Source organism: Grampus griseus (genome assembly GCF_964374135.1).
Source record: "Grampus griseus genome assembly, chromosome: X".
In the NCBI taxonomy this organism is placed as follows: Eukaryota; Metazoa; Chordata; class Mammalia; order Artiodactyla; family Delphinidae; genus Grampus; species Grampus griseus.
The window spans coordinates 70857979-71146336 of record NC_138999.1 but is presented as its reverse complement, the minus strand read 5'-3'; the positions used below and the strand labels follow the sequence as shown (position 1 = coordinate 71146336).

The window sequence follows — 288358 nt, the reverse complement described above, 5'->3', positions numbered from 1 at the left end:
GGGCTCGGGGGCATCCCGGACGAGCCCCCAAATGAAATTCCCATGGTCCCGAGACCCCTCCACAAGACCACCAGAGTCGAGAGTCAAAGCCAAACGGCAAGGGTCATTTATTGCAGGTTCGAACCTGGACCTCCGCTCACTCGTTGCCGGTGACGCTAAGAGGTCCCGATGGAGTTTAGTTCAGCTCTTTTATAGACAGGTACAAACAAGTTCGGGACTTTCCAAGGGTGGGGAGTACTGATTGGTTAACCTTTAAACAAAGACACTAGTCGCCGTCTGATTGGTTGGATAATTACAAAGGGGGGTCAGCAAGCGTAGTTACAGAAGCAAGAGCGGCTGGTTAAGTTTCGGTTTCCTGAGGTTTCGTTTCTCAATTGGAGATACTTAAGACGGGGCCATGGTTACAAAAAGAAATAGTGCAAACAGGAAAACTGATGCAACCCTAGCAGCGCTGCGGCCTCCACCAGCCCAACGGCAGGGCGGCGGGAGGCTGTGCGCCCAACTCCGGGCGGCGCTCCCAAATGTGGCAACCCAGCGCCGCGCCCTGGAAGGGCCCTTTTTCGGCCCTTCTCCTCCGAACAAAAAAGAAACTCCAGGAAAAGCACAGACTGAATGCAGGGCGTCAATTCAGTCTTATTCCCACCAAAGTAGAACGCAGTCCCCTCAGCTGGAAACCAGAACTCCCCCTTACTTTAACTGCTACCCCTAGCTACATTTTCCAGAGAATTCCATTTTCATGTATCCTGATTTATCTTGAGATGGTATTTGCTTGTAAAAAAAAAAAACACCTTTAAGCAGAGGATTTGTTAAATTAGGCACAGTTGTACTCCTGGGAACAGCAACACATTAAGCCACCCACACCTTAGGGGTATTTGTTTGCTAAATGACCAGAGGAAAGGTGGTATTAAAAGAAGTAAGAATTAGCTGGGGGAAAGGGTACAAGTGGCACTGACAAATCCACAGTTTTGGCTAGGGCTGGATTTGCTCTCTACTCTTCTTAGTTCCCTCCCTTTGTTTTATAACCACCCCCAGCCCCATGGAGGTGTCTAACACATCCTCCTATGAATTTCTACCTTAGTTTCCATCTCTAGTTTTCAAACTTTGTAGGATTCCCCAACCCCCCCTAAACTCCACAGATCCTGTCAATGAAGTCCTTGATAATAGCTAATCTTATTATTCTAACTAAAGTGCTAATGGCTTAAGTGTTCTCTCTCCCAGATAGAGTGTTTGTATGCTAATGGATGCCTTTAATGACTTTACTGAAACCTGGTATGCTACGAATATTGCGTCCAGGCCACACTGTGTGCCAGTGGGAAAAGTAGATATTATCGAGACCCTACCCTTGGTAGTCTACTTTAACAACCATAAAAGAAGCAGTAAATGGGGTGGAGGAGGTGGTGAGCAAGTGGATTTGATGATGGCAATAATAAGAGCTACCATCTATACTGAATTGCTATATGTCAGATACTTGTACATGCAAACCTATAAGGTAAATACTAATTTTTTTAACATCTTTATTGGGGTATAATTGCTTTACAATGGTGTGTTAGTTTCTGCTTTATAACAAAGTGAATCAGTCATACATAAACATATGTTCCCATATGTCTTCCCTCTTGCGTCTCCCTCCCTCCCACCCTCCCTATCCCACCCCTCCAGGCTGTCACAAAGCACCGAGCCAATATCCCTGTGCCATGCGGCTGCTTCCCACTAGCTATCTACCTTACTACGTTTGTTAGTGTGTATATGCCCATGACTCTCTCTCGCCCTGTCACAGCTCACCCTTCCCCCTCCCCATAACCTCTAGTCCGTTCTCTAGGAGGTCTGCGTCTTTATTCCTGCTTTACCCCTAGGTTCTTCATGACATATTTTTTCTTAAATTCCATATATATGTGTTAGCATACGGTATTTGTCTTTTTCTTTCTGACTTACTAATTTAATTGACATTTTAATAATGAGGAAACTGAGGCACGGAGATTAAGTGGTCGTGTCATAATTCAAACCAAGGCAATCTAGCTCCAGAGTACTTGAATACTTGCCCTTAAGCATTATGTTATACTGTTTCTTCCTCTTTCTGTTTTTTTTTTTTTTTTGGCTGCACCTCACAGCTTGTGGGATCTTAGTTCCCTGACCAGGGATCCAACCTGGGCCCTCGGCAGTGAAAGCACAGAGTCCTAACCACTGGACCTCCAGGGAATTCCTGACTATCACATTACACTGTTTCTTGACATGTGAATTAGAGTTAATATATTTATTATCCTCACAAGAGCTCCACAAGGGAGCTATTTTAATGCCCATTTTACAGATGAGAAAAACAAGGCTTAGAAAGGTTTACTAACTAATTTGAGGTCAGATAGCTAGGAAGTAGTATTTTTGGTGTTTGAACCCATGTCTGCAGTTCTAAAGTTCATGCTTTCTACCATGATGGCACACTGCCTCTGTAGGCACTCAGGAGACTTGCTTTGCATCTAGATTTTGCCTCTAAATCACTGTAGTACCCTGGCCAAGTCATCTTGTCAATTTTAAAATGAGAGGGTTGGGCTGAATGATCTCTAGTAACCTTCCAACTCATCTCTGTAGGCAATAGGTCCTTGCCCTCTGTGTTGTAACAGAAGATTGAAGATTACTAAACTTTTGTTTACTTTTCATGAATTCAGTGGAGGACATTCTGTTGAAAACACATCCTTTCTCTGCTAAGTTACTATAAGGGCTGGGAGGGTTTTACTGCACATCTGTAAATATGTATATATATAGTTTAGTGAGAATGAGGTTTTCTATCCTATGATACCACTTTCATATGATGGTCAAGGCATTTCTTCTATGTTCAATAGATCGTGGTGAATCATCAACAGATTGAAAATTTGTTAACCTTTTCTCTTCTTGACTGCCTGCGCAGGGAGAGACATTACTTCTCATCAATCCCATTCTCTGAAAGAAAGTTGAAACTTCAAAAACTCATACTTTATTTCTAGTTATTAAACACTATGTATAGGCATTTGACACTATGAGAATGCAGTTCCTTCATTAATACAAAACCAATGTGTGATTCATTGGGTTTTTACCAACAGACAGATCAGCCAGCAAGTTATTATTTAAGTCTTTCACTTGTTTCACATTCCCAATCAGAGTGCTTGTTAACAGTAAGTACACTAGGAACTGAACTTTATCAGAAACTAAAGGCCCTATATCACATTGTGAAGCAAAAATCCCAGAATGTTAGCCTCCGAAGGAGTTTTGATATTACCTATTCCATCCCCCTTATCTTAAGAAATGAGAAAACTGAGCTCCAGAGAGCTCTTACCAAGTGTTTGGTCTTCAGAGCTTTTTCTCCCTCCACCCCATATTCCCATCCCAAAATATCTTCTTGTGTCTATACCTTTATCCAACACTTTCCTCCACCCTATATATCCATTCCATGAATACTAGATTCTGAGGAGCCCATCTCATACCTCCTCCTTCAGTTTCTCCTGGACTTTACCATCCCTTCCCAGGTCAACCTTAGATGGAATATTAGAAAAAAAAAAAAAAAACCTGTTCTCAGGGGTTTCCCCAATACAATCCTGCCCTTCTAACTACCTTCCCACCAAAAAAGAAAAAAAAACCTCAAAAATCTAAACTTCTGTGGATTTATCCCATTCCCTTCAGGCCTTGCTCCAAGCAAACCTGATAGAGCTAATCTGAGAAAACTAATAAATGTCAATGGTGTGAACTGGTTAATATGTTACCTCTTCCAGGAATGATATTTGCATTTTAAAAGAGACTATTGAGACAAAGCTAATGAACTGGAGTGATTCTTTCCTGGTAATTTCAGACCAGGCTAGTTAAGAATAAGGTTCTGAGTGGGAACCCTTTAACCTCGAATCACAAAATAGAGCCTATCACTGTACCTCAGGCTAACAGTGTTACCCATCTCTAAGGATTTTTCTGTTTGGCAAATTAATATATGACCAACCATGTGCAAAGGCATCTGAATGTTTCCCTTAAAAAAAAAAAAAAGACCAGTTCTTAAAGATGTTTTAAGGCAGGAACAACCTTGAAACCAGCTTTCAACTTCAAGGAGAAAGTCATTTGTATGGATAAAATGGTCTTCAGTGGGCCCTATTCCAGATTAGGTACAGAATCAAACTATTTTTCCTTTCATATGACAAATTAGAGTTCTCCTCAGAAAACCATTTACCTAGTTTTCTTCTTTCTCCTTTCCAGCTTTGTTCAATCCCAGTCTCTATTCGATATTTTACATGGCTTAGCCTTCTCTTTCTCTTCCCATAAACTCTCTCTCTTTGATTAGGTCCTTTCCCTGACTCATCTGTCATTTTCCATATTCTTTCTCACATTTTCCTTTTCCTCTAGTTCTCTTTCCATTATTTATCCTGCCAAACTTGGCACCTCACAGTACAGAGAAGCCCCTGATGATTTGGCTTTTAAAGCATCCAGGGAAATCCCACTTTCCAAAGGGAAAATTCCACAACTCCAGTGCCACATTCCTGGTCTCTGGGGAAAAGTAGTGTGTAGTCCCCTTAATAAAATCAGGACACCTTAAAGATGTTACTACCAGTACTCTCTACAAGTGTAATATCTTTAACTTGAGTGATTTTTTTAAATGTTAAATGTTCACATTTCATTTTTCCCCTCTGAATATTCATTCTCATGTAATATTGTGCTTAGTTTCAAGCTTACTATGTTCTTCAATTGTTTTTAATGTTCTTTTTTATAAGCAGGTATTTGTTTTTCTCATACTGAGTGTGCTATCTCCTCACCCACACTCTTCCCACCTCAGCAAGCATTGTTTTCAAGGCATGATTATTCTGCTTCTCCCTGTATCTGACATATTCTTGAATGACTCTAACTTTGTACCCCATGATTTTCAAACTTTAGTGGACATTAGAATCAGCTGAGGACCTTGATAAGGTGCAGATTCCTAGTCCTCACTGACCCAGGATATTATTATTTATAGCAGGTTGGAATGGAACCATAGAACATGCATTCCATGTGATTCTAATGAAGATAACCCCAGGTTACACTTTTTGAGATGTTGCTGTGTGGGTGATTACATAACATCAATCCAAGTACTCTGAAAGGCCTTGTGCAGTATCTAAAGTTGACAACCAGGAGAGTACTTAGACAAGTACTTTTTGCTAAAAGCGCCATGTAACATAATGAAATAATTAGCATGTGCATGTCCTTTGACATCACTCACCTAGGCCAATGGGCAGAATTGTATCCTATATTCTCAGGCATGGAAATTCAATTGATGGAGGTGGAAGAGACCTTAGATATCTTCTAGCTCAGTAAATCATTTTAGTTATAGAGGAACTATGGTCCTGAAAGGGAAAGTGACTTGCCAAATATAGTAAACATCTGGAGCAGGACTAGAACTCAGGTCTGCTAACTCAAACTTTATTATTTGCTCTTCTGAAAACTGAGATTTCCATAGGTAAATCTTATTTTTCCCTTACACTTATGTCCTTTCACTGACCTATATCAATTTAAAGAGTTCATTGGTGTTTGGGTTGTCCAGCCAGATTGCGATGTAGTTAAGGAAGCAGAGGACCAGGAGAAAGATTAAGAGCTAGAAGCATTTCAAACCCATTGCAGAGTACTTTGAAATACCAGGACCTAGGCCCTATAAGATTGACCGTGACTTCAAGATCAGGAGAATACGTTTTTACATTTAAAGACTTTTAACACTTTCCCTTTGAATTTATACAAAGTCTTGGAATGGTCAAAGAGCTTCAGCAAAAATATATCCAGATAAGGTGAAATCAATAACTACTGATATAAAGCATTTAGAGCAAAATAATTATCTACTTTCTCATATTAAAATTAAATACAAAAATAGCTTCAATAAACAAATTGTACTAGATCACTTTTTAAAAGTTAAATAGCGGGCTTCCCTCATGGCGCAGTGGTTGAGAATCTGCCTGCCAATGCGGGGGACACGGGTTCGAGCCACGGTCTGGGAAGATCCCACATGCCGTGGAGCAACTAGGCCCATAAGCCACAACTACTGAGCCTGTGCGTCTGGAGCCTGTGCTCCGCAGCAAGAGAGGCCGTGATAGTGAGAGGCCCATGCACCATGATGAAGAGTGGCCCTCGCTTGCTGCAACTAGAGAAAGCCCTTGCACAGAAACGAAGACCCAACACAGCCAAAAATAAATAAATTAATTAATTAATAGTAATAAAATAACAAACCCTACATTAAAAAAAAAGTTAAATAGCATAGAGCTATCTAAACCTGCATTTAATTAGGAAGTGGTGATAGTCTAAAGCAAATTTGGACTTCAGCAGCCTACTCATAAATCTTGCAGAGGCTACAGAAAAAGTAAAGGTAAATAATTGCTCTCTCTCAAGCAATATATCTTCCAGAATCTAAGATTGATCATGGACTATTTTTCCTAAAATAGGGCTTTTTTGTTTTTGTTGTTAAAGATCTTTAGCTTCATATAATCCTTGTGAAAATATATTAAATTACAGCAATTCACTTCAATTCAATCTTAATAAGTACATATGTGAAAATGTCCAGCTCTCTGCCTAGAACTGTGGGGAAAAAGGAAAACTATAAAAAAAATACTCAACCTTTCTTATACTGGTCTAGCATTTTATCATTTACAACATTCTATATCATCTATCATCTCATCTGATCCTCTCATTCTCTCACCTCAAATATATGAGCAAGGCAAAACAGCACTATCCCCATTTTACAGATGTGAAAAGAGAGATTGTGAGACGTGATGAAACTAGGGCCCAAAAATGTGCACTAGGTGTTGTTACCTGGTGGTATTTGAGTTTGCTTAGGGCTCTCAAAGTATCTTTAAATAAATGCCTTTCCAGATCCTATAGAATGAATCTCTCATGGTATGATTTCCAGCTAGCAGAAAAGATAGTTGTTTCTGGGCCAGAACCTGTCTTCAGATCATTATACTTGGACCCAGGACCTAGCCTGGCACCCCAACTCTTGGTGCCCTTATGTCTTTTCACCCCAGGCCTAGTGCTGTTTTCCTGCTGCCTTCCATCTCCCCAGGGTCCCCTTACAATGTACATTCAGGTACTACCTGTTCTCTGAAACTTGTTTACTCCTTTTTTCTTCCTAATCAATATTGCTCTATTTTGTGCTTGTGACCCAGTCCCTCAGGGCACTTTGCTCCTCGATAAGAAATCTCTCTCTGAGGTGTTAATAAGTGTTAATGAACCAATGCATTACCCTCCCAGGGAACATAATTTGCATTTTAACTGAGGCTTTTTAGAGAATTGTGCTTCATCCTGTTCAAGTCACCCCCTGAACAAAACCTTCAAAGTCTCCCTACTATCAATCAAATTAATTTCAAATGCCACAACCATGAGGTATAAAGCCCCACACAATCTGATCTCATTTTAACCTTTCTCTCCCAGAAATCTACTCTGTGTGTCCAGCAAAATGGACTACTCTCTTTGCCCCAAATAGTCACACTTCAGAAGTTAACCACTCCTCTCCGTAAACGCTTCCCTAATCCCTTCCCACTTCCCCACCTTCAGCATTTAAACTATTATCAGCTAACCTTTGAAGAACTTTAGGTTAGCTGTTGGAAGAAGTGGGGGAGGAATTGAAACAAGCAGCAAAATTAGAAGTGCCCACAGAATTAGGAAGATGGAAGGATTCCAGAGATAAGCTTTGCCAACTTCATACTTTTGCCAAGTATTATGCCTGGAAATGGATGTCTAGTAGTTACCAATTAGGAAACTTTGTCCTAGATTCGGCCTTGGTGAAAAAGTGGGCCTGTGGGTATCAGAGATTCACAAATATCAAGAATATCCCCAGAGATAGGAAAATTGAGGTCTGCTTCCAGAGAGGAAGTGACATACACAAGATCATACAGCCAGTAAAGTGGCAAAACAGGACTTGTCTCATGATTCACTGCTCTTGAAGCTCCCAATGGGAAGAAATTTGCCCTGTAAAGGTATGCCTTTACACAGAGAAAGAAACCATCAACAAAACAAAAAGGCAACCAACTGACTGGGAGAAGATATTTGCAAACAATATAACAGATAATGGGTTAATATCTAAAATATATAAATATCTCATACAACTCAATATCAAAAACACCAAAAAATACAATTAAAAAACAGGCAGAGGACCTAATAGACCTTTTTCCAAAGAAGATATGCAGATGGCCAACAGACACATGAAGAAATGCTCAACATCCCTAATCAACAGGGAATACAAATCAAAACAACATGAGATATCACCTCACACCAGTCAGAATGTCCATCACTAAAATGTCTACAAATAACGAATGCTGGAGAGGGTGTGGAGAAAAGAGAACCCTCCTACACAGTTGGTGGGAATGTAAATTGGTACAGCCACTATGGAAAACAGTATGGAGCTACATCAAAAAATTAAAAATGTAACTACTAAGATGATTCAGCAATTCCACTTCTGAGTATTTATCCAAAGGAAAAAAAAACACTAATTCAAAAAGTTATATGCACCCCTATGCTCATTGCAGCATTACCAACAATAACCAGGATTTGGAAGTAAACTGCCTATTAATAGATGAATGGAGATATATATATATATATATATATATATATATATATATATATATATATATATATATATATATATATGATTAAATGGAATAAATGTTTACTACTAGTCCTTTTCCTACAGATTCTCCACTCTTCTTTCAGTTGACCAGCCATTCATCATTTGGTAGGGTTTTTTACTTTAATGAAATACTTCATTTGGTAGTTCTCCCCCTCTAAAAAATGTTCTCATGCTAGTTATATAGTCTGAGTTCTTTCATGCTTTAGAATGTGTGCCTGTTAGATTTACATTTAAACTTTGCTGGTATTCTTGTATCACAATGTCTTTTAGAACACTTTAATTCTTTTCCATTTTCTTCTGGCATTAGCTGTATCTCTGGAGAAGTACCATGTCAACAAGTTTGTTTTTATTTTCCCCTTGTGTATATTATTTGCCTTCTGTGCCTGGTTGCCATCTTTATCCTTGTTTAATAATGTAATCAGGATATGACTTGATTCCAGTCAATATCTGTCAGATTCACCTCAAACACAGAGTATATTCTTTAGATTTGCAAATGCAGTTCTTCGATTATTTCAGGAAATATTTCTGCTGTTTTATCTTCTAATAAGTTCTCTGTTTTATTGTAGAATAGAAGTTATTCTGCTTCAGCATTATTATTATTAGATTATCTTTGATCCCAACTCTATTATTTTGTAACTAATTAGTTTAATTTGTCTTTATCCTTTTCATTCACCGTGACTACCCCAGAATTTTTCTTCATTTTATTAATTTGATTTTTAACAATTCTACTGAGTTCCTTGCTCTTTACATTAGTTCTTAAATGATCTTTTGGGGTCTCAATTTGTTTTCTCAACTATTTACAGATACTTTCTCAAGTCCCTGCTTTCAATTCTTTTGGTTATAATCCTAGGAATGGAATTGCTTGGTCATATGTCAACCAAGATTTTATGCCCAGGAAAATTGTCATTCAAAATGAAGCGGAAATTAAAACATTTTCAGATAAAGAAAAGCTAATGGAGTTTGTTGCTAGTAGTCCTCCCCTACAATAAATGCTAAAGGGAGTCCTTCATGCTGAAAGGAAAGGAAACTATATGGTAACTCAAAGTCATATGAAGAAATAAAGATCTCCAGTAAAGGTAGCTACATAGGTAAAAATAAAAGCTAGCATCATTGTATTATTGGTTTGTAACTTCTCTTTTTGTTTTTTATATGATTTATAAAAACAAATGCATAAAGTGATAATTATAAATCTATGATAATGAGCACACAAAGTAAAAAGATTTAATTTTTGACAATAACAACATAAAGGGAGGGATGGAACTGGATAGGAGCAGAGTTAAGGTATGGTTCTTGAAGCTAATTTCGTGTCATTTCAAATTAGATTGTTATAAATTTGGATGTTAACTGTAATCCCCATGGCAACTACTAAGAACATAACTAAAACATGTAGAAAAGAAAATAAAGATGAAATCAAAATGTTACACTAAAAGAAATTAACAAAGACAAAGAAAAAAGCAATATTGGAAGAACAGAGAAACAAAAAAAACATATAAGATATATGTTAAAACAGCAAAATGACAGAAGAAAGTCCTTCATTATCAGTAATCACTTTAAGTGTAAATGCATTAAACTCACTAATAAAAAGACAGAGACTGGCAGAATGGACAAAAAACACAGTCCCACTATATGCTGCTTACAAATTACTCATTTTACACCCAAATACACAACTAGATTGAAAATAAAAGAATGGAAAAAAATATTCCATGCAGAGTAACCAAAAGGTAACTGGGATAGCTATAATAATATCAGAAAAAATTGACTTTTTAAAAAAATTTTATTTTATATTGGAGTATAGTTGGTTAACAATGTTGCATTAATTTCAGGTGTACAGCAGAGTGATTCAGTTATACATATATGTGTATCTATCCTTTTTCAAATTCATTTCCCATTTAGATTGTTACAGAGTATTGAATAGAGTTCCCTGTGCTATACAGTAGGACCTTGTTGGTTATCTATTTTAAATATAGCAATGTGTACTTGTCAATTCCAAACTCCCAATCTATCCCTCCCCCCAACCTTTTCCCCTTGGTAACCATAAGTTCATTCTCTAAGTCTTTGAGTCCGTTTCTGTTTTGTAAATAAGTTATTTTGTATTAATTTCTTTTTAGATTCTGCATATAAGCGATATCATATGATATTTATATTTCTCTGTCTGACTTACTTCACTTAGTATGATCATCTCCAGGTCCATCCATGTTGCTGTAAATGACATTATTTCATTTTTTTAATGGCTGAGTATTATTCTATTGTATATATGTACCACTTCTTTTTTTAATGTTGCCATGAAGTTATTAATTTATTCTGGGGAATATTTTTAGCTTTTAACGTATCTGTTTATAATTAATAACCTAAGTAACAGGAGAAATATTCTTTTAAGATTTTAAAAAAATTCATATTGGAGCATAGTTGATTTACAATGTTGTGTTAGTTTCAGGTGTACAGCAAAGTGAATCAGTTATACATATACATATATCCACTATTTGTTTTTTAGATTCTTTTTCCATATAGGCCTTGCAGAGTATTGAGTAGAGTTCCCTGTGCTATACAGCAGGTTCTTATTACTTATCTATTTTATATATAGTAGTGTGTATATATCAATCCCAATCTCCCAATTTATCTCTCCTCTGACTTACCCCCCTGGTAATCATAAGTTTGTTTTCTATATCCATGACTCTACTTCTGTTGTATAAATAAGTTCATTTGTACCCATTTTTTTAGATTCCACATATAAGCGATATCATATGATATTTGTCTTTCTGTGTCTGACTTACGTTTGAGGTATGTCACACTGAGGTATGACAATCTCTAGGTCAATCCACATTGCTGCAAATGGCATTATTTTGTTCTTGTTTATGGCTAAGTAACATTCCATTGTATATATGTACCACACCTTCTTTATCCATTCATCTGTTGATGGGCATTTAGGTTGCTTCTATGTTTTGGCTATTGTAAATAGTGCTGCAATGAACATTGGGGTACATGTATCCTTTTGAACCATGTAGTAAAAATTGATTTTTTTTACAAGAGACAAAGAAGGGTATTATATATTAATAAAAGGTTTAGTTCAGTACAGCTAGAAGATATAACAATTATAAACATTTATGCATCTAATAACAGATCCAAATATACGAAGTAAAAATTGACAGACTGGAGGGGAGAAATAGACAGTTCTACAAGAATAGCTGGAGACTTCAATATCACACTTTCAGTAATGGATAGAATATTTAGACAGAAAATCAATAAGGAAATAGAAGACTTGAACAACTCTATAATCCAACTAAACACAATAGACATATACAAAACAGTCTGCCTAACAACAGACTGTGCATTCTTCTCAAGTGCAGATTGAACATTTTCCCTAGGCCATAGGTTAGGCCACAAAAGAAGTCTTAATAAATTTAAAAAGATTGGAATTATACAAAGTATCTTCTCCCTCAACAGTGAGCTGAAGCTAGAAACCAATAACAAAAGGAAAACGAAAATTCACAAATATGTGAAATTAACAATATATTCTTTCTTTCTTTTTTTTTTCATTAACAATATATTCTTAACCACTGGGTTAAAGAAGAAATCCTAGAGAAAGTAGAAAATACTTTGAGGTTAATGAAAAGGAAATACAAATAACAAAATTTATTGGATGCAGCAAAAGCAGTGCTCAGATGGATGTTTGTAACTATAAATGCCTACATTAAGATCTCAAATCAGCTGCCCAACTGTACACTTTAAACAACTTGAAGAAGAGGAAGATTGTGAGAGGGGAAAGGGAATATATTTTTGAGAGGTAACTCTATTATCAAAACTATACATATAATAATCTCATTTAATCCAGAAAACAACTCCATGTTTACAGGGGAAGAAACTGAGATTCAAGGAAGTTAAATAATTTGTCCAAGATCTCACAGTAAGTTGTTGAGCTAAATCCAAATCTAAAAAGACCTTTGTTTAGGCCAGTGCCTATGAGGACATAAAAAAGGGTACATATTGAAAGAAATACCAGAGACTACTGATAAGACGTTATGAGAAATTACATGTAGGTATCAAGAGAGGGAAAAAATTCAAAGAAAACTCACCCCCAGTTTTCTGACTTGAGTGAGTAGATTATGATGTCAATAACTGATACTGGGAAATCAGTAGAAGCTGGTTTAGGGAAGGAAATTCATTCAGTTAGGAGCATGTTGAGTTTGAGGTGCCAGATGGACATCTAAGTTGAGTATGTCTAGTACCTAAAAGTACGTCTAACACTGTTTGATCACCACTGTATGCCAAGTACTTTACATATTTACATTCATTTATGTAAGGTGAGAGATAAAGATTTAGAATTCATCAGTCTGGAGGTAATGCTGTTGAGAATGGAAAGGAAGGAACAGATACAAGAGATCTCACAAGGGAAGAATCTCCTAGATTTAGTAAGTGCCTGGATTTGGAGAAGTACTCCAAGTCCCAGGCCTAGGTGCCTGGGTAAACAATGTCCTTGACCCTGAATGAGAAAAACAATACTTTATATTTGTACTTGTCCTTATAGATGTCAAAACATCTTTCCCACTTTAGTGGGAACTGGCTTGGAACAGAAGGTGATAAATCTGACATTTGATGGGTTTGAAGTGGTGTCTAAATGTCGCTGTGGAAATGTCCAGGAGGCAGCTGTGATACAGATTTGGAGTTAGTGTGATAGGATAGGGCTGCAGATATAGATTTGGGAGTTGTCCACATAGATATGATAGTTGAAGCCATGTTAGTGGGCAAGATCTTAAAGGAAGAGAATGTAGAGGGAGAATAACTCCCAGAATAACTCTTGGTCTCCAGTGCTCCACGCCTTTTTGGTATGTCAACCAAAGGCATAAATTTCTCTTCTGGAATATTATTCCCTGTTAGTAAGTTGTTATTTATGACACTGAAATTCATATATCAAGGCTTCCCCTCCTTCAAAGCCAGGCTTTTGGCTGAATTCTCAGTAGATTCAGAGGCTGTTTGCTACATTGTTACTGGTTACCAATTTGTGCAGGGTTGGTCTCCTTCACTCTTGGAGGAGAATATTTATTTATCCCCTGGCAAATGTTTCATATCTGAACTGAAAAGCCACACATTTCTCCCAGTTTTTCGGTTTCCTGATGAAAAGGCTAAGCTCTTCCCTCCCTTGACCTATGACTCAAAACATTCCTCCTTCTTCTCAACATCACTAAGAAAAGCATTGGCATGCCATGGCCCTTTCATGCAATGTAAGGGAAAGAACTGATGTGGGTTTTTTGGCTTTTAGCTGCTATTTTAGCTGCCACTGGAGATTTCAATATTCCTTTGATGGGAGACTCTTAACATGTTAGAGCTACAGGGGACTCTAGAAATCAACCCAATCCCCTTATTTTTATGAATGTGGAAGCTAAGGCTCAAAAAAATGTTGTAAAGCAGCAGCATTTCCTACTGGTTAAAAGTGTGAACTAAGGAGTCAGATGTACCTGAGTTTGAATCCTGGTTCTGATACTTACTAGCTGCTTGAACTTTGGTTCTGAAAACGTCCATAGCCTTAGGCTATGTGAAACTTTGGGCAATTTTCTCAACTTCTCTGAGTTTCCGTTACCTAAACTACAAATATTAATTATAATAGTTTATATCTTGTAGAGGTGTTGTAAAGATTAAATAGAATAGGGCATCTAAAGTGCTTCTTTAATTGCTTGGCAGATAGTAAATAGGCAATACACATAAACTATTATCATTGTTGCTGTTGTTATGCTGGGAAAGGAAAGTAACTTGCCTAAAGTTACACAGGAATTAAGTGATGCATATGGGACTAGAATGGAGACCTCAACTCCTAGTTCAGTGCTGTTTTCTCTACCCTAGTTTGCTTCTTTATCAAGAGTTTCTTTGAGGCATCCTCATGTCCTCCCCAATACAACTGAATTATAGTATTCAATGCTGTTATTATTACTTAGAACATTGTTAGTGTTAGACATTTTTAAATATATAGTATATAAAATACAGAAGAAGAAATGTCTTTCTAATAAATCTGCATAATTCACAATTAGAATAAAGAAAAATACTACTGAGAAACTAGAAAAATACTGAATGAGAAGATGGAAAATTTTTCTCAACATTTGGATTTGAGTTTGATTCTGTCCAGTCTTTCCTGTCAACTTGATATTTATTGGTTTATAAATGAAATATGGGTCAAGGGCATCCTGAAAAATCTTGGTTTAAAATGACTTTAGAGAAAGTGATTGGCGATAGCTCTGTGAGGCCAACATATCCCAGGGAGCCAAGGAAAAGGCAAGAAATGAGGGGCAGAGGGCTAGGCAGAAAGGGGAGAAACAGTAAAACAGTCAGTGGAAGAGGAACTGGAGGATGGAAAAGGCAGCAAACTTGGGGAAATACAAAGAGTGAGCTCAGCCAAGAGATAGGCCCCAAGAGGTGTCACTAAGTTGCAGGATAAGATGTTTAATGACTACTGTTTTCCCTCTCAGAGAAGGGACCAGGTAAAAAGAGACAATAGTGTCCTACTATCTCCCACACTGGTTTTCTAGTAAGGGCAGAATTCACCAATAATCTTCGTAATTTCTTCTGGCTGTGATCTACACCTGTACAACCACACCCAGCAAATAGGTTAAAATCAACCAGAAACAAATAGATGTTGCTCTCAGATGAAAGCTAATTGACCTTACACATCTTTCATCCTCTTAACAACTTTCAGACCTCTAAGCCTCTGGAATCTGCTTTCCTTCATAACCAGCCTATGCCTAAATTTAGACCTGTACATCTGTCCAATATCTTATTTTATTTTATGAGGCAGAGCATATTAAACAATTAGAATATTGTTAGCCAAGACATGGAAACAACCTAAATGTCCATCAATAGATGAATGGGTAAAGAAGATGTGGTGTATATATATATATATATATATATATATATATATATATATATATATATTTATTTATTCACAATGGAATATTACTCAGCCATAAAAAAGAGTGAAATAATGCCATTTGCAGCAACATGGATGGACCTAGAGATTATCATACTAAGTGAAATAAGTCAGAGGGAGAAAGACAAATACCATATAATATCATTTATATGTGGTATCTAAAATATGACACAAATGAACATATCTATGAAACAGAAACAGACTCACAGAACATAGGGAACAGACTTGTGGCTGCCAAGGGGGAGGGCAGGTGGGCGAAGGAAGGATTGGGGGTTTGGGATTAGGAGACACAAACTATTATATATAAGAAGTATAAACAACAAGGTCCTACTATATAGCACAGGGAACTATATTCAATATCCTGTGATAAACCATAATGGAAAAGAATATGGAAAAGGATATATATGTATAACTGAATCACCTTGCTGTACAGTTGATTATAAATCAACTACACTTAAGTAAAATTTTAAAAAAAGAATTATAATAGTCTTGATTGGGAAAGGAGCTTATATTGAATATAATCAAGGGAGTTTAGAAAAGTAATTGTTGACTTTAAAAATCCAGGAAGGGAATTCCCTGCAGGTCCAGTAGTTAAGACTCAGCACTTTCACTGCAGTGGCCGGGGTTTAAACCCTGGTCAGGGAACTAAGATCCCGCAAGCTGCACAGCAATGGCCAAAAAAAAAAAAAAAATCCATTAATATATTCTCCCCCCCACTTTTTTTCCCTTAGCCATTTCTTTTTGCAAGAATAAGCTTTTATAATTACATTAGCAAGGTGAGGAATAGTTCTCTTCCACTCTAAGAAGCTTGGATTCCTTCCTATCTTTGATTGGTTGTCTTCCTCTTTCTTCCATTGCCCACTAATCTCAGTGGGTCTTAGATAGTTTTTCCCATTACACCTAAGGAAATAGTTGTACATAACTGAGGAATTTAAATCATGAGAGGATAAAAATAAAACTTCAGTTATGTAAAATAACATCTCAAAGTAGTTGATTCAATATATGAGGAGTTTTACCACAACTTTACGTCCTTTTAACAGCTGTGATTAAAGAGCTTGGAAAGTTTTGCCTGGCTGTTTTAGTGAGTAATTTATAATTCTATTCAATCAAAACCATTTATTGGGTGCCTACAATACAATGTGCCAGGCTCTGTGCTAAGTAGGCACTATGTCAGCTTCTACAAGGAAAGCTTCGTGTGGGTGTTATTTTAAATGGAGCCACTTGAGAACAAATTCAGTTTTTCTCCTGTATTTCTATTTACACAATCTATTTCAACATCTGGTCACCATTTCACACCTTCAGCCCTTGGCATGTTATTTTGCTACCACTTGGCCCCTACTTTGCCAAATGCTTTTCATCAGTTCTCATTTCCGTGGAGAACAGGGATGTGTATAGTTGTTTTTATAAATGAGAAGCCTGGTCTACATCAGATATAGCCCTGAGACACCTCTGGCAGGGACCAGTTTTACCATGACAAGTCCTGCCAAGAGTTAATACTATTTCCTCTCCCGTTCTTGTCCCCTATGGCCATTGACGTGGTGAGGAGTAGACTTACCATAGCAGACCTCTTTCCTGGCATACTATCTCAAGTCCTGAGTTATATTCTGTGACAAACTAGTCTGAACTTGGAATAAGTATGAAGGTAAATGAGCAAGAAGCAATAGAGAGCACCAAGAGATAGAAAGAGAAGTATTTTGCCTACAAGTCATCCAGGACTGAATATAAGTTGGGATACCCTAATCTTCAAACCAGAAAGACAATCTTTATATTCTATCTAGGTAGAGCATTTGTCCCAAGATTTAGTTAGACCCAGTATAATACCCCAGAACACTGTACCCTGCTTGGGCTTCAATTCTGAATCCTTATATAGCTCTACTTCTTTCTCTAGAGTTCTTGCTTTTCTATACCAGGTGAGGTACTGAAAATTGGTACTCCCAGCCTAAGAATTTCAGACATATTATGGCTTCTGTACTATGGGGACCTATTTGAGTGTATCAGAGGTTAGGCACTATTATTAGACTCAGTTTGTACCCTGTTTTCCCCCTGTGTTTTATCTTTAGACTCACTTCTGTTCATGCCGGTTAGGATGTCAAGTTACCAAATTCTGTTTGAATGTTAGGACCCTTCTTTGGTATGTGCTTTTGTGCCAAGCCTGGATCTGTAAGCATTAAACCCACTGCCAATTTTAACTTTGTCCGTATCCTATTCCCTCTGTTTTAACATGGTACACGGGTCTCTGACCTTAGTTTTTCCCTTTGGATCCATTATACACTTGAGCCCCTTGTTCTGTAGGACTTGACTTCTCTCTTATTCTCCTCATGTTGACTGTGAGTGAGACTTGTCCTCCAGAGGAATTGTCTGTGAGAACTGGGGGACCCAGGTACAGGGTCTGGACAGCAGGCATGAGACAGCAGCTTCTTGATTTTGAGGCCAAGTCCTGCCTTCAGTTAGGAAGCTGACAACACTGATGGAATGTCTACATAAACAGGTTTAAATCAGACATGGTCAAAAATTTGGGAATTCTGACTTACGATTGGTGAGGACAGAGATTCCTGGAGTCCTGCCACTCCCAGGAGTGTATAAATGGGCAACATTGAATTAGAATCTTCACAGGTGGTAGAGAGAAGGCAGACAGAGTGACCAGCACAGGCTCAGGAGCACAGAGCAGCAATCAGGTAAGATTTCTGATTGCTATGGTATATGAACAGCCTGAGCCTTTCATTAAGATTGTGTGTGTGTGTGTGTGTGTGTGTGTGTGTGTGTGTGTTCTGGGCACTGAGAGCTTCTCAAGCAAGTTTCACTCAAATCACAGATTTCTCCCCTGGAAAGTGTTCCAGCTTTCTTTCTACCCTGCTTCACACCTACCACATAGGTAGTTTGCGCCTGAAGAGTTGTTGGTGTTATAGAAGATGGAGTCTTTTCCTGAGGAGGACTGGACCTCTCTAGGAGAGACTAAAACTGATGAAGAATAATTAAATTCAGCTGGCCTCATTAAGGAGGAAGCTGGCAAGAGAAGGCTGGGTGGGAGGGGTGGTGAAAGCTTCTGTTCCCAAGCCAGGTAGGACTTGGAGGGAGCAACCAGGGATTTGGGGATCCTGTGCCAAAGCTGAGGAGGCCTTGAGGGTGATACCAGAAAGGCTGGCATGAAATCTACTTGGATAATAATCCCTCACACTTGTACAGTGCTCTTTGCTTTGCAAAGTGCTTCCACCTCCGTGATTTCATTGTGTTCTAGTACCTCTGTGAGGTGGTTAGATCCGGTATTAGAGGTGAAGGAACTTGCTCAAGGTGACAAAACGAGTCAGTGACAGAGTTGGAACTAAAAAACCTAGGCTCTCGCTTCCCTGTCCTGTGCCCTGCCACCGAAGCAGACTGCTGCCTCTGCATGCCTATCAAAGGCCAACTTCTCTGTGGTGAGTAGTTTTTCAAGAGTGTTATTAGAACAAGCGTGGAAGCCCCAGAGTGAAGGATTAACTTGTCACTTGTTATTCCTGGGGACTGGAGCTCCTTTTTCTCAGTACACTCAAAGAGCTTTCCAGAATTCAACTTTGCTTTCTTTAGCATCCATTTTCTAACAGACAGTTGTTGGTTATTGCTTTCTTTTATTCTTCCATTTTTAAGAAAATGTTTATTTCTGCTATTCAAGCTGATAACCTTGCCAAACATTGATTTTTCTTCCTGCAGAGCACTGGAAATAAACAGGCAGGTCTTACACACCCCTTGTGAGGACCACTAGGCTGTCTTTTGATCACAGCCAGCCATTTGAAGTGTGGTTGCTGTTCTAGAGAAGTACACCAGTATTGGCATTCAGAAACAGAGAGACACAGAGATTAAGCAGATAATCTCTCTTTGAATCATTATCTTCAAGCATTGTTCTGGTTGTTAAGGTGAGCTGAAAAATGGGCATTTTCTCTCCCCTAGTCAGTAGGCAGAACTGTTCCTAGAATATGACAAGTGGTACTGAGCTTCATGGGGTTGTAACTTTTAGGTACCCCTGTGGGCAGATAGAAAGTAAGGGAAGCACTTCATCAACTGGTACTAAAAGACCTGAAGCATATGTATGCAAACACATAAACATCACATTCCCCCTCTGCAGCCACCCCCACCTTCTGCTCCAAGTTACAACAGGGAGGGGTGGCTTCCTTTCCTCTCCTTCATACATGCACCCTGAGGCTGACCTCTAAGTGACTACTCTTTCACTCTCAGACTCCTTGTTATTTCTTGTAACACAAATGTTGAAAGAGGGAGAACAACACGTGATTCCCCTAGGGCTCTCAATATCCTAGGGATGAACCTACCTTTAAGCAAGTTATTGAGCATAGACATACCTAGGAAGACTGCCTACCTACTTTTCTTCTCATTCATAATTGCAATATGAATTATGATAGATATGATAGATATGATAGATAGGCCTTTCTATCTATCCGTAACTACAGGTATAGCTCAGCTTCTCTCCAGAATCAAGCAACTCCCTAACTATAGAAGTAAATTTGGTAGTTGCCCTAAATTTGAATCCCTCTAGCTCCTGAGCTATGTCGCTATTGTTTAAAACTAAATGAGAGCATATAATAATAATATCTGAAAGAATAAGAGAAAATCTCAAAAGTACATCATGTATATAAACAAGTAGTGACTTAACACTCTGGAAGAATCTGATTTACATTACCCCACATGGGTCTCATGTTTCAGTTATTAAAACACTGACAGTGCTATTAATTGATGATTTAGATATTAGCCTTATCAAAATGAGAATAAATCAGTCTTTATTTCTCAGACCTTAAAACTTTTGAAAGTTGCTACTGGGCGCACAGTCCCCTTCCCCACCTCCCAACCCTCCAGTTTCTTCCTTAAGGATGGTTTCCTGCCTTTGTTTACATACAGTTTGTCAATGTCCTGATTCTTCAAATGTGCCCTCCCTCATATATATACACAGTGGATATGGTATGCTCCATTCAGAGAACTGTGTTAAGAGCTTGATCTGGACTGTACTGTTTTAAATGACATTAACTTTGCTTTAAATTGCATTAGCTTTGTCTATTGGTGGTGGGTTTTCTATTCCTGGATTTATTTTTTTCCAGCAGGTACTGGCTTATTGCAATTACAATCAACAAAAAAAACACTTCCAGTGACCATTATATTGATACTGCTGTTAAGGCAGGTCTCCTTGTATAGATAATTTCATAAACTAAGATATTTTGCATTAATTACTTTTTCCATTTCATGTGGCTAGATTTTATCCATCCTTTCAGATTGGCATCACACTCATGTGCTCTCCCTTCCAGTTTTGTCATCTGCCAATTTAAAAAGCATTCCTTTTCTATTTTAATTTTCGGGCCCCTATAACAATGTGAATAAAATAGGAGAGCCTATAACTTTCCACTCTTGTCAACAACTAATTAATTAATACATTTGGTGGAATGGTTGGTTACCTAACTACAAATCCTCCTATTACCTCAGGCCACACTTTGTCTGTCCTAACAACAGGAAGATGATGTTTTGTTCAATTCAGATATGCTAGCTATAAGGCATTCATCTAATCTTTCAGACTATTCACACTATCAAAAAAGGAAATAAGGTTAGTTTGGCCCAACTCGTTCTTTGTGAACCCTTGCTAACTTATTGAAGGTGAAATGATCTCTGTCTTGCCAGTTCAAGTTATCTGGATTTAACAAGCATAAATTATGTGCCCTCAGACTTCAGAGCACTTGTACTGTCCTAACCAACCCCAGAAGTGGAACTAAAATTCCAGTCGACAGAGCTCATGTTTCAGAAGCAGCCATTTTTGATACAAAACTGACCCAGAAGTCAGGGTGATAGACAGAAATAAAAGCTGGAAAATTATGAGAATATGACCTTTGTCTAATAGGAAAGAAAAGGAGAGAAATACTAGTCTGTCACATTTTTTGTCCATTTTAAGCTTGGGTTAGAGACCAGGTGGAAATTTAAAGTATGTGTGTTAATAGGAGGATTGAAGCAGCCTTAAACATCAAAAGGAAGCAAAAGAACTTAAGGCAGCTGTGGTCTAGTAAAAAGAGAGTAACTTGAGGTAAAAACTTGATCTCAAATATGAGACTCTAGTACATATTAGCTAAGTGACCTTGGGTAAGTCATTTAATACTTTTGAGCCCTGGATTCAGGGTTTTTGCTTTTTTTCAGATGGATGGTACCTCATAAGGTTTTTGTGAAGATTAAAATCCTTCTTCACAAAATATAAAAGCAAAGAGAAACTGTACTCAACAGGGACTTATTTTCCTGCTCTTCTAATTTTGGGTACTGTCTTTTTGGAGAGTCTTAGTTTGCCATTTTGTAAAGTTTCACTAGTGCAGGATACACATGTGAAACTGATAAAGTGTTATAGGAATCTCCATGCCTTTTGAATTGATGGCAAAGCTTGAAATTCAGAGAGCATTATTAATGATGAGTATTTTACTATTTTTTTACCTTAGAAATTCAAAGTATGTTTTTTCTATAACCTGAATTTCTTATCAATAACCTCGGTTAGACAAATCAATATTTTTTTTTCAGTTTTTCAAATTGGAAAGACAAGGTATAGCTAAATTATTTAGATAAGCGGTCTGCAACATGGGCTGTGCAAAACAAGCTATTGGAATATGGTAAGAACAATAGTATAATTATTTACAGTTACTTTTAACTCACTCTTTTACATTTTCTACTTTTTGTATAAGTTTTATATATAATTAGATTGATACATTAATATAATTGCCCTACAAATTTAGGGGACACATATCCAAAAGTTACTGATAGGGTGTACAAAGTTTAAAGATCAGTGGTTTGGAGGATGAAGAAATAAGATTGGAGAACTTTTGCCAGAAATTCATCATGCCTGAAATCAAATGCCTCTGTTCCCCTTATGAATCTACTTTTCCTCTTGAACTACCTGGTTCTATAAATGATATGATCATTCTCCTAGTTATCAAAACTAGAAACTTAGGAGTCATTCTTTGCCCCCTCTCATGCATCACATAAAATTAGTTGCCACGTTCATCATTTCTGAAACATCTTTCACATCAGCCTCTCCTTTTTTAATTCTACTGCCACTGCACTAATTCATGCTTTAGGTTTTTTTTTTTTCTTATTGCTTGTTTGTTTGTTTTTAACGTGGGTTACTGCAGTATTGTAACAGCTTCCTAACTGCCTCCTTTTCTCTTGACCCAATTTAACCTACCCACTTTTTTGTATGTATGCATGTCTTATCCCTACTATTTAGAGTATGAGCAGGCATGGGCATGTCTTTTATCTCTTCTTATTTGGTGTTTTGCATGTGGTAGGCACTCAAATATTTCTAAGTGAATAAAATTAGATTGGGATTTGTTTTTCTGTCTGAAACTGAGTTAGGGTTCAGGCCTTGGGGTTTAGAGCTCACATAATTCTCTCCAATTTATACAATCAAGTAAGTTTAGAGTTAATATGGCACTCTGAAGAAAGCAGTGCTTCCTAAGATCATATTCAGCTATTTATTTATTCTTGTTAGCTACTCTGAAGAATCTCACTTTGTCTGAGAAAAGTATTTCATGAAGAAAATAAGCATTATCATGGATGAAATGACACTTCTCTTTCCCAAAACATGCTCACAGGGAGCATTCTTTCATTCTTTCTCTTTGTCTTGGAAATCAGTGTTGAATTCTGGGCTGTACTTTTTATTCAACTTCCTACGATTACCTGGATGAATTGTTACAAATCATAGGTTTGCTGTTTATAGAAATAATCAGATCTGCCCTTCCACCTCCCTTTACCTACCTTCCTCCAGCTACCTTATAGAGATGGAAGAAATGTGATCCTACATCTGACATGGCTTAATATTCTTAGAAGAAAAACTCTTTATAAATTCAGAACAATGTGATAAAGTTGCCTCTTGGGAAGAATGCGGAATGAAAATAAGATTGAACTGGATCATTCCTGTATAATTATGAACTTGCATTTTTATCTTGTTTAAAGATCTTCAGAAATAGTGTATATCAAATAGTCTCCATGAAAAGGACTTATTGAATGAATAGATAGTAACGCCTATAGTCTTTCATATTCATGTTACAAATACACTTAGTGAATTCTGCCCTCCCACCCTCTACCTACCCAGCCACCAGCTCTAGCATTTCCCTTTGAGTTCCCCATGACAATTCCAATCCACTTCTGTATGATATTTAGAATATAAACCATGTTCTTTCTATAAATCTCTCCTGTTTTCATTTTAAGCACTAATTCACATATTTAATATACACATCTTTCATTTCATGTTTCAAGCCCAAGTCTTCTTCCTTTTGTTTTTATCAGATCGTTTTAGCACCAGTGAAACTGAGCACTCAATGCTGATGATGACAGCAGTGGCTTCTCCTTGCTTAAGACTGATTATAGCCAACTTCTTTAGGTCTGCATGACAAAGAGGCTGCTGACATCACCATTGATTGCTGTGTTTCTCCCACACCAAAGCAATCTGTTAAATCAGTGCAAAATTGATTTTTGCAACTGAAGCTACAAGGATACAATTGGTTTCTAAGCTGCCACATCAATCAGATGTTTTAAAAAATCGTTAGTGAGCCTGGGTGTGATTCATGGATGTGCCTATCCATGTGATTAGATGATGTGTTCTATCTACATACATTTTTTCCTTGAGGATCATGTAATATGTGCAGAATAAAAAATGCAGGGAAGTATACCATACTGTGTAGGCTACTTCACGTAGGTTACTTGTCGTGAATCACAGCAATTGTTATAGCAAATTTCTAAGCAACACTTGACTGTTGAAGAGAGTATGTTCTTTAGGCCATTTTAAGCTGATAAAATCCCAGAGGCATTTTCTTGACCAGCTTCTAATTTGGTGAATTAAATTTTGCCATAGATCTACTGCTTTTAGTAGTTCCAACTGAGTAAGGTATAATTCTCTGGAGTCATTAGGGCTTCTACAGTTATCTCCATTTCACACATCCTATCGAAGTTTATTGTAACAGTTTGCCTGAGCTTTAACTCTGTCAAATGTACTCTACCACAGAATTAGCTTTGTTATAAAGATGTATGGACAAATTTCTACAACTGTTATGTTTGTGAAGAGTTTTTAGGCTGTGGAGAGTACAAATAACTTCATAGTATTGAGAAAGATGGGATTTTGGTTTCTTTCCAGGACTGAGATTTTATGAAACTGTCACACATGTTAGAAATAGGAATTTATTGTTTTGTAGGCATTTTCCATGTGTATACAGAGGGAACTGAAAAGATTTATATGATGGTAAACAAACTAACTAAAACTTCAGACAACTAGAGAAGTTAATTTATTCTAAAATTTGGATCCCCAAATCTATGAGAGCAAACCTAGCTTATGTGACTGGTTTTGGAAAACAAGAACTAATGAAAGACAAGTACATAAATTGTTTCCTGATTGATATTCCTTCCTACTGGCTTCCTGGTGATTTATTCATGAGTTCTTAATAGCTGAGACCCTTGTATAAGGGTCCAATGCTTCATGTTATTTTAAGATCAGCTATACTTACTGCCACTATGTTCACAAGGAGAGGGAGTGCCTTAGTTCTGCCCCTCTTACTCCTGTTTATGCACAAGGGAGTGTCTTTTCTCTGATCCACAGACTAAGAATTAATTTTATAAAATTAATGAATTAATTAATAAACTAAGAATTAATTTTATAAAAATGACATATTACATGCAAGGTATTTTCATATAAGCTATAACTATTCATCTCCATTACAATTCCCATTTCACAGTTGAAAGAAGTAAAGCTTACATATGTTAAGTCACTCATCCAAGGTCACAAATTAATAAAAGGCAGAATTGTTATTGGAGTCCCTCATCCTCTTGGATTGTTAATGATGAGACTGGAAGAATTTAGCTCTACCTGGACCCAAATACAAGCACCCAGGAAGAAACCATCTCCTAAGAGATGCTCTTTGTTTGTTGCTAATCTGGCGTAAATTCTTCATAACATGAAATCAGTTGCCCAATATTCTTACAGTAATTTGCTTTGGGGATATAAATATCCTGATAACTTGAAATAGTCTCTATAAATGTCACTTTGTAGATTGCACATGGACATGATCTATAACCAGGATTTATCAACCCTCTCTAGTTACCAAACTGATGCCTGGAAATTTATCTCCCCATTTACCAAAGCTACATTCTTAATTATTTTTTTATGTAAGTTTTTAAATATATACGTATTGAGAGACAACTGTGGAAAAGCAGCATGAGAGAGACTTAGAATCCGAAGGTCAGATTTTATGTTCTGGCTCTGTTGCTGTGACCTTGCACAAGCTAGTTAGTCTATGGGAAACCAAGCTTAAACTATTGGTTGTAATGACTAACAGAGATGATGTTTGTGAAAGGCTTTGTGAACTGTGAAAGTACTATAAAAAGTTTAGATAGTAAGCATAATAGCTACATCTGAATATTGCACAAGTGAACAAGTGAACTATGTCAGAGGGTTTGCTTAATGGCCAAATTCTTTGTCTCTTGGCCAGACTTTATTGGTTTGTTGTTATAGCTCCTCCCCAATCCATTTCATGATGATGATGAGAAATAGCCATAGAGTTCTTTTATCAGCTTTATTTGAGAGATAATTATTGGTGAACCAAATGTGGTGAGGTCTTGTCTCTTGTTTTAAAATCAACCCTATATTTTTCACGTGTCAGTCTCTCTTAATTTGCTGGTGAATCCTGGGACCATTACTTTTATTTTGGTCAATATAATTTAAGAATTGCCACATATATTTGTAAGTTAAATGTGTGCCTCAATCACTCTTCCTTTTTTTTTTTTTGCGGTACACGGGCCTCTCACTGTTGCGCCCTCTCCCGTTGCGGAGCACAGGCTCCGGACGCGCAGGCTCAGCGGCCATGGCTCACGGGCCCAGCCGCTCCGCGGCATGTGGGATCCTCCCGGACCGGGTCACGAACCCATGTCCTCTGCATCAGCAGGCAGACTCTCAACCACTGCGCCACCAGGGAAGCCCCACTCTTCCTTTTTAAAACAAAATGGAAACTTTTAGTTTATCTAAAGGATGTGTAGTATTTTTATAAATCTCTGAAGAATTTGATCTGAATGTTATTTTCAATGACCATCATCCTAAATCACCAAACCCTTCAGTGTCACTAACCAAGCTATCTGTTTTTAGCCTTAAGATTAATTAGATGTATGGGCTTCCCTGGTGGTGCAGTGGCTAAGAATCCACCTGCCAATGCAGGGGACACGGGTTCGAGACCTGTCTGGGAAGATCCCACATGCCGTGGAGCAACTAAGCCTGTGTGCCACAACTACTGAGCCTGAGCTCTAGAGCCCGCGAGCCACAACTACTGAGTCTGTGTGCCACAACTACTGAAGCCCACGTGCCTAGAGTCTGCGCTCTGCAACAAGAGAAGCTGCTGCAGTGAGAAGCCCATGCACTGCAACAAAGAGTAGCCCCTGCTCACCACAACTAGAGAAAGCCCACGTGCAGCAATGAAGACCCAACACAGCCAAAAATAAATTAAATAATAATTTTTTAAAAAAGATAATTAGATGTAGCTTTACATTTAAAATATTGCCTAAGCCAATATAAATCAGAATAATGAAACTCAGTTTTCAAGGTGGATTTTCCTCTTAGGTTGTTGTAGTATAATTAAGGAACAAATACACCATCACCCACTCTTATTTTAGTGGTGTAGAGCTAGTCATTTCCTCAATACTATTATATAGATTATAACCATACTTGCCCTAAAAGGTTTATTTCAAGTGTGACAGTTTGGGGGCAATTTAAATTTTCAATATTTATTATTCCTCTCCTTTGCCTCCATGTGAAAAGCCTATGGTTCATTTGCAGCTTTCAGGTGAGACATGATATTTTGTCATTAGTAGTCTGAGACTTCTGTCTGTTTTGTCCATTCTTATAAGCCGGCAGTCAAGTGTCACCAAAAAAAGTTGAGATTCTTTATAAACCTCTATCCCATTTCCAAATGATTACTAGTAAGTATCCTTAAGTCCTAAACTCCAAACTCACTTTCTCTTTCAGTAGTCCTTACATTGACCTTGCCAGGATGTTCGTATAAATGAGTCCTTTTTCTTCTCTTCACCTCAAATCTCTATCTTTTCACTCTCTAGCATTTCCACATTCCTTTCTCGCTATGGAATGTGTCATTCCTTTATTTACATTGCTAACCCCTATATCCATGTCCATAATTTTACTCTTATTCTGCCTTTACAGGAATTTTGCATCACCTATTATCAAGATCTGTACACAGTACCAACTTTTGGCCCAATAACAAATCAAGTAAGCAAATTTTTCTTCCTCCTTCCTTTATTTTAATATCTTCTGCTGCAATCTTGCCCTAAGGGTCCTTTCCACCATAAAGTGTAGTACTCTCAACTAGTAGTCACATTTGTGAATTTAACTGTTAAAGTACTATGGTGTTAACAATTGATAATTATAAAAAGATCAGTGTTTGGCCTTCTTGTGGAATAATTACATTTCAATTTGGGGATAAAGGACGTGCTGAAATCTACCAGATTTGGAAAACTTTTATTAGTGAATCCTTAAGGATGGAATTTCAACCATTAGTTAAAGCGGTAATTTGGGGCATATGCCTTTCCCAATGTCTCGTAAATCACGCCAGATAGGCAAGTGAGCCTATTTTGGCTACTTTAAAATCAGCCTTGTTCACCATTCATATTATTCTTGTCACAGTTTGAGTGGGTATTTTCTAGAATTATTTGGTAGATGGTAAATGTCCACATGGTGGAATTTAAAGCAGTGCTGTCTAGTGCTGTTTCTTACAATATTACCTAGAAATATTTTGCAATAGCTCTGGGTATTGGCATGAGCATCTTGTATTAACAATTCTGCAACAGTTCAGAGCCCAGTACTTTCAGATGGCTAATGGGTGTGGATAGAAAATTTTGTCCAGATAGTCTAGTGGGTAACATTTGAATAATTATCCATTAAATAAGTTCCCATTTTGTTTAAAGCATGTTGCTTCAGTGCTATATTTTGTTGTTTCCTAAATGCTTGCCTAAAATTCCAAAATCTTATAATTGAGTGCCCAACCTCCTAATATTCAACTTGGAGCAGTTGTAATCAGTATAGCTTTTATTTTGGTTCTTCTAGAAATTCTTATTGAACTTAGCATGTGAATACTTTTCTAAATAGGTGACTTGTCTTCCCCTTCTGTCCAGCTCAGCTCCTGCTCCTTGAGGCTGGAGCTTATGTAAAATTCCAATTTTCATTAAAAAATTAATCGAGGGGGCTTCCCTGGTGGCGCAGTGGTTGGGGGTCCGCCTGCCGATGCAGGGGACACGGGTTCGTGCCCTGGTCTGGGAGGACCCCGCATGCCGCGGAGCGGCTGGACCCGTGGGCCGTGGCCGCTGGGCCTGCGCGTCCAGAGCCTGTGCTCCGCGGCGAAAGGTGGGGGGTGGGCGGCCGCAGCGGTGAGAGGCCCGCGTACCGCAAAAAAAAAAAAAGTTAATCGAGGTTATTCATTAACACTTCTTGTAGATAGTGCTGTGACGTCCATAATCTCTACTATTATGAGACACAGCTTTCTTTTTTTTAAATTTATTACTATTATTTTTTTAGCATCTTTATTGGAGTATAATTGCTTTACAATGGTGTGTTAGTTTCTGCTTTATAACAAAGTGAATCAGCTATACATATACATATATCCCCATATCTCCTCCCTCTTGCATCTCCCTCCCACCCTCCCTATCCCACCCCTCTAGGTGGTCACAAAGCACCGAGCTGATCTCCCTGTGCTCTGCAGCTGCTTCCCACTAGCTATCTATTTTACATTTGGTAGTGTATATATGTCAATGCTACTCTCTTACTTCATCCCAGATTTCCCTTCCCCCTCCCCGTGAGACACTGCTTTCTATTTGTGGCCTTTAAACTAGCCTATTCTTTCCTCTTTATTTGCAAACCTTTAAGTAAATACTTAACAGGGAATGACTAGAGTTTAAAATAAATTCACAATACTTGCTTTGGAATATTTTTAATATTTGACAGATTTGATGATATGTAACTTTTGGAGGAGAACATCCCTGGAATTCTGTCCAATGGAGCTTTAATATTTTTAAATAAGCTCATGATAACATTAAGATAGTTTTCTATTACATCAAACAGTTATAGACTCTTCATCCACAGGCACCACTTGATCTTTCTTTGTCTTCTTTCATCATTCCAAGCAATAGCTTCATCTTCTGATTCATCAGCTGCAGGGGCGCCTTCATTTACTATTTGGTTAAGTTTCCATTCTTCTGCGACCTCCTGTTTAAAGGCATTGATTTTATCTGTAGATAGCATGTTTCTTCCACTATGGCTTGCTGCCAATCTGAAATATTTTGTTCATTTTACCTACTTTCCTGTTCTGAATGAGGATGCAAGGGAAGGGGTGGAGGGGAGCTGTAGAGATCCATTGCTGGCCTATCCTTTGTTTTATCAGTTTCCAGTTGAATGGCTTAATAAGAATAGCATAATTCCATCCCACTTGTCTATTTAATGTCCTGGGAAATGTGACTGGGTGATTAGTTGACTTGTATTTCAAACAATCACCCAGTATTTCCCAACCCCCTCTGAGACTATTGTACTGGATCTCTTGAAATCTTTTGTAGTGCCTAATCACTGGGTAGTAACAGTCATTCCACTGTCCACAATTTGAGAGTGACTTTTGGTGAAAGCAATCTTTCACTTTTGCTCTGCCTCTTCTTATTTTGGTCATAGTAATCAAGACCTCCAGGAATGAGCCTTCACCATACTAATTTTATTTTCTCTCTTTTGGGATTGTAAAATCATCTTAAAAGGAATAAAATGGCAACCATTTCTTGATGAGGAGCCACTTGTATTTAACTGAAGGTTGTGATGGTTGCAGATATGCAGGGAAATACGAGTTGCTAATTTAAATGATTAGTTACCCCTGAACCAGATTGTTGCATGCAACCTCCCTCCACTAGGCTTCTCTGTAAATCTTAGAGAGGAACATGTGATTGGAGAAGCGGACCTACATATCAACCTTTCAACCCTTGATCTACATGGCTTGGAGACCACCCAGGTAAGGCTTTGAGATCTACTAGTAGATCATTATCTAATTGTTGGGGACAGTTGACCTAGGCTGATAGGACTATAAGATGTTATATTTTGAGAGGATTGTTATTATTATTAATGACTAAGAATCCCACTAATAAAGAAAAAGCAGATGGAAAAAGCCATAGGGGAATAAGAAAGGGCATACTGACTCATTCTGTTCTACCCAAGCTGCTGTTCTTCTCCATAAGGGATTGTGGCTGATGATGCAAAGTGGATGGTATAACATCCCTCTGTAAATGATGACTAAGATAATATCTCCAGAAACCCTTATCATTCTCTTCATAATGAGGGATTCATTCAAAACTTATCCTGAAAAAAAATATTTTAAAGTATTTTAAAAGATCATCTCTATTTTCTTTTTTAAAATTAGTTATCATTTCAACCAAATGATTTTGCCTAGATTAAGTATCAGCAAACGAGTCATGAAACTCCTGAGTGGTAAACCATCAAAGCTTGAAATTACAGATAATAAAATGGATTAAAATGACAAGAGGGGAGACCACAACAGCGAGAGGTCCACGTACAGCAAAAAAAAAAAAAAAAATTTAAAAAAAATGATAAGAGGATTTCAAGAGTTGAATAAAAAACTTAAAAAGAGATAGAAGAGATTATTGCAGAAAAAGTAAAGATGAATAATGAGAATTCCAAAAACAAAGAAGAGAATGATGGTCAGTAGGGAAATAGAGATAGACAGTTATTGCCAGGAGAGTTAGAGATTTCTAAAAAATATATATATATATATATATATATGTATATATATAGTTTACCAAGAATAGAGGGAAGGAAATAAAATATTGATGCTTCCTCCCTATTTACCCCTCCTCCCCCAAATAATTTTTTTTCTGGAAGAAAGGAGGAGGAAAATGATTATTCAAGAAGAGAATAAAAAGGAAATGAAGCATCTCAAAGCTGTCAGAATTCAAGGACTACAGAACAGATTGCAAAGAAACTTTTCAATCATTGCTTTGAATGAGGAGATGTTAAATTTGAAAATCGAGCAGGGAGAGGGAGATATGAAAACTAAAAGAAGGAGAATGGGGTGAGCAGAAAGCAATGGTAGCTGGCATATCATGTGGTAACACCATTAGAGAGGAGAGTGAGCAGGGGAAGAAGAATTAACAGCTTCAAAGTTATTGTTAGAAAGTTATTGGATTTTTAAGACATCTGAAATCTTTGAGCTCAACTCAAAACTTTATACTGCTAAAAACTTGATCAAACTTAAGTACCTCTGAAGTTTTGAGCTCCTAGTTTGGGCTCACAAGAAAAATAAACTCTTAATTGGAATCTTATTTAACAGCAATCTACCCACCCCTACAGTATTCACTTAGCAGAGCAGAGCAGGCACTGAATATGGATTGAGTAGCTCAGGTTTTCTAATGATTCAACCCACTGTTAATGAAAATGCATCCCTTTATATGACTGCCTTAAGTGATGAATAATGAACTGCTTTGTTTACCTCTCTATATACCTTCATATCTGGTTACCGTAAACTGTGCTTTTAGGTACATTCAGAAGTAAGGGATTCTGGTTTGTGGACTGCTTTATCCTTAGGTCCTTTTGTTATTGCTGTTCCACAAGTATGAGCTATTTGATTTTCTTTTTTTCCTGCAGCTCTAGAAGGTAGACTTCATTTGTAATTTGAGAAGACAAAGCTAGAGGGGCAAAAATGGCAGTGTAAGGATTCAGTTTGGAGCCTGCAATTTCCTTTGAGAATTGACACTCTTGTCAACAAGTACTTATTGAACACATAATGCAGATTGGACTTTTTAAAACGTGTGTAATTAAGACATGGAACACTTTCTTTTTTTGCCAGCTTGTAGAGTTTGAAGTAGCAGGAACAGTGCAGTTAAGTGATTTTCTTCTATTACTCTGTAAGTAGAGGAAAAGAGGTAGGAGTTGGGGGTTGTCAATGAACCAGGCATCCCTATTTTCAATCTAGTATTTCCTCTGGTGGCTCTCTGCTTCTCACTTCAGTCTACTCTAATTCAGCCAAGGACTATACTCATAGAAATAATAAGTAAAATCTAGAAATCAATTAAACATTATATCTAACCCCCCAAATGACTATTCCTTTTAAGACCACAGCAGTCTGCCAGATTGGATATCCAGAGCCTCCAACTAAAAAGAAAGCTTGAATCTCATCCATTACCCAAATAGAGAAACTCTTGGAATGCTGTTTGTGTATGCACTGAACTTATTGGGATAAAAGTTTGAGACAGGCAATTTGTATGATTTGTAAAGTATTTGTCATATCAGAGCTTACACCAGATTTCTAATTTTGATTGCAAATCTAAGAGAGTTTACCTATTGTGGAAATATTTCTTCAAGGGAGACAATAATATTTGCCTTCATGGCCATAATCTTCCCCAGGAATGTTGAACAGGTTATTAATTTTAAAGAATATTTGGATTTCAATCAGTGCGTGCATCAGTAAATGATTCCACATAGCCTGAGTTAGTATATACCGTTCAGAGGAGAAAAACATTACTCATGTGTGCATTAGCATTTTCACTTTTACTGCAGCAATACATCATGCCTTTTTCAGGATGCTGAGAAGTGTTGCTGCAAAATGCACTCCAGATCTCAGGTAAAAGTCCATGATTAGCTTTTAAAAAGCTGCTCATTTAAATACAAATATCAGCTGAAAGGCAAGGGAAATATGCTTCATCATCTTTGCCTATTTGTTCACCCTCTCCCAAGAGAATTAATACCTTCTGCTTCTTCTGTGTGATTATTAATTGCAATTTCTGATGCAGTGCTTGGTCAGTAATTAGGCAGATGGGCAGGAAGGGTTCTAGCACCACTAGTTGACTCCAACGACTCAGAAAAAGCAAGTGGCATTGGTTACAGCAGCTGCAAAGAATGATCATTTAGTCTCTGACAATGTGGACTGTAAATGAATATGTAGGTATGAGTATGAGGGAGAAAAGAGACCTAGAGATAGAAAGGGAGATGGAGAGCTAATAGTGATTCATGGCAAGTATAAAAACAGAAGTAATTTTAAACACAATGGATGACAGACTATAAAATAAGCCCACTTAACTCAATACTAAGGAGAAATTGTTGTGCTTAATGCTACCAAGTATTTTTCCTTAAAAAACCCTGTTTGGATGATTTGTATGACTTTTCATTTTAGAATTTCTATGATAGGTGTTATATAAAACAGAGCTTAAGCTAGAAAAATCTGAGGTGAGGTAATAAAAAATAAAAATTAAAAACTTTCCCATCCACCATTTGAGTTAATAACCAACAGGGAGAAAATGGATTTTCTTGACTTGAAATAAACAAAAAGAGCTTTCAGAATTGTGTTTATGGGAAATAACTAAGCAAACTTTGAACTTTAGTGCTTTCAATTGAGCATATGCGCAGTTCTCAAATGGGTTTGGATTTATCCATGGTATTAACGTTTTAAAATGCCATCCCTAACATATATGTAAGTAAGTCACAGAGTGTAGCCGAATGATTTGATTAGTGTAGTGGTGAATGGGTCTCTGCAAGGGATGTACAGAGACCTGACTAGGCACGTCCCCATTTGGCCTCTCCTTGCAATGCACAGGCACTAATTGGGTATTGCCAGGAATGTGGGATTGAAAGGAGCACTGAACCCAGAGTATCCATTTGCCCCTAAGTGCTAACCAACATGATCCTTTTACTGGTTTACTTATTCTTTCAGTTTATTAAGAAAAAGAAAAAGCCAAATGCAGAGGACTCTTGAGCATATCCATAATTAATAACATAGGTGTCTTTGTCCAGGCACTTAACCACTTGCCAAACAGGGAGAATCACAATGTTAAGGAGGGAAAGAAAGGAGGAGATGCCCCAGGCAATATTTGATAAACTATAGAGGTTCTTTACTTTCACTGATTGTAAGTGATAGGTAATAAGGTTTTTTTTTTTTCTTTTCTTTTCTTTTTTAACATCTTTTTTGTTGTTGTTGTGGAGCACAGGCTCCGGACGCGCAGGCTCAGCGGCCATGGCTCATGCGCCTAGCCGCTCCACGGCATGTGGGATCTTCCCGGACTGGGGCACGAACCCATGTCCCCTGCATCGGCAGGCGGACTCTCAACCACTGCGCCACCAGGGAAGCCCTAACATCTTTATTGGAGTATAATTGCTTTACAATGGTGTGTTAGTTTCTGCTTTATAACAAAGTGAATCAGTTATACATATACATATGTTCCATATCTCTTCCCTCTTGCGTCTCCCTCCCTCCCACCCTCCCTATCCCACCCTGCTAGGTGGTAATAAGGTTTGATAGGTAAGAATAAAAGGAGAGAAAAAGGAAACTATGTGCCTGCTATCAATCTGCAAAGAAGCTCAAGAGATTCTGGTTGGCCTCTGCAGGATGATTTAAGGAGTACTAGAGAAGGCCGAAATCTCTCAAGTCTTCCATAGTGCCTGAAACTATTGCACTTTGGGGTTAAGAAGATGTGGAAGGCTCTTATCACAGTCCTAACTTGCTACCTCAAAGCAGAAACTCATTAGGCTTTTATCATCTATTATCTTAATATGGGTTATTTTCTCAGATCAGTTTCAATTACCTAGCAAATGCTTGAGAGAAAAGAACACAATAATAGGTGAGGGTTGCTAGTGAGAAACAGGAGGAGAAATAGCCAGAGCATAAGTGGCTACTCCAGCCAAACAGGTTTGGGTGGGGAACCTAGACAGTCTAGGTGATAATATAAAGACAATGGAGGCCTAGGCATCGTATAGGCAGGGGCTAGAAGAGGTAGAAAAAGAAGACATAAGCACAAGGCCAAAAAAGCTTCTCTCTCTCTTTTATAGCTTAGCTGAGCATACTAGCCAGTCTAATATACTGTCTTCTCTCTATGGCATCTATTTTTTTTCACCCTTTGTTGAACAGATGATGGTCATGGTAATGAAAGAAGACGCTTAGTAACCACAGGCCATCTCTTCACCTTTCTGGTCCTTTACTTTTAAGGTTGACAGAGAGTGAGGAAAAATATAAAACCAGCCTGACTCACAAGAGGCTAGGACATTGTTATTCCTTGTGGGCATAGAGTATAAAGCTGAGGAGAAAAGTCTTGAGAAAGCGTAGAGTATAATATCAATTAATTGGAAACAATTTTGTCAAAATTTGTGGGTTGGTTAACAGACTTCTTTGTGAAAAGCCACCTGTAAGGGAATAATCAGCTTGCAGAAATTCCATAGTATTAATATTGCCTTCACGTGGAATCTGGCTGTAAAGAAGAGTGACATTGATAAAGAGCTAGAAGTTGTATACCATGAGTAATTCATTAGTGTTTTTTTAACCCCTACACACTCTCATTTGCAGACTGGGATTAATAAGAAAAAAAATAAAGACATTGCCTTTGTGTAGTTCTGAAGAGAGGATTGGAAAAGACAAAGGCATTCCTGTTGTTTTGTTAAAATGCAGGTTCTCATCCTCTAAGCTGGATATCTTTTATTACTATAAAATGAGTCTTTAGTTAATTTGCTTTTTGGAAATAACATTCTATTTGGTTTAAGACTTGGAAAAACTGGAGGGACTCTCCTGAAAATAATCAGCAAGACTGAGACTCAGCCCTAACACAATTAAGGCTACTCTGTCCAAAGAAGACAATAATAAGGGATAATGTAGTTGCTGTATACAAGAAAATGTAGGGGGGTTATGTAGAGGAAAGAGAGATGCTGACCACTTGTCTTCTATAACTATGAAATAGTTTGCAGAGGGAAAAAACAACTTAATTTTAAAGCAGAACAGATCTGGGTTGACCCAAAAATGTTTTTGAGCATTAAGTCAAAAAAATTCATGGGAATGAAAACTATGTGACAAAGGTTGGGGAGTCTCTGAGTTCTTGAGGGATAATAATCATGAAGACACAGGAATTTGCTATAATATTCTTTACAGCTTTTTGTTATAATATATATATATATATATATTTGCCACACCATGCGGCATGCGGGATCTTAATTCCCCGACCAGGGATGAAACCTGTGCCCCCTGCAATGGAAGAGTGGAATCTTAACCACTGGACCACCAGGGAAGTCCCTGTTATAAAAATATTTTAAAATAATAAAAACAGAATAATGATACCATTGTAGGAGATTATTTTCTTTTTAAAAATGTTCTGTATTTTCTGATAATCCTACAATGAACACTATCTTTTTTATAATTAGATAAAAAGTGATTAAAGAGTGTTTATGTTGAGAAAAAAATACCTCTATTTTCTATAGATTGGAAATTTTTATATTTCCTTACCAAAACATCTTTGACATTTTTCTCTAGTTTTCATTTGTCTGCCCTATTCATTTTGTTAAGATTTAAAAAAAAATATTCAATAAATTTTTATGTGCCAATGTACTGTATGAAATGCATGGATACAAATATGACCAAAGCACAGCCTCTACCTACACATTACTTGCAGTCTTATGGGGGATACAGAGAAGTCAATGAAATAAATGGGATAATTATCACAGCAGAGTTGTGAATAGTCGGTAATGGAAACCTAGAGGAGTGAAGTCTTGGAGGGATACTTAATATAAAATCTGCAAGAGTCAAACTGAGTGAGATAAGTAGGAAATGTCCTAAGAAAAAAGAAAGAAAGGGGAGCATTTTAGGCACAGGAGCACTATTTGCAAAAGCAGAGTGTAGGGAATGTCTAGAGAAAGGGCTGACCATGTCTAGAGAATGGTGAGAAGTTCAGTGAAGAAGGAGGAGTCAAGGTTGACATCTAGCTTTCTGGGTTAGGAAAACATTTGGTTGGCGAGTCCATTTACTGAGACTAGAAACAAAGGGGGAGGAGCTGTTCCAATATTTTTGGGCTGGAGATGGGTGTTGATAAATTCAGTTTTGGTTATGTTGAATTGGAGTAGCCTGAAAGACGTTCAAGTGGAGAAATCTAATAGTTTAGAAGGGAAGTCTGGATTGAGGATGAAGTTTGTGATATATTAACATACAGTAATAAGATCACATGGAGAAGAGAGTGTAAAATGAGAAAAGTTAAGGGCTAAGGGTAGGACATTTAAAAAGACCAATGTTTAAGGGACTTTTGAAGGAAGTAGAGTTCCCACCAAAAAAGACTATGAAGCAGTAGCTAGGAGGAAAAGCAAGATAGTGTCTTTTTTTTTTTAAACACCTTTACTGGAGTATAGTTGCTTTATAATGGTGTGTTAATTTCTGGTTTATATCAAAGTGAATCAGTTATACATGTACATATGTCCCCATATCTCTTCTCTCTTGCATCTCCCTCCCACCCACCCTCCCTAACCCACCCCTCTAGGTGATCACAAAGCACCGAGCTGATTTCACTGTGCTATGTGGTTGCTCCCCACTAGCTATCTATTTTATGTCTGGTAGTGTATATATGTCCATTTCACTCTCTCACTTTGTCACAGCTTATACTTCACCCTCCCCACATCCTCAAGTCCATTCTCTAGTAAGTCTGTGTCTTTATTCCCATCTTACCCCGAGGTTCTTCATGACCTTTTTTCTTAGATTCCATATATATGTGTTAGCATACGGTATGTGTTTTTCTCTTTCTGACTTACTTCACTCTGTATGACATACTCTAGGTCCCTCCACCTCACTACAAATAACTCAATTTCATTTCTTTTTATGGCTGAGTAATATTCCAGTGTATATATGTGCCACATCTTTATCCATTCATCTGTCAATGGACACTTAGGTTTCTTCCATATCCTGGCTATTGTAAATAGAGCTGCAATGAACATTGTGGTACATGATTCCTTTTGAATTATGTTTTCCTCAGGGTATATGCTCAGTGGTGGGATTGCTGTGTCATATGGTAGTTCTAGTTTTAGTTTTTTAAGGAACCTCCATACTGTTCTCCAGAGTGGCTGTATCAATTTACATTCCCACCAGCAGTGCAAGAGTGTTCCCTTTTCTCCACACCCTCTCCAACATTTATTGTTTGTAGATTTTTTGATGATGGCCATTCTGTACCGGTGTGAGATGGTATCTCATTGTAGTTTTGATTTGCATTTCTCTAATGATTAATGATGTTGAGCATTCTTTCATGTGTTTGTTGGCAGTCTGTGTGTCTTGTTTGAAGAAATGTCTATTTAGGTCTTCTGCCCATTTTTGGATTGGGTTGTCTGTTTTTCTGATTTTGAGTTGCATGAGCTTCTTGTAAATTTTGGAGATTACTCCTTTGTCAGTTGCTTCATTTGCAAATATTTTCTCCCATTCTGAGGGTTGTCTTTTGGTCTTATTTATGGTATCCTTTGCTGTGCAAAAGCTTTTAAGTTTCATTAGGTTCCATTTGTTTATTTTTGTTTTTATTTCCATTTCTCTAGGAGGTGGGTCAAAAAGGATCTTGCTGTGGTTTATGTCAGAGAGTGTTCTTCCTATGTTTTCCTCTAAGAGTTTGATAGTGTCTTGCCTTACATTTATTTAGATCTTTAATCCATTTTGAGTTCATTTTTGTGTATGGTGTTAGGGAGTGTTCTAATTTCATTCTTTTACATGTAGCTGTCCAGTTTTCCCAGCACCACTTATTGAAGAGGCTGTCTTTTCTCCACTGTATATTCTTGCCTCCTATATCAAAAATAGGTTGACCATATGTGTGTGGGTTTATCTCCCTGCTTTCTATCCTGTTCCATTGATCTATATTTCTGTTTTTGTGCCAGTACCATACTGTCTTGATGACTGTAGCTTTGTAGTGTAGTCTGAAGTCAGGGAGCCTGATTCCTCCAGCTCCATTTTTCTTTCTCAAGATTGCTTTGGCTATTTGGGGTCTTTTGTGTTTCCATACAAAACTACAGGCCAATGTCACTGATGAGCATAGATGCTAAAATCCTCAACAAAATACTAGCAAACAGAATCCAACAGCACACTAAAAGGATCATACATCATGATCAAGTGGGGTTTATCCCAGGAATGCAAGGATTCTTCAGTATACGCAAATCAATCAATGTGATACACCATATTAACAAATTGAAGAAGAAAAACCATATGATCATCTCAATAGATGCACAGAAAGCTTTCGACAAAATTCAACACCCATTTGTGATAAAAACCCTCCAGGAAGTAGGCATAGAGGAAACTTTCCTCAACATAATAAAGGCCATATATGACAAACCCACAGCCAACATCATCCTCAATGGTGAAAAACTGAAGCCATTTCCACTAAGATCAGGAACAAGACAAGGTTGCCCACTCTCACCACTCTTATTCAACATAGTTTTGGAAGCTTTAGCCACAGCAATCAGAGAAGAAAAATAAATAAAGGAATCCAAATCGGAAAAGAAGAAGTAAAGCTGTCACTGTTTGCAGATGACAGGATACTATATATAGAGAATCCTAAAGATGCTACCAGAAAACTACTTGAGCTAATCAATGAATTTTGCAAAGTAGCAGGATACAAAATTAATGCACAGAAACCTCTTGCATTCCTATACACTAATGATGAAAAATCTGAAAGTAAAATTAAGAAAACACTCCCATTTACCACTGAAACAAAAAGAATAAAATATCTAGGAATAAACCTACCTAAGGAGACAAAAGACCTGTATGCAGATAATTATAAGACACTGATGAAAGAAATTAAAGATGGTACAAATAGATGGAGAGATATACCATGTTCTTGGATTGGAAGAATCAATGTTGTTAAAATGACTGTACTACCCAAACATTCTACAGGTTCCATACAATCCCTGTCAAACTACCACTGGCATTTTTCACAGAACTAGAACAAGATAGTGTCGTAGAAACCAAAAGGCAAATAAGCGTTTTGGTAAGAGAGAGAGGTCAATATAACCTTTGGATTTAGCAATAAATTGGTCATTGTAGACTGTGGAAATTCCAATGGATCAGAGGAGTGGAAACAATATTATAGTAAGTGGCAGAGTAAATAAGAGGTGTGGACATTGAACTAGTGAGTGTAGACAACTCTTTAAAGAAACTTGGCTCTTATGCAGGAGTAATATTTCAGTAACTAGAAGGGGACATCAGATTAAAAGGAGTCATGTTTGTTTGCTTGTTTGTTTTTTTGAAATAGAGACTTAAGCATGTTTCAGTGCTGTTGGGAACTAGCAGGGAGGTAAAGATTAAAGATACAGGAGAGAAAAAGAGTGAGTTTTGGATGGGGTCTTGATAGAGTGGCAACCCTGAGATATCAGGAAGCAGTAAGATTAAGAATATATGTTATGTGGCAGAAGTGGATCATCTGGAGAGACTGAGAGCTGAGCAGGTATGTCTATAGGTGGCATGGCAGAAAATTTGAGGGTTTCTCATATGATGGTTTTTAATTTCTCTACAAGCAGGAGGTGAGATTGTCTAAAGAGACTACAGGGCAGGGGGGTGGGGGTGGTAGGAGAGATGAGAAGATTTGAAATAGCTCTTAAAAGAGAGGGAGATAGGAGGATAACTGGGTGGCATTGAAAGCAAGTCAAGATTAGAGACAAAGAATTTGCATTAGACCAATTTGTAATTTTATCCAACAACATTCATGAGTTCAATACAGTAGGGCTAGAGACGTGGACATTTGGGTTGATACATATTTTGGAATTTACTGTGTGGATGCTACATAAAGACAGTGAGTATGAAAGGTGAGGGCATTGGCATACTGAAGTGATAGATAATGGGATCTAGGCTGGATAGGGCAGGTAACATAAGGATGGTCTCTTGATTAGTCTGCTTTTCCACTGATTGTGTTTCCAAGGGATATGTAGTCCAAGAAAGCAGGTAGACAGTGGAATTACAGTTTCTGGGTTCTTAACTATGTCAAAACATTAGTAATCTTTATTGCCTAGCAGGGCTACTCGATATGTTGTATAGCCTTATCAGAAGAGCAAAGATAAAAATTGAGTCTTGGAAGGCAATAAATGTTAAATATAAAACACCAATCCTTGTAACTAAGATTTTAGTGGAGAGTCTTGGCAGAGGGAAGTGCTCAATGTATAGTGATTTGGGATAACAGGGTAAGTAGTACAGTGAAAGCATGGGATTTGGATTTAGTGAGATTCTGGAGGCACAATGCAAAATGCTGGTGGTAGTTTTGTATGTCACTCTAGCTGTGGCTTGGGCAGGTGTGTCCAATTGACCTAAAGGCATAAGAACAGTGGGAAAGGAAGAATTTGATAGGAGTTGGTGATTGACGTGATAAAATGGGTAAGATGATGAATTGTAGATGGAAGAATGTTATGAGAGAGAGAGAGAGAGAGAGAGAGGGTGGGAGACAGGAAAGGGACATTTATGAGGAAAATATGATGAGTTCTGTTTTGGACTTGAAGAATCTATAGTAATGATTATTAGCCATGTAAACATTTTTAGTAAGATGTGTGAGACTGGATATTGCCCAAAGATCTAGATTTAGCTGTCATCAACACAGATGTGATAATGAAAATGAACGAAATTTCTAAGGTAAAGAGTGAAAAAATGGCAGGGACATTAAAAACTAAGTCCACAGAAACATGTAGAAGTAAGAATAACCAGTGAAGTAAATAAAGAATAAATATGTGGGAAGAAAGGAAAAGAATCAGGATAGATACTGTTATGGAGGTCAGAGGAAGAAAGAGCTTCAAGATAGAGGTGATGGGTAACAATGTCCTGTGAAGAGAGAATGTGGATTTTCTTTTTATTAATTAATTAATTTATTTATTTTTGGCTGTGTTGGGTCTTCGTTGCTGTGCATGGGCTTTCTCTAGTTGCAGCCAACAGGGGTTACTTTTCGTTGCGGTGCACAGGCTTCTCATTGCGGTGGCTTCTCTTGTTGTGGAGCACGGGCTCTAGGCACATAGGCTTCAGTAGTTGTGGCACGTGAGCTCAGTAGTTGTGGCTCACGGGCTTAGCTGCTCCGTGGCAAGTGGGATCTTCCTGGACCAGGGCTTGAACCCATGTCCTCTGCAATGGCAGGCAGATTCTTAAGCACTGTGCCACAAGGGAAGTCCCAGAATGTGGATCTTTTAAGAAAGAGGTTAGTGGTGAACTCTGAGAAAGCAGTTGTCCTAGTGGGGTGGGGCAAAGTAAAAATTGAAGTACTATGTATAGGGAGGTTACATAGAAAAAGGAGAACGTTTATGTACACCATTTGAAAAGTTTGACCATGAAAGAAAAAAAAAAAAAACGGTAGTAGCTAGAGAGAGCAATAGGATATCATAATAGTTGTTTTCAAGGTTGGGTATACCTATGCTTCCAAAAAGTTGTTAAATATTAAAATATTTAATTATTACATGCATGTTCTGGTTATAAAATCTTCTAGTTATTGTTCAGATCCATCAAGCTGTCATCCAATGTACAGAGCCAATAAAGACCTTTAGTTGATTGCACATTGGTGCTAAAATATTAATGCTACAGTCATGTCAGCTCATGTTTAATCATGTATAATATACCCTGACAATGTTTTCCTTTAATTTGATCTTTGGAATAGAGTCTCAAGAGTTTATGTGTCGGTATAAATGATTAGATTATAAACACAGGCTAAATTTAGAGGCTTGGAATATTAATGGCATTTAATGCTTAGAAATAACAGTTCTAAGGTTTAATCCTTAGGATTCATTTTTCTGTTCTTTATTTCTAAATCCAGGAAAGAAAACTCTGAATCCATTTTTATAAACATAATTTATTTAGAAATCGTTCAACTCTGCAAAAATATTTTGGAACTGAATAGAGAAACTATATTATTTTGTTTTATTGTTCAGTCAAAATAGAAGAATAGTGGGGAAAGGAATGAGTAGCCACTCTATTGGAAATTAGTTTCTGTTTTTGTGCCTCATTCTTCATTATGTTCTCCCTTTACCAGAGTGGTGAGAGATGGAAAAGACACAGCCTTTGGGCTCAGATTTCAATTCCAGTGTGAACTATGCCACTAATTAGCCGTGGGTACTTAACCTCTCTGAACTTTAGTTTTCTTACCTGCAAAATGGGGATATTATCTACTTTATGATTTTGAGGATTTAAATTGTGTAAAGCATCTAGCTGATTGTCTAGCCTAGATTTTTTTTCGTTTCTTCTTGCATTTTCTTCTTCATATCAGCTACAAGGCTTATAGCCAACTATTAATTCAATCCAGGGTCATTAACAGTCATGAATTTGGTGGCCTTGGTAATGGATTCTAACAAATGTGAAGAAATGTTTTCAAAAAGTAATGCTGGGCTTCCCTGGTGGCGCAGTTGGTGGGAGTCCGCCTGCCGATGCGGGGGACGTGGGTTCGTGCCCCGGTCTGGGAGGATCCCGCATGCCGCGGAGCGGCTGGGCCCGTGGGCCATGGCCGCTGAGCCTGCGCGTCCGGAGCCTGTGCTCTGCAGTGGGAGAGGCCACAACGGTGAGAGGCCCACGTACCGCAAAAAAAAAAAAAAAAAAAAAAAAAAGTAATGCTGATGAATGAGGAAAAAGACAATGTCATATAGAAGTCATATCTACCTCTAATAGGGTGAACTCTTTTTTTTTTTTTTTTGAATCACATTGTGTTATTGGAGAGAGTTGAAAAGGAGGGAGATAGGGACACATTAGTTTGATGGAGAAAAATGTTCTATCACCCATCCATTCCTTAAAGATCTGCTCTTGCAGCAATACACTTTGTAATCCTCATCATCACTAAATACTCCTATAAAAAGGATACAACCATTTTTCAACCTAGTTATTTGGGGATATTTAAGTAAAAATAGAAATGGTGCAAATATACAGAATCTTTTAAAAAATATTTGAATGAAATACTTCAAGAGTAATTGATGAAAGCACATCTCCAATTCAATGTCAGCTGCTGCCTCTAATCATTTTTAGAAGTACGTATAGTATGTTATAAATAAATAAAATAAAATTTCAATGTCAGACTCCAGCTGTCCTCTGTCCCACATAAATCTAAGTGCTTAAAACTGCAAATTAACTTTACCTACATCAATACTAGGGAAACTGAAATGCCAAGTATCTTTTCAATTAGTACATACTTCAATCTCCCCAAACGCTTAATACTTGGTATTATCTATTTTAAGTTTCAGCACAAACTTACACTGACATAATAATACCCTGGTTTATTGTAACTTAGTATATATTGAATGTGAATGGCATAGTAGATGCTGTCGATCAGGTTCACAGTCCAAATTAATTACTCATGATGATATTTGTAACATCTAAATGCTGTATAATTAGGGATAATCTAATTATTGATAGAAGAGACATGCCAGTTGGCTGGAGGCCCAGAAGGTCTGAGCTGAGGTGGAAGGGTATATTTATGCCAGGAACTGCCCAGGGATAGAGAAAGTTCTGAGATGGGAATGCCAGGAATTTAAGTGAGAAAGAGTAAGTGAAGATCCCAGGAGAAAATAGATGAAAAGGGAATAATTCAGCCTATTTTCTCCTTCCGTGCCTGAGAAATACGTAAAACCCAGGCTTTATAGAGGGTGAAGTCTCATTCAATTTTTTTCCTGCCTTCTCTTCCCCTTGTCCAAGAGAGAGAGTTAACCTAAAGAGTTGCATTATTATTATTATTATTGTTACAGCAAGCATAAAACTTTCTGCATCCCCAGAGAGTAAGGGTTAAGGTAAGATCACCTATTCTGGAAACTTCTTCCCCCACTCCATCTCCTCTCCCTTCCCATTCATTGAACTGGTGTGTTTTCCAGCTCCACCACTGTTCTCCATCCCAGTCACATGTTTTTTTTCAGGCTGTACTCCAGGGGGAACACACTTATAGATAGTATCCACTTTGAGGCACAATGAGTTCTAGAAGGACACATAGTAGAGCGTCTGGCAATAGGTCCAACTCCAATTTAAGCCTGTGCTGTTGCCTTCCACACTTCAAATATCATTGGGGACCTGAGAATCAGGTAAGAACATCTAGAAACAGGGCTTTGGGTTGTTTTTTGTTTTGTTTTGTTTTTAAATAATGCTTTAGCCATCTCGGCTTTTATTTTTATTTTTTATTTATTTGGCTGCTTTGGGTCTTTGTGGCATGTGGGATCTTTCGTTGTGGCAAGTGGGCTCTTCGTTGCGGTGCACAGGCTTCTTTCTAGTTTGTGGTGTGCAGGCTCTAGAGCACGCAGGCTCACTAGTTGCAGCATACGGGCTTAGTTCCCCTGCAGCATATGGGATCTTAGTTCCCCGGCCAGGGATCGAACCCACATCCCCTGCATTGGAAGGCAGATTCTTAACCACTGGACCACCAGGGAACTCCCAAGGCTTTGGGTTTTATTAAGCTGTGACTAAGGGGCAAAAATTTGGGAAATGTTGAGTGTCTTAGTATCATGACTGTGCAGATCTGCTAAATAGGTTTATCATGCTTGAGAGTTTTTCTAAGGAACTCATACAAGTCCAAAGAATTCTGCCTTTGTGGGTGGGTGTGGGGGATTGAGGAGGTGGGATAAGATTGGGATTCCAAACAATTTTGACAAGCTGAAGTGGGTAAAAATAAACAAAACAAAGTCTATTAAAGGCAAACTCACTTAGGGAGGAATACCAGATTACAGAAATGAGTACAAGATGATTCTGGATTGGTATGTATAAGTATAGGAAATAATTGCCTTGGGACTGTGGGAGTCATGAGTCAAAACGTCAGTAATAAAGTGCCATATGGCTGAAAATGGTGAACATTATCTCCTATATAGATATAGAGATAAATTAATAGCATGAAAGGGCTGAGATGTAATGTTCTTTTTGTATTCTGTATTAGTTAGGTTTTTATCATGTCTTCTATATGATAATATATTCTATATATAATATATATTCTATAATATATTGCTTAAGTATCTATGGCTTAAATGAGATGTGGGGTATTTAGAGAAGGACCAGGGTAAGCTAGCCAAAGTGATTCCTTTGAAAGATTTAGAAAATTTTCTCTGTAAAATAAGCCTAAGAGAACTGAAGGGTTAGCTTAACCACGTCTTCAAATAGTTGGAAAGATATCATATGAGGAGTGGAAGGGGTGGGTCAGGCAACTGTTCAACATATCCACTCAAGTCAGACCAGAGGAGATAAGCTTTAATTATAGTGGGGCAATCAGAAGTTTGTTTTTATGTAATAACACTTCTCACTCTACAGTAAGGAAAAAGTAGACTTCTTTAATAGTAAAGATAGATTTAAAATTTTTCCCTTTTGAGATTTCTTTGAATAGAGCAAACAGCTAACTTTATGAAATGACTTTATTGCAGATTGGCCATATGGCAAAGTGAATCTATTAGTAGATTTTTGGAAAGCCTTTTAAATAATAGAAGTCTGTGAAATAAGATTCATTTGCGTTGGCATCAACAGTTCAAAGGAGAAAATTGGATTCCTAAACATCTATTTTGTTTCTCATTATAATTTTGATAGCATTTGCCCTCAGGGGTGTTGTTAAACAGTTTCATAGACTTTGAGATTTCCCAAGCTCTTTTACATTTGTAAATATTTAACAATGACCTTTTTTTTTTTCAGTTCTTAATGTGTCTACGCACTTGTAATTTGTTTATCCTAGGCTGTGTTCTAACAACATAAACATGATATATGTGAAAATATTTCTATTTAATCATCACATTTCTGGTTTATCAGATTATTCTAGTTTTACTTAGTTTTCTTTCTCTAGAATTTTTCTCCAAGTCCAAAGTAGATATTTGTGGTAATTGCTAAAATAAAGTGAGCTACTAAGCTGCCCCTCAACTCATTTTTTATTCTGTACTGACATAAATTCTCATAACATAAACTTATTTCAAGAGATAAAATGAGCAATTGAAGAAAAGTAAGAATTTTTAATGTTCTAACTCACTGAATATATATGATTGAGCACTGTGGTAGGCATGCTGAAGGGATGCTTATTTTTCTTTATTCCAATTTCACCACGGCTATATCTAAATGCACTAAGGCTGGATAACCAAACAACTGGTAATTTCAGGCAATTAGCAACTTGTTTGGGCTTAAAGATACTCAACACTGGTTTGTGACTATTTTTTTTTCACTGAAATTTTCAGTGGAAGTTTCACTCAATTAGTTGTTTCACTCAAAGTGAAGCGAAGAATTGGAGCAATTATCCACATGATTTAAACAAAAAGATGACCTGTTTGACCTCAATTATAGTACCTGAATATTTTAAGCAAAATGTGAGTTTTGCTTGAAAACTGGAAAGAATGTTGGTGTTAAACATTTACAAATGTAAAATTTGTTGAGAAACTGCCTAAATTCTCAAATTATTTGTTGGTGTATGTGTGTGTGAACATTAACTGCAATAATGCTAATTAATGCAATGTATAGTATACTGATTCCTGATAAGAAAGGCATTGTTTGAAGACAAATAGCAATTCTAAACTATCCTTGTGAAAACAAGCTTATTAAAAAAGGAGAAAAGATAACAGAGATTCTAAGCTGTCTATAGTTACTGGTGTGGTATTGTACCAAAAATGTGTAATAAGGAAAAATAGCCTCTAAAATTAGCATTTGAAATGGCAGCAAGTCAAATAATACACAGCATACTAACAAGTGGCAACAAACAGTGGTGGCTGAGTAATTGGAGGGTTTTTTTCTCCGCTACAAACATGTATCGTTATTTCAGTGAGCTGAAATAGGGCAACAATAGTCATTTATTGCTGAACGGAGCTTTAAAACAATAGAAAATGCAACATAATTAATTTATAATCATTACTTAGCAAATCAAGAAAACAGGAAAGCAAATCAGCCCAGATAACATGACTATGGAATAAGTTGTAGAGTCAGTGAATTTAGAATTTTGAAATTGAGGGTGTTTGTATAACTACAGAAAAACAAACAACACAATTATATAAATTTTGGCCTAGTGTGATCAATATAAATTAGTAACAGAATGGGCATACATTTGCAAAAATTAACCATTACTATGGCACCTTCCATCCCCACCTCCCCCTCCTTCCAATTGCTAGTGGGCATTTCCATATATTATCTTTTATAATTCTCACAACTACTCTACAAGATAGCTTCAGTTACATAAACATAAAAATTGAGGAATTGGAAGTTAAGAGAACTTAAGTAAATTTCCCAATATCACATAGCCAACATGTGGTACAAGCCATAATTTAAATCCAAGTCTGTCAGAAGATACATCACACTGCTACTTGTTGATGACAGAAAGTCTATATAGAGAAGTAGCTATTAAAAAAATTGTTAGTGAATAGATGCCACTGTTTCTGAATACATTTATTATGTTACAAGGTTTACTTGGAAGCCAATTTGTAATATTTACTAGCTGTGTGACTTTGGGAAAATCTTTTAATCTGGGCCCAATTTTCCTCACTTATAGAAAAAAACATGCAAATGTATAAAGCCTTTTCTTGGCACTTCCATCTATATCATGTATGTAATTTCATCAAAACCGCTCTGCTTTCAAGATAGTAGAATAGTCATGTACACAGGTAAGTGCAATAAGAGAGATATGTACAAAGTAAAGAAGTGACACAAAGGATCAATATTTATTCATCCAAAAATTGTTTATTGAGCATTTACTATGTGCTAGGTGCTGTGCTGGATGATGGAAATATGCAGTGGTGAGAAAAAGCAGATATGGCCTTATCATCTTATAGTTTACATTTTAGTGGAAGACTCAGATAATAATAAAATGATATCACAATACTTGTATGTATACAGACTATAAGTGCTCTGAGGGAAAGGTATGTGATGTTATCAGAACAAAAAGGAGAGGAATTTGGCATGATATGTTGAGTTAAGAAGGCTTCAGAGAGGAAGGGTTCCTTGAAGTAGGCTACAACAGAAATTTAGGAGTCATTTGAGTAGGTAAGGAGGAGAAGGGAGAAGTACAGAAATGGCTTATACCAAGACACATAAACTTAAGCAACATGACATAGTTAAGGAAATACAAGAAGTAAATGGAGAATTGTCAGAAGATGAGGCTGGAGAGGTATACAGGTACCAGTTCATAGAGGGTCTTATATGCTACTGAGTTTAGATTTAATTCTGAATGTGATGGGAAGTCGGTGAAGGCTTTTTAAGCCAGGAGATGATGTGATCAGATATATATGTTAGGAAGATCATCTTACCCTTCCTTCAAAGTCCAACTTAAATCTTAAATTCTAAAAAGCCTTCTTTTATTTTCTCATCTTGTAAGAATAAATCTTTTCCTTTTCCATAATGACAACATACAATCTGCTTTCTATCAATATTTCTGACATATGAGTCTGTCTCCCACATTAGACTGTAAACTTCTGAAGGTTGGGACATATCTTGATCTCCTACCATATCTTCAGGGGAAAGGCGCATGTGAGAAGCCAGAGAGATAAAAAGAGGAGTCTCAGAGGCTTCACAAGTTAGACTCCCAGTTTAGGTCCAGAAAGCAAGTTAAGGAGACTATTTGGAGGCTCTTGAAATAGTCCAGATGAAAAATTATTGTGGGGACCAGTAAAAGGAGGAATGGAGAGGAGAGGACAGATCTAAGAAATTCATTTATACATGCATTTAATTTTTTCACAAAGATTTATTGAGCCCCTTATATGTGTCAGAAACTAACTTCGCTGTTGAAGATACAGCATCGAACAAGACAAATATAGTTCTTGTCCCAGTGAAGTTGATGCAGTACAATATGGTAGTTCAGAGCACTGGCTCTGAAACAGCTGGGAATTGAATCTAGGTTCTCTCAGTTAGTTGTGTGACCTAGGACAAGTTATTTAACCTTTCAAATCCTCCTCATCTATTAAATAGAGATATAAAAATCACCTGTCCCATAGTAAGTTTTCAATAGATATTAGTAAAATTATTATTAATAAGTGATACAAAAGTAAAATAGAGTGGCTTGAAAGTGTTTGGCAGGAGATTCTAATCTAGTGGAAGGGGTGGAGCCAGAAAAAGCTTTCCTAAGGAAAGGAAGGGAGCAGTTACATTGGGCACCCATGGATGAGTAGGAATTAGCTAAGCAAAATCTGAGGCATGGGGAAGAAGGTGGGAAAAGGGTCAGTGTGACTGGAATTTAGTAGTAAAATTAGGCTGGAGAGATACACAGAGCCTAATAGGCCATTGAAAGGAGTTTGGATTTTATTTTAGGCATATTGAAGATCTGGTGAATGTTTTCAGAAAAGGAGATAGGATGGTTTCATTTGTGGAGAACTGACTGAACTTGTCAACTGCATGTGGGAAATGAGGAAGGCAGAGAAGTGAAAGATAATTACAATGTTTCTAACATAAATGGCTGTGAGGAAGATGATGGGGAGAAATAATGAATTTGGTTGGTTACACATTGAATTTGAAATGACTGAGGGATTTCATGTAAAGGTGTTTAGCAGGTGTTCAAAGATTACACTCAGAGTCAGGGAGAGGGTCTGACTGAAGACATTGATTTAGGAGTTATCAGTGTATAATGGTATAATGGGCTGGTTGAAGCTATAGGAGTAGATGATGGATTGGATATGAGAGAGAGAGTATGAGAGAGAGAGAGTGAGAGAGAGAGAGAGAGAGAGAAATAAAAGGGAAAAAAATGTCTATATTTTAGAGGTGCTCAGAGAAAGAGGAGTCATCATAGAAGACTGAGGAAAGGTCATAAAGTTATGAGAGAACTTGAAAGATACATCGAGAGAGAAGCTAAAATGAAATATAGTGAGGCCCAAACATATTTTATAATCTTTCAGACACAATCTGAAATGGATCATCCTGTTGAGTGTTTGGTGTGAGCACTCTGGCATAAATATTTATAGTATATTGTTCCCTGATGAAATCTGCAATCCCCAGTTGTCTGGAATCTTTCAAAAGTCGGTCAAACCCACCTTGCATTAGTTCTATTCTGGGAAATGACCATTCATCGTTGAGGAAATAATATATCTCAGTTGAGTGCTAAATATTGCTAATTTCCATCATTTAACTACTTGGATAATCATATGTAGATGAAATAACAGGAAAAGGTAGAACAAGTGATCTACCAAGAGAAAATGGTCAAATTGCCAGAGTGAATACAATGGACACGAACAGAAGTGACTGCATTGTAAATCCATACTTTTCAGAAACATTATGTATCATGCATGCCAAAACACACATACACATAAACACAAACTCACCTTCTGTTCCAACACAAAGAAATTATATTCAGTCCCCCCAAAGCAACAGGCTTTCTCATGCTTTAAGACTTTTGTATATGCTGTTTCCTTTTGCCTAGAATATCTCCACTAATCTTCCCCTTTCCCTGCTCTCCCTCCTTCCATCTTCAGGACAGATGCAAGCAAATCTCCATTTTCCCTTAAAGACTAATCTCTTGGAAACTCTCCAAAGATCTCTGTCACTGAGGCTGTCCCCAATTGCCACAACACTGAGTACTGTCGCCTTTCCCGTACTCCTAAATCACATTATACCTATAATTATAAAATTTATCACACAGATATACTTTTATTTATCCATTCTCCAGTATTCTTCTCCCACTAGACCATTTCATTTGTAATAAACTTTTTACTCTAAAACTGTTTTAGATTTACAGAAAAGTTGTGAAGATAGTACAGAGAGTTTCCATATATCCCACACCAATTTCCTCTATTGTTAACATTTTACATTAATAGGTACATTTGTCACAACTGATATTGATACATAATTACTAACTAAAGCCCATAATTTATTCAGATTTCCTAAGTTTTTATTTAATGTTTTTTTTTGTTGTTGTTCTGGGTTTCCATTCAGGATATCACATTACATTTTCTAGACTGTTTATCAACATAAGCTACCATGTTTTGTTCATTTCTCTATCACCACTACCTAGTAGAGTGCCTGTAGATGCTTAGAAAATATTTGTTGGATTAATAGAAGAATGAATTAATACAGAAATTGGTGAATAATATTTTGAAGAGGTAATATGCTCTCTACCAAGGGCAACTTTTATCTCTCCTGATAGTGTTAGATTAGAGAATAGATTTGTGACTTTAACTACACCAAGATAAAAAATACATATTGCAGATTTCATATTACACTACATATTATTAAATCTGTAACTACAAAATAAGATACTGCAAATGACTATGAAAGTCAGCTGGAAAAATGATCCATTGAAACAGAAAATTAAATAATTAAATGGCATAATTTATTGTATTTCTCTAATATTTTATTTGCAGAGCTCTTACACATGTATTATTTTACTTGAGCTTCATAACAACGCTATGAAGATACCTTAATACTAAACATAAAGCAGAATCAAGATGGAACTGTTGAGGATTCCTCTACTTATGCACACTTAGGACATTGTGAAAGGAATATCTCGTAAATTATGTGTCCAAAACAAGGCTTCTGGCAGCTAATTTTCTATTTCTGCACAGAATAACTGTGGGTGAGACCATCTTGTACCCAGGATGAGGGCTAGGATCTTCCCTGTAGAGTTGGTCCTAGGCTGGATCAAGAAAGAGGAGAATGTAAATGAATAACCAAAAGTAGTAGGTTAAACAGAGATTAGGTCTGATAGAGATAGGTCTGGAAGGAACAAATAGTAAAGGAATCTTCTGTAGCAATAAGGTATTATCTGAAGAAATGGGCAGGAAGTGAAAGTAAAGGAATGGAGGGTGGGGTTTGGCAGAGATATCTTCTACTGAAGGTTTTGCAGAAAGAGTAGCTCATCCTGGACCAGATGCTACAATGCGGGGATTTCCAAATGGATTCGTTGTGCTGACAAAAGTTTGTAGCCAAATACTTCTGGCAACACAGTGGTTACGGCCTTTTCTTGACATACTATACACAGAGTGAGCTTTTCTGGCTTTAAAGACTCCCAGCCCTTGGGGACAAAAGTCTATGCCTTCTTTAGACTAGGAGTTCCTACCTCCCCCTTGCCCCCTGAAAAAATCTGTTTTAGAAAAATGGCATTCTACACTAGAAGGGAGTTGAAGAAATTGTCACTTTCTGATTTTTCCTTTGGGGTCAAGCCAGCCTCCTTGCAGCCTTGTATTTGACCATAATACTGACAACTCAGGCTCGATGGGGAGAAGTACTGGCAATGTAAAACAAGTTTTATATTGTGATATTTTACTTGTATTTTGTTTTCTATAAATTATCCTTACTTATTTTATTCACTTAGTTCTAGGACAGACTAAAGCAGGGAACAACCATAAATATTTTAGCTATAAACAAGTTCTTCCAATGATTGAAAAAGAAGACCTGCCAGAACATATGTCAGGGATGATACACAGTTCATTTCTATAATGGTTATAAGGTCAGGTTCATTAAATATTTTCGGGCAGCTTGATTTTTATCTCTGAAAACAAGATAGGATTATTTATCATAATGAATGAATATTTCTAAATCAGGATCTTTATTCAGGTAAATGGGACTTACCATGTATAATTGATCTAATTCTAATTTATCCTTTAGGCATGTAAATCAAAATGCAGATTATTGTTAGAAGTATAAGTAGAAAAGTGAAAGTAATTTGCTTTAAAATTGCAAGTATATTAGCTTCTATGCTAGGTGGAGGTGATCTAATCTAAGCACAGCCCTGTGCTTCTGATAAAGGTTTTAGTGCTGGTTCTAATCAAGTTGAGATCAATAGTGCATTGTTCTCTTTCTATAATTCAGATGAAACAAATGGGTTACATTAATTCAGGCCTGAGTAGATGGATAGCCATATCAGAGTAACACAATTAAGACTGAAAAGTATCCTTAATTGAAGAGCTAACATAGATGCAAGTACTGAATAAATTCTAAAGACTCCACTCTTCTGTCTAGTCATTCATATAGAGTTTACCAAAGTAGCAACTGCCTGAAATCTCTGTAGTAGGAGAGAGATTCAGTATGCTAGGAAGAAAAGCATACTATGGGTGGGTAAATGGATTAAGAATGCCCTCTGCCAGTAGCTGATGGTAGCCATGGGTGGGCCATTATGAAGGCCTAATAGTCTGATGACCCCTCTTTCCTTGCTGATGTCGGGATGAAAATTTTTCTGACTACATGTACTATACTGACTCTTTCAGGTAACTGGAGCTCAGTATTGCAAGACAAGTGATTTAATAGAGATTTTATGATAGTCACTACGTTTTCAGGAATTTGAAGAGAGTATAGCCCTAAGTTGTAGTTTCTTTTATTAAGAAAAAATTTTAAGAACACTTTTAAGTTTATAGCAATATTGAGAGGGAGATACGGATTCCCATATATCCCCTGCTGCCGCACATGCATAGCCTTCTCCATTATCAACATCACTCACCAGAACGGTACTTTTTTTTTTTTTTTAACCATGGATAAACCTACACTGATACATCATAATCACCCACAGCCCATAGTTTACTGTAGAGTTCAATCTTAGTGCTTTATATTCTATAGGTTTGGAAAAATGTATAATAACATGTATCCATCATTATAATACCATACAGAGTACTTTTCTCTGCCTGAAAAATCTTCTGTGCCCAAAGTTCTTTCTCCTTTTGCATAAATTATTGATCATCTCTTTTTCAAAGCTTACTTACTACCAGTTCTCCACCCCAATGACTAAAGGAGAAATGTATTTAGACTTCACAATGCTATCTTTTAAAAAAATTTTATTTATTTATTTAATTTTGGCTGCATTGGGTCTGTTGCTACGTGCGGGCTTTCTCTAGTTGCGGTGAGCGGTGGCTACTCTTCGTTGTGGTGCGTGGGCTTCTCATTGTGGTGGCTTCTCTTGTTCCGGAGCACGGGCTCTAGGCACGCAGGCTCAGTAGTTGTGGCGCACGGGTCTAGTCGCTCCGTGGCATGTGGGATCTTACCGGACCAGGGCTCAAACCCGTGTCCCCTGCATTGGCAGGCAGATTCTTAACCACTGTGCCACCAGGGAAGTCCCACAATGCTACCTTATCCAGGCAATATAAATCACTATCATAGAACATGAGTAGAATTGGAAGGTTTCCATATGCAACTTGATATTACATGTATCACTTCTGTATTGAAATCAAGTCTTTTCAGGAGATGTGATACATTTTTTTCAAATTCCTTGTATTAAAAACCTGCTTGTTGGTCAGCAAGGGAATATTATTTCTACCACCTTAATAAAATTGGAAATTGGATTATGTAACATATAATATGTTCTAAATAATTCTTTACCCATTTTATTAAAGATACTCAGATGTTCTAGCATCCATGTTTACATTATATTCTGTTGTAAGAAGAATAGCAATCAGAATATATGATCACCACTGTTTATGTCAGAATGGGAACTCAGAGGAAAGCATGATAGACCATATGCCATGAGAGGCGAGTAACTGGAGTCTAACACGCCCAGTGGGATGGCCACTTTGGAATAAGTTTAGTTGCAGATAATAAAAAGACACACTGAAAGGCAGGTGGGAGTGTTTAGAAGGCATAGTGGCAGCTAAGAGTTGGTAATCAAAGTAGTAATAGGGAGGTAGTAAATGAGTGTTCCCCAAATCAGATGAGGGCCTAAGAGGAGAAGGGAGGGAGGGCAGGAGATCAGGGCAGACATAAGGAATGAGTGAGAAGGTGGCAAAAGGTTAGGGGACTGGGCCTGATGAGAAGGGAATGAGGGAGTAAGGAGAGAATGCAAAGGAGAGAGAAAGGGTGAGTTCTTGAGGGAAGAAGCACAGTAGAAGGGCATGGAGAGAGTGCAAAGGGGCTCAGGAAGCCTGAACATGGAATAGGGAGAGAAGGAAGTGGGAAGGCAGAAGCAGGAGGGGGTTGGGAAGGGAGGCTGAAGGAGATGAGGTATTGTGGAGGCAATCAGCTTGTTATTACAGATTTTATGTTTTGCAAGCAAAGAGGATGGATGACATCTATGGATAATTTAATTTCTATTAATTTGAGTCACTTATTTAATTCCTATTTCTTTGCTCCAGTGAGTTTAAACAATGTGGCTCCTCAAATTGTTTTGGGGCATAGGCAGAGTAAATAAATTATATATGTAAACAAAGTATTAATAAATAATACAATTCTTTCACTACTAATCTACCTTCTAAAAAGAGGTACAATTAAGATTAAGCAATGGGATAATTAGCAATGGCATGTAGCCACCTGTTTGAAAGAGATGTTAGTTACTGAGAAGACTGGTATTATAGCTATCTTTTCTTTTCAAAGAAGATTAAAGTGTTGCTTCTTTCTCTGAAATACTTCCATCTTGAATTTGTGATAATGTGAGAATGTGCACAGGCTTAAATGGTCATAAGAAACTACAAAAGGCAGTGTGCAAGAAGTAGCGTTAGCTTTTACTTTAAGAAAATATTTGCAATATCGGTGTTTATTAAATCTGTATGTACAGCATATTTATTTCTCTGATATTGAATATGAATGTTACATTTTAACGATATTGTCTTTCCCAAACATACATTCTTAACTATACATATTTCAAACACTTTCTAAAGGAAATTAAGATCATTCAAATAATGATTTTTATTCCTTTTGTAAAATATGTTAAAAGGTAAGCAATTTCTTTGCCATTTAATAAAGCAATTTATGCTCTACTGTGGCCTCATTTAAAGAAACATATATAAAATGTAAAATATCTAAATTTGAATGTGCTCCTTTCTGGGTATATCCAACAAAAATTTTTTAGGTGGAACAGTTGATGCTAGGGTGTAGCATATCAGAGCTATCCCTCTGGGCCTCCCATTTTAGGATGCTGTGCACTATTGTAGGGAATGTGTTGCTTGCACTGCACAAATACTCTGGAAGGACAGTGACTCAGTATGTTAGTGGGAGGGAAAAATCAGGTGACAGAACAGGCTATTGCTAAAAGGATTTGAGGTATTCTTGTATAATTAGCACATAAACACCCACACCCATAACCAAGGTAACAAGACTAGTTTGGTCACAAGGTTTCCTGCCCTTTAAATACTTTCCTTGGGCCTCAAAATGCCCTTTTGCAAAATCCACTCTTTGTACTTCCTTACACACTCCTCAACTCTCTTTACATTACCCTTTACTATTGTTCACATTTTGTGTGTGTGTGTGTATTTCCTTTATTTTGGTCTGTTTGATGCCCTTTTTAAAAGTCAGGTTTATTGAAGGATACTTTTTATACAATAAAACACTATTTTAGGGTATAGTTCTATGTTTTGATAAACACATAAAGACATATAATCAAAAATACATAACTTTTCCATCACCCACCAAAACATCTGCCTCTTTGAACAAAGCCCTTCCTTTCACCTCCAGCCCCTGGCAACCACTAATCTGTTTTCTGCCCCTACAGTTTGCCTTTACCAAGTTGTCACACAAAAGGTATAAGAGAGTATGAAGCTTTTTGAGGGTATGATTTTTCACTTAAAATAATGTATTTACACTTCATTCATGTGTTGCAGGTACCAGTGGTTCCTTCATTTTTATTTCTGACTAATATTCCTTTCAATATACCACTGTTTATTTATCCATTTTCCAGTTGAAAGGCATTTTGGTGGTTTCCAGTTTTTGGAGATTAGGATTAAAGCTGCTATAATCATTCACATGCAAGTTATTATGTGAAAATATATTTTAATTTCCTTGGATAAATCTAGGAGTAAGGTGCTAGGTTATTTGATAATTACATGTTTAACTTTACAGGAAACTGTTTTCCTAAGTGGCTGTAAAATTTTGCATTCCACTTAGCAATCAAAGACTGTTCCAGTTGCTGTGTGTTCTCTTTAGCTTTTGGTATTGTCAGGTTTTTCTTGTTTGTTTTTTTAGTCATACTATTAGGTATTGTCTTAGTCCATTTGGGCTGCTACAACAAAATACCATAGATTGAGAGGCTTAAACAAAGAGCATTTATTTTTCACATTTCTTGAGGCTGGGAAGTCCAAAACTAAGGTGCTGGCAGATCTGGTGTCTGGCGAGGGCCCACCTCCTGGTTCTTAGATGGCTGTCTTCTCATTACATCCTCACACGGCAGAAAAAGGACAAGAGAGCTCTTTTGAGTCCCTTTTATAAGGGCACTAATCCCATTTATGAGGGCTCCACCCTCATGACCCAATTATTTCCCAAAGGCCCCATTTCCTAATACCATCACATTGGTGTTATGGTTTCAAAATATGAATTTTGGGAGAAAAGAAACATTCAATCCCTAATAGGTGCTCAGTGGCATCATATTGTGGTTTTCATGTGGATTTCCCTAATGACTAATTGTGTTTAGCATTTTCTCATATGCTTTTTCTTCATCAGTATATCTTTTTGGTGAGTTGTCTGTTCAAACAATTTGCACTTTTAAAAAGTTATTTTTCTTTTTATTATTGGGTTTTGAGAGTTCCTTATGTATTCTGGATACAAATCCTTTGTCAGATATATGATTTGCAAACATTTTCTCCTACCCTGTGGCTTGTCTCTTCATTCTCTTAATCATATCTTACAAGAGCAGACATTTTAAATTTTGATGAAGTCCAATTTTTTCTTTTATGGATAATGCTTTTAGTGTTAAATCTAAGAAACATTTGCCTTAAAAATGTCACAAAATTTTTCTTCCTTTTTACATTCTTTCTTCTAGGAATTTTATAGTTTTAGGTATTACATTCATGTTTATGATCCATATTGAGTTACTCTTTGTATATGCTATAAGGAGTGGATCAAAGGTCATTTTCTTCCACATGGATACCCAATTTTTACACCACCTGTTGTTGAAAAGTCTACTCTTTCTCCACTGAATTGCTTTTCCAACTTTGTAAACAGTTGACTATGCATGTATGGTTCTATTTCTGAGTCTATATGTGTTCCATTGATCTATATCTAATAATACACTCTCTAGATTACTGTATTTTTATAAGTCTTGAAGTCTGACACTGCACATTTTTTAACTCTTGTTTTTGAGTTGTTTTGGTTATTCTAGGTCTTTTGCCTTTCTATATCAATTGTAGTATCAGCTTACAAATTTCTATAAAAATCGTGCTGGGATTCTCATTTGAATTGCATTGAATCAATAGAGTATATTGGAGAAAATTATGTTAATAATATTGAGACTTTGAATCCAAATGCAGTCCATCTCTCCATTTACAGAGGTTTTCTTTGATTTCTTTCATCAGTGCTTTGTAGTTTCATCACATAAAGTCTGAAAATATTTTGTTAGGTTTATATCTAAGTGTTCCACATTCTTTTATGCTATTATAAATGGTAGTTTATTTAATATTAATTTCCAATTCTTTGTTGCTAGTATTTAGACATAAAAATGATTTTTTCATATTGGTCTTGTAACCTGTTACCTTGATAAACTCACTTACTAGTTCTAGTAGATTTTTAATATATATTTTTGGTTTTTCTGAGGAGATACTCGTTTTCTATGAATAAAGAGTTTTAATTTTTCCTTTCCAATCTATATGCCTTTTAGTTATTTTTCATCTCATATTTCATTGGCTGGAAGTGCCAGTGTAATGTCAAACAGCAGTGGTGAGAATGGACATTCTTACCTTTCTTCTCCCTGACTTTTTTTTTTTTTTAATTTAAGGTAACATTGGTTTATAACATTATATAAGTTTCAAGCGTACAACATTATATTTCTACTTCTGTATACACTGCAGTGTGCTCACACACACAACATTTTAGTTTCCATCCATAACCATCTGGTTGACCACCTTTACGCATTTCACCCTCCTCCCCACCCCTTTCGCTCTGGTAACCACTACTCTGTTCTCAGTATCAACATGTTTGTTTTTGTTTGGCTTCATTTGTTCATTTATTTTGTTTTTGTTTTCTGTTGATTTGTTTTTTTATATTCCACATACAAGTGAAATCATATGGTATTTGTCTTTCCCCATGTGACTTATTTCACTTAGCATAATACCCTCAAGTTTCATCCATGTTGTCACAAATGGCAAGATTTCATCTTTATGGCTGAGTAGCATTCCGTTGTGTGTGTGTGTGTGTGTGTGTGTGTGTGTGTGTTTGTGTGTGTGTATCTTACATCTTTATCCATTTGTCCATTGATGGGCACTTAGGTTGGCTCCATGTATTGGCTATTATAAATAATGCTGATGATCTTGGTCATGATCTTAGGGGGAAAGCATTTGGTATTTTATCATTGAGTATGAAGTTAGCTGTATGTTTTTCATAGATGTCCTTATTCAGGTTGAGGAAGTTTCTTTCTGTTCTTAATTTTCTGAGAGTTTTTATCATGAATGGATGTCAGATTTTGTCAAATGCTTTTTCTGCGTCATTGAAACAATGTGATTTTTTCTTCTTCAGTCTCTTAATTTGTTGAAGTACACTGATTGTGTTTCCAATATTGGACTAATCTTTCATTCTCATGAGAAATATCTTTTGGCCATAATGCCTTTTATTTTTTTTAATTTACTTGTGGACTCTGCTCATATTTTGGAGAAGATATTTGCTTCTATGTTCTTGAAGTATACTGTATTTTTATTTTCTTGTTATTTCTCTCTGTTTTGGTATCAGGTTAATATTGGAATTAAAAATAACTTGGAAAGTGTTTCCTCCTTTTATTTTCTGGAAGAGCTTGTGTAGAACTGGTATTAGTTATTAACTAAATATGTGTTAGAACTCACCTATTGAGCTATCTGGACCTAAATTTTCTTTGTTGGAATGTTTTTAACTATGAATTCATTACTCTAATAGATACAGGATTATATTCATGATATCTATTTATTTTTATTGATATATAATTCACATACTATAAAATTCACCCTTTTGAAGTGTAGAATTTAGTATATATACGAGATTTTATCACTGACACCACTATATAATTCCAGCACATTTTCATCTCCCCCAAAAGAAACCCACTACCCATTAGTAGTCACTCCTCATTTTCCCATCCCCCCAGCCCCTGGAAACTACTAATCTACTTTCTATCTTTATGAACTTGCCTATTTTGGACATTTATATAAATGTAATCATAGGGGACTTCCCTGGTGGTGCAGTGGTTGAGAATCTGCCTGCCAATGCAAGGGACACTGGTTCGATCCCTGGTCTGGGAAGATCCCACATGCTGCGGAGCAGCTAAGCCCATGCACCACAACTACTGAGCCCGTGCTCTAGAGCCCATGAGCCACAACTACTGAGCCTGCATGCCACAACTACTGAAGCCTGCGTGCTCTAGGGCCTGCATGCTGCAACTTCTGAAGCCTGCACTCCTAGAGCCCGTGCTTCACAACAAGAGAAGCCACCACAATGAGAAGCCCACGCAGTGCAATGAAGAGTAGCCCCCTCTCACCACAACTAGAGAAAAGTCCACACACAGCCAAAAATTAAAAATAAATAAATAAATGGAATCATGCAATATGTGGTCCTTTGTGTCTGGCTTCTTTCATTTAGCATAATGTTTTCAACGTTCATCCATGTTGTAGCATGTTTCAATATTTCATTCCTTTTATAGCTGAATAATATTCCACTGAATCTTGAGTGAGCTTTTGTTTGCTTCTTTCAAGTAACTGGTCATAACTAACACAACATTATAAATCAACTATACTCCAATATAATTTTTTTAAGTAAAAAATTTAAAAAATATAAAATGAAAGAAACTGGTCACTCTTATCTATTGGATTTATTGGCATAAAGTTGATTTAGTATCCTTTATTATACTTTTCATATATATAGAATTTTTAGTGATATTTCTTACTTCATTCTTGATATCTGTAGCTTGTGCCTTCTACCTTTTTTTCTTGATTGGTGAAGACAGTGGCTGATAAATTTGATTCACCTTTTCAAAAAGTATCAGATTTTGGTTCTATTGATTTTCTATATTGTTTTCTGTCTTCAATTTCATTGATTTTCAGTCTTATTTTTATTATTTCCTTCTTTCTGCTTGCTTTGAGCTCAATTTGTTCTCCTTTTACTACTTTATTAAGGTAGAACTTTAGGTTATTTATTTGAGAAGTTTCTTCTTTTCTAATATAAGCATTTAATGCTATCGATTTTAAGTATTTATCTAATATTGGGGAGACAAAAACATTCATACCATAGCAGTTGAATATCTTATTTTTTAAAAAATAGACACTTTAAAGAGCAATTTTAGGCTCACAGCAAAGTTGGGAGAAAAATACAGAGATTTCTCATATACTCCCTGCCTGTATATATGAACAGCCTCTCCCACTATCAACATCTCACACCAGATGCATTTGTTACAACTGATGGACCTACACTGAAACATCATTATCACTAAAGTCCATAGTTTGCTTTAGTGTTCACTCTTGGTGGTGTACATTCTATGGGTTTTGACCAATATGTAATGGCCCGTATCCACTATTATAGTATCACACAGAATAGTTTCACTGCCCTAAAAATCCTCTTTGCTCCACCTATTTATCCCTTCCTCCTCACTGACTCCTGATAACCATTGTTCTTTTTATGGTCTCCATAGATTTGCCTTTTCCAGAATGTCATATAATTGAAATCATAATCTTTTCAGATTGACTTCTTTAACTTAGTAATATACATTTAAGGTTCTTCCATATATTTTAATGGCTTGATAGCTTATTTCTTCTTAGCACTGAATAATATATTATCTGGATATACCACAGTTTATGTATCCACTCACCTACTGAAGGGCATCTTGATTGATTCCAAGTTTTGGCAATTATTAATAAAGCTGCTATAAACATCCATGTGCAGGGTTTTGTGTAGACATAAGTTCTCAGTTCCTTTGGGTAAATAGCAAGGAGCACAATATCTGGATCATATGTTAAGAGCATGTTAAGTTTTTTAAGAAACTGGCAAACTGTCTTCCAGAGTAGCTTGTACCATTCTGCATTTCCATTAGCAATGAATGAGAGTTCCTGTTGTTCTACATCATTGCCAGCATTTGATGTTGTCAGTGTTGAATATATTTTCATGTGCTTATTGGCACATATGTTCTGTCTGGTGGAGTGTTTGTTCTAGTATTTTTCCTATTTTTAAATTCAATTTTTTTGGTATTTTTTTTCCTTTTGAGTTTACAGAATTCTTTATATATTCTGGATCAAGGCTTTTGTCAGACACGTAATTTGCAAACATTTCCCCCAGTTTGTGGCTTATGTTTTCATACTTTTAATAGGATCTTTTGCAGAAAAAAATTTAATTAGATGAAGTCTAATTTATCAATTTGTTCTTCTATGGATCATAGCTTTGATGTCATATTTAAGAACTCTTCATCTATGACTTGTGACCCTAAGTCACAAATATTTTTCGTATGCTTTCTTCTAAAAGTTTTATAATTTTAAATTTTACAATATGATCCATATTAAATTAATTTGCTGTTGCTTTTTATTTGGTACATGCTAGCATAGTGGTAGGACAAGGGGATTTCTCTGTTGTCGTGGTGTAGCCTCAGTCTTAGACAGACCTTGTGTACCTTGGTTTACCAGAGTGGAGTTTTCTCAGCCATACTGCCTCTCCTCTGCATGGCAGCTAAATATTGCCTAAATATTGCCTTTGGTGGGCCTTTGAAGGAGAGTTTTCTGCCCCTTCTCATTGCTAGGAAGCCTCTAATTGTCTGGGTCTGGGACAGCTTTCTGCCACTCTCCTAAGGAACAGGGGGATTTTTTTTTCCTTTTACCCTTCTTTGGAAACAGTGGGTGTTCACACATTTCCTGAGGGGCAACAGTGTGCACTGCCGCACCTCCCCCTACCAGCTAGTAGCATTTGTGCAGAATTTTTGCCTTTTCTGTAGCAATGGCTTCCCCTCTCTTCCAGGCCTGCAATATTCAGAGAGGCTTTACCTGGTGTTCTGCCCTGCCACCCATCTTTCTCATGATCACCAGGTGTAAGTCTGTGGAGAACAGCCTGAGAGTGGATGCAAACTTCCCTGGTCTTTGCAGTTCCAAGTTTTATAATATCATGGCACTCCACATTTGGACTTTAGAAAAATCATTTAAAAATTTAACTCAATTCTCCTTACTGCTTTATGGCATCATATATCTTTTACTCCTGTGTTGTGCTACGGGTGAACCAGTGCTAGCATTCCATCTCTCCTTGGAAGGCTTGTCTTTGGATTTTAGGCTACTCTGTTGCCCTGTAACCTCAGCTTTCTGACGGGTTCAAGAAAAGTTATTACTTTGTTCTTTATTTGCCTTTTTTGTTGTTGTTAGGACAGAAATGATGCAGTTACCATCTTTTCTACATCCTAGGCTGAAGTGGAATTCTGGGTGATATCTTTTAAAAAATCAATTTGTTTAAAGAATATTTAAGGAGAGGTCATATAGGAGTTTCCTTTGGCACTGTATGTCCTTGTGTATAAGCCTAGTCATCTATTTTAGTTCTAAGATGTATTGCAATGTTAATATTTTATTATTTTTAAAAGGAGGTCAAATCTTCCTTGAGTTAAGGTATAATATTTATGTTTTTAATGAGATTTTTTCTCATTTAAATGCCATTTGATAAACAACAAAGTGTTTCTAAGGTATGAAATTAGATTCATTTTGAATAGCTATTAATTTAAGTAAGGCTTTAACTTAAATTCTTTTCTTGAAAGGGATTAAAATCCAAAAGATAAGAAATGCCATTGCAGGACCTCTGATTAAGGGTCAATTTTACTGAAAATTGAATTACCATATGAACCAGTAATCCCTCTTCAGGGTATATACACAAAGGAAATGAAATTAGTACTTCAAAGAGATATCTGGACTCCCATATTCATTTCGGCATTAGTCACAGTAGTCAAGATATGGAAATGACCTAAGCATCTATTGATGGATGAGTGGATTAAGAAAATGTGATATTTGAAATATTATTCAATCATAAAAAATAAGGAACTCCTGCCATTTGTAACAATATGGATGAATCTGAAGGACATTATGCCAAGTGAAATAAGTCAGCCACAAAAACAAAGTACTGCATGGTCTCACTTATACGTAAAATCTAAAAAAGTTGAATAGGGCTTCCGTGGTGGAACAGTGGTTGGGAGCCCGCCTGCCGATGCAGGGGACATGGGCTCATGCCCCGGTCCGGGAGGATCCCACGTGCCGCAGAGTGGCTGGGAACATGGGCCATGGCCGCTGGGCCTGCGCGTCTGGAGCCTGTGCTCCGCGGCGGGAGAGGCCACAGCGGTGAGAGGCCTGCGTACCACACACACACACACACAAAAGTTGAATACATGGAAACTGAGAGGAGAATGGTAGTTACCAACGGCAAAGAGGTGAAGGAAATGGGGAAATATTGTTCAAAGGGTACAAAGTTGCAGTTATGTAGGATGAATAGGTCTAGAGATTATCTTCAACATGATGACTCTAGTTAATAATACTGTATTGAATCCTGGAAATTTGCTAAGAGAATAGGTTTCAGGTGCTCTCATCAGACATCAAAAATGGTAAATGTGAGAATATATGTTAATTAGCTTGACTGTAGTAAACCTTTCACTATGTATATCGAATTATCGTATTGAACACCTTAAGCATATACAATTTTTATTTTAAAAATACATTTTATCTTGCTTGTATTAAATGTCCAATTACATATACTAGATCATACTCAAAGATGTAGAAAGCACAGAAGTTAGGTAGAAACTGTGTTGCCTTTAAGAACTTTTCCTGATTATATAGGCTGTATTTTCTAAGAGTGTGCTAAAGAGTTACAAGATTATTCTCTATAACATTCACTTTGAAAATCTCTTGAAACTAGACTTCAGGTCAATTCAATAAATAATTTAGGAGCTAAATGAACTCTGAACCAATAAATGCAGGAACAAAATAATAAAAATAATCTTCAGTTTTAGGATGGAAAGCCAATTATTGTTTTTTTATTTTAACACCTTTATTGGAGTATAATTGCTTTACAATGGTGTGTTAGTTTCTGCTTTATAACAAAGTGAATCAGTTATACATATACATATGTTCCCATATTTCTTCCCTCTTGTGTCTCCCTCCCTCCTACCCTCAATATCCCACCCCTCTAGGTGGTCACAAACCACCTAGCTGATATCCCTGCGCAATGCAGCTGCTTCCTACTAGCTATCTATTTTACGTTTCGTAGTGTATATATGTCCATGCCACTCTCTCACTTTGTCACAGCTTACCCTTCCCCCTCCCCATATCCTCAAGTCCATTCTCTAGTAGGTCTGTGTCTTTATTCCTGTCTTACACCTAGGTTCTTCATGACCTTTTTTTTCCTTTTCTTAGATTCCATACATATGTGTTAGCATAAGGTATTTGTTTTTCTCTTTCTGACTTACTTCACTCTGTATGACAGACTCAAGGTCCATCCACCTCACTACAAATAACTCAATTTCGTTTTGTTTTATGACTGAGTAATATTCCATTATATATATGTGCCACATCTTCTTTATCCATTTATCTGTTGATGGACACTTAGGTTGTTTCCAGGTCCTGGCTATTGTAAATAGAGCTGCAATGAATATTTTGGTACATGACTCTTTTTGAATTATGGTTTTCTCAGGGTATATTCCCAGTAGTGGGATTGCTGGGTCGTATGGTAGTTCTATTCGTAGTTATTTAAGGAACCTGCATACTGTTCTCCATAGTGGCTGTATCAATTTACATTCCCACCAACAGTGCAAGAGTGTTCCCTTTTCTCCACACCCTCTCCAGCATTTAATGTTTCAAGATTTTTTTGATGATGGCCATTCTAACAGCTATGAGATGATACCTCATTGTAGTTTTGATTTGCATTTCTCTAATGATTAATGGTTTTGAGCATTCTTTCATGTGTTTGCTGGCAATCTGTATATCTTTTTTGGAGAAATGTCTATTTAGGTTTTCTGCCCATTTTTGGATTGGGTTGTTTGTTTTTTTGTTATTGAGCTGCATGAGCTGCTTGTAAATTTTGGAGATTAATCCTTTGTCAGTTGCTTCATTTGCAAATATTTTCTCCCATTCTGAGTGTTGTCTTTTGGTATTGTTTATGGTTTCCTTTGCTGTGCAAAAGCTTTTAAGTTTCATTAGGTCCCATTTGTTTATTTTTGTTTTTATTTCCCTTTCTCTAGAAGGGGGGCCAAAAAGGATCTTGCGGGGCTTCCCTGGTGACGCAGTGGTTGAGAGTCTGCCTGCTGATGTGAGGGACATGGATTCGTGCCCCGGTGTGGGAGGATCCCACATGCCACAGAGCGTCTGGGCCTGTAAGCCATGGCCGATGAGCCTGCACTTCAAAAATAAGGATCTTGCTGTGATTTATGTCATAGAGTGTTCTGCCTATGTTTTCCTCTAAGAGTTTGATAGTGTCTGGCCTTACATTTAGGTCTTTAATACATTTTGAGTTTATTTTTGTGTATGGTGTTAGCGAGTGCTCTAATTTCATACTTTTACATGTAACTGTCCAGTTTTCCCAGCACCACTTACTGAAGAGGCTGTCTTTTCTCCACTGTATATTCTTGCCTGCTTTATCAAAGATAAGGTTACCATATGTGCTTGGGTTTATCTCTAGGCTTTCTCTCCTGTTCCATTGATCTATATTTCTGTTTTTGTGCCAGTACCATACTGTCTTGATTACTGTAGCTTTGTAGTATAGTCTGAAGTCAGGGCGCCTGATTCCACAGCTCTGTTTTTCATTCTCAATATTGTTTGGCTATTCGGTGTCTTTTGTGTTTCCATGAAAATTGTGAAATTTTTTGTTCTAGTTCTGTGAAAAATGCCAGTGGTAGTTTGATACGGATTGCACTGATTCTGTAGATTGCTTTGGGTAGTAGAGTCATTTTCACAGTGTTGATTCTTCCAATCCAAGAACATGGTATATCTCTCCCTCTATTTGTATCATCTTTAATTTCTTTCATCAGTGTTTTATAAATTTCTGCATACAGGTCTTTTGTCTACTTAGGTAGGTTTATTCCTCGATATTTTATTCTTTTTGTTGCAGTGGAAAATGGGAGTGTTTTCTTGATTTCACTTTCAGATTTTTCATCATTAGTGTATAGGAATGCCAGAGATTTCTGTGCATTAATTTTGTATCCTGCTACTTTACCAAATTCATTGATTAGCTCTAGTAGTTTTCCTGCAGCATCTGTAGGATTCTCTATGTATAGTATCATGTCATCTGCAAACAGTGACAGCTTTACTTCTTCTTTTCCGATTTGGATTCCTTTTATTTCTTTTTCTTCTCTGATTGATGCAGCTAAAACTTCCAAAGCTATGTTGAATAAGAGTCGTGAGAGTGGGTAACCATGTCTTGTTCCTGATATTAGTGGGAAGGGTTTCAGCTTTTCACCATTGACGACGATGTTGGCTATGGGTTTGTCATATATGGCCTTTATTATGTTGAGGAAAATTCCCACTATGCCTACTTTCTGCAAGGTTTTTATCATAAATGGGTATTGAATTTTGGCAAAAGCTTTCTCTGCATCTATTGAGATGATCATACGGCTTTCTTCCTTCAATTTGTTAATATGGTGTATCACATTGATTGATTTGCATATATTGAAGAATCCTTGCATTCCTGGAATAAACCCCACTTGATCATGGTGTATGATCCTTTTAATGTGCTGTTGGATTCTGTTTGCTAGTGTTTTGTTGAGGATTTTTGCATCTATGTTCATCAGTGATATGGGCCTCTAGTTTTCTTTCTTTGTAACCTCTTTGTCTGGATTTGGTATCAGTGTGATGGTGGCTTTGTAGAATGACTTTGGGAGTGTTCCTCGCTCTGTTATATTTTGGAAGAATTTGAGAAGGATAGGTGTTAGCTCTTCTCTAAATGTTTGATAGATTTCACCTGTGAAGCCATCTGGTCCTGGGCTTTTGTATGTTGGAAGATTTTTAAACACAGTTTCAACCTCAGTGCCTGTGATTGATCTGTTCATATTTTCTATTTCTTCCTGGTTCAGTCTCGGCATGTTGTGCATTTCTAAGAATTTGTCCATTTCTTCCAGGTTGTCCATTTTATTTACATAGAGTTGCATTTAGTAATCTCTCATGATTCTTTGTATTTCTGCAGTGTCAGTTGTTACTTTTCCTTTTTTATTTCTAATTCTATTGATTTGAGTCTTCTCCCTTTTTTTCTTGATGAATCTGGCTAATGATTTATCAATTTTGTTTATCTTCTCAAAGACCCGCTTTTAGTTTTATTGGTCTTCACTATAGTTTCCTTCATTTCTTTTTCCTTTACTTCTGATCTGATCTTTATGATTTCTTTCCTTCTGCTAACTTTGGGGTGTTTTTTTCTTCTTTCTCTAATTGCTTTAGGTGTAAGGTTCGGTTGTTTATTCAAGATGTTTCCTGTTTCTTAAGGTAGGATTGTATTGCTGTAAACTTCCCTCTTAGAACTGCTTTTGCTGCATCCCATAGGTTTTGGGTTGTCGTGTCTCCATTTTCATTTGTTTCTAGGTATTTTTTGATTTCCTCTTTGATTTTTTCAGTGATCACTTCGCTATTAAGTAGTGTATTGTTTAGCCTCCATGTGTTTGTATTTTTTACAGATCTTTTCCTGTAATTGATATCTAGTCTCATAGCGTTCTTGTCAGAAAAGATATTTGATATGATTTCAATTTTCCTAAATTTACCAAGGCTAGATTTGTGACCCAAGATATGATCTATCCTGGAGAATGTTCCATGAGCACTTGATAAAAATGTGTATTCTGTTGTTTTTGGATAGAATATCCTATAAATATCAATTAAGTCCATCTTGTTTAATGTATCATTTAAAGCTTTTGTTTCCTTATATATTTGCATCTTGGATGATCTGTCCATTGGTGAAAGTGGGTTGTTAAATTCCCCTACTATGATTGTGTTACTGTCGATTTCCCCCTTTATGGTTGTTAGAATTTGCCTTATGTATTGAGGAGCTCCTATGTTGGGAGCAAAAATATTTCCAATTGTTATTTCTTCTTCTTGGATTGATCCCTTGATCATTATGTAGTGTCCTTCTTTGTCTCTTGTAATTTTATTTTAAAGCCTATTTTGTCTGATATGAGAATTGCTACTCCAGCTTTCTTCTGATTTCCATTTACATGGAATATCATTTTCCATCCCCTCCCTTTCAGTCTGTATGTGTCCCTAGGTCTGAAGTGGGTCTCTTGTAGAGAGCATATATATGGGTCTTGTTTTTGTATCCATTCAGCCAGTCTGTGTCTTTCGGTGGGAGCATTTTATCCATTTACATTTAAGGTAATTATCGATATGTATGTTCCTATTACCATTTTCTTAATTGTTTTGGGTTTGTTATTGTAGTCTTTTCCTTCTCTTGTGTTTGTTGCCTAGAGATATTCCTTTAGCATTTGTTGTAAAGCTCGTTTGGTAGTGCTGTACTCTCTCAGCTTTTGCTTGTCCTTAAAATTTTTAATTTCTCCATCAAATCTGAATGAGATCTCTGCTGGGTAGAGTAATCTTGGTTGTAGGTTTCTCTTCCTCATCACTTTAAATATGTCCTGCCACTCCCTTCTGTCTTGCAGAGTTTCTGCTGAAAGATCAGCTGTTAACCATACCCTTCTGTGTTATTTTTTGTTTTTCCCTTGCTGCTTTTAATATGTTTTCTTTGTATTTAATTTTTGACAGTTGGATTAATATATGTCTTTGTGTGTTTCTCCTTGGATTTATCCTGTATGGGACTCTCTGTGCTTCCTGGACTTGATTAACTATTTCATTTCCCATATTAGGGAAGTTGTCACCTATAATTACTTTCAGTATTTTCTAAGTCCCTTTCTTATTCTCTTCTCCTTTGGGACCCCTATAATTCAAATGTTGGTGCATTTAATGTTTTCCCAGGGGTCTCTGAGACTGTCCTCAGTTCTTTTCATTTTTTTTTCTTTTTTCTGCTCTGCAGTAGTTATTTCCACTATTTTATCTTCCAGGTCACTTATCCGTTCTTCTGCCTCAGTTATTCTGCTATTGATACCTTCTAGAGTATTTTATACTTCCTTTATTGTGTTGTTCATCGTTGTTTGTTTCCTCTTTAGTTCTTCTATGTCCTTGTTAAATATTTCTTGCATTTTCTCTATTCTATTTCCACGATTTTGGATCATCTTTATTATCATTCTTCTGAATTCTTTTTCAGGTAGACTACCTATTTCCTCTTCATTTGTTAGGTCTGGTGGGTTTTTACCTTGCTGCTTCATCTGCTGTGAGTTTTTCTGTGTTTTCATTTTGCTTATCCTACTGTGTTTGGGGTTTACTTTGCGCAGGTGCAGGTTCGTAGTTCCCATTGTTTTCGGTGTCTGTCCCCAGTGGCTAAGGTTGTTGCAGTGTAGGGTTCCTGGTGGAGGGGACTAGTGCCTGTGTTCTGGTGGAAGAGGGTGGATCTTGTCTTTCTGGTGGGCAGGTCCACGTCTCGTGGTGTGTTTTGGGGTGTCTGTGGCCTTATTATGATTTTAGGCAGCCTCTCTGCTAATGGATGTGTCTGTGTTACTGTGTTGCTAGTTGTTTGGCATAGGGTGTCCAGCACTGTAGCTTGCTGGTCATTGAGTGAAGCTGGGTGTTGGTGTTGAGATGGAGATCTCTGGAAGATTTTTGTCATTTGATTTTACATGCAGCTGGGAGTATTCTTGTGGACCAGTGTCCTGAAGTTGGCTCTCCCACCTCAGTGGCACAGCCCTCACGCCTGGCTGGAGCACCAAGAGACTCTTCTCAACACGGCTCAAAATAGAAGGTAGAGAAAATGAAAGAAAAAAGAAAGAAAGATGATAAAATAAATAAAGTTATTAAATTAAAAAATAATTATTAAGGAAAAAAATTTGTTTTATTTTTTAGCATCTTTATTGGAGTATAATTGCTTTACAATGGTGTGTTAGTTTCTGCTTTATAACAAAGTGAATCAGTTATACATATACATATGCTCCCATATCTCTTCCCTCTTGCCTCCCCCTCCCTCCCTCCTTCCCTATTCCACCCTTCTAGGTGGTCACAAAGCACCGAGCTGATCTCCCTGTGCCGTGTGGCTGCTTCCCACTAGCTATCCATTTTACATTTCGTAGTGTATATATGTCCATGTCACTCTTTCACTTTGTCACAGCTTACCCTTCCCATATCCTCAAGTCCATTCTCTAGTAGGTCTGTGTCTTTATTCCCATCTTACCCCTAGGTTCTTCATGAGCTGTTTTTTTTTTTTCTTAGATTCCATATATATCTGTTAGCATACAGTATTTTTTTTTCCCTTTCTGACTTACTTCACTCTGTATGACAGACTCAAGGTCCATCCACCTCACTACAAATAACTCAATTTCGTTTCTTTTTATAGCTGAGTAATATTCCATTGTATATATGTGCCACACCTTCTTTATCCATTCATCTGATGATGGACACTTAGGTTGCTTCCATCTCCTGAGTATTGTAAATAGAGCTGCAATGAACATTTTGGTACATGACTCTTTTTGAATTATGGTTTTCTCAGGGTATATGACCGGTTGTGGGATTGCTGGGTCATATGGTAGTTCTATTTGTAGTTTTTTAAGGAACCTCCATACTGTTTTCCATAGTGGCTGTATCAATGTACATTCCCACCAGCAGTGCAAGAGTGTTCCCTTTTCTCCACACCCTCTCCAGCATTTATTGTTTCTAGATTTTTTGATGATGGCCATTCTGACTGGTGTGAGATGATATCTCATTTTAGTTTTGATTTGCATTTCTCTAATGATTAATGATGTTGAGCATTCTTTCATGTGTTTGTTAGCAATCTGTATATCTTTTTTGGAGAAATGTCTATTTAGGTCTTCTGCCCATTTTTGGATTGGGTTGTTTGTTTTTTGGTTATTGAGCTGAATGAGCTGCTTGTAAATTTTGGAGATTAATCCTTTGTCAGTTGCTTCATTTGCAAATATTTTCTCCCATTCTGAGGATTGTCTTTTGGTCTTGTTTATGGTTTCCTTTGCTGTGCAAAAGCTTTTAAGTTTCATTAGGTCCCATTTGTTTATTTTTGTTTTTATTTCCATTTCTCTAGGAGGTGGGTCAAAAAGAAAAAAAAATTAAAAAGTAAAAAACAAAGAAAAATACGGACGTACGGATCCCTAGGACAAATGGTGAAAGCAATGCTATATAGACAAAATCTCACACAGTAGCATACACATACACACTCACAAGAAGAGGAAAAGGGGAAAAAATAATCTATCTTGCTCTCAAAGTCCACCTCCTCAATTTGGGATGATTCCTTGTCTATTCAGGTATTCCACAGATGCAGGCTACATCAAGTTGATTGTGAAGATTTAATCCGGTGCTTCTGAGGCTGCTGGGAGAGATTTCCCTTTCTCTTGTTTGTTCGCACAGCTCTTGCGGTTCACCTTTGGATTTGGCCCCGCCTCTGCGTTTAGGTCGCCTGAGGGCATCTGTTCTTTGCTCAGACAGGACGGGGTTAAAGGAGCCGCGATTCAGGGGCTCCGTCTCACTCAGGCCTGGGGGAGCGAGGGGTACGGATGCAGGACGATCCTGCGGCAGCAGAGGCCAGCGTGACGTTGCACCAGCCTGTGGCGTCCCATGCGTTCTCCCGGGGAAGTTGTCCCTGGATCTCGGGACCCTGGCAGTGGCAGGCTGCATGGGCTCCCGGGAGGGGCGGTGGGGATAGTGACCTGTGCTCACACACAGCCTTCTTGGTGGCGGCAGCAGCAGCCTTAGCGTCTCATGCCCGTCTCTGGGGTCCGCGCTGGTAGCTGCGGCTCGCGCCCGTCTCTGGAGTTCCTTTAAGCAGCGTTCTTAATCACCTCTCCTCACGCACCAGGAAACAAAGAGGCAAGAAAAAGTCTCTTGTCTCTTCGGCAGCTCCAGATTTTTCCTGGGCTCCTTCCCAGCTAGCCATGGTGCACTAACCCCTTCAGGCTGTGTTCACACCGCCAACCCCAGTCCTCTCCCTGGGATCTAAGCTCGGAAGCCCGAGCCTCAGCTCCCAGACCCCGCCCGTCCCAGCGGGTGAGCAGACAAGCCTCTCGGGCTGGTGAGTGCCGGTCGGCACCGATTCTCTGTGCTGGAATCTCTCTGCTTTGCCCTCCGCACCCCTGTTGCTGTGCTCTCCTCCATGGTTCCGAAACTTCCCCCCTCTGCCACCCGCAGTCTCCATCCGTGAAGGGGCTTCTGGTGTCTGGAAACCTTTTCTCCTTCACAGCTCCCTCCCACTGGTGCAGGTCCCTTCCCTAGTCTTTTGTCTCTGTTTTTTCTTTTGCCCTACCCAGGTACGTTGGGGAGTTTCTTGCCTTTTGGGAGGTCTGAGGTCTTATGCCAGCATTCAGTGTGTGTTCTATAGGAGCAGTTCCACGTGTAGATGTATTTCTGATGTATCTGTGGGGAGGAAGGTGATCTCCGCATCCTACTCTTCCGCCATCTTCTCCTGTCTCCAATTATTGGTTTTAAATGTCTTGTTTTGTCTAAATATGTCAGGACCCTGACATAGGCCTACTTGGGATTCTAGATGTCTCTGATACGGGTTCTGAATGTTATTTGGGAAATTAAAATAATCCTCTGCCCCCTAGTATCCACGGGGTCCCCTTTCATAAATGTGTGAGCTCCTTGAACATTCATAATTCTAACAAAGTGTGAGGTTCTAAATAGAAAATAAAAAGTCTTTGGTGAGGCTAGACTTAAACTCAAAGCAAATTCTCCTCCAGGGAGCTATCCAGGGTACTACACTACGTTTACCTGAAGTTGTCCTGATCCCCTGGACAAGAACCCTCTGCCCATATCAATGTCTATGTATCTTCCTAATTTCAACTTGCTTATCTCTGACTTGTTGACCATAAGTAACCTAGAAGCTTTGTCACCTGTCCCGGTCTGTGCCCAATCTGAATCTGAATATATATACATATATATCTTTTTCTTCTGTAGCCACCCCCAAATTTGCCTGTTTTCCCAGTTGAACTCCTAATATAGGGCATCACAAAAAAGGCACTTTTATTACCTTCAACTGTATATACTAATAATAATTTGTTAGCTTGCCAACTGTTTTTATATAATGAGGTCTTAAAGGGCTTCAGTGGAGTTTGTACCCTTTATAAGATTTCCTTTGTAGATTTTTTTTTGCAGTTTAAATTCGCATTTACTGTCCAATACCTATAATTTTTTATATGAGTTTAAAAATCTGAAATTTGAATGAATCATATAGGCTTTTTGAACAAAATTACTCTCTAAAATATCTGTCTCTTACTTTGGCTTATTCTAACTTAAAACAGTGGTTCTCAAAGTTTGACTCTAAGACCAGCAGCATCAGTATTACCTGGGAACTTGGTAGGAATGCAAACAGTCAGTCTCCAATCCAGATTTAATGAATCAGAAATACTGGGGCTCAGCAACCTGTGTTTTGACAGAGCCCTGCAGGTAATTCTGATGTGCACGAATCTTACCAACGACTTAGAGTACAATGTTAATAAGACCATGACCATAAGTCTGAAATTATCTGGTTCAGTTTAATATAATTCCTATTTAGAAACTTTAAATACCAGGGGAACCTAGTGAACATGTATGGATGGGCCCAGGGAAATCTTTTATCATTACCTCAGTCATGGGAACTCTAATCACATGTTTTATTGTAGGTGACAAGAGTCTTGAAAATTATATGCAAAAGACAGTCTGACACTAGGTAAATTGGTGGATGCACAAATTTACATTTTTTATTGCTTTACAGATTTATGAGTTATGTTTGAAGTCTTAGCAGGGTAACATGATTACTCTCATATCCTTAATCAAAGAATGGTCCACTTTCATCTCAGAAAGAACTCTCCTCAAAAAAATTCTAAGATTTGCAAGGGACCAAATTGAAAAATTGTGAGCTAGGGCAGAAACATTATATAACCAGTCAAATTAATTGGCTTTACCTTGTTAATAATGCTGTGAAGGATGTGGGCAGCCAGATTACCTTCAAATCTGGTGCTATTGCTTGGGCTTATAAAAATGTATCTGTTTTGTCAACTATGGCTGGTTACTACATTTATGTATGTCATCCTCGGAATTCATTTCCTGTTTAGTAGATCCATCATTCTAACATTTTGGCAAACCCACTATTAAGATCGGCTGTTTTTTTTTTTCCAGAAAATGTCATTATAACCAAATATGTTGGCTGGATTTAAAGGTATTTAGAAATAAAAAGAAAATAAAATTTTACTTTTTGATATTTTGCTTGTACATAATACAGAAGAACTCCTTTGTAACCTGTGCCATTGTTAAAATGAAATGAGTTGGAGTTCTAGCTAAATGGTAAAATGTAAGTATCTTTCATAAAAATCTTAGGAGTTAGACTACAAACAATGGTTAATACTCTTCCCCCTCTCTAGTATTATTAAGTGATTTTACTCTCTGTGTACTATAAACTTTACTGTCCAAAGAGGAATAACTACTAAACTATGGTCATATCTATCATCTATTTACTGTTTAATCTCATTCATCTCAACAAAAATGCAATAATGAAACATATTTCACAAGTATGTGTGACTTGCTCCCCCTTTTGAAGTTGATTTGTAGAGGGACCGAAGTTACTTAGTATTTTTAGAGAACAAAAGTTATCTGACAATCCTAAGGAATGATTTAAATATAAGTATTTGCTAAAACAAACGTTTCCTGTTTCTCTACGTAGATCCCGTTTTTATATTTTTCAATCAGAGTATCTCCAAAATAAAATATTTGAATATCTTTCTAATAGTGCTTTTATGCTCTGTGTTGGCTCATCACTTTCCAGCTATGGATTATAAACTTCGGGGAACTAAGCAGAGATTACTGAGAGATTGTGTGGCTCTTTCTATAATTATACGCTAAATATGCATTACTTTGTATATGTCACAGTTTTGGAATCAGAACCACAATGTAGGATCTGTGGGTGTTATGTGATCTTCTGATCAACGGTCCTTGGTTCATATTTCACACCCCCTTAGTGGAGCCAAGATGGGTTGTGTTTTATCTCCATATGGGTCAGTTAACTTTTTTCAGCTAAATTGCATGATCACCCACTTTCACACCTGACCCTGATCATCCAGTGTGTGCCATTTGTCACAGGCCAAAGAAGTCAGTGTGGAGGTTTGTGTACCCTTTCCCTAGTCCTGGAAATACTCAGAAAACATGCTCTAATGATGGTAGAGTCCATCTTATCTTTTTTTTTTTTTTAGTTTTTGTAGCTGAGCATTATTTTCTTAATTTTTAAATGTATTTTATATTGGAGTATAGTTATTTTGAACAATATATTATTTAGAAACTAGTTATAGTACATCCCAGTTACAGAACCACCAAAATATTGCCAAATATTTTGTAAACTTTTAATGCTATGCTACAATAATTGGAAATCCAGAGATACATAGGCATATAGAAATTTTGAGGCAAAAATGTCCTGAAGACTGAAGGGAAAGCAACAAACTCTGCTGTGTGTACTTTGTAAAAGATTTAGAATTTCCACTCTTCATGTACTTTGTAGAAGATTTAGAAGTTCCAGTCTTCCTTAGTATATGCCTTTGTGCTTAAGTAAAGTCATCATATTTTTCACCAACAATTCAAGGGTCTTCTCGGCTAGTAGAAATTAGATCTAATAGTCCCTGGTTACTAATAACTTAAAATCAGACAATACATCTTTTATACAGGGAGTCAACACAGAACAAATAGGCATTAAACTTTGCAGAGTTAAGTACTGTCATACATTTTTATATCAGATCACAGCTTTAATACAGTGTCTGGCTAAAGTAGAGACGTGTTGTTTGTCCATCCAACATATTTATTGAGCACCAGCCATATGCTGTGAATGCAGAGCTCAATATGTTAATACAGTAACATAAAACAGCTCAAAGTTCTCTGGTAAAGAAAGATAAAGAAGTGCTAAAATTAGTATATGGAAAAGATATTATGGAAGTACAGAGGAATGGGTGACTAATTTATCCCTGGGATGAGTGGAAGGATGGAATGAAGAGGGGAAGTTAAGCTCAGAGAGGTTTCACAGAGCACCAGAGTGGGGTAGAAGGTTTGACACCAGGTAGACCTGGTTTTAATTCTAGATTTTTCATTTAATATCTGTGAGGTCTTGGGGAAATCACTGAACCTTAGGCTCAGGTTCCTCGTCTGTAAAATATAGATAATATAAATTTTCACAAGTTGTTATGCGGGCTAAATGAATTCATGAAGAGCATATGTCTGGAGCATAGTCAGCTCTCAGTAAGTAGTAGTTAATGTTGACTGCTATTAAGAGAAAGTTGTCTAGGAATACTAAGATAGGGAGGAGACAATAACATATGCATAAATTTGACTGGAATATGAACTGGTAGATGAAGCTAGGAAGATAGTCAGAGACCAGATGGGGAAAACATTTAAACATTTGCATTTAGAGCTAAGGAGTTTGGATATTTTACTGGAGATGATAGAAGAAACATTGGAGAATTTTGATCAATGGGCTGCCAAGTGAGGAGGATGGATTGGGGACAGTATAAATTTAGAGTCAGAGAGATCAGTTAAGAGGAATCATTGTTATCATTGGTTCAAGTAAATATTTTACAAGGTGGACTGAGTCAATGGCAGTGGGATAGAGCAGACATTGAAAAAATATTTGAGATAGAAGAAAAAAGACTTGTTAACTGATGGAAGATTTGAAAAATGGGAGTCTATTAAAATCATTGAGTTGAGGAAGGGATTTTCATTAATTTTTTAATAAGAGAGACATATATATGTTTATATGCTAAGGGGAATGTTGAATGAATGAACATATATGAAGGTTAAATTGTATATAGAAGCAGAGTAATACATTCATAGTGAGGAAGCTCCTTAATATAGTTGATGTGGTGTATTTATCAAATGCATAAAACAAGAGCAAAGGACAAATTCATTCATTCAGAAAATATTTACTAAGCCTCATTATGTTCCAATTATTGTGCTAGGTGCTGGAGGGAATAAATACATAAATAAATAATATACCACATGTTGATTGGTGTTATGAAGTAAAAGCAGGGTGAGGTTAGATAGTTATGGGATGGTGTTTTAAAATGGATGGTCATAGAAAGACTCTGAGGTGACATTTGAGCAAAAAACTAGTGGATGGTGGAGGTCATTAATTATTCTGAAGAAGACGAGGTGAGGAGCTGGTTGGTTAGGGTCGAATCAAGAATTCAGTTTGAATGGGTTGTTTGAGATCCCTACCAGGTATCCAAACAGAATAGGCAGTTGCATGTACAAGTCTTGATTTCAAGAAAGAGTTTATGGTTGGAGGTAAAATTTGAGAGTCCTCAGCATACAGATGGGATTTAAAGCCATGGAACAGGATGGGATATGGAAATGCCTAGAATGTTGGGGAAGGTAGAGGTCAAGGACTAAGCCCTGAAGTTCCAACTTTTAGAGATTAGGAAGGCGAAGGATGATCTGGCAAAGGACACTGAGAAGAAATGGCCAATGATGGAGGAGGAAAATGAACAATGTTTTGTTCTGGGGGCCAAGTGAAGAAAATGTTTAAAGAGTCATGAACTGCATCAAATGCTAATGAGTGGTCCAGCAAGTTGAAGTCAGTAACAGCATGTTTTTTGTTGTTGGGAAATGTCCAGTAAAGGGAGGAAAATAGATGTTGTGAAAGGGGCGGGTGGGGGATTGCAGAACAAAGCCTTTGAGTAGGCAAGAAAAGATGATATCCAAATCTCAGAAGCATTGGCCTAAGACCGTTGTCAGTTCAGCCAAAGGGGAGTTTATGTGCGTGTGTGCACACACTCACATATTTTCACTGTTTATAGCCCCATGCCCCCACTACTTTCAAAACTTTCATTTTCACAGAATCATATTCATAAAGCTCACTTTCTCCCTGGAATTTTAAGCAGAGTAGGTGGGAGTGACCTACTAGTGATCTTTGTTTGCGATTCAGGGACAATCTCTGTGGTCCGCTCTACTTTGCTAACGCTGGACACTAGATGGTGAAATAAATAGAGGGCACAGTTCAACGTTTTCCGCGAGCACAGCACCACAGCCCTAGGTGTAGTAGGTGGGAGGGGGTGCTTTATGTCTACCATTAGAAACCTCTCCAAGATACTGAGCTGGCTTAGTCGCTGTTACAGTTGCTTTTTAAGTTCTTTTAAGTGTCAAATATGGAATAACTTTTTAACTTTAAGTTCTGAAGTATTTCCATGAGCAGGATCTTGATCATCTCCCGTGTATGAGGCTGTCCTTTATCTCAGTTAAATTGCTAGCGCCTAGTACAGCGTGTGGCTTAGAGTAGCAAAGCAGTAAATGTTTGATTTGGAGAAGAGAGAAAAATGATAATTACTGTCACTATAGGTCCAATATACTCAGAGCGGGGTGGAGGTGAGGTTAGCTTCATACATTCTGCCTTTACTGCCACAAGTAGAGTCCAATAAGTGGTGGTGTATGTGAATACTGGAAACATTGTGTGTCATCAATAATATGAAGACAACCAGCGTAAACACCAACACCGTGAGCGGAACAAGCGGGGGGCCGGGAGTTAGGGAGCGCAGGTGTATTGATTTATTTTAAAAGGATTTTATTCCTGTCACCAGCTTCTAGGAGGATAATGTAAAATGGATTAAAACCCCCGCCCTAGTATTTGTCACTAAGTACCAAAACGGGCGTGGTTGGGTGTATAGGGCGCCTGCTTTTGCGAGCCCGGCAAGCAGATATTCCTGGAGTCCTCCCCTGACACTGACCCCTCCAACGCTCAGGAGGGTCCCCGGTTCCCCCAACCTTTTTGGGAATCCTCCCGCCGGCAAGACTGCTCGGTAGACTTGAGAGGGCCTGCTGAGCATGTGTGAACAGCGCCGCGCATGCTCCGTGGAGAGGGCAGGTTTACCGAGGAGCTAGCAGAGGATTTTACTACTCCTCTCCCGCCTCCCCCGCCCAGCACGCCCCCCTCCCCTCTTTCCCACCCCCCACCACGCCGTCTCCCACACCCACCCACCCCCTCTTTCCCACCACCCCCCTTCACCCCAGGCTGGGGAATCTCCATTGACGTTCGGGTGACGCTGCTGTGCCGCCGCGGTGGGGGGTTCCAGGCGCCGCACAGGTAAAGCCGCCGCTGCCGCCATATTGATAGAACTGGGAGCTGGGAGGGGGCCCGAGGAAGCGGGGTGGCCGCGGGGGGAGTCACCGCTGAGCGACTGTCGCGGAGGCTGCAGCGGCGGCAGTGGTGAGCACGAGCCAAGCGGCAGCTCTTGGAGAGGCAGCACAGAGTTGTCTTCTCTATGGGGAGCAGCAGCCTGCGGCGGCGGCGACCCCTCGCTCCGAGTCTCTGAGGGACCCCACGGCGAGGGCAGCTGTCGCAGAAGGCAAGGCTGGGGATCCCGGCGGCGGCAGCGGCGGCGGCAGTGGCAGGCAAGCTCCAAAGACGGGATGCGCGGCCGCGCGGGCGGTTGGCAGCTCCTGTTCGAGTGCTCCTGAAGGGGCGATGCTACCGTTCGCTCCTCAAGACGAGCTCTGGGACCGAGAAATGGAGCTGTTCGGCGGCAGCGCAAGCAGCTGCGAGGTTAGTGCGGTGGCCAAGAGGGGCTGGAGCTGCCACCCTCCTTCTCTCAGGACCATTGCCGGGGGCCCGAGAGAGAAGGGGCGTGGGGCTGGGGAGCGAAGTGCCCAGGCCAGCCTCCTTGAGGCTGCGGGGCGGCGGAGCACGCTCTGCCCAAACCGAGCTTTCGCCTGGGAGCCGGCGGGGACTGGGCGGCGGGCTCTCGAGTTGGGAGTGAGTGCAGCCCGGGCCCGGGCTCGGCCTCGGGCGAAGTGACTGCCTCGCGGGCCACGCCAGAGTTGTGACTAAGTTTCTTCACTTTGCGACCTGAAGTGGAACTGGGGGAGGCGCCAGGTGCCGCGCCTGGCTCCGCGTGTCCCTCTTTCTACGCTGCGCCAAGTTTGCTAGTTGGGAACATTTTGGGGGACAGCTGCTGACTGCAGCTCTCTATTGAACCCCGGGCGCCTTAGGAACCCAGCGCAACAGAAACACAGCAGAGTGACAAACTCTGGGGAGATATGCACATAGGGATGAGTGCTCCTTACTTTTCTCATTTCTTTGTGGCTTATTGTGGTTCTTTGTAACAACCTAAGTGGAGATTAACTGGAGGCGAGGTTTCTTTATCTACATTCAGGTGATGTTCTGCAGCCTCCTTTGCGGTCCCCTGAATTCTACTGCCCTCTTCCTCCCGCCCCTTCTCCCTTGCCCAACTGTTGTCCCCGCCCCGTTGGTCAGTAAAAGAACACGCAAAGTAAACCCCAGCCCTTATGAGACCAATCTTTGGTAAGACAGCGAGGTTCAACCGAAGTATTTTGGTTCGCCTCTTTTCCGTTCTTCTTACTTTGAAACTGTTCTGGTTGGGCTTTGGTCAGCTGTACAGTGAGAACTTAGATGTGCACAGGTACTTTGTTTTTATTACTGCTGCTTTGTTGTTTGTTGTTCTTGTTATTAAAGCAAGAGACATTTAAACACAAAAACGAGACTTTGTGGATAGAAAGTCAGATATTTTTCTGATAACCTAATCATTGACAGCCTAGTAGTACAGTAGAGACCATCACAATCACAGACCTAAAAATACTGAATGCCAAATTGATTCACAGTAGGATATTTTGAGGTAGGACTTGCAAGCCTCCACATCTCTAGGTGCAAATTTGTCTTGAAGTACTTGCTTCATCCTTAAAAATACACGTTGGACTGTTGTCTAACTTGTTCTTTTTTCTTTTCAAATTTCCAAGTGAACTGGGGTTAAAGTTACATGCCAGAATAACATTTAACAAGAAATGTAGTGGAAACATGGAAGGAGTCTAAAGTTGAACCCTCTCTACTTATAGGAAATATTTTACTAGTACAATAAGGAATTCCTAAGTACATTTTAATATTCTACATCTCTTAAGAATGGGATAAATGAAGAGGGGTTTATTTCTTCTTGGAATGTTTCATAGTTGCAAGAATTTTCTAGAAGACTATTCAAGGGGAGAGGAATTTTGTTTTATTTGTGTATGTAATCTATTGACTTGTAGTTCCAGGCATCTGGTTTATAAAAACAGTTAAATGCTTGGATATAAGGTTGGGATGGGGGGGGGAGCTTTCGCATGCCTACTCATTATTTTTGTTAACTTTGAATGTAGAAATGTTTTAAATTGTAATTACTGCATATGGTTTTTTTTATTGTTTGCAGTATGTTTTAGGTATTATAGAGATTTAACAATGGGTCTCTCTACCTCAGCAATTTGGAAAAATACTGGAGTGGAAATTGTTAATCCCTATGAAGTAAAACGAAAGGTGAAGGTAATGTGGTAAAGATAGTATTTCTGCCTTCTTTGTCTAAAACAGTTATGATTGGTTAGATTTAACCCTGCAAGTGACTTAATTAAAAATATTCTTGGTGAAAACTAAATGCTACATCTGAATCTGCTTAGACCTGCTTAGTATTTAGAAGAGGGTTTTGTTGTTGTTGTTGTTGTTGTTGTTGTTATTGATGTTTGTTTATAATGGTATTCTTTTGATAAGAAGGAAACAATTTTACTTCCCAGAATTTATATTTATTTTAATTACATGTTTGTTGATGTTGGCTTTAGAAATGTTAACCTTGAGCATGAGCTTTGCAGCCCTCAATCGTGATAGTTTTTAGGACTAAGGGTGCTTTCATTGTAGAATATATTTTTTGAAAATGTGTTGGAGTCCTTAAAGAAAATGTAAGTAAGAATCTGTTAACTTTAATGTCAAAGGAAACTTTAATGTCTATTTCTGTGTGTGTTAAATCTTGGTAAAATTAAAGATTATATACACTATTATATACTGTGGAGTGTTTTTCAACATCTTTTACCTGTCTTGTTTCATGGGCAGCTGTTAACCTTTGAATTATCATTCAGAAGTGTGAGAGTTGGTTGTTTAGACTCAACATATTTTTTCACAGGAAAAAATTATTAAGGATAGTTACATTTTTAGACCAGTGCACAATAGTGAGGTATAGTGATGAAGGGTCTAATCATTGTTTGTAAAATTGTCCTATGGGAAAATGTGTCAGAGGTTTCAAACAAGAATTAGGTCGGCTCCAGTGAGAGGTGGAGAATGGGCCTGAAAAATGGAAATATGGGCTCTATTGACTCCTGAGAAGAGGGTTCTTGGGAGAGGGGAAATAGGATAAGCAAGAAGCTTTGGTTGTGAGAACTCTTACAGGGACTGTCTCAATTAGGTCTACTGGGAATAAGGACTTCAAAGGGTATCAACCCTCAGGCAGCCATATTTTACCTGTTGCCTGGATTCTGTCAGGATCAGGGAAGAGGTATAATGATGAAGAGTCTAATCACTGTTTGTAAAATTGTCCTGTGGGAAAATGTTTCAGAGGTTTCAAGCAAGAATTAGGAGGTGTGATAGGTATTGGTCATTCCTGGACAAGGGTCATTAAGAATAGCCTGTTTTAGTAAAGTGGACTTTTCATGAGGTAGTGCCATGTACATGGTTTGTGCGTTTTGTGTTTTGGTGAGGGAGTGCTTGGTTCCTGATGGAGTTTACTATAGAGTTTTCAAATTGTATATTATATCATATCATCATATTATATTAAATTTTAATTGGTACTTATTTCTTTAGCAATACTGCTTTTGTTTAAGAAGTTAGCTTTGAAAATAATACAGTTCACTGCTAAAAACAGTTTGGAGCTAAAGCCACAGACTCTAAAAATTTAACTAGGATGTCAAATATATGTCAGATTGGGAAAAACTGCTAGTTTTAATTAACTTCATGAGACCCTGTAGTAATAGGGGAAAGAATATGGGCTTTGGAGGCCAGTTTAATCTGGGTTCCAATCTCACCTCCAACGTATACTAGCTATGTGGCCCAATGCAAGTTACCTAACCTCTCTGAGCCTCAATTTCTTCATCTGTAAATGGGAGAAGAACCATCTTCAAGAGTTGTTATGTAAAAACTGAATACTGTACTGTGTTTAATTCACTTGGCAAGGTGCTTTGCACATAGTAGGCCTCCAGTTCCTTCTCTTTCCCCACAGTCATCATCATGCCCCTTGCTCTGCCCCTAAACTCTGAATTATTGTCAACTATGTTAAAATCTTAGGATTTAGATAGCCATGGTCATAGCTCCAGCTTTCCCTTTTATGAGCAGTTTTTCTTAAGACCTCCTTCGTAGATCTGATTATTTCATTTAAGTATGGTGATCACATTTGTAATCACAGGATGATTAAGGATGAAATATGAAGTCATATTTAGGACTACTTTGGGGGATAAAGAGAGAAAAATAATTTAATTTGTTATAACTGGCCAGTGAGGTGTTTCACTGACATTTATTTTTTCCTATTCTAAACTTTTGTCATGGTAGGAATTGGTTCAATTCATGAAGTGTTTATTTGGTACAAGGCAGTGCAGTACATAGCATTGTAATGTGAAGTGTCTAAAGATATAACATCCTGAATCCCATCCCAGCCCCATGGGTTTACATTCACGTGGGCTAGATAGACATACACAGAAACTGCTATTATACGGATCACAAGACCATCAACAATGGGGTGGTTGTGGTGGTGGTTTAGGGATGGATCTAGTAAGGCCTTGTGAAACAGGTGGAATTCGAGCAGGGCGTTGGAGAGTGGATTATATTTTCACAGACAGATTAAAGGAACATATTTCTGGTGGATGGGGACAATATAAACAAAGGCATGGAGGTGTTCTTGGAGGAAGGAGGAATCTGATATTGCTAGGATATGTCTGTGATGTGAGAATGGGGATATAGTGCGAGATGAGGTATTCATCTAAAGGTAGGCAAGGCCCAGATTGTATGGGGCTTTTAAAGCTAGTTTAAGGGTTTTCAGTGTTGTTCTGTAAATGGGAGCTACTGAAGATTTTTGAGTTCATGAATGACATGACCAGACCTATGCTGGCGATAATGGATGGCAGTGTATAGGATAGATTGGAGATGGGGAGAGACTGAGGGTAGGGAATATTAATCAGTGGAAGTAGTAATGAGATTTTTAAACTAGGACAGAAGGGGTAAAAGGTGAAGACTGATGGGAGATACCTTGCAGACTTAAAATAGTTTGGCAACTGATTAGATGTTGGGGAGTAAGAGAAATTAGGAGTGTTGTGGTAGGACTTAATTCAATATAACAGATATTTAATGCTTGTCTGCCAATAAAAGGGTCTATGCTAGCCACTGGACAAATATAAATAGATATTTGCAGCATAGGGAGATAGAAAGCTAAAATGACCCCCCCACCACCATAGTGTCTTGAACAAGAGCAAGCCACTCTAAAGATTTCTGGTTATGCTTGGCATGTTTAAAATCTTTACTACTAATGGTGAATGCACTTACTACTAGCTAAAAAGTTTTTCAGTGCTTTTAAAATGGTGCTCAGGCCTGTAATTTTTGCTTTATCAATATTCATCTTAAATAGCAGCCCCCAGTGCAGAGGGCTGTGCTGAAAATAGTGACTGGTGCTTCTTTCTAGAATGTGGAAAAGAGAACAGGGACATCTGTATTTCTTATATACTTTCACCAGGTTTATTTGGACTGGAAAGTGGGGAGTGGCCAACAGGGCCCTGACCCTTCACCACCACTGGTGCCTTCCCAGTTTCTCCAAGACTATCTTCCTTTGAACCAGCCTGGTCTGGAAATATTCAGGTCAGTTCCTTCAGGGCAGGACCTCTATATTTCCCTACCTTGATTATTTCATCAAGAGGTAATCATTACCTCACCATTCCAAAATAAGGCCTGACTTGGTGCCGTTGCTTTCTCAGGCCATATTGTTGTTTCAGTACCACCCCTCTCAGTCTCTCTCATGTATAATTTTGAGAGGGAAGTATAAGATTTTTTCCCTTCTTGTTATTTCTCTCTTGGTGGATGCTGTCATTATCTTTAGCAGCAGTTCTCAGGATCTGGTAAGTACTTCGAATCTTGAAGTCTTACATTTTAGTACTTTGTCAGAATTTGCAGTATAATATTTACACATTTATGGTATTTCTAAAGATTATTTACTGTTCTTGATGATAGTAGTTTTTTTTCTTTGTCTATATTGTTTTATTTTGTTTGTTTTTAGGTGGGAAGGGAGTTGAATGGGAGAGAGATTTAGAGCTAAGCTTAAACTGGCTTTTGTAGATAATAGAGATGTTTTCTGAATTGCCCTGGAGGCATTCTATGTAACTGATTTTGCTGCTGGATTTTAACTTATATCTGTACATTTGAAGTAGGTCCTGCTGTGTGTGTGTGTGTGTGTGTGTGTGTGTGTATGTGTGTGTGAGAGAGAGAGAGAGAGAGAGAGAGAGAGAGAGAGATTGAGAGGGAGAGTGTGTTTTGCTTACTCCTTGCTTCATTTCATCAAGTATTTGAGATGGTTTATAGGAAATAAAATCCAATAAAAATCATTTTGATATTCAGGATACAGGAAAACATAAAGTAGAAGGTATATGGAAAGGATGGAGGATGGAGTTGGAGGGCGAACTAGAACACAGGTAAGCAGGTTCTAGAGGTTTGCTACACATTTAAAATATAGTTGAATTGCAAATTTGGCCTTGAATTTCCTTGGGCTGGTAGTTCTCAGTTCTGACTATAGATCAGATATACCTGGGAATTAAAAAAAATTTTTTTCCATGCTAGTGCCTAACACAGAGATTCATATTTAACTATCTGGTGGGTGCCTGGGCATCATTTCCCAGATGATTATGATGTACAGCCAAGGATAAAGAACCATAGCTCTAGGCCAAAGTAAAAAGAGGAATAGTCATATAGTTCTCATTATTCAACAGGAAAAAAGCATATCAGTTCCTAAGCTAGCAATTAGCTCTAAAATAAATTTTCTGTGAATTGTAATGATTTTCTGTATGTTTTATTCTGTTGTTGTTCTAAGATATGACTGGGGCAAAGGAAGTATTTGAACTGTCTTGTATGCTCTTGCTGTGTAGTTTTGAGGAATTTGCTTTTCCATAAGAGAAAAAAAATATAGTGTCCCAGCTGATTTTTTGATACAGTTTAGCCTTATAATTTGGAAGCTAAATAATCTGCATACCTTATTTCTAGCTAAGTAAGGGGATAGTGACTCCGTTGTGAATAAAATATCCTATCACATCTCTAACAAAAATTTCAAAGGCGGCAAATAATTATTCTTACTATAGGACCTGTCTCTCTCTCCTATAAAGTGGTTGGGGACAGACTTTAAGAGGAAATAGTAATTTTAACACCCAGTGTAAATTTTTTTACCCAAAAAGACATTGGACTCCATTCCATCTTAAATGTATCGCTTAACTTAAGGGAGAAATAAATGACATTTATTGAGCATGTATTATCTTTTCAGTTTTATTCACTCTTCAAAACAGTTTGGTGAGAAAAGGTGTATCTTTTTGATACATCTCATCTTTTAGACAGATGAGAAAGACATATAAATCAGTGGAAGGCACAGCTGGAATTTGAACGTAGATCGTTTTAAATTCATGCTTTTTCCTCTATACATTGTTGTCTCCCTTATAAGGACGATATTGAAGATAAGGAGAAGATACAGACAAGTTGTTGACAACCATATCAGATCAGTAAATCAGAGCTGCTGATTCAATAGCTATTTTTACTCAAAATGAAGGTCAATAAAATCCAACAAGGTTTTATGTAGACATAGACAAGTTTATTCTAAATTTCATATGTAAAAGTACAGGACCTAGAATATCTATAACAATATTGAAAAAGAAGACTAAAGTGCAAGAAATCACTCTATATGGGATGGTAATGCAGTAACAAGTAATTAAGGCAGTGTGGTATTGGAAGAATAGACACATAGATCGGTGGAACAGAATAGGGAACCCAGAAACAGATATACACAAATAGGCTCAACTGATTTCTGAGAAAAGTGCAGAAGCAGAGTAAAGGTCTTCAGTTTCCTCATATATAAAATGGAAATTAATGTGTTTATCTCTGATTATTTTAGGAATTAAATAAAATGTTCTTTATGTGTAATATTTGACAAGAATAATAAATTTATTGTTTTCAACTCTTGTCTTAACTCTAAGATTTAGGTGTCCTAGACAAAGTACTTCTTTTAGCCAGATAAATAACTCAACGGACAATTTAGACTTATCTCACATTCCCCAAGGTTATATTTTAATGAAATTTCATGGACCTCATATCTCTAAGAAGTTACTACGGTGAGAAGAATTACTGCTAAAGAATGCTATGTGTGTACACATGTCATATATATATGTGCATTCATCTGTACTACACACAATACGTGTATCCTTTGAAAGTAAAATTTCCAAAGCATATGTTGTAGTTCCTATGAGACTGGCCAGATGGCCAGTGCCTTGGCATGGGGAACATTTTGGAGCTATTTAGAACCATTAAAGTCATTAGCTCTGATTTCAACCACACAGAGTAAACATATTCCTGCCTGAACAGTAACCAGGGAAGCTGCTTTACTGTCACTGGACCAAAGTTTTAAAATGTTCCACAGATACCTTCTAATGTATATATAATATTGATATGCTTAGCTCAACTCATAGTAACCTATCATTTGCACAACTACCAGTCCTTTTAAAAGCATGATGATACTTAGATTGGTTTTAATTGGTTCTAAATATTATTTTGCATGCATTAATTAAGCAAATGATCATTAAATGCCTACCTGTGTAAGTTATTGTGTTAGTTACTAGATAGGATTCATTTGGTTATTGCTCTGGGTTTCTACTGTGATAACTGAAAACCAATTAACTGTATATCCATCCATTCTTCATAGTCACAAGGAAATGTCTGAAAGGACAGTATATTATGTCACAAAGACCAACACATTTAGGCTGACAGAAAGCTTTTTAAAATTTTAATTTTTCTGGGGTATTAATGTCTTAATTCCATACTCCTGTGAAATTACTCACAGGTTCACTGATAACTCCTTCCAACTCCTTTGCTTTTTAAAAATATTGATAGTTTTAAAAAATATTAATAGATTTCCTCCTATTCAAATCAGCTATCAAGAGTGGAGCCTCAGTATGTATGGCAATTCTATTTGTCTTATTTTTGCTTTATGTACCTCCACTCCTGGCAGTGGATTATGGCAGTTGAGGAAGATTATTATTTGGGGGCATGTGTCCCTTTTGCTTTTATTTAGTACTCTTCTACAGCCATTTTTGCTACATGGGAAAGGAAATATATTTTCTTAATGAATTGTCTTTGAATTTGGGTCTCTTAGTTATTGATATAGAAATAATGAAGAGTCTACATGTTGGTTTTCTGGGTTAGCAAGTTACCCTTCAAGTTGCTAGTGATGGTTGTGTTTGATCTTGTATATTTCACCTCCAAGTTTCTGAGGTGTATGCTAAAATATGGCAGAGAACATAAATGGCTATTGTAGTAGTAGTAGTAAAATTTTGAAATTAGGTTTATCCTCATTGTTTTCATAATGAGATTATTCAGAAGCTGGGTAGCAAGATAAATAATAGCTTATGTGACCAATTTTAACAGATAATGTAAGCAGTGGCTGGGAAACATGGGCTTGGCTAGATAACATAGGACTGACTTAGGTCCTTTTATTTAAACTTTTGGGCTCTGTGTTGCAGAGAGATTATTAAGAGGGCCATGGCATGACTCTTTTTCTAGAAATAACAACGTCTCTGAAGATACAGAGTGATCCTGAATTAGGGTATTATTTTGAAGACTCATCCCAATTGAATAAATTTAGTAACTTTAGAGTCATTGTTTCTTTTTAATTTGAGAGAAACAGAAATGTCATCATCATTATTTCAGTTTTTACATTTTTAGATTCTTTGTTTTTAAAAAGCAGTGTACTTGACTCTATTTGTTTTAAATCCTTGTAACACTTAGTATGACCCAGTGAAATACTGAAAATGATTTGACTGAATTATGCCAGTTCCAAAAAGTGAACTAAATATTCATTAGTCTCTTATTAGGGCTAACAACTTCTAAAAATCTAACATACTCTTCTTCCTGCCTTAAGGGAGGTGATTATCACAAGTTTCTGTCAATAAAGTTATTGGTTTCAAAAAGCATGGAAAATAAGAATCCATTCTGATGGCCTTTTTTTTTTTTTAATTTACAGGGTACAAGGGACATTGGAGTAAAAGTAAATTGAAAATACAGGTGGAGTGGTATGAAATTATGAATATAATCTGGATGAAGCAATATTTGTGTGTACTGCAGCAATTATAATCCCATAGAGTAGATAATTTTAGTTTGTTATTTCTTTGCTAGGCTAATTTGGTACTCTTTTGTGCATTTTTAAAAGTAAATGCTTCTAATTACTAAAAAATTATATAGTTTAGACCAAGGAGTGGTAAACTTTTTCTGTTAAGAGTCAGATAAATATTTTAGAGTTTGTTTGCCTTTTATAATCTCTATTGAATATGTTTTAAACAATCCTTTAAAAATATTAAAAAAAATTAGCCTATGGGGCCCAGTTTAGACAACTGGCTTTAAAATGTGGTTTGCAAAGTTAAGTTTGTACTTATCTGCTGACAAAATTTAGGGTTATGAACCTTACTGAAAAAAAAAATGAACCTTTGAAATAACTCCCATGCAGTATATGAATTATCAAGAATTTATCATTTTTTTCTGAAAAATATCTTACGAATGACCAAAGCTATGTGTTTTCAAAATGATTTTGAAGAAGTTCAATTTCTGTTGGCTGTTAGAATTTAAAATTCAGTCAGAAATGATAAGCAAAATGACTACTGGAAATACTTCATGAAATTAAGTTTCAAAGTTGCTTTTAAATGTTTCAAGTAAGAAAATTAATAAAAACTAAGGAAAACCTATAGCAGCTACTTATTACTGAAGTTATTTTTACATTTAATTCTTTCAGATTACAAATTCAGTCATTCCATTCCACAAATATTTTTCCAGGATCAATTATATTATAGATAATATGCTAGATATTGGGGTTACAAGAGTAATAAGACATGATCCTTTCCTCAGGGAACTTACAGTGTGATAGAGGAATGCGACAGACACCTAAGTAAGACAGTATTTATGGATAGAAGTCTGTGTGTGGTAAGGTGGAAGGAAAAAAGGGAAGATGTGACATTGAGTCTTGATAAAGGTGAGTTAACATTCAAAAGCACAGGTATTTTAGAGATTAATCCTTTGTCAGTTGCTTTGTTTGCAAATATTTTCTCCCATCTTTAGGGTTGCTTTTTGTATTATTTATGGTTTCCTTTGCTGTGCAAAAACTTTTAAATTTAATAGGTCCCATGTGTTTATTTTCGTTTTTGTTTTCATTACTCTAGGAGGAGGGTCAAAAAAGATCTCGCTACAATTTATGTCAAAGAGTGTTATGCCTATATTTTCCTCTAAGAGTTCTACAGTGTCTGGCCTTACATTTAGGTCTTTAATCCATTTTGACTTTATTTTATTTTATTTTTTTATGATGTTATCTATAGGTTTTTTTGACATCTTTTTTGGAGTATAATTGCTTTCCAATGGTGTGTTAGTTTCTGCTTTATAACAAAGTGAATCAGTTATACATATACATATGTTCCCATATCTCTTCCCTCTTGCGTTGCCCTCCCTCCTACCCTCCCTATCCCACCCCTCTAGCTGGTCACAAAGCACCGAGCTGATCTCCCTGTGCTATGTGGCTGCTTCCCACTAGCTATCTATTTTACGTTTGGTAGTGTATATATGTCCATGCCACTCTCTCACTTTGTCAGAGCTTACCTTCCCCCTCCCCATATCCTCAAGTCCATTCTCTAGTAGGTCTGTGTCTTTATTCCCATCTTACCCCTAGGTTCTTCATGACATTTTTTTTCTCTTAGATTCCATATATATATGTGTTAGCATACGGTATTTGTCTTTCTCTTTCTGACTTCACTCTGTATGACAGACTCTAGGTCCATCCACCTCACTACAAATAACTCAATTTCATCTCTTTTTATGGCTGAGGAATATTCCATTTTATATATGTGCCACATCTTCTTTATCCAGTCATCCAATGATGGACACTTAGGTTGCTTCCATCTCCTGGCTATTGTAAATAGAGCTGCAATGAACATTTTGGTACATGACCCTTTTTGAATTATGTGCCCCTCCCTCACCCCGGCCTGAGTGAGCCAGAGCCCTTGAATCAGCTGCTCCTTTAACCCTGTCCTGTCTGAGCAAAGAACAGATGCCCTCTGGCGACCTACACGCAGAGGCGGGGCCAAATCCAAAGGTGAGCCCCGGGAGCTGAGCGAACAAAGGAAAGAAAGGGAAATATCTCCCAGCAACCTCAGGAGCAGTGGATTAAATCTCCACAATCAACATGATGTAGCCTGCATCTGTGGAATACCTGAATAGACAACGAAGCATCCCAAACTGAGGAGGTGGACTTTGAGAGCAAGATTTATTATTTTTTCCACTTTTCCTCTTTCTGTGAGTGTGTATGTGTATGCTTCTGTTTGAGATTTTGTCTGTATAGCTTTGCTTTCATCATTTGTCCTAGGGTTCTGTCTGTCTGTTTTTTTTTCCTTACTTTAAAAAAATTTTTTTTCTTAATAATTATTTTTTTATTTTTTATTTCAATAACTTTATTTTCTTTTATCTTTATTTTATTTTATTTTATCCTCTTTCTTTCTTTCTTTCTTTCTACTTTTTCTCCCTTTTATTCTGAGCCGTGTGGATGAAAGGCTCTTGGTGCTCCAGCCAGGAGTCAGTGCTGTGCCTCTGAGGTGGGAGAGCCAACTTCAGGACACTGGTCCACAAGAGACCTCCCAGCTCCACGTAATATCAAATGGCGAAAATCTCCCAGATATCTCCATATCAACACCAGCACCCAGCTTCACTCAACGACCAGAAAGCTACAGTGCTGGACACCCTAGCAAACAACTAGCAAGACAGGAACACAACCCCACCCATTAGCAGAGAGGCTGCCTAAAATCATAATAAGGCCACAGATACCCCAAAACACACCAGTAGATGTGGACCTGCCCACCAGAAAGACGAGATCCAGCCTCATCCACCAGAACACAGGCACTAGTCCCCTCCACCAGGAAGCCTACACAACCCACTGAACCAACTTTAGCCACTGGGGACAGACACCAAAAACAACAGGAACTATGAACCTGCAGCCTGCAAAACGGAGACCCCAAACACGGTAGGATAAGCAAAATGAGAAGACAGAAAAACACACAGCAGATGAAAACGCAAGATAAAAACCCACCAGACCTAACAAATGAAGAGGAAATAGGCAGTCTACCTGAAAAATAATTCAGAATAATGATAGTAAAGATGGTCCAAAATCTTGGAAATAGAATAGACAAAATGCAAGAAACATTTAACAAGGACCTAGAAGAACTAAAGAGGAAACAAGCAACGGTGAACAACACAATAAATGAAATTAAAAATACTCTAGAAGGGATCATTAGCAGAATTACTGAGGCAGAAGAATGGATAAAAGTGACCTGGAAAATAAAATAGTGGAAATAACTACTGCAGAGCAGAAGAAAGAAAAAAGAATGAAAAGAACTGAGGACAGTCTCAGAGACCTCTGGGACAATGTTAAATGTACCAACATTCGAATTATAGGGGTTCCAGAAGAAGAAGAGAAAAAGAAAGGGACTGAGAAAATATTTCAAGAGATTATAGTTGAAAACTTCCCTAATATGGGAAAGGAAATAGTTAATCAAGTCCAGGAAGCACAGAGAGTCCCATACAGGATAAATCCAAGGAGAAACATGCCAAGACACATATTAATCAAACTGTCAAAAATTAAATACAAAGAAAACATATTAAAAGCAGCAAGGGAAAAACAACAAATAACACACAAGGGAATCCCCATAAGGTTAACAGCTGATCTTTCAGCAGAAACTCTGCAAGCCAGAAGGGAGTGGCAGGACATATTTAAAGTGATGAAGGAGAAAAACCTACAGCCAGGATTACTCTACACAGCAAGGATCTCATTCAGATTTGATGGAGAAATGAAAACCTTTACAGAAAAGCAAAAGCTGAGAGAGTTCAGCACCACCAAACCAGCTTTACAACAAATGCTAAAGGAACCTCTCTAGGAAAGAAACACAAGAGAAGAAAAAGACCTACAATAACAAACCCAAAACAATTTAAAAAATGGAATAGGAACGTTTTGAGTTTATTTTTGTGTATGGTGTTAGGGGGTGTTGTAATTTCATTCTTCTACATTTAGCTGTCCAGTTTTCTCAGCACCACCTAATGAAGAGGCTGTCTTTTCTCCATTATATTGGGTTGGCCAAAAGTTCCGTTCAGTTTTTTCTGTAAGATGGCTCTAGTAGTGCTTAGTTGTCATTAACTTCATTCAAAACATTTTTGTTAGATTGCATTGTGACAGCTGTCATAGCATGCATGTAAAAAAAATCTTATCAAAATAGGTGAATTTTTGTGTAGCCATTTTAATATTGAAGATGAAAGGAAAAAAGCAACGTTTTCAGTGTATTATGCTTTATTATTTCAAGAAAGGTAAAAGCGCAACTGAAGTGCAAAAACAGATTTGTGCTGTGATTGATCAAACATGTCAAAACTGGTTTGTGAAGTTTTGTGCTGGAGATTTCTTGCTGGACGATGCTCCACAGTCTGGTAGATCAGTTGAAGTTGATAGCGATCAACTCGAGACATTAATTGAGAACAATCAACATTATGCCATGTGGGAGATATCCAACATACTCAAAATATCCAAATCAAGCACTGAAAATCATTCGCACCAGCTTGGTTATGTGAATCACTTTAATGTTTGGGTTCCACATATGTGAAGCGAAAAAAACCTCTTGACCGTATTTCTGCATGCAATTCTCTACTGAAATGTAACAAGAACATTCTGTTTTTAAAACAAATTGTGATGGGCCATGAAAAGTGGATACAGTACAATAATGTGGAATGGAAGAGATTGTGGGGCAAGTGAAATGCACCACCACCAACCACACTAAAGGCCAGTCTTCATCCAAAGAAGGTGATGTTGTGTATATGTTGGGATTGGAAGGGAGTCTTCTAATATGAGCTCCTTCCAGAAAACCAAATCATTAATTCCAACAAATGCTGCTCCCAAGTAGACCAACTGAAAGCAGCACCCGACAAAAAGCGTCCAGAATTAGTCAACAGAAAATGCATAATCTTCCATCAGAATAATGCAAGACTGCATGTTTCTTTGATGACCAGGCAAAATCTGTTACAGCTTGGCTGGGAAGTTCTGATTCATCTGTCATATTCATCAGATATTGCACCTTCAGATTTATTTCAGTCTTTACAAAATCCTCTTAATGGAAAAAATTTCAATTCCCTGGAAGACTGTAAAAGGCACCTGGAAGAGTTCTTTTGCTCAAAAAAATAAAAAGTTTTGGGAAGATGGAATTATGAAATTGCCTGAAAAATGGAAGAAGGTAGTGGAAGAAAATGGTGAATATGTTGTCCAATAAAGTTCTTGGTGAAAATAAAAAATGTGTCTTTTATTTTTACTTTAAAACTGAAGGAACTTTTTGGCCAACCCAATATATTTTTGCCTCCTTTGTCATAGATAAGGGGACCATAGGTGTGTGGATTTATCTCTGTGCTTTCTATCCTGTTCCATTGATCTATATTTCTGTTTTTGTGCCGGTACCATGCTGTCTTGATTACTGTAGGTTTGTAGTATAGTCTGAAGTCAGGGAGCCTGATTCCTCCAGCTCCATTTTTCTTTCTCAAGATTGCTTTGGCTATTCAGGGTCTTTTGTGTTTCCATACAAATGGTAAATTTTTTTTCTAGTTCTGTGAAAAATGCCATTGGTAATTTGATAGGGATTGCTTTGAATCTCCAAAATATACAAGCAGCTCATGCAGCTCAATAACAAAAAAACAAACAACTCAATCAAAAAATGGTAGAATACCCAAATAGACACTTCTCCAAAGAAGACATATAGATGGCCAACAAACATATGAAAAGATGCTCAACATCACTAATGATTAGAGAAATGCAAATCAAAACTACAGTGAGGTATCACCTCACACTGGTCAGAATGGCCATCATCAAAATCTACAAACAGTAAATGCTGGAGAGGGTGTGGAGAAAAGGGAATCCTCTTAAACTGTTTGTGGGAATGTAAATTGATACAGCCACTATGGAAAACAGTATGGAGGTTCCTTAAAATACTAAAAATAAAACTACTGTATGACCCAGTAGTCCCACTACTGGGCATATACCCTGAGAAAATCATAATTCAAAAAGAGTCATGTACCACAATGTTCCTTGCAGCTCTATTTACAATAGCCAGGACATGGAAGCAACCTAAGTGTCCATTGATAGATGAATGGATAAAGAAGTTGTGGCACATATATACAATGGAATATTACTCAGCCATAAAAAGAAACGAAATTGAGTTATTTGTAGTGAGGTGGATGAACCTAGGGACTGTCATACAGAGTGAAGTAAGTCAGAAAGAGAAGAAACAAATACTGTATGCTAACACATATATATGGAATCTAAAAAAAAAAGTGATTCTGAAGAACCTAGGGACAGGACAGGAATAAAGACAGATATAGAGAATGGACTTGAGGACACGGGGAGGGGGAAGGTAAGCTAGAATGAAGTGAGAGAATGGCATGGACATATATACACTACCAAATGTAAAATAGATAGATAGTGAGAAGCAGCCACATAGCACAGGGAGATCAGCTCGGTTATTTGTGTCTACCTAGAGGGGTGGGATAAGGAGTGTGGGAGGGAGATGCAAGAGGGAGGAGATATGGGGATATATGTATATGTATAGCTGATTCACTTTGTTATACAGCAGAAACTAACACGCCATTGTAAAGCAATTATACTCTAATAAAGATGTTAAAAAAAGACACATGCACCCCAGTGTTCATAGCAGCACTATTTACAATAGTCAGGATGTGGAAGCAACCTAAATGTCCATCAACAGAGGAATGGATAAATAATATGTGGTACATATACACAATGGAATATTACTCAGCCATTAAAAGGAACGAAATTGGGTCATTTGTAGAGATGTGGATGGACCTAGAGAGTGTCATACAGAGTGAAGTAAGTCAGAAAGAGAAAACAAAAAACAAATATTGTATATTAACGCATATATGTGGAATCTAGAAAAATGGTAAAGATGACCTTATTTGCCAGGCAGAAATAGGGACACAGAGGATAAATGTATGGATAGCAAGGGGGAAAGGGATGGAGTGGGAAGAATTGGGATATTGGGATTGACACATATACACTATTGATACTATAAATAAAATAGACAACTGAAGGGAACATTCTGTATAGCACAGGGAACTGTACTTAATTCACTGTGGTGTCCTAAATGGGAGGGAAATCCAGAAAGATGGGGATATATGCGTATGTATGGCTGATTCATTTTGCTCTGCAGTAGAAATTAACACAACATTGTAAAGCAACTATACTCCAATAAAAATTAATTTAAAAAATAACGTTATTGTCAACAATACGAAAGAAAAAAGCACAGGTAACCTGAAATGGTAAATACTTCAATGATCATTCATATTTAAATTTGGACTCTGTTATTATGCTTTGATTTGAACATGGATGTGTTTTATCAGCTATTTTACTTTATAGCAGAGTCTCATATTTGTTTTTAAATACCTGACTAACCGAATAGCTCAGAGGTGGTTCTCTTTTTCCCAACCCGAGACTCTCTTTTAAAAAGATAACTCTTTCAGAGGAATTCCTGTGCTGTCCAGTGTGTGACCTACTAGCACGTGGACTTGAGGATATGGGGAAGGGGAAGGGTAAGCTGTGACAAAGTGAGAGAGTGGCATGGGCATATATATACTACCAAACGTAAAATAGATAGCTAGTGGGAAGCAGCCGCATAGCGCAGGGAGATCAGCTAGGTGGTTTGTGACCACCTAGAGGGGTGGGATAGGGAGGGTGGGAGGGAGACGCAAGAGGGAGGGGATATGGGGATATATGTATACTTATAGCTGATTCATTTTCTTGTACAGCAGAAACTAACCCACCATTGTAAAGCAATTATACGTCAATAAAGATGTTAAAAAAAAAAAAAAAAGACTCCACTCTTCCTATCCCTGGTCAGGGAACTAAGATCTCACAAGCCGTGTGGTGCAGGCAAAAAAAAAACCCAAATAATAACTCTTTCAGATCGATTTGAAACACAATTGCCCTTTCTTAAATCTTCCCTGAAACAGTGACAGTGGTTAGGTGGGTATGTTTGAAAGGACTAACCTATTGGGATAAAAACAACAGGAATATTGTATAATTAGAAAACCATAAAGATCAAAGCAAATCATTTTAATGAATATTGCAGGTGCTATCAAATCATCTATAAGTAGTCTGTTGATTGTAGAATTCAATCTAAAATATTAAAAATATAAAAAGTCTACTGGGGAAATGGCCATAACTATTAATAAACCTTTGAAAATATTTAGTAGTTTAAAACTCAGGATACAAATTAAACCTTCTATGTGGAAAGCAAAACAAAAAGACTTATTTTTGGAAATGCCCAACTAAAAGACTGTTAGTGAAATTGATAAAGTGTGTTATAGTAAAAATATGCAAAGATAACTTCTCACTTCACTCCAATTTGTGATTCTTAAAGTAAGGCATCTATGCATGAATGTATGTACCTTTATGGGTTGATTTGGAAGATTGTTTTCAAGTTGACCAAAAATGATTCTATAATTATTTAAGAGTAATGTTCCCACGATAGAATGTCAAAACTAAATCTATTAAATCAGTAGCATATGATGATGTAGCAGTAAGTTTTGACTCACAGATATATTATTTTGCACACAGGTAGCATTATGCACCTTTGGTGAATTATTAACTAAAATGTTTCATATACTTTTTTCCTGTATTTTCTTTTTGGCAAGAAAACATTCACACATCAGGTATTTATTGAGCACATGTCAGACACTGTGCCAGCTGCTTTAAGAACATTATATTAATCCTGAAAACAAAATGGGGGTTATCATGATAATATGTTTTGTTGTTGCACAGTGAGGTAAATGTGGGTGTTTGGAAGCTGGATCTGATGTTTCCAGGTAACCTCAGGATTCTCTTGGAACAAATGTTCCTAAGGAACTGTTGGGCAGTTGGTCTAGTTCTGTTGACCAAACAGGGAAAGGGAACTGTGGATTTGAGTAGATGGACACAATATGCTAGGAGAATAGATGAATTCTAAACAAGACATGGTAGGGGGATACCAGTAAGATTGGAGGTAACTAAGGTAAGGGGATCTCAGTACTCAGTGAGTAGTCTGGAGCACTGATGATATATCCAACAGTCTGTTTGATTTCCTGCAGTGGCTAGACTTTGGGAAATGTGGACTAAGGGATTATTTTCCCAGGCGTAAGGGGTCTGTATGGATATTAAGAGAGACATTATAACAACATAACTCTAGTGAAAGAACTATGCCAAGAAAAGTCAGCCATTTTAATATAAAGGGGAGTAAGGGTGCCTCATTGGCCTTGGTTATTGAAAGAATCCCAAGCTGAACAGATTAATCAGATGGCCAAGAATTGGGGCCAGAGGCTTATTCCCAGCAGAGTTAAAGCAAGATCTATGGTTTTCATAGAATTACCACCAACAGAGGATGCCCACTGTATGTAGTAGGGCACAGAGCATTAAGAAACCTGTAGCCACAAGGAAGAGTCCCAAAAGTTCAGTTCTCCAGTCCTTCAAAATTAGGGGACCAAAGGGCCAGGGTCACTTTTTCTGAACTGTCATTCTAGGTGTAAACCCATTCATGAAAATTTTCACTCTTTGAAAATGTGTCTAATATAAGAAGGAGTATAAGGAGAGTGGTAGGTTGATGCATCACCAGATATTACATGATGAAGGAGATATCACAACTCTATGGTGACCACAATTAGAACAAGGGTAATGAGAGAAATTTCATTTCTGGGGATCATGGAGAGTACTGGCCTGGTCCAGAGTCTTGGAAGAGCCATCTATATCAGGTGTCATCTGTTTCACTTCTGGGTCAATTTCAGCTTTAGGTCTCCAACTGTTTCAGAGGCCCACTCAGGTGGAAACACCTTTTTAAAATGTGAAAAATGAATCCAAGAATCAGTGCTTTTAAGTTTAGCAGCATAGGGGTTGGTTAAAAGTATTATGATAGGGTCCCTTCCATCTGGGCCGTAAGGAGTCCTTTAAAAGATGTCTTTTCCAATAAACATAGTCCCCTGGTTGTAAATTGTGGTGGTCTATACCTTTGTCCCCTGGGAGCACAGTGTGAAAAGATTTTTCAACCAGGTGCTCATTTTTCTTTAGAGCTGTAATGAGACTTTAACAATAATGTAAAAGGTCTCCCTCGACTAGAAGTGGCTCATACAGTCCTGAGTCGTGAATCATGGGCCTTCCAGTGATTATTTCAAATGGTGACAGTTTCTGTTTTCCAAAGGGTATAGATCTTCAGTTTAATAGAACTATGGGTAGCAATTTAAGCCAACGAAGGCTGAAGGCCTTAGAGAGTTTTGCCAATTGAGTTTTGATTATGCCATTGGTCTTTCTACTAGACCAGAAGATTGAAGATGATAGGCACAGTGGAAATGTAATACAGGCCAGATCACAAACAGCATTTAGAATTTGTCCAGTGAAGTGGGTACCTTTATCTTTATGTAATTCCAAGGGCATTCCCCAAGTAGGAATAGTCCTTTCCAACAGTATTTTGTCTACTGCAAGGGCATTTGCTCGTTTGTAAGGAAATGCTTCTAACCAATGGGAATACATGCAGACCATCACCAGAACATATCTGTATCCTTGAGAGTGAGGCAGCTGGATAGAATCCAGTTGCCAGACAGCAAAGGAACAAGGAGGCAAAGGAAAGTGGCCTTGAGAAGTATGAGTAGGTTTTACTTAGGACAGATCTGACACCTCTGACATATTTTGGTTGCTACTGTGGGAAAAGGTTTCAAAAAGTATTGTTTTCCCCAGGCTTTCATTTTATCAGTTCCCCAATGAGTCATTTCATATGTTAATCTTAACATGGTTTCTTGAGTGACTTCAGAAAGAGCAGGGCAACCATTTGGCCCATACCAAAGCCCAGTATGTTGATCAAATGTGCATCCTTCAGAAACTCACCTCTGTTCCTTAGCTGTAGCATGCAATTGCCCATCTCTGATAATACCCTTTCAATCTTGGTGTCCTTCCAAGTAGTAGGTAACATGGTGTAAATAGAATGACCAACAGGAGGAGGTTCCTTTATGGAGCCTGAATCTTGTAATGCTGCCACCTTAGTGGCTCTATCTCCTCATTAGTCCCCTTTCCTTCCTCAGTGTTGTCTTTGGGACATGCTAGGACCATTATTATTGTCAGTTGTTGTGAGCAAGATTGCATCCTGTAAGGCCTTAATAAAGGGGCCACTTTAAATTTAATTCCCCCCTGAGGTCAGGAGACCTCTGTTTCCAAAGCATTCCAAAGTCATGAGCTACTCTAAAAGCATACCTGCTTTCTGTGTAAATGTTAGTGTGTTTGCCAGAGCCCAGAGTACAGGCATGAGTGAGTGCTTATAGTTCAGCTTGTTGGGCTGAAGAAGTAAAGGGCCAAGCATTGGATTCTATTAAAGTGAAGGGAATAGTGATAGCATACCCAGTTTTCAGATGCCCATCATCATTTCGTAAGTAGAGGTCATCGGAAAACTAAGAAGCATCGGAGTTGTCTAAAGGTGTTTCTTGTAAATCTGGATGTGGACTAGTCAAAAGATCAGTTGTGGTTATGCAGTCATGTGGGGTCTCATCTCTTGGTGATGGTAAGAGAATAGCAGTATTTAGGGAGTTACAGTGAGACAAAGTGACATTTGGAGAGGAAAGCAATAAGATTTCATAAGATGTAAGTCAGCTAGCAGATTGTGTTGTGTATAGTGTGAGTTACTGAGTATCTCAACAGAGTGAGAGACAAACACTTGTAAAGAAGACCCTATAACTGTCTGTTCTGTAGTCTGCAGAAGGGCAGCAGTGGCTGCTGTTGCTCAAAGGCAAGGTGGAAGTCCTTGAGTTAAGGGTTCCAACTGTTGGCTATGATAGCCGATAGGCATGCTTTTGTCTCCGTGCAGCTGAACGAGCACTCCAAGGGTATTTCCATTAACTTCATAGTATAAAGGGAAGAGAATAATTAGGATTTCCTAAAGCAGGGGCTGTGGCCAACTGAGTTTTTAAAGTTTTAAAAGCTGACTCAGCCTCATGATTCTAAACAAGAGGATTGTGTCTCTTGTCCTTTAAAAGGGAATAAAAGGGTTTTGCATAAAAGGAGAAATTGGGGACCCAACTCCTATAATAGCCTGCTAGCCCGGAAAAGCCTCTCAACTGGCATTTGGTGACAGGAAGGGGAAACTGTGATATGCCTTGGATGTGTGTAGTATCCAGCATTAGCCTTTGAGGGGTAAACAAATGACTCAAGCATCCTACCTTGGTTTTGCTGACTTAAAGAAAAACACACAACATAAGAGTTGTGAGTCGAAGTTTTTATTCAAGGACCTTAATGAACACCTTTTTATATGCCCAGGAGACAGCCTCTCCATAGGTCTGAGGGAACTGCTCCACGGAGGTAGGGGAGAAGCCAGTATATATATGATTTTTTAGCTGGAGAATATGTGCAGGCAAGCATAATGCATCTTCCTTAAAGATTACTGCTAGTCACGAAGAACAGATATCTCAAGTTATGATTTCAGTGCTTTTCTATGTATGGGAAGATGCAAGAATCTGGGTTCATTAAAATTCTTCCTGAGATATATATCTAACTATTTAAGGGGCCTGCTTGTCCAAAGCACAGAGCATCCTGTTATTGTCTTAATTTCCTCTCAGACCGTGCTGTTGGTCAGTGACTGCAGTGGGTTGTGACTTAATCCTTGTAGAACTGGGTGGTGAGCAGAAACACTCTTTGCTCTTCTTTGTTTATATCTCGAACAAATTGGAACTTAGCCCTTGAGACCTTATGTTCTTTATGTGCTAGCTGAGTGAGGAGCTGTAGGCTATCCTTGAGGCTTGCTTTCTCAATGGGGGGAGCATAACAAAAGGTCATCACCATATTGGAGTAAAGTAGAGCCTTGGGAAAAATATAAATTGGCCAAGTCTTGTCTCAGGATCTGTGAAAAATAAGTAGGGCTGTCTGTGTAGCTCTGAGGCATAACGGTCCAAGTAAATTGATGTCCTTCCCACATAAAGGCAAACAGGTACTGACTATCTGGGTGGAAAGGAATGCTGAAGAAAGCACTACATAAATCTCTGACTGTAAAGAACTGTGTGTTTAGAGGGATTAACTTGAGAATGGTATGAGGGTTGGGGACCACAGGGTGACACGGTATGACTGTATTGTTTATAGCTTGAAGATCTTGAACAAAATGCCAACCTTGACCATGAGGCTTGCATACGGGAAGAATTGGTGTGTTGCAGGTACTGGGGCATGGGCTCATTAGGCCCTTCTGGAGGTGTGCCTCTACATTGAGATAAATTCCTTCCAGGACCTCAAGCCTGAGAGGGTATCATCCGAGGTGAGGCAAAGTTTTATTAGGGTCTACCTGGATCTTAATTGGTGGTGCTGAATGAATGCATCCTATGTTATTTAAAGAGGTGGGCCATAGATAGGAAGAACAGAATTTAGCAAATCCTTGTGATTGGGAGTTGACAAGACAGGAGCAAGGAGGGGATCTCAATATTAGGACTAGAGTTAGAAGTAGATCTTGAGGAGTCAAGGATATGTAAGTGTATTTCCCCTTTTGGGAAAGAGGAAATATTAGGTTTTAATTTTTCCAGGAGGTCTCAGCCCAAAAGGTGTACATGAGCAGAAGGAGCAAGAAGGAACTGGTGAGTTCCCTAAAGAGAGCTTATCTTGAAAGACAAGGGGGCCACCATTTGTACTTTTTCTGTACTCTGAAGAAGGGGGGCCTTGAGGCTGGTGAGATTCAAGACAGACAAAGTTGCTCCTGTGTCCATAAGAACAGTAATAGCAGTGGCTCCTATAAAAAGGTCCAGTTCTCCCAATGGGAGTACTGGGAAGACCCCGACACTTTCCTCAGAGCATCCCTATTCATGAGTCTACAAAAAGGAGGCACTTCTCAAATTTCTCAGAAAGTTCATGAAAAAAGTCAGAGCAAGGGGTCTCGGGCTGCTAATAGGACCTTCTTTTTAACTTTAGGCAATTCTTCCAGTGGCCAGTCTACTTACAATAGTGGTGGGCACTTGGCTCCTGGAAGTGGCCCTTATGGGAACTCTGGTCTTTCCATTGAGGTGGTCACTGAGCAGCAGCAGCCAGTTGATGCAGTTGCAAATTCATGATTTTAGTGGTCTTACATTTTTTTGTACATTTGATTGTTAGATAGCTGATTAGCCAAATTGACTAGATCAGGAGAGACCACTGTTTCCCAATTTGATCGTACCCATTTCATCAGCAGTCCAAGTTCCTCATCTAGTCCCCAACAAAGATTGAATTAAAGAGGGTTGAATATTGTTTACCCCAGCATGTAGTCTGGAGTTTTCCCAGAATACTAATTTTAGGTATGAATGATAATCATGGACAGTTTTATCAGGTCTTTGTGTAGTAGACTGAATTTTCCCGTCAGTGGGGTGCGGAAAAGCCTAAGGAATTGCTTCATGAAGGGCTTGAGCCACCTGAGAAGCTGGTGCCATCACACTGATATCCTTTCTGTGGATATCATCTAAAGGGTGAAGCCAGCTGGCAGTAGTTTGCAGTGTCTGGCTTGATTTTCTCCAACTAAGATTCCTTTTAGTTGATACAAGTCAGAGAAGCCTGGATCATAGGTTTATATCACAAGGTTAAATTCTTCTGCAAAGCGGAGGGGATCCTCAGTGACCTTGGGAAATTCCTTGGCTATGACCCGTAATTCTGCAGGGGATGAAGGCCTGTAGTCTACCAGATGGCAAATGCCATCAGTGTTCAAAGTAGTGACAAAGGGAAAGGTTTTTATTGGAGGGCTAGGAGGTGGGGGTAAAGATTTTGGAGGAGGAATAGGAGAAACAGAAAGATAGAATGGCAGCTCAGCAAGTTTAGGATACGTAGGAGCCAAAGGAGAAAGAGGGGAGGAAGAGGGCCCTAGAGCCTTTTCTGGAGTATTTAGATGAGAACATAGATCTTTATTTGCAGCAGTGAGTTTGAAGTGAAGCAGTTTTAGATTTGCAAACCTTTTGGGTTTCATGAGCTCACTGGGAGGCTTCAATGTACTAATTGAAATAGGCTTCCCATTCTATTTGTTTAGTTTTAAACCCTTTAGCTTCTAATTGTGCACATAAAAAGACCAATTTTGAAATTTCAGAAGTTCCCCATTGTAGCCAGATGTTATCTCTGGTATACCATTGCCATTCATCTAGCTAAGCACAAGAGGCAGCACCATACTTTTTGTACAGGTACCCAGCTGGAGGCCCAGATGGGCGAGAATCCTCCCCCAAAACAGTCTTAGACTATGAACATCCCATTATAGTGCACTCACCAAAAGGGAGCAAGCCCTTAAGCAATTGACCAAACAAAAGACACCCACAATATGGGCCTGACTCTCAACCTAGGAGGGGGGTTTGGGACTGAGAGGACTTATTACCCAGACCCAACGCCACTGGGGAGGCGACAGAGCACAAGGGGTTCATGCAAGTATCTTGCTCGAATCCACGGCGGCTTTGGAGATGGGAGGAAGACTGCTTTGGATCCCAATTCTGACACCAAAAATGTCAACCAAAAGGACCATAAACTGTAAAGAGGTAGAAAGACAGTTTATTTGGGGTCTTAGAATTGCAATTCGGGGATCACAGATTCTGGAGGAACCCAGAATAGTGTCCCACTGGAAGAAAATAACAGGTTTTTTAATAGGAAAAAGAGGGCAGTTAGCATAGGCTTTCATAGGTTGTTTACCAAGAATTTGGATTGGAGGGTAAAATTGTTCTTTACATGCAATTGGGTTTTGAAATGTATCTCATTCATTACTAGGGAAAGGTTTGTTTTCTTTAGTCCAGAAAAAATCCAGTTCTCAGCATTATTCTTTGCTTTTAGCAACACAGGAACTATTCAGCAGTTTTAACTTAGAGCGTTCAGCAAAAGTCCAGCATGAACAGCAAACATGGAGGTCCTCAGGTCACATGTCATTCATTCCTGACATAGTTCTTTTCACAACTCATACCAACTTTCCCAAAGTAACCTGGATGATATTTGTAAAAGTTGATCCTGTGTTGATGCATGCCACCAGCATTACCCTGGCCTCCTGGATACTTCTCGTGTTTGCCAGTGCAGTCATGGCTATGGCTCACATGGCCCTTAAGTGTTTGGGTCTTCCTTAGTCTGGATGGCATGTCGGCAGCTAAGATCTGTGATCAGTGATCTTTGATGTTACTGCTACAATTCACTGAAGGCTCAGATGATGGTTAGAAGTTTTTAGCAATAAACTATTTTTAAATTAAGGTATGTACATTGTTTTTTAAGACAATGCTATTGCACACTTAATAGACTACAATATAGTGTAAACATAACTTTTATATGCATTGGGAAACCAAAACATTTGTGTGACTTGCTTTATTGCAATAATCTCTTTATTGTGGTGGTCTAGAACTGAACCTGCAATATTTCTGAAGTATGCCTATATACAGACAAAGACCTTTGTTTTAGGCAGATGTGGACCCACCTCCAAATTTAGATCTGATTTGCTGTAGCTATTTAAATGAAGTGAAAATAATTGAAGAACTCTTGTTTCTGAATCTTTTAGCAACTAACCTGTAAACATGAAGCTTATTTGAGAGAGAACATTTTCTTTATATGTGAACTTCTTAAACATTTTTAACATTAGGTACTATATAAATATAGGACTTTTGTCTACTGGGTGGAATTTGGGGATCCTGGAGACTACTTGAAAGTTTATAATACTATCAAATTTGTTGTGAATACTGGTGTCCTAGGTATGTTTTGTTAATGATTTACATCACCCATACTTCTCACTTACCTTGTACCTTGTTCTTCCTTGCTTGTTTATCTCTCTACTTCTTTCTTCAGTATATCTGTCAACACCAAGTCATGAGCTTCTTGAGTTTGACACTGAGAAACAGATGTATGCTTAATAGTGTTAGCATGGCCAGATTGCAGTCTTTTTACAAAACTCTGTGCACTTATGTGTTCATTTCCCACACCACCTCCAATTCTAAGGATCTGAAGGGAAAATATTTTTTCTCAGTTTAATTTTCCATGATGAGCTGCTTTTGTCATTAGCAGTAAGAAAATGATAGTTTTGGGGTGACCTATATGATTTTCTGAGATCAGGTGAGTACTTTGACTCAGTTTAGTATTTCTATTTGTCCAGAATCTTTTAAAGTGGTCTATTTAATTATTTTCTGAGAGGATGAAAATAATTTAAAAGAATTCTCCACTAGGCTCTGATATGAGAGGGTGTTCACTTGGGTTTGAGTATTTGAGTAAATTATTACTATCTTTATAATTGTTGATAAGCTTTTCAGAATCTTATGTAGGAATTTTTTTCTTCCCTATTTGGCACTTAATTGGGGAAAACAGCCTATCTGCCTGCTTTTTCAAATTATAAATTTTATTTTTGAAATAAAGGTTTATCATCCCAGAGAATTCTGAAAATGTTTTTGTTTTCATGCAGGTAAAAATGACTTAATTTATAGTAAATATCACTGAATACTGAGGTCCTTTATAGGAATGAATATTCTTATGCTTCATGCTAAATTAATCATAAGATGGTATGAATTGGAAGTAACCAGTAACTGAGGTAACAGAGGAAAGCAGTATTACCTTTTTCTACAGATAGTCCTGAGAGCCATTTTGTAGTAAAATTTCAGTATTCTGAAATTTCAGTATTTCTGTCTTAATATTGGTTTGTGGACTCTCTTGCTGAATGTGCCTTTTCCTATATGCTAGTGATGATTTCATTACCGTGTTTTTTTTCATTCCCCATAGTCTATATGTGCTTTTGAGTTAAGATGATAAATAGTGGTGCTGTTTATTGAAATCGGGAACCCTGGGGGAAAGCAGATTTATGTGTGTGTGTGGGGGAGATCACTAATTTGTTTTTGTATTGGTTATTTTTGAGACATGTGAGATGAGCAAGTGGAAATGTCAAATAGGCAGTTCGTTATATGGATCAGGAGCTCAGAAGAGTAGTGTCTGAGTAAATGTTAGTCATGTCAGTAAATTAGCTATCTGGGGAAAGAATGAGGAGCGAGATGAGAAGGTGAGCCAAGTCCATTTCCTGAGGATCTACAATGTTTCAAGGATACTGAAAAGAGCAAAGAAATTGGAGTAAAAGAAAATTAAAGTATGGTATCACAAAAACGCAAATAGAAGACAGTGGTTGGTCAACTGTGACATGCTACAGCAAGGTCAAGTAAGATAAGGACATAATTGGTGATGAACCATCATTTATTTGGTTCTTGTTGAGATTTTAGAAGAAAGATGCTAGCCAAGTAAATAATGCAGGGTAAATTACTATTTAATAAGTTAATTTTAAAATTTACCTACAGTAAAATTCACTCTTTTTCATGTAAGGTTCTGAGCTTGGACAAATACGTAGAGTTGTGTAACCACCACCACAATCAAGGTATAGATTAGTCCCATCATTCCCCTCCCGCCACCCCCCGTGATTCCCATTGGTGCCTACCCCTGGGCCTAACCTCTGACAACTGCTAATCCATTCTCCGTGCCTTATAGTTTTACCTTTTCAAGAATGTCCTATAAATGGAATCATACAGTATGTAGCCTTTTAAGGCTGTTTTTTCCCATTTACTATATAATGTATTTGAGATTCACCCATGTTGTTGAATATATCAATAGATAATTCCTTTTCATTGCTGCATAGTATTCCGCCTTCCTCTCTCCCCTTCCCCTGGAAACCAGTGATATGAATTCTTTCCCTATAGCATTTTTCAGTCTCATATACATGTAATCATACAATATTTAGCCTTTTGGGTTTGGATTCTTTGTCATCACAATGCATTTAAAATTTATCCATGTTGTTACAAGTATCAATAGTCTTTTCCTTTTTATTGAGTAGTATTCTATTCTTTCTCCACATTGAAGGACATCTGGAATGTTTCCAAAAAAGTTATGAACAAAGCTGCTATACACATTCATGTATAGAGATTTTTATGTTAACATAAGTTTCCATTTATCTCAGGTAAATATTCTCTTACTGGTTTCTGACCTCCATGATTTCTCATAAGAAGTCTGCAGTTATTTAAGTTGATGTCTATGTAATGTGTTTTTCTCTCATTACTTTCAAAACTTCTTCCTTTTTTCTTTTGATTTAGAGTAGTTTAATTCAGGTATGTCTTGAGGTGGCTTTCTTTAATTTTATACCTTTTGGGTTTCACTGAGCTTCTTAAAACTGTAAATTTATAGTTTTCACCAAATTTGGGAAATTCTCAGCCTTTTTTTTCAAAAAATAGCTTTATTGAAGCATAATTCACATATCACATAATTCACCCTTTTAAAATGGACAACCTTGTGTATACTTAGTATACAGTTCACAAATATGTACAACTATCACCACAGTCAATTTTAGAACTTCTTTGTCACATCAAATAGAAAGCTTTTACTATAGTTTTAGCTATCACCCCCATCTCCCCATCCCCCAGCCCTAAGGAACCACTGATTTACCTTCTGTCTCTACAGACTTTCGTCTTAACATTTTATGTGAATTAAATTGCCATTATTTATTTAATTTTTTCTGTGATGTTAATGATATAGATTTTAGATCTTCTGATATTGTTCCACGTGTCTCTAAGACTCTGTTCATTTGCTTTTAATAATTTTCACTCTCTTCTTCATATTGGTTAATTTCTATTGACCTGTCTTCATTTATGATTTCCTCTGCCATCTCCATTCTTTTATTGAGCCCATCCAGCATTTTAAAAATATTTCATACATTGTAATTTTTAGTTTTAAAGTTATTTACATTTGATTTTTTATAATTTCTTTTTCTCTGTCTATAACTTTTAATCTTCCCATTCAAGTGTATTTATTTTCACCCAAAAGAGCATAGTTATAATAACTGCTTAAAGTCCTTGTTAGCTATTTCAACATTGGAGTTGTCCTGGAATTGATACCTGCTGATTTTGATTGTTTCAGCAGACAGTCTGTGTGGTTAGGTTCAGACTCCCAAGTTTTATCTCTCCCTTTTGGATGTTGGTTCCAATGTTAAATATGTTTTCAGAGTGTTTGGGTCAGCACCCTGCATTTGCCACTTAGTGCCTGTGCTAAGTCAGTGGTTTAGTCTGAGACTTGAGCAGTGATTGATATTGCAGTTCCATTTTCAAAGCCTGTTTTAGACTTCTTTGGTTCTATTCCACACATGTGCAGTTTGCTGTTGAGGCCAGGACTGTGTCTGTTCATACACAGAATTAGGGAATATCCTTTTCCCATTTGATCTCCTCCATGATTTCCTCTACGGATTCTCCAGTTGACATGGACCTTTTATTCTTCTTCCTCTGACCAGAAATTTGAATTTCTTGCATAGTCTTAGCCTTTCATGCTGTTACATAGCTTTGCACTGTTGGGGCTGCCTGTTGGGGTGAAATGAAGGAGAGAGTGAAAAAAACAACAGGGATTACTCCCCATACTATTCTTATACGAGCCTCTTTTTCTGGTTCCTCTGACCAGAGAGAGAGGTTTTCTCATGAATGAGGCTTGCCTTGGAGCAGGAATGGCAGTCAAAAAAGGGGAAAAAAGTGGGCAAGAAAGAAAACGTAGGGTTCTCATTATGCTCACCAGCTTAAAAGTGTGTCTTTTTCTGGTCCTCTGTTTAGGAAGTGGGATTTCTCTTGGAAATTTTGTTCATACAGGTGTTCCATGACTCAGTCTCTCCTTGGTTCAAAATCAAGAGATAAAGGTGAAAAATAAACCCAAGAAGCTCACCAGAGTACTAGTTACTACTCAAATTTTGATTTCCCTTCCTAATCTGCTTGCTATTATTTAGTTTTCAGAGTCCTCAGGTAGTTGCTTTTTGTGTTTTGTCCAAAGTTTTTAGTTAATAATCAGAGGAGAGATGGTCTTATTCCATCTTGGCTGTCGTCAGAAGCTCTATTTAATTTACTTTTTTCTTCTCTCTTTCTTTTTTAATATTTAAAAAATTTTCTGTGGACTCATAAATAGACAGTGGTAAAATTTATTTTTTAGACCATCTTGCTGTTGCTTAATTTTCAAACATTTTAAATCAGTGGTTGGCAGACTTTTTCTGTAAAGGGCCAAACAGTAAATATTTTAGGCTTTGCAGACATAGGTTCTCTGTCAACTGTTCAACTCTGCTGTTGAAGTGAGAAAGCAGCCATAGATAACATGGAAACAAATGGATGTGTCTGTGTTCCAGTTAAATATTATTTATAAAAACAGTGGGCCAGATTTGGCCCATGGGCTACAGCTTGCAGACCCTTGATCTAAGTTCTCTATGCTTACTCATTCCTGAAGTATTGCTTGAAGAGTAGTATTATACACTAAGCTTTGTATTTTGAAATAATTTTGTTTCCATGGCCATTTATATTTTTCTCCTATAGTTTATTATTTCTTCTGTAGAGTAACTCAAATTTTAATTGAACTGATCGAAAAGAAAGGAATTCACAACAGTGCAATTATATGAAACTCTTCCCATCCTAATTTGCTTTGAATATATCCTCACAATAAATTTCCTCTGTGGTATTTTTCCTGTCTCATATATATTTGGTTTGGGACAGTCCTAGTGAATGTATACAGGTCATATGTTCAGTATATGTTCATTCACCATAGCAAAGCTCTAAACAATATGAAATGAAATACACAGCTCTGAAATTCAAGGATTTTCAAAGACAATCTGGAAATCATATTAATAATGTTCCTTTTTTAAGTACCTTCTATGTGTCCTTTGTCCTTTTGTGTTTCAGTAAGTGTGAATCTTGTTAAATTGTGAAGGGCAGTGCCTAGGGTTATATTTTTCTTAGTTACTACTCTTGTTCTATTACTCTTGAACTTCAGTTTTTGAACAATATTTTTCAGGTGAATGGTCTTAAAATGGTTGATGAGCCAATGGAAGAGGGAGAAGCAGATTCTTGCCAAGTAAGTACCCATGTTAACTTATTAAGCTACATTTTTAGACTATAAGGAAAGAGAATAATATGAAAGGAGAAAATCTATCAAAGAAATGTATTTAGGTAAGTTAATAAGCAAATTCAATTATTAATAAAACGGCAACAGTTCAAAATATAGGCCAGATTTTCTTGCCAGAAATTCTTATCCATAAAGTTTTTTTTTAACAACTTTATTGGGGCATAATTTGCATGCCATGAAATTTATGCATTTTAAATGTAATGGATGAAATTTTTATTACCAGTATATGAGTAACTGGATTATTTAAATATAGAATCCACTGAATTAAATAAGACTGTCTTCAACTTTAGGGTAGAAAGGAGATCTAACGAGAAAACATTTAACTAAAAGGATAAACTGAGGTCATTTAAAATCTATTTCCTGGCTTTCAAAAAGGATTGCATGTAAATTATTTCAGAAATTTCTAACTAGTTTAAAAGACTGCTTAGCTATTAGGTCATTCTATGCAAGGCCTGCAATCCTAGTCTCTCATTTTACAAGATCTAGTTATACAGAAGAGAGTTCTTAAGATTTTAGGGAGGGTCTGACTAAAGTAGACATCCCCATCGATGTTGTTATTTTGATTATCATTTCTGTAGATATTTTCATAGAATTGTAGATTTTGTTTAAACTTGGAAGGAGCCTCAGAGATAGTATTCTATAATACCTTCATTGTATAGATAAGTCTACTGAGACCTGTAGAGGTTATTATGATTTATACTAGGCCATAAAACTAACAAGTAGCAGAATCAAGGCTTAATGACCCAGTGTGCCTCATGTTAGGCCAGTTGTGTATTGTGTAGATGCAAAGAAGTGGAAAATAAGGCAAGCACTGTTCTTTTCTTATTTAGTTGTGGATAAAATCATCCTTCATGTCTTTATTTTCCCCCTGAAACCGGTTAAAGTGAATTTTTCTCAGATAGGAACCAGCAGAGAGATTAAAATTGGGTTTGTCCAAGACTCTCCTTTGAATTGTCCTATGTAAAAATCAACTTTCTCTGCAGATACTGACGTTATAACAATAATCTCAGTTCTGATTAACAAGATGGGAGGTAAAATGTTGTCATTTTAGCTTTTGTAATTTACATAATAACTTTTATGTTAATTTTGAATGTAATTAAATGTAAACTTCTATCAAAATCATCTAGAGCTTTATCTGCAGATCATATGCGCTAAGACATAGTAATATTTATGTTGTTAGTTTATAAACAATAGAGTGTAAGGAAATACAAAGGCAATGGGGAAGTGTGCATTTCAGTATTAATAAATTAACAGAGAAATACCATGCCCCACAACACAGGAGGGAAAAAAATGTGTGTGTGTATGTATGTATGTGTACATGTGTAGCCAATGTAAACACATAGACATATACATAGGGTTATTGCTAAATATTTACCTTTTTAAATTTAATTAAAAAAATGATGGTACAAAAGAACTTATTTACAAAACAGAGTCACAGATGTAGAAAACAAACTTATGGTTACCAAAGGGGAAGGGGGGAGGGATAAATTGGGAGATTGTGATTGACATATACACACTACTATATATAAAATAGATAACTAATAAGAACCTACTGTATAGCACAGGGAACTCTACTCGATACTCTGTAATGACCTATATGGGAAAAGAATCTAAAAAGTAGTCGATGTATGTATATGTATAACTGATTCACTTTGCTGTACAGCAGAAACTAACACAGCATTGTAAATCAACTATATTCCAATAAAAATTAATCTTAAAAAATGAGCCAAGAAGTACAGTTTTAATGGAAAGACAGTAAAAATATAGTGCTCGATGTTAATGTGATTTACATTAGGCAGTCAACTTCAATGGCTAGAAAGGGGAATCTAAAGTTTTGCAGAATAAGGAACCTAGAATCACTTTCAAGGATTTGATTTAATTTGTGGCCTGAGTTATTGGTCCTTAAAACATTATGTATTTCTGCTGTGTGAGAGTTCAAATATTCATTTTGTGTCAGTTAAATGATCTGGGTGATAAGAAACACTAACCATATAAATTTTATTTTATTTTAAAATTATTTTGCCTTGCCTCACCTGGCTCCTGAGTCTAGCCCATAACTGATCACAGGGCCATGGGAATACTTGGTGCTGCGTGGATTGGATTTGACCAAAATCCTGGGTAGAGAACAGGGGAAAAGTGGGTTCCCAAAGGAAATTCTGGGAGCTGTTTTACCAGATGAGTGATGCTCCCTACTCTCTCTGAGGGAGGCAGGACAGAGAGAGCACTGGATTGAGAGGAGGCCTGGGTTCCCATTCTGTTTCTGCTGTGGACTCACTGTGTGACCTTGAGCAAGTTACTTATTAACTTCTCTGGGCCTGGCTGTAAAATGAGGGAATGAGGTGGGATGCTCTCTAAGGGACCTTCCAGCATCAACAAGCTTACCACTCGGGGGCCTTTCCCATCTGTTTAGTCCATCTGTTTTCTTGTGCCTCTAGATTCTAGTAGTAAGAATCTTTAGAAAACCCAGTGGGTTTTTTGTAGGGAAAGTTTTGGAGAGTAGGGCTAAGTTTGGGAACTGTAGCAGGGCTAGAGAGGTTTAATTTTCCACATGAAAGACTGGGTTCATGGGAGAATTTGGGGCCTGAGCATATGTCCAGGGGCTACTAAGATTTAGGGCTTGTCTGCCACTGGGGTTAAACCTCACCCTGTGCCAGGTGTCAGGGCTTAGTATGTGGCCAGAGTTGGGGTCATTGTGAGTGTTGGGTTTTTTTTTTTAATTTTCGAATTTTACTTTATTCTTTTATACAGCAGGTCCTTATTACTCATCAATTTTATACACATCAGTGTATACGTGTCAATCCCAATCGCCCAATTCATCACACACCCACACCCAAACCCTGCCGCTTTCCCCCCCTTTGGTGTCCATATGTTTGTTCTCTACATCTGTGTCTCAATTTCTGCCCTGCAAACCGGTTCATCTGTACCATTTTTCTAGGTTCCACATATATGTGTTAATATACGATATTTGTTTTTCTCTTTCTGACTTACTTCACTCTGTATAACAGTCTTTAGATCCATCCAATTCTCAACAAATCACCCGATTTCGTTCCTTTTTATGGCTGTGTAATATTCCATTGTATATATGTACCACATCTTCTTTATCCATTCATCTGTCGATGTGCATTTAGGTTGCTTCCATGACCTGGCTATTGTAAATAGTGCTGCAATGAACATTGGGGTGCATGTGTATTTTGAATTATGGTTCTATCTGGGTATATGCCCAGTAGTGGGATTGCTGGGTAATATGGTAATTCTATTTTTAGTTTTTTAAGGAACCTCCATACTGTTCTCCACAGTGGCTGTATCAATTTACATTCCCACCAACAGTGCAAGAGGGTTCCCTTTTCTCCACACCCTCTCCAGCATTTACTGTTTGTAGATTTTGATGATGGCCATTCTGACCAGTGTGAGGTGATACCTTATTGTAGTTTTGATTTGCATTTCTCTAATAATTAGTGATGTTGAGCAGCTTTTCATGTGCTTCTTGGCCATCTGTATGTCTTCTTTGGAAAAATATCTATTTAGGTCTTCTGCCCAGTTTTGGATTAGGTTTTTGTTTTTTTAATATTGAGCTGCATGAGCTGTTTATATATTTTGGATATTAATCTTTTGTCCGTTCATTTGTTTGCAAATATTTTCTCCCATTCTGAGGGTTCTCTTTTCATCTTATTGTTTCCTTTTCTGTGCAAAAGCTTTGAAGTTCTATTAGGTCCCATTTGTTTATTTTTGTTTTTACTTTCATTACTGTAGGAGGTGGGTCAAAAAAGATCTTGCTGTGATTTATGTCAGAGAGAGTTCTTCCTATGTTTTCCTCTAAGAGTTTTATAGTGTCTGTTCTTACATTTAGGTCTCTAATCCATTTTGAGTTTATTTTTGTGTATGGTGTTAGGGATTGTTCTAATTTCATTCTTTTACATGTAGCTGTCCAGTTTTCCCAGCACCACTTATTGAAGAGACTGTCCTTTCTCCATTGTATATCCTTGGCACCTTTGTCATAGATTAGTTGACCATAGGTGCATGGGTTTATCTCTGGGCTCTCTATCTTTTTCCATTGATCTATGTTTCTGTTTTTGTGCCAGTACCATATTGTCTTGATTACTGTAGCTTTGTAGTATAGTCTGAAGTCAGGGAGTCTGACTCCTCCAGCTCCGTTTTTTTCCCTCAAGACTGTTTTGGCTATTCGGGGTCTTCTGTGTCTCCATACAAATTTTAAGATTTTTTTGTCCTAGTTCCATAAAAAATGCCATTGGTAATTTGATAGGGATTGCATTGAATCTGTAGATTGCTTTGGGTAGTATAGTCATTTTCAAAATATTGATTCTTCCAATCCAAGAACATGGTATATCTCTCCATCTGTTGCTATCATCTTTCATTTCTTTCATCAGTGTCTTATAGTTTTCTGCATACAGGTCTTTTGTCTCCCTAGGTAGGTTTATTCCAAGGTAGTTTATTATTTTTGTTGCTATGGTAAATAGGAGTGTTTCCTTAATTTCTCTTTCAGATTTTTCATCATTAATGTATAGGAATGCAAGAAATTTCTGTGCATTAATTTTGTATCCTGCAACTTTACCAAATTCATTGATTAGCTCTAGTAGTTTTCTGGTGGCATCTTTAGGATTCTCTATACATAGTATCATGTCATGTGCAAACAGTGACAGTTTTACTTCTTCTTTTCCAATTTGTGTTCCTTTCATTTCTTTTTCTTCTCTCATTGCCATGGCTAGGAATTCCAAAACTATGTTGAATAATAGTGGTGAGAGTGGACATCCTTGTCTTTTTCCTAATCTAAGAGGAAATGATTTCAGTTTTTCACCATTGAGAATGATGTTTGCTGTGGGTTTGTTGTATATTGCATTTATTATGTTGAATTAGGTTCCCTCTATGCCACTTTCTGGAGAGTTTTTATCATAAATGCGTGTTGAATTTTGTCAAAAGCTTTTTCTGCATCTATTGAGATGATCATATGGTTTTTGTTCTTCAATTTGTTAATATGGTTTATCACACTGATTGATTTACATATATTGAAGAATCCTTGCATCCCTGGGATGAATCCCACTTGATCATGGTGTATGATCCTTTAATGTGTTGTTGGAATCTGTCTGCTAGTATTTTGTTGAGGATTTTTGCATCTATATTCATCAGTGATATTGGTCTGTAATTTTCTTTTTTTGTAGTATCTTTGTCTGGTTTTGGTATCAGTGTGATGGTGACCTCATAGAATGAGTATGGGAGTGTTCCTTACTCTGCAATGTTTTGGAAGAGTTTGAGAAGGATGGGTGTTAGCTCTTGTCTAAATGTTTGATAGAATTCACCTGTGAAGCCATCTGGTCCTGGACTTTTGTTTGTTGGAAGATTTTTAATCACAGTTTCAGTTTCATTACTTGTGATTGGTATGTTCCTACTTCCTATTTCTTCCTGGTTCAGTCTTGGAAGGCTACACCTTTCTAAGAATTTGTCTATTTCTTCCAGGTTGTCCATTTTATTGGCATAGAGTTGCTTATAGTAGTCTCTTAGGATGCTTTGTATTTCTGCGGTGTCTGTTGTAACTTCTTTCTCATTTCAAATTTTATTGATTTGAGTCCTCTCCCTCTTTTTCTTGACGAGTCTGGCTAATGGTTTATCAATTTGGTTTATCTTCTCAAAGAACAAGCTTTTAGGTTTATTGATCTTTGCTATTGTTTTCTTTGTTTCCATTTCATTTATCTCTGCTCTGATCTCTATGATTTCTTTCTTTCTGCTAACTTTGGGTTTTGTTTGTTCTTCTTTCTCTAGTTCTCTTAGGTGTAAGGTTAGACTGAGATTTTTCTTGTTTCTTGAGGTAGGCTTGTATAGTGATAAACTTCCCTCTTAGAACTGCTTTTGCTGCATCCCATAGGTTTGGGATCGTCGTGTTTTCATCGTCATTTGTCTCTAGGTATCTTTTGATTTCCTCTTTGATTTCTTCGGTGATCTCTTGGTTATTTAGTAACGTATTGTTTAACCTCCATATGTTTGTGTTTGTTATGTCTTTTTTCTCTGTAATTGATTTCTAATCTCATGGTGTTGTGGTCAGAAAAGATGCTTGATATGATTTCAATTTTCTTAACTTTACTGAGGCTTGATTTGTGACCCAAGATGTGATCTATCCTGGAGAATGTTCTGTGCGCACTTGAGAAGAAAATGTAACCTGCTGTTTTTGGATGGTATGTCCTATAGATATCAATTAAATCTATCTCGTCTATTGTGTCATTTAAAGCTTCTGTTTCCATATTTATTTTCATTTTGGATGATCTGTCCATTGGTGTAAGGGAGGTGTTAAAGTCCCCCGCCATTATTATGTTACTGTCGATATCCCCTTTTATAGCTGTTTGCAGTTGCCTTATGTATTGTGGTGCTCCTGTGTTGGGTGCATATATATTTATAATTGTTACATCCTCTTCTTGAATTGATCCCTTGATCATTATGTAGTGTCCTTCCTTGTCTCTTGTAACATTCTTTATTTTAATGTCTATTTTATCTTATATGAGTATTGCTACTCAGCTTTCCTTTGATTTCCATTTGCATGGAATATCTTTTTCCATCCCCTCCCTTTTATTCTGTATGTGTCCCTATGTCTGAAGTGGGTCTCTTGTAGACAGCATATAGATGGTTATTGTTTTTCTATCCATTAAGCCAGCCTGTGTCTTTTGGTTGGAGCATTTAATCCATTCATGTTTAATGTAATTATTGATATGTATGTTCCTATGACAATTTTCTTGTTTGTTGTGGGTTTGTTTTTGTAGGTCCTTTTCTTTTCTTGTGTTTCCCACTTAGAGAAGTTCCTTTAGCATTTGTTGTAGAGCTGGTTTGGTGGTGCTGAATTCTCTTAGCTTTTGCTTGTGTGTAAAGCTTTTGATTTCTCCATCGAATCTGAATGAGATCCTTGCCAGGTAGAGTAATGTTGGTTGTAGGTTCTTCCCTTTCATCACTTTAAGTATATCATGTCACTCTCCTCTGGCTTGTACAGTTTGTGCTGAGAAATCAGCTGCTAACATTATGGGACTTACCTTGTGTGAGTTTTGTTGTTTTTCCCTTGCTGCTTTCCATAAGTTTTCTTTGTCTTTAATATTTGCCAATTTAATTACTATGTGTCTCAGTGTGTTTCTCCTTGGGCTCCTCCTGTATGGGACTCTCTGCATTTCTTGGACTTTGGTGGCTATTTGCTTTCCCATGTTAGGGAAGTTTTTGACTATAATCTCTTCAAATATTTTCTCGGGTCCTTTCTCTCTCTCTTCTCCTTCTGGGACCACTATAATGCGAATGTTGTTGTGGTTAATTTTGTCGCAGAGGTCTCTTAGGCTGTCTTCATTTCTTTTCATTCTTTTCTCTTTATTCTGTTCCACAGCAGTGAATTCCACCATTCTGTCTTCCAGGTCACTTATCTGTTCTTCTGTCTCAGTAATTGTTCTATTGCTTCCTTCTAGTGTAGTTTTCATTTCAGTTATTGTATTGTTCATCTCTGTTTGTTTGTTCTTTAATTCTTCTAGGTCTTTGTTAAACATTTCTTGCATCTTCTCAATCTTTGCCTCCATTGTTTTTCCGAGGTCCTGGATCATCTTCACTATCATTATTCTGAATTCATTTTCTGGAAGGTAGCCTATCTCCACTTCATTTAGTTGTTTTTCTGGAGTTTTATCTTGTTCCTTCATCTGGTACCTAGCCCTCTGCCTTTTCATCTTGTCTACCTTTATGTGAATGTGTTTTTTCTTCCACAGGCTGCAGGATTGTAGTTCTTCTTGTTTCTGCTGTCTGCCCTCTGGTGGATGAGGCTATCTAAGAGGCTTGTGCAAGTTTCCTGATGGGAGGGACCGGTGGTGGGTAGAGCTGACTGTTGCTCTCCTGGGCAGAGCTCAGTAAACCTTGAATCTACTTGACTGCTGATGAGTGGGTCTGGGTTCCCTCCCTGTTGGTTGTTTGGCCTGAGGCAACCCAACACTGGAGCCTACCTGGGCTCTTTGGTGGGGCTAATGGCTGACTCTGGGAGGACTCACACCAAGGAATATTTCCCAGAGCTTCTGCTGCCAGTGTCCTTGTCCCCACGGTGAGCCACAGCCATCCCCCACCTCTGCAGGAGACCCTCCAACACTAGCAGTTTGGTGTGTTTCAGTGTCCCCTGGGGTCACTGCTCCTTCCCCTGGGTCCCGATGCGCACACTACTTTCTGTGTGCCTTCCAAGAGTGGAGTCTCTGTTTCCCCGAGTCCTGTTGAAGTCCTGCAATCAAATCCCAGTAGCCTTCAAAGTCTGATTCTCTAGGAATTCCTCCTCCTGTTGCTGGACCTCCAGGTTGGGAAGCCTGACATGGGGCTCAGATCCTTCAGTCCAGTGGGTGGACTTTTGTGGTATAAGTGTTCTCCAGTCTGTGAGTCACCAACCCACCAGTTATGGGATTTGATTTTACTGTGATTGCACCCCTCCTACCATCTCATTCTGGCTTCTCCTTTGTTTTTGGATGTGGGGTATCTTTTTTGGTGAGTTCCAGTGTCTTCGTTTTGATGATTGTCCAGCAGCTAGTTGTGATTCTGGTGTTCTCAGAAGACGGAGTGAGAGCACGTTCTTTTACTCCCCCATCTTGGTTTCTAATCCTAAGTGTTTCTCAACCATATAAATTTATCTTCCCCCTTTTTAATATTTTCATATATAGGATTTGTTTTTATTTATTTATTTATTTTTTGTTGTGGTTGTCTATTCCAGTGTGATGCTGGCAGCTGTGTGTTTTTTTGTGGGTGGCTTTGTTTTTTTTTATTTTTTTACATAATGGTCGATTGTAGAGACTGCTGTATGATGCATAGATTCTTTGAAACAGTATTCTTTAAATTTGAAGTTTACCTATTGCCTATCCTGGCCTGATGCTGCTTTGTGATTGAGTGTTTTAGATAACCAGTCTGCTCCATTGAAATTATTGTCACTTTAGACTTTCATGGCCATTTGATTTCCTCAATTAAAACAAGCAAAATTAAATAAAATGCTTCCCACACTCCATATATATAGCATATGATTGGCAAAGCTGAATTATAGTTAATACAATTTTAATATGTCTAGATTTGTTATGAGGAATTTGTCCATCTCCCTGAGGGCTGAAGACAGCCTTCACATTTGGTAAGCATTCAGTAATAGGTCACTGGTAAAACATACCTGATATCATATTTCACCATTTGGTCCCATAATTCTCCAAACACTCTCCAGGTTAGAAAAAATACATTATGATTTTTCATTAGTAGATGACTGAAATGAGTTAATTTTTTACATTGTCAAAATAAGCATAGGTATCATATTTGGTAGATTATGACCCATTTATATTTAATTTTGTGTGTGTGTGTGTGTGTGTTGCAAAGAGTGGCTATATCTTTTTTTTAACAACTTTATTGAAGTATAATTGCTTTACAATGTTGTATTAGTTTCTGCTTTATAACAAACTGAATCAGCTGTACATATATCCCCATGTCTCCTCCCTCTTGCGTCTTCCTCCCACCCTCCCTATCCCAGCCTTCTAGGTGGTCACAAAGCACTGAGCTGATCTCCCTGTGCTATGTAGCTGCTTCCCACTAGCTATCTTGTTTACATTTGATAGTATATATATATATATATATATATATATATATATATATACACACACACATGTCCATGACACTCTCTCACTTCGTTTCAGCTTACCCTTCCACCTCCCCATGTCCTCAATTACATTCACTACATCTGTGTCTTTATTCCTGTCTGGACTCTAAGTTTTTCAGAACCATTTATTTTCTTTTTTAGATTCCATATATATGTGTAAACATAAGGTATTTGTTTTTCTCTTTCTGACTTCACTCTTCATGACAGACTCTAGGTCCATCCACCTCACTACAAATAACTCAATTTCATTTCTCTTTTCGGCTGAGTAATATTCTATTGTATATATGTTCCACATCTTCTTAATTCAGTCATCTGTTGATGGACACTTAGGTTGCTAACATGTCCTGGCTATTGTAAATAGAGCTGCAATGAACACTGTGATACATGACATTTTTTGAATTATGATTTTCTCAGGGTATATGCTCAGTAGTGGGATTGCTGGGTCGTATGGTAGTTCTATTTTTAGTTTTTTAAGGAACTTCCATACTGTTCTCCATAGTGGCTGTATCAATTTACATTCCCATCAACAGTGCAAGATGGTTCCCTTTTCTCCACATCCTCTCCAGCATTTATTATTTGTAGAGCTTTTGATGATGGACATCTGACTGGTGTGAGGTGATACCTCATTGTAGTTTTGATTTGCATTTCTCTACTGATTAGTGATGTTGAGCATCCGTTCATGTGTTTGTTGACAATCTGTATATGTTCTTTGGAGAAATGTCTATTTAGGTCTTCAATCAATTTTTGGATTGGGTTGTTTGTTTTCTTGATATTGAGCTACATGTGCTACTTGTAAATTTTTGAGATTACTAATTTGTCTGTTGCTTCATTTGCCAATATTTTCTCCCATTCTGAGGGTTGACTTTTTGTCTTGTTTATGTTTTCCTTTACTGTGCAAAAGCTTTTAAGTTTCATTAAGTACCATTTGTTTACTTTTGTTTTTATTTCCATTTCTCTAGGAGTTGGGTCAAAAAGGATCTTGCTGTGATTTATGTCAGAGAGTGTTCTGCCTATGTTTTCCTCTAAGAGTTTTATAGTGTCTGGTCTTACATTTAGGTCTTTAATACATTTTGAGTTTATTTTTGTGTATGGTGGTAGGGAGTGTTCTAATTTCATTCTTTTATATGTAACTGTCCAGTTTTCCCAGCACCACTTATTGAAGAGGCTGTCTATTCTTCATTGGATATTCTTGCCCCCTTTTTCAAAAATAAGGTTACCATATGTGACGGGGTTTATCTCTGGGCTTTCTATCCTGTTCCATTGATCTATATTTCTGTTTTTGTGCCAGTACCATACTGTCTTGATTACTGTAGCTTTGTAATGTAGTCTAAAGTCTGGGAGCCTGATTCCTCCAGCTCCGTTTTTCTTTCTCAAGATTGCTTTCACTATTTCAGGTTTTTTGTGTTTGCATACAAATTGTGGATTTTTTTGTTCTACTTCTGTGAAAAATGCCATTGGTAGTTTGATAGGGAGTACATTGAATCTGTAGATTGCTTTGGGTAGTACAGTCATTTCCACAATATTGATTCTCCTAATCCAAGAACGTGGTATATCTCTCCATCTGTTTGTGTCATCTTTAAGTTGTTTCATCATTGTCCTATAGTTTTCTAAATAGAGGTCTCTTGTCTCCTTACGTAGGTTTATTCCTAGCTATTTTATTCTTTTTGTTGCAATGGTAAATGGGAGTGTTTCCTTAATTTCCTTTCAGGTTTTTCATCATGAATGTATAGGAATGCAAGAGATTTCTGTGCATTAATTTTGTATCCTGCTACTTTACCAAATTCATTGATTAGGCCTAGTAGATTTCTGGAGCACCTTTAGGATTCTCTATGTATAGTATCATGTCATCTTCAAACAGTGACAGTTTTTCTTCTGCTTTTCCGATTTGGATTCCTTTTATTTCTTTTCCTTGTCTGATCACTGTGGCTAAAACTTCCAAAACTATGTTAATTAATAGTGGTGAGAGTGGACAACCTTGTCTTTTTCCTGATCTTAGAAGAAACAGTTTCAGTTTTTGACCATTGAGAATGATGTTGGCTGTGGGTTTGTCATATATGGCCTTTATTATGTTGAGGTAAGTTCCCTCTATGCCTACTTTCTGTGGGGTTCTTATCATAAATGGGTGTTGAATTTTGTCCAAAGCTTTTTTTCCATCTATTGAGATGGTCATATGGTTTTTCTCCTTGAATTAGTTAATATGTTGTATCACATTGATTGATTTGAATATGTTGTAGAATCCTTGCATTCCTGGGATACACCCCACTTGATCATGGTGTATGATCCTCTTAATGTGCTGGGGATTCTGTTTGCTAGTATTTTGCTGAGGATTTTTGCATCTATGTTCATCAGTGTTATTGGCCTTTAGTTTTCTTTCTTTGTGACATCTTTTTCTGGTTTTGTTATCACGGTGATGGTGGCCTCCCAGAATGAGTTTGGGAGTGTTTCTCCCTCTGGTATGTTTTGGAAGATTTTGAGAAGGATAGGTTTTAGCTGTTCTCTAAATGTTTGATAGAATTTTCTTGTGAAGCCATCTGGTCCTGGGATTTTGTTTCTTGGAAGGTTTTTAATCACAGTCCCAATTTCAGTGCTTGTGATTGGTCTGTTCATATTTTCTATTTCTTCCTGGTTCAGTCTCAGAAGGTTGTGGTTTTTAAAAATTTGTCCATTTCTTCCAGGTTGTCCATTTTATTTGCATAGAGTTGCTTGTAGTAATCTCTCATGATCCTTTGTATTTGTGCCATGGCAGTTGTTACTTCTCGTTTTTTATTTCTAATTGTATTGATTTGAGTCTTCTCCCTTTTTTTCTTGATGAGTCTGGATAATGGTTTATCAATTTTGTTTATCTTCTCAAAGAACCAGCATTTAGTTTTATTAATCTTTGCTATTGTTTCCTTCATTTCTTTTTCATTTATTTCTGATGTGATCTTTATGATTTCTTTCCTTCTGCTAACTTTGGGTTTTTTTTTTCTCCTTTCTCTAGTTGCTTTAGGTGTAATGTTTGGTTGTTTATTTGAAATGTTTCTTGTTTCTTGAGGTAGGATTGTATTGCTGTAAACTTCCCTCTTAGAACTGCTTTTGGTGAATCCCATAGGTTTTGGGTCATCCTGTTTTCATTGTCAATTGTTTCTAGGTATTTTTTTTCCTCTTTGATTTCTTCAGTGATCTCTTGGTTATTTAGTAGTGGATTGTTTGGCCTCCATGTGTTTGTATTTTTTACAGTTTTTTTCCTGCAATTGATCCTAGTCTCATAGTGCTATGGTCGGAAAAAATACTTGATACAAATTCAGTTTTCTTTAATTTACCAAGGCTTTATTTGTGACCCAAGATATGATCTATCTTGGAGAATGTTCCATGAGTACTTGAGAAGAAAGTGTATTCTCTTGTTTTTGGATAAAATGTCTTATACGTGTATATATATATATATATATATATATATATATATATATATATATATAAAAATTAAGTCCATCTTGTATAATTCAAAGCTTGTGTTTCCTTATTTTTTTCATTTTGGATGATCTGTCCATTGGTGAAAGTGGGGTGTTAAAGTCCCCTTCTATGCTTGTGTTATTGTCAATTTCCCCTTTTAAGGCTCTTAGCATTTTTCTTATGTATTGAGGTGCTCCTATGTTGGGTGCATAAATATTTACAATTGTTATATCTTCTTCTTGGATTGATCCCTTGATCATTAGGTAGTGTCCTTCTTTGTCTCTTGTAATAGTCTTTATTTTAAAGTCCAGTTTTTCTGACATGAGAATTGCTACACTAGCTTTCTTTTGATTTCCATTTGCATGGAATAACTTTTTCCATCCCTTCACTTTTAGTCTGTATGTGTCCCTAGATCTAAAGTGGGCCTCTTGTAGACAGTATACATACGGGTCTTGTTTTTTATCCACTTGTCCAGTTTATGTCTTTTGGTTGGAGCATTTAATCCATTTACGTTTAAGGTAGTTACCAATATGTATGTTCCTATTACCATTTTCTTAATTGTTTTGGTTTATTGTCGGTCTTTTCCTTCTGTTATGTTTCCTGCCTAGAGAAGTTCCTTTAGCATTTGTTGTAAAGCTGGTTTGGTGCTGCTGAATTCTCTTAGCTTTTGCTTGTTTGTCAAAGTTTTAATTTTTCCTTCGAATCTGAATGAGAACCTTGCTGGGTAATCTTGGTTTATGTTTTTCCCTTTCATCACTTTAAATATGTCCTGACTTTCCCTTCTGCCTTGAAGAGTTTCTGCTGAAAGTTCAGTAGCTAACCTTATGGGGATTCCCTTGTATGTTACTTTTTGTTTTTCTTTTGCTGCTTTTAATATGTTTTCTTTGTATTTAATTTTTGATACTTTGTTTAATATGTGTGTTGCTTGTTTCTCCTTAGATTTATCCTGTATGGAACTCGCTGCACTTCCTGGACTTGATTGACTATTTCCTTTCCCATTTTAAGGAAGTTTTCAACTATAATCTCTTCAAATAATTTCTCAGTACCTTTCTTTTTCTCTTCCTCTTCTGGGACCCCGATAATTAGAATGTTGGTGCATTTAATGTTGTCCCAGAGGTCTCTGAGACTGTCCTCAATTATTTTTATTCTTTTTTTCCTTTGTTTGCTCTGCAGTAGTTATTTCCACTGTTTTATCTTCCAAGTCACTTATCCGTTCTTCTGCCTCAGTTACTCTGCTGTCAATTTCTTCTAGAGAATTTTAAATTTAATTTATTGTGTTGCTCATTATTGTTTGTTTGCTCTTTAGTTCTTCTCAGTTCTTTCTAAACGTTTCTTGTAGCTTCTTCATTGTATTTCTAAGATTTTGGATCATCTTTTCTATCATTACTCTGTTTTTTTCCAGGTAGAGTGTCTATTTCCTCTTCATTTGTTTGGTCTGGTGGGTTTTTACCTTGCTCCTTCATCTGCTGTGTATTTCTGTGTCTTCTCATTTTGCTTACCTTACTGTGTTTGGGGTCTCCCTTTTGCAGACTGCAGGTTCGTAGTTCCCTTTGTTTTTGGTGTCTGCTCCTAGTGGCTAAGGTTGGTTCAGTGGGTTGTGTAGGCTCCCTGGTGGAGGGGACTGGTGCCTGTGTTATGGTGCATGCGGCTGGATCTTGTCTTTCTTGTGGGAAGGACCATGTCCGGTGGTTTATCTTTGGGGTGTCTGTAACCTTATTTTGATTTTAGGCAGCCTCTCTGCTAATGGGTGTGGGTTTGTTCCTGTCTTGCTAGTTGTTTTGCATAGCTTGTCCAGCACTGTAGCTTGCTGGTCATTGAGTAGAACTGGGTCTTAGCATTGAGATGGAGAGCTCTGGGAGAGCTTTCACCATTTGATATTACATAGACCTGGGAGGTTTCTGGTGGACCAATGTCCTGCAATCGGCTCTCCACCTCAGACTCACAGGCCTGACACCTGGCTGGAGCACCAAGACCCTGTCAGCCACACGGCTCAGAAGAAAATGGAGAAAAAAGAAAGAAAGAAAGAAAAACATACAATATAATACAATACAATAAAGTTATTAAAATAAAAATTTTAGATAATTATTAAAATTAAAAGAAATGTAAAACATAATTAAAAAAACGGACAGACAGAACCCTTGGACAAATGGTTAAAGCAAAGGTATACAGAGAAAATCACACAAAGAAGCATACACATACACCATCACAAAAAGGGAAAAAGGAAAAAAAATAGCTATATATAAAAACATTTTAAAAGGAAGAGAGCAACCAAATCAATAACCAAATCTACCAATGATAATAAACTCTAAATACTAAACTAAGATAAACATAAAACCAGAAAGAAATTAGATGCAGAAAGCAAACCCCAAGTCTACAGTTGCTCCCAAAGTCCACTGCCTCAATTTTAGGATGATTTGTTGTCTATTCAGGTATCCCAGAGATGCAGGGTACATCAAGTTGATTGTGGAGATTTAATCTGCTGCTCCTGAGGCTGCTGGGAGAAATTTCCCTTTCTCTTCTTTGTTCACAGAGCTCCTGGGGTTCAGCTTTGGATTTGGCCCTGCCTCTGTGTGTAGGTCCACTGAGGGCGTCTGTTCTTCTCTCAGACAGGATGGGGTTAAAGTACCAGGTGATTAGAGGCTCTGGCTCACACAGGTCGGGGGAAAGGCAGGGTGTGGAATGCAGGGTGAGCCTGCGGAGGCAGAGGCTGGAGTAACGTTGCAACAGCCTGAGGTGCGCTGTGTGTTCTCCCAGGGAAGTTGTTCCTGGCTCATGGGATCCTGGCAGTGATGGGCTGCACATGCTCCTGGGAGGTGAAGTGTGGATAGTGACCTGTGCTTGCACACAGGCTTCTTGGTGGCTGCAGCAGCAACCTTAGTGTGTCATGCCTGTCTCTGGTGTCTGCACTGATAGCCGTGGCTCATGCCCATCTCTGGAGATCATTTAAGCAGTACTCTGAATCCCCTCTTCTCTTACACCCCGAAACAATGGTCTCTTGCCTCTTAGGCAGTTCCAGACTTTTTCCCGGTCTCCCTCCTGGCGAGCTGTGGCACACTAGCCACTTCAGGGTGTGTTCACGCAGCCAACCACAGTCGTCTCCCTGGGATCTGACCTCGGAAGCTGGAGCCTCAGCTTCCAGCCCCCACTCGTCCTGGCAGGTGAGCAGAGAAGCCTCTCAGGCTGGTGAGTACTGGTCGGCACTGATCCTCTGTGCAGGAATCTCTCTGCTTTGCCCTCTGCACCCCTGTTGCTGCACTCTCCGCCATGGCTCTGAAGCTTCCCCCCCATCACACCCTGTCTTTGCCAGTGAAGGAGCTTCCTATTGTGTGGAAACTTTTCCTCCTTCACAGCTCCCTCCCAGAGGTGCAGGTCCTGTCCCTATTCTTTTGTCTCTGTTTTTTCTTTTGCCCTTCCCAGGTATGTGGGGAGTTTCTTGCCTTTTGGGAAATCTGCGGTCTTCTGCCAGCGTTCAGTAGGTGTTCTGTAGGAGTTGTTCCACATGTAGATGTATTTCTGATGTATTTGTGGGGAGGAAGGTGATCTCCACGTCTTACTCCTCCACCATCTTGAAGGTCTCCCCTATATTTACTTTTAAAGTTTGTATGGAATGGTTATCATTCCCTGAAATAAAGTACATATTTTTAATGCTACCAGTGTTTTAGAAATTTTAAAAGAAGATTTTGTATATTTTATTAGCACAAGGTCAGCAATATTTTAGTCTCTAATTTGATTTATATTTTTATTATCCAGAAATGTAAATGTAACTTTTAACTGAAAATATATATTCAAAAAATAAAACTGATTTCCTGACATTTTTAAGTCATCAGTTTCGAATTTTAGAAACCATTCTTGACGTGTATCTCTCATAAGAATCTTTTAAAAAATAGTCTCACAAGGGTGTTTTACTTAAACTTTTGTGTAGCCATAAGTAGGGAGTATTTTAAGATGGAGGGTCTGCTCCTTATATGGTGTTTTTCGTTCCACTATTTGTCTTTCCATTTTGATGGACATTTAGCCTTTCTCTGCTTCAGTATTTTTCTTCCCTTTCAAAGTTGATGCTTGCTTCTGCTTTTTATTCACTCACCCTGTTTAGAAAGTAATTGGGGGACTTCCCTGGTGGCACAGTGGTTAAGAATACGCCTGCCAATGCAGGGGACACGGGTTCGATCCCTGGTCCGGGAAGATCCCACATGCCACGGAGCATCTAAGCCCATGTGCCACAACTATTGAGTCTGCACTCTAGAGCCTGTGAGCCACAACTACTGAGCCCGCGTGCCACAACTACTGAAGCCCACGCACCTAGAGCCCATGCTCCTCAACAAGAGAAGCCACCACAATGAGAAGCCTGCGCACCACAACAAAGAGTTGCCCCTGCTCACCACAACTAGAGAAAGCCCGCGTGCCGCAGTGAAGACCCAATGCAACCAAAAATAAATAAATAAATAAATAATTCTTTAAAAATTAATAATAATTGGAACCCTTCTACTACAGATTTGCAAAACAATTATTGTTCAGTTAAATGTTGGTGGGCAGCAACTATAAAGTGGAGTTGTATGCTGCACCACAAGGGATGCAAAGGTTAATAGTACAAATAAGTTTAATAGCTTTAATTTTTATAGGTGTTTTGTGGTGTTTCAGAATTCTCAGTTGACTCTTATAACCAAGATCTGAAATGGATTGGGTAGGTTTTATTCCCATTTTATATATGAGGGAACTAAAGAGCTGACTCTAGTAAGTATTGAATAGAATAAACCAACCCCAGTGGGAACTAGTTTGTCACCCTTTTTTGTTTTTCAGACATCACTACAAATTGATACAATTTTGCAAACCTAAGTATCCTGCAATTACTTTCCAGTGTGTACATCATTTGATGTGTTTAGTTCACTCTAGTGGCGTTTTGACATGTAAATTATTATTACTGTTAGCCTTCTTTCAAAGTATGCTGACACTTGGCTTGGTTTTCAATGACCCTGGATTATTCATTGCATGAAAACGGTATGTCAGGATGCTTTTCCAGAGCTCTGCATGTATCTTCTAACAAATCTGTAGTTTTAATGCTTCTTGGAATTTCAGAGTGATCAAACTGGCCTATCTATCCACAAATAAAGCAAATGTTTGAACAGGTAGGTGGATGTTGCATTATTACATAAAAACCAAAAAATTTAGGCTTTAAAAATCCCTCCTTTTGTTTTGTGTGTTTTCTGTGGGTATCTATGCTGAGTTCCACAGTCCTATGAAACTGTTGTAATAGAGTTATATAGTATGGCTTCCTAATAGATTGTCATCACAGTATGTTTCTCCAGTGTTATAGCATTGTTGGCTCCCTGAATTGAAAAAGATGATTGCAGATTTTAGAGGTCAGAGCACATTATTTTGGTTGTGGTTAAGCCTTCATAATTTTTCTGTTTATCAACAATTACTATGAAGATCAAAAAAAAACATCTAACATATAATGATCCTTGCCTCAAATTTGTCATTTGATGTTGGAAAGAATAGTAGTCCCTATTTCAAAGTCATTAAATCTTAATTTTATAGTACCAACTTTTTTTACACAGATACCTATGATTAGGTATACTGAGTATAAGTTTTCTAGGGCTGTCATAACTAAGTATCACATACTAGGTGACTTAAATAACAAATTTGTTTTCTCACAATTCTAGAGGCAAATTCGAGATCAAGGTGTTGGCAGGGTTTGTTTCTTCTGAGACCTCTCTGCTTTGCTTGTAGATGGTTGTCTTCTCCCTATGCCTTCACATGCTTTTTCCTCTGTGTGTGTCTGTGCCTAATCTCTTCTTCTTATAAGAACACCAGTCATATTGGATTAGGGCCCACCCTATTGACCTAATTTTACCTTAATTACCTCTTTAAAGGCCCTATCTCCAAATACAGTCACATTCTGAGGTACTATGGGTTAGGACTTCAGCATATGCATTTGAGGGGACATGTTTCATCCCATAACATATTGTATACCTTTTTGTTTTATTAAGGGACATGATATTTCTAACAACATTTGCTCTCCTCAAGTCCACATTTTATCTCTGTATCCCCAGTGTGTAGTATAGTGCCTGATACATAGCATGTGCTTCATGAATGTTGTTGATTTTTTGAGTGAGAGAATATAGAGAAAAGAGTGTATTATGAGAAGAGAAGGTGATATATCACAACTTTATTGTACCAGAATAGGAAGAATTTTTTGGAAGATGATTCACTCAGGAAAAACAAATGGATCACTGATAAGTACATTACTACCTTATTTTGAGCTAGATTGCTGACACTCTTAAGCTTTCAGAATGGTGCAGAACCAGAAGAAAGGAAGGTAGAGGGAGGAAGGAGGATTGCAGATGAGAAAAAAAAAGAATATTTTAATAGTAAGCATCAATAAATATAACCTCGGGAAAGCTGAGAATTTTTAGGCAATAGACAAGAATGGGGCAGGGAGAAGATGAAATAAGAAAGACCAATATTGGAAGTGATGGAACAGGAGGATACCAGATAATTTGGCACTACAAAAGAGCTAGTGGCATACAAATACAACAGCACTTCTGTAATAAGTAGCCATTTGTGTGTGTGTGTGTGTATATGTGTGTATATATTTGTGTGCACATCTATCTATCAATCTAACTATATATCTTAGAAGCACCTAAATAGTGTTCCCCAATTCTGACAATTTATTAGAATCATCTGGGAACATTTTAAAAAAATACATATGCCTGAGCCCCATCCTACATCCTTTTTTTTTTTTTTTTTTTGGAATATAGATTCTTTAGGCTGCTATGTCAGTTGCTGCTGTACAGCAAAGTGAATCAGCCATATGTATACATAATATATCCCCTCTTTTTTGGATTTCCTTACCATTTAGGTCACAACAGAGCACCAAGTAGAGTTCCCTGTGGTATACAGTAGGTTCTCATTAGTTATCTATTTTATACATAGTAGTGTATATATGTCAATCCCAATCTCCCAGTTCATCCCACCCCCACCCTTTCCTCCTTGGTATGCATACTCTTGTTCTCTACGTCTGTGTCTCTATTTCTGCTTTACAAGTAAGATCATCTATACCATTTTTCTAGATTCCACATATATGTGTTAATATACAATATTTGTTTTTCTCTTTCTGACTTACTTCACTCTGTATGACAGTCTCTACGTCCATCCACGTCTCTACAAATGACCCAATTTTGGTCCTTTGAATGGCTGAGTAATATTCCATTGTATACATGTACCATATCATATTTACCCATTCCTCTGTTGATAGACATATAGGCTGCTTCCATGTCCTGGCTATTTTAAATGGTGCTGCAGTGAACAATTGGGGTGTGTGTATCTTTTGTGTGTGTGTGTGTGATACACAGGCCTCTCACTGCTGTGGCCTCTCCGGTTGCGGAGCCCAGGCTCCGGACGCGCAGGCTCAGTGGCCATGGCTCACGAGCCCAGCTGCTCCGCGGCATTTGGGACCTTCAGGGACCGGGGCACGAACCCGTGTCCCTTGCATCGGCAAGCAGACTCTCAACTACTGCGCCACCAGGGAAGCATGTATCTTTTTGAAATATGGTTTTCTCTGGGTATATGCCCAGTAGTGGGATTGCTGGGTCATATGGTAATTCTATTTTTAGTGTTTTAAGGAACCTCCATACTGTCCTCCATGGTGACTGTATCAATTTACATTCCCACCAGCAGTGCAAGAGGGTTCCCTTTTCTCCATACGCTCTCCAGTATTTATTGTTTGTAGATTTTTGATGATGGCCATTCTGACCAGTGTGAGGTGATACCTCATTGTAGATTTGACATACATTTCTCTAATAATTAGTGATGTTGAGTGTCTTTTCATGTGTTTGTTGGCCATCTGTATGTCTTCTTTGGAGAAATGTCTATTCAGGTCTTCCACCCATTTTTTGATTGGATTTTGTTTTTGATATTGAGTTGCATGAGCTGTTTGTATATTTTGGAGATTAATCCTTGTCAGTTGCTTCATTGGTAAATATTTTCCCCCATTCTGAGGGTTATCTTTTCATCTTGTTTATGGTTTCACTTACTGCACAAAAGCTTTTAAGTTTATTTAGGTCCCATTTGTTTATTTTTGTTTTTATTCTTATTACTCTAGAAGGTGGGTTAAAAAAAGATCTTCCTGCAATTTATGTCAAAGAGTGTTCTGCTGTGTTTCCTCTAAGAGTATGATAGTGTCTTGCCTTACATTTAGATCTTTAATCCATTTTGAGCTTATTTTTATGTATGTTGTTAGGGGGTATTCTAATTTCATTCTTTTACATGTAGCTGTCCAGTTTTCCCAGCACCACTTATTAAAGAGGCTGTCTTTTCTCCATTGTATATTCTCGCACCCTTTGTCATAGATTAGGTTACTGTAGGTGCATGGGTTTATCTCTGGACTTTCTGTCCTTTTCCATTGATCTATATTTCCCTTTTTGTGCCAGTACCATACTGTCTTGATTACTGTAGCTTTATAGTATAGCCTGAAGTCAGGGAGCCTGATGTCTCCAGCTCAGGTTTCCTTTCTCAAGATTGCTTTGACTATTCGGGGTCTTTTGTGTTTCCATTACAAATTGTAAATATTTTTGTTCTAATTTTGTGAAAAATGCTGTTCGTAATTTGATAGGGATTGCATTGAATCTGTAGATTGCTTTGGGTAGTGTAGTCATTTTCACAATATTGACTCTTCCAACCACGAGCATGGTATATCTCTCAATCTGTTTGTGTCATCTTTGATTTCTTTTATCAGTATCTTACAGTTTTGTGCATACAGGTCTTTTGCTTCCTTAGGTAGGTTTATTCCTAGGTATTTTATTCTTTTTGTTGCAGTGGTAATTGGGATTGTTTCCTTAATTTCTCTTTCTGATCTTTTGTTCTTAGTGTATAGGAATGCAGGAGATATGTGTGTATTAATTTTGTATCCTGTGACTTTACTAAATTCATTGATTAGCTCTAGTAGGTTTGTGGTGGCATATTTAGGATTTTCCATGTATAGTATCATGTCATCTGTAAACAGTGACAGTTTCACTTTTTCTTTTCCAATTTGGATTACTTTTATTTCTTTTTCTTCTCTGATAGCCGTGGCTGGGACTTCCAAAGCTATGTTGAGTAATAGTGGCGAGATTGGATATCCTCATCTTGTTCCTGATACTAGAGGAAATGCTTTACAATTTTCACCATTGAGAATGATTTTTGCTGTGGGTTAGTCATATATGGCTTTTATTATGTTGAGGTAGGTTCCCTCTGGCCACTTTCTTTAGAGTTTTTATCATAAATGGGTACTGAATTTTGTTAAAAGCTTTTTCTGCATCTATTGAGATGGTCATATAGATTTTATTCTTCAGTTTGTTAATATGGTGTATCACATTGACTAATTTGCATATGTTGAAGAATCCTTGCATCCTGAGAATAAATCCCACTTGATCATGGTGTATGATCCTTTTAATGTGTTGTTGGATTTCCTGAGCTAGTATTTTTTTTTGTACTACACTATCTCACTCTTTTTTTTTTACATCTTTATGGGAGTATAATTGCTTTACAATGGTGTGTTAGTTTCTGCTTTATAACAAAGTGAATCAGTTATACATATACATATGTTCCCATATCTCTTCCTTCTTGCATCTCCCTAGCTCCCACCCTCCATTTCCCACCCCTCTAGGTGGTCACAAAGCACTGAGCTGATCTCCCTGTGCTATGCGGCTGCTTCCCACTAGATACCTATTTTACGTTTGGTAGTGTATATATGTCCATGCCACTCTCTCACTTTGTCACAGCTTACCCTTCCCCCTCCCCATATCCTCAAGTCCATTCTCTAGTACGTCTGTGTCTTTATTCCTGTCTTACCCCTAGGTTCTTCATGACATTTTTTTTCTTAGATTCCATATATATGTGTTAGCATACGGTATTTGTCTTTCTCTTTCTCACTTCACTCTGTATGACAGACTCTAGGTCTATCCACCTCATTATAAATAGCTCAATTTCGTTTCATTTTATGGCTGAGTAATATTCCATTGTATATATGTATATATATGGCTGAGTAATATTCCATTGTATCTATGTGCCACATCTTCTTTATCCATTCATCCGATGATGGACATTTAGGTTAGTTCCATCTCCTGGCTATTGTAAATAGAGCTGTAATGAACATTTTGGTACATGACTCTTTTTGAATTATGGTTTTCTCAGGGTATAGGCCCAGTATTGGGATTGCTGGGTCATATGGTAGTTCTATTTGTAGTTCTTTAAGGAACCTTCATACTATTCTCCATAGTGGCCTTACCAATTCATATTCCCACCAGAAGTGCAAGAGTGTTCCCTTTTCTCCACACCCTCTCCAGCAGTTATTGTTTCTAGATTTTTTGAAGATGGCCATTCTGACTGGTGTGAGAAGATATCTCATTGTAGTTTTGATTTGCATTTCTCTGATGATTAATGGTGTTGAGCATTCTTTCATGTGTTTGTTGGCAGTCTGTATATCTTCTTTGGAGAAATGTCTATTTAGATCTTCTGCCCATTTGTGGATTGGGTTGTTTGATTTTTTTGTCATTGAGGTGCATGAGCTGCTTGTAAATTTTGGAGATTAATCCTTTGTCAGTTGCTTCATTTGCAAATATTTTCTCCCATTCTGAGGGTTGTCTTTTGGCCTTGTTTATGGTTTTGTTTGCTGTGCAAAAGCTTTGAAGTTTCATGAGGTCCCATTTGTTTATTTTTGTTTTTATTTCCATTTCTCTAGGAGGTGGGTCAAAAAGGATCTTGCTGTGATTTATGTCATAGAGTGTTCTGCCTATGTTTTCCTCTAAGGGTTTGACAGTTTCTGGCCTTACATTTAGGTGTTTAATCCATTTTGAGCTTATTTTTGTGTATGGTGTTAGGGAGTAATCTAATCTCATACTTTTATATGTACCTGTCCAGTTTTCCCAGCACCACTTAATGAAGAGGCTGTCCTTTCTCCAGTGTACATTCCTGCCTTGTTTATCAAAGATAAGTTGACCATATGTGCATGGGTTTATCTCTGGGCTTTCTATCCTGTTCCATTGATCTATATTTCGGTTTTTGTTCCAGTACCATACTGTCTGGATTACTGTAGCTTTGTAGTATAGTCTGAAGGGAGCCTGATTCCTTAAGCTCGGTTTTTCGTTCTCAAGATTGCTTTGGCTATTCGGGGTCTTTTGTGTTTCCATACAAATTGTGAAATTTTTGTTCTAGTTCCGTGAAAAATGCCAGTGGTAGTTTGATACGGATTGCACTGAATCTGTAGATTGCTTTGGGTAGTAGCGTCATTTTCACAGTGTTGATTCTTCCAATCCAAGAACATGGTATATCTCTCCATCTATTTGTGCCACCTTTAATTTCTTTCATCAGTGTCTTATAATTATCTGCATACAGGTCTTTTGTCTCCTTCGGTAGGTTTATTCCTAGATATTTTATTCTTTTTGTTGCAATGGTAAATGGGAGTGTTTTCTTGATTTCACTTTTAGATTATTCATCATGAGTGTATAGGAATGCCAGATATTTCTGTGCATTAATTTTGTATCCTGCTACTTTACCAAATTCATTGATTAGATCTCGTAGTTTTCTGGTAGCATCTTTAGGATTCTCTATGTATAGTATATGTCATCTGCAAACAGTGACAGCTTTACTTCTTCTTTTCTGATTTGGATTCCTTTTATTGCCTTTTCTTCTCTGATTGTTGTGGCTACAACTTCCAAGACTATGTTGAATAAGAGTGGTGAGAGTGGGCAACCTTGTCTTGATCCTGATCTTAGTGGAAATGCTTTCAGTTTTCCACCGTTGAGGATGATATTGACTGTGGGTTTGTCATATATGGCCTTTATTATGTTGAGGAAAGTTCCCTCTGTGCCTACTTTCTGCAGGGTTTTTATCATAAATGGGTGTTGAATTTTGTCGAAAGCTTTCTCTGCATCTATTGAGATGACCATATGGTTTTTCTCCTTCAATTGGTTAATATGGTGTATCACATTGATTGATTTGCGTATATTGAAGAATCCTTGCATTCCTGGAATAAACCCCACTTGATCATGGTGTATGATCCTTTTAATGGGCTTTTGGATTCTGTTTGCTAGTATTTTGTTGAGGATTTTTGCATCTATGTTCATCAGTGATATTGGCCTGTAGTTTTCTTTCTTTGTGACATCCTTGTCTGGTTTTGTTATCAGGGTGATGGTGGCCTCGTAGAATGAGTTTGGAAGTGTTCCTCCCTCTGCTATATTTTGGAAGAGTTTGAGAAAGATAGGTGTTTGCTCTTCTCTAAATGTTTGATTGAATTCGCCTGTGAAGCCATCTGGTCCTGGGCCTTTGTTTGCTGGAAGATTTTTAATCACAGTTTCAATTTCAGTGCTTGTGATTGGTCTGTTCATATTTTGTATTTCTTCCTGATTCAGTCTTGTCTGGTTGCGCATTTCTAAGAATTTGACCATTTCTTCCAGGATGTTCATTTTATTGGCATAGAGATGCTTGTAGTAATCTCTCATGATCTTTTGTATTTCTGCAGTTTCAGTTGTTACTTCTCCTTTTTCTTTTCTAGTTCTATTGATTTGAGTCTTCACTCTTTTTTTCTTGATGAGTCTGGCTAATGGTTTATCAATTTTGTTTATCTTCTCAAAGAAACAGCTTTTAGTTTTATTGATCTTTGCTATTGTTTCCTTCATTTCTTTTTCATTTATTTCAGTTCTGAGATTATGATTTATTTTCTTCTGCTAACTTTGGGGGTTTTTTGTTCTTCTTTCTCTAATTGCTTTAGGTACAAGGTTAGGTTGTTTATTCGAAATGTTTCCTGTTTCTTAATGTAGGATTGTACTGCTATAAGCTTCCCTCTTAGAACTGCTTTTGCTGCATCCCATAGGTTTTGGGTCGTTGTGTCTCCATTGTCTTTTGTTTCTAGGTATTTTTTGGTTTACTCCTTGATTTCTTCAGTGATCACTTCGTTATTAAGTAGTGTATTGTTTAGCCTCCATGTGTTTGTGTTTTTACAGATCTTTTCGTGTAATTGATATCTAGTCTTATAGCGTTGTGGTCAGGAAGGATACTTGATAAAATTTCAATTTTCTTAAATTTACCAAGGTTTGATTTGTGACCCAAGATATGATGTATATGATCTATCCTGGAGAATGTTCCATGAGCACTTGAGAAAAATGTGTATTCTGTTGTTTTTGGATGGAATGTCCTATAAATATCAATTAAGTCCATCTTGTTTAATGTATCATTTAAAGCTTGTGTTTCCTTATTTATTTTCATTTTGGATGATCTGTCCATTGGTGAAAGTGGGGTGTTAAAGGCCCCTAGTATGAATGTATCACTGTCAATTTCCCCTTTTATGGCTGTTACTATTTGCCTTATGTATTGAGGTGCTCCTGTGTTGCATCCATAAATAGATACAATTGTTATATATTCTCTTTGGATCGATCTCTTGATCATTATGTAGTGTCCTTCTTTGTCTCTTGTAATAGTCTGTATTTTAAAGTCTATTTTTTCTGATATGAGAATTGCTACTCCAGCTTTCTTCTGATTTCCATTTGCATTGAATATCTTCTTCCATCTCCTCACTTTCAGTCTGTATGTGTCCGTAGGTCTGAAGTGGGTGTCTTGTAGACAGCATATATATGGGTCTTGTTTTTATATCCATTCAGGCAGTGTGTGTGTTTTGGTGGGAGCATTTAATCCATTTACTTTTAAGGTAATAATTGATATGTATGTTCCTATTCCCATTTTCTTAATTGTTTTGGGTTTGTTATTGTAGGTCTTTTCCTTCTCTTGTGTTTCTTGACTAGAGAAGTTCCTTTAGCATTTGTTGTAAAGCTGGTTTGGTGGTGCTGAACTCTCTCTACTTTTGCTTGTCTGTAAATGTTTTAATTTCTCCATCAAATCTGAATGAGATCCTTGCTGGATAGGGTAATCTTGGTTGTAGGTTTTTCTCCTTCATCACTTTAAATATGTCCTGCCACTCCCTTCTGGTTTACAGAGTTTCTCCTGAAAGATCAGCTATTAACCTTGTGCGGATTCCCTTGTGTGTTATTTGGTGTTTTTCCCTTCCTGCTTTTAGTATGTTTTCTTTGTATTTAATTTTTGAAAGTTTGATTAATATGTGTCTTTGTGTGTTTCTCCTTGGATTTATCCTGTCTGGGGCTCTCTGTGCTTCCTGGACTTGATTAACTTTTTCCTTTCCCATATTAGGGAAGTTTTCAACTATAATCTCTTCAAATATTTTCTCAGTCCCTTTCTTCTTCTCTTCTTCTTTTGGAACCCCTATAATTCGAATGTTGTTGCGTTTAATGTTCTCCCAGAAGTCTCTGTACCTGTCCTCAATTCTTTTCATTGTTTTTTATTTCATCTGCTCTGCAGTAGTTATTTCCAATATTTTATCTTCCAGGTCACTTATCTGTTCTTCTGTCTCAGTTATTCTTCTATTGATCCTTTCTAGAGTATTTTTAATTTCATTTATTGTGTTGTTCATCATTGCATGTTTCATCTTTAGTTCTTCTAGGTCCTTGTTAAATTTTTCTTGCATTTTCTCTATTTTATTTACAAGATTTTGGATCATCTTTACTATCATTATTCTGAATACTTTTTCAGGTACACTGCCTATTTGCTCTTCCTTTGTTAGGTCTGGTGGGTTTTTATCTTGCTCCTTCATCTGCTGTGTGTTTTTCTGTCTTCTCATTTTGCTTATCTTACTGTGTTTGGGTTCCCCTTTTTGCAGGCTGCAGGTTCTTAGTTTCCATTGTTTTTTGGTGTCTGTCCCCAGTGGCTAACGTTGGTTCAGTGTGTTGTTTAGACTTCCTGGTGGAGGGGAGTAGTGCCAGTGTTCTGGTGGTTGATGGTGGGCAGTTCCACGTCTGGTGGTGCGTTTTTGGGTGTCTCTGGACTTACTATGATTTTAGGCAGCCTCTCTGCTAATGGATGGGGTTGTGTTCCTGTCTTGCTAGTTGTTTGGCATAGGGTGTCCAGCACTGTAGCTTGCTGGTCATTGAATGAAGCTGGGTGTTGGTGTTGAGATAGAGATGTCTGGGAGATTTTCGCCATTTGATATTACGTGGAGCTGGGAGGTCTCTTGTGGACCAGTGTCCTGAAGTTGGCTCTCCCAACTCAGAGGCACAGCACTGACTCCTGGCTGGAGCACCAAGAGCCTTTCATCCACACGGCTCAGAATAAAAGGGAGAAAAAGTAGAAAGAAAGAAAGAAAGAAAGAGGATAAAATAAAATAAAATAAAGATAAAAGAAAATAAAGTTATTGAAATAAAAAATAAAAAAATAATTATTAAGAAAAAAAAATTTTTTTAAAGTAAGGAAAAAAAAAACAGACAGAACCCTAGGACAAATGATGAAAGCAAAGCTATACAGACAAAATCTCAAACAGAAGCATACACATACACACTCACAGAAAGAGGAAAAGTGGAAAAAATAATAAATCTTGCTCCAAAGTCCACCTCCTCTATTTGGGATGATTCGTTGTCTATTCAGGTATTCCACAGATGCAGGGTACATCAAGTTGTTTGTGGAGATTTCATCTGCTGCTCCTGAGGCTGCTGGGAGAGATTTCCCTTTCTCTTCTTTGTTCGCACAGCTCCTGGGGCTCAGCTTTGGATTTGGCCCCGCCTCTGCTTGTAGGTCACCTGAGGGTGTCTGTTCTTCGCTCAGACAGGACGGGGTTAAAGGAGCCACTGATTCAGGGGATCCGGCTCACTCCGGCCGGGCGGAGGGAGGGGTATGGAGTGCGGGACAAGCCTACGGTGGCAAAGGCCAGCGTGACTTTGCCCCAGCGTGAGGCGCACCGTGTGTTCTCCTGGTGAAGTTGTCCCTGTATCCCGGGACCCTGGCAGAGGCGGGTTGCACAGGCTCCCTGGAAGGGAGGTGTGGAGAGTGACCCGTGCTTGCACACAGGCTTCTTGGTGGCAGTAGCAGGAGCCTTAACGTCTCATGCCCGTCTCTGGGGTCCACGCTGTTAGCCATGGCTGGCGCCCATCTCTGGAGCTCCTTTAAGCAGTGCTCTTAACCCCTCTCCTCGCGCACCAGGAAACAAAGAGGGAAGAAAATGTCTCTTGACTCATTTGCAGGTCTAGACTTTTTCCTGGACTCCCTCCTGGCTAGCCGTGGTGCACTAACCCCTTCATGCTGTGTTCTCGCTGCCAGTCGTCTCCCTGCGCTCTGACCGAAGCCCGAGCCTCAGCTCCTAGCCCCGCCCATCCCGGTGGGTGAGCAGGCAAGCCTATAGTGCTGGTGAGTGCTGGTCAGCACCGATCCTCTGTGCGGAAGTCTCTCCACTTTGCCCTCTGCACCCCTGTTGCTGTGCTCTCCTCCACAGTGCCGAAGCTTCCCCCCTCCGCCACCCGCAGTCTCTGCCCGCGAAGGGACTTCTTGTGTGTGGAAACCTTTCCTCCTTCTCGGCTCCCTCCCACTGGTGCAGGTCCTGTCCCTATTCTTTTGTCTCTGTTTTTTTTTCTTTTGCCCTACCCAGGTATGTGGGGAGTTTCTTGCCTTTTGGGAGGTCTGAGATCTTCTGCCAGCATTCAGTATGTGTTCTGTAGGAGTTATTCCACGTGTAGATGTATTTCTGATGTATCTGTGGGGAGGAAGGTGATCTCCACATCTTACTCTTCTGCCATCTTCCCCTCGATCCAATTTGCTAGTATTTTATTGAGGATTTTTTCATATATGTTCATCAGTGATATTGGCCTATAATTTTCTTTTTTGTGATATCTTTTTCTGGTTTTGGTATCAGGGTGATAGTGGCCTTGTAGAATGAGCTTGGGAGTGCTCCCTCTGCAATTGTTTGGAAGAGTTTGAGAAAGATAGGTGTTAGCTCTTTAGGTTCGTTGCTTTAGGTTTGTTTTGGTAGGTCATTTTCTTCTCTTGTACTTCCCGCCTAGAGAAGTTTCTTTAGCATTTGTTGTAAAGCTGGATTGGTTGTGTTGAATTCTGTTAGCTTGCGGTTGTCTGTGAAGCTTTTGATTTCTCCATCGAATGTGAATGAGATCCTTACTGGTAGAGTCATCTTGGTTATAGGTTTTTCCCTTTTATCACGTTAAATATATCCTGCCACTCACTTCTGGCTGCATAGTTCTTGCTGAAAAATCAGCTTGTATCCTTATGGGGATTCCCATGTGTGTTATTTGTTGCTTTACCCTTGCTGCTTTTAATGTTTTTTCTTTGTATTTAATTTTGTTAGTTTGATTAATATGTGTTGGCATGTTTCTCCTTGGTTTTATCCTGTATGGGAATCTCTCTGCTTCCTGGACCTGGGTGACTATTTCCTTTCCCATTTCAGGGAAGTTTTTGACTATAATCTCTTGAAATATTTTCTCAGACACTTTCTCTTCTGCTTCTTCTTCTGGGACCCGTATAATTCAGATGTTGGTGCGTTCAGTGCTGTCTCTAAGACGTTCCTCGTTTCTTTTTCTTTCTTTTTTCTTTATTCTGCTCCATGGCAGTTATTTCCACCATTCTGTCTTCCAGCTCACTTCTCTCTTCTTCTGCCTTAGTTATTCTGCTGTTTATTCCTTCTAGTGTATTTTTCATTTCATTTATTGTGTTGTTGATCACTGATTGTTTGTTCTTACTCCTCTAGGTCCTTGTTAAACATTTCTTGTATCTTCTTGATCCATACCTCCATTTTATTTTCACGATCTTGGATCATCTTTACTGTCATTACTCTGAATTCTTTGTCAAGTAGATTGCCTCTTTCCTCTTCATTATTTGGTCTTGTGGGATTTTACCTTGCTTCTTTGTCTGCAGCATATTTCTCTGTCATTTTGTCTGACTTACTGTGTTCATGGTCTGCTTTCCGCAGGCTCCAGGGTCGTAGTTCATTTCGCTTCTGTTATCTGCCCCCTGGTGGGTGAGGTTGTGCAGGGGTTTGTGTAGGCTTCCTGGTGGGAGGGACTGGTGCCTGTGCTTTGGTGGGTGTAGCTGAGTCTTTTCCCTCTGATAGGCAGGGCCCCAACAGTTAGTGTGTTTTGGGGTGTCTGTGAGCTTAGTACGATTTTAGGAGCCTGTCTGCTGATGGGTTTGGCTGTGTTCCTCTGTTGCTGGTTGTTTGGCATGAGGTGTCAAGCAGTAAAGCCTGCAGGCAGTTGGGCGGAGTCAGGGCTTGGTGTCGAGATGGATACCTCCAGGAGAACACACACCAATTAATATTCCCTGGGCCTGGGGCTTCCCTGGTGGTGCAGTGGTTGAGAGTCTGCCTGCTGATGCAGGGGACACGGGTTCGTGCCCCGGTCCGCAAAGATACCACATGCCACGGAGCGGCTGCACCTGTGAGCCATGGCCGCTGAGCCTGCGTGTCTGGAGCCTGTGCTCCGCGATGGGAGAGGCCACAGCAGTGAGAGGCCCGTGTACTGCAAAAACAAAAAACAAAAAAAAAACACGGTACTTTAATATTCCCTGGGCCTGGGAATCCTCTGGTGATGTAGCATCCTGGACTCAGTACTCCCACCCAGGAGGCCCAGCCCTGACCCTTGGCCAGAGAATGAAGAGCCTGCAAGCAGCGCATTGTGGCCAGAGAAAAAAGAAAAAAAGGGAAAAGAAAACCAACAGACAGACAAAACCCAATGCAAATAGCAGAAACAAAACCCAAAAAACTGCAACAACAACAACACAGGAAAAGAAAGAAAACAAACATACAAACCAAACCCAAGACAATTGATTAAAACAAAAGCAAACAAAGAGAAACAAAGAAACACACCAAAAACCCCAAGAAAACATAAAACGAGAACAAACAAAATAACTCAAAAATGAAAGCAGTCAATAAAGGCTAAACTAGGGAAAAAAAAGAAGAAAAGCAGAATAAGAACAGAAAGCAAACATCAAAAAAAGCAAAGAAACATAAAACACATAAAAATGATCAAAAATGGAAAAAAGGGCTAAATACAAGAAAAAAACACAAAACAACAAAAAAAATCAAAGTAAAAATAGAAAAATATATATTAAAAAAAAATTAAAACAACAACAAGAACTTCACCTTCCTGAGTCCCCTTTACTTTTTTTCTTTCTTTCATCCTACCCCATTGCAAGGGGGTTTTTCTTGTCCTTTTAGGTGTCTGAAGTCTTCCACTAATGTTTATCCGGTGCTTTATGAGAATTGTTCCATTTGTGGATGTATTCTTTATGCACTTGACAGGAGAGATGAATTCTGTCTCCTCCTATTCTGCCATCTTGACTCCTTCCCCCCACCCCATCCTAATTCTAATGAACCATAATCTCTGAGGGTGGGAACCAAACATGCATATTGAATGAATATTTTATAAGTGATTTTTTTGAAACTAGAGCATTGTAAACAACTGTCTACTTAAAGGCAAACTATCTAATTTAGTAATATACATATAGTTGTTTGTCTAGGAACATATATCTATAACAGGCAGATGAGCAATCAGTAAGTTAATATCAGCATTTTTTTAAAAGTACAGATTCTGGGGTCATTATACCCTTCATTTGTGTTGAGTACAACACAGTGTAATAAAAATACTGATCATGAGGAATTCCATGGTGGTCCAGTGGTTAGGAGTCTGCACTTCCACTGCAGGGAGTGCGGGTTTGATCCCTGGTTGGGTAAATAAGTTCCTGCATGCCATGTGGCGTGGCCAAATCATGAATTATCTGGAAAAATGTTTATTTATATTCCTCATATCTAAGGAAAAATGCTTATATTATTCAATTTAGATATATTGTCATCACAAAGTCAGTTATATTCAAAATTGACATAATTCCATTATTCAGAATGAATCTCCTGTTTCCCTATTACCTTTATATGTTTAAAAATAAATTATTCATACATATTTTTCTGTTATTTAAAAAGGTATTTAAAAATAATTTTGAAGTTTCTTATTGATTAATTTTACTGTTACAAATCTTTATTTTAGAAAATAAGTTTCTCTTCATTCCCTTTTTATGAAATTGGTTGGATTTTTTTGGCTGTCTGCTCCCATAAGGTCAAACAAATATTGTGCTAAGCATTATGAATGTAGACATGAATGTGATATTACCTGGATACAGGTTGCTTACCTGTCTAGTGGGAGAGAAAGACAAGGTAATAAGTTGTTAGGACACAGTGTAACAATATTCTTTGCTGGCTGTCTGCTGGAAAAAGATGTCTTTTCTTATAGCATTTTCATGTTTGAAATTTTATAGTGTAATGCTGCTGAAAATTGAAAGAGATATTGCATTTTTAAAAGATGGGCATATGTGGATTTTAATTAGAAGAGGCATTGAGCAGACATTTCCTTTTGAAGACTTGCTTAGGTTTGGTGAAACTAAGTAGGATAGAGTACGGTTGTTTCCTAGCTCTGAATGTTTTTAAAAACCGATGTCATGACCCATGTTTATAATGATGATCTTAAATGTGGCAGAAACTGAAGTGCCTTCTTAAACATAAAAATATTATATTGTGTTCAATATAATATCACAGACTTGAAGGGGACTTTAAAGAACAGTCTAACATAATCTGTTTGTCATGTGAGAACACTGAAGTAGAGTAGTTTGTGATTTGGCCAAGGCTGCTTAGCTTATGCATGGGAGAACTAGGAGGAAAAATTAGGCTGTGACTCTTCCGTCAGTGTTCTTTACACTGGAGAAAACTTCCAGTATGCTTTTGTTATATACCATTCTTTGAAGACTATTACTACATTCATAATATGTGGTATAAAATCAGTTAAAATAATATTAATAAGAGTATACAATTTGACGTTGCTTTTGATGTACATGTATTGCAAAAGTGCATAAAGATATGCCATACTTTAATATAATTCCAAAATGTCAGCTACAGAACATATGTATGTGCATTAAAAAAGGTCCTTGACTTTTTACAAAAAAGACGCCTTGAAAAGGGGAAACTCACTCTCATAGCTATTTAAAAGAGTCCAGTGAAACCCTCAGAATGGGAGAAAATATTTGCAAATGAAGCAACTGACAAAGGATTAATCTCCAAAATTTACAAGCAGCTCATGCAGCTCAATAACAAAAAAAAAGCAACCCAATCCAAAAATGGGCAGAAGACCTAAATAGATATTTCTCCAAAGAAGATATACAGATTGCCAACAAACACATGAAAGAATGCTCCACATCATTAATCATTAGAGAAATGCAAATCAAAACTACAAAGAGATATCATCTCACACCAGTCAGAATGGCCATCATCAAAAAATCTAGAAACAATAAATGCTGGAGAGGGTGTGGAGAAAAGGGAACAGTCTTGCACTGCTGGTGGGAATGTGTATTGGTACAGCCACTATGGAGAACAGTATGGAGGTTCCTTACAAAACTACAAATAGAACTACCATATGACCCAGCAATCCCACTACTGGGCATATACCCTGAGAAAACCATAATTCAAAAAGAGTTGTGTACCAAAATGTTCATTGCAGCTCTATTTACAATAGCCAGGAGATGGAAGCAACCTAAGTGTCCATCATCAGATGAATGGATAAAGAAGATGTGGCACATATACACAATGGAATATTACTCAGCCATAAAAAGAAACGAAATTGTTACTTGTAGTGAGGTGGGTGAACCTAGAGTCTGTCATACAGAGTGAAGTAAGTCAGAAAGAGAAAAACAAATACTGTATGCTAACACATATATATGGAATCTAAGAAAAAAAAAGTCATGAAGAACCTAGGGGTAAGACAGGAATAAAGACACAGACCTACTAGAGAATGGACTTGAGGATATGGGGAGGGGGAAGGGTAAGCTGTGACAAAGTGAGAGAGTGGCATGGACATATATACACTACCAAACATAAAATAGATAGCTAGTGGGAAGCAGCCGCATAGCACAGGGAGATCAGCTCGGTGCTTTGTGACCACCTAGAGGGGTGGGATAGAGAGGGTGGGAGGGAGGGAGACGCAAGAGGGAGGAGATATGGGAACATATGTATATGTATAACTGATTCACTTTGATATAAAGCAGAAACTAACACACCATTGTAAAGCAATTATACTCCAATAAAGATGTTAAATAAAAAAAAAAGAGTCCAGTGAAATCCTCTTTTGATGTATAAGAAACATCCATGGACATATTTTCAGAACAGATACTTCATTTCTGACTGATTAGTGGTTCTTAATACCTAAAGCTAAAACTCCTCTGCTGGATACCCTTCTTTGAGAGTAAATGTCTGACTACTTATGTAACATGGCAGTTATTTTAGCTGCCATGAAGCCCCCTTACTTGGGACCATGCTCTTGCCCATTATGACCACAGTCGCCATTGATTAATCAGTTAATTAAAGGGTGAATGGATTGGGAACATTCTTGCCATCCAGACCAGAATTGATATGATATAATGGAAGGCTACCAAGACTTCTAGACATCATGATTAACTAGTCATGTGAACTTAAACTCTGTGTGTCTCAGTTTTCTCCCCTATAGTGTCAGAAGGTTGGATAATATATCCCAGCTTTTGTTATTTTGTGATATATAATACATTTGAGGGTTTTTTTTTTCATCCTAGCTACTGTGCTAGGGACTAGAATTACAGTTCACCTGAGCGTAGTCTTGATATAGAGTCCTATATGAAGGAGCAGAAACACTTCCAAGGTGACTTCCTTCTGCCTGACCCAGGTGGTAGTAAATCTGGCATATAATTTATATATAAAGTTTCAATAAAAGTAGGCTCATGGCCTGGAAACATATTTTTGGGCTTTGCAGATTTTGTTTGTCTAGGCTAGTTTCTTTTTCATTGATATGGCTAGCTGGACATTTAAATATTCATATATTACTGACTACTTAAAATGGTATAGTGAAATACTATTTAAAAGAACTCTTGAGGTTCACATTTTTTGTCATGTCCCACAATTTACAAGGTTTTATCTATCTCTTGACTTTCTCTGCATCTACCTCATAAGTCATACTCCATTGAGGTTCTTAAGACTCTGTTAGTTGTTGATGTTTTACTTCTGTCTCTACCTAGTTGGAACAGAAGCTGAAGCATAGATTTTACATGCTTCTGTTTACATGAAATTATATAATAGGGGTGGTGGTGGTGATGTTCTATCTCTATGTGTTAGAAAACCCAGGAAATGGGGATGCTAGTAGCCCATAAAACTCTGTGCTAGATTTAAGGAGTTAGGTAGTAAATTATTTCTGTTGTGATTTCTGGTTCTAAATGGAGCTAATAATAAGATGTTGTAAGTATATTTGAGTATTGCTTGGATTTCTTTTTTCAGGATGAAGGAGTTGTTAAAGAAATCCCTATTACTCATCACGTTAAGGAAGGATATGAGAAAGCAGATCCTGCACAATTTGAGTTACTCAAAGTTCTTGGTCAGGGATCCTTTGGAAAGGTAATGGATGCCTTTTTCCCCATTTGTTTTTCTTCTAAACATTTAACAAAAAAAGTATACACATAGGTAGAAATCTGATAAATGTGCTGTTTCTAAATTGTCAAAGGATACACACAAAGGCGGCTCTAATTTTACTGCTTTTTATTTCTGTTGTATTTTTAGTTCAATTTCTTTATTCTTCTCTGTAATAATAAAGGTTTTCTAATCCCCTGGGATCACTGATATCTCTAGGACAAAATATAGCATGCTATTTATTAGCTGCCTAAATCAAGAAAGTTTGAATTTTGTAAAAGAGATCTTGTTTCTCTGTTCACATGCTGGCATGACCTTAGCTTTCTTTCTTGGTGATTTCATCTGTATTACTTAGCTCTATCACAGAAGCCAGAATGTATGTATCAATTCATGTACTGAATACATAAATTAATCTATCATCTTTTAAAGCAAATATGTGTGTAAAGTACAGCTATGGTAAGTACTGGGTGATATATGGATTATGTGAAACTCCTGCCTTCAAAGGGCTTAAATTTCAAGGGAAAAAGCAAAATTGAGGAAGATAAACTCTGACACTCATTATTAAAATTGGTTATTAAGGGCTTAATGGTATATGATTCTTGGAAAAGGTGTATGTAGGTCTGGTTCCTGACTTTTGTATACCTAACATCTAAGACATGAAAAGTATTGCATACACATATTAAGTAACAGCCTTTAGGAAACAGCAACAGTGGCAATTTAAGGGGAGGAAGTTAATGAGAAACTACTAATTTCAGGGTGGCTGAGATTTAGTTTCAAAGGGGAAAGTAAGGAAGTTGAGCATTGCTTATTTATTATGCTCTGAAACATTATAAAAGAAAGACATTTATTGAACACTTGGTTTGTGTATAACACTTTAAAAAACAACATTGGTTAATATAAAGTAGACATAATTGTCTTAAAGTAATCTGATACCTGTGTGGTATAGAATACAACATGTAAAATATAGAGAAACATTTTCAGGACACAAAAAGTACAAGCTAAGGTGGATTATGGTTTGGCAGTGAATTGGTACAGGAGGTATATGATGACAAGGAGATAGGACTTGAATAGTTGTGCTAGGGAGAGTAAAACTAGAAGGAACTTTCAATAGATTGTATGTGTGGGGGGTGTATTTATAGAACTGACCTGTAGAGTAGGCATGTGCATTTTGAACACCTTTATTTTTTAAAGTTACTAGAAGTACAGTATATAAACAAATATTTTACATTATATTTTATGATATTAATTTTAGAACAGAGATGAAGTTCTTTTACATCCCCAATATATAAATGCTTACATAGCGACTCAAATAAAATATCACCAGGCAATCATTTCAAGCCATTAAAAGTATTTGTTTTGTCATTTGATATATGTAAATTTATTCATATGTGTATTTATTTATATCCAGCTTTGTTCCAGAAAGGATTTAAGGCTTTCATAGATGAATACTAAATAAAATAAAATTTAAAATAAGTGGGGAAGATGATGGAAGCAGAAAAATTGGAGCAGGAAAGATGAGATGAAGCCAGGAATAAACTCTGTTGTTCACAGATGCATGGTATAAGGGCCTAGAAATGGGGCAAAAGTGAAGACAAATATTTTGGCAGCCATTATAAAGAGGCTGAAACATTTAATTGTATGATTATTGACAGTATCTTTAAGAAACAGATCAAACAGACCAGAGAAATTTTTCTTATGGGGCTTCATGAAGAAAATACAGTATAACATAATGAAATGTCTTCAGTAACATCTTCACATTAATTATAGCAACACGCTGACAAGTTGTCAATGCAGTCCTTAAAAAAATCAGGGAACACTCAGCTTTGTACAGGAACTTTGGTTTAACAAGGATATCATAGAAGCCTTTAAAAAATTCCTAATACTAAAATACAGAATAGTGATCCTTGTGCAGTTCATCAACCAAAGAAATATTAAGGAGGTGGCTTATTTTTTTCTTCCTAGGATGTGAACATACTTGCTTGTCAGTATTATGTCATTTGCGTAGGCATTGTGTGGGTGGGACTTGTTATATGCTGAACCTATTCAGGAATTTGGCCAAGGCTGTGAATCAGATAAGTGTAGGAGCAATTCCAAGAAACTTTGGACTGCAGTCTTATTTATAAGTTTTTCTGTGAAAGTCCCATTGTTAAAATGCAATAAATGGAATTTTAACCTATATAACGCTTTGTGACATTGAACATCTATATAGTCTATTTAATCGGGAAAATCCTACGAAAATCAGTTGTAAAATTGTACTTTAAAGAAGCATGCATTATCATAAAAGATGCATATAAAATTCTGTACTAAGCACATCAAGTAATGTGTGAATTTAAATGAAGTATACCAAACAACTTACATTACTTATTTTAAAACACAATAAAATAAAACACTTGAAAACATGTTTGACATTGTCAGACTAGCCTTTCGTATATTTCACATGTCAAATCATTTACACAAAGCATACATACATTTTAACATTCATGCTTCATATTATTTTTGCTTTTGTGATAGTAAAGCCTTTAAATATAGGACTTAAAAATGGATTTTTGAAAATATCAAACCCTTGCCCTCCTTAGTAATTGATTAGCTATCAAGAGATAGTTTTAAAAATATATGTTTACAACTTAAAATTTCTTGCAAATGGTCCTTTCTCTTCAATCAGTGTTAAAGCTGTGCAGTTCTGCAGTTCACTTCAGCAAACACTTCTTAACGGAAAATATAAAAGTCCATATGACAGAGAGAAAAGTATAATGGAGTAATTCACTCATTCATTTCTCTTCTGAACAATTTCTGAGAATTGGATTAGAGTGACTGAAAAGAAACCTCTCTGATCAGGAAAGAGATGTTTTTAGAAACAGTAGTTTGAAGTCATGCAGCTTCTTCTGTAGTTGATGGGAAGAGAGCAGAGTGAGATGATGTTTTCTTGTGCTAGGAAAGTTCACTCATTAGACCTGAAAAGAACAAATCAGGTAATGAACAAATAAACAGTTATATCTCTAGACTATGAATGATGGCTTCTATTAGATGCCATATTGAGATACTAGTGAGTGTTTTAAGAGATAGGGGAAAAGTGGCTGCTTTGTGCTTTGGGTTTTTCTTTCTTCTTTAATTGTCTCTTTTTACCCTCTGTATTCCATTCTTTTCAACTCCACTAAAGGCTGTGTTCTAGAACAGTGGTTCTCAAAGTGGGGTCTACTACCCCTGGATATCCACAGGACACTTTCAGGGGGTTCTCAAGGTCAAGACTGTTTTATAATACTAAGATATTATTCGTAAAACTTTTGGCACTTTGGCACAGTCAAGGAAGTGATTTTAAACTACATCAGTAATCATATTCTTCACTGTCACCCACTTACAGTTAAAAAAATGTGTTTTACTTAAGAATGTCCTCGATGAGGTTTTAACAGTGATTAAATTTATCAAGTATCAACCCTTGAGTACACATCTTCTTAATATTGTGTGATGAAATTGAGAAGTACACAAAGTACTTTAGCTGCATACCAAAAGTATGATTGTCTCAAGACAGCACTTTTGTAATTTTTTGAGTTGTGAGCTAAATTAGACACTTTTTTCATGGAAAAGCATTTTTACTTGAAAGAATGATCGACAAACTATGGTTACTTAGACTTGGGTATTTGGTAGATGTTTTCTCAAAAATGAATGGAGCGAACCTGTTATTTCATGGAAAACAACTGATAATATTTTTGTCAATGATAAAATTCGAGCTTTGAAGCAAAAAATTAGAATTTTGGAAAATTTTTATTTGCCACTGTAGGCTCAACTGTTCTCAATACTCAAAAGACTTTCCTGATGAGATTGCTACTGTCAACATTTGGAAGATCTGAATAACTCAGTGACCCAATGTTTTTGAGTTGACCAAACACATGATGTTATCAAATCAGACATCAGTACAAAATCCATTCAAAGTGTCAGGTAGATCATGGATTATTATATAAAAGAATATGGACAGTTAATTGATGTGGTTTCAGATTTTTCATTGCAGCTAATCTTTAAGAAACTGCCACTTGTCAAATTCTTGTGTCGTATCAAAAAAGAATAACTACAATTATATGGAAAGGCTATTAAAATAGTACTCCCTTTTCCAAATACATATCTGTGTGAGGCCTGATTTTCTTCTTATAATTTAAGCAAAATAACTTAATTGCAACAGATTGAATGTAGAAGCAGATATGAGAATCCAACTGTCTTCTGTTAAGCCAGATATTAGAGACTTGCAAAAATGTAGATCAGTGTCAATCTTCTCATTGATTTTTTTGTTTTGGAAAAAATATAGTTATCTGTATAAAAATATTTATATTCACATATAACAGGTATTTATTATTTTTAATGAATTAATACATAGTTAATTTTTTTCTGTTTTAATTTTTAATATAGTAAATATCAATAGATAAAACCCACAAAAACAAAAGTACTTTAGAGTCATCAGTAATTTTTAGGATTGTAAAAGAATTCTTTTTTTTATTATGTTTATCATCTTTAAGGTTTTTATTTTTATTTTTTTAATATTTATTGGAGTATAGCTGCTTTACAATGTTATGTTAGTTTCTACTGTACAGCAAAGTAAAAGAATTCTTGAGACCAAAAATATTGAGAATTGCTTTCTTGGAAGAGACTGAGAAAGATAGTTCTCTTACTTGTGGTGTAGTCAACACTCACGAAATGACTTGACTCCTTTGTTGTCAACATCTTGGTCACATGATATTGATTAGGAAAGAGGAAACTGTTTATCTACCTTTATTTGCCCATGTCAGTAAAACTGAATGAAAACTTTAAGTCTGGTGCTTAGGGTTAATGCCATTTGCTTAGCTTTGAAACGTGTGTGTGTGTGTGTGTGTGTGTGTGTGTGTGTGTGTGTGTGTGTTATGGCAATTAATTTAACCTGCTGTTTAAAAAACTGATATAGACTGAAATCATCTATACAAATACGTACAAGTCCACTTGTTTGCCAACAGCAGAAAACTTGAAAAATACAGGTAAGAAAATGTGCATCTGGGGTCATAGCTTCTTTAGCTCACTCAATAAGTTTTATATGACATTTAGAACCCCATGGTAATCTAGTTTGTGTTTGTATTCTCTCTATCCCAGATTGAATATATTCTTCTGTGATTAAAAAGCCTGATTTAGCACTGTTCATTTATAAAATACTAATTTTATTTTCTAGTGAATCTTCATTATAAAGGAGACCGAGGGTAGGCTATAGGTGTGTTAAATTTGACATTCTGTTCCATTGCTTACTATTTTCATCAGTGAAAAATCATGGATTTTTAGGACTATCCTCTCCAAGTTTAAATGCACTAAAAATAACTCCATGGAATGAAGCTACTGAAATCTTCTGTGGCAATGCACACTTCCTTGGGGTTCTACATTGTTTGGGGAGATCTTGTTGGAGTTCAGAGTAGATATTAGACATGAAAGTAACATAGGGTAGTAGCTTTGTTAGTTCTTTCAGTACAGAAATGTTTATGGTGATATGCAATTTTATGATTTGGTTCAAGCCCTGAACTTTTCTTTTCTCCAAAGATAGTTTTATGTTGCAAAACCCAGCCATCTGTTAATATGTGAATTCTCTTGATTAGTCTACTCCAAGTGTGGTATGAACTGTTACTGGCTTACTGTAAGACATGTTCAAAAACTGAGAGTAAGCATTTAGCAACTTTTACAGAAATTTGACAAAGTAATTTTATGTGTAGAATCAATTAGTATAAAAAGGGATTGTATTTTATGACATTTAAATTTCAATTTTCTAAATAATTCATTTTGATTATATTTTATAGAAGTATGGTCTGCAATGGACTTGGAGAAAAGGGGGAAAAAAGACTGGTTGGTCTACACAGAAAGTGTGAGAAGCACTACACTAGATGAGTATGAAAACTGTAAACCTGAAATGGTCCTTGAGTTTAGGTCTGATATAAAGAATAGGAGAAGCAGAGATTAAATGAAGTAAAAATTCCACCCCCTCACCTGCCCAGTTGGCTGATACATAATTATCACATAAAATATTTGGATTAAAGGGTTTTAAGCTCTACCTTAGGAAAGAGGCAAGACAAAAAATTAGTTAAAATCTCTCCCATCTGCAGTTTTGTGTGAACAAGTTAGTTACTTGACCACATTTTAAAGTTAAGCAACACTTGAATAGAACTTGTTAGAGTTGAGGATGGCAGGTAAGGCAGTGAACACGTTTTACTAAATAGTTAAAAAATTGAAACAACCCTTTGCTAATAAATAACTCATAAAACTGTAATATACTCATAATTATCTTCATAACTGAGGCTTTTTAAAACTTAGCTTTTAATGAGTCATAATACTGGTTTGAAAATATGAGATATTATTACTTAAGCTTACTTGGTAACTTTAAATAATTTAACTTTCATTTTTTTATTGAAATATTTGCCATCTTGATTCTTTTTCTTGGCAGACAGATAAGAATTGCCTGATTTCTTATTAGAAAATAAAATACCTGGTAACTTCTAAAATGGACCAATAGGGAAGTAGAAATGAAGGTATCAAATTAATGGTCATCACATTTGTTTGCTCCTTATTAAGGTAACAAAAAGGAGCTTGGGTCTTATAAGGAGCTCCCTTAGCTCAAATTGTCTTTCGTTATATTATTTATCTCTTACATCAGAAACTTCTCAAATGTTCTTTTAAATTTTCTTTTCCACAATAGGATGTACGGGAGTGTGATTCACTAAGTGACTGAAAGTGAGAAAATATTAACCAAGTATAATTTATAGAGAAAGGTATATCTTTATAAAATTAGAGAAAATGCAGGGCCGTATGTATGTGCTAATGTATATGTTTAGCAGGAATGGCTTGGGATGTGAATTTCACTGTTTTAATTTTAATTCTCCTATTAGGTTTTTCTTGTTAGAAAGAAGACTGGTCCTGATGCTGGACAGCTCTATGCAATGAAGGTGTTAAAGAAAGCTTCTTTAAAAGGTAGAAAATTGGAAACCTTATTAAAATAGAATGTGGTAAAGCTTGTTTTAAGAAATATGCTGTGCACTGCTTATATAAGATGAGTAGATTTAGTTTCCTTTTAACATTAGTAATTGTTACAGATTTCTAGTGGTAAGTGATATTTCTAGGTTTGATATTGGCATATACCCTAATTTAGTGAGAGTGTACCCTAGTAAAAATTTAATGGGATAAAAAGTGACATGTTTTATTTAAAGTGAACTTATTTTATTAAACTATATTCTTTTATTTCAAGATTCTTATTTTTTCTATCTGTTTTGGTATTGCATATTGAGAAAGCACAGCCACCTGCATACACTTATATACACTGTCTTCCAGGCTGTGATAACAATAACACTGTGCTCAGTTTTAATCAATAAACTCATTTGAACAATTTGGAGACTAATATATAATAAATGCTTATTCACCAAATAACTTTGTGTCTCCTTAACACATCTCTAGATCTAAACTGAATTTGTTAGCTTTCTGAGAATATGGTAATTACTGTCTAGGAATATAGACTGCAAATTTGGGCACTTATAAAGTTATGTTTTATATTTCTGTATTTTTGTTGGGTGAATTACTGATGGGATCTCTACTGAAATTATATACGAGAGCAATATATTCTACCCTTCTGTAATTTTTAGTTCGAGACAGAGTTCGGACAAAGATGGAGAGGGATATACTGGTGGAAGTAAATCATCCATTTATTGTCAAGTTGCACTATGGTATGTAATCTTTTTTTTAAAAAAATATGGAATTAGAGAACTAAGATTTCCTTTCAGACAATAATATAACAGGATATAAATACTTCAAACAGGAAATGAATATGGAATGATTTAATACATTCAACTATGTAAAATGTATTTATCTGAAATAAGAATTAATATCTAGCTTTTAGTTGTCTTTCCTGTATTTGTTGGTTAACTTATCTAAGGTAACAAGATAGTGTCTTCTGATTACTTGTCTAGTAGTATTTCTGTACTAGGCTATACCTCCAGGGATCTTAGGCTATAAACTACTGTGACAATTTCTTCAAAACATTTTTGTGTTTGGAAGGGCCCCTCTTACATGTTCATAATGAGCATATTAATCTTACTTCCTCATTCTGTTGAAGAGGACCATATGGTATATTAGTCTATTTGAGTTATTTTTTCTTATGTTTGGCAGGAGAGGAATACAAGTGAGAAGCAATAGGTACAATGGAAAGAACATGAATTTGGAGTCAGACAGTTCTGAGGTTTTTTTTTTTTTTTTAATTGCGATATAGTTGACTTACAGTATTATATAAGTTTCAGGTGTACAATATAGTGTTTCACAATTTTAAGGTTATATCCCATTTATATTTACTATAAAATATTGGTGATGAATCCTTGTGTTGTACTATATATCCTTGTAGGTTACTTATTTTATAAATAGTAGTTTGTACCTCTTAATCCCCTACCCCTATCTTGCCCCATCCCCCCCCCTCCCCATTGGTAAACACTAGTTTGTTCTCTATATCTATGAGTCTGTTTCTTTTTAGTTATATTCCCTAGTTGGTTTTATTTTTTAGATTCCACTTAGAAGTGATATCATATAATATTTGTCTTTGATTTTCACTAAGTATAATATTCTCTATGTCCATTCATGTTGTTGAAATGGCAATATTTCATTGTTTTTTATGGCTGATTAATAATCTCTGTGTGTGTGTGTGTGTATGTGTGTGTGTGTGTGTGTGTGTGTTTGTGTGTGTACGCCACATCTTTTTGTTTTTCTCTTATTTTTTTCTTATTGGAGAATAATTGCTTTAAAATGGTGTGTTAGTTTCTGCTTTATAACAAAGTGAATCACTTATACATATACATATGTTCCCATATCTCCTCCCTCTTGCATCTCCCTCCCTCCCACACTCCCTATCCCACCCATCCAGGTGGTCACAGAGCACCGAGCTGATCTCCCTGTGCTATACGGCTGCTTCCCACTAGCTATCTATTTTACATTTGGTAGTGTATACATGTCCATGCCACTCTCTCACTTTGTCACAGCTTACCCTTCCCACTCCCCATATCTGCAAGTCCATTCTATAGTAGGTCTGTGTCTTTATTCCCGTCTTACCCAGAGGTACTTCATGATATATGTTTTTTCTTATATTCCATATATATGTGTTATCATATGGAATTTGTCTTTCCCTTTCTGAATTACTTCACTCTGTGTGACAGACTCTAGGTCCATGCCCCTCACTACAAATAACTCAATTTTGTTTCTTTTTATGGCTGAGTAGTATTCCATTGTATATATGTGCCACATCTTCTTTATCCATTCATCCGATGATGGACACTTAGGTTGTTTGCATCTCCTGGCTATTGTAAATAGAGCTGCAATGAACACTTTGGTACATGACTCTTTTTGAATTATGGTTTTCTCAGGGTATATGCCCAGTAGTGGGATTGCTGGGTCATATGGTAGATCTATTTTTAGTTTTTTAAGGAACCTCCATACTGTTCTTCATAGTGGCTGTACCAATTCACATTCCCACCAGCAGTGCAAGAGTGTTCCCTTTTCTCCACACCCTCTCCAGCATTTATTGTTTCTAGATTTTTGATGATGGCCATTCTGACCGGTGTGAGATGATATCTCATTGTAGTTTTGATTTGCATTTCTCTAATGATTAATGATGTTGAGCATTCTTTCAAGTGTTTGTTGGCAATCTGTATATCTTCTTTGGAGAAATGTCTATTTAGATTTTCTGCCCATTTTTGGATTGGGTTGTTTGGCTTTTTCTTGTTATTGAGCTGCATGAGCTGCTTTTAAATTTTGCAGATTAATCCTTTGTCAGTTGCTTCATTTGCAAATATTCTCTCCCATTCTGAGGGTTGTCTTTTGGTCTTATTTATGGTTTCCTTTGCTGTGCAAAAGCTTTGAAGTTTCATTAGGTCTCATTTGTTTATTTTTGTTTTTATTTCCATTTCTCTAGAAGGTGGGTCAAAAAGGATATGGCTGTGATTTATGTCATAGAGAGTGCTGCCTATGTTTTCCTCTAATAGTTTGATAGTTTCTGGCCATACATTCAGGTCTGTAATCCATTCTGAGCTTATTTTTGTGTATGGTGTTAGGGAGTGATCTAATCTCATACTTTTACCTGTACCTGTTCAGTTTTCCCAGCACCACTTATTGAAGAGTCTGTCCTTTCTCCACTGTACATTCCTGCCTTGATTATCCAAGTTAAGGTGATTATATGTGCATGGGTTTATCTCTGGGCTTTCTGTCTTGTTCCATTGCTCTATATTTCTGTTTTTGTGCCAGTACCATACTGTCTTGAGTACTGTAGCTTTGTAGTATAGTCTGAAGTCAGGGAACCTGATTCCTCCAGCTCCCTTTTTCGTTCTCAAGATTCCTTTGGCTATTCGGCGTCTTTTGTGTTTCCATACAAATTGTGAAATTTTTTGTTCTAGTTTTGTGAAAAATGCCAGTGGCAGTTTGATAGGGATTGGATTGAATCTGTAGATTGCTTTGGGTAGTAGAGTCATTTTCACAATGTTGATTCTTCCAATCCAACAACATTGTATATCTCTCCATCTATTTGTATCATCTTTAGTTTCTTTCATCAGTGTTTTATAATTTTCTGCATACAGGTCTTTTGTCTCCTTAGGTAGGTTTATTCCTAGATATTTTATCCTTTTTGTTACAGTGGTAAATGGGAGTGTTTTCTTGATTTCACTTTCAGATTTTTCATCATTAGTATCTAGGAATGCCAGAGATTTCTGTGCATTAACTTTGTATCCTGCCACTTTACCAAATTCATTGATTATCTTTAGTAGTTTTCTGGTAGCATCTTTAGGATTCTCTATGTATAGTATCAAGTCATCTGCAAACAGTGACAGCTTTACTTCTTCTTTTCCGATTTGGATTCCTTTTATTTCCTTTTCTTCTCTGATTGTTGTGGCTAAAACTTCCAAAACTATGTTGAATAAGAGTGGTGAGAGTGGGCAACTTTGTCTTGTTCCTGATCTTAGTGGAAATGCTTTCAGTTTTTCACCATTGAGGATGATGTTGGCTGTGGGTTTGTCATATATGCCCTTTATTGTGTTGAGGAAAGTTCCCTCTGTGCCTACTTTCTGCAGGGTTTTTATCATAAATGGGTGTTGAATTTTGTCGAAAGCTTTCTCTGCCTCTATTGAGATGAACATATATTTTTTCTCCTTCAATTTGTTAATCTGGTGTATCACATTGATCGATTTGCATATATTGAAGAATCCTTGCATTCCTGGGATAAACCCCACTTTATCGTGGTGTATGGTCCTTTTCATGTGCTGTTGCATTCTGTTTGCTAGTATTTCGTTGAGGATTTTTGCATTTATGTTCATCAGTGATATTAGCCTGTAGTTTTCTTTCTTTGTGACATCCTTTTCTGGTTTTGGTGTCAGGGTGATGGTGGCCTCATAGAATGAGTTTGGAAGTGTTCCTCCCTCTGCTATATTTTGGAAGAGTTTGAGAAGGATAGGTGTTAGCTCTTCAGTAAATATTTGATAGAATTTGCTTGTGAAGCCATCTGGTCCTTGGCTTTTGTTTGTTGGAAGATTTTTAATCACATTTTCAATTTCAGTGCTTGTGATTGGTCTGTTCATATTTTGTATTTATTCCTGATTCAGTCTCGTCTGGTTGTGCATTTCTATGATTTTGTCCATTTCTTCCAGGTTGTCCATTTTATTGGCATAGAGTTGCCTGTAGTAATCTCTCATGATCTTTGTATTTCTGCAGTGTCGGTTGTTACTTGTCCTTTTTCATTTCTGATACTATTGGTTGGAGTCTTCACCCTTTTTTTCTTGATGAGTCTGACTAATGGTTTATCAATTTTGTTTATATTCTCAAAGAACCGGCTTTTAGTTTTATTGATCTTTGCTATTGTTTCCTTCATTTCTTTTTCATTTATTTCTGATCTGATCTTTATGATTTATTTCCTTCTGCTAACTTTGGGTTTTTTTGTTCTTCTTTCTCTAATTGCTTTAGGTGCAAGGTTAGGTTGTTTATTCGAGATGTTTCCTGTTTCTTAAGGTAGGATTGTATTGCTATAAACTTCCCTCTTAGAACTGCTTTTGCTGCATCCCATAGGTTTTGGGTCATCGTGTCTCCATTGTCATTTGTCTAGGTATTTTTTGATTTCCTCTTTGATTTCTTCAGTGATCACTTTGTTATTAAGTAATGTATTGTTTAGCCTCCATGTGTTTGTATTTTTTACAGATCTTTTCGTGTAATTGATATTTAGTCTTATAGCGTTGTGGTTGGGAAAGATACTTGATAAAATTTCAATTGTCTTAAATTTACTAAGGCTTGATTTGTGACCCAAGATATGATCTATCCTGGAAAATGTTCCATGAGCACTTCAGAAAAATGTGTATTCTGTTGCTTTTGGATGGAATGTCGTATAAATATCAATTAAGTCCATCTTGTTTAATGTATCATTTAAAGCTTGTGTTTCCTTATTTATTTTCATTTTGGATGATCTGTCCATTGGTGAAAGTGGGGTGGTAAAGCCCCCTACTATGAATGTGTTATTGTCGATTTCCCGTTTTATGGCTGCTAGTATTTGCCTTATGTATTGAGCTGCTTCTATGTTGGGTGCATAAGTATTTACAAGTCTTATATCTTCTTCTTGGATCGATCCCTTTATCATTATGTAGTGTCCTTCTTTGTCTCTTGTAATAGTCTTTATTTTAAAGTCTATTTTGTCTGATGTGAGAATTGCTACTCTAGCTTTCTTTTCCTTTCCATTTGAATGGAATATTTTTTTCCAATCCCTCACTTTCAGTCTGTATGTGTCTCTAGGCCTGAAGTGTGTCTCTTGTAGACAACATATTTATGGATCTTGTTTTTGTATCCATTCAGCCAGTGTGTGTCTTTTGGTGGGAGCATTTAATCCATTGACATTTAAGGTAATTATCGATATGTATGTTCCTATTCTCATTTTCTTAATTGTTTTGGGTTTGTTATTGTAGGTCTTTTCCTTCTCTTGTGTTTCTTGACTAGAGAAGTTCCTTTAGCATTTGTTGTAAAGCTGGTTTGGTGGTGCTGAACTCTCTCTGCTTTTGCTTGTCTGTAAATGTTTTAATTTCTCCATCAAATCTGAATGAGATCCTTGCTGGGTAGAGTAATCTTGGTTGTAGATTTTTCTCCTTCATCACTTTAAATATGTCCTGCCACTCCCTTCTCGCTTGCACAGTTTCTGCTGAAAGATCAGCTGTTAACCTTATGGGGATTCCCTGTGTGTTATTTGTTGTTCTTCCCTTGCTGCTTTTAATATATTTTCTTTGTATTTAATTTTTGACAGTTTGATTAATATATGTCTTGGCATGTTTCTCCTTGGATTTATCCTTTATGGGACTCTCTGTGCTTCCTGGACTTGATTAACTATTTCATTTCCCATATTAGTGAAGTTTTCAACTATAATCTCTTGAAATATTTTCTCAGTTCCTTTCTTTTTCTCTTCTTCTTCTGGATCCCCTATAATTCGAGTGTTGGTTCGTTTAATGTTGTCCCAGTGGTCTCTGAGACTGTCCTCAGTTCTTTTCATTCTTTTTTCTTTCTTCTGCTCTGCAGTAGTTATTTCCACTATTTTGTCTTCCAGGTCACTTATCCGTTATTCTGCCTCAGTTATTCTGCTATTGATCTCATCTGGAGTATTTTTAATTTCATTAACTGTGTTGTTCATCATTGCTTGTTTCATCGTTAGTTCTTCTAGGTCCTTGTTAAATGTTTCTTGCATATTGTGTATTTTATTTCCAAGATTTTGGGTCATCTTTACTACCATTATTCTGAATTCTTCTTCAGATAGACTGCCTATTTCCTCTTCATTTGTTAGGTCTGGTGGGTTTTTATCTTGCGCTTTCATCTGCTGTGTGTTTATCTCTCTTCTCATTTTGCTTATCTTACTGTGTTTGGGGTCTCCGTTTTGCCAGCTGCAGGTTCATAGTTCCTGTTTTTTTTGGTGTCTGTCCCCAGTGGCTAAAGTTGGTTCAGTGGTTGTGTAGGCTTCCTGGTGGAGGGGACTAGTACCTGTGTTTTGGTGGATGAGGCTGGATCTTGTCTTTCTGGTAGGCAGGTCCACATTTGGCGGTGTATTTTGGGGTGTCTGTGGACTTATTATGATTTTAGGCAGCCTCTCTGCTAATGGGTGAGGTTGTGTTCCTGTCTTCCTAGTTGTTTGGCATAGGGTGTCAAGCACTGTAGCTTGCTGGTCATTGAGTGAAGCTGGGTGCTGGTGTTGAGATGGAGATCTCTGTGAGATTTTTGCCTTTTGATGTTATGTGGAGCTGGGAGGTCTCTTGTGGCCCAGTGTCCTGAAGTTGGCTTTCCCACCTCAGAAGCACAGCACTGACTCCTGGCTACAGCACCAAGAGCCTTTCATCCACATGAATCATAATAAAAGGGAGAAAATGTAGAATGAAAGAAAGAAAGAATGAAACAAAGAAAGAAATACAGAGAGAAAGAAAGAAAGAAAGGATAAAATAAAATAAAGTAAGATAAAATAGTTATTAAAATAAAAATAATTATTAAGAAAGAAACTTTTTTAAAAGAAAAAACAAAACGGATGGATAGAACCCTAGGACAAATGGTGAAAGAAAGCTATACAGATAAAATCTCACACAGAAGCATACACATACACACTCACAAAAAGAGGAAAAGTGGAAAAAAATAATAAATCTTGCTCTCAAAATCCACCTCCTCTATTTGGGCTGATTCTTTGTCTATTCATATATTCTACAGATGCAGGGTACTTCAAGTTGATTGTGGAGATTTAATCTGCTGCTTCTGAGGCTGCTGGGAGAGATTTCCCTTTCTCTTCTTTGTTCGCACAGCTCCTGGGGCTCAGCTTTGGATTTTGCCCTGCCTCTGCGTGTAGGTCGCCGCAAGGCATGTCTTCTTCACTCAGACAGGAAGGGGTTAAAGGAGCAGCTGCTTCGGAGGCTCTGGCTCACTCAAGCCACAGGAAGGGACGGGTGCGGATGCAGGGTGAGCTTGCAGTGGCAGAGGGCGGCGGGATGTTGCACCAGCCTGAGGTGCGCAGTGCGTTCTCCCAGGGAAGTTGTCCCTGGATCCTGGGACCCTGGCAGTGGCGGGCTGCACAGGCTCCCTGGAAGGAAGGTGTGGATAGTGACCTGTTCTCACACACAGGCTTCTTGGTGGCCGCAGCAGCAGCCTTAGCATCTCATGACCGTCTCTGGGGTCCACGCTATTAGCCGCGGCTCATGCCCGTCTCTGGAGCTCCTTTAAGCAGCGCTCTTAATCCCCTCTCCTCACGCACCAGGAAACAAAGAGGGAAGAAAAGGTCTCTTGCCTCTTCATCAGGTCCAGACATTTCCCCGGACTCCCTCCCGGCTAGCCGTGGTGCACTAACCCCCTGCAGTCTGTATTCACGCCGCCAATCCCAGTCCTCTTCCTGCGCTCCAACCAAAACCCGATCCTCAGCTCCCAGCCCCGCCCGCCCCGGTGGGTGAGCAGACAAGCCTCTAGTGCTGGTATGTGCTGGTCTCCACCAATCCTCTGTGTGGGAATCTCTCTGCTTTGCCTTCTGCACCCCTGTTGCTGTGCTCTCCTCCGCTGCTCTGAGGCTTCCCACCTCCGACACCTACAGTCTCCGCCTGAGAAGGGGCTTCCTAATGTGTGGAAACCTTTCCTCCTTCATGGCTCCCTCCCACTAGTGTGGGTCCCATCCCTATTCTTTTGTCTCTGTTTATTCTTTTGCCCTACCCAGGTACGTGGGGAGTTTCTTGCCTTTTGGGAGGTCTGTGGTCTTCTGCCAGCGTTCAGTAGGTGTTCTGTAGGAGTTGTTCCACGTGTAGATGTATTTCTGGTGTATCTGTGGGGAGGAAGGTGATCTCCGCGTCTTAGTCTTCTGCCATCTTCCCGATTCCTCCCACCACATCTTTTTTATCCATTCACCTGTTGATGGACACTTAGGTTGCTTCCCTATCTTGGCTATTGTAAAAAATGTTGCTGTGAACATTGGGGTGCATATATTTTTTGTGGTAATATTTTCTTTTTCTTCATATATATACCCAGGAGTGGAATTGCTGGATCATATGATAGTTATATTTTTTATTTTTTTGATGAACCTCCATACTGTTTTCCACAGTGGCTGCACCAATTTACATTCCTATTGACAGTGTATGAGAGTTCCTTTTTCTCTACATCTTCTCCAACATTTGTTATTTGTAGACTTTTTGATTATAGCCATTCTGACAGGTGTGAGGTGATACGTCATCGTTGTTTTGATATGGGGTTTTGATACTCTGATGATTAGCGATGTTGAGCATCTTTTCATGTGCCAGTTGGCTATCTGTATATCTTCTTTGGAAAAATGTCCATTCAGGTGTTCTGCCCACTTTTTAATTGGGTTGTTTGTTTTTTCTGATGATGAGATATATGAGCTATTTATATATTTTGGATATGAATTCCTTATTGGTCATAACATTTGCAAATATTTTCTCCCATTCAGTAGGTTTGTTCATTTCATTGATGGTTTCCTTTGCTGTGCAAAAGCTTTTAATTTTAATTAGGTCCCATTTGCTTATTTTTGCTTTTGTTTCCATTTCCTGAGGAGTCAGATCCAAAAAAAACATTGCTACGATTTATGTCAAAGAGTATTCTGCCTGTGTTCTCTTCTAGGAATTTTATGGTTTAGGTCTTTAATACATTTTGAGCTTATTTTTGTATGTGGTGTTAGAGAATTTTCTAATTTCATTCTTTTACATGCAGCTGTCCAGTTTTCCCAGCACCACTTATTGAAGAGACTGTTTTTCTCCATTGTATATTCTTGCCTCCTTTGTCGTAGATTCATTGACCATAAGTGCATGGGTTTATTTCTGTGGTCTCTATTCTGTTCCATTGATCTGTATGGCTCTTTTTGTGACCGTACCATACTGTTCTGATTTTTGTAGCTTTTAGCATGGTCTAAAAGTCAGGAAGTGTGATGCCTCTAGCTTTATTCTTCTTTTCCATTATTGTTTTTGCTATTCAGGGTCTTTTGTGTTTCCATACAAATTTTAAAACTATTTGTGCTATTTCTGTGAAAAATGCCATTGTTATTTTGATAGTGATTGCATTGTATCTGTAGATTGCTTTGGGTCACCAATATTAATTCTTCTAATCCATGCAGTTCTGAGTTTTAATCATGGCTCCATTGCTAGTTTAATGTATGCATGAGATTGTGGCATTTGGCTTTCCTGGAGAATTCAGTGGCATATACATTATTAAATCATTGATCCAATCTACTATGTCACTCTCAATTTTTGAAATTTAAAAAGATAGCAGCTATTGATTTTATTCTTAGGTAATTTTGACAAATAATGCATTATAGTATGTACCCAACTCTCTCTGTAAAAATTCCTCTAGAATTTTCCACCTATTATTCTTTTATTCCCCATTACCCTAATGGAATGAGAGTAGTCGTATTATCTAAAGATTTCCTTCCTTGAGTCTCTAGGATATCATTAGATTAATCACTAAAGACCAGTTGTGTTCAAAACATTCTATTCAATTCAGTGGGCTCTAGAGGTGAAATAATCTCTGATCTCAAGAAATTTATAATCTATAGGGAACACAGACATGTGAGTCCAATTAATTGTATAAATCAAAATGGATTAAGTACCATAAGAGAGACATAAATGAAGTGCAATGAGATCTCAAAAGTAGTAACAAGTAATTCTGATGGGGAAGAGGTTAAGGATGCTACAGGGAAATGTGAAAAGAGGGAAATCCTTAATAGAAGAAAGCTAAATAGAGGGGGTGGCATTTTTGTTGAGCTTGACAGAATTAGTAGATTTTCAGTAGGTGGGGAAGTAGAGTTAAGGCAATTGCAGTAGAACATGGTGCTCCATAAATCAGGAAAATGATGGTGGTACAAGTTTCTGTGTAAAGCTACATCCAAGGTTGATTATGTTCTGGCAAGGGGTTTATAGCTTTTTCAACACTAGTTTTAATTTTGAGATAATGTTATCCAATCATGAACCATGTGAGTAAATGCTTAATTGTTTTATAGTGTTCAGTAATAAAATTCTAAACATATATATTAATTAAAAACTATGCTAAGCTTTGTAAGCCTTAAAAATTATTATTACTACATTCTAATTTCTAATTAGCCTTTCAGACTGAAGGGAAGCTGTATTTAATACTGGATTTTCTCAGGGGAGGAGATGTCTTCACAAGATTATCCAAAGAAGTGAGTATTTGTAAATTTTTGCTATACTTTATTGAAACAAAACTAAGAATAATTGTTTTTTTTTCTTTTGCTAATTTTTTTCCTACGGAAATTTTAATTATTCTTTTTTTGTTACATAGTATTTAGTGAATGTGCCAGATAATGGCATTTTCTGTCTGCCTGTCATTTAGATCATCTCAATGTGTTACTCATTTTTCTCTTAGGCACAAGATCAGTATAAATAACTGGATGAAGTAGCTAGGGGCAAACCTAGGACTTTGGCTACTCAAGCTACCAAAATGCCTCTGGGAGTAGTGTTTAATTTATTCATGTTTAAAACAGCTTCATGGAGGTACAGTTGACATACACTAAACTGCACATATTAAAGTACATGCTTTGATAATTTTTGATATTTGTATAAACTTGTGAAACCATCAGCACAATAAAAATATTTAGTTTATTCATCATCCCCAACAGTTTTCTTATGCCCTTTTTTAATGCTTCCCTCCTGCCTGACCCCTACTCAATCTGCTTTCTGTCACTGTTTGGTTTGCATGTTCTAGGACTTTATATAAATGGAATCATATAGTATGTGTTCTTTTTTTGGTCTGGCTTTTAAACTCAGCATAATTATTTTGAGATTCATCCAAGTTGTTGCACGTATCAGTAGTTCCTTTTTATTGCTGAGTGGTATTCCACTGTATGGATATACAATGATTTGTTTATTCATTCACTTGTTGATGGATATGTGTGTTTTTTTGCAATTTTTGGATATTACTAATAAAGCTGCTACAAACTTTCATGTGCAAGTGATTGTATGGACATGTGTTCGTCTTTCATGGTTAAATACCTAAGAATATAATGACTGGGTTATATAATAGGTCTATATTTTAACATTTTAAAGACACTGTCAAACTGTTTTCCAAAGAAAATTGTTATATAATTTGTTATATAATTTTTACATTCCCACCAGCAGTATATGAGAGTTTCAGTTGCTCCATCTCCTTACCAACATTTGGTATGGTCAGTCTTGTTTTAATTTTGAACATCTGGTAAGTGTGTAGTGATACCATATTGTGGTTTTGAATTGCATTACCCTAATAACTAATGATGTTACGCATCTCTTCATGTGCTTAGTTGACATATATCTATCTTTTTTGATGAAATGTCTGTTTAAATCTTTGGCCCATTTTCTATTGGGTAATTTTCGTACTGAATTTTGAGTCTTTATATATTTTGGATGGTAAGTCTTTTATCATGTATGTTTGAAAATATTTTCTTCTGGTCTATGACTTGTCTTTTCATACTCTTTACAGGGTCTTTCAAAAAGCAGAAGTTCTTAATTTTGATGAAGTCTGATTTATATATATTTTTTCCTTTTATGAATTGTGTTTTTTGGTGTCCTGCTTAAGGCATATTCGCCTAATCCTAGGTCACAAAGATTTTCTCTTATATTTTCTAGAAGTTTTGTAGTTTCTGGTTTTACATTTATGTTTATAATCAATTTTGAGTTCATTTTCATATATGGTGATAAATATGTGTTGAAGTCCTTTTTATCGTATATAGATATCTCATTGTTTTAGCATCATCATTGGAGAATACTGTGCTTTCTCCACTCAATTACCTTGCATTTTTTGTTGAAAATCGATTGACCGTATATGTGAAGATCTATTTGTAGACACTGTTCTGTTCAGTTGATCTGTTTGTCTGTCTTTATGCCAATACAACACTTTCTTGATTACTGTACTTTTATAATATGTCTTAAAGTCAGGTACTGCAAATCCTTGAGCTTTGCTCTTCTTTTTCAAAGTTGTTTTGCCTCTTCCAGGTCCTTTGCATTTCCATATCAATTTAAAAATCAGCTTTTCACTTTCTACAAAAAAGCCTGCTGGGATTTTGATTGGGATTGTATTGAATCTGTAGTTCAATTTTCCGATAATTGACATTTTCACAGTATTGAGTCTTCCAATCCATGAACATAGTATCTCTCTCCATTTATTTAAGTTTTCTGTAATTTCTCTCGGCAGTGTCTTGTCATTTTCAGTGTACAGGTCTTGCATGTCTTTTGTCAGATTTATCTCCAAGTATTTTCTTTTTAAAAAATGCTGTTGTAACTTGAATTACTTTCTTAATTTTATTTTCAAATTGGATGGAAATATGATTACTATTTTTGTATATTGGACTTTGTATCCCACAGTATAACTAAAATTACTGATTTTATCTAGCAACTTTTTGGTAGACTACAACTAGAACTTTCTGTTGGTAGTCTGCACATGAGTTTTACTTCTTCTTTTCCATTATGGGCATCATTTATTTGTCTTTGTTACACTGGCTTGATCCTCCAGATCAGTGTTGAAAAGTATTGGTAAGAGCAGACATTCTTGCCTTATTTCCGATTTTAGGGGGGAAAGCATATTTTCACCATAAATTACAAAGTTAAGTATAGGTCTTTTTGCATGTTCTTTATCAGGTTGAGAAAGTTCCCTTCTATTACTAGTTTGTTGGGTTTTTATCAGGAATGTATGTTAGATTTTGTCAAATCCTTTTTTTTTGCAGTTATTGAGATGATGATCATGTTTTTTTCTTCTTTAATATTTTAATATGGTGAATTACATTGATTGATTGTCAAATGTTGAAGCAGCTTTGCATCTGTGGATGAACCCCATGTAGTCATGATGTATTATCCTTTTTGCATATTATTGGACGTTATTTACTAAAAGTTTGTTAAGAATTTTTGCATCCATTTTCATGAGAGATATTTGACTGTAGTTTTCTTTATTGTTTATATCTAATTTTGGTGTCTGAGCAATTCTGGTTTCATAGAATGAGTTGGGTAGAATTTTCTCCTCTTCAATATTTTGGAAAAGTTCAATGTTAAATTGTCATTAAATGATTGGTAGTATTCACTAGTGAAGCTATATGGGCCTGAAGTGTTTTTTTAATGGTATGGTGTTTAACTATAAATTCAATTTATTTAATATACTTAGGGCCATTCGGTTCATCTTTCTTTTTGAATGAGCTTTAGTATCTTGTGTCTTTTAAGGAATTTGTCCATTTCATCAAAGTTATCAAATTCACTGGCATAAAGTTTTCATAATATCCCCTTATGACTTTTATAGGTATAGAATCGTTAGTGATGTTGATATCATCATTCCTGATGTTGGTATTTTGTGTCTTCTTTTTTTATCTCACTTAGCCTTGCTAGAGGTTTATCAATTTTATTGTTCTTCTTAGAGAATCAGCCAGCTTTTGGTTTCACTGATTTTTTCTATTGTATTTGTTTTCTGTTTCATTGTTTTCCACTTTAATTTTTATTACTTCATTTTTCTCTACTTAATTTTGTGTTTCACTAGCTTTTCTGGTTTTTAAGATGGAAGCAGAAATTATTGATTTGAGACCTTTTCTTCTTTTCTAATATAAGCATATAGTGTTACAAGTTTCCCTCTAAATACTGCTTTAGCATCATCTCACAAATTTTGATATGTTATGTTTTTATTTTCTTTTAGTTCACTGTATTTTCTAATTTCCTTTTATTTCTTCTTTGTCTCATGGGTTATTTAGAAGTATGCTAATTAATTTAAAAATATTTAGGCAGTTTCCAGATAAATTTCTATTATTGATTTCTAAATTAATTTTATTGTAGTCATAAAGCACACTTTGTATGACTTGAATTCTCTTAAATTCACTTAAATTATTTTATGCTTCAGAACATGGTATATCTTGGTAAATGTTCCATGTGTACTTGAGAAGAATGTGTATTCTGCTTTTGGGTAGTAGAAGGTTCTGTAAATGTCGATTAGATTAAGTTGGTTGATAGTGGTATTAAGTCTACTATATTCTTCCTAATTTTTTCTCTACATGTTCTAACATTTTTTGAGAGACAGGGATTGAAACCTTTTACTATAATTATGGATTTATCTATTTCTTCTTGAATTTCTGTCAGATTTTGCTTCATGTATTTCAAAGTTCTGTTATTAAGTGTGTAAACCTTTAGGGTTATCATTCCCTCTTAGTGAATTTACACTTTGTCATTATGAGATGACTTATTTTATCCCTGCTAATGTTCTTTGCTTTGAAATCTACGTCAATATTAATACAGGCACTCCAGGTTTTTAAAAAATTAGTGTTAGTTTAGTATATTGTTTTCCATATTTTTATTTAATCTATTTGTCCTTATATTTAATGTGCAGTACTTAAGGCAGCATGTAATTGTCCCTGTCTTTTATACAGTCTGAAAATCTATGCTTTTTAATGGGTGTGTCAGACTTGTAACATTTAATCTGACTATTGATATGGTTGGGTTTGAATCTCCATCTTTCTATTCACGGAGTTATTTTTGTCCCTTCTGTTCTTTGTTCTTTTATTTCTCTTTTGCTGCCTCTTTTTTTTTTTTTTTTTTTTTTGTGGTACATGGGCCTCTCACTGTTGTGGCCTCTCCCATTGCGGAGCACAGGCTCTGGACATGCAGGCTCAGCGGCCATGGCTCACAGGCCTAGCCACTCTGCGGCATATGGGATCTTCCCGGACTGGGGCACGAACCCGTGTCCCCTGCATTGGCAGGCGGACTCTCAACCCCTGCGCCACCAGGGAAACCCTGCTGCCTTATTTTTAATTAATTATTTTACATGATTTTATTTTTATACCTTTGGTTGGCTTTTTATCAAAATAACATTTTGTTGTTGTCTTATTTTAATAGTTGCTTTAGGGTTTGTAGTATAAATTTTTAACTCAGGAGTCAGGAATCTATAGTCTCAGGCCAAATATGGCCTGTTGATTTTTTTGTAAATAAAGTTTTATTGGAACACAACCACACCCATTTGTTTAAGTATTGTCTATGGTTGCTTTTGTGCTTCAGTGGCAGCATAATTGTATGGTCATTTTTTATTGGATGGCAGGTCATTTTTTATTGGATGGCAGGTGTTATGAATTTAATTTTCTTGTACTCTAGATACTTGTGTTTTCTTATAAGTAGTATTTAGCTTTGTTCTGGGATGCAGTTAACCTGTTGAGTCTTGCTTTTAACCTTTGTTATGTGGTACCAAAGCAGAATTTAGGATTAATTTTTCCCAATACTGAAACATGACCCTTCTTAGTACTCTAACCAGCCTATCAATTATGAGATTTTTCACTCTCACTGTTTGGTACAGGACTTATCCTGGTCCTTTGTGAGCTCTGTGAATTCTTTTTTAAAAATCTTTTAGGGTTGTTCTTTTCCTGGGCTCAAGTAGTTTCCTTAGATCCATGATTGGGAATTCTTCATTGGATGACAGACATCCTGAAATTCACCTTGTTAGGTGATGGATTGTTTTGTATTCCTATAAATATTATTGAACTTTGTTCTGGAATTTGTGCGGAACTAGTTTATTTCAGATTGTTAAACTGGACCAGAGCAGTGTCTAATCGGGATGATTTTACACCACTGTGAAGCATCTGAGTACTCTGTCCAGTGCCCTGTGAATTATGAGGTTTTCTGCTCTGTGTGGAGGTAATAGGAACTATTCCTGGCCCTGTGTGAGTTCCATGGATTAGTCCCTCTAATACTTCCATTGGTTATTTTTCTGGCTCAGGTTTCCTCACTCACATGCGCTGAGCATTTCTCTGCTGAATACTTGAGAGAGACCATCTACATAGCTCTACGGTTCTCTCTCTGTAATTCTCCCTTCTGTACTCTATCTTATGAATTCTGTCCTTCTTGTCTCCCCATTCTCTCAGCTCCATCTCATCAACTCAGGAGCCTTCCAGGCTCTGGCCTGACTTTGCCCTCCCTGCATTGCTGCTTAAGAACTCTTTCCAGGTAGTGAGCTAGGACAGTTGTATGGTTGTTTCCATCTCTCAATATTCACTGTCCTTTGTTGCGATGTCCAGTGTCTTGAAAAGTGTCATTTCATATATTTTGTCCTGTGTTTTAGTTGTTTCAGATGGGAGATTAAATCCTGTCTTTGTCTACCTTATTTTGTCTTGAAGTGGTAGTCTGGGAGTAGAATTTTAATTGGGTAATAGTGGTTCAACATTTCACTTCCATAATTAAAATATGAGAAAACTACTCTTGATTCTCAGAATTCTAGAACTTGCTGTGAGAAAGGAACAGTGTGATTCTGGGATGCTAGCTAGTGCTTAAGTGGCTAAAACCTGTCTCTCTGTCTGCCTCTACCTGTCTACCTCCAGTATAGAACATTCCATGCATGAACATAGACTGTGACCTTGGTATATTCTTTACTCTAAAACAGAGTTCAGTATGTGATGGGGTCTGTCTAGGACCCCCTTCCCAGTGGGTCTTTAAAGGACCTTATTAAAAGCTGGTTCCAAGACACAGAGGGACAATAGTATAACAAGTATTCATGATTTCTTGTGTTAGATTGTAGAAGCGTGAAGAATATGTTTGAGAAATTCTTACTTGTAGTCATTTCTAATTTTCTTTTAAACTCTTCAGACCTCCATTCTCGATGTGGGACTATCTAAACCCATACTAGCACAGAGATGCAGTCAGTAAGTTTTGATTCCTAAGTCTGGAATATTAGGTAAGAACAAGCATTTTAAATGCATTTCCCAAAAGACAATAAATCCGTATATTCATTGAACAGGCTGCTAAGAAATGATTTAATGGTTACTTCTATAGACAGCTTATTAATAAGTTTTTTATTGGTTATACTTCATGTGTATGTACAAAAAACTGCTATATCATCAAAAATGAGAACTTTATGCCTTAGAAAAAGACTTTTAAAAATACATTTTTGTATTTGTTAAAGAAATTTATAATGTATATCATATATATTTTAAAGGGAACAGCACCTTCCCAAATTTCTCTCCTCACAAACACACACACACACACACACACACACCTCTTAGATCATACCATATTTTGCTAATGTCAAGAAAATACAATGAGATGAATGGCTGAGAATTATAAAACTTCCATTTCTTCCAGAATCAATTTGTAGACTTAACAAAATTTCAAACAAAGTCCCAATAGGAATTCTTGTTTGAATTGACAGATGATTTTATCAGCGTGTTTGGAAAAGTAAACAAGTGAAAAGAACTAAGACATTTTGAAAATAAAGAACACCATTTCCTTGCCCTACCTCTTGTTTAAAACTTTATAAAGCTACTGCTATAAGCAAACCATCACAGTATCAACACAAGATTAGAAACATACTGTATAGTCCAGGAATATTCTGGTATATATGACTTACCATATATTATTATAATAGAGGAAGAATCACAAGTTAATGGCAAAGAGATTGATTGTTCAGTAAACCGTATATGAGAAATTGGTTAGGAATTTCAGAAAAAAACCATTTTAAATTGTTATCACTACCACATACAAAGATAAATATTACTTACATTAAAGAGCTAAATCTGGAAAACTTCTCATGCTAAAAGAAAATGCAACTGAATGTGTAGTTGACTATTGAATGGAGGTCTCCTAAATCATTAAAATAATGAAGTAAAATCATACAGAAATTATATATAAATTTGACTACATAAAATTAAGAATTACTGAACATCAAAAACCAGCACAAAGTGGGGAAAATGTTTACAAATAATATGATGGAGGACTGACATTTTTAATATTTAAAGGGCTTGTACCAATTGAAAAAACAGTAAGTAAATAATGGAACATAGGCAAAAACATTGCTGATAATTCACTAAAAAAATGGAAAGGCCACTAGACATGGAAAATTATATAGCCTAAGAATCAGAACAATTGATTCCATTTTTATATATCAAATTAGAAAAGATATTTTAAAAGGATATATTCAATGCTATCATGGATGTGGTAAGACAAATGCTTTCATAAGCTGCTGATGGGAATGTAAGTTATTGTAACCCTTTGACAAATAATTTTGTTCTGTATGTCGAGAGTCTTGGACTATTTATTCTCCTTGACTGCCTAGTATTTGCTTTTTTATTTCTCAGAAATCCATTTTGGGGAAATAACCATAAATATCAAAAATATATATGCATTTACAGAGTTATTTATAATAGTGAAAAACTGGAAATAACCTAAATGAACATTAGGTAAATTATAGTAAATTAGTATGTTGAGATTGTACAGCTATTGAAAACTCTTTATTAATAAGTTAAAGATATAGAAGAATGCCTATAATACAATATTAAGTGGGGAAAAAGGAGGCCACTAAATAGTTTATGTAGTGTGATCTCAAATATGTTAAAACACACACCCTCATAGATACATACGTGAACGACTTGAAGAGCAGACAGAAAGACTAGCAGTCCTTACCTCACGGTGCTGGGGCTTTAGATGATTTTTATTTAGGGGGAGACTCAGGATAATTAGTGAATAGAAAAACATTAATGGTAGTGAACCTGAAACTTAAAAAGTTGTAACATAACATATGGCAGAAGTGACTTCTGGGGAAGAGGTAGTTCTTAGGGACAATTATTTCTGAGTTCAAATCCTGCCTGCTTCTTACTGTGTTTTTCTAGGCAAGTTACTTTATCACTCTGAGTCTCCATATGTAAGGTGGTGATAATACCTACCTCATAGGGTTGTTTAGAAGATTGTAATAACAGATTGTAATAACATAATGAAAAGTGGCTGGCACGTGATAGTTACTTAATAAGTTTCTTATTTGTGTCCATCATGAAGCTTTCCTCAGAGACAATTTCATGACAAGGTAATATGCTTGTCATAAACTGTAAACTAGGCAGTTTTCTTCTTTTAGCGTTTGAAAGACTTTTGTTTAGGGTTTTCTTATGTGTTAAATTTCCATGAACGTTTTGATTAGCCTTCCTCAGAAGTGAAATAGATAACATCTGTTTTTCTTCTTAATAAAATACCAAGTGAAAATGATGTTCTTATACTTTTACCATTATAATATTCAAATGAATTCTCCTGAAACTTAGATAATGAACAATCATTGTTTTTCTATAGAACATTTTAAAAAGTGGGTATAATATCAAAATTTATCTTTCATTGTTCATTCTCAGAAATTTTACTAGTACCTGAGTCTGCATAATGTAATTCAGTGGCCATAATTCTAAGTGGGCAAGCCAGTTATAAGATTTTATGATATTTCATTAAAATTTTGAGTTTTCCTAATAATCTAGATATTTCTTTAATGAAAATAACCAATTTCTAGACAAGTTATTTGTTTTGCCAATTGGAAGCCCTTGATAAATCTTAACAATTACATCTAATGGTTGAGTAATGCCCAATTTTGTGTGTAAATTAACACTCACTTTTGAATGGATATAGACATAAACCTATAACAATAATACCTCATGGTTACACACATAGGATTTTACAATTTACAAAGTATTTTTCCCCACATAAACTAAGCTGACTCTTAAAACAACCTTGTTAAGTAGATGTAGCAGATACTATTATCCTTATTTTACAGATTTGGAAACTGAAGCCCCGAGGGCTAAGTGAAATGTCAAACATTACACTGCTAATTCTAATTCTAAGTCCAGTGCACTTTTCACTTCATCATAGCACCTCTGTTCCCAGGCAGAAAAAGATTGAGGAATTCAGTGCCTTTAAGCTCATGTATTCTACTAGCAGAAGAGTCTTGGAGCTACCCCTTAGGTCAGAGATTGGGTTTAGAACCGTGTTTAATATGAGTTACTAATTTGACAACTTTTGTTGGTATAATTGAAGCTTTAGGTTAGTAGAGCTGCTAAAAGCAAAATTCCTGAGAAGTGATAGTAGACAGTGAAAGAGAAAATAGTGGAAATAGTGGAATTACCAATGCTAAAACAAAATATCTAATATACTGCAAAGATCCTGAGAGCATCCCTATATAGTAGTGTACTAAATATAATAACCGAATTATGACACTAAGTCATTTTTAAAAAGGTAAATCCTGTGCAGTACATTCAGGGTAAAAAGATATGCAAGCTACATAATATGTTTTAGGAAGATCTACATTAAAATGTTGAAGAGAAGGATTTTTAAAAAAATTTTTCAGTATATTTTATTTTATTTATTTATTTAAATTTATTTATTTACTTTTATTTTTTGGCTGCATTGGGTCTTCGTTGCTGCATGCGGGCTTTCTCTAGTTGCAGTGAGCGAGGGCTACTCTTCGTTGTGGTGTGCAGGCTTCTCATTATGGTGGCTTCTCTTGTTGCAGAGCACGGGCTCTAGGCACGTGGGCTTCAGTAGCTGCAGCACATGGGGTCAGTAGTTGTGGCTTGAGGGCTTTAGAGCGCAGGATCAGTGGTTGTGGCGCACTGGCTTAGTTGCTCCGCGGCATGTGGGATCTTCTCGGACCAGGGCTCCAACCTGTTTCCCCTTCATTGGCAGGCGGGTTCTTAACCACTGCACCACCAGGGAAGTCTGAGAAGGATTCTTAAATAGTTTAGTTCCATCTATATACTTCTTTTATTTTCTTGTTTGCCTAGACTTGTCTGTTTACTGGTTTTTAAAGAAGAAATTTTAAATAAATTCAACCTTAAAAAAAAAAGATCAAATGGTAAATTATTATTTTATTCTAGGTTCTGTTTACAGAGGAAGATGTGAAATTCTACCTCGCAGAACTGGCCCTTGCTTTGGATCATCTGCACCGATTAGGAATTGTATATAGAGACCTGAAGCCAGAAAAGTAAAGCTATATTGTCTTTATGTATCCCTGTTACCAGTATTTCTATAACTACTTTTTTCTCCATTAAGTCTTATATTTTAAAGATTATATGAAAATATACGTGAATTATGCAGTTATATGAAACTTACTTTAAAAAGTAATCTTCATAAGATACCCATTGATTTTAAATTAGTCATTTCAAAATTTTCCAGTATATCAAATAGATATTGACCTCTTTTATGATGATTTTTATGTAAATGTTTTATGTAAAAATATTTTATCCCACGTTGTTGAATGTGAATTTTGCTTTACAGCATTTTGCTTGATGAAATAGGACATATCAAGTTAACAGGTATGCAAATTTTCTCATTCTACCCTAAGCCTGTTTTATATTTTTTGTTATTTTAATATATATATTTGTCTAAGCCTGTTCTTTTCCCTCTTTCTTGATTTAATTTGCATTTTGTTTATTTCTTTGGTGAACTAAAATTCATTTAAAGGGTGGATAAGATAACTCTCAGTATGCTCTAATTGTAATACCAAAAAATTATATGGTAGAGTCACTGTCCTCATTAAGAAATGACATTTGGTTTTCTAGGAAAAATCACATCATTTTTGTTTCAGTCTAGGCTGAAAGATTTATCATAAGTAGTTATCACAGTTGAAATATAGTGAATTATAAACTTCTGAACCAAGTGTTTCATAATAAGAGGTTCATTTTATTCTTTCTTTTGTAAAAACACATTTTATTTTACTTTATTTTGAATGTTGAGTGTTTACTGTATGTGAAACACTGATAATTTTCACAGGACCTTTAGGCATAAGGTATCCTTATTATACCATTAAAAAAAACCTTTACTTTTAAAATAATTATAGACTCACAATAAGTTGCAAAAATAGTACCAAGAGGTCCTGTGTATCGTCACCCAGCTTCCCCCAATGGTGACACTTTACAAAATTACAGTGCATTATCAAACCCAGGAAATTGATAGGTACAGTTACAACTAACTAGACTATATACTTTACTTGAATTTCACCAGTTTTTGCACATATTCTTTTTTTGTTTGTCTTTGTGTATATCTCCATGACATTTTATTCACATATGTAGAGTCAAATACCATCACCACAATCAATAATCAAAACTGATCTATAACCACAAAAGAACTCTCCTGTGCTGCCCATTTATAGTCACCCTTCCCACCTTCCCTAAATCCTGGCAACCACTTATCTGTTCTATATCTCTAAGTTTGTTATTTTAAGAATATGATATAAATAGAACTGTATAGTAGTCACACACCTGAACATTTATCCTAGAGAAATAAATACTTACATGCACACAAAAAACCTAAACATGAATTTTCATAGCAGCTCTGTTTGTAATAGCCCAAGGCTGGAAATGTCCCAAATGTCCTTCAGAGAGTGAATGGATAAACAAACTGTGATACATCTATGCAATGGAATACTACCCAGCAATAAAAAGGAAATAACTCTTGATATATACAGCAACTTGGATGGACTCAAGGGCATTGTGCTGAGTGAGCCAATCTCAAAAGGTTACTTATGTTTTAAATAGATAGTAAATTCTGTATTTAATTATCAGAATGTTAAAACAGAGATAAAATGAAGATGTGGGCTTTACAGAGAATTTTGGACCAGTACACTTTAAAGGTAAGTTGCTTTAAATTCCTAAGTATACTTCTTCAATGTAAAAATAAAGTATAAAGTTGTTAACTTGAAAGCTCAAGTAAATGTGACAAAGTTCAAGTAAAGTTTAGTAAATCTTTTTTTGATTCATAGCCTGATTCTCTTTCTACTATATGAAAGAAGCAAAGCAGATTTAAAGAGATTCAAAGAGGATAAGGAAGAGAAATATGAAGAGAACAGTAGAGTTTTGAAATTTTATATAATACATAATTTTTATTTTACAACAGTCAATCTTTAGTTGCAATGCTAATTAGAATTTAATTCTTTTCATTTTTCTTAATAAGTTATGCCTGTTTTGTCATGGGTGAGGAAGAAAGGTGGGGAAAGAGTAGAATAAATTCTACCTATATCTCTCTTCTACATTAAGGTTAATTGGGTGAATAATGATGTCAACTTGTTTTATATTTAGTCTTATAATATGAATTCTGCTTTTACACCTTTTGGACTTAAACGGGCTGAGGAGTAAAGAGTAGTTAGAATCAATGTTAATTTATAAGCAAGGGACACAAGGCTTGTGACAGGAAGAAACTGTGATTTATATATATTTTTAAACAATTTAATCTATTTTCCTTTAAAGTGACACCAATATTTCTTTAAAGAAAGTACACAATGATAAATATTAGATAATTTACAGTTTCATGATCATAACAGAATTCAAAGTCTTGTAATGAATAATAAATTTATGGATGTAACCTCACAACATTCCAGTAAGGTTGGTTAAAGTGTGACCATTCATAGCAAGTGTTTTAAGACATTTCATTTTTTTTCATTCTTTCCTTTAATTTCTTTTTATTTTTATACTTCCTTTCTTTTTCTTTATTTTCTTTTTCTTCCTTTCTTGCTTTCTTACCTGCTGTGCCTTTTTCCTCCTTCCTTCCCTTCCTTTTTTCCCTCCTTCTCTTCCTATCTCCTTCCTTCCATTTTGAATACTATCATCGAGTACTATTTGCTCGATGAACTATGGTTATTCTTTTGGTTTATTTGGTGAACTATGTTATTCATTTCTATCACAGCCTGTGGAATTTGTAGAGGAAGCACAGGTCACATTGGCATCTTTTTAGAAGCAGACAGAAAGATTCCATAGCTGTCTCTTCCTGAGTTCAGTTTTCCTTGTTCAAGTTTGCATGCTTTGGCTGGTCTGGTAAATGTGCTAAGTCATGTGTAGTACTTTCAGTGAGCCCTTAGGGTTCTCATTTTAGGCAAAGGATCTAATTTCTCTGAGACATTAACTCAATTAACAACACAGCCCTGTAAATGAAAAGGCAGGAGAGGCCAGAACTGGGAATCAGGTGTGAGGAGAGGGTGCTATGGATGTGGAGGGTCAGGGCATTTGGACAAGGATGGATGTAAGAGTATTACAAACCTGGGTGGGAAAGGGAATCTGGAGTCTCCAGAATCACTTCTGAGGGACATAATTCAGAAGTAATTTTTATAAAGAGAGGGAAGATAAAATATGCAGTGTCAGAAATTAAATCACACAGTACTTGAGCTGAATATTTAAGAAAAAAATGTATACATAAGAAAATAGTTTTAAGTAATTTTTATGGCTATCTGAAAATTAGGCACTGAAATTACTTTTACATATAGTAGATACTCATAAAAGTGTTGTGTTTTGGACATGCTTTTAAAATTTAACATCTTTAAAAGAGTCATTTAAGGAAACAAAGGTATATCTCACCCCCCCCCCCCCGCCAAAAACCCTTTATATAGCTGATTTCTACATTTTCTTTTCAAATTAGTGTTTTGGAAAAAACACTGATTAACATATGTCTTATTTAATCTTGTAGCTAACTCTTATTATTGTAAAAATTTTTGTCCGTTGATTGCTGAGCAAATTCTAGTGTTAAATGTCAGTTTTGTCAGAAATAGTACAGCAAAGGACCTTTATGGAGTGGTGTAATCTCTGAAAGGTAACAGAGGATAAGAAAATTCTCTTCCCCTCTTCCTTCTCTGTGGACTGGCCAAAGAAGCCAGTGTTCTTCTCTACAAGGTATGTTGTTATATTCAGCTGAACTGACCTCAGAGACTAGGTTTCATTAAATTTAATTTTGAAATGGAATTGCAGAGTTTAAAAGCCTTAAAATGTGGAGAAAGAGCATAGTACATTGAAAAGATTTTTTAAAATTATGCTGAAAATCATAATGCATTCAGTTATTATACAAGAATAAGTAATTTTTAAATGAAAATATTGATTATGGTTAAAAAATCAGTTTCAAGGGGTCCTAAAATTAAGTATTAATATTGTATTTTATTTTAAAAGAGAATTATAGGGCTTATAATTTTTTCGTTTATAGAATTAAGGTATAATTTACATAGAGTAAAACTCATTGTTCTTGTGATAATGGAACTAATTTGTATCTTGACTGCATCATTGTCATTATTGTGGTTGTGATGTTGTAAAACAGCTTTGTAAGATAATACCATGGGGGAGACTGGCTAAAGGGTAAACGGGATCTCTGTAGTATTTCACATAATTGCGTGTGAGTCTACAGTTGCCTCAAAATACAAAAGTTTATTTTTTAAAGTTACTTTTTTGTGTATAGTTCTGCAAACTTTGACAAATGCATACAGTCAGCATCAAGATATAAAACAGTTCCCTCACCCCCCAGAATTTTCCCATTATAAATCAATTCTCCCTTTACCCCTTGACAACCACCAATCTGCTTTCTGGTCCTATGGTTTTGCCTTTTCCACAAAATAATATAAATAGGAAGACAGTATATAGTCTTTTGAATCTGGCTTTATTTATTTAGTATGCATTTGAGATTCATCTATATTGTTGTGTGTATCAGTAATTTCTTTTTTTATTGCTGAGTAGTATTCCATTTTATGATGGTACCATGGTTTGTTTATCCAATCCCCAATTAAAGGGCTTTTGGGTTGTTTCCTGTTTTTGACAGTGACAAATAAAGCAACTAGAAATATTTTTGTACAGGTTTTATGTGAACATAATTTTTTATTTCACATCAGTAAATACCCAAGTGGTGGGATTGGTTGATCATATGGGAAGTGTGTGTTTAACTTAATGAGAAACCTCCAAACTGTTTTCCAAAGTGCTTGTACCATTTTGCATACCCATCAGCGATGTATGAGAGTTCCAGTTGCTCTGCATCCGTGCCATTACTTGGTATTGTCAGTATTTTTTTATTTTAGCTCTAGTAAAAGGCATAGAGTAGTACCTCACTGTGATTTTATTTTGCATTTCCCTAACAAATGATGACATTGAGCATCTTTTCATGTATTTCTTTGGAGAAGTGTCTGTTCAGGTTTTTTTGTCCATTAAAAAAATTGGGTTGTTTGTTTTCTTATTACTGAATTTGAGTTTTTAAAAATATACTCTGAATACAAGTCCTTTATATGATATGTGATTTTCAAATATTTTCTCCCAGTCTCTAGTTTCTTTTTGATTTTCTGAACAATATATTTTGAAGAGCACTTTTTGACTTTGATAAAATCCAGTTATCAACTTTTTTCTTTTATGTATTATACTTTTTAAAATATATATATTTATTTTATTTATTTATTTTTGGCTGCATTGGGTCTTTGTTGCTGCATCCAGGCTTTCTCTAGTTGCGGCAAGCGGGGGCTACTCTTCGTTGCATTGCATGGGCTTCCATTGCAGTGTCTTCTCTTGTTGCAGATCACGGGCTCTAGGCGCACGGGCTTCAGTAGTTGTAGCATGTGGGCTTCAGTAGTTGTGGCTCACGGGCTCTAGAGCGCAGGCTCTGTAGTTGTGGCGCACAGACTTAGTTGCTCCTCAGCATGTGGGATCTTACCGGACCAGGGCTCGAACTCATGTCCCCTGCATTGGCAGGCAGATTCTTAACCACTGCACCACCAGGGAAGCCCTGGATTATACTTTTGATGTTGTATCTAAGAAATCTTTGCCTAACCCAAGCTCACAAAGATTTTATCCTGTATTTCTTTTGGAAATTTTGTAGTTTTAGGTTTTACACTTAGGTCTGTTATTCATTTTGAATTAATGTTTGTTTATGAGGTATGGTATGAGGACGGATTTTTGTATATCAATATTCTGTTATTCTGGCACCATTTGTTGAAAAGACTGACCTTTTCTCCATGGAATTGCTTTTACATCTTTGTCAGAAATCAGTTGGCTATATATATAGCCAGTTCTGTTATAATGCAACACATATGATCTTAAAAATCACTGTACTATGCATAATTGCATAGTAAAAAATATGACTTATGGAGAAAATGGTGTTCGGGGTTTAACACTAAAATATATAACCAGTGACACATTAAAGAAAGATAGGAGGCTGTTAAAAATGATGGCATTGTTTTATATGTTCTAACTGATTAAGAATAGATAAATACTACAATAAATATGATACCTTACCTTGAAAAAATCCTGAAATTTGCTTCTATAATTGGCATCAGAAAGGTTGCAGTTTGTAAGTTATTGTGAAGTAGTGGGAGGTAAATTATCTGGAATTGGGAGTTCTAATACTACAGGTGAACAGAAGTGGCTTGTAACACACATGATGTGCTGAAATAGCTGGTAGATATTTGACGTGTGTGCATGTATGTATTTCTGCTTGGCTCAGTTCAACTAGGTGCAGTTTTCTAGTGTTTCACCTATTATTTCTTGTGGGCAAAATTGCACATAAACCAAGCTGAAATTTGAAATTCATGTTATATTCGCCAAGCAAACTCTAGTGTTAAATGTCAGTTTTGTCAGAAAAGTACAGCAAAGGACATTTGTGGAGTGGTATAAATCTCTGAAAGGTAACAATAAGGTATCAATCGCATTGGAACAAATTTGCAGTTTTAAAACAAGAATAGCAGAGCGACTGTATATGTCAGTCTATTCTTGGACGCTGTTTTGTTGCATTCATATATGTATGTGTGGGTGTAGTCTTTCTCCAGTACAACGCTGTCTTGATTACTATAGCTTTATAGTAAGTATTGAAGTCAGGTAGTGTGAGTCCTTGAATTTTCCTTTTTTATTCAGAATTGTTTTGGCTATTCTATTTACTTTGTCTTTTTATATAAATTTTAAATTCAGCTTGTTGATTTTTACAGAAGAAATCTTGCTGGGATTTTTATTAATGTTTCATTGACTCTGTAGATCAGTTTAGGGAGAATTGACATCTTTAACAACATTGAATCTTCCAAATCATGACCAGTATCTCTCTCCATTTACTTAGATCTACTCTGATTCCTTTCATTGATGTTTATAGTTTTCAGCATGCAGATCTTGTATATGCATTCTTTGTATATTTATACCTGTGGATTTCATGAGGGTTTTTTGGTGATGTTATAAATAGTACTTTTAAAATTTCACCTTTCAATTTTTTATCTCTGGTATATAGAAATAAGATTGATTTTTATATATTAGTACCTTTAGCTCTTCTAAGACCATAAAACAAAGTGGAAGTTCACCAAAACCAAAGCAAAATTTGCTTTCCTAATATTTTAAAAAGTGCAAATTACTATCATTTTTTGTCTTAGTCTGTTTTAAAAATTAGATCACTATGACAGTGTTGATTTAATTTAATTGTCCTTTCAAAATTGTTGAATCATATTCCTGTATAGACATGAAAACATGTATTTTGAGGATGAGGTTTAACTGAGGTAAGGAGCTTTCTTAATGGTAATCGTAGGCCATCATGAGTAGGTTTAATTCATCGTTTAGTTTCTTTTGGTATTTTCTATTTTCTGAAGATCTTCAGATATGTTTTTTGTGTAATATTGTTATTATAGATTTTGGACTCAGCAAAGAATCAGTAGATCAGGAGAAGAAGGCCTACTCATTTTGTGGTACAGTGGAGTATATGGCTCCTGAAGTAGTAAATAGAAGAGGTCATTCCCAGAGTGCTGATTGGTGGTCATATGGTGTCCTTATGGTAAGTAGTGTTTTTTTTTTAATTATGCCAATATACAATTAGTATTGTTTAGAATTTTAATCTGAGTGTTGGGATGTGTTAGGTGAGAATAGGGTTCTCAAGTTCATGACTGTTAAAAAACTTGATTGGCTAGCTGTTATACAATAAAAATTAGGGTTTTGGTGTTCTGATTTCTTTTAGTTGCTAGATTAAAAGGTAAATGGCAGCATTCTTTTACAAGTTATTCAAATTTAAAACTTAGATAAAGGCCTACCAGATTTTAGATTTCAGAATACTGTGTTTAGTAGTTACATGGTATTTTAACTAGGTATCACAGAATTTAGCACCTTATGGTATATTATCTTATTGTCACATTTTTTCAAGCATGTCCCTAGAAAGATTGTAAACCTCTTAAGGAGGGCAATCCTGTCTTCTACTACTTATAATCTCCCACAGTATCTAGCATAATGAGCATATGGACTGACTGATTTGGCATAAGATTAAGCATAGAATTTGTAGTATTAAGTAGGGTGATAAGTGAATAGCTGTTGAATCAGATACAATTTGCTCTAGAAGCCTGATAATCCATTTTTGCCTCTTTATCACTGAATTACCGTATGATGTATCAATATATTAAGTGGCTATTATAAGCCTGGGATTTGGTAAGGGCAGTGGGGTGGGAACAGATAGAAGTACAATATTTGGCATTTTCCATGACCTAAGAAAGCATGCTATCTGGTTGGGGAAACAAATGGAATAGCTAAATAAACTGCCTGGAAATACCTTAGAAGTTCAGGCAAGAATTCATATAAGTTGATGTAAGAAAAGCGGAGGAGATAGAACTTAAATTAAGCCCTAAAGAATGGATAAAATTCAAATAGCTGTGTGTCAAGAAGAATAGTATTGTGATAGTATTAGGAAAGACCTGGAGAACCAGTTTGACTAGAGTAGTAGTGGAGAATGAGGGTGAAGGTGGAGGAAATGAGGCTATAAGCCTATAAGGATTTGCACGCAATTCTCTGGGTGGTTGGAAACTTTTGTAGATTCTTGAACACGACAGTAATTAGAGAAAAAATGTATTTTAGGAAAATTAGCCTTGGTAGCATTATATAAATGGCTTGCAAATGGAGGAAACTGAAAGTAGGGAGACCAAGAAGTTCTCCTTAGAAGACAGTTGTAAGATTATAGAATGAAAAAAAGGAGATCTTAAAGACATTTCAAGGTAAGAAGTGGCTGACCTTAGTAACAGATTAAATGCCACAGATGAAGCAGAGGGGAAAGGTCAAAGATAGAGATACCTCTAAAACTTCAGGGGATCGAAAGAAAGGTAGTTCAATAGAAAAGAGATAGCTTGGAAGGACAGATGATTTTGAAAGTGGGGAAATAATTTATTTTTAACACGTTGCATAGGTTACTGTGGGTTAGTGTTTAACCCCTTGATAGTAATGAATTAGGAGAGGGCAGTGGAGAGAGCATCAGAATCATCTGAAGACCGTAAAAAAAAACAACAACAACAACAACAGCAACAACAAAAAATTACTCTGCCAGCCAGCATATAGTTTATTTGAGGGGAAGGTGTGATTCCAATGTACTATCCTTCTCTTTTTCTTTTTGTTCTTGCCTTTCCACCTCTTATTCCTCCAGTCCCCAGGAGAGAACCATTATTTTAGGTTTGGGGGCAGGGGACTGGAGCTTGAGAAAGATGATCCCCATACACCATACTTCCCTTCGTCTTCATTCCCTTTCTATGACTCCTACCCCTATCTCTTCAGGCTCCAGTTGAGAACCATTACTTTAGATTTGGAAGGGAAAACTGGGGATTGAGAGAGATTGAAACTGGAATCGATTTGAGAGTCATCAGTCATCAGGAGAGAGTTGAATGCATAAGCTAACTAAGGTTGTAAGTTCAAATAAATGAACAGAGGACTGAGGCCAAAGCCATTTTTGAATCTAAGCTTAAGATTTAAATATTAGGGATATGAAAACGTTTCTCTCTAGTGAGTTATAATGGTCTTCATTTTCAGACCTACTTTTTCTTTTAAATATGATTATTTAATGTTCTAGTTATCCACATTTCAATTAACTCTCTTAGGGAAAAAGTTTTCATTATGCTGTGTACAACTGTCTCAAATTAAAATACATATATCAGTGTGTGGTGTGTGTATCTGTGTGTGTAGCTTCTTGTTTGGTTCCTTTTTTTTTTCGTAAAGAGAGCAAAGGGAATGAGAATGATTATCTTTCTTGAGCATGTATGAATTTGAAATGGCTCAGTACTTATTTTTGCTTTTCTTTCACTGTTAAATGTTTGCTTTAAAAGCTTATCTTTGTTTTAAAAGAAAATGCCTTGTGTCTATTTCCACATTGCTTTGGTTTGAGGAATTTAGGATTGAAAAAATGGTTGGTTACATTTGCTACAAATCACCTCTCATTTGGCCTATATACTGTGGGGTACCAGAGGTGTATTTCCTTAAGTGACCTAGTTTTCTGGTCCTGTTTTGACCTACTATCATGTAGATTCTGCATGATTTGATGATCATGTATTACAAGTCTCATTTTTTTTCCTGAAGAATTTCATTGTAAATTCTAAGTTTTACTAAGTTGACTTGTGGTATTTTTTGTTTGTTTTAGTTTGAAATGCTTACTGGTACTCTGCCATTTCAAGGTAAAGACAGAAATGAGACCATGAATATGATATTAAAGTAAGTGTAAACATTTTTTTTTCTTTTGGGAAAAATTCCTTGCTTTCAGTTTTGAGAAACTTGTTATGGTTTTCATTTGACACAAAAGAACATTTTTCACTGTCTCATTCCCTTCCACCGTATAGGGGACATTATTTGCCATTGTGATAGCATTCTTTAAAATTATTTTTGGGATTTATAAATTTAGAAGTATGGCTAGATTTAAATGAAATTTTCTGAAATCCTCTTTTCCAGAGCAAAACTTGGAATGCCGCAGTTTCTTAGTGCTGAAGCACAAAGTCTTCTAAGGATGTTATTCAAAAGGAATCCAGCAAATAGATTGGGTATTATTTATTTTCTTAGCTTTTATAACAATATACTACATGCTTTGGGAGAATAATTATGACTTTATGTTTTCTGGCCTAAGTTCATTTACTACTGTTATGTGTTTATACGTAGAATTCTATGTTTTATGTATGCAAAGATTCCAGTAAACTCTGTTATACCCATCATTAAAAATGGAGTGGTCTAGTTATTCAGAACTTATGTTTAATGTATATCATTATATCATATGAATGTCTCTTTTGACATAATTCACAGAGTTCTCCCTTCTATAGGTAATCCTTTTAGATATTTGAAGATAATTATTTTGTCCCTTCCAATATTCATCAAGATAAATGTTATGTTTCCATAACTGCTCATTATTTGGCTACTTTCTAGTAGCCTTTCCCTGGATCCAAATGTGATCCTATTATCCTGTTTATGTCCATGTGTTAAAATTTCGATGCCACTTTATTCATTGCATTTTTAATTTGGCCTATAGATATGAGATCATAAATTGAATTATGAAGAAAATGAAGGGGCTTCCCTGGTGGCGCAGTGGTTGAGAGTCCGCCTGCCAATGCAGGGGACACAGGTTCGTGCCCCAGTCCGGGAAGATACCACATGCCATGGAGCAGCTGGGCCCGTGAGCCATGGCCGCTGAGCCTGCACGTCCAGAGCCTGTGCTCCATAACGGGAGAGGCCACAACAGTGAGAGGCCGGTGTACTGCAAAAAAAAAAAAAAAAAAAAAGAAAATGAAAATTGCTTAAATTTTAATGCTATGTTAGACATGATTTTTATTTGATTCAGAAGGTATTTTAGTATTTCATGATACCCTATGTGCTTCAGCATGAACATCAACTATTTTTTTTATTATATTGAATTCAGAGGACCAATTAATAAAACATCAGATAAGAAATTGTAAACTTTTCACTTCAAGGAATCTATGAAATGTGTGTACTCCTATTTACAGATAATAGCCTGGAAGCCAGGTAAGCAGATTAAAAAATTCAGACTGGTAAAAAAATTCTTTCCATTTTTATAGGTTCAGAAGGAGTTGACGAAATCAAAAGACATCTTTTTTTTGCAAATATTGACTGGAATGTAAGTTCAGTAGCAAGTTCGTTACTGAGTACCTTTAATAAAAGCAAAAACTCAAAAGTAAATGGTAATATATGGACTTTGCTGATAAACTTAATCCATTTGTTTTATTTTTAGTATGAGATTTTATTTACAGGTGTAGCATTTCATGCAATTACCTTGAACCAGTAGATGTGTGGATGATATGTAGTAAATTTTTGTTGCTCATTTGTCTTACCTGTTAAATATGGTTAATATTCTCCCCTATTCTAGGTTGGGGAATGTGGGGGGAAGAAGAGAAAGGAGAAAGGGGATGAATCATAGGACAGATTCTTATAGAAAAATGAATTCTAAAGAATCTAAGATGTTATTTGATTTCAAATGGTTCTTTGTCATGTATTAGAACAAATTTAATTTGTTAAGAAGTGAAAATCTTTGTATATAGGTATTTTACTAAATTTTGAGAGAACATGAAAACAGAAACATTGTGAAATTCTGCAAAGTCATGTATTAAATTTTTTTAAGTTGCAACTCCCAGACTAATGAGCTTTTCTTAGAAAAGCTCACTTTTTATTGTTGTTTACAACTCAGCTTTATGTATTTTATGTACTATTAATCATCATAGGTAAGTGTTTTTGATTATTTAATTCTGGCACTGGTATTGAAAATTATCCCTAAAGAAAAAGTGTCTCTTTTGGTTTCTAAGGCAGAGGTAGAGAGCCACTAGTCACTGACCAAATTATTATTTCTTCTGGCTTGTAGAACAGGTTTCAGAAGTTAATATTTTGATTTAGTTTTTATAGTTGTAAAACTGCAGCACATTAATAGTATTAATAACCTGAAAGGCCACACAGTGAACATACTGCATGGGAGTCTGCCCTTTGTCACATCTGTGTGCATCCCTCTTTCGGTGTCCTTGCATTCCCTTGTCATTTTTTTCTAATGCTTCTCTGCTCTTCCTTTTTCTTTAACTAGAAAAACTAGAAATGATTTTTCCATTATTTTTATATCTAAACAGTTTGTTTATTCTTCTTAAATAATAAGAGTGGAATGTGTACATGTTTAAATAAATGAAAATTACTTTAAAGTAATCCTCTATTAATTTTCCCTCACTGTGAGACTGTGAGCTTTTAAAAAAGTAGATTTCCAAAAAATAGTTATGTTGTAAGATATTTTATATGTCTTTCCAAAACATAAATTTTAGGAAGTTAGATTGTTAGACAAGTTTCAATTTTTGAATTCTATAAAAAGAGCTCTAATCAGTGCATCTAATACATATTATTATGTGAAAACAAAATAGGTATAATGCATATTTCTTGGAGTTAGACTAATTATTAATTTTGATATCCTAGAATGTTATTAGTTATTTCTGCATGGTAACATTGTGATATGTTCTGTATGGTTTTTTTACCAGTGAGAATTCAAGTCAGTTTTTGAAATCCAAAACTGAACAGAATTATTCCTCGTGAATGCAACCTGTGGCATTGCTGCTGTGTTTCTTGGTCTCATTTGATTCTGTACATTATCTCTCAAGTTTAGATGATACACAGAATTTGGTTAACAGGTTAGAATTTGGTTAACAGGTATCTGAAGCCTGTTGAAATTTCATTTATGAAATTGTGAGTCTTCTGTTAAGGACTGTGAATATCATGTTCTGCTTTAATAATTTTTCAAGTATTAATACATTTCTGTGTTATTCTGTTATTTCTTCTAGAAATTATATAAGAGAGAAGTTCAGCCTCCTTTCAAACCGGCTTCTGGAAAACCAGATGATACTTTTTGTTTTGATCCTGAATTTACTGCAAAAACACCTAAAGGTAATGCATGTTTATGTGTAACATAAGGGCTTTTATTCAGTTAGATGGTTAAAAAAGTAAACTAGCTTCTTAGGTAAAAACTAAAAGAATTGTAAGTTTGCAGAGGGTGGTTTGCCCTGTGTGGAAGTGTGGATCCTATATACAGCATTGCTTGGACACCTTTCAAACAGAGGCTTTACATGGGAAGTATTTACTAGGGAAGCAGAGACTAGAGCAAAGGGTGAACGTTTTCTTTTTTTCTTACTTTAAAAGTTTTTTGACATGCTAATGCATTAAAGGATGGGGATAAGAGGTAAGATATGAGATATATCACTCTGACTCTTATAGTTTACAATTTAATGAGGTTTACTTTTATTGGCATCTGTTTCATACATTCATCAACAAATATTGAATACCTACTATGTACTAAGCAGTGACAGTGTAGAAGTGAACAGAACAGACAAAAATTATAATCTGCATGGAGCTTGCATAATAGTATGGGGAAACAGATTATATAAAATAAATCAAATACCTAATATAGTATGTCTGATGGTAACATTTAATGGTTTCCTTTATATTCAAAGAAATGTTCACATTTCATATCATAAAATTCTGTGTAGTTCTAATTAAATATAATTATTTGGACATTAGATTCTCCTGGTTTGCCAGCTAGTGCTAATGCTCATCAACTCTTCAAAGGATTCAGCTTTGTTGCAACTTCTATTGCAGAAGAATACAAAATCACTCCAATCACAAGTGCAAATGTATTACCAATTGTTCAGGTAAATTCCACTTAGATTATTCAGATTGGGGATAATTATTTCTTTCAGTTATTGCTAATGGATTTACAGTGGTTTTTAAGTGATTTTCAACTGCTTCATTTATCTCTGTATAATGAATTAAAGATGTCTCCATATGTTTTGGAAAAAAGCAGACAGTAGTAACCTTTAATTATATTTATGTGATCTCTTGGCAAGAAAATGTAATGGGTGATGTATTAGCTAGTTGATTTAATTATTGTATTGGCTTTGGGGATCTAGAAAGTCTACAATTTAGGATCAGTTCAGAATCTGTGTAAACCATTTATAAATACTGATAAAACTTCTCTAGAATTATTCTTGATTTTTAAAAGATTTAAGAAGAATGTATACTTAGGAGAGAAGATAAAAAATGTGAAACCATATCATTCTATTTTGTATTTTACTTTTTAACAAAAACAGATAAATGGAAATGCTGCACAATTTGGTGAAGCGTATGAATTGAAAGAGGATATTGGTGTTGGCTCCTATTCTGTTTGCAAACGATGCATACACACTGCTACCAACATGGAATTTGCAGTGAAGGTATTGTCTCTGAGGCTAACTTTTTTTTGTTTGTTTTATATGTGTAAGTTAAATTGCAGGTCAACTGACAGACAGTTTTTCAGTGGAGCAAGTGGAGAAAGCAAAGATAAAATGATGAGGAAAACCTCTTAAGACTTAATATTTTCATTTTGAATTTCTTTCCAAGACTTTATTTTGTTCAATAAAAAAAGACTTATTTTGGAGGAACAGTGTGTTTCATGAATGTCTTGCTTTTGAATAATTTTATTTTAATGTAGTATGTTAAGATTGAGCAATTGTGACAATTACTGTCACATTTGGATCAAATTATCAGTATAGTTTTAGTTAGATGGAATATAATGTTGAAGAAAGTGCTCTGTTTTTTATTGTTTCAGTTATAGGAAATTTTTAAATATTAAAATAATGTGAGACAAACATTACTCTGGAGTTTTATTATTTGCTTGAAAATATAACCAAATTTAAATTATGTCATTCATTTTTAGACAAAGAAAATATTTTTCCTCTGAGATTTTTCTTGTCTTATTTCTTAGATCATTGACAAAAGTAAAAGAGACCCCTCAGAAGAAATTGAAATTTTGATGCGCTATGGACAACACCCTAACATTATCACTTTAAAGGATGTAGGTATTTAAAATCTGTGTATCAGCTAAGCTAATGAAGTTATGACTTGGCACTTTATTTTCTTATTGAAACTTTTCATGTCCATGGTATGTTTACTTTCATGCCACAAAATCTTAAGACTCTTAAATTTGCCACTTCAGTTCTTCTTTTTCCCCTGATGATTTTATACTACTACCCTTCTTATAAAACGTCAGAAAGGAACTATGACGGTTGGTAAATGAGAGTGTCCTGATTACTTGAATGTATTCTAGCTGTTAACTAGTTAACATTATCACCAGCAACATTTATTATTCTCTAGTACTACAAGTATAGAAGATACAGGAGATTGGGAATCTGCCAAATTCTAGGACATTTTACTTTCTTGATTGTACAGCAATTGGCTGTAGCACTGTGTATTGTTGCTTGACTGAAATAGTATTAGTCTACTTTTTTAAAAGTGAACATATGACTCATAGTAATAGATGTTACTGAATGCTGACTTTTCATGTAAAGAAAATAATGCTCTTTCCTCTGTAGAAAAGGCAGACAATAAACCATCACCTTGATCAGTTTGTTTCAGATAATATGATATACATTTTGATTTATAATCCTTAAATAGTATTTTATATATATGTAAATGTATGTATGTGTGTGGATAGATAGATATATGTCTACACATATGTGTTTGTATGTGTAGATGTAGATATCACGTGCTCTGAATAAAAGGGTGTACATATTTTTAATATATTCTCCTTGATATAGTATTTGAATTCAACAAATATTTAAGACACCATGTCAGATAATAGACTATGGGGAAGATATTAAAAAACAAATAATATATTTACTGCCAGAAGGAAGCTTACTATCATTAAGGAAGGAAAGTGCCTATAATACAGTAAAAAAGTGAGACAGATGCCATTTGAGAGGCACAAAGTTCTATTTTTCCATTTATATTCTTTGATGAAGTATAACAGAAAACTTCAAAAGCTAATACAATTATATGTTCAACATGGTCTCACAGAATGGTGTAAGAGTCCATTTAGCCAGTTTAACCTTCAGTAGAGCCTGCACTATATTAATACTAAAGGAATAATATTTTTTAACACTAGAGGTTCATTAGAAAAGCAAAGTAAATATAATTTAAAACATTTCAGAATTGTAATTATAAATAATATCATTTTGAAAATATGTTCTTTTTTAGGTTTATGATGATGGTAGATATGTTTACCTTGTTACGGATTTGATGAAAGGAGGAGAGCTACTTGACCGTATTCTCAAACAAAAATGTTTTTCAGAACGGGAAGCTAGTGATGTACTGTTTATAATAACTAACACAGTTGACTATCTTCATTGTCAAGGAGTAAGTTGTAGTTATAGTCTTCCTTTTAATTCTGGGGCTTATATCTTCACAAAATAATATATAGGATATGACACCTAAAATGAATTACTTTTTATCACATATTTTTATACGGAATAGCCTAATAAAATTCATAATTTAGTGAAGGTTATAGGATTAGGAAATTGGGTAATACCTTATTAATTTTCTTCACTCTACCTGTTAGCCCTAATTTAATAGCATATTAGTTTTAAAAGTGGTTTGAATTATATATCTAACCTTGACTTTTAAATTATTAAACCTAATCAAACTTAAAAGTGAAACATAAAAGAGTTATCCAAGGGTATGTTGTGAATATTATTCAGATTATACTATGCCTAGCATGAAAGTTCTGGCAAGACTGCATAACTTGATTGTTGCCAGCCCCTCCCCCAATACAGTAAGAAATTTGGATTCTAAACATTTGAAGTATTACTATATTGAAATTTCTAGTGGAGGTGCAGGCCTGTTATTTTGCTTCCTATCTCTTCATAAAGAAAGCAAATGAACTGAGTTATCAAAACAAGGTAACTTTTATTATATATATAGCTAAACAAGAAAAGAGAGTCACAAATAATTTAAAAATGTAAGTTTGAATAGTTGTAGTAGTAGATATGTACCCACTTACATATAAACAATAAAACAATGAACGACTCAGAAATGACATAATGAAAATTCTACAGGGGCCAGAACTCATTTTTGAGTGTGGTTTTACAGAGTACGTTTTCAGCATTTTGAAATGTAAATTGTATAATGCTAAAGGAGTAGTTCTATAATAATTTAATTCCTTGATTGTCTTTATCAACACACTCTAAAATAAAGGATGACCAGAATTTTTGAGAAGAAGAAAATGATAAACATCTCTTTTGTTTATTATTTTAGAAATTAAACACTACATCAATTAGGTAAATTAATGACAAACGTGTTGAGCATTTCTACATGCCAGACGTTATAAAAGGTATTGCAGATTCAACCATGGGTTTAAGTCTTGATCCTTGTCTTGAAAGACCTTTTAATGTAGTAAACTGCTGATTAAAAATAGGACTAGATTGAATGAAGTAGATAGTGTATCAGAAAGAAAATCATCACAGAGAATTTCAGAATATTTTCCATTTCTAGCATTTCATTTGGTTCTTACTGTTTCTGTTTTTCTGCCGAGTTTTCATGCATTGAAAGTGTTTTGTTTTACTACGTTATTTTTTTAAATTTCTCTTATATTTATTTAGTCTTGTGAATGTTGAACAAAGGCATTTTGATGAGCTATAATTGACATACAACATTGTGTACGTTTAAGGTGTACATGTTGATTTGAGACATTTATATGTTATTTTGCCACCATAGCATTACCTAGCACATCTATCATATCACAATAATAGCCACTTTAAAATGCTTGCTGTTAGGTCCAACATGGTTTATATTGGAGTTGGAATTGATTTTCTTTTTTCTTGAAACTGTGATCTGTTTTGGGGGGAGGGGTTCTTTGTATATCAGATAATTTTGGATTGTGTACTGCACATTTGTGTATTAACGTACGGAGATTTATTATATTCTGTTATTTTTCTCCAGTGATTATTTTTTGTTTTGTTTTCAGTGGGTAATTTTCTTAGGAGGGTTTGTGCTGAAAAATCTGCTTTGTGACAAGTATGTACTCCCCACCAGAGTCTTGTCTCCTTTTGCTCATTCCCCAGTACCTTCAAGGTAGTTGATTTTTCTACTTAGGTTTTATAGTTGTTTACCGTGGGGAGGGGGTGTTGAGTAGGGTCTTAGTCCATTATATCTACAAGTGGAACTGATAATTGAGTTTTGAGATTGGAAGTGGTTAACAAAACTGGTGGCTTGATAAAAACTGGCACATCTGGGGCTTCCCTGGTGGCGCAGTGGTTGAGAGTCCGCCTGCCGATGCAGGGGACACGGGTTCGTGCCCCGGTCCAGGAGGATCCCACATGCCACGGAGCGGCTGGACCCGTGAGCCATGGCTGCTGAGCCTGCGTGTCTGGAGCCTGTGCTCCACAACGGGAGAGGCCACAACAGTGAGGGCCCACGTACCGCAAAAAGAAAAAAACAAAAATAAAAAACCTGGCACATCTGTCTGATAGAGATAATTTTGTCTGTGTACTTCAGGTTGTCAGGGCCATCATGGTTGGAGAAAGTATCATTTTCAAAATTTTATGATTGAGACATTTCCCTTTCCTGGAAATATATTAACTTACAATGTTTTATTCCACAGATATTTAGTTAGCTATAGAATTGTAAAGCTTTTTTTTTTAATGTTCAAGGTTGTTCATCGTGATCTTAAACCCAGTAATATTTTATACGTGGATGAATCAGCCAATGCAGACTCCATTAGGATCTGTGATTTTGGGTTTGCAAAACAACTTAGAGGAGAAAATGGACTTCTTTTAACTCCATGCTACACTGCAAACTTTGTGGCACCTGAGGTATTCTTTAAAACTTCAGTATTTGCCTTTCATTCTTTTCCTTTAGTTAAATGTATTTGATATCATGTATATGTTATGGTAGGTAGGTAAAAGCTGAGTTATCTTGTCCTTTCCCAGCTATAAAGCTCTTTAAATCATTGAATTCTGATAACTCCCAATATAAATATTCAAACTAATAACTAGCATCTGAAACCAACCTGAATGTAATAATCAGATTATTCTATTCTGCTGGGTTACATGGTGATTTCAGAATCATACCCTTTTAGAGCAGGGCAGAGAGTGAAGATAACCTCACCTTAAACATATTAAATATTCTAAAAGAGGAAACTGAGGCTCAAAATACTTAATATCAGCATTCACTGTGTAACAAAGCCAGGATAGATTTTCAGATATTTTGGTTTGTGCTGAACATGAAGTGATTTATATTGTTTAGCATTATACATAACATGGGCAATGCCATCCCCGATTATCTTTAAGATCTTCTAATTCATGGAGAAAACAGCTTCACAGGGTTTTTTTAATAAGCGGTAGGGTTTTTCTTGGCAAATAACATTCGTATGTAGATCTTAGAAGAGACAGGAAAGGTGAAGATGAGGAAGTCAAGGGGTGCACGTTTCACATTTGGCAAGCTCCAGCAGTCTGTCAGTTCTGATAATGGGGATGGGAGCTTTGACAGTAGCAACTCCCACAGCAGTGAAAGTATGGGTGATGAAAAATGAATCAGGGATGGCATTGGTCATATAGATTGTTTATAAGTTTTCTTTGTAAAAGTCAAGAACTGTTCTTATATGTTATGAATAATGCTAAGTCATATGAATTATCGGATGTTTAACACAAATGAAAATACACAGATATCCTCAGGTTAGAAAAATTGAATTTTCCAAGTCAGAAGAAGAATAAAATAATTTGAGGATGAATTCCTATCTCATGTGCATGTTTTTTTTTGCATTAAATACTAGTCCTTTATGGATAATATTGCACATCAGATATAATACAAGACACAGCATATTTCTTATATTGAAATATCAACAAATCTGTATTTTAATGTAGCTATTAGAAAAATAATATTTCTAGTGATGAAAATAGAAACATAGAAAATAGGAAAATAACTTTCTAATAGTGAAAAGTTCCCATGTTAAAATTTATTAAATCTTCCTTTAAGATGTTAATGTTGAGGAAGAAGTATAACACCTGCTTTACAGGGTTTTTATGATAAGATTTTCCCTGTAAGAAATTGTGTATGTATGCAGAGAATGTGCTCTAATCTATATTTTAATTATATTCATAGAATAATGAATGTACAAATTTTTATCACATTAAAATATATAGAAACTGTATGTCCCAAAACAAAAATTGGGATGCATGCATGATCCAAGAAGGGGTTATTGTACTGCCCCCAGATGTAAGAGATATCTTAGGCATAAAAAATTAGCTTTTCTACGGCATTTTAATGGTTTTATAGAATAGGAAGATAGAAATTTGAGATTAAGGTTCTTCTGTTAAATATAGGGTATACTGTATATTTCTCATTTCATTAAAATGAAAAATATACAGTATGTCTGTGTTTAGATTAATGGTTAGGTAAACATTTTTAGATTAATGGCTAGGTAAACATTTTCCTAGGTAAATGAGTACAAATCTGCAGAGTAGAATACAGCCCATTGATGCTTTTTATCCTAACAGACTTCCATTGTAGTAAGACACTCTCACCATTGTAATAGTGAAGGTTTTCAGGTGGGCATGTGGAGACCACTTGTCTGTAACTAATGCCTCTAGTGTCTGAACTACCTTTGGCTAGGTTATAATTTGTATTTTCAAAATGCTTTGAAAAGTTTTATTATCAAGAGCTGAAGCCTCTGCTAGCAATCAATGCATATTTGTAAATTGTTATAAATGTAAAACAGGTTTGGGGTAAGATTTGTTTCTAAAATTTCAGACCCCTTCAAAAATTATTAGTGAAGTGAAATGCATTATCTTTTCAACTAGAATCAGAAAGATTCAAGTATCCATGCAGATATTTGAATAAATAATAGCATTTATGAGAGTATAAATTCATTATTCATCACAGTTCATTAAGATCCCTTATTTGCTAAAAGAGAAACTAATTAGTAGTACTAATTTCAGCTGAACAATAAGGAATATTCATTCACTTTTTTGATATGCATCAATTCAGTCAACCTCTTAAGGCTTATTTACTTAATAGATGTGCTTTTGTACTATACCTATGTCACAAAAATTAATGTATCTCAAAAAATATTTATTCTTTTATAAAAGCAAATCTATCATATTATTCAACTGACATTTAATGTCTACTGAGGTCTAAGAATGATCCTGAACTAAAGGAATTTACAATATATTGGATGGATGCTATGCCTGCAACTCTTTTTAAAAAGTAAATGTGAAATTACCCTGCTTTGCTCTGGCTTTAGGCTGTCATATGTTTTCCTCCAAATATGAATTTATCTGAATGAGCATCTCTGTCTATTTTACATTTTGATGATTTGGGAAGCCAAATGAGAGAGAAAGTAAAGTCATTAACTACTTTAATTTTGACTTCTATCTTCTTTGTATTTAACTTGATGCAAGTAAGAAGGTATGAAGCATGTTACTTTCTACATTGTACTCTTTCCTTCATCCCGCTACCTTGCCTTTTTTTTTTATGGCTGTATGTTCTTACTATTAATAGGACATTGAGATCTAGAACAAAAGTAGACTGCCTCTTCTTTACAGCTACAAAATGGGTTTAAGTGTGTGGTAAAGCTAAACCAAGTTTTTCATGATTGATCCTAATTAGATTAAGCAATATGATCCCTCCAGTGCCTTTCTTCTCATTAACTCTGTAGGTTTTGGGAGTATGAAATACCTATAGCTGACTCACTGATTAACCCTTGCCTGTCCAACTAGTTCACTAAGCAGTCCCTCAGCCTTGGCTTTGCATTGGATCATCCGGGAACCTTTAAAAATATTGTCCTAAGGGAACCAGGGAAAACATGGTGATGCCCAGAACTGCAAGAAATGATGAGAGGGCTTCCCTGATGTAGCAGTGGTTAAGAATCCTCCTGCCAATGCAGGGGACATGGGTTCGAGCCCTGGTCCGGGAAGATCCAACATGCCGCAGAGCAACTAAGCCTGTGCACCACAACTACTGAGCCTGTGCTCTAGAGCCTGTGCTCCACAACTACTGAAGCCCACAAGCCACAACTACTGAAGTCCACATGCCTAGAGCCCATGCTCCACAACAAGAGAAGCCACTGCAATGAGAAGCCCGTGCACCGCAACGAAGAGTAACCCCCACTCACCGCAACTAGAGAAAGCCTGCGCACAGCAACAAAGACCCAATGCAGCCAAGAATTATAAATAAATTAAATAAATAAATGTATTTTAAAAAAAAAGGAAGTGATGAGAAAAGGAAAGAGATAAGGGAAAAAAGCAGGAGAGGTTTATGTTTCACTAGAGGATGCCAGGTTAGGCTTATCGTGATGTGAATTGTTTAGCTCTACCTCATTATTTATTAAGGCCTTTGTAGTCTCCACTAGTGTTATTTACATAAGCCAGTTAAATAGGTATTTTGATAGCCTATTCAGCTTCCCAAGTTTGCAGATACGTGTGCTCTTATAAATACACTTTGACTATGAAAAAAACATTATATCTTGAATTTTAAGTTAGTTAGATACGTATTATTCAAGTCTGGCCATTGTCAAAGCTAAACATTAATATTTTTAGCCTTTTATAAATGAAATGTCCATTCTGGTGGTTATACAGTCCCCAGTGTTAACGCATTAATAATGTTTCTATTTTGTTCCTATGTCTAAAGGCTTTAGCAGTGGGCTTGTTTTTCTAAATTTAAAAAAAGGCCTCATTTCACCTCAGACTAGCTATTAACTTCACAGAGAATATTCACATGAATATATAATAAATATGTTATTTGATTTTTATTAATACTAGTCTCAAAAGAAAAAAGCTACCTAAATTATTATATGAAAAATTAACAAAACCATTCAGAATTTATCAAATGTGTGTTTGTGATCCAGAAATATACTGATTTTTTTTAAGACATGAGCCTTGTATATAAAATATAAATTCATCTTGCTTTCATGAGATTATATATTATCTTACCACCTCTTGTGTAATAAGGAGGCAATTGTCATAGGTATTAAAATCACAGACACTAGAGTAAGAATGCCTGCTCCACTACTCACTAGTTTTGTGATATTGGGCAAATTACTTACCATTTACGTCAGTTTCCTCATCTTCAAAATGGAAGTAATATCTATCTCATAGAGTCAGTGTTAGGGTTAAAAGACAGTACTCTGTGTAGAATATATTAAGCTCTCTATACATATTATTTTAAATTTTGATGTGTCTGGATTTCCTGAGAGGAGGAGTGAAAGCTCATTGAGGTCAGGGATCATATCTTTAAAGGCTGTTTTTTTGTATCACTCATGTTGCTTAATCACATTAATAGCCACTTATTGAATGCTTGTTAATTGCAAAAGACTTTCCCTTTAACATTGTGAATTTATTTTTGAAAAGATTAAAATGAGCTAAATTGTGAACATTTGTGAGATTATTAGAAGCACAACTTTCTTTTAGATGAGAAAACTGAGTTTATACTGAGTAGTACCAGATGAGTATTTCTTTCTCAGGTTCTTATGCAACAAGGCTATGATGCTGCTTGTGATATTTGGAGTCTGGGAGTCCTTTTTTACACAATGTTGGCTGGGTAAGAAATTTATATACTCAAATTAATTCACATCATTATTTGAATTTCACCTGTATATTTTCATCTAGAAAGAGGACAGATGAAAATAACCTTAAGGAAAATGCTATCAATATTTCAAAATATTATATACTTATAAAATTAAAAAAACATAAGGTGTTTAAGGAGGCATTATTTAGATATATAATTAAAAGATTGTTCAGTTAGAACTAAAACTTCAAAATAAAGCATTTATTTTTATTTTGATATTTTACATTTGAGTGCATTACTTTTTGAAAATGTTTACTTGAGCATGAAATAATTTCATGGTTCAGCAGATGCTTACCCCTGAACTTGCTGGTGTTAATTTTTTTTAAGTACTTGAATTTTGGTTCTCTTGGCAATAGAGATTTAGTAAGATCGAGCTTTATAACAAAGCTAAATAAAGTGGTAACAATACTAAACTACAGAAACACGCACAGCTGCCTTCTTTTAAAAGGATAAAGAAATACTAAAAAATGTAACCATTGGATTGTGTTAATATTGTTAATTTATAAATAATACAAGTGCTGTTTTAATAATGAGTAGCACTTTTATTTAGGAGTAAAAATGTGTAGCCGTAGATAAAGGCTAGGTTTAGCAAAGTCTAATGTGTAGAATGAAATTTGAAGAATTATAATATAATTGTACTTAGGTGTGAGTTTTTAAAGAAGCCATTTAGTATAATTAAATATGCTTGATGTAGCAGGAGCTTTATAAAGATAAGTTATGAAAATGCTGACTCTAAATTATTTATTGGCTTGGTGATAATTACATGTCAGTATATTCCACGTACTTTTAGACATAGGCAAAATAGTTATAGACCACAGCAAGTGCTAAAGTTAAGGGTAGCTCAAGTTTTCATGTGAACAGCAATCAGCAGTATTGGTTTCAAACCATGGGATACAATTTCTAGATAGCTGCTTTCAAATATTTACTTTATGACTAAACAAAACATTTTGTGTGTGTGCATATGTATGTGTGTTTTTGTCAACTTAATGGTTACATGAGAGAATTAACACATTAACATATTAAGACATCTTCCTCATACTTTTTAACCATAAGTCTTTCTGTTCCCAAATTTGAATACCATTTTTAGTTCCATTTGTTACAATGGTATAAAACTGATCACTTTTTGTCATTCTATAATTATTTTTTAAACTATTTTAACTTCATACAATGTATTTGTCTTCCTGTCTGTGAATACTGATCCATGTAATAATTTTAATGGCTATAGAGGATTTTTCTGTTACATTGATATAAATATTTAACCAGTTTTTCATAAACATTAATTAAAACTATTGTTAACTTGTTTTCACTGATAATATTGATAAAATGCTAATGAATAAATTTGAGCCAATTCAATAAATATATTATGAATATATAAAATTAACAATTTCTTCATAGTAGGTATATTTGGTTTGCTAACTTATGCCCGTGAGAATATAAAATTTGCATGTTTCATTCTGGTCTGATTTTCAGAATGTAGAGCTACATAAAAAGCTACCTTTATTTTATTTTACATTGATTAACTGATCAAAGGCAAAAAAAATGATTGCTGTAGGCAAGACTCTTCATTTTATTAAATAATTCATTAGGATTAAGTTTATTGTTTGAAATATAAAATTTGATATGAACAGTAAAGGGAAATTTTAGGTGGTATTCTTAATTTGCTATAGTAAATATATTCTTGTAGTTCTATACTCATCACTTTCAATTAGATTTAATATATATGTTAGGCCCTTATGTATACTTAAATCTTTTTTTATAATAGATATACTCCATTTGCTAATGGCCCCAATGATACTCCTGAAGAGATACTGCTGCGTATAGGCAATGGAAAGTTCTCTTTGAGTGGTGGAAACTGGGACAGTATTTCAGATGGAGCAAAGGTATAAATTATAGATGTTTTGTTTTGTTGAATTACTGTTAATTCCTGAAATCTTTAAGTTATAGCCTAGTCTGCATTCGCAGAGTATCTGATGGTGTTTTATGTCAGTATTTGTTTTTAAATCACAGTATTTGTTTTTAAGTCAACTCACATATATGTGTGGATTGAAGAAGACAAAGGCTGAATTTTTTTTTTTTTTTTTGCCATGCTTCTGGGACACATTTCTCTCTTATCAGTTCACATGTGATCAGGGAATATAAACCACTTCCAGTATTAACCAAAACCAAAAATGTAAATCTACTGAGGAAAAATACATAAAGCCAACTAAAGTTGGTTTCTGCATTTAATATGTTTTTACACATCATATCTTCTTTAGCACAGACATTGACTAGTGATTATGTAGGTGATTTTTATATGTTAACTTATTCTTAGAGAATATACAAACGTTTTATCAGTTGTACCTAGATATATACGATTGATGGCTAAGAGCTGTTCAATAGAAATGTTCAATATGCAAGCCACGTATGTAATTTTAAAATTTCTAGTAGTCACATTAAAAAAAAAATAAACAGGCAAAATTAATGTTAATAATATATTTTATTTAACCTGGTATATCCAAAATATTTCAACATCTAATCAATATTTTAAAAATTAGTGAGATTTTACATTCTTTTTTCATACCAATTTTTCAAATTCTTGTGTGTATTTTATACTTATAGCCCGTCTGAATTTGGACGTACCTACATTTTAAAAGTGCTTAATAGCCACAGGTGGCTAGTGGCTGTCGTTATTAGTGAAGTTTCAAAGTAACTGGCCTTACTTAATTTAGGGAAAAAATAATAGGTCAAGGCTTGAATATTAATTCTTACATTTATAGTCTAAAAATTTTAAGTTTTAAAACAACAACCCAAAGTTGTCAGCATGTGGTTTATAGGGCCCTGAAGCTTTTAAGCTACATTTTGAAGTAGAAAACATTTTAAGACAAAAGGATTTGCTTGTATTTAATATCTGCTAATGATAAAACCTAATTGTCTCAGGGACATTAGCTAATCTGTAGGATACATTATGTAGTAAATCTTGTATCCTGATCACTGTAGAATAAAAAAATCAGGGATTTGATTATCATTACCTTTCAAACATTAGAAACACAGGGAGGGGATTGTGTTTGGATCTTAGCCATAACACAAGTGTGCTGTGTGGTGTAGTAAAAGGAACACCTGATTGGAAGCCAAGAGAACTGAGTGCTAGTTTTTGATCTACTAACTGCCTGCCTCAGTTTGCTCATCTGTAAAATTTGGGGATTAAGTTCTCCCTTTGGTTCCTTCCAATTCCAAAATTCCATTTCTATGCAATTTGGTTTATTTATAATTTGTCAGATTTCCCTTTATAAAGTGATTTAAACTACTAATATTATTCATTAAATATATGTATTTTCTAATCAGCCAGGTCATGCGTCAAAAAGTACATTTTCCCAAGGAACAATTCCAATGTTTAAAGCTATACACATGAATCTCTTGTGTTCCTCTAAAAAAAAATAACTAGCAACAGTGAATCTAATGCTGAAATAGAGATTTATATGCCACTTGTGCTTAGATTTTTGGTTTTCCATGTTCTATGTGTTTTATGTTTGCGTCTGTGTAATGCTTAAGGAATAATAGATATCAAAATTCAGTTTTATTCTTACCTCATTTAGTCTGATATTCTGGAGAAATTAACATAGAAAAATATATTGGGGGATGTTGAAATATTTCACAAGGTCTTTCATGTATTCCCTTTTTATGGATTAAATTACTTTAGTTCTGTCTTTGGAATTTTTCTGAAAATGGTGGTAGATTACTGAGCAAATGAGCTATATGAACTTTAAAAAAAATCTGTACATTTTAACAGTTCGATAATTTCTTGTCTGTTTTAAATTAGTGATGAAGGTAAACTATTGTTCAGTTACCCATAACTCCTTATACTAGTTCCCTTTAGTTGGGAGAACTGTAACATTTACTGTCACCTCATGACAATTGTTTTACTCAATTATAGTTCCTTATAAGTTGTTTTTCCCTCCAGTGCTTTTCTTGACATTGGTGAGTATCACTATCAGAAGCATATAGAAAATGATTCTGTTTGCCTCCTGTCCATGCACAGTTCCTAGAATTTGTTCATTCAATTAAATGGGGTGGGGGTGGGGGTGATAGTGGAAGTCATGTTAGCTTTGTGTGTCTTATTGCTACAATAGTTTCAGCATTGAGAACATTGACATTGCTGCTTCCCTTTTGTTAAACAGTGGGGACAAGGAGAAGAATCTGGTAAACAAAACAAAAGTAGAAGAGGCAAGAGAGTAATGAAATTTTCATGGTGTCACAATATATTAAAAATAAACACAGTAATACCTGATTAATTACAAGGCATTTCTATCTAAATTTTACAATAATTTAAGTAAGTAAAATGTCACTTATTTCAAATACATACACCCTTGACCAAAAAAAGAATTGCCCAGTAGAAGTTTTTACAGGACGGTTATTTGTGGCTTCCTCCCTTGCCTTCTTTAAAAAGAGCAACTTGTGCTTTTCCTCAACTGCATTCCTATTACTGCATTGTATGTACTTTTATTAGAGTATTAGTACTTAATCACTTTCTCCCTGGTTATATATTCATTTGTATGCATTTTTACTTTTCCCACTCAGGGAGCTTTAAATGTCATATTCACTTTTGCATTTCCTATCATACCTAGCATAATAAATACTTAATTGAATACTCTTTTCACAAGCTATTTAATCTTTTCCTCAAGTATACCTTGCATTGTTAATTTACACTCTAAGCTTTTTTTTGTCCAATATAGAAATATAAATATTTTCCTATTGTGAATGACTATAAATTTGAAATAAGTGGTCGGTTTTTTTTGATTAATCAATATAATGCCAATTTATAATAACACCAAGTTCTCATTATATGTGGGTCATTTCTTGAGCACTCTGAACTGTTACATTGACATACAGTACTTGCCCACTCCCATGCCAACATTACACTACTTTTATTTTAAAAGTCTTGTTATTGCATAAATAAGTCTCCACACCTTATCACTACCACATCTTCTTCCTCTTCAAAATTGTCTTGGCTGTTTTGGTTCTTTCTTTTTTTTTTATACAGCAGGTTCTTATTAGTCATCAGTTTTATACACATCAGTGTATACATGTCAATCCCAATCGCCCCATTCATCACACCACCACCCCCAGCCCCCCGCGGCTTTCCCCCTTTGGTGTCCATATGTTTGTTCTCTACATGTGTGTCTCAATTTCTTCCCTGCAAACCAGTTCATCTGTACCATTTTTCTAGGTTCCACATACCTGCGTTAATATACGGTATTTGTTTTTCTCTTTCTGACTTACTTCACTCTGTATGACAGTCTCCAGATCCATCCACATCTCAACAAATGACCCAATTTCATTCCTTTTTATGGCTGAGTAATATTCTATTGTATATATGTACCACTGTGAATGGCTATAAATTCGAAATAAGTGGTCAGGTTTTATGTAAATATTTCTTTACCATTTTTGGCTTGAAGTTGCTTTTAAGTGAAGTTTTTTGTTCACATATTTAAAAGTCATAGATTTCTAGAGCTAGGTGGGATCTGGTCCATCATTTTGCAGAGAGATAAACCAAGGTGTGCAGAATTTATCTTGTCCATGGTCATACACTGAGTGGCATAGCTGGAATTGATTTTCATTCCAGTACTCTTTTCAGTCTACCACATGTTAGGGAAGACTTTCTGGAGGAAGAAAGGCTTGATTAGCTTGGATTATGTGGATGGAATGGAGAAGAAAGAGGTCTATAACCCTTTAAGGCTCAGAGGAAAGGTGTTATCATTCACCTACTTCTTTCCTATAATATGGAAATTAAGTATACCAAAGCTTATTACTTGTTACTTAGTCTATATTGAACAGCAGCTTTACAGTTAAAACACTATATTGAAATGTAAGGCTGGACACTATAAAACTCTTAGAGGAAAACATAAGCAGAACACTCTTTGGCATAAATTGCAGCAAGATCTTTTTTGATCCACCTCCTAGAGTAATGAAACTAAAAACAAAAATAAACAAGTGAGGTCTAATTAAACTTAAAAGCTTTTGCACAGCAAAGGAAACCATAAACAAAACAAAAAGACAGCCTTCAGAATGGGAGAAAATATTGGCAAATGGAGCAACCAACAAGGGATTAATCTCCAAAATATATGAACAGCTCATGTAGCTCAATATCAAAAAAACAAACAACTCAATCAAAAAGTGGGTGGAAGATCTAAATAGACATTTCTCCAAAGAAGACATGCAGGTGGCAAAAAAAAGCTCATAAAAAGATGCTCAACATCACAAATTATTAGAGAAGTGCAAATCAAAACTGCAATGAGGTATCACCTCACACCGGTCAGAATGGCCATCATCGAAAAATCTACAAACAATAAATGCTGGAGAGGGTGTGGAGAAAAGAGAACCCTCCTACACTGTTGTTGGGAATGTAAATTGGTACAGCCACTATGGAGAACAGTATGGAGCTTCTTTAAAAAAAACTAGAAATAGAGCTACCATACGACCCAGCAATCCCCACTCCTGGGCATATACCCAGACAAAACCATAATTCAAAATGATAGATGCACCCCAATGTTCATTGCAACACTATTTACAATAGCCAGGACATGGTAGCAATCTAAATGCCCATCAACAGAGGGATGGATAAAGAATATGTGGTACATATGTGCAATGGAATATTACTCAGCCATAAAAAAGAACAAAATAATGCCAACTGCAGCAACATGGATGGACCTAGAGATTATCATACTGAGTGAAGTAAGTCAGAGGAAGACAAATATCATATGATATCACTTATATGTGGAATCTAAAAAAAGGTACAAATAAACTTATTTACAAAATAGATGTAGAGTCACAGATGTAGAAAACAAACTTACAGTTACCAGGGGATAATGGGGGGGGATGAATTTGGAGATTGGGATTGACATATACACACTACTATATGTAAAATAGATAACTAATAAGAACCTGCTGTATAGCACAAGGAATTCTACTCAATACTCTGTAATGACCTATATGGGAAAATAATGTAAAAAAAAAAAAAGATTGGATATATGATGTATGTATAACTGATTCACTTTGCTGTACACCTGAAACTAACACAACATTGTAAATCAACTATACTCCAATAAAAATTTAAAACAAAAACGAAAACACTATACTGAAATACTTCTAGAACTTCTAGTACTATAGCTTTCAAACACCTTGTGCCAAATAATACTAGAGAAAGACTACAATGTCTAAACAAAGCTAGGGAAATGCACTAGCAAATTCAATAATTAGAATTTTATTCTTATTTAATTGTGAGGGATAATTTGTTGTTACCTTTAATCAGGGCAGAAAGTGTTACTTATGTATGGAACTCAGTCTTTTATACTGAGGAAGTATGAATTGTAATACATTTGACCAAATTAAAATGCTTGCAGTATAATTAGTAATAACTGCAGTGAAAATAATGGTTTATCTCAGTCACATGATTAAATTTGAAATAGAAGTGATGAATTATTAATCAGTAGTTTCCAAGCTTTAATGAATTTGCCATCTGAGTACTGTGAGAAGAATAGGAAAATTGCTATTCTCCCGTATTAGTGTTTGTTCAAAGAATTTAGAGTTTTGCTGACTTTTACTTAAAATGGATATTAAAAAAATAGGAAATCTTTAAGTCTAGATTAGATTAAGTTAATCATTTTAATTAGTAATGGCTTTCTTCCAACTAGATTATCTAACTAAATACCCAGTGATTGTATATAAGTGATCATTCTTGTCATAGCTCAGTATCTTTTCTTAAAACTGGCCAACACGACTATATCTACTTTGAAAAAAGTGCAAAATTATTCATAATGTAGGGACAGATTTTTGTGTACTGTGGGTGAGCTCATTTTCCTCTTAGCTATCAAGAAAATTCAGTGAATATTACCTAAGATAATGACACATTTGCTTTTTCATCTGTCATCCATCCTCTCGTCATTCTGTCAAGGAGATTTTACTTATTTTTCAGGGAGATTAAAAAGAAGTAAGATAGATTAAGCCCTATTAAAACAACTTCAAGTTCTTTAAAAGAAAGTAGCAAAATGTTGATACTGTGCTATGAAGCTATTTGATATTGTAAACTAAACAGCATTTTGTTCATCTTTCCAAGGAAACAATAATTAAAAAGTTTTATAAGCATTTAGGATATGGCCATGTTTACTGCATTTTCATTTTCATTTAAGGAGAATCCACTTTGTTTTTGGAAATCAGTCTTTGTCTCCAAATATAAATTGACAATTTCAGTCTTATATAACTTAGCTGAATTTTACCCCAGAAATAATTATATCCTTTTTGCTTTAACAGGGTTCACCATATATCACAGTTTGCTTGGAACAGTCCTGGTTTATGCCTTTGGCTCTCAACTTTCCCATTTTGGATAACAAATTGTATGGCCATCTTAGCTTTAACTGTCCTTAATTTCAGTTAAATTTTTTCAATGAATACATAATAAAGCAATATTGTTGAACTTTGTTATGAAAAACTGATTTTTTTTTCTGAAACAGATTTTGATATTTTTCATGAATGCTTACTTAGTGCTGTGAACATTGAGCACTTATTGTGTGTATATGATAGTTATTACTTTAGAAAGAAAGCAGCAATTAATTATGTAAAATTCAGACATCAATACTGAGTTTAATAGGGAAGATTGAGAGGTAGTATAGTTTAGTACTTATGAGCCAGACTCTGACTGACTGCCTGGATGCCTATCCTTACTTACTAGTTATGTGTTACATACTTAAAAGCTATGTGACCTTGGGAATGGTGCTTAACCTCTTCATGCCTTAGTTTTCACATCTGTAAAGTGAAGATAGTAATAGTACCTACCTCAGGGTTGTTATGAAGATAAACCAGGTTAATAAATGTAGCACATAGTCATAATAAGTGTTCAGTTAGTGTTAGCTAATATCATTAAGAATGTATAAAACACTTTGATGATCAAATGTTAATCTTTGAAATTCCCATTAGCAATAAAAACCCTCATGAGTGAAATTAAAGCCATAGTAGTATATTTCAATATTTGTATAGGCCCATCTCCTAAAATTCTTTTTCATTCTCTCACCATCACTACCTGTACCTTTCAGTAAACCCTCAGAATCCACAGGAAAGTACTAAAGCTCAAATAAGGTTTAATGAGGAGCAGAGTAGTGTTAAATCTTAGTATGTATAGTTAGTTTATATGTTGAAACATACTTTGGTGAGTGGGAGTAGAGGAACCTATTGTTTTGGGCTAGACCATTGATTTTTTAAAACAACTTTACTGAGGGGTGCTACACAACAAAATGAGTATATAATTTAATGTCATGACATATTTACACACCAATGAAACCATCACAAAATCAAGATAATAAACATATGCATCACCCCTAAAAGTTTCCTCATGTTCCTTTATAATCCTTCCCTCCTGCCTCACATCCTGAACTCACAATCCCCCGCCCCTCACTCCCTGGCAACCAGGGACCTACTGTCTGATGCTACGGGTTAGTTTACATTTTCTCGAAATGATTATAAATGGAAGCATATAATGTATACTCTTTTTTGTCTCTTTCTCTCATAATTATTTTGAGATTCATCCATGTTGTTGGAGTGTATCAATATTTTGTTACTTTACATCACTGAATAATAATCCATTGTATGGATACACAACAGTTTGTCCATTTACCTGTTGATGGACATTTGGGTTGTTGGCAGTTTTGTGATATTCCAGTAAAGCTGCAGTGAGTATCCATGTGAAAGTGTTTACATGGATGCATGCCTTTCATTTTTGTATGAATACTCAGGAGTAGAATGATTGGATCATATATTTAACTTTTTAAGAAACCACCAAACTGTTTTTTAGTTCCTGTACCATTTTACATTCCCACCAGCAGTGTGTGAGAGTTTTAGTTCTTCCATATCCTTGCCAATACTTGATTTGTTTGTTTTTTTGTTGTTGTTGTTTGTTTTTTTTTTTCTTCTTTGGCCGTACAGCATGTGGGATCTTAGTTCCCCAACCATGGTTTGAACCTGCGCCCCCTGCATTGGAAGTGCGGATTCTTAACCACTGGACCACCAGGGAAGCCCCCACCAACACTTGATAATGATCATTCTTTTTTAATTTTAGCTCTTTTAAAATGTATGTAATGGTATCTCATATTATTTTAATTTGCACTTCCCTAGTAACTAACGATGTTGAGCATTTTTCATGTGCTTACTTGCCATCCATTTATCTTCTTTGAATTGCCCATTGACATCTTTTACCCTCTTCTTTTATTTTGGTCACTTTTTTTATTATTGAGTTTTGAGAGTTCCTAATATAGTCTAGATGTAAGTCCTTTATCAGAGCTATGCCTTACAAATATTTTCTCTCAGTCTATAAATTGTCATTTAATTCTCTTAATTGTTTCTAATGTTGATAAAGACAGTGTTTCACTTTTATTTTCTTCTCTGCAGCATATTTTTGGTGTTATAGCTAAGAAATCTTTGCCTTGCCCAAAATTTCAAGTGTTTGCCCCTGTGTTTTCTTTTAGAAGTTTTATAGTTTTAGGTTTTATCTTTAGATCTATGATACATTTTGATTCAGTATTTGTTTTTGGTGCAAATATATGGTTCAAAACTAAATTTTCCACACAGACACCTGATTATTCTAGCACCATTTGTTGAAAATACTATCCATTCTCTGTGGAATTACATTTCTATCTTGATCAAAAATCAGCTGCCTAAATATGCATGGTTCTATTTCTATAAATTAAGTCCCCTACATATGAACGAGTTCCGCTCCAAGAGCACGTTCATAAGTCCAGTTTGTTCGTAAGTCCAACAAAGTTAGCATAGGTACCCAACTATCAGAATTGGCTCTATAGTACTGTACTGTAATAGCTTTATAATATTTTCCCACAAATGATACATAAAAAATGAACAAACAAAAAAATAAAACATTTTTAATTGTATAGTACCTTGAAAAGTACAGTAGTATAGTACAACAGCTGGCATACAGGGCATTGGCATTGAGTGAAGAGGTAAGAAGCGTTACTGACTGGAGGAGGGAGAGGAGGTGGGAGATGGTAGAGCTGAAGGATCATCAGCAGTAGGAGACAGAGGGAAAGCTGCAATTTCACTCATGCTTGACGTTGATGACACAGGTTCTGGTTCCTTGCTGGATTCAATTTTATCTACCCTCTAGAAAAAATGATCCAGTGATATCTTGGTAGTAGCTCTTTTTTTCTCGTCATAAATGACACAGCACTGGATTGCATTCTGAACGGCTGCTGCAACCTTCGTGTACCATTCTACATTCAGATCCTGTGCCTCAGAAACTAACAGTGCCTCCTCAAATAAAGAAAATCCCCTTGCCATTTCCTGTGTCGTGAATCTCTTTGATTCTTCAGTTACTTCTTCTTCCTATTATCTCTCTTTGTCCTTTCTCTGGGCTTCCAATTCCTGGCGCTTCTTAGCAGTACCAGCTACATCACCACTGCTTTTACACTTACTTCCGGACATCCTGGGCTTGAAATAAAGATACTGTACTACTGTACTCTATACAGTACTGTACAGTAAAGTACACAAAAGCACAGCCACTTGTACATGATTGGACATGCGAATGCATGTTCGCATCTTTGAAAGTTCGCAACTTAAAGGTTTGTATGTGGGGGACTTACTGTACTTTCTATTCTGTTCCATTAATCTGTTTGTCTGTCTTTACTCCGTTGCCACACTGCCTTCATTACTGTTTCTTTATAATTAAGTTTTGAAATTAGGTACTGCTAATCATCCAACCGTTTTCTACTTATTCAGAGTTGTTTTGAAATGTGTCCTTTGCATTTCTTTATGAATTTTAGAGTCAGCTTTTCAGTTTCCACCAAAAAAGGCTACTAGGATTTTGATTGAGATGGGGTTGGATCTATAAGTCAATTGGGGGAGAACTGACATTTTAACAACACTGAGTCTTCTGATCCATGAACATGGTATCTCCTTCCAATTCGTTAGACCTTCTTTAATTTCATCAGTGTTTTATAGTTGTCAATGTACACATCTTACACATCTTTTATTGTGTATTTTACCTGTTTCCTATTTTTCATGCTATCATAAATGGCATTGTTTATAATTTCATGTTCCAATTTTTTTTTGCTGCTAGTATTTAGAAATACAATTTTTTTATATTGAACTTGTATACTACAACTTTGATAAAATGACATTCTAATAGCTTTTTTGTAGGTTTCATCAGTTTTTCAATGTACACAATCATGCCATTCATGAATAAAGAGTTTTAATTCTTTCTCATGGATGTATTTTCTTTATTTTCAGTGGCTAGAACTTGCAGTATAGTGTTACAGAAGTGAAGAGGATGGACATTCTTATTTTGTTCCTGGTCTTGAGGGAAATCATTCATTTTTTTACCATTAAGTATGATGTTGGCTGTGATTTTACATAGATGCTTTTAATTAGGTTGAGGAAGTTCCATTCTGTTCCCAGTTTGATGAACATTTTTCTTAGGGATGGATGTTGGATTTTTTCAAATGCTGTTTGTATATCTGTTGAGGTAAATTACATGTTTTTTTTTTTTTTTTTTATTATAACATTTATAATTACATTGGTTTTCAATTGTTAAACTAACCTTGTATCCCCAGGATAAACACTTCGTCGTGATATGTTATCCTTTTTATATGTACATATAACTGAACTTGATTTGCTAAATTTTTGTTCACAAGTTTTATATTATGTTGATGAGGGATTTTGGTTTGTGGATTTCTTGTAATATCTTTCTGATTTTGGTATCAGGGTAATAATGGCCTCATTAAATGAGTTGGGAAACATTACCTCTTCTTCAATTTTCTGGAAGAATTATTTAGAATTGGAATTGCTTTTAAAATATTTGTTATATTGACCTTAAAAAAAAAACAGAAGAGCCAGTTATTTTACCAGGAAAATGAGTTTATTTGGGGAGAAGCAGAGAATTGCAATTCAGGACAAGCAAACTAGGGCAACCTATAGGCAAGACTCCATTTTAAATGAGGTTTCCTTTATTTATTTTACAGTTATAATTCACCAGTGAATTCATCTGGGCTTGGGGTTTTCTTTATTTCTCCTTGAGTGAGCATTGGTATTCTTTTCCTTTCAAGGAAATTGTTCATTGTTGAATATGATGTCATAAAGTTTTTCATAAAATCTCCTTACTAATCTATTAGTGTCTGTAGACACTGTCGTGATGTCTACTTTCATATTTCAACCATAATTATGGATTGGTCTTTTTCTCTTTTCAGATATATCAGTTTTTGCTTCATGTATTTTGAAGCTCTGTTTTTAGGTGCATAAATCGTTTATAAATTTGACCTCTTGATTAGTTGTCCCCTTTATCATTATGAAATGACCTTCTTAATCCCTGGTAATTTTCTCCATTATTATTGAAAGATATTATTGAAAGATATTATTGAAAGATACTCAGTATAAAATTCTAGATTTTCATTTCTTTGTGTTTTTTTTTTAATTTCCAGTTTTTTGAGATATAATTGACATACAGCACTGTATAAGATTAAGGTGTGCAACATAATGATTTGACTTATATACATCATGAAATATTTGTCACAGTAAGTTTAGTGAACATACAGCATCTCATATAGATACAAAATTAAATAAATAAAACCCAATTTTTTACTTGTAATGAGAACTCTTAGAATTTACTCTAACAACTTTCATATAAAATATACAGCATTTTAATTATATTTATCATGTTGTATATTACATCCTTAGTACTTACTTATCTTGTAACTAGAAGTTTGTACTTTTTAGCTACTTCACACAGTTCTATTTCCCCCACACCCTGCCTCTGGTAACCACAAATCTGATCTCTTTTTCTATGAATTTGCTTGTTTGTTTTTTAAATATAATTGACCTACAACACTGTGTTAAGTTCCTGTTACACAACATAGTGATTCAATATTTCTATAAATTTCAAATTGGTCACCACGATGTCTAGTTACAATATGTCACCAAAGATTGACTATATTTCCCACACTGTACATTTCATACCCATGACTCATTTATTGCACAACTAGAAGTTTGTACCTCTTAATCTCCCTTACCTATTTCTTTCTTCACTGTACTCCCCTCCTCTCTCACAAACACCTGCTTCTTTGTATCTATAACACTGTTTATGTTTTGTTATGTGTGTTCATTTTGTTTTTGTAGATTCCACATATAAGTGATATCATGTGGTATTTGTCTTTCTCTGACTTATTTCACTTCACATAGTACCTTCTAGATCCACTCATGTTCTTGCAAATGGCAAGATTTCATTTTTAATGGTTTATTAAAATTCCATTGAATGTGTGTGTATATATACACACATATATATACACATATATATGCATTTGTTAATGATGGACATGTAGGTTGCTTCCATATCTTGGCTATTGTAAAAATTGCCACAATGAACATTGGACTGCATATAACTTTTTGGATTAGTGTTTTTTGTTTTCTTCGGGTAAATACCCAGATGAAGTTGCTGGATCATATGGCAGTTCTATTTTTAATTTGTTGAGGAACCTCAATACTGTTTTCCTTTGTGGCTGCACCAATTTACAGTCCTACCAACAACAGTGCATGAGGGATCCCTCTTCTCCACATTCTCTCCCAACACTTCTTCACATTCTCGCCAACACTTGTTGTTTGTTGTCTTTTTGATAATAACCATTCTGACAGATGTGAGGTGGTATCTCAGTGTGGTTTTGATTTTCATTTCCTTGATAATTAGTGTTGTTGAGCATCTTTTCATTAGTCTGCTGGCCATCTGTAGGCCTTTGGAAAAATGTTGATTCAGGTCTCCTGTCCATTTCTTAATCAGATTTTGTTCTTTTGCTGTTGAGTGTATGAGTTGTTTGTTTATTTTGGATGTTAACTCCTTATCAGTAATATTATTTACAAATATTTTCTTCCATTCAGTAGGCAGCCTTTTTGTTTTCTTGATAGTTTCCTTTTCTGTGCAAAAGTTTTTTTTTAGTTTGATGTTGTCCCATTTCTTAATTTTTGGTTTTGTTTCCTTTTCCTGAGGACACATGTTCAAAAAATATTGCTATGTCTGATGTCAAAGAGTGTACTGTTTATGTTTTCTTCTAGGAGTTTTATGGTTTCAGGTCTTAATTCTTTAATCTATTTTTAGTTTCTTATTGTATACAGTGTGAGAAAGTAGTCCAGTTTGATTCTTTTGCATGTAATTATTCAGTTTTCTCAACACCTTTTATTGAAGAAACTGTCTTTTCCCCACTGTATTGTTTTGCCTCCTTTGTTGGAGATTAATTGACCATATATGCATCAATTTGTTTCTGGGCCTTGTTCTTTTCCATTGATCTATGTGTCTGTTTTTGTGCCAGTACCATAATTTTTTGATTACTGTAGGTTTGTAGTATAATTTGACATCAGGGAGCATGATATCTACAGCTTTGTTATTTTTTCTCAAGATTGCTTTGGCAATTTGGGGTCTTTTCTGGTTCCATATAAATTTTAAGATTATTTGTTCTAGTTCTCCGAGAAATGTCATGGGTATTTTGATAGAGATTGCATTAAATATGTAGATTGCTTTGGGTAGTATGGACATTTTAACAATATTCTTTCAATCCAAGAACAAAGGATATCTTTCATTTCATTTTATTGTCTTCAGTTTCCTACATCAATGTTTTACACTTTTCAGAGGATAGTCTTTCACTTCCCAGGTTAAGTTTATTCCTAAGTATTTTATTCTTTTTAATGTGATTTTAAATGGGATTGTTTTCTTGCTTTCTCTTTCTGATAGGTTATTATTCATGTATAGAAAAGCAGTAGATTTCTGAATATTAATCTTGTATCCTGCAACTTTACTAAATTTATTCTAATAAATGGAGACATGAATTTTCTCTATATAGCATCATGTCATCTGCAAATAGTGACAGTTTTACTCCTTCCCTTGCAATTTGATGTATTTTATTTCTTTTTTTTTAATTGAAGTATAGTTGATTTACAATGCTGTGTTAGTTTCAGGTGAACAGCAAAGTGATTCAGTTGTATATATACATGTATATATTCTTTTTCAGATTATTTTCCCATATAGGTTATTACAAAATATTGAGTATACTTCCCTGTGCTATACAGTAGGTCCTTGTTATTTATCTATTTTATATATATTAGTGTGTATATATTACTCCCAAACCTACAATTTTTCCCTCCCCCGCCACCATTTCCCTTTGGTAACCATAAGTTTGTTTTCTACATCTGTAAATCTGTTTCTGTTTCGTAAATATGTTAATTTTGAATCCCTTTTTTTACATTCCACCTATAAATGATATGATATTTGTCTTTCTCTATCTGGCTTACTTCACTTAGTATGATAATCTCTAGGTCCATCCATGTTGCTGCAATTGGCATTATTTCATTCTTCTTCATGGCTGAGTATTATTTCATTGTATATAAAACATCTTTCTCATTTCATCTGTTGATGGACATTTAGGTTGTTTCCAAGTCTTAGCTATTGTAAATAGTGCTGCAATGAACACTGGGATGCATGTATCTTTTTGAATTATGGTTTTCTCCAGATATATGCCCAGGAGTAGGATTGCAGGATCGTATGGTAATAATATTTTAATTATTTTTAGGAACCTCCATACTGCTCTCCGTAATGGCTGCACCAACTTACATTTATACCAACAACGTAGGAGGGTTTCCTTTTCTCCACACCCTCTCCAGCATTTACTGTTTGTAGACATTTTGATGATGACCATCCTGACCAGTATGATGTGATACCTCATTGTAGTTTTGATTTGTATTTCTCTAATAATTAGCAATGTTAAACATCTTTTCATGTGCCTGTTGGCCATCTGTATGTCTTCTTTGGAGAAATGTCTATTTAGATTTTCTGCCTATTTATTGATTGGGTTGTTTCATTTTTTGATATTGAGCTACCTGGGCTGTTTGTATATTTCAGAGATTAATCCTTTAATTAGTCTATAAGATGTCTTTTCATTTTGTTTGTGGTTTCCTTTTCTGTACAAAAGGTTTTAAGTTTAATTAGGTCCCATTTGTTTATTTTTTTTCATTACTTTAGGAGACAGAGCCAAAAAGAAATTGCTGCAATTTATGTCAAAGAGTGTTCTGCCTGTGTTTTCCTCAAGGAGTTTTATGGTGTCCAGTCATACAGTTAGGTCATTTTTAAAAATTTTATTTAATTTATTTCTGAATGTGTTGGGTCTTTGTTGCCGTGCACAGGCTTTCTGTAGTTGTGGGAGTGGGGGCTACTGTTCGTTGAGGTGCATGGGCTTCTCATTGAGGTGGCTTCTCTTCTTGTGGAGCACAGGCTCTAGGCTCGCGGGCTGTAAAGCACAGGCCCAGAAGTTGTGGCACAAAGACTTAGTTGCTCCATGGCATGTGGGATCTTCCAAGACCCAGGCTCGAACCTGTGTTCATGGATGGCAGGTGGATTCTTAAACACTGTGCCACCATGGAAACCCCACATTTAGTTCTTTAATCCATTTTAAGTTTATTTTTGTGTATGGTGTTCGAGAATATTCCAATTTCGTTCTTTTACATGTAGCTATCCAGTTTTCCCAGCACCACTTATGAAAGAGACTGTCTTTTCTCCATTCTATCCTCTTGCCTCTCTTGGTGTAGATTAATTGACCAAAGATGTGTGTGTTTATTTCTGGGCTTTCTATCTTATTCCATTGATATATATTTCTATTTTTGTACCAGTACCATACTGTTCTGATTACTGTAGCTTTGTACTATAGTCTGAAGACACAGAGTGTGATTCCTCCAGCTCTGTTTTTCTTTCTAAAGTTTGTTTGGGCTATTCAGGTTCTTTTGTGTTTCCATACAAATTTAAAAATTTTTTGTTCTAGTTCTGTGAAAAATGCCATTGGTAATTTGATAGGGTTTTCATTGAATCTGTAGATAGCCTTGGGTAGTATATTCATTTTCACAATATTGATTCTTCCAATACAAGAACATGGTATATCTCTCCATCTGTTTGTGTCATCTTCCATTGCTTTCATCATTTTCTTATGGTTTTCAGAGTACAGGTTTTTGCCTCCTTAGGTAAGTTCATTCCTATGTATTTTATTCTTTTTTTTAACATCTATATTGGAGTATAATTGCTTTAAAATGGTGTGTTAGTTTCTGCTTTATAACAAAGTGAATCACTTATACATATACATATGTTCCCATATCTCTTGCCACTTGCATCTCCCTCCCTCCCACACTCCCTATCCCACCCGTCTAGGTGGTCACAAAACACCGAGCTGATCTCCCTGTGCTCTGCAGCTGCTTCCCACTAGCTATCTATTTTACGTTTGGAAGTATATATAGGTCCATGCTACTCTCTCACTTTATCACAGCTTATCCTTCTCCCTCCCCATATCCTCAAGTCCATTCTCTAGTAGGTCTGTATCTTTATTCCCCTCTTGCCCCTAGGTTCTTCATGACCTTTTTTGTTTTTTTCTTAGATTACATATATATGTGTTAGCATACGGTATTTGCTTTTCTCTTTCTGACTTACTTTACTCTGTATGACAGACTCTAGGTCCATCCACCTCACTACAAATAACTCTATTTTGTTTCTGTTTATGGCTGAGTAATATTCCATTGTATATATGTGCCCATCTTCTTTATCCATTCATCTATTGATGGACACCTAGGTTGCTTCCATGTCCTGGCTATTGTAAGTAGAGCTGCAATGAACATTTTGGTACATGACTCTTTTTGAATTATGGTTTTCGCAGGGTACATACCCAGTAGTGGGATTGCTGGGTCATATGGTAGTTCCATTTTTATTTTTTTAAGGAACCTCCATACTGTTCTCCATAGTGGCTGTATCAATTTACATTGCCAGCAACAGTGCAAGAGTGTTCCCTTTTCTCCACACCCTCTCCAGCATTCATTGTTTCTAGATTTTTTGATGATGGTCATTCTGACCAGTGTGAAATAATATTTTATTTTAGTTTTGATTTGCATTTCTCTAATTATTAATGATGTCGAACATTCTTTCATCTGTTTGTTGTCAATCTGTATATCTTCTTTGGAGAAATGTCTCTTTAGGTCTTCAGCCCATTTTTGAATTGGGATTTTTTTTTTTTATATTGAGCTGCATGAGCTTCATGTAAATTTTGGAGATTAATCCTTTGTCAGTTGCTTCATTTGCAAATATTTTCTCCCATTCTAAGGGTTGTCCTTTGGTTTTGTTTAGGGTTTCCTTTCCTGTGCAAAGGTTTTAAGTTTCATTAGGTCCCATTTGTTTATTTTTGTTTTTATTTCCATTTTTCTAAGAGGTGGGTCAAAAAGGATCTTGCTGTGATTTATGTCATAGAGTGTTCTGCCTATGATTTTCTCTAAGAGTTTCATAGTGTCTGGCCTTACATTTAGGTCTTTAATCCATTTTGAGTTTACTTTCATGTATGCTGTTAGGGACTGTTCTAATTTCATACTTTTATGTGTACCTGTCCAGTTTTGCCAGCAGCACTTATTGAAGAGGCTGTCTTTTCTCCACTGTATATTCTTGCCTCCTTTGGCAAAGATAAGGTGACCATACGTGCTTGGGATTATCTCTGAGTTTTCTATCCTGTTCCATTGATCTATATTTCCGTTTTTGTGACAGTACCATACTGTCTTGATTACTGTAACTTTGTAGTATAGTCTGAAGTCAGGGTGCCTGATTCCTCCAGCTCCATTTTTCGTTCTCAAGATTGCATTGGCTATTCGGGGTCTTTTGTGTTTCTATACAAATTGTGAATTTTTTTGTTCTAGTTCTGTGAAAAATGCCAGTGGTAGTTTGATAGGGATTGCATTAAATCTGTAGATTGCTTTGTGTAGAAGAGTCATTTTCACAATGTTGATTCTTCCACTCCAAGAACATGGTATATCTTTCCATATATTTGTATCACCTTTAATTTCTTTCATCAGTGTCTTATAATTTTCTGCATACAGGTCTTTTGTCTCCTTAGGTACGTTTATTCCTTGATATTTTTTTTGTTGTTGTAGTATTAAATGGAAGTGTTTTCTTGATTTCACTTTCAGATTTTTCATCACTAATGTATAGGAATGGCAGAGATTTCTGTGCATTTATCTTGTATCCTGCTACTTTACCAAATTCATTGATTAGCTCTAGCTGTTTTCTGGTAGCATCTTTAGGATGCTCTATGTATAGTATTATGTCATCTGCAAACAGAGATAGCTTTACTACTTCTTTTCCAATTTGGATTCCTTTCATTTGTTTTTCTTCTCTGATTGTTGTGGCGAAAACTTCCAAAACTATGTTGAATACTAGTGGTAAGAGTGGGCAACCTTGTCTTTTCCCGATCTTAGTGGAAATGGCTTCAGTTTTTCACCATTGAGGATGATGTTGGCTGTGGGTTTGTCATATATGGCCTTTATTATGTTGAGGAAAGTTCCCTCTCTGCCTACTTTCTGAAGGGTTTTTATCATAAATGCATGTTGAATTTTGTCAAAAGCTTTTTCTGCATTGATTTAGATGACCAAATGATTTTTCTCCTTCAATTTGTTAATATGGTGTATCACATTGATTTATTTGCATATATTGAAGAATCCTTTCATTTCTGGGATACACCCCACTTGATCATGGTGTATGATCCTTTTAACGTGCTGTTGGATTCTGTTTGCTAGTATTGTGTTGAGGATTCTTGCATCTATGTTCAGCAGTGATATTGGCCTGTAGTTTTCTTTCCTTGTGACATCGTTGTGTGCTTTTGGTATTAGGGTGATGGAGGCCTCGTAGAATGAGTTTGGGAGTATTCCTCCCTCTGTTATATTTTGGAAGAGTTTGAGAAGGATAGGTGTTAGCTGTTTTCTAAATGTTTGATAGAATTCGCCTGTGAAGCCGTCTGGTCCTGGGCTTTTGTTGTTGGAAGATTTTTAATCACAGTTTCAATTTCAGTGCTTGTGATTGGTCTTTTCATATTTTCTATTTCTTCCTGGTTCAGTCTTGGAAGGTTGTGCATTTCTAAGAAATAGTCCATTTCTTCCAGGTTGTCCATTTTATTGGCATAGAGTTGCTTGTAGTAATCTCTCATGATCTTTTGTATTTCTGCAGTGTCAGTTGTTACTTCTCCTTTTTCATTTCTAATTCTATTGATTGGAGTCTTCTCCCTTTTTTTCTTAATGAGTCTGGCTAATGGTTTATCAATTTAGTTTATCTTCTCAAAGAACCAGCTTTTAGTTTTATTGATCTTTGCTATCGTTTCCTTCATTTTATTTTCATTTATTTCTGATGTGATATTTATGATTTCTTTCCTTCTGCTAACTTTGGGGGTTTTGTGTTCTTCTTTCTCTAATTGCTTTAGGTGCAAGGTTAGATTGTTTATTTGAGATGTTTCCTGTTTCTTAAGGTAGGATTGTATTGCTATAAACTTCCCTCTTAGAACTGCTTTTTCTGCATCCCATAGGTTTTGGGTCGTCGTGTCTCCATTGTCATTTGTTTCTAGGTATTTTTTAATTTCCTCTTTGATTTCTTCAGTGATCACTTGGTTATTAAGTAGTGTATTGCTTAGCCTCCACGTGTTGTATTTTTTACAGATCTTTTCCTGTAATTGATATCTAGTCTTATAGCATTGTGGTCGGAAAATAACTTGATACAATTTATAATTCTTAAATTTACCAAGCCATGATTTGTGACCCAAGATATGATCTATCCTGGAGAGTGTTGCATGATCACATGAGAAGAATGTGTATTCTGTATTTTTTTTGGATGGAATGTCCTATAAATATCAATTAAGTTCATCTATTTAATGTATCATTTAAAGCTAGTGTTTCCTTTTTTATTTTCCTTTTGGATGATCTGTCCATTGGTGAATGTGGGGTGTTAAAATCCCCTACTATGATTGTGTTACTGTTGATTTTCCCTTTTATGGCTGTTAGTATTTCCCTTATGTATTGAAGTGCTCCTATGTTGGGTGCATAAATATTTACAATTGTTATATCTTCTTCTTGGATCAATCTCTTGATCATTATGTAGTGTCCTTCTTTGTCTCCTCTAAAAGTCTTTATTTTAAAGTCTATTTTGTCTGATATGAGAATTGCTACTCCAGCTTTCTTTTGATTTCCATTTGCATGGAATATTTTTTTCCATCCCCTCACTTTCAGTCTGTATGTGTCCCTAGGTCAGAGTGGGTCTCTTGTAGACAGCATATATATGGGTCTTGTTTTTGTATCCATTCAGCCAGTCTGCATCTTTTGTTGGGGGCATTTTATCCATTTACATTTAAGGTTATTATCGATATGTATCTTCCTTTTCCCATTTTCTTAATTGTTTTGGGTTTGTTATTGTAGGTCTTTTCCTTCTCTTGTATTTCTTGCCTAGAGAAGTTCCTTTATCATTTGTTGTAAAGCTGGTTTGGTGGTGCTGAACCCTCTCAGCTTTTGCTTGTCTGTAATGGTTTTCATTTCTCCATCAAATTTGAATGAGATCCTTGCTGGATACAGTTCTCTTGGTTGTAGGTGTTTCTCCTTCATCACTTTAAATATTTCCTGCCAGTCCCTTTTGGCTTGCAGAGTTACTGCTGAAAGATCAGCAGTTAACCCTAGGGGGGGGATTCCCTTGTGTGTTATTTGTTGTTTTTCCCTTGCTGCTTTTAATATATATTCTTTGTATTTAATATTTGATAGCTTGATTAATATGTGTCTTGGCGTATTTCCTCTTGCATTTATCCTGTATGGGACTCTCTGTGCTTCCTGGACTTGATTAACTATTTCCTTTCCCATATTAGGGAAGTTTTCAATTATAATCTGTTCAAATATTTTCTCAGTCCCTTTCCATTTCTCTTCTTCTTGTGGGACACCTATAATTCGAATGTTGTTGTGTTTAATGTTGTCCCAGAGGTCTCTGAGACTGTCCTCAGTTCTTTTCATTCTTTTTTCTTTATTATGCTCTGCAGTAGTAATTTCCACTATTTTATCTTCCAGGTCACTTATCAATTCCTCTGCCTCCATTATTCTTCTATTGATCCCTTGTAGAGAATTTTCAATTTCATTTATTTTGTTGTTCATCATTGTTTGTTAGCTCTTTAGTTCTTCTAGGTCCTTGTTAAAAGTTTCTTGTATTTTCTCTATTATATTTCCAAGATTTTGGATCATATTTACTATCATTATTCTGAATTCTTTTTCAGGTAGACTGCCTATTTCCTCTTCATATGTTATGTCTGTTGGGTTTTTACCTTGATCCTTCATCTGCTGTGTGTTTTTTCTGTCTTCTCATTTTGTTTAACATAATGTGTTTGGGGTCTGCTTTTCGCAGGCTGCAGGTTTATAGTTCCCGTTGTTTTTGGTGTCTGTACCTAGTGGCTAAGTTTGGTTCAGTTCGTTATGTAGGCCTCCTGTTGTAGGGGATTAGTGCCTGTGTTCTGGTGGATGAAGCTGCGTCTTGTCTTTCTGGTGGGCATGTCCACGTCTGGTGGTGTATTTTGGGATGTCTGTGGCCTTATTGTGATTTTAGGCAGCCTCTCTGCTAATGGATGGTGCTGTGTTCCTGTCCTGCTAGTTGTTTGGCATAGGGTGTCCAGCACTGTAGCTTGCTGGTCGTTGAGTGGAGTTGGGTCTTGGCATTGAGATGGAGATCTCTGGGAGTTTTTTCCCATTTGATATTACCTGGAGCTGGGAGGTGTCTTGTGGACCAGTGTCCTGAAGTTGGCTCTCCCACCTCAGAAGTACAGCACTGACTCCTGTCTGGAACACCAAGAGACTTTCATCCACATGGCATAGAATAAAGGGGAGAAAATTTAGAAAGAACGAATGAAAGAAAAAAGATAAAATAAAATAAAGTAAAATAAGGTTACTAAAATACAAAATAGACAGAATTATTAAGAAAATACTTTTAGAAAGTAAACAAACAATGGATGGAGAGAACCCTAGGACAAATTGTGAAAACAAAGCTATGCAGACAAAATCACACACAGAAGCATATACATACACATTCACAAGAAGAGAAAAAGGGGCAAAAATAATATATCTTTACTCCCAAACTCCACCCCCTCAATTTGGGATGATTCGTTGTCTATTCAGGTATTCCACACATGCAGGGTACCTCAAGTTGATTGTGGAGATTTAATCTGCTCCTTCTGAGGCTGCTGGGAGAGATTTCCTTTTCTCTTCTTTGTTCGCACAGCTCCAGGGGCTCAGCTTTGGATTTGTACCCGCCTCTCCGTGTAGGTCACCTGAGGGCATCTGTTCCCCCTCAGACAGGATGGGGTTAATGGAGCAGCTTATTCGGAAGCTATGGCTCAGTCTGGGGGGAGGGAGGGTACGGATGTGGGGCGACCCTGTGGCGTCAGCAGCCGGCGTGATGTTGCACCAGCCTGAGACACACCGTGCATTCTCCCAGGGAAGTTTTCCTTGGTACTCAGGACCCTGGCAGTGGCGGGCTATACAGTCTCCTGGGAGGGGAGGTATGGATAGTGACCTGTGCTCACACACAGGCTTCTTGGTGGCTGCAGCAGCAGCCTTAGCATCTCATGCCCGTCTCTTGGGTCCGCGCTTATAGCGCTGGCTTGCACCCATCTCTGAGCTCCTTCAATCGGCACTCTTAATCCCGTCTCCTCACGCACCAGGAAACAGAGAAGAAAAAGTCTCTTGCCTCTTCGGCAGGTCCAGACTATTTCCTGGACTCCGTCCAAGTTAGCCGTGGTGCACTAGCCCCCTTCAGCCTGTGTTCATGCAACCAACCCCAGTCCTCTCCCTGGGATCTGATCTCTGAAGCCCAAGCCTCATCTCCCAGCCCCCGCCCTCCCTGGTGGGTGAGCAGACAAGCGTCTCGGACTGGAGAGTGCGGGTCGGCACCGATCCTCTGTGCAGGAATCTCTCCGCTTTGCCCTCCACACCCCTGTTGCTGTGCTCTCCTTGGTGGCTCTGAAGCTTCCACCCTCCACCACCCACAGTCTCTGCCTGTGAAGGGGCTTCTAGTGTGTGAATACCTTTCCTCCTTCACAGTTCCCTCCAGGTGCAGGTCCCATCCCTATTCTTTGTTTCTGTTTTTTCTTTTTTCTTTTGCCCTACCCAGGTACGTGGGGAGTTTCTCACTGTTTGGGAGGTCTGAGGACTTCTGCTAGCATTCAGTAGGTATTCTATTGGAGCAATTCCACATGCATATGTATTTCTGATGTATCTCTGGGGAGGAAGGTGATCTCCTCGTCTTACTCTTCCGCCATCTTAAAGCTCCTATTCTTTTTGATACAGTGGTAAATGAGAATGTTTCCTTAATTTCTCTTTCTGATCTTTCATTGTTAGTGTATAGGAATGAAAGAGATTACTGTGCATTAATTTTGTATCCTGAAACTTTACCAAATTCATCGATAAGGTCTAGTAGTTTTCTGGTAGCATCTTTAGGATTTTCTATGTATAGTATCATGTCATCAGCAGGCAGTGACCATTTTACTTCTTTTCCAATTTGAATTACTTTTATTTCTTTTTCTTCTCTGATAGCCGTGGATGGGACTTCCAACACTATGTTGAATAAAAGTAGCAAAATGCACATCCGTGTCTTGTTCCTGATCTTAGAGGAAAAGCTTTCAGCTTTTCACTGTTGCGTATGATGTTAACTGTGGGTTTTTCACATATGGATTTTGTTATGTTGAGGTAGGTTCCCTCTATGCTCACTTTTTGGAGAGTTTTTATCATAAATTGATGTTGAGTTTTGTCAAAAGCTTTTTCTGCATCTGTTGAGATGATCATATGGTTTTTATTCTTCAACTTGTCAGTGTGGTGTATCACAATGTTTGGTTTGCAGATATTGAAAAATCCTCATATCCCTGGGAAGAATTCCATTTGATCTTCTTGTATGATTCTTCTAATGTATCATTGTTTTCAGATTGCTAATATTTTGTTGAAAATTTTTGTGTCTTTTGTTCATTGGTGATATTGGCCTGTAATTTTCTTTTTTTATGATATCTTTGTCTGGTTTTAGTATCAGGGTTATGGTGGCCTCACAGAATAAGTTTGGATGTGTTCCTTCCTCTGCAATTTTTGTTTTTGTTTTTTATTTTTATTTTCTTATTTTTTTCGGTATGCAGGCCTCTCACTGTTGTGGCCTCTCCCATTGCGGAGCACAAGCTCCAGATGTGCAGGCTCAGCGGCCATGGCTCACGGGCCCAGCCGCTCCGTGACGTTTGGGATCTTCCTGTACCAAGGCACGAACCCAGGTCACCTGCATCGGCAGGAGGACTCTCAACCACTGCGCCACCAGGGAAGCCCCTCTGCAATATTTTGGACTAGGTTCAGAAGGATAGGTGCTAATTGTGCTCTCGACGTTTGGTAGAATTCGCCTGTATAGCCATCTGGTCCAAGATTCTTATTTGTTGGGAGTGTTTCTTTTGTAATTATATTCAAGTATAGTTCATTCACAATGTTGTGTTTAATTTCTGCTGTACAGCAAAGTGACTCAGTTACATATATATATATATAGATAGATAGATAGATAGATAGATAGATAGATAGATATATTCTTTTTCATATTCTTTTCCAATATGTTTTTTTAAATCTTTATTGGAGTATAATTATTTTACAATGGTGTGTTACTTTCTGCTTTACAACAAAATGAATCAGTTATATATATATACATATGTTCCCATATCTCTTCCCTCTTGCGTCTCCCTCCCTCCCACCCTCCCTATCCCACCCGTCCAGGCGGTCACAAAGCACCAAGCGGATCTCGCTGTGCTATGCGGCTATTTCCCACTAGCTATCTACCTTACGTTTGGTAGTGTATATATGTCCATGCCTCTCGCTTTGTCACATCTTACTCTACCCCCTCCTCATTTCCTCAAGTCCATTCTCTAGTAGGTCTGTGTCTTTATTCCTGTTTCACCCCTAGGTTCTTCATGACATTTTTTTTCTTAAATTCCGTATATACGTGTTAGCATACGGTATTTGACTCTCTCTTTCTGACTTACTTCACCCTGTATGACAGACTCTAGGTCAATCCACCACCTTACAAATAGCTCAATTTTCGTTTCTTTTTATGGCTGAGTAATATTCCATTGTATATTTGTGCCACATCTTTTTATTTTAACATCTTTATTGGAGTATAATTGCTTTACAATGGTGTGTTAGTTTCTGCTTTATAACAAAATGAATCAGTTATACATATACATATGTTCCCATATGTCTTCCCTCTTGCATGTCCCTCCCTCCCACCCTCCCTATCCCACCCCTCCAGGCTGTCACAAAGCACCGAGCCAATATCCCTGTGCCATGCGGCTGCTTCCCACTAGCTATCTACCTTACTACGTTTGTTAGTGTGTATATGTCCATAACTCTCTCTCGCCCTTTCACAGCTCACCCTTCCCCCTCCCCATATCCTCAAGTCCGTTCTCCAGTAGGTCTGCATCTTTATTCCTGTCTTACCCCTAGGTTCTTCATGACATTTTTTTTTCTTAAATTCCATATATATGTGTTAGCATACGGTATTTGTCTTTTTCTTTCTGACTTACTCACTCTGTATGACAGACTCTAGGTCTATCCACCTCATTACAAATAGCTCAGTTTCGTTTCTTTTTAAGGCTGACTAATATTCCATTGTATATATATGCCACATCCTCTTTATCCATTCATCCGATGATGGGCACTTGGGTTGTTTCCATCTCTGAGCTATTGTAAATAGAGCTGCAATGAACATTTTGGTACATGACTCTTTTTGAATTTTGGTTTTCTCGGGGTATATGCTCAGTACTGGGATTGCTGGGTCATATGGTTGTTCTAATTGTAGTTTTTTTAAGGAACCTCCATACTGTTCTCCATAGTGGCTGAACCAATTCACATTCCCACCAGCAGTGCAAGAATGTTCCCTTTTCTCCACACCCTCTCCAGCATTTATTGTTTCTAGGTTTTTTGATGATGGCCATTCTGACCGGTGTGAGATGATATCTCATTGTAGTTTTGATTTACATTTCTCTAATGATTAATGATGTTGAGCATTCTTTCATGTGTTTGTTGGCAGTCTGTATATCTTCTTTGAATAAATGTCTATTTAGGTCTTCTGCCCATTTTTGGATTGGGTTGTTTATTTTTTTGTTATTGAGCTGCATGAGCTGCTTGTAAATTTTGGAGATTAATCCTTTGTCAGTTGCTTCATTTGCGAATATTTTCTCCCATTCTGAGGGTTGTCTTTTGGTCTTGTTTATGGTTTCCTTTGCTCTGCAACAGCTTTGAAGTTCCATTAGGTCCCATTTGTTTATTTTTGTTTTTATTTCCATTTTTCTAGGAGGTGGGTCAAAAAGGATCCTGCTGTGATTTATGTCATAGAGTGTTCTGCCTATGTTTTCCTCTAAGAGTTTGATAGTTTCCAGCCTTACATTTAGGTGTTTAATCCATTTTGAGCTTATTTTTGTGTATGGTGTTAGGGAGTAATACAATTTCATACTTTTACATGTACCTGTCCAGTTTTCCCAGCACCACTTATTGAAGAGGCTGTCCTTTCTCCACTGTACATTCCTGCCACCTTTATCAAAGATAAGGTGTCCATATGTGCGTGGGTTTATCTCTGGGCTTTCTATCCTGTTCCATTGATCTTTCTGTTTTTCTGCAACTACCATACTGTCTTGATTACTGTAGCTTTGTAGTATAGTCTGAGGTCAGGGAGCCTGATTCCTCCAGCTCCGTTTTTCGTTCTCAAGATTGCTTTGGTTATTCGGGGTCTTTTGTGTTTCCATACAAATTGTGCAATTTTTTGTTCTAGTTCTGTGGAAAATGCCAGTGGTAGTTTGATAGGGATTGCATTGAATCTATAGATTGCTTTGGGTGGTAGAGTCATTTTCACAATGTTGATTCTTCCAATCCAAGAACATGGTATATCTCTCCCTCTATTTGTATCATCTTTAATTTTTTTCATCAGTGTCTTATAATTTTCTGCATACAGGTCTTTTGTCTCCTTAGGTATGTTTATTCCTAGATATTTTATTCTTTTTGTTGCAATGGTAAATGGGAGTGTTTTCTTGATTTCACTTTCAGATTTTTCATCATTAGTATATAGGAATGCCAGAGATTTCTGTGCATTAATTTTGTATCCTGCTACTTTACCAAAGTCATTGATTAGCTCTAGTAGTTTTCTGGTAGCATCTTTAGGATTCTCTATGTATAGTATCAAGTCATCTGCAAACAGTGACAGCTTTACTTCTTCTTTTCCGATTTGAATTCCTTTTATTTCCTTTTCTTCTCTGATTGCTGTGGCTAAAACGTCCAAAACTATGTTGAATAAGAGTGGTGAGAGTGGGCAACCTTGTCTTGTTCCTGATCTTAGTGGAAATGCTTTCAGTTTTTCACCATTGAGGATGATGTTGGCTGTGGGTTTGTCATATATGGCCTTCATTATGTTGAGGAAAGTTCCCTCTATGCCTATTTCTGGAGGGTTTTTATTGTAAATCGTTGTTGAATTGTGTCGAAAGCTTTCTCTCCATCTATTGAGATGATCATATGTTTTTTCTCCTTCAATTTGTTAATATTGTGTATCATGTTGATTGATTTGCGTATATTGAAGAATCCTTGCATTCCTGGAATAAACCACACTTGATCATGGTGTATGATCCGTTTAATGTGCTTTTGGATTCTCTTTGCTAGTATTTTGTTGAGGGTTTTTGCATCGGTGTTCATCAGTGATATTAGCCTGCAGTTTTCTTTCTTTGTGACATCCTTGTCTGGTTTTGGTATCAGGGTGATGATGGCCTTGTAGTATGAGTTTGGGAGTGTTCCTCCCTCTGCTATATTTTGGAAGAGTTTGAGAAGCATAGGTGTTAGCTCTTCTCTAAATGATTGATAGAATTTGCCTGTGAAGCCATCTGGTCCTGGGCTTTTGTTGGAAGATTTTTAAACACAGTTTCAATTTCAGTGCTTGTGATTGGTCTATTCATATATTCTATTTCTTCTTGCTTCAGTCTTGTCAGGTTGTGCCTTTCTAGGAATTTATCCATTTCTTCCAGGTTGTCCATTTTATTGGCATAGATTAGCTTGTAGTAATCTCTCATGATCTTTTGTATTTCTGAAGTGTCAGTTGTTACTTCTCCTTTTTCATTTCTAATTCTATTGATTTGAGTCTTTTCCCTTTTTTTCTTGATGAGTCTGGCTAATGGTTTATCAATTTTGTTTATCTTCTCAAAGAACCAGCTTTTAGTTTTATTGATCTTTGCTATCATTTCCTTCATTTCTTTTTCATTTATTTCTGATGTGATTTTTATGATTTCTTTCCTTCTGCTAACTTTGGTTTTTTTTTTACTCTTCTTTCTCTAATTGCTTTAGGCACAAGTTTAGGTTGTTTGTTCGAGATGTTTCCTGTTTCTTAAGGGAGGAGTGTATTGCTATAAACTTCCCTCTTAGAACTGCTTTTGCTGCATTCCATAGATTTTGGGTCATCGTGTCTCCATTGTCATTTGTTTCTAGGTATTTTTTTATTTCCTGTTTTATTTCTTCAGTGATCACTTCGTTAGTAAGTAGTGTATTGTTTAGCCTCCATGTGTTTGTATTTTTTACAGATCTTTTCCTTTAATTGATATCTAGTCTAATAGCGTTGTGGTAGGAAAAGGTACTTGATACAATTTCAATTTTCTTAAATTTACCAAGGCGCTTGATTTGTGACCCAAGATATGATCTATCCTGGAGAATGTTCCATGAGCACTTGAGAAAAATGTGTATTCTGTAGTTTTTGAATGGAATGTCCTATAAATATCAATTAAGTCCATCTTGTTTAATGTGTCATTTAAAGCTTGTGTTTCCTTATTTATTTTCATTTTGGATGATCTGTTCATTGGTAAAATTGGGGTGTTAAAATCCCCTAGTATGAATGTGTTACTGTCGATTTCCCCTTTTATGGCTGTTAGTATTTGCCTTATATATTGAGGTGCTCCTATGTTGGGTGCATAAATATTTACAACTGTTATATCTTCTTCTTGGATTGATCCCTTGATCATTATGTAGTGTCTTTCTTTGTCTCTTCTAAAAGTCTTTATTTTAAAGTCTATTTTGTCTGATATGAGAATTGCTACTCCAGCTCTCTTTTGGTTTCTATTTGCATGAAATATCTTTTTCCATCCCCTTACTTTCAGTCTGTATGTGTCTCTAGGTCTGAAGTGGGTCTCTTGTAGATAGCAAATATATGGATCTTGTTTTTGTCTCCACTCCACCAATCTGTGTCTTTTGGTTGGAGCGTTTAGTCCATTTACATTTAAGGTGATTATCGATATGTATGTTCCTATTCCCATTTTCTTAATTGTTTTGGGTTTGTTATTGTAGGTCTTTTCCTTCTCTTGTGTTTCTTGCCTAGAGAAGTTCCTTTAGCAGTTGTTGTTGAGCTGGTTTGGTGGTGCTGAACTCTCTCAGCTTTTGCTTGTCTTTAAAGGTTTTAATTTCTCCATCAAATCTGAATGAGATCCTTGCTGGGTAGAGTAATCTTTTTTGCAGATTTTTCTCCTTCATCACATTAAATATGTCTTGCCAGTCTCTTCTGGCTTGAAGAGTTTCTGCTGAAAGTTCAACTGTTAACCTTATGGGGATTCCCTTGTGTGTTATTTGTTGTTTTTCCCTTGCTGCTTTTAATATGTTTTCTTTGTATTTAATTTTTGACAGTTTGATTAGTATGTGTCTTGGCGTATTTCTCCTTGGATTTATCCTGTATGGGACTCTCTGTGCTTCCTGGAATTGATTAACTATTTCCTTTCCCATATTTGGGAGGTTTTCAACTATAATCTCTTCAAATATTTTCTCAGTCGCTTTCGTTTTCTCTTCTTCTGGAACCCCTACAATTCAAATGTTGGTGCATTTAATGTTTTCTCAGAAGTCTCTGAGACTGTCCTCAGTTCTTTTCATTCTTTTTTCTTTATTCTGCTCTGCAGTAGTTATTTCCACTATTCTATCTTCCAGATTACTTATCCATTCTTCTGCCTCAGTTATTCTGCTATTGAATCCATCTAGAGTATTTTTCACTTCATTTATTTTGTTGTTCATCGTTGTTTGTTTCATCTTTATTTCTTCTAGATCCTTGTTTAATGTTTCCTGCATTTTGTCTATTCTATTTCCAAGATCTTGGATCATCCTTACTATCATTTTTCTGAATTCTTTTTCAGGTAGACTCCCTATTTTCTCTTCATTTGTTAGGTCTGGTGGGTTTTTATCTTGCTCCTTCATCTGCTGTGTGTTTTTTCTGTCTTCTCATTTTGCTTATCTTACTGTGTTTGGGTGTCTCCTTTTTGCAGACTGCAGGTTCGTAGTTCCCGTTGTTTTTGATGTCTGTCCCCAGTGGCCAATGTTGGTCCAGTGGGTTGTGTAGTCCCCCTGGTGGAGGGGACTAGTGCCTGTGTTCTGGTGGTTGAGGCTGGATCTTATCTTTCTGGTGGGCAGGTCCACGTCTGGTTGTGTGTTTTGGGGTGTCTGTGGACTTATTATGATTTTGGTCAGCCTCTCTGCTAATGGGTGGGGTTGTGTTCCTCTCTTGCTAGTAGGTTGGCATAGCATGTCCGGCACTGTTGCTTGCTGGTCGTTGAGTGAAGCTGGGTGCTGGTGTTGAGGTGGAGATCTCTGGGAGATTTTCACTGTTTGATATTATGTGGAGCTGGGACGTCTTGTGGACCAGTGTCCTGAAGTTGGCTCTCCCACCTCAGAGGCACAGCACTAACTCATGGCTGCAGCACCAAGAGCCTTTCATCCACATGGCTCAGAAGAAAAGGGAGAAAAAGTAGAAAGAAAGAATTAGAAGAAGAAAGAAAGGAAGAAAGAAAGAAAGAAGAAAAGAAAGAAAGAAAGAAAAAAAGAAAGAATGGAGGGAGGGAGGGAGGGTGGAAGGAAGCAGCGAAGGAAGGAGAAAAGAAAGAAAGAAGATAAAGTAAAATAAAGTAAAGTAAGATAAAATATAATAAAGTTATTAAAATAAAGAAAATATTTATTAAGAGAAAAAGAAAACAAAAAAACAGACGCATAGAACCCTGGGTCAAATGGAAGCAAAGCTATACAGACAAAATCTCACACAGAACCATACACATAAACACTCACAAAAAGAGGAAAAGGGGAAAAAATCATAAATCATGCTCTCAAAGTCCACCTCCTCAATTTGGGATCATTCGTTGTCTAAAGGAGGGATGGAAGGAAACAAAGAACAAAGATAAAGTAAAATAAAATAAAGTTATTAAAATAAAAACTAATTATTAAGAAAATTTTTTTTAAAAAATACGAATGGATAGAACCCTCGGACAAATGGTGGAAGCAAAACTATACAGACAAAATCACACACAGAAGTATACACATACACACAAAAAGTGAAAAAGGGGAAAAAATCATAAATCTTGCTGTCAAAGTCCACCTCCTTAATTTGGGATGATTCGTTGTCTATTCATGTTTTCCACAGATACCGGGTACATCAAGTTGATTGTGGAGCTTTAACCCACTGCTTCTGAGGCTGCTGGGAGAGATTTCCCTTTCTCTTCTTTGTTCTCACAGCTCCCAGGGGCTCAGCTTTGGATTTGGCCCCGCCTCTGCGTGTAGGTCGCTGGAGGGCGTCTATTCTTCGCTCAGATAGGATGAGGTTAAAGGATCAGCTGATTCTGGGGTTCTGGCTCACTCAGGCCAGGGGTAGGGAGGGACACGGAATGCGGGGCGAGCCTGCGGCGGCAGAGGCCACCGTGACGTTGCACCAGCCTGATGCGCACCGTGCATTCTCCCTGGGGAGTTGTGCCTGTATCACAGGACCCTGGCAGTGGCGGGCTGCACAGGCTCCCTGGAAGGGGGGTGTGGATAGTGACCTGTGCTCGCACACAGGCTTCTTGGTGGCAGCAGCAGCAGCTTTAGTGTCTCATGCCTGTCTCTAGGGTCCGTGCTATTAGCCGCGGCTCACACCCGTCTCTGGAGCTCCTTTAAGCAGCATTCTTAATCCCCTCTCCTCACGCTTGAGGAATCAAAGAGGGAAGAAAAAGTTCCTTGCCTCTTTGGCAGGTCCAGACTTTTCCCCAGACTCCCTCCCATCCAGCCGTGGTGCACTAACCCCCTGCAGGCTGTGTTCACGCCACCAACCCCAGTCCTCTCCCTGCGTTCCAACCGAAGCCCAAGCCTCAGCTCCCAGCCCCGTCCATCCCGGCGGGGGAGCAGACAAGCCTCTCGGGCTGGTGAGTGCCAGTCGGCCCTGATCCTCTGTGTGGGAATCTCCCCGCTTTGCCCTCCACACCCCTGTGGCTACGCTCTCCTCCACATCCCCGAAGCTCCCCCCCTCCACCTCCCACAATCTCTGCCCACGAAGGGGCTCCTAGTGTGTGGAAACCTTTCCTCCTTCACAGCTCCCTCCCACTGGTGCAGGTCCCATCCCCATTCTTTTGTCTCTGTTTATTCTTTTTTCTTTTTCCCTACCCAGGTACATGGGTAGTTTCTTGCCTTTTGGGAGGTCTGAGGTCTTCTGCCAGTGTTCAGTAGGTGTTCTGTAGGAGTTGTTCCACGTGTAGATGTATTTCTGGTGTATCTGTGGGAAGGAAGTTGATCTCCATGTCTTACTCTTCTGCCATCTTCCCGGAAGTCCCCCATTATGGTTTATCACAGGATATTGAATATGGTTCCCTGTGCTATACAGTAGGACCGTGTTGTTTATCCCTCCTACATATAATAGTTTGTATCTGCTAATCCAGAATTCCCAATCCTTCCTTCCCCCACCCTCCCCACCTTGGCAACCACAAGTCTCTTCTCTGTATTTGTTAGGTTTTTTTTCGTAGGTATGTTCATTTGTGTTGTATTTTAGATTCCACATAAAAGTGATATCATATGGTATTTGTCTTTCTCTTTATGACTTACTTCACTTAACATGATAATATCCAGGTCCATCCACGTTGCTGCAAATGGCATTATTTCATTATTTTTTTATGGCTGAGTAATATTCCATTCTACGTATGTACCAGAACTTCTTTATCCATTCATCTGTTGATGGACACTTAGCAATGGTTGCTTCCATGTCTTGGCTATTGTACATAGTGCTGCTATCAACATAGAGGTGAATGTATCTTTTCGAATTATAGTATTGCCTGGGTATATGCCCACGAGTAGGATTGCCGGATCATATGGCACCTTTATTTTTAGTTTTTTGAGAACCTCTGTACTGTTTTCCATTATGGCTGCACCAATTTACATTCCCACCAACAGCGTAAGAGGGTTCCCTTTTCTCCACACCCTCTCTAGCATTTATTATTTGTAGACATTTTAATGATGGCCATTTTGCCTGGTTTGAGATGATACCTCATTGTAATGTTGATTTGCATTTCTCTAATAATTAGTGATAATGAGCATCTTTTCATGTGCCTTTTGGCCATCTGTATGTCTTCTTTGGAGAAACGTCTATTTAGGTGTTCTGCCCATTTTTCATTTGAGTTATTTGTGTTTTTTTGTTATTGAATTGTAGGAGCTATTTGTATATTTTGGAAATTAAACCCTTGTTGGTTACATGATTTGCAAATATTTTCTTCTAGTCCGTAGGTTGTCTTTTCGTTTTGTTTATGGTTTCCTTTACTGTGCCAAAGCTTATATGTTTGACTAGGTCCTATTTATTTTTGCTTTTTTTTCTGTTGCTGTGTGAGACTGACCTAAGAAAACATTAGTAGAATGTATGTCAGAGAATGTTTTGCCTGTGTTCTTGTTACCAAATCCATGCTCACTCTGCTTGCCGCATGACTGGTCAATAAATTGGGAGATGAGGTGTTGAGGCACGGAATATGACTTTTTTTGGGAAGCTGGCAGACCGAGAAGATGGCAGGTTAATGTCTCCAAAAAACCATCTTATCGGGGTCTGGATGCCCACTTGTTTTACAGAAGAGAAAGAGGGAGGAGGTGAGGAAGTAAAATAAAAAGGCTGTGTCTTGCAAATATCTCCTGGAATGGCCAGCCTTGGGGAGGAGATGTGTTAATTTCTTCTTTTTTGCAGCCATTCACAGGTAGACAGGATCAGGATGTTTCCCTGAACAAAGGCACTTTGGTTTAACATTCACGCAGAGGGGCAGTGTTCCGCAAGGCAGGCCATTATGTATAGACAGTATCCTGTCAGTGAACAAAAGTAACAGGAAGCAAAGGTTAAAGTAAAGAAACAGATCCAACATGGAGTCAGGATTGGCTCTTCCCTGTTACACTCTCTTCTAGGAGTTTTATAGTATCTTGTGTTATATTTAAGTCTTTAAGCCATTTTGAGTTTATTTTTGTGTATGTTGTGAGAGAGTGTGTTCTAGCTTCATTGATTTACATGTGACTGTCCAGCTTTCCCAGCATCACTTGCTGTAGAGACTGTCTTTTCCCCATTGTATATTCTTGCCTCTCTTGTCAACGATTAATTGCACATAGGTGTGTGGGTTTATTTCTGGGCTCTCTGCTCTGTTCCATTGATCTGTCTCCTTTTGTGCCAGTACCACGCTGTTTTGATTACTGTAGCTTCATAGTAGTGTCTGAAATCTGGGAGGGTTGGTTATGCCTCCTGCTTTGTTCTTTTTCCTCAGGATTGCTTTGGCAATTCTGGGTCTTTTATGGTTCCATATAAATTTTAGGATTATTTGTTCTAGTTCTTTGAATAATGTCATAGGTATTTTGTTTAGAGCTTTAAATCACAGATTCAATTTCACTACATGTAATTGGTCTATTCGTATTTTCTATTTCTTCCTGATTAAGTCTTGGGAGATTGTACCTTTCTAAGAGTTTGTCCATTTCTTCTAGGTTGTCCATTTTATTGGCATATAGTTGCTTGTAGTAATCTCTCATGATCCTTTGTATTTCTGTGGTGTTCGTTGAAACTTCTCCTTTTTCATTTCTAATTTTCTTAATTTGGGCCCTTTCCCTTGTTTTCTTGATGAGTCCGGCTAAAGGTTTATCAATTTTGTTTATCTTTTCAAAGAACCAGATTTTAGTTTCATTAATCTTTTCTATTGTTTTCTTAGTGTCTATTTAATTTATTTCTGCTCAGATCTTTGTGTTTCCTTCTACTACCTTTGGGTTTTGTTTGTTCTTCTCTCTCCAGTGCCTTTAGGTGTAAGGTTAGCTTCCTTATTTGAGATTTGTCTTGTTTCCTGAGGTAAGCTTGTATTGCTATAAACTTCCATCTTAGAACTGTTTTTGCTGCATCCCATATCTTTTGGATCTTCATGCTTTCATTTTCACTTGTCTCTAGGTATTTTTTTTTATTTCTTCTTTGATTTCTTCAGTGATCCATTGGTTGATTAGGAGCATATTGTTTAGCCTACATGTGCTTGTGGTTCTTTTTGCAGTTTCTTTCTTGTAGTTGATTTCTAATCTCATAGCATCATGGTTAGAAAAGATGCTAGATATGATTTCAATTTTCTTAAATTTACCAAGGCTTGCTTTGTTGCCTAGCATGTGATCTATCCTGGAGACTGTTCAGTGTGCACTTGAAAAGAATGTGTATTCTGATCCTTTTGGATGGAACACTCTATAGATATCAGTTAAGTCCATCTGGTGTAATGTGTCACTTAAGGACTGTGTTCTTTATTGATTTTATTTCTTTTCCTTGTCTGATTCCTTTGGTGAGGACTTCTAGTACTATGTTAAATACAAGTGGTGAGAGTGGACGTTTTTATCTTGTTCCTGATTTTAGAGGAAACACTTTTAGATTTCATCATTGACTATGATGCTAGCTGTGGGTTTGTCATATATGGCCTTTATTATGTTGAGGTATATTACCTCTATACCAACTTTGTTTAGAGTTTTTATCATAAATGATGTTTAGGGGCTTCCCTGGTGGTGCAGTGGTTGAGAGTCTGCCTGCCGATGCAGGGGACACGGGTTCGTGCCCCGGTCAGGGAGGATCCCACATGCCGCGGAGCGGCTAGGCCCGTGAGCCATGGCCGCTGAGCCTGCGTGTCTGGAGTCTGTTCTCCACAATGGGTGAGGCCACAACAGTGAAAGGCCCGCATACCAAAAAAAAAAAAAAAAAAATGATGTTTAATTTTTTTCAAATGCATTTACAGCATCTATTGAGATAATCATGATTTTTCTTCTTCAATTTGTTAATGTGGTGTATCACATTGATTGATTTGCAGATACTGAAGCATCCTTTACATCTCTGGGATAAATCCTACTTTATCATTTTGTGTTCCACTTAATAGGTTGTTCAATTTAGTTTGCTAATATTTTATTGAGGGTTTTTATCTATGTTCATCAGTGATATTAGCTTGTAATTTTCCTTTCTTTGGTGGTATCTTTGGTTTTGGTATCAGGGTTATGCTTGCCTTATAAAATGAGTTCAAAAGTATTCTTTTTTGTTTAATTTTCTAGGAATTCTTTGAGAAGGATGTGTGTTAACTCTTATTTAAATGTTTTTAGAATTCATCAGTGAAGCCATTTGTCCTGGACTTTTGTTTGTTGGGAATTGTTTTTATTACTGATTCAGTTTTATTACTGGTAATTGGTCTGTCCACATTTTCTAGTTCTTCCTGGTTCAGTCTTGGAAGAATGTATGTTTCTAGGAATTTATCCATTTTTTTCTAGATTGTCCATTTTTTGGAGTATAGCTGTTTGTAATAATCTCTTATGATCCTTTTTATTTCTGTGTTATTAGTTATTTATCCTCTTTCCCTTCTGATTTTATTGATTTGGGCTCTTTCTCTTTTTTTCTTGATGAGTCTGGCTAGAGGTTTTTAATCTCTATTTCATTTGTTTCTGCTCTGATCTTTATTATTTCTTTCCTTCTACTAACTTTGAGTTTTGTTTCTTTCTTCTTTTTCTAGTTCCTTTAAGTGTAAGGTTAGATTGTTTGGCATTTTTCTTGCTTCCTGATATAGGTGTGGATCACTGTCCACTTCCCTCTAATAACTGCTTTTGCTGTGGCCCATAGATTGTAGATCATTGTGTTTTTGCTTTCATTTGTCTCTAATTATTTTTTGATTTCCTCTTTGATTTCTGCAGTGATCCATTGGTTGTTTAGTGCATGTTGTTTAGACTCCACATGTGTGGGTTTTTTTTTTTTTTGAAGTTTTTTGTTGTTGTTCTTGTACTTGATTTCTAGTCTCATACCATTGTTGGAAAATATGCTTTATATGATTTCAGTCTTCTTAAATTTATTGAGGCTTGTTTTGCAACCCAGCATGTGAACTGTCTTTGGAGCATGTTCCATGTGCCCTTGAAAAAAATGTGTGTTTTTTTGTTTTTGGATAAAAAAGTTCTGTATATTTGTATTATTTTCATCTAGTCTAATGTGTCATTTAAAACCAGTTTTTCCTTATTGATTTTCTGTCTGGATGATCTCTCCATTGATGTAAGTGTTATATTGACATTGACTACTATTATTGTGTTACTGTCAATTTGTCTTTTAATATCAGTATCTGCATTATGTATTTAGGTATTCCAACTTTGGTTTCATATATATTTACAATTGATATACATCTTGCTGGATTGACCGCTTCATCATTATGTAATGTCCTTCTTTGTCTCTTGTTACAGTCTTTGTTTCAAAGTCTATTCATCTAATATAAGTATTGCTACCCCAGCTTTCTTTTCATTTCCATTTGGATGGAATACCTTTTTTATCATGTCACATTCAGTTTTTGTGTGTGTTTACATCTGAAGTGAGTCTCTTATAGGTAGCATATAGATAGTCTTGTTTTTTTTAGTCATTCAGCCACTTTCTATGTATTTTGATTGGAACATTTAATTTATTTACATTTTAAATAATTATCAATAGGTATGTATCAATACTTATTGCCATTTTGTTAATTTTTTTCTGGTTGTTTTTGTCTTTTTTATCTTTCTTCATCTTTTGCTCTCTTCCCTTGTGATTTGATGATTATCACTAGTGTTATGTTTGGATTCCTTTCTCTCTCTCTCTCTCTCTCGTGTGTGTGTGTGTGTGTGTGTGTGTGTGTGTGTCTGTTACAGGTTTTTGCTTTGTGGTTACCATGATGTTCGTATTTCACAATATATATGATTATTTTCAGTTGATGATCTCTTAAGTTTGAACTCATCTAAAAACCCTGCATTTTTATACCCCTCTTATGTTTAATGTTTTTAACATCATATTTTCCATGTTTTTATGTGTATTTCTTAACTACTTTATTTGTATATATAGGTGATTTTACCACTCTTGTCTTTTAACCTTCCTAGTAGTTTTATAAGTGGTTGACTTTTACTGTGCCTTTGCCTTTACCAGTGAGATTTTGCCTTTTGTAATTTTTATATTTCTCGTTTGGGTCTTGTCTTTGCTACTTATAGAAGTCCCTTTAGCATTTCTTGGAGAGCCATTGGTTTAGTGATACCTAACTCTTTTAGTGCTTGCTTCTCTGTAAAACATTCTCTCTCCTTCAAATCTGAAGATAGCCTTGCTGGGTAGAGTAGTCTTGGTTGTATGTTTTGTCCTTTCATCACTTTGAATACATCACTTTGGCACTCCCTTCTGGCTTGCAGGTTCTGCTGAAAAGTCAACTGAAAGTCTTATGGGAATCCCTTTGTATGTAACTAGTTGCTTTTCTCTTGCCATTTTTAAGATTCCCTATCTATAATTTTTGCCGTTTTAGTTATAGTGTGCCTTGGTGTGGATCTCTTTTCGTTCAGCTTGTTTTGGACTCAGTTGCTTCCTGGACCTGGATGTCCATTTCCTTTCCCAGGTAGGGGAAGTTTCCAGTTAATATTTCTTCAGATAAATTGCATCCCTTTCTCTCTTCTCCTTTGGGACCCTTATAATGTGAATATTTATACTCTTGGTATTTTTTCCAGAAATCTTTTAAAAGCTATCCTCATTTCTTAAATTCTTTTGTTCCCTTTTTCTGTTCAGCTTGGGTGATTTACATTATTCTGTCTTTCAGTTCACTGATCTGTTTCTCTGTATTATGTCATGTACTCTTGATTCCTTCTTAGTGTTATTTTTTTTTTAATTTCAACTATTGTATTCTTCAGCTCTGTTTTATGGTTCTTTATACTTTGTAACTCTTTGTTAGACTTCTCACTGTGTTCATCCATTATTCTCCCAAGTTCATTGAGCAGTTTTATGATCATTACCTTGAAGTCTTTATTGGGTAGGTTGCTCTCTTCCAGTTTGTTTAGTTCTTCTGAGATTCTGTCTTGTTCCTTTGTTTGGAACATATTCCTCTGTCTCCTCATTTTGCCCAGTTCTCTGTGTTTATTTCTATTTATTAAGTAGGTCAGTCATGTTTCCTAATCTTGGAGAAGTGGCATTATGTAGGAGATATCCTATGGGGCCAATCAGCATACTCCACTCTGGTCACCAGAGCTATATGTCCTAGGGGTGCCCCATGTGTGTGCTGCGTGGGTTCTTCTGTTGTGGTGGGGCCACTACTCTGGGTGTGCTGGCAGACAGGGCTGGCTCCCAGCCCAGTTGGTTGCCAGGCCCTGTGTTGTGGTGGCTGCCAGCCCACTGTTGGGCAGGGCTGGGTCCTGGCATGAGTGGCTGTTCAACCCCAGTGGTCCCAAGGCTGGTGCTGCCTTGCTAGTAGGGGGGACCAGGGGCCTAGGTGACTGTCTGCAGGGTCTGGGGGGACCTAGGGCTGGTACCTCACCACTGGTGGGTGGGGTTGTCCCAGGGCAGCTTAATGTATGTGCCTATGGGGCTTTTATTTTTATCTTTGTTTCATCATATGTAACATGTCTTTTTCTTTTCTCAGTTACTTTTAAAGTTTTCTCTGTCTTGGGTTTTGAGCAATTTGGTTTGATGTCCCTTGGTGTAATTTTCTTTATTTCTTTTACTTGGGGTTCACTGACCTTTGATATGTGGATTCATAGTTTCCATAAAATCTGGAAATTTTAGAGACATTATTTCTTCAAATATTGTTTTCTTCCCTCTTACTTTCTGGGACTCTAATTGTAGTTGTGTGCTTTGTCAGTTGAAGTTGTCCCATAGCTCATTGATGCTCTGCTTTTTTGCTTGCTTGTTTTGCACTTTTTTTTTCTTTTTTATAGTGTTTATTGCCGTGTCTTCACCAGTCTTTTTACCTGCCATCTTAAATTTGCCATTAATCCTATTTGGTTCTTTTTATTTTTTTTTGTCTCACATTTTAGTTTTCATCTCTGTTTTATTTGTTTCTTTTTATGTCTCTCTACTTAACTTTTGAACATATGTTTCAGTTGTGGGTCAATTTTGATTGATTGATTTTTTTCTTTTCATTTTGCATTGTATTTTCCTTCTCTTTTGTATGCCTTGTAATTTTGGATAAGAAGCTTGACATAGTGAATTTTACCTTGGTGAGTGCTGGATGCTTTTGTATTCCCATTCTTGAGCTACTTTCTGAGTTAAATTAGGGAAAACAATTGATACTTTTGTGCCTTCCTTTTAAGATATTTTTAGGCAGGACCAGAGTAGTGTTTAATCTAGGGATACTCACTACTCAGGCAGGTTTCTTTCAAGTTCTCTACCAAATACTCAATGAATATGAGATTTTTCCAGTCTGACTGGTGGGAACAGGCAATATTCTTCACCCTGCATGAACTCCCATTTCCCTCTAATCCTTTCATACAGTTCTTCCCATGACCTTTGTTATTTTTTTCACCACATATGGGTTTGTAATGAAGACACTTGAAAGAGACCCCCTACAGGGTTCTCTCTCTGCTCCTCTTACCTCTTCATTAATCTTTCTTGCTTTTTCTGCCCTGGTCTTCCCTGACTCTCAGTTCTGCTTCATCACCACAGGGAATCTGCCAGGCTCTGCCTGAGTTTTCCTTACCTACCCAACATCCTGAAAACTCTTTCAAGGTTCTAAGCTAGAGCAATCATAGGGCTTACTTGATTTGTTTCCCATCTTTTAGGGGTTACTTTCCTTCATTGCCTAATATCTGATCTCTTGAAAACTGTTGCTTCCTATATTTTATGGGTATGTTTTTTTGGAGGGGCTGGGTTTCAACCAGGTGAGTGAATCCAGTTCCTGGTTTTACATCTTGGCCAGAGGCACAGAAGTTCTGGGAACTTTAATCATTTTTATGATTATCATTTATGTCTGTTTTATTGATGTAATTCACTGTTATGTTCTTTTTAATATTATTTTTTCATTTATTTCTGCACATATGTTCTTTTTCCAATAGATTTTTTTGATTGGTTGTTCTACTCCTCCACATAGTTTCAACCAATTACATTATTCTTCAAATTCTGACATTACAGTGTAGTCTTTGGTTTCTCACTACCTCTGCTAGTGATAAAAAGTTCACAAATGCTTTTGTTTCTATATTAGAAGATGCTTGTTAAGGAGAGTTTAATTCTCCTTTCTATAAAAGATGCTTGGTAGAGAGTTTATTTTAAATTGTTACATCATTTAATAAATTTAAAATTGTGTTTTACTATGAGGTTATATTACATTTATAAGTTTTTATTACAACATAGAGAAAATAAGCATATTTACATTTACTCTGATGAAAAATATATGATATTCTGACCACTACATTGCTAGAAATCAGCTGCTAACCTTGGATTTATGTTTTGCTTTCTTTAGTATTTTATACAGTAAACCACCAGTTACTGAGCATATTAACAACATGGGACCCCCATTCTATGATGTTGTATCTGTATACAGATACACTTATACTTTGGGGCCCAGATTACCAGCAAAGATCTATAGTTCCTTTCTCCTCCTGACCATTTAGCATATTCCACCATAGTTCCTGCTACTTTACATTTTTCTCCTCCCTCACTAACCACATTCAAGTTACACAGCATTGGTATCCCCTGATTTTAGAATGGTAAATAAGGATATGCTGTATTTTGAAAAATCTGTTTTAAGATTCTCTTTTGACAGTTAACTATGCAGTATATGGGTTTTGTTTACCCTAATGATAGGTCAACTAAAACAGATTGCAAAGCTATTAATCTTTTCATACTTTGAGAAAATGTGAAATGATATATTTTACTAAAACCTTTAATGATATGTAGTTTCATGTATGTATATATATATTTTTTTCATTTTAATTTAGGATTTGCTTTCCCATATGCTGCATATGGACCCACAGCAGCGGTACACTACAGAACAAGTATTAAAACACTCATGGATAACCCACAGAGATCAGTTGCCAAATGATCAGCCAAGTAGAAATGATACATCACATGTTGTTAAGGTAAAACAAACATACTTTTAAGCACTTTCTAAATGCTTGATACTAATAATGCCATTGCATGCCATCCACTGATGACACATATAATTACTTTAAAGTATCTTTATTTTTTAAAGGTATATTTATAGATTTTTTGTTTTGGTTTGCTTTTTTAAGTAACAAACTTCTTTAGCTACTGCCCTACTGATGATAAATAAAATTTTCTTGATTGTATTTGACTTGCTCTTAAGAGATACTGGGGCTAGGAGCAGACTAAATTCAAGTTTTGTATGGAACCAAAAGATGGCTAGTGGTTCCTAAATTAATAACCATTGGTTTCCATATTTATAGACATTGAACCTAGATTTTAAAGTTTAGTGTTTTATCCATTTATCTGTTGATGGACACTAAGATGTTTCCATATCTTGGCCATTGTGATATTGCTGGAATGAACATGGGAATGCAGATAATCTCTGAGGGTAAAGAAATTGTGATGTGTGTGTGTGTGTGTGTGTGTGTATGGAATATATTATATATAATAGAATATTATTCAGCTTTTTAAAAGGAGATCTTGCCATTTGCCACAACATAGATGAACCCATAAGACATTATTGTTAAGTGAAATAATGTAGACACAGAAAGAAAAATAGTACATGATCTCTCTTATATGTGGAATCTAAAAAAGTCATATATGTAGAAACAGAGAGTAGAACAGTGGTTACCAGGGGCACGGAGGTGGTGGAAATGGGGAGATACTTGTTAAGGTATACAAAGTTACAGTTATGTAGGATGAATAAGTCTAGAGATCTAATGTGAAGCCTGATGACTATAGTTAATAATACTATATTGAGTACTGGAAATTTTCTAAGATTTCAGGTGCTCTCATCACACAAAAAGTGATAACTGTGTGAAGAGAAAATATGTTGATTAGCTTGACTGTAGTAATCATTTTACTATAGATATCAAAATAACATGTTATATGCCTTAAATGTATACAATTCTTATTAAAAATAAGATTAAAAAGATATTTAAAAGCAAATTCAAAGAGTTTTGAAAGACTGATAAAAATAATACATTTTAGTGTTTTAAAAATTTGTAAGAAGCATAGTTATTGAAGCAAAAAATATACAAGTAATCAAGTGTTAATTAGTCAAGGGAGCATCAATGCACAGATTAAGGATTCTCAATTATTTTCCTGGGGGGAAAAAGTTGTAGTCTAGTTAAATTTCTCATGATATAATGTGGAAGTTTTCTTACTTCCAGAGATTGTTATTCATTTTGTGATATTTTTCATTATTTTAGGGAGCAGTGGTCGCCACATATTCTGCCCTGACTCACAAGACCTTTCAACCAGTCCTAGAGCCTGTTGCTGCTTCAAGCTTAGCTCAACGACGGAGCATGAAAAAGCGAACATCAACTGGTCTGTAAGATTTTTAGTGTTCCTCAGCCTAACTGGATGAATAAAAATTTAAATGTGTGGCTTTTTGTCTAATCCTATATCAAAGGCATTGTTTTCTACTACATTACTTGAATATTCTGTTTAAGCTTCCTTTTTTTAAGGGGGAGTGAGATTAAAAACATATACAGGTCCACAATATTCATACTGCATTGTTTTTCAGTAGTGTCCAAGTGTTTATTTAAGTATAAAATTGGTGTCTACAAGGTCCTACCAACTTCTCTGCACACTAACTTCTAAAGTTCCTTTCAAATAAAGTTACTTTAATAGTTTTTCTGGTTGTGTAAAATAATGGTTTGGGGAATCATTACCAACAATTAAGATGGAAGTATAATAGTATAATGCCAAGCAATGTCAGTATTTTTTAACATTAGATCCTGAAAGGATAGGCTTCTTTTTTTTTTTTAAGAAAAACAAACAAAAAATGTATTGTAGAAGCTTATTATGTGTAACCAAAGGACTCCGTTCATTTGACTCTCTGTAGTTACTAAAATGTAAACATAGTAGTTTGGTGCCAGATTAAAAAATCATTTATGCTAATATGTTAACTCCTAATATGGTTGATGCTAAATTTTACAGGAGAATTAAATCACAGATAATGTGTGCCGACAGACCTGTGTATTATCCATAAAGGGCCTCATCTAGAAATAAAGGTTTTCATAAGGCTTCTGTAAATTTTACATCTAATGGAATTGTAGTACAAGTGAAGAAAATTTTAGCCAAAGGCTTTATATTGGTGTTGTAATCTACTAAATAGGTCATAGTTAAGCCTTTGAAAATAAAGTACATGGTGTTGGCACTACCTTGGTGTTATGTAAGCTGACTTTCAAGTTAACCAATTGGATTTAATTATCATCTGTCCCTTTATAATGAACTACACTGTTGTTTTTTGGACTTCCATGTGCTTTGAATTACAGTGTAGCATATTAATATATCTTTAATCCTATGGTCATATAGTTGAAACTTTACTATAGTGGACTTGTGAGCTTAGCACACATCATATAGTTATAATGCACTTCAGTAAACTTTAGATAATGCTACATAATAGTTTACTTCAAGAAGATAAAGTCTTTTTAAATAGGAAGTAATGTTAATGATATGCATAAAATTTGAACACATTTTAAAATCATATTTATAATAAAAAGCTCTGGCCAAATTTGTCCTATTATTAAATTTTATGATTCAGAACCACTGCGTAGTATGTATTGTTTTCTCTAAATGATGGAATTTGAAAGAATCTTTTTGTGTTGTTGAAGAAAATACCATTACTACTACTTTAAATACCATTACTGCTACTACTACTGCTGCTACTGCTACTGCTACTGCTACTGACAGAAGGAACTCATGAATGTAAACTGGAGGATATTATACTTTTCTTTAGTGAATATAAGTGATCTACTTGTGCATGCTTGATATTCTGTTTGCTGTGTATTTTATTTTGCTTAGTTCAGAGAGAGGTGATTATTGAGTGCTGAAGTATACAATTTAGTCTAGGAGACTTGTAACTTCAGTATTTAATAAAAGAAACTATACATAATTCTCTTTATAATGTAAGTGATGTATATTCCATTCACAAAGGTCTGTTTCTTGTGTGTGATATATAAAAGTATGTATCCTTATTTTGAGGTGTCTTTTTGCAATAATGGAAAGACATTAAAGAACATCTAGTGTTACATGTAAAACATTACTTAGAAACATACTGGGATCATATCTTGTAGATTTTTATGTCCCAGTTTGGCTTTTTCTTTCCTCATTTTGCTTTATTACTAGAAGTACTTGTGTGTGACAGTTTGTGTTCTTATATTCTGGCTTATTTTCCTCTTGTCATTATCTTGTTTGTGATGTTATATCTTCTTATCAGAATTGATACGACAAACTCAGAGGTAAGATTTTGGTGTTCAGCTTTTCAGGACAGAGATGCTCTTTCCATGTATGCTTTTGTAGTAGTAGAATTAGGGTAAGTAAAGTTGGAAAATGAAAAATGACCACAAAATAACTTTCAGTCTTTCAATAATCAGTAGTTTTTGAAAGTAGATGATCTTAATTTTTCAATGAGTATGCTCAGAAAGATCATGTCATACAGTCCCTTCCTGAAAGGAACGTGATCAGAAATAAGCAATGAACAGCATGATTCCTTATCACTCAGTGAAGATTGACAGTGTATAAAAGATGCAGATGTGCTAGTGGATTTTTCCAATAATTGTGAGAGCTTTCTTCTGGAAAATTCAAACATGGTAGCTTAACAGTAGTAGGGGGCAACCTTATTATAAGGGAAAACTTCAAATTACACCCTCATTCTGTAGGAGGAACCCAGGTAGGGATACCTAACCATGTCTATTTTGGTTAGAACTCTAGAGCAACAAGAGCAGATATGAACGGGACATTTTTTTGATGGGATTTCTACAAATACTTAACCAGTATAAACAAATCCTTTCTTTGAGACTTTAGAATACTTTGGTTTCTAATGGATTTGTGAACACTATTTTGCATTGCTTTTCTTTCTAGTTGATGGTTCTTGGTAGTATTTAATCATAGCACAGTTTGGGGGTTTTATTGTTGTTCTGGAAAGGAGAGGATATTGTATTGTTTTTCTCGAAGGGAAAAACCAGATTTTCCCAGATAGACTTTACCATCTATTGTACTAAAGCACATATTATTATGAATAAACTCAGGAAACCATTTGTATGAAAATTAAAATGTAGTGCTGGTATTGGTGATTTTGTGGAAAAAAGCAATGGTTTTAATTCTTTCATGAAAATCAAACTTTAGCCTATTTTCTTAGATCCATGAATGCCTAAACTTTGATTTTTGTCATTCATTGCCATTGGTAATTAAACATAGTAAAGCATTTTGATAGCACCTCTGGTTAGCCCAAAGAGATTTTATATGTATAGGCAACTTGAAACCTTAAGAATAGATGCTTGGTGTTTATAACAGGGGTCCCCAATCCCCCGGGCCACAGACCCATACCGGTCTACGGCCTGTTAGGAACCAGGCCACACAGCAGAAGGTGAGCGGTGGGTGGGCAAGCGAGCGAAGCTTCATCTGCTGCTCCCCATCGCTCCCCATCACTTGCATTACCACCTGAACCACCCCGCCCCCCCACCCCCGATCCATGGAAAAATTGTCTTCCATGAAACCAGTCCCTGGTGCTAAAAAGGTTGGGGACTTCTGGTCTATAATGTCTCCTCTTTGAAACGTCATGTTAAAATAGTACTTCCCACAGAAACTTATTCATACTGATTGAGTAGCATTTTCCTGACAGTAAGAGGCCCTTCATATATGAAGAAGGAAAAGAACCACTTACCTTGGCTTTAAGATCAACTAGAAAACTTAGGCTTTAAACTAGGCAAAGTATGTCTTTGGCATTCTCTACATTGTCTTCCTCCTGACTTTCCAGCTCTTGCATGCTATCCTACTTGAGTAGCTCACAGAGGACTCCAATGATTAAAGCTTAATCCAGAAGGATTCTGTGCTCCAAAAGGACCTCTACCCTTCCCCTTCCATGAATCAGAACTTCCATTCTCACAGAGCAGCTATTTTCAGCTAAAAAGGTGAAAGGAAAGCGATTTTATTAAATTAATTCACATTTTTCTGTCAGTGGCTAATAGATAATTTGACATTTTTCAAGGAAGAGGTCCATTAATCAAATGAGTTTCTAGTTGCTGGATTTTCAGGCAGTCTAGCCAGATGAGAATAATTTTAAAATCAGTTATTATCAGGGAAGATATTTTGGGGCAAGGAACTTACACAACGTGCCCCTAGTATCAGATTATCAAAAAAAAGTGTCCTTTTTGTGTTTTTTTTGTTTTTTGTTTTTTTGCACAGCTCCTTCCTTACTACTTCTCAATCTACATTTTCTCTTAAAAACTTCCAAGCTCTTTCATCACAATGAACTTCACAATGAACTTTTATGACAGAATTGTGTGGAGGGAGGCAGTTGTTGTTAAGCCCATATTTATCTGTATTCTTGTTTCTCATATTACATAGTCCATATAACATAAGTAGTCTCCCCCCTAGCCCCAGACTCTATTCCTATTTTATTGATAGAGAAACAAGAGCACAGAAAGATTGAATGCAAACTATCAGTGCAGTCAAAGTCTCCAGATCCTTTGACTAGATTTCAGGACACAGAGAACCTATTTATCACAATGTTATTCCTCAACAAGAATGCAAGCCATATTAGGTATAGATTTGTCAACTACACTTAAACTCCTTTAGAACAGGTTCTTACATTTCAAAGCTTATTCAAGTATTTTTGGCGTGTATCTCAAAATGAATTAACAGAATAATTCAGTAGTGTGCTACCTGCCTTCCTATGCAAGAGTGTAGTGTCATTGATAGTGATTATTATCAAATACATTATTATCAATACATTATGCTCATGGATGCACTGTTCCTGGTTTTAGTCATACAATATAGTGAAGTCCATCATATAATTTGAATGAAATGATAAAGCTTGATCATCTAAAATTCAGTTTGATTGCTAATACTTGAAGGTATAGTAAACCCTAAATTATAGGCATAAGCTTCTTTGAAATATGAAGAAAAACACAAAGGAAAATAATTTTTATAATATAGAAATTCAAGATTGCTTAGTTAGATAATATTCCACAAATTATGTACCTTTTAGTTTATTGACCAGCAAGAAGTCTTAGCTGAATGCTTAGGAATATAGACATATATATGTATATATACATATGTATATGATAGACACATTCGAATTTGTTTTATATTCACATTTCTAAACCGTGTACAATAGAACTTCTTTGGATGACTTTTGCTTTCATTTTGTTTGTGTAATAACATGAACTAATTTACTCGTCAAAAAATGTCTTATTAAGCATCTAAGTTTATGTGGGACAGTTTTAGAGAATGTACAAAGTGCATTAGTTTCTTAATAAATTGTCAGAATGTGACCAATTAGATTTATTTGCTTCTTTTCTTTCCTATCAACTAATATTTCTCAGGTCACATTTGAGTTCTCTTTTCAAATTCTCTCCCTCTGAAATTGATACCACTTATAGCAAAAATGTTGTTTGTTTTTTAGTATGATAAAATCATTTTAAACATCATGGAAGCAGTGTAGCAAGAAACAACCATTTTAAAAGTTATACAAGGGAACTTCCCTGGTGGTGCAGTGGTTAAGAATCTGCCTGCTAATGCAGGGGACACGGGTTCGAGCCCTGGTTCAGGAAGATCCCACATGCCGTGGAACAACTAAGCCCAGCACCATAACTACTGAGCCTGTGTTCTAGAGCCCCTGAGCCTCAACTACTGAGTCCACATGCTGTAACTACTGAAGCCCGTGCACCTAGAGCCCATGCTCCACAAAAAGAGAAGCCACTGCAATGAGAAGCCCGCGCACTGCAAGGAAGAGTAGCTCCCACTCGCTGCAGCTAGAGAAAGCCCGCTCACAGCAATGAAGACCCAACACAGCCAAAAATAAATAAATAAATAAATATTTTAAAAATAAATAAATAAAAGTTATACAAGAAACTTTGATTAAATATCCAAATGCAAGCATGGTTTGGAAATGAGAATTTATTTTGCATTAAATTCCGTACTACAAGAAAAGGAAAAAGAGGTTTTCCTGTGTTTGATTTTTTTTTAACAGTAAATAGTGTTGGTAGTTGTGAGTTACATAGGATTTATGCAGAAAGAGCATAGTTTGCTATAGCCACAGTGGCAAAAAAAAAAAAAAAAAAACAATTGTCCTGCCAACACTTCCCAAGCACTTTGGGATTCATCGGCTTATTTTCTGATGTAAGAAATATGATATTTACTGACGTTTTTTGCACTTCTCAAGACAGAAATGGCATTAAGTAGAAGTTGTGTGTATATTTGATTCACGTGTACTTAAAAACTCAAAAGCTGAAATTGAAAGAAAAGGTCCTCAGTAGTCAGATTTTTAGTATTTTCTTTTTCTGCCTGCATTATGGAGTTTATACCATAATTTATTTTATAAATGTTTTCTTTAAGATACTGTTCCTTTTGACATTAATGTTTTTATTGTATTACATTTTTTGTGTAAGACCAAATCCAGTACTGCATTTATAGTGTTTTCCCCCCTCATAGTGCTGCTAAAGAAATAGCTATCATTTTGAATTTACAGCATGCCAAACATGACATAGAAATTTTATTTATTTTTATTCTTGTTAAAACTCTGTGAGCAACATTTATCAAGATATCATGTTAAATTACTAGCATTCTCAGGGTACTAAATAAAAAGGCTGCAACTTTCTAACATTTTACATTAGACCTTGCTTGATCATTTATGGATATAAAATTGTGTCAGTTTTTATACACACGTATATCTTCTTTCATATTTCATTGAAAATTACTATACATTGTTCAGGAGCCAGTTGTAAAAAAGGCGTATCAAGATATCATTTGTTTATGCATATAACCTTGATATTTGAACTGTAATGTTTTCCCACTTTAGGATTACTCTTCTAATGTTATTAAAAGGCATGGGAATTCAAGAAAATAAAGATGAAAACTTACAGTATTTTTAGGACTTATCAGGAGAATTCATCTGTCTGTAAGTTAAGGTGACAACTTAATCTTTTCTACAGTAAGGACAAATGAAAATCTTAGTCTCTAAATATTGGAAAATTTATTTTAAGCTTGAAATCAAGTAGAATAACAGAAATTATATCCCCTAACATTTGTAGGCCATGTTAGGTTATAGCAGCTATGCATACACATGTAGAAATTTAATTTCATATGAGGTTCAGAAATGCATCTAGAGCCTGGCAGTCAGAATCTCCACGTACCTCTTCTGTTTTTCTCAACTTCCTAAAAGTAAATAGATAGACCCTAGTACAACTTTGCGAAGACTTCAAAACTTGCTTTCTCATTGGCCACATCTTTTTCATCACTCTTATGCTTTTGCTTCTTTCATGCCTCCCATCTACCCCATCCCTTAATAAAATATCTGATCACTGCTTATACATCATAATACTTTAAGAAACTTCTTCCCACTAAAGTATACTTCATTCTGCATTTGTCTTTTAAACATTAGCTACCAGGATAAAGAATGCATTTTTGTTGACTGGTGCCCTGAAATAATTTAGTCCTACCAGGCTCAACTTGGTTTAATCTTCTTAGGTTGACTTGGAGGGTAGGGTGAGGGGTAGAAGAAGCAGACCACAATTTGTTTCTCCCATGATTCCCCCAGTGCCCTCCTATTTACTTGGAGAGATAGATTGAAAATTTTGGGGACCTATTTGTGAAGGTAAGGTTTATGTTCTTTTACCACTGGATTTTTCTAGAATTAGAACCTGCTCTATTCAAGCCTACAACAGCCTCTGTTTCTTTATCTCTTTCCCTCGTCTCCATGCCCCATCTCCCTGCCTAAGCACAGGTTAGGAGCCAAGCCTTGCCTTTCTCTCTCCTTTTGCTTCAAGACTCTCAGATACATTTGTTATATTTTCTAAACATAGGTATTTTACATTTTCTTTTAGTATTGTAAAGTAAGCCACTGTATTTTACTTCCTCTGATTATTCAGATTCTGACAAAAAATACATTCTCTTTGTTAATAGTTGCAATTTTTACTTAACAGATGTATGGTGTGTTTTCTTGCCAGACACTATTACTGATTTTATTCTTCATTCTTCTAAAGGAGATTCAAGGTTATTTATAGTAATAAATATGTATGCAATAAGGCCGTTAAAATTGAAACACAAAAACAAAACTGTGAAAAATGATAAGGAAAGTGTGCTGAGAGCCAGGGCTAACAGGTCATTTAATTGAACATTAAATTGAGCTCTGAGCTTCCTGACAGGGAAGGCAAGAAGAGAAACTCAGCAGATTAGATAACAATTACGTGACAAGAAGCATGCCAGTTCTGCAAGAGATGCTTTTTGCTGATGCTGAAGTTTTGAAAGTATTTAACATAGGATAACCTTATATAAGGGGCACTGAACTAAATAATGTCTTTAACCATGGTGTTGTAGCAAATCCATTAGGATCTTTTTAGTTGCAATGCTAACACCTAACTCAAACTGACTTAAACAAGCAAAGGGGGTTTGTTGACTGGATTCATGTCTTAGGCAGTATCATGAGGACATTTTTTCTCCATCCTTCAGATCTATTTTCAATGCTGACCCATTCTCAGGCTCTACATGATGGCAAGATGGCAGTAACAGGTCCAAACATTACCTTTTCCCTCATGTTTAACTCTTGGGGCTAGAGTCAACTCTGTAAGAAATACTTGAATAGAAAATGGGAAGAGGAGTGATCCTTCAGATGGAAATTGATGTAGCCATAATAAGGGCAAATTGATGCAGCATAACATATCATGTCCGCTATTCCCCTATTGGCTACCCAGTATCCTTCCCACATATACACTTTTCTAAATGCCTATGTCTACATAAAATTCACATACCACTCTTCCCCAAACAGAGAACTTAAAGTATCTTCCACTTAAACAATGTACTTTCAGGACCATGAACTCTAGGTGACGTGCAGTTTCCTCAGTCAGGTAGGGATGCTGGATGACTTATGACTAAGTTTGTTGTTGTTTCTCTTTAGTGTGGTTATGTTTTTCATTTGATGTTCATTTGGGTTTGTTTAATTTCATTTGAATTTTACCTCCCCCTTTCTATTCTTATTGGTTTAATTTAATTTAATTTGAGATATAATTGACATATAAGCTTGTATTAGTTTTAGGTGTACAACGTAATGGTTTGATATATGTATATATTGCAAAATGATTACCAGAATAAATTTAGTTTAATATCCATCACCACACAAGTTATAATTTATTTTATTGTGATGAGAACTTTTAAGATCTAGTTTCTTAACAACTTTCAAATATACAATACAGTATTAACTATGGTCACCATGCTGTATATTACATCCTCATTACTTATTTATCTTATAGCTAGATGTTTGAACCTTTTGACGATCTTCACCTATTGTATTAATTTTATTTTTAAGAATACATAGAATTTCAGTGTTTTCAAAAGTCAAAACTGTACAGAAAGGTATACTCAGAGAACTATCACTCCCTTCAGTATCCTCTCTACCCCATTTTCCCACACCCCTTATAGGTAGCCAACTTCATTGTTTTCTGGTCCATCCTTTCAGTGTTTCTTTATGTAAAGATAAACAGATACATGCATGCTTTATTATTTTCCCTCTTTTCTTGCATAAAAGATCGAATATTCTGTGTTCTCTTGCACTTTGCTTTTACACTTAATATATTTTGGAAATTCGTATAGGTTTATAGATATTCTCCATATTCCTTTTTACTGTTATTTATGGCAGCCTAATTTGTTATTGTAAAATATTGGAAACTACATAAATGTGAAAGCATGGGAGTATATAAGTTTTCTTATTTTTGAAGTTGCATGGTCAGAGTAAATTTCTAAAAGTGAGATTGCTCGATTGAACGGTAAGTAAATATGTAGTTTTATTACATACTGCCAAAATTCCCTGCAAAGTCATAAAGCTATTTTGCATTCTCCCCAGCATGTATGAGATAACCTGTTGTTCCTAGCCTCATCAGCCGAGTATATTGAAGGACTTCGGTACTTTTTTAAAATTTTTATTGTGTATTGGAGTATAGTTGATTAACAATGTTGTGTTAGTTTCAGGCATACAGCAAAGTGATTCAGTTGTACATATACATGTATCTATTATTTTTCAAGTTCTTTTCCAATTTTTATTGGAGATTACAGATTTTTACAGATTTTTTTACAGTGTTGTATTATTTTTTTTAATTTTCATTTTATATTGGAACATACTTGATTAACAGTGCTGTGTTAGTTTCAGGTGTACTGTAAAGTGATTTAATTATACATATACATGTATCTATTCTTTTTAAAATTCTTTTCCCATTTAGGTTATTACAGAATATTGAGTAGAGTTCTCTGTGCTATACAGTAGGTCCTTGTTGGTTATCTATTTTAAATAGAGTTGTGTGTATATGGCAATCCCATACTCCCACTCTATTCCTCCTCCCCACCCTTCCACACAAGTTCGTTCTCTGAGTCTGCTTCTATTTTGTAAATAAGTTCATTTGTATTATTATTTTTTAATTCTGCATGTAAGCAATATCATATGATATTGTCTTCCTTTGTGTGACTTACTACACTTAGTACGATAATCTCCAGGTCCATCCATGTAGCTGCAAATGGCATTATTTCATTCTTTTTTTTTTTTTTTTTTTTTTTTTTTTTTTGTGGTACGCGGGCCTCTCAGTGTTGTGGCCTCTCCCGTTGCGGAGCACAGGCTCCGGATGTGCTGGCTCAGCAGCCATGGCTCACGGACCCAGCCACTCCACGGCATGTGGGATCTTCCCAGACAGGGGCACGAACCCATGTCCCATGCATCGGCAGGCGGACTCTCAACCACTGTGCCACCAGGGAAGCCCTATTTCATTCTTTTTAATGAATGAGTTATATTCCATTGTATATATGTACCACATCTTCTTTATCCATTCATCTGATGATGGACATTTAGGTTGCTTCCATTTTGGCTATTGTAAACAGAGCTGCAATGATCATTGAGGTGCATGCATTATTTTGAGCCATGGTTTTCTTCAGATATATGCCCAGGAGTGGGATGGTGGCATCATATGGTAGATCTGTTTTTAGATATTTAAGGAACCTCCATACTGTTCTCCACAGTGGCTGTACCAATTTCCATTCCCACTAACAGCGTAGGAGGATTCCCTTTTCTCCACACCCTCTCCAACATTTACTGTTTGTAGTCTTTTTGATGATGGCCATTCTGACTGGCGTGAGGTGATACCTCATTGTAGTTTTTATTTGCATTTCTCTAATAATTAGTGGTGATGAGCATCTTTTCATGTGCCTGTTGGCCATCTGTATATCTTCTTTGGAGAAATGTCTGTTGTGGTCTTCTGCTCATTTTTCTGATTAGGTTGTTTGTTTTTTTGATATTGAGCCACATGAACTTTTTGTGAATTTTGGAGATTAATCCCTTGTCAGTCGCATTGTTTGCATATATTTTCTCCCATTCTGTGGGTTTTCCTTTTCTTTTGTTTATGATTTCCTTTGCTGTGAGAAGCTTTTGAGTTTAATTAGGTCCCATTTGTTTATTTTTGTTTTTATTTACATTACTCTAAGAGAGAGATCCAAAAAGATCTTGCTGTAATTTATGGCAAAGAGTGTTCTGACTGTTTTCCTCTAAGAGTTTTAGAGTATCAGGCTTTATATTTAGGTCTCTAATACATTTGAGTTTATTTTTGTGTATGGTGTTAGGAAGTGTTCTAATTTCATTCTTTTACATGTAGCTGTCCAGTTTTCCCAGCACCACTTCTTGAAGAGACTGTCTTCATTATATATTCTTGCCACCATTGTCAAAAATAAGATGACCATATGTGGGTGGGTTTATCTATGGGCATTCTATCCTTTTCCATTGATCTATATTTCTGTTTTTGTGCCAGTACCATAATGTCTTGATTACTGTAGCTTTGTAGTATAGTCTGAAGTCAGGGAGCCTGATTCCTCCATCTCCGTTTTTCTTTCTCAAGATTGCTTTGACTATTTGGGGTCTTTTGAGTTTCCATACAAATTCTGAAATCTTTTGTTCTAGTTCTATAAAAAATGCCACTGGTAATTTGATAGGGATTGCATTGAATCTGTAGATTTCTTTGGGTAGTATTGTCATTTTCACAATACTGATTCTTCCAACCAAGATCATGGTATATGTCATCATCTGTTTGTATCATCTTTAATTCCCTTCATCAGTGTCTTATAGTTTTCTGCATACAGATCATTTGTTTCCTTAGGTAGGTTTATTCCTAGGTTTTTTATTCTTTTTGTTGCAGTGGTAAATGGGAGTGTTTCCTTAATTTCTCTTTCATAGATTTTGTCATTATTGTATACGAATGCAAGAGATTTCTGTGCATTCATTTTTTATCCTGTTACTTTAACGAATTCATTGATTAGCTCTAGTAGTTTTCTGGTAACATCTTTAGGATTCTCTATGTATAGTATCATGCCATCTGTAAACAGTAACAGTTTTAAATGTTTTCCAATTTCGATTCATTTTATTTCTTTTTCTACTCTGATTGCTGTGGCTAAAACTTCCAAAACTATGTTGAGTAATAGTGGTGAGAGTGGGCAACCTTGTCTTCTTCCTGATCTTAGTGGAAATGGTTTCAGTTATTCACCATTGAGAACGATGATAGCTGTGGATTTGTCATACATAGCCTTTATTATGTTGAGGTAAGTTCCCTCTACACCTAATTTTTGGAGAGTTTTGATCATAAATGGGTGTCACATTTTGTTGAAAGGTTTTACTGCATCTATTCAGATTATCATATGGTTTTATCCTTCAATTTGTTAATATGGTGTGTCAATTGATTGACTTCTGAATCTTAAAGAAGTCCTGCATTCCTGGGATAAACCCCACTTTATCATGGTGTATGACCCTTTTAATGTGCTATTGAAATTTTTTTTGCCAGTATTTTGTTGAGGAATTTTTCATCTATGTTCATCAGTGATATTGGCCTGTACTTTGCTTTTTTTGTGACATCTTTTTCTGGTTTTGATATCAGGGTGATGGTGGTCTCATAGAATGAGTTTGGGAGGGTTTCCCCTTCTGCTATATTTTGGAAGAGTTTGAGAAGGATAGATGTTAGCTCTTCTGTAAATGTTTCATAGACTTTGCTTGTGAAGCCGTCTGGTCCTGGGCTTTTGTTTGCTGGAAGATTTTTAGTCACAGTTTCAATTTCAGTGCTTGTGATTGGTCTGTTTATATTTTCTATTTCTTCCTGGTTCAGTCATGGAAGGTTCTGCTTTTCTAAGAATTTGTCCATTTCTTCCAGGTTGTCCATTTTATTGGCATAGAGTTGCTTGTAGTAATCCCTCATGATCATTTATATTACTGCAGTGTCAGTTGTTACTTCTCCTTTTTCATTTCTAATTCTGTTGATTTGATTCTTTTCTCTCCCTTTTTTTTTTTTTTTTGATGAGTCTGGCTAATGGGTTATCAATTTTGTTTATCTTCTCAAAGAACCAGCTTTTAGTTTTATTGATCTTTTCAATTTTTTCCTTCATTTCTTTTTCATTTATTTCTGATCTGATCTATATTATTTCTGTCCTTCAGCTAACTTGGTTTTTTTGTTGTTGTTCTTCTTCTTCCTCTAATTATTTTAGATGTAAGGTTAGGTTGTTTATTTGAGATGTTTCTTTTTTCTTGAGGAAGGTTGTATTTCTATATACTTCTCTCTTAGAACTGCTTTTTCTGCAACCCATAGGTTTTGGATCATCGTGTTTTCACTGTCATTTGTTTCTAGGTATTTTTTGATTCCCTCTTTGATTTCTTCATGGTTCTCTAGGTTATTAAGTAGTGTGTTGTTTAGCCTCCATGTGTTTGTATTTCTTACATATTTTTTTCCTGTAATTGATATCTAGTCTCATAGCATTTTGGTCACAAAAGATACTTGATATGATTTCAATTTTCTTATTTTTACCAAGGCTTGATTTGTGACCCAAGATATGATCTATCCTGGAGAATATTCCATGAGCACTTCAGAAGAATGTGTATTCTGTTGTTTTTGGATGGAATGTCCTATAAATATCGGTTAAGTGCATGTTGTATAATGTATCATTTAAAGCTTGTGTTTCCTTATTTATTTTCATTTTGGATGATCTGCCCTTTGGTGAAAGTGGGGTGTTAAAGTCCCCTACTATGATACTGTTACTGTCGATTTCCCCTTTTATGGCTGTTAGTATTTGCCTTATGTATTGAGGTGCTCCTGTGTTTCGTGCATAAATATTTACAATTGTCATATCTACTTGGATTGATCCCTTGATCATTATGTAGTATCCTACTTTGTCTCTTGTAATAGTCTATATTTTAAAGTTTATTTTGTCTTATATGAGAATTGCTAATCCAGCTTTCTTTTGATTTCCATTTGCATGGAATATCTTTTACCATCCCCTCACTTTCAGTCTGTATGTGACCCTAGTTCTGAAGTGGTTCTCTTGTAGACAGCATATATATGGATCTTGTTTTTGTAACCAGTCAGTCACTCTATGTCATTTGGTTGGAGCATTTAATCTTTTTACATTTAAGGTAATTATCGATATGTATTTTCCTGTTACCCTTTTCTTAATTTTGGGGGGTTTACTTTTGTAGGTCTTTTCATTCTCTTGTGTTTCTTGCCTAGAGAAGTTCCTTTAGCATTTGTTGTAAACCTGGTTTGGTGTTGCTGAATTCTCCTAGCTTTTTCTGTAAAGATTTAAATTTCTTTGTCAAATCTGAATGAGATCCTTGCTGGGTAGAGTAATCTTGGTTGTAGGTTTTTCTCCTTCATCACTTTAAATATTTCCTGCCACTCTATTCTAGCTTGCAGAGTTTCTGCTGAAAGATCACCTGTTATCCTTATGGGGATTCCCTTGTGTGTTATCTGTTGTTTTTCACTTGCTGCTTTTAATATGTTTTCTTTGTATTTAATTTTTGATAGTTTGATTAATATATGTCTTGCCATGTTTCTCCTTGGATTTATCCTGTATGTGAATCTCTGTGCTTCCTGGACTTCATTAACTATTTCCTTTCCCATATTCAGGAAGTTTTCAACTATAATCTCTTCAAATATTTTCTTCATCCCTTTCTTTTTCTCTTCTTCTTCTGCAATCCCTATAATTCAATTGTTGGTACATTTCATGTTGTCCCAGAGGTCTCTGAGACTGTACTCAATTCTTTTCATTCTTTTTTCTTTATTCTGCTCTGCAGTAGTTATTTCCAATATTTTATATTCCAGGTCACTTGTCCGTTCTTCTGCCTCAGTTTTTCTGCTATTGATTCCTTCTAGAGAATTTTTAATTTCAGTTATTTTGTTGTTCATCACTGTTTGTTTGCTCTTTAGTTCTTCTAGGTCCTTTTTAAGCATTTCTTGTATTTTCTCCATTCTATTTCCAAGATTTTGGATCATCTTTACTATCATTATTCTGAATTTTTTTTCAGGTAGACTGCCTATTTCCTCTTCATTTGTTATGTCTGGTGGGTTTTTGCTTTGCTCCTTCATCTGCTGTGTGTTTCTCTGTCTTCTCATTTTGCTTAACTTACTGTGTTTGGGGTCTCCTTTTCACAGGCTGCAGTTTCGTAGTTCCCGTTGTTTTTGGTGTCTGTCCCCAGTGGCTAAGTTTGGTTCAGTGGGTTGTGTAGGCTTCCTGGTGGAGGGGACTAGTGCCTGTGTTCTGGTGGATGAGGCTTGATCTTGTCCCTCTGGTGGGCAGGTCCATGTCTGGTGGTGTGTTTTGGGGTGGCTGTGGTGTTATTATTATTTTAGGCAGCCTCTCTGTTGATTGATGGGGTTGTGTTCCTGTCTTGCTAGTTGTTTGGCATAGGGTGTCCTGCACTGTAGCTTGCTGTGTGGTGAGTGGAGCTGGGTATTGGCCTTTAGATGGAGATCACTGGGAGATTTTCACCGTTTGATATTACGTGGAGCAGGGAGGGCTCTTGTGGACTAGTGTCCTGAACTTGACTCTCCCACCTCAGCTGCACTGCCCTGACGCCTGGCTGGAGCACCAAGAGCCTGTCCTCCACACGGCTCAGAATAAAAGGGAGAAAAAAAAGATAGAAAGAAAGAAGAAAAAATTAAATTAAATTAAATTTAAAAGTATAATAAAATAAAGTTATTAAAATGAAAAGTAATTATTAAGAAAGAATTTTTTTAAGTTATTTAAAAAAAACCCATGAAAGAACGGACAGACAGAACCCTAGGACAAAGGGTGAAAGCAAAGCTATACAGAAAAAATGACACCCCGATACTTACACATATACACTCTCAAAAAGAGAAAAAGGGAAAAAATATATATATATTGTTGCTCCCAAAATCCACCTCCTCAGTTTGGTGTGATGTGTTTTCTATTCCGGTACTCCACAGATGCAGGGTACATCAAGTTGATTGTGGATATTTAATCCGCTGCTGCTGAGGCTGCTGGGACAAATTTCCCTTTCTCTTCTTTGTCTGCACACCTCCAGGGGTTTAGCTTTGAATTTGGACCCACCTCTGCGTGTAGGTCACCTGAGGGCCTCTGTTCTTTTCTCAGACAGGACAGGGTTAAAGGAGCAGCTGATTTGGGGGCTCTGGCTCACTCATGCCGGGAGAAAGGAGCGGTATGGATGCAGGGTGACCTTGAGATGACAGAGGCCGGCATGACATTGCATCAGCCTGAGTTGTGCCATGTGTTCTCCAGGGGAAGTTGTCCCTGGATCACTGGACCCTGGCAGTGGCGGGCTGCACAAGCTCCCAGGAGGGGAGATGTTGATAGTGACCTGTGCTTACACACAGGCTTCTTTGTGGCTGCAGCAGCAGCAGCCTTAGTGTCTCAGGCCCATCTCTGGGGTTTGCGCTGGTAGCCGCAGCTCGCGCCCGTCTCTGGAGCTCCTTTAAGCAGCGCTCTTAATCCCCTCTCCTCTCACACCAGGAAACAAAGAGGCAAGAAAAAGTCTCTAGTCACTTTGGCAGCTTCAGACTTTTTCCCGGACTCCCTCCCGGCTAGCTGTGGCGCACTAGCCCCCTTCAGGCCGTGTTCATGCAGCCAACCCCAGTCGTCTCCCTGGGATCCAACCGAAGCCCGAGCCTCAGCTCCCAGCCCCCAACCCCCACCCATCCCAGCGGATGAGCAGGTAAGCCTCTCGGGCTGGTGAGTGTTGGTCGGCACCGCTCCTCTGTGCAGGAATCTCTCTTTTTCCTCTGCACCCCTGTTGCTGTGCGCTCCTCCATGGCTCCAAAGCTAGCCCCCTCCACCACTCGCAGTCTCTGCCCACAAAGGGGCTTCCTAGTGTGTGGAAACCTTTCCTCTTTCACAGCTCCCTCCCACTGGTGCTTGTCCTGTCCCTATTCTTTGGTCTCTGTTTTTTTGTTTCTGTTTTTTTTGTTGTTGTTGTTGTTGTTTGTTTTTTTTGCCCTACCCAGGTACGTGGGGTGTTTCTTTCGTTTTGGGAGGTCTGAGGTCTTCTGCCAGCATTCAGTAGGTGTTTTTTAGGAGTTGTTCCACATGTAGATGTATTTCTGATATATTTGTGGGGAGGAAGGTTATCTCTGCATCTTACTCTTCCTCCATCTTGAAGCTCCTCTTTTGCTTGCTCTTTAGTTCTTCTAGGTCCTTGTTAAACGTTTCTTGTATTTTCTCTATTCTATTTCCAAGATTTTGGATCATCTTCACTATCATTACTCTGAATTATTTTTCATGTACACTGCCTATTTCCTCTTCATTTCTTTAGTCTGGTAGGTTTTTTACCTTGCTTCTTCATCTGCTGTGTATTTTCCTGTCTTCTCATTTTGTTTAACTTACTGTGTTTGGGGTCTCCTTTTTGCAGGATGCACATTCTTAGTTCCTGTTATTTTTGGTGTCTGTCCCCAGTGGTTGAGGTTGGCTCAGTGGCTTTTGTAGTTTTCTCGGTGGAGGGGACTGGTGCCTATGCTCTGGTGGGTGTGACTGGATCTTGTCTTTCTGTTGGGCAGTGCCACGTCGGGTGGTGTGTTTTGAGGCGTGTGTGAACTTAGTATGATTTTAGGCAGCCTCTCTGCTATTGGGTGGGTTTGTGTTCCTGTCTTGCTAGTTGTTTGGAACGGGGTGTCCAGGACTGGAGCTTGCTGCTTGTTGAGTGGAGCTGGGTCGTAGCTTTGAGACGGAGATCTCTGGGAGGGCTCATGCCAATTGATACTATGTTGAGCCGGGAGATGTCTGGTGGGCCTGTGTCCTGCACTCAGCTCTCCCACCTCCGAGGCTCAGACCTGACACCCAGCCAGAGCATCAAGACCCTGTCAGCCACACGTCTCAGAAGACAAGGGAGAAAAACAAAAAGAAAGAAAGAAAAATAAAATAAAGTTGTTAAAATAAAAATTAAGGAAATATTATTAAAATAAAGTATTTAAAAGTAATTAAAAAATAAGACAGCAACCAAATCAATAATCAAATCCACCAATGATAACAAGTGCTAAATACTAAACTAAGATAAATATATAAATCAGAAACTAGTTGGTCACATACAGCAAAACCCAAGTGTATAGTTACTCCTAAAGTCCACCACCTCAATTTTGGCATCATTGTTTGTCTATTCATGTATTCCACAGTTGCAGGGTTCATCTAGTTGATTGTGGAAATTTAATGAACTTCTCTTGAAGCTGCATGGAGAAATTTCCCTTTTTCTGGTTTGTTTGCACAGCTCTTGAGGATCAGCTTTGGATTTGGCCCTACCTCTGCATGTAGGTTGCCCTCTGGCATCTGTTCTTTGCCCAGACAGGGAGGGTTAAAAGTGCAGCTGATTAGTGGGCTCTGGGTCTCTCAGGCCTGGGGGAGGGAGGGATACACAATACGGAGTGAGCCTGTGGTGTCAGATGCTGGCGTGACATTACAACAGCCTGAGGCATGCCATGTTTTCTTCTGGGGAAGTTGTCCCTGGATCACAGGACCCTGCCAATGGCAGGCTGCACAGGCTCCTGGGAGGGGAGGTGTGGATAGTGACCTGTACTTGCACACAGGATTCTTGGTGGTTGTAGCAGCAGTGTTAGCATTTCATGCCCGTCTCTGTTGTCTGCACTGATAGCCATGGCTCGCACCGGTCTCTGATCTAGTTTAGGTGGTGCTCTGAATCTCCTTTCCTCGAGCACCCTGAAACAATGGTCTCTTGCCTTTTAGGCAGGTCCAGACATTTTCCTGGACTCCCTCCCTGCTAGATGTGGTGCACTAACCCCCTTTAGGCTGTGTTCATGCAGCCAACCCCAGTCCTCTCCCTGGGATCTGACCTCCGAAGCCTGAGCCTCAGCACCCAGCCTCCACCCGCCACAGCGGGTGAGCAGAGAAGCCTCTCAGGCTGGTGAGTGTTGGTTGGCACCTATCTTCTGTGTTGGAATGTGTCTACTTTGCCCTTTGCACCCCTGTTGCTTTGTTATCCTCCGTGGTTCTGAAGCTTCCCCCCTCCCCACCCCCGTCTCCACCAGTGAAGGGGCTTCCTAGTGTGTGGAAACTTTTCCTCCTTTACAGCTCCCTCCCAGAGGTGAAGGTCCCATCCTTACACTTTTTGTCTCTGATTTTTCTTTTTTCTTTTGCCCTAGCCAGGTATGTGGCAAGTTTCTTGCCTTTTGGGAAGTCTGAGGTCTTTTGCCAGTGTTCAGTAGGTGTTCTATAGGAGTTGTTCCATATGTAGATGTATTTTTGATGTATTTGTGGTGAGGAAGGTGATCTCGATATCTTACTCCCCTGCCATCTTGAAGGTCCTCCTTCCAGCTTTCTTGTTATTTCCATTTGCCTGGGAAATTTTTCCATCTCCTCACTTTCATGCTGTATGTGTCCCTAGGTTTGAAGACGGTCTCTTGTAGATAGCATATATACAGTTCTTGTTTTTGTATCCATTCAGCCAGTCTGTGTCTTTTGGCTGGAGCCTTTAATCCATTTACATTCATGGTAATTATCGATATGTATGTTCCTATTAACATTTTCTTAATTGTTTTGGGTTTGTTTTTGTGGGTCTTTTTCTTCTCTTGTGTTTTCCACCTAGAGAATTTCCTTTCATATTTGTTGTAAAGCTGGTTTGGTGATGTTGAATTCTCTTATGTTTTTCTTGTCTCTAAACCTTTTGATTTCTCTGTCAAATCTGTATAAGATCCTTGCTGGGTAGATTAATCTTGGTTGTAGGTTTTTTCCTTTCATCACTTTAAATACATCTTGCCACTCCCTTCTGGTTGCAGAGTTTCTGCTGAAAAATCAGCTGATAACCTTACTGGGATTCCCTTGTTTGTTATTTTTTGCTTTTCCCTTGCTGCTTTTAATATTTTTTCTTTGTGTTTAATTTTTGTTAGTTGATTAATATGTGTCTCGCTGTGTTTCTCCTTGGGTTTACCCTGTATGGTACTCTCTGCTCTTCCTGAACTTGGGTGGCTATTTCCTTTCTCATGTTAAGAAGTTTTTGACTATAATCTCTTCACATATTTTCTCAGACCCTTTCTCTTTCTCTTCTTCTTCTGGGATCCCTATAATTTGAATGTTGGTGCATTTAGTTTTGTCCCAGAGGTCTCTGATACTGTCCTCAATCCTTTTTGTTCTTTTTTCTTTATTCTGCTCCTCAGCTGTTATTTCCATGTTTCTAAATTCGTGCTCACTTATTCGTTCTTCTGCCTCAGTCACTCTGCTATAGATTCCTTCTACTGTACTTTTCATTTCAGTTATTGTGTTGTTCATCACTGTTTGGTTTTTCTTTAGTTCTTCTAGGTGTTTGTTAAACATTTCTTTGATTTTCTTGATCATTTCTTCCATTCATTTCTGAGATTTTGAATCATCTTTACTATCATTACTCTGAATTTTTTTTCACATAGGTTGTCTATTTCCTCTTCAGTTGTTTGGTCTTGTAGGTTTTTACCTTGCTCCTTCCTCAGTAACATATATTTTTGCATCTAATTTTTTTTTGATGGATGGGGCTCCTTTCCTATCTTACTGGTTCTTTGCCCTGAGGCTTCTAGCACTGGAGTTTGCAGGCTCTTGTGTAGAGCCAGGTCTTGGTGCAGAGATGAGGACCTCTGGGAGACCTTACAATGATTAATATTCCCTGGGGTCTGAACTTCCTTGTTAGTCTTATCATTTTTGGCCTGGTGCTCCCACCACAGGAGCTCAGACCCAACCGCAATCCTGTCTTCTTCTTGTATTGATCTCTTGATCATTATGTAGTGTCCTTCCTTGTCTCTTGTAACAGTCTTTATTTTAAAGTCTATTTTGTCTGATATGAGTACTGTTACTCCAGGTTTCTTTTGATTTCCACTTGTACAGAATATAATTTTCCATTCCCATACTTTCAGTCCGTATGTGTCCCTTGATCTGAAGTTGGTCTTTTGTAGACAGAATATATATGATTGTTGTTTTTGTATCCATTCAGCCACTCTATGTCTTTTGGTTGGAGCTTTTAATTCATTGATGTTTAAGGTAACTATCAATACATATGCTGTTACTGCCATTTTGTTAATTGTTTTGATTGTTTTTTTATAGGTCTTTTTTCTTCCTTTCCTCTTTTGTTCTCTTCTCTTGAAATTTGATGACTAATTTTCGTGTTGTCTTTGTATTCCTTTTTCTTTTTGTGTGGTATCTATTTTACATTTTTGTTTTGCATTTATCATGAGGTTTTGATATAGCAGTCTATGTATAAATAAGACTGTTTTAAGTTGCTGGTCATTTACTATCAAATGCATTTCCAACAACCTGTATTTGTACTCTCCTCACCATTGTTGGTTTTGATATCATATTTGTGTGCAGATGGTTTCCTACATTTACTGTATGTTTCTCTTTACTGGTGAGCTTTTCCATTCATAATTTTCTTGTTTTTAGTTTTGACCTTTTCTTTTCCACCTAGAGAATTTCTTTAGCATTCATTGCAAAGCTGGTCTGGTGGTACTGAATTTTCTTAGCTTTTAGTTTTCTGTAAAGTTTTTGATTACTTCATCATATCTTAATGAGAACTTTGTTAGGTAGAGTATTCTTGTTTGTAGATTCTTCCCTTTCATCACTTTAAGTATATCATACCACTCGCTTCTGGCCTGAAGAATTTCTGCTGAGAAATCAGCTGATAACCTTATTGGAGTTCCCTTGTATGTTATTTGTTGCTTTTCCCTTGTTGCTTTTAATATTTTTTGTGTCTTTAATTTTTGTCTATTTGATTACTATGTGTCTCAGCCTGTTCCTCCTTCAGTTTATCTTGCCTGGGACTCTTTGTGCTTCCTGGATTTGGATGACTCTTTCCTTTCCCATGTTAGGGACGTTTTCAGCTATTATCTCTTCAAATATTCTCTCAGGTCTTTTCTCCTTTCTCTTTCTGTTTTCCTTCTGGGAACCCCTATAATGTAAATGTTGGTGTGTTTAATGTTGTCCCAGAGGTCTCTTAGACTGTCCTCATTTTTCCATTATTTTTTCTTTATTTTGTTCCATGGCAGTGATTTCCACCATTCTGTCTGGCAGGCCACTTACCCATTCTTCTGCCTCAGTTATTCTACTATTGATTCCTTCTAGTTTATTTTTCATTTCATTTCATTTATTGTATTGTTCGTTTCTGTCTGTTTCTTCTTTAGTTCTTCTAGGTCTTTCTTAAACATTTCTTGAATCTTCTCGATTGGTGCCTCCATTTTTTTCCAAGATCCTGAATCATCTTTACTCTCATTACTCTGAATTCTTTTTCAGGTAGATTGTATATCTCCACTTCACCTAGTTGTTCTTCTGAGATTTTATCTTTTTCCTTCTTCTGGAACATATTCCTCTGCTGTCTCATTTGTCCAACTTTCTGTGATTGCAGTTTCCTTTCTGCATGCTGAAGGTTTATAGTTCTTCTATCTTCTTATGTCTGCCCCTTGGTGGATGAGGCTAAGAGGCTTGTGCAGGATTCCTGGTGCAAAGGACTGTTTCTCACCCACTGGCAAGTTGAGCTGGGTCTTATCCCTCTGGTTGTCAGGGCTGTGTCTGGGGATTTGTTTATTATCAAGCAGCTGTTTATTCAGGAAGATTTTAAGCAGCCTTTCTGCTGATTGTTGGGGCTGTGTTCCCAACTTATTGGTTGTCTGCCATAAGGTGTCCCAGCACTGGAGCATGCAGGGTGTTGGGTGGGGCCCGGTCTTGGTGAGAAAATGGCAGCCTTCTATAGGACCCATATTAATGACACTCACCAGAGCTGCCATTGCCAGTGTCCCTTTCCCCACAGTGAGCCATAACCACCCCCTATCTCTGCAGGGGTCCCTCCACTACTATCAGGTAAGTCTGCCCCAGTCACTTATGAGATCACCACTTTCTTGCCCGGGTCCTGGTGTGCACAAGACTTGTGTGTGCCCTTCAAGAGTAGAGTTTCTGTTTCCCCCAGTCCTGTGTATTTCCTGTGTTCAATCCCTGCTGGCCTTCAATGCTAGACTCTCTGGGGGCTCCCCCTCCCATTGCCAGACCCCAGACTGGGAGCCTCATGTGGGGCTCAGTCAGAACTTCCACTCCTATGGGAGAACTTCTGTGGTAGGATTATTTTCCAGTATGTGGGTTGCCCAGCTGGCATGTATGGGATTTGATTTTATCATGATTGCCCCCCTCCTACCATTTTGTAGTGGCATCTTCTTTGTCTTTGGATGTAGGGTTGAATCTACAATCTTAAAAATTGGTGTCATTGTGTTATGGAAATATACACCTTATAGAAACAAAATTAGAAATTACTTTTAGAAGTGTCATGATCCTTGGAGAGTTATTATTGGATACACTGTCCTTTGAGAACTTTCTTATAAAATTCTAGGTAAGTAGTTTGTAGCAATTAACAAAGCAAGGAAAAAAATGCCAGTAAGCCTCTAAGATTATATGTCAGAATGCGTCCTATGTGTCTAGGGTGCTGTGGCCACAGAGAGATTAGTTTAACATAATTGATGATTAAAAATGACCCTGATATTTCTACCTAATAAACAGTACTCCTACAGTTCACTAAGAATACCCAATGGTCAGTGCAGAGGAAATTTTATGGCTATAGCCCTGTTTTTTCTTTTTCTTTTTTTTTTTTTTTTGACTTTGAAATTAAGAAAAGAGAAGAAATGGACATGACAAAAAAAATTGAGCCTCTTCTTGAGCTTTAAATTTGTGTGGGTGGAGTACATTCAACTCTGGTTAAGAAGCCAAATTCATTCTTATGCACCAGTGAAATGGGGAGGCCTTGCTAAGTGGAGACTGACTCAGGACACAGAGTTTTAGAGGGCTAGAAATCTCTCATTAGCCTAATTAGGAAGACAGTAGCCTGTGTGGGAGAAGAAAGGAATTTTTTTCCTTACTCCTCTCTCTGAAGAATTAAACTACTAAGCAGAGCTTCCTTTTAGTTAGTTGGTACACTTTACTGTTTTTTGAGAAAAGACTCTGTTTCAGAAACAGTCCCCTGTAGCTTGTTTTTATACTTGTGAAATAAATGATAATGTCAATGGTAACTCAAGTAGAATTAAACCTTTCTTACCTCATCCTACTTGATTTAACTTTGTCTGGCACTGAAACATAGGTTGGGTGAGGTTTGGGGGAGAGAGTGCAGCCGTGTGTGAAAGCTCTGTACACACCAAGAAAGTGAGTTCTGCCAGTTATTTCTGAAGTGTACACTTTAGCTCTCCAAACCCAAACAGCAGAATATTTGGCATCCCTTGTGTTTCTTCCTTTTATTTTTCACCATCTTATGCTTTCCATATTTCCTTCCCCCTCCTCAGGACCTTGTCTCCAAAACCTTGCCTTGGGCTATTCTCTCATACAGAATAGGTGGTTGAATTGTTACCTTTTTTCTAAAGAAGATTAGTTTAACTCCATTGTAGGAGACTTTTAGGAGTGTTTCTAAAAAGAGGCTTAATATCAGATCAAAGTAAGAGCCCTTCAATGTAAATTATAGGTATTGAAATAAGATAAACTTTGTAAGAGAAATTCAGTTTGTACCATCAGAAAAAGGTATTGTATGGCTTTGAAAGTTATCTTCAGTCACCCCAACTTTGTTTCCCGTAACTTTTATAGACAGTGAGGGATATAGAGTGCCTATACCTTTCAGTTCAGTGTACAGATCAATGTTTAGTTCTTGACTTAAAATGTGAAAATCTGGTATTATTACTATTTTTTTATGAAAGGATGCATGCTTACTGTAACAAACTCAAATATTACTGAACTGTTTTAGTAAGAAGTCAAATCCCACCCCACCCACCTCTTTTCTCTCCATTCCACCCCTCAAAGTAACCTGCATTAATATTTTAGAGTGTATCTTTCTAAATACTTTCTTATGTATGTAAAAATAATTTTGTGCACATTTTTCTTTACTATACATATTTTATACCTGATTTTTTCAAACATAATGAGATTTTATTTAATTAACAATATTTCTTTCCACGACAATACATACCTCATTTTGTTCGATGTCTACCTAATGTTCCATTCTGTGGATGTGCAATAATGCATTTAGTCTGTTATTGATAGTCTTTTGAAACACATCCAATTTTCCCATGTTATAAACAATACTAGAAAGAATAACCATGTGAATTTATATCAGTATTCACACATGATAGATTCTTATAAGTGGGATTTTTAGGTCATAGGGTCGTCAAGGATATACATTTAAAATTTGAAAGATATTGCCAATTTGTCCTCCAGGAAGTTATCAATTTTCACTCCCACTAAGTATGTATGTGTGAGTGCCAATTCTTCAATGTTGAAAAACTGGAAAAGTATATTTTAAATACCAATAGCTATCATATTGAATTTCTAAGAATGTGGGACCTAATGTGCATTTTCACTCTAGCTCAGCACTTCTAAGATGCTCTACAGCCTAGGTACGAGAGTGACAAATGTGGTTTCTTGGATTTACCCAGGATCAAAAAGTAATAAATTTAGGTTGCTGTTGAATACACTACTGAAATGGTATTCTTTGACATCTAGGCTGGATAGGAGGAAGATCCCAAATTAGTACCCTAATTTTCCATCTTAAGGCACTAGAACAAGCAGAGCAAACAACTAACTCCAAAGCAAGCAGAAAGAAGGAAATGATAAAGATGAGAGCAGAAATAAGTGAAATAGAGAATATTTTTTTCTTTTTTGTAGCTATTTAATAATTTATTAACTATTTGGGGATACAGTTTGCCTTATTTCACTGTTTGCAAAGCATGCTTAGTTTCAGTCATTCATTCCTGCTTCCAATTACAAAACTTTTGTCAAAGAAGTTTGTTGAAGAATAAATTATTGTTTAATAGGGATATAACCTCCTAAAAAGCAATAATGTGGTAATCTAATTTCCAAAAAAAATCAATAGTACTTCCCTCAAGCCCTTCTCTTTTCTCTAAACCATTTAGTTTATTTTTTTTCACTCTAAGCATTTCTTGGGGGATGGAAAGCTCTAGAAAAGCCACCTTCACATCTCCAATCAGATAAATCCTGTTTATAAGTAAAATGGCTTAAAAGCTAGTTCAGCTGTCATATGAATACTTTCATATTCATTCCTTCTGTAACATGCATCATTTTGGAATGTTTTTCAGGATAGACAGAGATTTCCTAAGAAGAAGTACAGGAGCAGCTTTGTGAAACATCTGACCTGCAACCAGGTCCCTGGCCAGGGTCGAGGGTCCTCCCTGAGCTGCCTCTGACATTGTGGGTCATGGGGCAGGTGGTTTCTGCCACTACCATAAGTAATGGGCTGTCTCCGTGGGACTGGCAAGAAAGAACTAAGAGTGAATAGTACATTAGCCCATAGGAGTGAGAAGATGACCCAGTTTGAGACAGGGAGAGGTTTCAGGATGAGTTCAGAGGCATCATGGCAGAGTAACAGGATGGCTGGATCAATGCCAGTGGTCATGTTGCTGTCCCGCCAGCCAGCCTGTGGCCTTGCCCAGCAGCTTACTTCTCTACTTGGACCACTCTTTTCCCTTCCGTAAAATAAAGGGCCTCTGAAGAGCTTTCTGCCTCCTTCCAAATGTGTTTTTATGAGGACAGGTTTTCAGATATGTATGTTCAGATCTGGAATACGCTGATGTCTCTCCTCAACAGACACATTTTTTTTTCATCTGTGCCCATCATTTGCCTCAGAACCAAACTGATTTTGCTTTTCTCTCTTATCTGAAGAGCTATTCATTCTCCAGAACAACACAATCATTTAGTTTGTAAGGTAGTTTCCCTCTCTGATTTGCCTAATCCGGAAGCTGTTTGGTGTCAAAATATTAGAATTATCCTAACATTTTTGAATAGCTTTCTTCCAGTTCCTAATCAAAAACAGAAAAGGCCAGCTGCTTTTACTAATCTGGGTTATTTCAGTGAATGGAGACACAGTGCAGGATGACCATAGTTATTGATGTGATAGCGACCTTGGCTGTGCCCTTGGATGAGGGTAGCTCAGTCTGTCTGTCCATTTATCCATTTATCCATCCATCAATTTATCTGCCTATTACCCATCCATCCACCCATCTATCCTTCCTTCCTCCCTCTATCCCTCCCTCATTTCTTTCCATGCATCCCTATCTATCTATCCCATGTTATAAAGAAATTTTTCCTTAAGCAACATGCTTTTCCTTCCTTTATCAATGCTTCATTGAATCATCTATCATTCATTTCAAAAATTAGAATCCTGTGTTACTATATAGCTGTAGCTTACTTCATGCAGGATCACAAGGAATTTGTTTGTTTGGGTTTTTTTACATCTTTAGTGGAGTATAATTGCTTTACAATGGTGTGCTAGTTTCTGCTCTATAACAAAATGAATCAGCTATACATATACATATGTTCCCATATCTCCTCCCTCTTGCATCTCCCTCCCTCCCACCCTCCCTATCCCACCCCTGCAGGCAGTCACAAAGCACCAAGCGGATCTCCCTGTGTTATGCGGCTGCTTCCCACTAGCTATGTACCTTATGTTTGGTAGTGTATATATGTCCATGCCTCTCTCTTGCTTTGTCACAGCTTACCCTTCCACTTCCCCATATCTTCAAGTCCATTCTCTACTAAGTCTGTGTCTTTATTCCTGTCTTACCCCTAGGCTCTTCATGACATAATTTTATCTTAAATTCCATATATATATGTGTTAGCATACGGTATTTGTCTTTCTCTTTCTGACTTACTTCACGCTGTATGACAGACTCTAAGTCTATCCACCTCATTACAAATAGCTCAATTTCGTTTCTTTTAATGGCTGAGTAATATTCCATTGTATATATGTGCTACATCTTCTTTATCCATTCATCTGATGATGGATACTTAGGTTATTTCCATCTCTGGGCTATTGTAAATAGAGCTGCAATGAACATTTTGGTACATGACTCTTTTTAAATTATGGTTTTCTCAGGGTATATGCCCAGTAGTGGGATTGCTGGGTCATATGGTTGTTCTATTTGTAGTTCTTTAAGGAACCTCCATAGTGGCTGTACCAATTCACATTCCCACCAGCAGTGCAAGAGTGTTCCCTTTTCTCCACACCCTCTCCAGCATTTATTGTTTCTAGGTTTTTTGATGATGGCCATTCTGACTGGTGTGAGATGATATCTCATTGTAGTTTTGATTTGCATTTCTCTAATGATTAATGATGTTGAGCATTCTTTCATGTGTTTGCTGGTAGTCTGTGTATCTTCTTTGGAGAAATGTCTGTTTAGGTCTTCTGCCCATATTTGGATTGGATTTTTTGGTTTTTTGAGCTGCATGGGCTGCTTATAAATTTTGGAGATTAATCCTTTTTCAGTTGCTTCATTTGCAAATATTTTCTCCCATTCTGAGGGTTGTCTTTTGGTCTTATTTATGGTTTCCTTTGCTGTGCAAAAGCTTTTAAGTTTCATTAGGTCCCATTTGTTTATTTTTGTTTTTATTTCCATTTCTCTAGGAGGTGGGTCAAAAAGGATCTTGCTGTGGTTTATGTCATAGAGTGTTCTGCCTATGTTTTTCTCTAAGAGTTTGATAGTTTCTGCCCTTACATTTAGGTCTTTAATCCATTTTGAACTTATTTTTGTGTATGGTGTTAGGGAGTGATCTAATCTCATACTTTTACATGTACCTGTCCAGTTTTCCCAGCACCACTTATTGTAGAGGCTGTCCTTTCTCCACTGTACATTCCTGCCTCCTTTATCAAAGATAAGGTGACCGTATGTGTGTAGGTTTATTGAAATAGAGAATTTTTTTAAGTAATAAGGAAATATCGAAGAAACAGAAAATTAGTACTTGGAAAAGTTCAATAAAATAAACAAAACTTTGCTATACTGACTAAGAAAAAAAATTCAAGTTACTAATATCAGGAATGAAAAAGATGTTATTTCTTATCTTACCAAAATAAAAAGGATAATAAGGGAATACCATGAACATGTTGGTAAAATAGATAACATAGATAAAATGACCAATTCTTTGAGAAACACACTACTAAAACTGGCTCAAGAAAAAATAGAAAAATCTGAACAGAACTACAGTAAGTATAAATATTGAATTAGTAATAAAAACAACTACACACAAAGAAAAGTACAGGCTCAGGGGGCTTCCTTAGAGAATTCTGACAAACATTTAGAAAGAATTAATACTGGAGTGATGTCACCAACCTGGCAACATAGGTTGTTCCTGACTTCATTTCCCCTCACAAGAAGAAAAACTAACAGCTATTCATTGACAAGACACCACTGAGAAAATTCTAGAACATGGATGTGAGGCTGAAGCACCCTCACGCACTACAGAGACCAAGACAGACTGAATTAAAAGGATAAGAAGAGTGGCTACATGCAAACTGCATTGCTTCTCCCCCAGACGCGTGTAGTGCTGCACTGAGAAGGCCCCTCTGAGTCTATAGTTCCTCCAGTGGGAAAAAAGAGCCCAGGAGGACATCCATTTCCTCCAGCATCGTGTGCCACTTCTAGGGAGCCCCCACTCTGATCTTGCCCTGTGGAGAATATGGCAGAATATGCAGGGTTTGACCACTAGGAATCTGATTGTGATGGAGAAGGCGGGAAGGGCTTGAAACAACAAACATTCAGATCTTAGCAAACCAAGTTCCTTCCTGCAGCACCCAAGTAGTAGTCCCAACCAGCAGCTTTGCTCATCTGCAGAGTCAAATGGTGGCACAGTCTGACCAGGGAACTTGGCAAAGTTCAGGTCTGCTTGATTTGCGTCCTCAGAAGAAGAACATTATCAACACTGTTATCTGGTTGGCCCCCACCAAGGCAGGGGAACTGAGTCATAACCTTGCCAACTTCTGAGTGTAGCTCCAAGCCCCACCTGATCCAGAAAGGCTGGCTAGAATATCTGGAAGCTGTGTAGCCCAACAACGTTCAAGCAGAGAGTACAACAGGCAAAACTGATCATCCACAGAGCAAAGCCAGTACCCTGTTCAACCAGGGAATGTGGGGATCAGGTTGGCTTGATTCAAGATCACAAGCAAAGAGTCTTGCTGGACGTGGAGTCAGTTCAGTTGCTCTTCCCAGGAAAGGGAACTAAGTCACAACCTCACGTACTTCTGAGTGTAGTTTCTGGCCCCCTCCTGACCAGGAAGTCTGATCTGGAACACCTGGGAGCCTGCTTCGAGTGGGCCCTCCCATGCCACACATGCAGGGAGCTAATTCGTATCCTTGCCACTGCTGAGTATAGCTCCTGGCCCCTCCTGACCAAAATGCCTGATCTGGAATATCTGGTAGGTTGCTTGGAACTAGCTTTCCTATCCCACCCAGGCAGGGAACCTGAGTCATATCCTGGTCAACTACTGAGTGTAACTTACAGCTCTGCCAGATCAAAAAGGCTGGTCAGGACAACTGGAAGCTGTGTAGCTCAGTGACACATGAACAAAGTTCAGCAGGCAGAGCTGATCATCTGCAGAGCAAGACCAGTATCCCTGTTTGGCCAGACTACTTGGGACACAGGTTGGCTTCAGTCAAGATGACAAAAAAAAAAAACCTTGCAAGCCTTAGAGCTGGTTCTCCTCCTCCACCCAGGCAGGGAAACTAATTCATAGCTTCTCCCATTGCTGAATACAGTCTTTGGCCTGCCTGACCAGAGAAATAGCCAAAGCTGTATAGCCCAACCAATACTACATACAATGGCACTTGAACAGAGAGCACAACCTGTGGCTTTCCTCATCTGCAGAGCAAAACTGGTGTCCCTGTCTGGCTGTAGAATTCAATGCAGAGTCCTGCCTAATTCTGGTCTCCAAACAGCAAGATGGGCAGGCCCTGTGGCTTGTCCTGCTGCCCTGTCATATTAGGAAAGACAATTCATAGCCCTGCCTACTTCTGAGTGTAGTACCCAGTTCTGACAGTGTAGAAAACCTTATGAAAGAACCCAGTCAACCATGGAGCCCATTCTTCCATCTACTTGGGCAGAGAACCAAGCCAGCAGTCCTATGCAACTGTTTTCAGTCAGCAGCATTCCCTCCCCCAGATATCAGAGCTTGGTCAGTGACCTCACCCCTAAATAGTCCTTTATAGCAAGTCCCACCTGCAGAAGGACATTATCAGCAGACATGCCCAGACACTCAAATTGAGCTGACTGCTGAAGAACTGTCTCTGCCAAAGCAAACCTGTAAAGTCTGAAAGAGGAGACCAGTTACTAAAAATCACAGATACCCTTTTAAGAAATCAAGGATCATGAAAAATAAGATAAACATGACAACACAAAAGGAAATTAATAAAACTCCAGTAACTGACCCTAAATAAATGGAGACCTATAAACTGTCAGACAAAGAATTCAGACTAATTCTCTTAAAGTAGTTTAGTAAACTACAAGAATACACAGGCAGACAGTTAAATGAAATTAGGTAAACCATAAATGAGCAAAATGAGAAGTTCAACAAGGAAATAGAAACAATAAAAAATTAAACAGAGATTCCAGAGCTGAAAAATACAATGACTGGAGTGAAGAATCAATAGAGAACTTCAAAAGTGGACTTGACCATACAGAAGAAAGAATCAGTGACCTAGAAAACAGGACATTTGAAATTAGAGGAACAAAAAGAAAAAAGAATGAAAAAGAGTGAAGAAAGCCCGTGGGACTTATAAGAGACAAACAAAAGAAACAATATCCTCATTATGGGAATTCCAAAAGGAAAAGAGAAAGAGAACAGGACAGAAAGTATATTTAAAGCAATAGTGGCCGAAAACTTCCCAAACCTGGGAAGACATTCAGATCCATGAAGCCCAAAAGATGCCAAATAGGTTGAACCTGAATAAGTTTACACTGAAACACATTATAATTAAATTGTCAAAATCCAAAGATAAAGAAATAATTTTGAAAGCAACAAGAGAAAAGAGATAAGTACATACGAAGGAACCCCCATAAGACTATCAGTGGCTTTTTTCACAGAAATGTTTCAGGTCAGGAGAAAATGAAAAGATATATTCAAAATATTGGAAAATAAGTCAATCAAGTATTCTATGCCTGTCAAAGCTGTCCTTCAGAAATAGAGATAGAGGTTTTTCTGAACAAACAAAAGCCAAAGGAGTTCATCACCACTAGATCTGCCATACCCCCTTTAAGACCTATCTTCCTAAAGGGAGTTCTTTGAGTGGAAATAAAAGAATGATAATCAACATCATAAAAACATAAGAAAGGGGCTTCCCTGGTAGTGCAGTGGTTGAGAGTCCACCTGCCAAGGCAGGGGACACGGGTTTGTGCCCTGGTCCGGGAAGATCCCACATGTCATGGAGCGGCTGGTCCTGTGAGCCATGGCCACTGAGCCTGCGTGTCCAGAGCCTGTGCACTGCAATGGGAGAGGTCACAACAGTGAGAGGCCTGTGTACCGAAAAATAAATAAATAAATAAAATAAGAAGGTAACATAAAACTCAGTGGTAATGGTAAATATATTGTTAAAGTTAGATTCTGCAATATGGTGATGGTGGTGTGTAATTCACTTTCAACACCAGTTTAAAAGTTAAGAAAAAAACATACTAAAAATAACCATGTCTACAATAATCTGTTATTGGATACATAATATAAAACATAAATTGTAGCATCAATAACCTAAAATGTGAAGGAGAGGAGAAGTAAAAGTGTAAAACTCATGAATACTATTGACGTTAAGTTGTTATTAGTTTAAAACAGGGTGTTTTAAGGTTTTTCTTGTAAGCCTTATGGAAACCACAAAGGAAAAACCTGAAGCAGTTACACAAAAGAACATGATAAAGAAGTAAAAGCATACTGATACCAAAAGATATCAAAAACACAGAAAAAGACAACAAGTTAAGAAGCAAGGAACAAGGGATCTACAAAACAACCAGAAATCAACAAAATGGCAATAGTAATTCCTTACCTATCAATAATTACTTTAAATGTAAATAGATTAAATTCTCCAATTAAAAGACAAAGAATGGTTGAATGGATAAATAAAATCTAACACAATTCTGCCCACAAGAGACTCATTTTAGCCTTAAAGACACACATAGACTAAGAGTGAGGGGATGGAAAAAGATATTTCAAGCAAATGATAACCAAATAAGGCAGGGGTAGCTATTCTTATATCAGTAAAAAAAAGACAAAGAAGGTCATATAATGATGAAGGGACAATATGTCAAGAAGATATAAAAATTGTAAATGTTTATGCACCAAATTGGGCACCTAAACATATAATGCAAAAGCGAACAGAGCTAAAAGGAGAAATAAACAGTAATGCAGTGGTATCTGGGGACTTCAGTACTCCACTATCAACAATGGATATATCATCCAGACAGAGAATCAATAAGGAAACAGCAAATTTGAAAAACACTATAGATCAAATAACACTAACAGACATACACAGAACAATCCAATCCATCAGACAACAGCAGAATACACATTCTTCTCAAGAGCATATGGAACATTTTCTAGGATAGACCGCATGTTAAGCCATAAAACAATTCTTAGCAAATTCATGAAGATTGAAATCATACCAAATATCTACCCTGACTATGGTATGTCATTAGAAATCAATAACAAGAGGATTAATACCAAATTTTCACACATTCTTCCAAAAAATAGAAGAGGAGGGAATGCCACTCAACTCACTTTTTAAGGCCAGTATTAGTCTGATATCAAAACCTGACAATAAAATAAAACTACAGACCAATTTTGCTTATGAATATAGACACAGAAATCATTAACAAAATACTAAAAAAAAAAAACAAATCCAACAACATATAAAAAGGATTATATATCATGACCAAGTGGGATTTATCCCTGGATTGCATGGTTGGCTCAACCTGTGAAAATCAATTAATGTACTATACCATATTATTATACTAATGGATAAAAACCATATGTTCATTTCAATAGACACAGAAAAAAGCATTTGTTAAAATCCAACACCCTTTAATGGTAAAAACCCTCAACATACTAGGAATGTAAAGGAACTTCCTAAACCTTATAGAGTGCCTGTACACAAATCCCACAGCTAACTTAATATTTCATGGTAAAGACTAGATGTTTTCCCCATAAGATCAGAAATAAGACAAGGATGAGGACTCTCATTTTTATTCAACATTGTACTAGAGATTCTAACTAGGGCAATTAGGAAGAAGAATGAAATAAAAGTAATCCATGATTGGAAAGGAAGAAATAAAACTACCTCTATTTGCAGATGACATGATCTTCTATATAGAAAACATCATAAGGATTAACTAAAAAACTATTAGAGCTAACAAATGAGTTCATCAAGGTTGCAAGATATGAGATCAATATACAAAAATCAATTATATTTCTATACACTAGGAATAAACAATTCAAAAATGAAATTAAGAAAATAATTACATTTACTGTAACTTAAAAATAATAAAATATATAAGGATAAAGTAGACAAAAGAACTTCAAAGCATGTATGCAGAAAATTGAAAATGGCAGCATTATTAATTTAGCTTCATCTCCTAGAGTAGTGGAAACAAAAGCAAAAATAAAGAAATAGGACCTAATTAAACTTAAACCTTTTTGCACAGCAAAGGGAAACATAAACAAAACTAGAAGACTACCTACAGAACGGGAGAAGACATTTGCAAATGAGGCAACTGACAAGGAATTAATTTCCAAAATATACAGCTTATATAGCTCAATATCAAAGAAACAAACAACCCATTCAAAAATTGGGCAGAGGATGTAGATAGATATTTCTCCAAAGAAGACATACAGGTGGTTAACAAACACATGAAAAGATGCTCAACATCACTAATTATTAGAGAAATGCAAATCAAAACTACAATGAAGTATCATCTCATACCAGTCAGAAAGGCCATCATCAAAAAATCTACAAAAAATAAATGCTGGAGAGGGTGTGGAGAAAAGGGAACCCTCTTGCACTGCTGGTGGGAATGTAAATTGATACAGCCACCATGGAGAACAGTATGGAGGTTCCTTAAAAAACTAAAAATAGAACTACCATGTGACCAGCAATCCCATTCCTGGGCATATACCTAGAGAAAACCATAATTCAAAAAGATACATGCACCCCAATGTTCATTGTGGCAGTATTTACAATAGCCAGGACATGAAAGCAACCTAAATGTCCATCAACAGATGAATGGATAAAGAAGATGTGGTACATGTATACAAAGGAATCTTACTTAGCCATAAAAAGGAACAAAATTGTGTCATTTCCAGAGACGTGGATGGACCTAGAGACTGTCATACAGAGTGAAGTAAGTCAGAAAGAGAAAAAGAAATATCATATATTAACTCATACATGTGGAATCTAGAGAAACGGTAAAGATGATCTTATTTGCAAAGCAAAAATAGAGACACAGATGAAGAGAACAAACATATCAATAACAAGGGGGAAAGAGGGTGAGGGTAGGATGAATTGGGAGATTGGGATTGACATATATGCACTATTATGTATAAAATAGATAACTAATGAGAACCTACTGTGTAGCACAGGGAAGTCTACTCAGTGCTCTGTGGTGACCTAAATGGGAAGGAAATCCAGAAAAATGGGGTATATGTATATGCATGGCTGTATCACTTTGCTGTACAGCAGAAACTAACACAACAGTGTAAAGCAACTATACTCTGATAAAAATAAAGTCTACAAATAATAAATGCTGGAGGGTGTGTGGAGAAAAAGGAGCTCTTGTACATTGTTGGTGGGAATGTAAATTGGTGCAGCCACTATAGAGAAAAGTATGGAGGTTCCTTAAGAAACTAAAAATAGAGCTACCATATGATCCAGCAATTCCACTCCTTGGCATATATCTGGAAAAGATGAAAACTCTAATTCGAAAAGATACATGCACCCCAATGTTCATAGGAGCACTATTTATAATAGCCAAGAATGGAAGCAACCTAAATGTCCATTGATGAATGGAAAAAGAAGATGTGATATATATATATACCACATATATATATGTTACATATACACACACATATATACATATATATACACATACATACATATGAATGGAATATTACTCAGCCATAAAGAAGAATGAAATAATGCCATTTGAAGCAACATGGATGGACCTAGTGTCTCCTAAGTCAGACAGAGAAAGACACATATCATACAATATCACTTATATGTGGAATCTAAAAAAATATACAAATCAAGTTATTTACAAAACAGAAATAGACTTACAGACATAGAAAACAAACTTATGGTTACCAAAAAAGAAAGGGGGGAGGGATAAGTCAGGAATTTGAGATGAACATATACACACTACTATATATAAAATAGATAAACAAGGACCTACTGTACAGCCCAGAGAAGTATATTGAATATTTTGTAATAACCTATAATGGAAAAGAATCTGAAAAATATATATATATATAATATAATATATGTGTGTACCTGAATTACTTTGCTGTGCACCTGAAACATTGTAAATCAACTATACTTCAATACAAAAGGAAAAAAACTGCAAATATTGTTGAAGTAAATTAAAGAAGACCTAAGTAAATGGAAAAAAAATCATGTATATGGAAATGTAAGGTACCCAGAATAGCCAAAACAATCTTGAAAAATAAGAATAAAATTGGAGGACTCATATTTCCCGGTTTCAAAACTTGCTACAAAGTTACAGTAATAAATACATTGTGGTACTGGCATAAGAATAGATTTATAGATTAATGGAATAGAATTTAGAGTCCAGAAATAATATGATGTATTCGTGGTTAATTGGTTTTCAACCAGGATGCCAAAATAATTCAATGGAGAAAAGAATAGTCTTTAAACAAATGGTGCTGAGGGAAGTGAGTATAAAGTGCTAGTACATGGTACAATGAGGATGAACCTTGAAAATATGCTAAGTGCACATAGCCAGACACAAGAAGTCACTTACTGTATGTTTTCATTTATATGAAATGTCAAGAATAATCAATTCCAAAGAGACAGAAAGTAGATTGGTGGTTGCCAGGGGCTGGGGGAAAAGAAGAATGGGGAGTGACTGCTAATGGGTATGGGGTTTCTTTTTGGGGATGATAAAAATGTTCTCAAGTTAAATAGTGGTGATAGTTGCACAACATTGTGAATATACTAAATTCCACTGAATTTTATACTTTAAATGAGTGAAATATATGATATTATAATTATATCTCAATTTAAAAAGTATTTGGGGCAGCTATTCCATGCCAAACACTATACTAGGCAGTATCTATAATGATTGTGTAACTGGAGTGTGTATCACAATTGTCTAGTTTATTGACATGCAGATTATCAAGCATATATATACATGTATATATACACATATACATATTCATATACATATTTATATAGTTGTAATGCTTATATATGCTAAAAAAATACTTCTAGGAGGGTATTCAACAAATGGGTAACAGTGGTTGTGTCTGGGTAGGAGAGCAGTGTACAACCAGGGATATATGAAGGTTTATTTTTCATTGTATACTCTTTTGAACTGTTTGAATTTTTTACCATGTTTGCATATTTTATAAAGTTTTTCTATTAAATTTATTTGAGACATTCATTATTGTTATAGAATCATCTAGGGAGCCTGTTAAAAATGTAGTTTGGCAGCACCACTGCGAGATGTTCTAATTCAATGGGTCTTGGGTGGGTCCTGTGGTACCGCATTTTTAACATGCTCTTAGATGACTTTGATGCAGGTGGTTCTAAAACCACACTTTGACAAAGGCTTTTGTAAGGAATATCCAGAGTATAAGAAAGTCCTTGCCTGTGAGCATAGGACAGAATGACAAGGCAAAAAAGATTCCTGAATGGCTGTTAATTTTAGGGAAATCTGTTTTTTATTGAGCTGTGTATTGTTCTCTCCTTTTGATTTTATTTCTACCTTCACAATGGAGAGAAACACTTGGCAAAAGTATCAAAATGCCAAAAAGTTCACAGCGGATGTGCTAGGGCAATGGGTTACTTTATTCTTTTCTTTAGTTTGCATAATTTCTTCTGCAATAAAAATACATTTATAAGAAAAAGAAACACACATACTGGACAAAACAAATCTAATTAGTTTACTCTGAGCCTCAGAGGAAAAAAAATGGCCTGAAATTCAAACTTCCAAGAAATGAGGTGCTTAAAAGAGTAGATTGATATATGAAATGCCCAACCCCTCAATCACCCATTCACATACACACACACACACACACACACACACACACACACACACACGCACACGGCGAGTGATATTTTCATTCACCTATAAGAGCATTTTAATTAGCAACAGCAGCAGGTTTGACTCATTCTATTAGAAAATAAATTTAGGACGAAAGAAGGTTGAAAATAAATTTAGGAGGAAGGAAGGTTGAAAATAAATTTAGGAGAGTGGCAATAACTAGATTATCTTCCTCATGATAATAGAAGTGCTGCTGAGCATACTAATGAGAACACCTTACATTTCCATTGCATAATGGTTTTGCAAAATAATTTTATATTCTCATCCATTTTGCTCTGGAGCACTTCCAACAAGTTTGTAAGTAAGGTAAGAAAACTGAGGCCTGGAAAGTTTGTATGACTTGACCAGAGTCACATAACTAGTTGATATCTTCTGACTCCTAAATGCTGTGTTCTTTGCATCTCATGAAAAGGTCAGAAGGAAAAGAGCTTGTATTTGTTGGGTACATAAACTATCTTCCATGCACTTTGTATTTATAATTTCATTGAATTTTCAAAATAATTCAGTGAAGCAGGTGTGATTGCCATCTCCATTCTGCACAATGGGAGAAGGGAAATCAATTAATTACTCACAGCCACAGAGTTAGTACGTGACAGATCCAGGATTCAAATCTTCATCAATCCAATTCCAACACCAGATCTGTCTTCTTCATGCTGTGTTCTAGAAGCAAAGGGCTTAAGGAATGGAGACCATCTGTCCCAATGATTTGAGACAAAGCAGACAGATGTAACTTGAATGTTTAGTTGCCTTTGTGATGAGATACTGGTGCCCACCAAATGGTGGTCTGTGGTCAGCCTACTAGTTCCATTAGCTTGATCTGGCTTGCTTTCTCCCTTTATCCTGAATCTTTTGCCGTTTATGGCTGATTATAGCTGTGAGTGTTTTGTTGTTTGTGCACATGGGCTGCATGTGCTGTTTCAAAAATTCCTCAAAGCACTTGATACATTGTCACCTAGAAGCTGTGCCACAAGTGCTGTTGACTGGCTCATAAGATATAAAACCCCTAGAAATGAAACACCTTCTTTAGATAGGAATTATTTGTATAAGAACTTATTTGGCAGCTGATTATAATGAATCAAACTCTCAGATGTACAGAAAAACTGGTCAGCTAGGCTTTTATAATAAAAAGGCATCCATGACTGTGTCAGAAACACTGGCAATAAAGCAAAAGCTGTGTAGTGTATGGTACTGTATTTTTCCTACCAACTACCATTTTAAAATTGGGGAAACCATATTCAGAGAAAGAATGGACAGCACATATAATGAATTCAAATTTAAGAATGAAAACAAAAACAAAGAGAAGTAAAATCCCCAAATGCCACCCCGAACCCTTTTTGCACCAGTTTGGAGAAAAACTGACAAGAAAATATGCGGTCAAAGGATCACAAATGCCATAATTTCCACAAATGTCAGAGATGCTCCTCACGGATTCTGGAGCTGCCTGAATAGCAGCAGGAAGAAACTTTATGATTTGCTTCACTCTGTGAGTTAACTCCAGCCCAATGGCCCCTGCTTCTCTTGATCTCCCAGAATACACACTCTTTATGCTGTCTGGCTAGTATAATTGTTATTTATGTAGCTACCTCTGCTCCCAGACTGTGAGCTCCCTTTTCTCCCCTACAGGCCAAGCACAGTTCTCCACATAATAGTCACTCAGTAAACGTTTGTTGAATAGAACAAATGAATGAATAAAAGATGAATGAGTGATTCAGGCTAGGCTGCCAGGGTAGGAGGAAGGGAGAAATTCTGTGGTTTTCTTGTATTTGGACATCTCAATCAAGTTTCTGTTTTGTTTTTGTTTTACTCCCTCTAAGTCTATTGCATCTTTATAAAACTTTTGGCAAGTTTTTTTTTAACCCATTCTTGCCTGCACACTTGCTCTGCCTCCCTTTCTCTCTTGCCTGGCAAATGAGTTGAAACATATTAGTCTGAGAAGCTTTAAGCTTTTAGGACCAAAGACTATGCTTACAACAGAATCACCTTACATATACCCAGTAGGTTCTCCATAAAACTTTTTTTATCAAATAAATACATTTCTAAAAATATTTTCAGTAATCTTTTCATCTTCTTCCTAGAACATATTCAACAGTCCCCTACTTTTCACCAAAGCAACTTAGTATTGGAATTCTGAGAAACAAGCCCAGGAATTAGTCTTCTTTTTTGCATTCCAGTTATAATTACTAGGTTTTCAATTTAACAAGTTGATGTTGAGCACCGATTGGGTATTTAGCACTGGAAGATAAAGGAGACAATGTCCCTGCCTTAAGCAGCTTATTGTCCCATGGAGGATAACACAAGTATACAAAGTACTGCAATTTGTCTTCAGAGGAGGCACTAAGCACATCTTTTCATCAAGGGGACAAGAAACCTTACTTGGAACAGATGGCATTTGAATCAGACTTGCATGAATTTTGCTAGATATACATGGAATAAAAGGCATTTCAAGCAAAGAGATTAGCATAAGTAAGTGTCTTAGGTTGTTTTGCCATAACAAAATACCATAGGCTTGGGTGGCTTGAATAACAGACATTTATTTCTATAGTTCTGAAGTTTAGGAAGCCCAAGATTAAGGTGCCAGTCAGTTTTGGTTCCTGGTTAGAGCTTTTTCATGGCTTGCAGATGGCGGACAGATAGGAAGCTCTGGTGTCTCTCCCTCTTCTCATAAGGGCATTGAAACCATCATGGGGGTTCTACCCTCATTACCTCATTAAACTTAATTACTTCCCCAAAGCCCCACCTCCTAATACCATTGCGCTGGGGGTTGGGTCTTCAACCTATGAATTTTAGGAGCACACAAATGCTCAGTCCATAACAGTAAATGTGTGGAGAAGTGAAAGTGATGATTCAGAGAACAGCAAGGGGTCCAATTTGGGGAAGAGGCATTGATGTAGAGAAGGCGGTAAAGGTAATTTGAAATCAGAAAGTGGAAAGATTTAAAATGCTAGGCTAAGTTTGGACTTAATTTAGTAAGTAATGGGGAGACAGTCTAGGTTTTTGAGCAGAGAGAGATAAA

The 288358-nt window shown here is 36.6% G+C and overlaps 1 protein-coding gene across 2 annotated transcripts; it reads left to right on the top strand.

Moving 5' to 3' along the window:
* Positions 1-81442: 81442 nt before the first annotated feature.
* On the top strand, positions 81443-247328 carry RPS6KA6 (ribosomal protein S6 kinase A6; the record flags this gene model as incomplete). 2 transcript variants are annotated; one of them, XM_082681412.1, is made up of 22 exons in its annotated part: positions 81443-81520; positions 112869-112928; positions 149192-149308; positions 156199-156280; positions 156946-157026; positions 167416-167495; positions 177939-178045; positions 178339-178376; positions 185453-185595; positions 188203-188273; positions 188508-188596; positions 189620-189678; positions 191369-191471; positions 192102-192232; positions 192671-192793; positions 193324-193413; positions 194595-194753; positions 197045-197206; positions 201853-201929; positions 203719-203836; positions 245784-245924; positions 247203-247328. In XM_082681412.1, the coding sequence occupies 22 exons, from the start codon at positions 81443-81445 to the stop codon at positions 247326-247328; spliced, it is 2235 nt and encodes a 744-aa protein (XP_082537538.1). The 2 variants fall into 2 exon arrangements, with proteins under 2 accessions (XP_082537538.1, XP_082537539.1); XM_082681413.1 differs by lacking the exon at positions 81443-81520 and adding an exon at positions 83189-83284.
* Between the last annotated feature and the right edge of the window lie 41030 nt (positions 247329-288358).